General features: G+C 41.0%; 13 protein-coding genes and 3 long non-coding RNA genes across 23 annotated transcripts; 4 read left to right on the top strand and 12 right to left on the bottom strand.

Annotated features, from left to right (window-relative positions):
• Window positions 1-91,934: 91,934 nt before the first annotated feature.
• Window positions 91,935-92,316, bottom strand: LOC145431758 (uncharacterized). Its single transcript, XR_013912052.1, has 2 exons — window positions 92,148-92,316; window positions 91,935-92,068 (listed from the first exon to the last, which is right to left on the bottom strand). It is a non-coding gene; the product is annotated as an uncharacterized LOC145431758 (long non-coding RNA).
• A 36,842-nt stretch (window positions 92,317-129,158) lies between these two features.
• Window positions 129,159-129,553, bottom strand: LOC113036188 (uncharacterized). The gene is made up of 2 exons (XR_003274427.2): window positions 129,410-129,553; window positions 129,159-129,323 (listed from the first exon to the last, which is right to left on the bottom strand). It is a non-coding gene; the product is annotated as an uncharacterized LOC113036188 (long non-coding RNA).
• Window positions 129,554-138,905: 9,352 nt separating this feature from the next.
• rspo3 (R-spondin 3) lies at window positions 138,906-152,738 on the top strand. Its single transcript, XM_080307823.1, has 6 exons — window positions 138,906-139,797; window positions 143,533-143,727; window positions 144,273-144,416; window positions 144,560-144,706; window positions 144,849-145,034; window positions 151,627-152,738. The coding sequence occupies exons 1-6, from the start codon at window positions 139,701-139,703 to the stop codon at window positions 151,845-151,847; spliced, it is 990 nt and encodes a 329-aa protein (XP_080163949.1). The 5' UTR covers window positions 138,906-139,700; the 3' UTR covers window positions 151,848-152,738.
• A 408-nt stretch (window positions 152,739-153,146) lies between these two features.
• Window positions 153,147-154,739, bottom strand: mdh2 (malate dehydrogenase 2, NAD (mitochondrial)). The gene has a single exon (XM_026184124.2). The coding sequence runs from the start codon at window positions 154,563-154,565 to the stop codon at window positions 153,552-153,554; it is 1,014 nt and encodes a 337-aa protein (XP_026039909.1). The 5' UTR covers window positions 154,566-154,739; the 3' UTR covers window positions 153,147-153,551.
• Window positions 154,733-158,678, top strand: LOC113031748 (E3 ubiquitin-protein ligase rnf146-like). 2 transcript variants are annotated; one of them, XM_026184123.2, is made up of 3 exons: window positions 154,733-154,873; window positions 155,533-155,591; window positions 155,956-158,678. In XM_026184123.2, the coding sequence occupies exon 3, from the start codon at window positions 155,965-155,967 to the stop codon at window positions 157,123-157,125; it is 1,161 nt and encodes a 386-aa protein (XP_026039908.1). In that variant the 5' UTR covers window positions 154,733-154,873; window positions 155,533-155,591; window positions 155,956-155,964; the 3' UTR covers window positions 157,126-158,678. The 2 variants fall into 2 exon arrangements, with proteins under 2 accessions (XP_026039908.1, XP_026039907.1); XM_026184122.2 differs by having other exon boundaries at window positions 154,738-154,878.
• Window positions 158,679-159,645: 967 nt separating this feature from the next.
• On the bottom strand, window positions 159,646-163,432 carry echdc1 (enoyl CoA hydratase domain containing 1). The gene is made up of 7 exons (XM_026184125.2): window positions 163,378-163,432; window positions 162,143-162,214; window positions 161,049-161,224; window positions 160,789-160,931; window positions 160,631-160,683; window positions 160,414-160,494; window positions 159,646-160,325 (listed from the first exon to the last, which is right to left on the bottom strand). The coding sequence occupies exons 2-7, from the start codon at window positions 162,205-162,207 to the stop codon at window positions 159,908-159,910; spliced, it is 936 nt and encodes a 311-aa protein (XP_026039910.1). The 5' UTR covers window positions 162,208-162,214; window positions 163,378-163,432; the 3' UTR covers window positions 159,646-159,907.
• Window positions 163,433-170,463: 7,031 nt separating this feature from the next.
• Window positions 170,464-184,108, bottom strand: mtcl3a (MTCL family member 3a). 3 transcript variants are annotated; one of them, XM_080307821.1, is made up of 8 exons: window positions 182,445-183,819; window positions 182,046-182,213; window positions 177,547-177,849; window positions 175,200-175,745; window positions 174,858-174,937; window positions 172,815-174,642; window positions 171,948-171,983; window positions 170,464-171,865 (listed from the first exon to the last, which is right to left on the bottom strand). In XM_080307821.1, the coding sequence occupies exons 1-7, from the start codon at window positions 182,868-182,870 to the stop codon at window positions 171,966-171,968; spliced, it is 3,369 nt and encodes a 1,122-aa protein (XP_080163947.1). In that variant the 5' UTR covers window positions 182,871-183,819; the 3' UTR covers window positions 170,464-171,865; window positions 171,948-171,965. The 3 variants fall into 3 exon arrangements, with proteins under 3 accessions (XP_080163947.1, XP_026039285.2, XP_026039282.2); XM_026183500.2 differs by lacking the exon at window positions 171,948-171,983 and having other exon boundaries at window positions 183,788-184,108; XM_026183497.2 differs by lacking the exon at window positions 171,948-171,983 and having other exon boundaries at window positions 182,445-183,815.
• On the top strand, window positions 183,756-189,121 carry LOC145431759 (uncharacterized). The gene is made up of 5 exons (XR_013912054.1): window positions 183,756-183,888; window positions 184,358-184,466; window positions 185,347-185,515; window positions 185,619-185,783; window positions 188,372-189,121. It is a non-coding gene; the product is annotated as an uncharacterized LOC145431759 (long non-coding RNA).
• Window positions 184,733-193,262, bottom strand: mtcl3 (MTCL family member 3). Of its 3 annotated transcripts, XM_080307822.1 has the most exons (12): window positions 192,779-193,262; window positions 190,990-191,685; window positions 190,897-190,959; window positions 190,432-190,656; window positions 190,140-190,298; window positions 189,418-189,489; window positions 188,728-189,047; window positions 188,342-188,501; window positions 186,354-186,423; window positions 185,588-186,134; window positions 185,352-185,481; window positions 184,733-185,237 (listed from the first exon to the last, which is right to left on the bottom strand). In XM_080307822.1, exons 2-12 carry the CDS (start codon window positions 191,623-191,625, stop codon window positions 185,127-185,129), a joined length of 2,493 nt encoding a protein of 830 aa, XP_080163948.1. In that variant the 5' UTR covers window positions 191,626-191,685; window positions 192,779-193,262; the 3' UTR covers window positions 184,733-185,126. The 3 variants fall into 3 exon arrangements, 2 of the variants coding, with proteins under 2 accessions (XP_080163948.1, XP_026039286.1); XM_026183501.2 differs by having other exon boundaries at window positions 190,897-191,685; XR_013912053.1 differs by lacking the exon at window positions 184,733-185,237 and having other exon boundaries at window positions 185,588-185,758; window positions 185,830-186,134; window positions 190,897-191,685.
• A 10,279-nt stretch (window positions 193,263-203,541) lies between these two features.
• On the bottom strand, window positions 203,542-209,278 carry elovl4a (ELOVL fatty acid elongase 4a). The gene is made up of 7 exons (XM_026183503.2): window positions 209,051-209,278; window positions 208,029-208,111; window positions 207,322-207,509; window positions 206,982-207,062; window positions 206,326-206,497; window positions 205,427-205,554; window positions 203,542-205,276 (listed from the first exon to the last, which is right to left on the bottom strand). Exons 2-7 carry the CDS (start codon window positions 208,093-208,095, stop codon window positions 204,950-204,952), a joined length of 963 nt encoding a protein of 320 aa, XP_026039288.1. The 5' UTR covers window positions 208,096-208,111; window positions 209,051-209,278; the 3' UTR covers window positions 203,542-204,949.
• A 911-nt stretch (window positions 209,279-210,189) lies between these two features.
• Window positions 210,190-213,424, top strand: prelid3a (PRELI domain containing 3A). 2 transcript variants are annotated; one of them, XM_026183504.2, is made up of 7 exons: window positions 210,190-210,555; window positions 210,853-211,021; window positions 211,236-211,325; window positions 211,416-211,486; window positions 211,672-211,774; window positions 212,004-212,080; window positions 212,202-213,424. In XM_026183504.2, exons 1-6 carry the CDS (start codon window positions 210,524-210,526, stop codon window positions 212,073-212,075), a joined length of 537 nt encoding a protein of 178 aa, XP_026039289.1. In that variant the 5' UTR covers window positions 210,190-210,523; the 3' UTR covers window positions 212,076-212,080; window positions 212,202-213,424. The 2 variants fall into 2 exon arrangements, with proteins under 2 accessions (XP_026039289.1, XP_080163946.1); XM_080307820.1 differs by lacking the exon at window positions 212,004-212,080 and having other exon boundaries at window positions 210,209-210,555; window positions 212,202-212,392.
• Window positions 213,425-214,851: 1,427 nt separating this feature from the next.
• fbxo32 (F-box protein 32) lies at window positions 214,852-221,759 on the bottom strand. Its single transcript, XM_026185267.2, has 9 exons — window positions 221,509-221,759; window positions 220,903-221,027; window positions 220,541-220,590; window positions 220,321-220,413; window positions 217,869-217,962; window positions 217,095-217,279; window positions 216,789-216,971; window positions 216,270-216,413; window positions 214,852-216,138 (listed from the first exon to the last, which is right to left on the bottom strand). The coding sequence occupies exons 1-9, from the start codon at window positions 221,619-221,621 to the stop codon at window positions 216,049-216,051; spliced, it is 1,077 nt and encodes a 358-aa protein (XP_026041052.1). The 5' UTR covers window positions 221,622-221,759; the 3' UTR covers window positions 214,852-216,048.
• Window positions 221,760-224,988: 3,229 nt separating this feature from the next.
• On the bottom strand, window positions 224,989-229,317 carry LOC113031896 (kelch-like protein 38). Its single transcript, XM_026184411.2, has 5 exons — window positions 228,888-229,317; window positions 226,617-227,837; window positions 226,390-226,531; window positions 226,193-226,298; window positions 224,989-225,930 (listed from the first exon to the last, which is right to left on the bottom strand). Exons 2-5 carry the CDS (start codon window positions 227,834-227,836, stop codon window positions 225,641-225,643), a joined length of 1,758 nt encoding a protein of 585 aa, XP_026040196.1. The 5' UTR covers window position 227,837; window positions 228,888-229,317; the 3' UTR covers window positions 224,989-225,640.
• Window positions 229,318-259,925: 30,608 nt separating this feature from the next.
• Window positions 259,926-262,175, bottom strand: lratd2b (LRAT domain containing 2b). The gene is made up of 2 exons (XM_026185599.2): window positions 262,016-262,175; window positions 259,926-261,713 (listed from the first exon to the last, which is right to left on the bottom strand). The coding sequence occupies exon 2, from the start codon at window positions 261,521-261,523 to the stop codon at window positions 260,699-260,701; it is 825 nt and encodes a 274-aa protein (XP_026041384.1). The 5' UTR covers window positions 261,524-261,713; window positions 262,016-262,175; the 3' UTR covers window positions 259,926-260,698.
• A 2,146-nt stretch (window positions 262,176-264,321) lies between these two features.
• Window positions 264,322-268,806, bottom strand: nsmce2 (NSE2 SUMO ligase component of SMC5/6 complex). Its single transcript, XM_026184786.2, has 6 exons — window positions 268,395-268,806; window positions 267,775-267,887; window positions 266,885-267,038; window positions 265,912-266,003; window positions 265,349-265,455; window positions 264,322-264,662 (listed from the first exon to the last, which is right to left on the bottom strand). Exons 1-6 carry the CDS (start codon window positions 268,507-268,509, stop codon window positions 264,551-264,553), a joined length of 693 nt encoding a protein of 230 aa, XP_026040571.1. The 5' UTR covers window positions 268,510-268,806; the 3' UTR covers window positions 264,322-264,550.
• Window positions 268,807-268,853: 47 nt separating this feature from the next.
• Window positions 268,854-281,665, bottom strand: washc5 (WASH complex subunit 5). 2 transcript variants are annotated; one of them, XM_026184784.2, is made up of 29 exons: window positions 281,547-281,665; window positions 280,768-281,037; window positions 279,791-279,936; window positions 279,548-279,632; window positions 279,238-279,338; window positions 278,711-278,903; window positions 278,447-278,599; window positions 278,178-278,291; window positions 277,502-277,673; window positions 276,602-276,729; window positions 276,137-276,266; window positions 275,698-275,810; window positions 275,070-275,236; window positions 274,693-274,768; window positions 273,776-273,886; window positions 273,271-273,411; window positions 272,656-272,736; window positions 272,425-272,526; window positions 272,080-272,259; window positions 271,790-271,914; window positions 271,482-271,644; window positions 271,214-271,316; window positions 271,061-271,140; window positions 270,823-270,926; window positions 270,520-270,649; window positions 270,242-270,338; window positions 269,844-269,997; window positions 269,582-269,669; window positions 268,854-269,305 (listed from the first exon to the last, which is right to left on the bottom strand). In XM_026184784.2, the coding sequence occupies exons 2-29, from the start codon at window positions 280,951-280,953 to the stop codon at window positions 269,249-269,251; spliced, it is 3,480 nt and encodes a 1,159-aa protein (XP_026040569.1). In that variant the 5' UTR covers window positions 280,954-281,037; window positions 281,547-281,665; the 3' UTR covers window positions 268,854-269,248. The 2 variants fall into 2 exon arrangements, with proteins under 2 accessions (XP_026040569.1, XP_080163945.1); XM_080307819.1 differs by having other exon boundaries at window positions 281,391-281,550.
• Window positions 281,666-288,358: the final 6,693 nt, after the last annotated feature.

Here is a 288,358-nt window from a genome sequence, read left to right as displayed (position 1 = left end):
GAAATCATTGCATTCTGGTTTTATTAACTTTTTACACGATGACCTAACTTACTGCATACATGTGGTGTTGAATCCAGAAAAAATCTGAAGAACTGTATGTAGCCAAAATTTGCAAAAGTCAGAGTAATGGCGAGACGCTACAGTCATTTGTCAAAACTCCAAGACACTTTTATTTGTGAATATATAAAAGAATCTGACGTTGTATGAAAGGAAAAATAGATTGATGAGTCGGAAAATGCTCTAGGTGAATCCAGCATGGATGTTCACATCAGGTTTGATGTTACAGAAAGTTCATCAGGTTCAACTTTATGATACAATGCTAACAGAACCTAAAATGGAACAAGCACGATGTTGGCACTGACTTGCAAGTGAGGTGAGCCATGATTTGTTTTCATTTGCACACTATGAGGTATCAGCCCCACATAAACACATGTGACCTGTATCACTCAATCTCTCTGACATACTGAGCTCTAAAAAGCACAGAGGCACTTGGCCTTTTCAAGCTTGGTCAGCATTGTTATGATCCTCTGTCCTCATCTGTAAGCAAATGAAAAATTATAAATGAATTATAAAAAGAAAATGTCAGCTACTTGGCTCATTGTCTCAAATGAAATCAGCACATCATCTTTTTTTTTCCAACTCAGTGCTTTCTTTGAGCTAAATTTTTTTTAATGCTTTGGAGCAGCAAAGATGCATTTTCTTTGTAATTCATAAAGATTGCGCTGTTTCTCTAAACAAACCTTGGTAGCCTGTTGCTCTGCATGCCATGTTTGCAACTGGTGTGTCGAGCATATATTGGCTGATGCTGTGATGCACCTGGCACATGCTCTCTGGCTTCCTAACAGGGCCTGACAAGTCTGCTTCATGCAGGTCCAGAAGAGGAAAATGCTGTAGCTATGATGAAATGGCAGGTCATTACTAGTATCTCCATGGGATCTGTACGTCAGCCAGAGGCCGTATAAGGGAACACAAAACTCAACCTATTTAAGTACTTGCATGGCAGTAATATCCAATTATTACGAGATCGTGTTCTTGTTTTTCCCAGTAAGTACAAGTTTGTGCTAGTCTTAAGATTAGAAGGTGAGAGTGGTACATACACACATATGTACACATAAATGTACTGTATATACTAGCTCACTAAATAACACTAAATAATGGAGAAAACTGATTTGTTGCTGAAGTGATTGCTAGAAAAATGCTTCTACTGCACACGGTATGTGTCCTTCTGCCCGGTGTGCCTTTGCATGCAACGTACGTGTGCACTTAAAATGTCCTTGCATTTTTTATGCTTTTCGGTGTGCGTATGTGTGTGTGCGCATGCATTTTGCACTTTTGAAGCCACCCCTCTTTGATGTCAACTACCTTAGCTGAAAGGGTAACGTGAGAGCTCAGGAGCCACAATGCTGCTCTCACCTGTGTCCTTTGATGATAGGACAGAGGCTAAGTAGACCAAACCATGAATGTCTCTGTCATGGAATACACACACAATCATGCACACAAGAGGAGATATTCTCCATGACCTTTTATTGCGGTGAGTGGACAGTTCAAACCACTCCAACTGCCTTTGTTGGCTGCAGCTCTGATGCGCTCCTGTTACGGGGGTGAATGGATGGGTGTCAGGCAGAGGTAAACGCCTCTCCTCTCTCCATCACTCACCTCTTGCTCTAAGAGTCACTGAAAACTTTGGATGATACTTCGTGTCTCTCTGTTTCTTTGTTTAGTTGCATTTTTTATGATTCACTTCCTGCTTTCTTTTACTTGAGGACTGGCTTCAAAAGTCATTGTTACAGCAGCATTATCATGATTATTAGTTGATTCCCCCAGTCACACATATTTCGGCTGTAATACATAATTTCTGCTACAAGAGGGTGGTGGTGGTGGGGACTGTGGTGATTTTTGACAAAGTCGTAAACTATTTGTCGTAAACACAAATAAACCTTATCTTGTGAAGTATATATTCACATTTTATTTAAGTTAAATGGGCAGCATTGATGCTTGGTCATGTGGGACAGCTTTGCCCACAGGAGGGAGCAAAAGGGACATTTGTCATTATGATCCACAACCTTGTTTTGGTTACAGTCTTTTTAGTTTGTTTCCTTTTGGTTTTTCAGAATCCAGTTAAGTGAAGTGTGTTCCTATATCATCTCATATTGTATATTTTTTTAATGTTATGTTTGTGTTCTACATTGAGTTTGTGGTACCAGTGATGATCAAAAGGTTTTGGGGGTTTTTCAGCAGTTTAAATCTTCTAAAGGACTATGTCACACCTTTTTGCAACACGTTTTACAATACGTCATTGTTTCCAAAATGAACTAGTTGCTGGTCCTGAGAGTGACAGGACTGAGAAGATCCCCTATGGACATTTGAACCAAAAACTGTGTCAGGTCAGTACAAGGTCAGACCAGCGAGAGATTGTGTGTGTGTAGGTGTGTGTGTGTGTGTGTGTGTGAGAGAGAGAGAGATAATACTTCCATGAGGTAACAATTCGTAATATCTCTCTTCTCTTCTGTCCCTCTGTATCAGTCCTAACCCCTCCTTTCATACACAAACCCACCGTTCAGCAGGCAGAAGCAACCCATTGTCAACCAAACAGGCACTGAAGGATCCTGTCCTCCAGTTGCTTCATCCCTCCAGTCATCCCTCCACTCCTCAGAGGGGGTGACAGTGACCTCTGTCTGAAACAGAATAGGTGCTGCACCTGTGGACAGAGGAAGTCTCATACAGGCTACTTTGAGCCATTCTTCTCTTTGGCCCTCAATATCAATGTCATACAGCACCAGGTTCCAAATAGAGCTGCAAACATAAGCCGTTTTCACACATGCACTGCAGCCCAAATCTTTTCTAGACATATACTGACAGAGATGCACGTGAGAACACAAATGTTGGACTTTAAATGGTCTTTAAGTTTGTGTGTAATTAAAGGTCCTGTGAATGTAGTTAGTGAGTCTTTGTCCTGCCTCCTGCACACTCTAGTCAGGCAGCTCCCTCAACTAAATAAAACTATTTCCAGACATGAGAACAAAAATTAAGTGGACTATCTCCTGCTATGAGCCTGAAGCCTTATTCACCGCCCGTCCAATTAGTAGATGACCCACTCTACCGCCTTCACTACAGCCACCCCATAAAGGCAGCTTATCACAGTACCGCACATTAATTCAGTGAATTGGTGCTTGATCATGTATATCTATGGCAACAGGACAAAAAACACCTGAATTCAAAGATTAAGAGACTGTGTGGCCCTATGCTTTTGTCCATATAGTGTAAATGACTCCAACCAACTCATTATTTCTCAGCTGGACAACTTGATTTCAGTCCTAATTCTGTCATTCTGTCAGTGACCCTGTCTGAACCAGCAGAGCTTTAATCACAGGATGTCCTCTCACTGCTGGCTGACAAAGCATGATCAGCCCTCCTCTCCACGTGAGATCTGAATTTGTGATTCAGATCTCATGTGGAGAGGACGAGCACACCACATGAAGGCGGGAGAGAGTGAAGGACAGGGAGAATGACAGAGATACGCACTCACACATGTCATATAATGTCTGTGCAGTCAGAAAGAAAGAAGTAGTTGGGATTTATTGATAAAAATGATCCACTCTGCATTCTTAATCTGGAACTTCAGAGTACAAAGTGAGCGAGGCTTGTGGCAACATTTTCCTCGTAGCTGACATGCTGTCTGCCATCTCCCTTGTAATGCTGAATTCAGGCTGCAACATCAAAACAGTGGCTTAACAGATGAATCACATTGCATTAAAGGGCTGGAATGGATGCTGAACACAGTGCATTGTGTTTTAATGTAAAAAGTTTCTTTGTAGTCCAAATGCATATGCAACCTCTTATGGGTTTCATCATTAAATGTTCCAGTTTCTTCAAGTTGAGTTACTAGAAAGAGGTAGTAGTTATTAATGGGTCTGATCATCAGCCTATCAGTCAGGCACCTGTTGGAAAAGGGGAAAAAAAAGGTGCTACAAAGGAGGCAGGGCCCTCTGAACTGAGAGGCTGACTTTGCACTGCAACACAGCATCAGAGCTCAGAACACGCCTTGTTAGTCTTCACAGTTGCACCTAGTTATGAACAACCATTATTCTAAATTCTTGAAAGGTTTCAGGTCATACTAGGTCAACCAGAATGTGCACACACTATTTTTTTTTGCTAGTAATACATTATTACATCAAGTCTAATGAACTTATTTAACCATCTAATAGATATGTTTCTGTATGAGTATTGTGAATCTATATTTCTCTCTGAAAGTGCAACAAAAATAGAGCCTGATTCTGATTCCCTGTTGGCCAAATCCTTAGAAACTGAAACTGTTAAACTCATTTTCAAGAAGCATCTGTTCAGAGTCAAAGCTCAGACATTCTGTCATCAGATAATTATATTACAAGTATACACAATGCTAAGATATTAAGAAGTATTAAAAATCACATTCAGACAGAACCACTGTCTTCCAGTAGCTTTGTGTCAGGAGATAAAGAACAGCACATCTGCTTAGTGTCAGTAATCTGCAGCGGCAGCGGGTTGGAGGGATGATCTGGTCGAAGGGAGTGTGTGGCACTGGTGGGTGATTTAAACTCATGAGGTGATGGCTCTGCTTTTCCTCTTTCCAAATGGGGGGAAAGGCCTAAAAACATTTATGATTTAATACACACCTCCATACTGTCTTAGCGGATCAGGTTAGAGCCAACATCTTCCTCTCTTGTAACACTGACCAAGTGTTACATACTGACACTTGGTCAGGAATCCTTCTTCTTTAAGACTGGAGCACTATTTTAAAACTATAGCACTATTTTCCAGTGTGCAGGGTATTTCCTGAGAAAGCCATTTTGCCTCATAGTGATAAATAACAACTTGTAGAATTCAGAATAAAGAGGGTGGTTGGGATAACAGGAAGACACGAGTTGGGCCCTTTGTGGAGATGACATGTTCTCTCCACGCTTTTGTGAGTTTTCTCCAGCAGCATGGATTAGTTTTGTTTTCTATTATTATGATATGCTGGTATTTGTCATACTGCAAAATTTAGTTTGCAACAGCACAATAAGACAATACAACAATACACTTGACTCACAGTAACCATATCCACTGTGGCTCCTTAGCATGCTTGAGTGGACAAATTTAAGCAAATTGACAAAGACTACAGATTTCCTGTGTTTTTGTAAGTAAGTTTTGTAAGTGCACAATATGATTTCACTTTTTATGTTCCTCTAAAGATGAGTTTTTATTGTACTTTCAATAAACTTTCTTGTTTTTTGCCACACCTGGATTTAGTTATAGTTAAGTGTTTGTAGTCAAAACCTGCTTATATTTAAACATTAAGTTGATGATTTAAGGATACATGATAAGCTTAAATTTTCAATTATAAGAACAAGGAAGGTGAATCAAACATCAATAACTAAGCTATGTTGAACTAATTAATGTTTATGCCCATGTCTAATATTTCAGTGACTTCTCTGATTAGGTGCAGTTAGCAATCACATCAACACACCAAGTGACCCATGCCTGGGCGAGGGTTGCCAACTTTTTAATATCAAATAAGGGACACTCCGGAGCACAATTCATAACAAGCTGGGCACAGTCTAAATATGTGACATTGCAAGTAGCGATCAATACATTTAAGGTAGAATAAGGGATGAACCAATTTTGCTCATTATACGTCCATCCATCGATTTTCTACTGCATATCTAATATAATGGGGGTGGGTTGGGGAAGCCTGTCTGACAGACTCAGATAGATTTGCCAGTCCTAATGTAAAAAGACAGACAACAAGTCATACTTGCATCTGCAACTATGGCCGATTTAGAATCACCAGTATGGATGTCTTGGGGTTGTGAGAGGAAACAGGAGTACCTGAAGAGAACCCGCACAGGCTCAGGAAGAACATTTAAGCTCCACACAGAGCTTACCTGTTCGAACCCCTGTTCTCTAAAACCAGGTGCTGATAGTACACTGCAGAAAGTCTCAGACTGTCTTAGCGACATACATTGCTGGATGTCTCTGAACTTTCTCAAGCAAAATCATGACAAAACCAACATTATAATCTTCGGTAAGCAGGACTCTATTAGTCTCATAAGAAACAATTTGGGCCCATTATCAGCTAATGTACATCCCCATGTAAAAAATCTTGGTTTCATTTTTGATTCCACTCTCAAGCTGGACAAGCAAATAAATTCAGTTGTTTGTGGCAGTTTTTTCCAACTCAGGAGCATTTCTAAACTCAAAAATATCCTGTCATCTAAAGACCTGGAAACTGTTATCCATGCTTTCATATCGTCACGTCTTGACTATTGTAACTCTCTCTATTTAGGCATTTGTCACTCAAGCCTGACCCGCCTGCAACTTGTTCAAAATGCAGCCGCAAGGCTCCTGACGGGTACTAGAAAGAGAGAGAATATTACCCCGGTACTCGCATCTCTACATTGGCTACCAGTTAAACATAGAATCGATTTTAAGGTTTTACTATTTGTTTTTAAAGTTCTCCATGGTTTGGCTTCTTAGCCTGCACTTACCCAGTCGATCTCTGCGCTCCTCCAGTCAGATGGTTTTATCAGTTCCATGCTCCCAGCTCAAATCTAGAGGTGACAGGGCTTTCTCCATTGCCGCCCCAAGACTCTGAAATAGTCTTCCCCCCTTCATAAAATCCTCTTCATCCTTGGAAGTCTTTAAATCGAATCTCAAGACCTACTTATTTTCTAAGGCTTTCGGATCTCTTTGATATCTTTTTTATTCTGTCTATTTGGTCTCTTATCTTATTGGATGATGTTGTATGTGTATATACGTTATGTTCACATATGTGTGCTTGTGTGTGGATGTGTACAGTTTTGTAGATGTATGTGCATATTTGCATGTACATTATATGCTATATACTCTTACATGTCTTACAATTCTTTTTAAAATGTTTTCTTTCTATTTTAATTCTTTTATTATATTATCCCTCTGTTCAGCACTTTAGCCGACACTTGATGTCTTTTAAATGTGCTATATAAATAAAGATGACTTGACGAACCCTTTTACTGTGAGGTGACAGTGCTAGCCACACACTGTGAACAAAATAGGGTTCTAAATAGAACTGGGTTGAGGATTCTGTTTAATTTCCTTGTTTTGGTCAGTGATCACAAAAAATAACAGTCATATCAAGTACAGGAGATGTCAGCCAAAACCCAGAAAACTGTGTTTATACACCACTCTGCATTTAATCATTTTTTTTTTTATTAATCCATGGCTCTCTTCCACAGTGTGTCGTTTATCCTGTCTTCTTCCCTACACCCCCAACTGGTCATAACAGATAGCTGCCCCTCCGTGAGCCTGGTTCTGCTGGAGCTTTCTTCCTGTTAAAAGGGAGTTTTTTCTTTGTACTGTCGCAGAGTACTTGCTCAAAGGGGGCTGTTTGATTGCTGGGCTTTTCTCTCTAATAATGACAGTCTTTACCTTGCAATGTAAAGCGCCTTGAGGTGACTGTTAAATAAAAATAAAACTACAAATAAAACCAATGTAACAACACCCTAAATTTTGTGAGTTTTTCAAGAACCGCTGTGATACTGCACTGAATATTTTAACGGAGAGAAACAGAGATATCAGGTAAAAGCTAATAAAGAATCTTCTCGCTGTTTTTCTCTCTGGTCTCATTAACCTACCGAAAAGTGTACTTCTGCCTTGCATAAGTACTTAAGCATGACACTTAAAGCCTCTTTCTCTCTTCTCCCAAAGCTTACTTTACTGGGTGACCGTGGCTCAAGAGTTGGGAGTTCGCCTTGTAATCGGAAGGTTGCTGGTTCGAACCCCGGCTCGGACAGTCTCGGTCGTTGTGTCCTTGGGCAAGACACTTCACCTACCGCCTACTGGTGTTGGCCAGAAGGGCCGATGGCGCGATATGGCGGCCGATGGTGCGATATGGCACCCTCGCTTCTGTCAGTCTGCCCCAGGGCAGCTGTGGCTACAACTGTAGCTTGCCTCCACCAGTGTGTGAATGGGTGGATGACTGTGTGTGTAAAAGTGCTTTGGGGTCCCTAGGCGGGACTAGTAAAAGCGCTATACAAATACAGGCCATTTACTTCACTGTATTTCTCCCTCTGATTAAAACCCTTCATCTTATCTCTCATTAACACCAGTTAATTATTTACAAAATTATCTTAGACACTGGAAGGGTTTATGGAAAAGTATTGCACAAAGTTATCGTTTTATGACTATCCTACTCTTTTCCTTAAAAGGCTTTCTCTGATTCATCATCTATGGGTGTCTGCATAAAATTATCTACTTAGAACTATAATAATGGTTCTAGTTTTGGGCAAATTTCTTTCCATGTTTCTTGTGTTTTCTAGTACAGTATAGCATGCATGCATCTCTGTGTGAGTGTTTATATGTTTCTGTCCGTGTGTCAATGTATGTGTTACCCAGGACAGTTTTATAAAGTGTGGTGGAGCCAGCAAAGCAGCAGTAAATCAGTTTTATTTGCTGTGTGTTGGGGGTCAACTCTCTTGACACCCCAGGACCCTGACACCGCAGGAATGGACTGGCTGGCTTTTGCTTTTGCAGCTGTGTTGTTGCTGGTAGTGAAGGGGGGTTTATTTTTACATAGATGTGGTTCACCTGAGGAAATGGAACGGCTGCTAATGCGTTTTTGCAAAACTGAGTTTAGTTTGGAAAGCCTCTTACAGGAATGATTAAAAAACATGCTTATTCATTTTATTGTGAAATACAGATGAGAGCCTCTTTGCTGTCAATTCAACAGAGCGGAAATGGAAAAAAATAGCCTTGCTGTGTCCAGACATAAATCTGTCTATCATCACATTAAACATGTTAGTGGGCTTCAAAAGTGCTGGTAGAATTTTTTTTTTTTTACCTTTGAAGCATGCTATTTCCCCTTATTTCCAGACTTTATGCCAAGCTAAGATGCTGCTGGCAATAAATAAATATCCACCATCTTACAGTTATCCAGTTCCTAGCCTATCCTGGCTGTCATAGGGCAAGATGCATGGTACACCCTGGACAGGTTGCCAATCTATTGCAGGGGTAACACACAGAGACAGGCGACCATTCACACTCACACCTTCAGTACGGCTACAGGACCTTCTTGCTGTGAGTTTATTGCATCACTGCACCACTGTGCTACTCCTATGAATAAATCTAATAAACTGGATTCAAATAGACTGCGCATCAACAACCCTTTCTCTCCACTGCAGTTTAGATTAATTACTGCAAAACATATTGTAAAAGAAATTTCACACCAAATAAATGTCATTCCTGTAAATGTGGTTAAACCTCCAACATCATCTCCTGAGTCAAAACTGCAATGTGGAAGTTTAGGCTTTTCAGCTAGGCTTTGCTGTCATTGTTTTGTTTAGATGGGATGTGAAAATATTTCTTCCTGCCATGTGGGGAATGATGTAAAAAGTTTGAGTATAAGGTGAGGTGAATGGGTTTGGGGAGAGATGATGCCTATTCAGTGTTGGGAAGGTTACTTTTAAAATGTATTCCACTACAGATTACAGAATACATGCCCCAAAATGTAATTTGTAACGTATTCCGTTAAAGACTCAATGGGAGTAACGTATTCTGAATACTTTGGATTACTTAATATACTGTCATGCTTTTTACGACTACATGGATGTACTATTGATGTGTGATTTATTACTATTAGTGGAGGTTGCTGGCCATAAAAATACCAACTAGATTTTTAAATCTTAATATAAAATGAGTAACAGTAGGGTGGACATTAGGTAAGGCTTCACTTTTTGCAGTGATCTCGTATAGAAAACTATTTCTGTATCATTATTATGTTTTCTTTTTGAATGCTTTCAGAGCTGCACATGACAGCGAGCAGGTTGTTAATGCTATCCATCAAAACAGTCTGCAGTCTATGAACTAACCTCAGCTAACGCCAGCTAACAATGTTAGCTTGGTGGCGAGTAGACTTAGCTACCACAACTAACACAAGGTAGTTGTGGTAGGCTAATATTAGTTTTTACTTACTTTTACTTACTTCCAGATGTTTCTTTAGGTTGGAGGTGGAGTCTCTTGACGCTGAGAGCAACTTGGTTGCTGGCAAACAGAGTTTGCATTGCACAGTCAGATTTGGCCCATCTCTTTCTTCTTTAAACGTGAAGTGGTGTCGGAATTTCCAAGTAAGAAATGCATTCCTGCACGTGCACTGCTGGCTCTGTTGTGCTGACTCCGGGTCCATTGTGTACCTGATGCCACCAACATTAACAGAACGCTTACATTAGTGCCTCTTTTTGGGGGTTTCCGGCAATGTGTTTAATTACCAAAATTAGAGAGGAGCTAGCCTAAAATATGAATCTCTTTGCTATTTGGGCTGATTGGGATCTGATGAATGTAAAAACAAAGAATTATCTTTTTACCTGATTTTGCTCTACAAGGGCCTGATATCCACATATGAGGACATTTGTTTTAAATTTCGATAGAACAGTAGCAGTATAATGTTCTCGTAAGTGGATATCAGGCCCTTGTAGAGCAAAATTTAGTATTGTGGTCTAGACAACCCAAAATGTGATGTCTACATATGTGGATGCCAGGTCCTAGGAGGATTAAGCGTTAACTGTAACGGAATACAGTTACTCATATTTTGTATTTTAAATATGTAACGCTGGTACACGTATTCCATTAAGCCACAAGCTTTGTTGTTGTTGTTGTTTTTTTAGAACATAATCAGCACTTTTCAGCTAGTTATTTTTATGATGGTTTAACAAATCAGCCTGTTACAAACATTCTTTTTTTTATTCCATTATGTCAACATCAATGTCAACCTCAGTGATGGGTCAGGCTAAGCAATAAGTCAATTGGCTCGTGATGAGCATTAAGTGAAATGTCTCAATCATGGCAATTGTAATGGTTACTTGCATATCGAAATATCATTAACGTTCTCTGCATACCAACTTCTTATAGATGTGCACAAAGTCCTAAAGAGCCAGGCTGACACGCACACCCTTGATATAAACACTGCATGGGAATGCAAACAGACTAGTCCTGTCAGTTCAGCAAATTCCTTTTCAATAGCTCATTCCTGAATCTTGGTTGAAAATTTCCAATTTTTTTTAATATCTCTTAAACAAACTACTGTTTTATTTCGCAAACTGACTTCTCCGTTATTGTTTGAAAATACAAACTGTGGCTTGGAATGAACCATTGGTTGTATGTGACTGAAGCGACTGCTAGTGAAAAAATCTAACCAGTCTAAAAACACATTAAACTGATTTCCTGCCTGTAAGGACACCTTTATTTTTTTTTAGATAGTTGTGTTTGTTAGAATAATACAAATCAAAGTAAAAGCTAAGACCAAAACTCATGCTTTTACATTCAACATTTGCCAGCTGTGCCACAGGGAAACTGGTTCAAACAGCACCCACACACCTCTGCACATGTGCTTTGGTGTGTAGATTAAGATGCATTGATATTCAGCAGGATTAGGAAAATTCCCCTTCACACATTCTGTCAGTCTGGGGGCAATTTCCCGTCCAAGTATGTCTGAACGCGCGTGAGTCTGTATGTATTTGCATACACCTGTTTTATGTTTCATTGTTATCAACCGTGGAGGTCTTTCTAAGCACATTACAGACTCCAGTAGTCAACAGATGCCTCCTCACTGAGTGAAAATTTGCCTTCAGGTTGTGTGTGTAAGACAAAAAAGTAGAAAGAAAAACCAACAGAGACAACATTCTTTTTCGCGCGCACCTAACTGACTAAAGTTTTAGTTTTTATTAGATATCATAAAGTTATAATTTAAGACTTGTTGCACAAAAACATTTAGTTAGTTTGATTTGCTCAGATGTTAAATGTTTAATTCATCATTTCTGAAACTGTTTAAGCTAAACATAGATTGCGTGTTGTTTCTTGAACCAAAATCTAATCCAAAAAGCCATCAGTTGGTTCTTTTCCAGAGGACATGGACCCATTTTAATGCAATATGATTAAGTCAAGGCCCTGTGACAGAATGACCCTGCTGCTCATCCTATGGCAGGTGGGACATGCAGTTGGAAATTGAATAATGATAATAGATGATAGGTTTATATATCTCAGAACTAAAGAGAGTGACAAGACAATGAAGACAGTTTTAATTCATGTTTGAATTCAGAGAATTCAGATAGAATTTAGATATAATTCAGATAGAATTTAAATATCTATATTCTTTAAATTTTTAGAATGAATTAGAATTAAATGTTTTGTACAGACATACTCTGTATGATAAGACATACACCTAATGCAGGGAGCAGGTCCTACTTACCACTGGCTTCATTTGCATTTTGAATGTTTGTTGGCCACAGGCTGTCAAAGCAGGGGTACTGAATGAAGTCAAATTGCTACAATCATATTTAAACACCAAAAAATAGCAAAAGTGTACAAAGTATCCCCCCAAAATATTGTCTAAATAGAGTGCAAGTTTATGGTGTAATCATTTAACAAGTCACATTAGTACTGTTTAGTAAGTTTAAATATTGAGAAAGCGAGTTCGGACATCTATGAAAAAGTGTGTGTGTTTGAACTGGAATCATTTTTTCTGGGTCAGCGCAAAATCCAGCAAAATTCAGGAATGGTGTCAAAACTGGCAACAGCCTAGAGTCGTTATGGCAGCACTTCCTGGTTAATGGTGTATGAAGAGCCTTTGATCGCCTTTCAGAGCCTAAAGCCACCATCAGAGCAAAGCAGGAAGTAGAAAAATGTGTTGAGGCCAGCAAATGACTTGCTAATTATCAAAACTACCCCTTTTTTGTATTGTGGTTATCTACAAAATGAGTTTAAAATAGTTTCCGTGGCCTGTCCAAACACATACTATGTGAATGAATTCAACTTTAACAATCCCTGAAGAACATGCAAGACTGTTTTTGATCTTTTCCTTTTTTCTTCAAATTTTTCAGTAAAACAGCTTCATGGAAGTGCTTTGAGTCTCTGATTTACGCTATAGATAAAACCCGAATAGCAGCTGCTACCAAGCTGCTCTTTCAAACTGAGAAACTAATTTAGAACATTTCCCTAAGCTTTCAGCAGGAATATGGTACGTGATATCATCTGCGGTGTACAAATGGATTTAAAAAGAAAACAGGTCCCGTGATTTTGCCTGCTTGAAAGTTGCAACCACATCAAAAGCAATAAAACAGCATGTATGTCTAGCAGCTGACACATTATATTAAGCCACTTAATATCTTCAAAAACACAATTATATGTAGTCTGCATGCAGTTTACACTGACATTAATTTAAATAATGTTAACACAGAAGTACCAAGCGCTGGTATCAGTGAATCTTAACCATAGTTTTGAAAGTTTTCATGCTTCAGTTGTCTTTCCGTAAGAGCATTAATGTCTTATCAGGTTTGTTATCATCCGCTGTTGGTATGCATAGCTGGAAAATTAAAGTCACACTCAAATTAACCTCTTGACAGGCATGCTCACTCTAAGCTCAGTAATTTATGAGCGAAAAAGCGAGGAAGAAAAAAACGCCTCCTGCTCCAGTGTGTATTTTTATTAGTAAATACGATGTATTGTGCCCCAGAGCCCCCTCTTTTTTATTCCAGCCTCCTGCCAAACGTCAAAGCCCAGGCTAAATTAATACAAACCATGAAGCCATGTGCTATTTAACTGGACACAAAATCCTGGCAGAGCACCAGACGTCCATTATTATTTATTAATTTATTTTTAATTCTCCAAATGCTTTGCAGATGTTTCGCATACCTCATGTTTTTGAGAGACGACGTGAAAGAGTAGTAGTGGTATCTAACATGTGCTGAACGTTTGAGAAAGTCTGCAGCGGCGCAGTCTGTTTTAGTTTATTTTCAGGTGCACCTCTATCTGAAATTCCTGCACCATCTGTGGTTGTGTGAGATAGAATTTGTAACAACCATGAATCATCCCGGCTTTTCTTTCTAATCTGCTTCTTTGTGTTTTGGACAGGGGAGTTTACATAAACACACAAACACACACACAGAGTTCATGAGTATGCCATGTAGCTATAAGACATCTTATTTTCACTGTGTTACAATCCCGATCTAAAGACTGCCAAAGCGGTAAAAACAATGGTGCTCGGTGACTACGCGTTGTGTCACCACTGTGTTGTATATGTCTGTAAACCATCACTCCTCTTCCAAAAACTCTGATTGAGTCATTAAATCCATCCGGCAGTGAATCTTTGTGATTATTTGTAAGTACAAAAACACATTAAAGCCTATACTTCCTACACAAACACACAGAGCTGCACTTAGTGTACGGTACAATCATAATGACTAACTTTGACCACATTAATACTGAGGAACACCAATAAGACCACAACAGTCCAAACCTCAGCTGTTTATAGAGACTTACTGTTTTCTCCTACAACAAAGCATTAGACTGCTTCTGTAATGGGGCTTGTTTGAAGTCTTTAATTACTTTTTAATGGTACAGGGTAAGGTGGATATTAAGTACTACACGTGTGGTTTTTATGGTTATTTGCCATTGCAGTACTCTGTGTGCTATATTAGGCCCTGCCAGATGCACTTATCGTGTAGTGTGTTGTCTTAAATAGCAGTCTAACGATATTAATAAACAGGTGCTCTGTGAAATATTTCATCTTTTGTCAAGCAGAATCTGACATTACCTCATGCTAGAGCAGCAACTGGGTTGCGATATTGTTCTGGCGAAACAGAGTCTGTCTGTTGCCATTTGTAGCCTTTAGTGAGGTCTACAAGCTATGTGGGTGTTTTTGTACATATAGCCTGTTTGGTGGAATGGATCACCAGTGACTCACGTTTTGAGATGTATTATATTTATTTCTAATGTGGTAAAAGTGGGCTTTGTTCTGCATGTATATGTAGGTGCGTGTCCACTGTCTGGGAAGGGACACCTCGGTCTTACTGGAATTTTGTGACCGCAGTGGTTAGCGGTCACTCAGTCATTGCACAATAATAAAACTAAGTCTGTGCAGCTTCGGTAGCATTTTTGAGAGACTGTACAGCGCTCCTTTGAGCTAAATGGCAGCTTGGCCTCAGTAATGATGTGAATCCATTTAAAGCATTATTATAAAAACACTTTCTAATTATTACTATACAAAATGTACAGCTGATTAGTTCAGCAGATCAAAAAAAGAAGTTTTGAACGATTCAAACATTAGACATTTAACGTTTTCTATTGTTTATATCTGATTGCATTATTAGTAAGTTAAAAGGTAAACTCACTTATATTCTTCAAATGATCCTGCCCAGCTCACTTTCTGACTTCCTCCTTTATTCTGTAATGAGATGAGTGAAATTCAAATAGGGCCAGCGGGCTGGACTTTATAGGCCTTGAAGTGGAGACCCGAGTTACAGGTAAATGGGGACCCTGTTTGCAAGGTGCAGTGCTTTACAGGGGTCTAATCCAGCAGTAAAGTCGCAGAAGAGAAAAAGAAAGAAGGAAAAAAGAGAAACAGTGAGTGTTCCTTTACATTTGCCCACTCTCTTTCCTTCACATTTGGCCTGGAATCCAGTAACATAGGTTTCATATATTTTTCCATGATTTAATTGGCATGGGTATGCCTCCAGGTTTTACACTCATTGGGGTCATGGGGTTTGTTATAAATGTGGTAAAAATTATCCACTGTTCTGCCACATACATGCGCCTGTTAATGCCTGGTGAGACCTAAGCTTCTCAGACATAAATCTTGCTTACATGCATGAACAAATTCTGCAGCTTGCAGTGAAAAAACAAGCAAACAAGCATAATATTCAGTATTAGTTAAGTCCAAATTTAAGGTGAGTTCTCTGAAAATTACATTTAGTGTCAAAAATACTCGTGTCTTAATTTATAATTTCAGTGTTGATCAGATTTCACTTTGCCAGCACAGAAACTAAAATTCTAATCTTCCCCATTAAAACTGCAAAATACTCAAGAGGTCTCACGGAGGAAGTGAAAATGGTGTAACCCTTAAAAATGGATCAAGCTTTGCGATTATGAGCACTTTTGTTTGACGCCTGTCCCGTGCTTTCTATAAGTGCCAGGCTTTCAGAGTGGTGGCAGTGGCTTTGGGCTCATTGTGTTGTTTTCCCGCTGCACTGGCATGGCCTTGGTCACGTTTGATGGTTGATTGAACGTGAAAACACTTGACTGCATTCTGGAAGCTGCTAAACTGTCAGGCTTCCTCTCCCCCCGTGAAGTCTAGTCAAGACTGACAGTGGTGGAGAGACAGATGATCTTCTAGACCTCAACACTATAAACTTGATCTCATGTTGACAACCGGTAGAGAAGTGCTGAGTGATAAATGGATGAGTTTTGGGAAATGAGAGTAAGTTTACTTGTCCTGGTATTTCACATCCAGCCGTGCCGCTCTACACGTAGGTCAACAGTCACACCTAGGTTAATGAGAGCTCACTCAGGCCTTTGTGCTTATTTATTCTCTTATAACAGGGCTAATGGAAAGCAGTGGTGTGCATAGGGTGGATCTACACATTGTAGCTGAGTGTTTTTTATGTGTATTACTATATATTGCACTCACCTTGGTAGTAATTCTCCATCACACATTCATGGCTACGTGAGAATAGACAAAATGGGGTTTGTTTGAGTAGAAGCTATTCTTGTCACTCATCTCACCTTTCAGCCTTCATCATATAGTTTAATAAAACACGTGCCAAAAAAATTACCTTTGATTTGATGGTGTAACTCTAACCAGGCTCCCAGCTTTCATTATGTCAAGCCAGACTAAACTCTGCTTTGCAGCCAGCTGTTAGGTAAATATCCAGACACCCAGCAATGACCCCACAATTATGAAAATGAAGTATTAATAGCTTAAAATTGCACCCAAATGGCTATCATGCAGGCACACAAGGAAAACCTGTTTGTTTTTACTTTCCGTTGAAATCATTAGCAGAGTTTGGAAAATTTTCTTGGATGAAGTTCAGAGGTATGCTGGACATTTGCAGTGTGTTAAAATAGGGAACGTGTGTGTGTGTGTGCATGTAAACCTGTCCATTCTTTAGTATCTAACATCTCAACCTCAAAGCTCATTCTGACAAATATCTGGCAACTACACTGTTGCCAAGTTATTGTCATAGCCTGTTTGTATAAGTCGTGGTTATATGCGTGTTTGTGCATGTGTAATCGTGTGTGCAGTCACGGCAGGGGGAGATCTGTAGAAAATGTACCTGAACTCGCGCTGTGACATTATCTAAATAATTCTCCGTCTGTTCCATCCAATAAGCTTTGAGACTAATAAACGTTTACATCTGATAAGAGGAAGGGATGTTTTTGTGAATTTGATGGCTAAATGAGAAAGTTCTGCAAAACCAAAAACAATTGTGTTCCCACATTGTTGTCTTAAAATGTAAAATGTGAAGACCTTTTCTCTTAAATCTTGTCTTACTTCTTATTTTATTTCGTTTATATCTCAATTTATTCTGTTTTGAGTCAATTTCAGTTAGGTCTACTCAAAAGTAGACTGAAAAGCCTGAAAACGCTGAATAAGTAATGGAGCACACTGCAATGGTTAAAATTCTGTGGAGGTGTCGAGAAAAACTGCCACAACCTTCAGTTTTTGGTCAGATCCTTTTTCTTTTTGTCTTGCGTGACTTATTCAAGGAGAAGTTTTGTGTCTCTATTTTTACTGTACAAGGTTGTTAGAGATACTCTTCAAGTACTTTCATTTGATCCCAAGGTGTCGTCACAGCAGGCGGATCCACATGTTGGATCTGCTACAGATTTTACGCCGGATGTTCTTCCTGACACAACCCTCTCATGGGTCAGGGGTTGGAGTGCACTAACTTGCGACCACCTGAGGCTGAGTGTGCATCTCCTCCCGGCCTCGATCGTGCGTTCACAAGACCAATGTGTTAACTACTACAGATGCCCCGCTCTGACTGTCTACATTAAAAGAGTTTATTATTTATTCATTTTTGTTAAACTATAATTTATAAAATACATTTTTAATGATTACGTCAGTGCTGATTCCTTTTGTACCTGCATACGAATGAAGGTACTAAGCACAATTTCACTAATATTTGTAAAAAGTAATGTAGATGTAAAAATACAAATCCCATCTAGAGTTTTTTCTTTCTGAATATTTTCCTGAATATATGCACTATGTGAGTATTGGTCTGTGCACTGTATGGTACCTGTAGAAATTCCCAACCAAGCCAATGAGCAAGAGTCAAATCAAAGATGAAAACAACACAATTTCCACAATTTCCTGGTTTAATCCCAGGCTGAGACCAGCAATGGGGAAGTCTTGCATTTGTGTGTGTGTATGTGTTTGTATCTGTCTTTTTCTCTAGCTTTAAAGGTTTACATATTTTAGTTTATTGATATCTAGCATCCAGGAGTCCCTTTATAGTCAATTAATCTATTTTAATTACAAATATTAATGTTAAAAGAAAAAAAAAGACAGTTTCAGGGAATTAGATGAGGAGATGGATACTATATTCGAAATATTTATAACTTAAAATATTAATATTAATAGTCATATGAGGATTATTTTACATTTAAAAATTATATATATGTTAAGGTATCCACAGCAGCTGGTAAATGTTAGAGAATGATTTTTGAACTGAAGAGTTAGTTACATTTAGTCAACACAAGAAAATTTACTTATCTTAACCAAAGTGCTTTTGTTCCCAAATTCTAACCACATTCAGCTGTATGCATGTCTCTGATGTGAAAGATCAGTGCTGTGCCTCTTGCCTCTGTTCCTAAGCATAAGAGCTCCACTTGAGAGAGATGTTTCCCACAACACACGTAATCTGTCAGAATATGTGGTCAGCTTTGTGCTGTTTCTGAATGTTATGTTCTGATTTATTCTATGTTCAGTTTCCTTTAGAATTCCTGTTTTGAATGTAATTATTTAATTCTCGTGAGGTTAACATAGCTGATCAATCCACCAGCATGTACAAGCTCTTTACTTGAAAAATCAATATAAAAAATATAATTATTGTTGTTATCCATCAATTTTTAGATTTACAGTTTTATATATATATATATATATATATATATATATATATATATATATATATATATATATATATATATATATATATATATATATATATTTAAAGAAAGCAGAAAAAGCAAAATAGTAGAAGCACATTCTATTTTTTGACTAAGCTAGTTACCTGTATTCTTGAACACACACAAAGAATTTATTTTTTTTGTTTTTTGTATTAATTAGTTTTAGGGATTGAATGTTAATTCATTCCAGCTCAAATGTGGCTACAAAAAAAGGTGGATTTGGTTTGTAATTAGCCTAATAAATATCAATATAATTTTAAAAATGTTTTTTAACAGTTTTTTAACAGATTTGTTTTTTCTTGTTTTTCTGACAGGGTACTCTAATAAATGGTAAATGGCCTGCATTTGTATAGCGCTTTTCTAGTCCCTAAGGACCCCAAAGCGCTTCACACTACATTCAGTCATTCACCCATTCACACACACATTCACACACTGGCAATGGCAAGCTACGTTGTAGCCAGCAGTCCAGAAGAATGTTTTGCACCTTGACGAGCACTGGCTGCCTTATCTTCTTTAAAGGACGAATTATCTCCAGTGCGAATAGCCAGACAGAAAGATTATGTTTCCAAAGCCTATATTAATTTAATCGCGCAGCATTGTTAACAGATGTCATTGCAGTGTGCTTGGCCCATTGATCCTTCATCAGCATGTGTTACTGCAATCAATACTCTCATTAGCAAGCTGTCGGGCCAAGGAAATGCTTAGAGAGAAGTTTTATTTCATGTTCGATTACGCTGTAAGTGCTGAGCTGCTGTCCAACTTTGGCGCTGGCTGAGGTCTGTGTTTGTTTCACATCACATGAGGGATTTTATTCTGAAACAAGAAACCTGATTTTACATTTGCTGGAGAGTCTGAGAAATGGATGATGTTTGCAGCCATTCTGTGGCTGATTGTAATGAAGTCTCCTGCGATTACCAGTCTCAGACATATGCACTCTTATGCAAACCTCTCCCACATGTACAAAGTATTAGAAGAGTGGCTTTAAAATTGTATGCCACTGCAAAATTACAGAAAACATGTCCTTAAACGTAGCTTTAAGATACTTGTTAGATTACGTTACATAACATGCTAAAGTTTTAAAACTTATATTCCATGTAAACCTGTGGATGATTGTAGGCTGTAAATAATACTGCTACCAAAAGTATGTAAACCACTCTCAATCTAATCATTTCTGGAGTGATATACAAAAACAAATGCAGTGTTTCTTTAAATGTACAAATAAGACAAACTTTTGTTCTTTTGATACTTGCAACAGAAATTTGCTACTGGACAGAAATATAGTACTTATCATGTAAACTAGTTTTCTCTAACTCGTTTGTCATTAGCTACACCTGCTTCATAAGCTAGCTGCAGTGCTGACAATGCTAATAGTCTGGCCCCCAATCAGCTAGCAACTCAGGTATCTCACACATTTAATTAAAAATAATATTTCTACATAGTCTATGGTGTGATTGGGTATGACGCAGTATTAGGGCCACATTAAGAAAAAAATATATAATTGATCATTTAGAGAATAAAGTTGAAATTTCAAGAAAAAAGTCCAAATGTGGAGATTAAATTTGTTTTTTTACAGACAAATTGCCATGGCTGTTATACCCTCTACAAAATGCATTGTGTAGATGAGTTAATGAATCATATTTCAGAATCAGATATTATTATTTGTCTTTTAGCACATAAATACAGTGTGGTGATGGGTATAAGGATAAACTTGGAAGAGTTTGTTCAGTTTGTTTCACTAACTCATCTACACAAGGCATTTTGCAGAGGCTATAGTATAGCAGCTGCTGTGTTTTCTTCTTGAAAAAATAACTGTAAGCTTTACATTTTGACTTTTTTTCCCTCATAACAGTACTTTTCACTTTTTCCTTGAAATACAATTGTGGCTTTAATCTTGAAATTTTGACTGTATTCTCAAAATATTCAATAATATTTTTTCTTAATGTGACCATAATACACCTTTGTAGAGCAGGAGACTTGTAAGAAAGCTTTTTTTGTTTAAAAAAAGAGAAAAATACGCCCTACCACAAGGTGACAAATTATAAGTAGTATCTGGATGAAGCAAGCAGCTTCATTTCCTGGCAAGCAGAGGTTGCACTCCACTGTAGTGCTGCAATCTTTTTTGCCCTTTATCTGAGTGAAATGATCCTTGAATTTCCAGGACAGAAATGCATTCTTGCCCTGACTGTGTACAAATTCCATGCTCTGGTGTTGTGTGTGGACAGGTAGGCTATACTGCATGTAAATCAAGGCCTTAACCGAACTTAGCGATGCTTTGAACTGTGCATCATACTGCGCATTCAAAAGCGAATAATGGAGACTGAAAGAAATCGACCAGTCTAAGTGATCTATTAATTTTAAGAATTAATGTATTAAGAGTGTATTTAGCTGAAGTTACTTTTACATTTTAGTTATTAAATAAAAAGCTAGTTGTGGAAAGCAGTCAGAACTAAAAAGGTTACTAGAGATCAGTGTCTTTTTTATGCTTGCGCGCTGCCACATTGGAGAATTTGCAAGCATAAACTACTCATTTTAAGGTTCACTGCAGCATCTCCCAGTGATGTTTCAAAATGCAACACAGCAAACCAAACATTTTTTAAATTACCACAGATGGACAAAAGAGTTACAGCTCCATCTATCCATATATAAAAATTTAAGAAATATGCTTATGTGCACACACTCTTAATTCCTGATGGACATTATCAGACTTGCGTATCTCCACAAGGCCCTATCTGCCCACATGTATGCATGGATTTCTCTCATATTTGATAGCTGCTAATAAACAATTTATGGCACTTAACTGGGGTAATATATTATATCCCGAAACACTGTTGAGTAACCACCTTGATTTTTTCTGATCTTCCAGGTGTGGAAAACAAAATACTTGGCGCTCATCCACAGACAACACTGAGGCCCATTATCTTCAGTATGCTCGCCAAGCCAGCTTTGACAAAGGGGAAGCTCAGCGAGGCCTCCTTTGTTGACCAGGTATTAGATGTTGAATAACCACCACAATTTATGAATTTGAAGACTTTTGAGCAATTCTGTGTAGCCCTGATAATTTTTAAGCACATCATCCTAATATTAAAGATCGTTTTACTTCATGACATATGAGACACAGCTTATAAATGAGAACATATTCCTTCGTGACGTTTTGGATGATAGAAGGTTCTAATGCTATATAGTAATGATATGATGATGGATTGCATGGTAATTTAATACAACTGAGGAAGTCCAGAGGATTAAGTGGCGAGGGTAACACGTGCAGTTTAGCTTTTTGCTTGCACCAGGGTATGAACAAGCATGCCTGCACAGAAACAGTCGCAAACATGCACATAACCCATTCAGCACTCTCTCACATGTCATATGGAAAACAAATGATTCCCCTTCTGCTCCCCTCATACACACATTCACACACACTCCTCTGGGTGCTATCAGTCCTGTGTGTCTCTCCAGAGGGAAACTGTATCAGACAACGAAGGTCACGTGACCTGGGGAGTCAGCCTTCCTTAATCCTACTGTCAGCCCTAATTGGGCAGTAGGGGATTGATCTACTACGCCCTGTGTGTGTGTGTGTGTGTGTGTGTGTGTGTGTGTGTGTGTGTGTGTGTGTGTGTGTGTGTGTGTGTGTGTGTGTGTGTGTGTGTGTGTGTGTGTATTCTAGCTGGCCTCTTATATGAAGTTCATTTTGACAGGGTGAAAAGAATGAGAGGTTTTTGCCATTTGATCATTTTTAAAAGGGATAAGTAATAATAATAATAATAGTAACTGGCTGATCTATGTTTTTAACACAAACCAAACTAGAATAAGAAACGTTTCTTTGACCGGGAGAGAGATTTGTGTATCCTGAAAGGCATAAATATATATTAAAGTACTATAAGACAATAAATTCTGAATGTTTTCACCATCACGATTTTGGAACATTATTACTAAAATCAAAAATGTAAAACACTTCACCAGTAGAGGGCAATACTGTGACTAAATACAGGGATCATTGCCCAACTCTTTCTAAAATCCACACATCACGTGCATCATTTCCTCTTGTTTAATGTAGGTTTAAAGTACTGCTGTGAAAGAAGTCATATATTCATTGAACAGCAAACTGTAAGAGATTAAGCAGTGATGTGTCTTGTAACAGCAAAAAGAAACAGGCGAGGTGGCCATTACTCATGACAAGCCTGACCCAGCATTGCATTCAAGGCCATAGGAATTCATTATTATAGATCATTTTTATTCTCACCTCATGAACCTGCACCGCCTATTCATGTCTGATCTCTTTACTTTGTTAAGCATGTGACTATGAAATTTAGCGTTTTTACAGAGGTGAGAAGCAAGGTGACCAGATGGATGAAACGAATCACTTTGGCTGTGTAGCTCCCTAAAGACATCAATCAAAAAAGTAAACTCCTTTTCTTTTTTTCGTCATTTGCCTTTTATTTTATTTTTTTTTAATTTGGCTGTATAACTAGAACAATAAAGTCATGCAATAAACTTCAGGAAAACTGTGCTTGCTGCACTCCCACCTTCATGTTCATTTTGTTTGATCGTTTTTTTGGCTTGAGACTTCATTTCTTTTGCTGTTTTATTTGGTGTTGGCTAAGATTCAGCTGTAAACCCTGCTGAAAGCAACTTGACCAGTGTTATACATTTTGACTGGACATTAGAGGCCTGTCCTAGTTACCAGCATAACCAGGAAAGAAGAAGACAATTTTGTGTTTTAGAAACTTGAAAAATCTTACACTGTTCACTGAGACTGTGGAAAGAAAACTCTCTGTACTCAGATACTGTGAATGAAAACTAAAGACAATTAAAAAAAATAATAATAATAGCAAATAAATCTAGGATATCTTCCCAGATATTCTGCAAGTGAATCTTAGGTACCTGAAGGTTCTTATCTATATTGATGTTCTGGCTTGCACCATGTTGCCTAGCAACTGCCTAGCTGTGAGATAAATTGGCACGTTTTTTAGCATTTATGCACCTATAACACTATATGAAACCATCAAATCATTTGTATTCAATGAAAATAACATCTAATCCACAAAATTTCAGCATGATATATTATAACTTTACATATGCATGACACAGTATGTTTAGCAACCACCGAGCACAGGCTTAAATGACCTGTTTTTTGTCTTTATGCAAATACAACACCTTGTAAAAGCATTTTATCATATTAATTTCACATCAAACAGCATAATATGGTCAAACAGTACCAGTGTTATTAATCTGTGCTTTGCTCATAATGGAAAAAAAAACAGAAAAGAAATTTGTTCTAGGACTTTAAGTTGTAGAGAATCTAAACCTTTCCATACAATGTCCAGTTCAGGTTGGCAGAGCAGGCTTGAACATATCCCAGCTGTCACAGGGCAAGACACATGGTACAGGCATAGTTTACCATGGACAGGTCACTCTTTCATCATAAGGCTAACAAAGAAAGACAGGCAGTCAGTCAGACTTACATTCAGACCAATAATCAATTTAGAATCACCATTAACCTAACATTCATAACTTTAGACTTTTGGAGGAAACCAAAGTATGTGCAGAAGAAGAAATGAAGGCCACACCAGTTAAGAAGGTTGAAATCTGGAAGCTTCTTGCTGTGAGGCAGTGCTAACCACAGCACCACCTTATGTATTAAATGAAATTATTAAATAAAATTATTATTATTATTTTGGCAAAACAAAAAGCTATCATCCCCCTGTATTCTGCTCTAGTAAAAGTTCTTGAATGACTAATATACTGTTCTGAGTCTTCAGAGAGCAGTTGTTTAGACAGGTAATGGTCTGAGAGAAACATGACCACAGAAACCGCAATTACACCTGATCTTGTTGAACACCAGTGTGTGTGTGCGCGTATGTGTGTTTGCTTCTGTTTCAAAGCTTTGTGTGTGAATACCAGCATTTCTATGCAATATCATCCAAGTACTGGCATGATTTTTCATATATTTGTTTACACATGAAAAACGGTGTGTGTGTGTGTGTGTGTGTGTGTGTGTGTGTGTGTGTGTGTGTGTGTGTGTGTGTGTGTGTGTGTGTGTGTGTGTGTGTGTGTGTGTGTGTGTGTTTTTCACGGTAACTTACAAGGTTAGAGTGCCTCTGTTTATTTATTTACATAGCAGATGCCCTTATACAGGCTTTCGAGTCATTTAGCTCATTCACATATTTACACAGGTGGATATGAAATGATAGGGAGATGCTTGATCAAGCAGTTTAAAAGGCAGAAAGGAGGTCAGACCTCTTACTTGCTCCTTTTTAACTTTTAGTACATACTAGGAGTGTGTTCCACATACTCATGTCCCTTATTCATTTTATTTCTTTTTCATCATCATCATTATTCTTCTTCTTCTTATTCTTATTATTATTATTAGCCATCCATCCATTCTCTTTTATCCTTATCATGGTCGCAGTAGGGAGCTGGAGCCTATCACATCTCCATAGGGCATAAGTCCCAGATAGGTCACCAGCCTGATGCAGGGATAACACAGAGAGACAGACTAGCATTCACATTCACATCTATGGGAAATTTAAAAACACCAATTAACCTAAGCACTTTATTTGTATGTCTTTGGACTGCGGGAGGAAACACGAGGAGAACAAACAGACTCCACACAGGCCAGGTGGTTAAGTTGAACTCAGGACCTTCTTGCATGCTGCCTATAATCTATTCGATTGGGGTTACATCTGAATATATGATTTTATATAGCAATTCTGATATGCAAAATATAATATTGATTTCATTGCATTGAATATTTTTTGAAGGAATAACTACTTTAATAATATTTCTTTGAAATGTGGGTAAGCAAAGGTGTTGGCAGGATCCATTTCTATGTCGAGATAGGCTTCAATGATCTGGCTAATCTACACTCTAAAAAATTTTTTGATTGTTTGTTGTCTGATTTTTTTCTGCCTCTTGTCAGCCAATCAAATCAATGTGCACTGCTGTAAGCAACCTGAACCATCATGGTACCAGCTGACAACATCAAGGAGGAAAGCTACTGTGTGTCTACAAACTGAAAGAATCACTTTCTGTTTTAAAAATTTCATTCTGAAAAATGGTAAATGGCCTGCATTTGTATAGTGCTTTACTCAGTCCCTAAGGACCCCAAAGCGCTTTACACTACATTCAGTCATTCACCCATTCACACACACATTCACACACTGGCAATGGCAAGCTACCTTGTAGCCACAGCTGCCCTGGCTCTGACAGAGACGAGGCTGCCGGACACTGGCGCCACTGGGCCCTTTGACCACCTCTAAACTCATTGTCAGTGTTGGGGAGTAACGGAATACATGTACCGCCGTTACATATTTAAAATACAAAATATGAGTAACTGTATTCCGTTACAGTTACCGTTTAAAAAGGTGGTATTCAGAATACAGTTACTTTGTTGAAATAAATGGATTACACGGCGGTATTTTCCTGTTTCATTTTGTCGCGGGTCAGGACTTTTTGGGTTTTGTTTGACAGCTATGTTCTGTTGTTCCAGGCGGCAGCGTTATGGTTGCCATGGTTACAGGGTGACGCGCGCTCTCTCTGCGACTGTGTGTTTCCTGGGTGAGAGAGCGCCTTTTTGTTGTTTTTGTTGTGCTAAGCTAATAGGCAGAATGCTATAGGCATAGCCGTAAAGAATGTAGCTTCATGGGCAGTGTAGTCCGTGCTGCTGGGAGAATGGACCGCCATACCCGTTATGTGTCTGTGAGCACGAGGAGGGAGAAAAAGGAGAGTGGAAAAGTACGAGTTGTCATTGCGCAGAAACGGGAGCTGGAAGCATGTAAATATAATAATAACCACTGCAGCCAAGAAGAGTTCCTGACGAGCCCAGTTGTAAGTCAGCTATTAAGACTCGACTGTGTTTGTGTTTTCCTCCGAAACAATAGGTTCTGTTGGAGCAGCTTTTCAACGCCTCTCTCTGTCTCAAACTTGACCCAGACAACAAAGTAAAGCTATTTTTCGGCTACGAGCCCGACACGGAACCCGACGTGTTAGCCAGAGGTCCCTTTACTATGGTTCGGATCTGCGGACCTTCAGTAATAGTAATAAATCACACAGCAATAGTACATTCACGTAGTTGTAAAAAGCATGATAATATATTAAGTAATCCAAAGTATTCAGAATACATTACTCTCATTGAGTAATGTAACGGAATACGTTACAAAATACATTTTGGGGCATGTATTCTGTAATCTGTAGTGGAATACATTTTAAAAGTAACCTTCCCAACACTGCTCATTGTTTAGTATAACATGCTTATCAGTTGTGAAACAAATTAAAATGCTGAAATAATGAACAACTCGGTCATTTCTGCTTTATTGCTTCAAATAAGTGACCCTCCCAACACAGAACTTTGCTTCACCTCTATTTCAGTGCCTAGATGCATTTCATTCCCATCATTCTATGTCTTTTATTCTCTCCTGCCTGTTACTTCCCCTTCTCTCCATAGGTTGTTGCATAATTCTTCACACTCTTCCATCTCCATGCCCACCATATCAACCTCAAACTCATTTCTGTTCTACCTTTCTTTTTCCACCTCCTATATCCTTTACTCCTCCTCCCTGTTAGACCCTCCCTCCTTCTTTTTTTCCATACATACAAAAGCCACATGGAGGGTCTGCTTCTAATCTCCGCATGCTGGGGTCTTCATTTGTTTTGCTTGTCCAGGGATCCCACAATGTAGTTTCCACACCCAGGACCCACTGAGTGCAGATTTAATTAGAAAAGACGAATGGTGGAAGGAGCTAGAGAATTGGAATTGGACATGGGGGCTTTACAAGGAGGGCTGGTCTGTCCTTGGCACTGCATGTGTTCAACACAACAATGCACTTCACACTGAGAAGGGCAATGAGAAAGTGGAAAAGAAGTACCGGTAGAAGTGAAAATGAAGAATGGAGATGACATACTTAACTCTACCCTTGTAGTAAGGCCGTGTTCAACCATTGTGCTTATAGCCTATGCTCATGGTGCCACAGCTACTCATGCCACTCAGTTTTTAGGCCTAAAAACCTTAAAACTATAAAAATGCCAGAGGAGAACATGTAGGACCTTCTATGGCCTTAGAAAGGGCTAAAATATCAAGATTTAAAGTTATTTATGTTTTAAATTGTTATCTCTATGTTTTATAGACATGATCTGTCAGATCTGCTTCTGAAAATATTGCTCTATCGTGAGTGAGACCAAAAACTGACTTTCATAAGCATTTGCAAAGGCTGCCGCTACTGTCTTGTATTTTATAATTATCATGACCACAGCATCAGCTTTTCCCTGTTGCTTTTCTTTGAAAAATGCTACAGTGGTGTGATGTTCATAGTGTGGAGTATGAATGTTTGGTTGTAACAGGAATAATAACATTTTATGATTAGCTTTCTTAAATTTTTCATTCACTTGGTATATGTTATTTTCACCTCCCAAAAAGTTGATTCTGTTCATCTGGACGTTGCGTTTTCAGTCATCCAAGTAACTTCTTCAGTGTCAGCTGACTGCAGGTTTCCCCAACTTTATAAAGACTACATTTGCATAATGACTGAAACTAGCACCACTGGCGAACAATGGGCTGTGAGGTCAGTCTCTTGATCACTAATATGCAAATTCTCATGACCATTGATCAAGAACTACTCATCAAAGACCATTGAGTACCATTCAGAGAGGTGGGAAATGCCTACAATCACAGCATTGTGAGATAGTGAAAGATGTATGCTTAGGCCCTCTCCTTGATTCAGATGGTTATTTCACTTTCACGTAAATGACAGGCGTTCCTTCCTGTCCAGGATGTATAGAGATCGACACACCACGTGACTTTCGCGCATTGCATGCCGGGAACTCGTGGCAAAACAATCCAAGTACCGCATCAAATGCAAGAATTTGCAGCACCGCAAAACGTTCATTCTCCAGTTCCAATACCTTCTTGCTTTTTCTTTGTCCCCCAAAAAAGTTATGTACAAAACGAAGGAGAACAATGCTGGTCCGTACAAAGACAGACTTGATGAAAAGTCAAAGAAAAGATACGAGGAAAAAATCAAAGGAGTGAAAGGGTCAGACCCTTACGAGCACACAGAGGGACAAAAGACGTTAGCGTGCTGCCCAACTTTCACCATCACATATTTATAATTATACGGTTCTTGGAGTGAGTGCATACACTCATGAAGTTTAGTAACTTCAGGTCACTGCAACAAGCCCAGGTACAGTTTACCGACGGATGGGTGCAGTTCCTTGAAATGCACCGTGTAGAACGAAAGACCATCGTACGTATCATAAGTAATTAATTAGTAGTGGAAATAATTTCTGGTAGCATTACAGAAATGTAGCAGTGACAATAATACTGTATGTTGTAATCGCACTGGACAATTAGTGATACAAAAAAACCTGTTTTATCCTGTGAATAAAAGTATATGTTTTTGTCAATGTACCATGGTAATAACAGAAGCGAAACGCAATATTGTGTCAGGACAATTCACTATTTATGCACAATAAACACAATAAATAAAGGAGCATAGCGCAACAATTTCTGTTCAGCGCCAGACTTGCTTGTAACCTATATCACCAATTATGTTATGAAAAATGACGTATTAATTACTACAAAACACTGACCTTTGTGGGAATGCTTGGAGCAGACTAACCTGTGAGCTGGAGTGTTCTGGGACGTTATATTTGGTCTTTGAATGGCTGCAATCCAGGCCATCCGTCGCGTCTTTGTTACTTCGGAAACATGGCTCGAACAATTTCTCTTCAACGACGTAATCCGATAACAACCGATCTCTTTACCCGTCGGCTTCCCGTGGCTGTCATGCGACCGGCTATTGCAGTTAATAATACAACAGCTTCTTGCCATTTTTTGTGTTTCTTTTTATCGCTGTGTAATGTAATTTCAATTGTAAAGCCTGCGTGCGCTAGTACCTCTTGCCACGAGTTCCCAGAATTCTTTGCGATTTTACCCCTGAATGACGTCACATTTTCAATCTCTATACATCATCATTGACCAAGAGTGTCTACTGGCCTATAGGTGTAAACAGACTGTAGAGTCCTGGCCTGACGAGTTAGCTCTTCTGTGTTGTGCCATTCGCTTAACCAGAGGTTGTCTGGTTTCCCTGATGTATGGCAATCCTCCTGGCACCTAACAGTTACACTATATTACTCTGTTTGTGTTGGTAGACCAGTTTTTGGCGCAGTGTTTTTGGGGTTTAAAAGCTACAGAGATGCGGCATTTAGAGAAAATGTGTCTCAACTGTTCTGATACTCCTGACACCAGAAATCACTTGAGGTTTTCACTTAGACGGCATTTGTCCTTCTCTCCTTGATCACCTGGAGCAGTCTTTATGTGCCTTCTCAGGTTTGATAAATGTCCAGCTGGGATAACCACATTTACTCAGGGTGATATGATGTTATTCTGCTTTCTTGGCCGCTGTATCTGGGGGATTGGTGTTCGCTCTGTGTTGTAGCGTCCTGATGACACCCAGTTTGTGCTCCAATGAGTGATGAGAGTCAAACCTTAAATACCAATCTGTATGCATTTGTTTATGGTACACATCAACTTTTAAATGTCCCTGGGTGGGGTGAGGTCGGCGGTGCCGCGGCAGGGAAGGTGGATGCATCTGCGCGGCATTGTTGCAGATATGTGTGGCTGGCAGCAGGGAGCTGCAGTCGTGAAAGTGTGTAAGCAGCAACCGAGTGAAATAAAAAAAAAAGTTCCAGAATGCAGAATCGTGGTTGCGTCATGCCTCATTCCTGCCACAGTCCCACATCACCAGTGTTGGGAAGGTTACTTTAACATAAGTTAACATAACTTACACAGTAGCATATAAATGCTACTGTGTTCTTTTTAAAGACAAGTTTTTTTTCTGGCAATTCTTCCACACAAGCCATATTTGTTTAGTCTTTTAATAATTGTACTGTCATTAACTTTAACATGCTAACTACATGACCAGCAAATTGCCAAAAGTCCTGCTTTGATAGAGATGCTGCTTGGTTGATTACCAGTTAATCAAGTAAATTTGTTTAGCAGCACCTGGCCACTACTTAGCCTCTATGGAAGCGGTTTTTCACATGGTTGCATAGAGTCCTGTCTGACTGTATTATAAAAGCAAGCTGGCCAACCTCCAGGCTAGCATTTTAACCTCATTACTATCAAGACAATAATGATAATAACTTTGAATAAAACCTTAACCTGGAGAAAATAAAGTGTCGCATTGACCTTTTAACAAGGGTCCGCAAAAGAATTAGAAAGTGTTTTTTAAACCAATGTGACTAATATAAATCTTAGCCAGAGCATGATGATAACCAGCATGATTCAGCTGGGTTTGATTACAGAGCACTGACTGTCCCAGACAGTCATTAAGATGATTTTTTTTCACTATTCCATTTAATTTTGTTTTTCGTGATTCTCGAACAGAATCGATCTTCCTGTTTTAATTGTAAGGAATGCAACACATTGTCACGCAAGTAGGTTCCAGATAAAGTGACATATTTGATACTACTCATTGTTCCAGTCATTTCAAACTCTTCATGGAAAGTATTATTGGCAGCACATGTTGTTCCAGTTATGTCTGATGAACAGCCCACCTTGCTGAAGAAATGTAATAACTTCCATTGTAACTGCATCACTGTTGTGATATATACTCTCTGAAGCCTATTGATGAAACTGTTTTGACTAAACAATACACAATAATGTAAGAGATCAGAGGTTTCTTCATGTTAAAAGGGAATTTTTTCCCCCACTGTTGCCAAAGCGATTGCTTAAAAGGGGGTCAAATGATTGTTCTGGTTTTGTCTGTTTTCTTTGTATTATTGTACGGTCTTTACCTTACAATATAAAGTACCTTGAGACACATGTTGTTCTGATTTGGCGCTATATTTTTGTGCCATATTATGTTTGGCAAAGTCTAAGGACCTTAGCCCTATTGTTCTCAACCACCTTTGTTGATGATTTGCCGTAAGACTTCTAGTCTGTATCGCAACACAGATGTTCTGTATGCTATCCTGGTGTCTTGGTTATATTTCTCTGTGTATGCCATCCCAGGTTAACATCTTACATCCTGCTGCCTAACCCAGAGACTATGTGTTGGATAGTCTCTGGGGCACCTTTACACAGTCTTCAACCTGGGTCTTGCCAGTTATGGCATACTCCTGCCGGTGCTTATGGCTTATTCTTGTGCTGCCATGATCAGAGCCTCTGTTCTGCCTTTAAAGAGGTCTTTTCCACCCAGTGATCCTCTATCTGTCAAATCATTCTGTACACCCCAGACAGCAGATTGGTTATAATAGTTCCTCATCCTGTTCAGGAAGTTTTTATGATAGTTCCTCATCACTGTTTATCTTTAGCTGCCTAAGGCATGCTTGGAGCAGCTCATTGGCTCATCTTGGGGATCCATCTTACTGATGTATTCACTGATCCTCTTTGTTTTATCCTGGATTGTGCCTCTTACCTCTTTAATTATCATCCTCCATTTTTCCATTGCTAGGGTGGGTGCTGGACTTTGAGTGGAGACCTCCATGGATTGTGAGGTGTTTTGTGTCTTAAAATTACTGACATCTATCTCCTCCTCTGTCCAGCGTATTATTCCAGCTGGGTATCTGAAGATGGCTTGGATCTTACCTTCGTGATATATTTGGCTGTGGCTGACCTTTGTGCATCTTTGTCATGGTTCCTGTTGGCCTGTGGTATACCGAGGTACTTGTAGCTGTCCTGTATATCTGTTAATCTGCCCTCTGGTACCTCCACCCTTTCAGTCCCTTATCTCTCTTTGGAATCTTTCCAACACACCTCAGTCCAAATAACATCCTGATGTTCTCACTGTAGATTGTGTTGAGCTACATTAGTGATTTGATATGTTGCTCACTCCTGGCATACAGCTTGATGTCATCCATGAACAGGAGGTTACTGATGGTAACTCCACTCCTGAATCTGTATCCATATAGTTTCTTAATGATGAGCTGTGTTAGAGGGTTGAGGCATGTGCAAAATAGCAGCGAGGACGGTGCACCACTGTGGTATATTCCCCACTTGATGGTAACTTGAGTGATTGGCAGGGAGTCGGTGTTCCATCTTCCACAGTCCCACTAAGTTCCTAACATCCTATCATACTCTCTTAGGGCTATACAGACAGAGGAGATCAGCCAAGTAATTAGGTGCCATATTATTTAGAATTTTATAAGTAAACAATACGATTTTAAAATCAATTCGATATTTAATAGGAAGTCAATGTAAGTTGGCTAGAAAAGTGGTGATGGAATCATACCTTCTGCGGCATTTTGGACTAATTGCAATCGCTGAAGGAGGGAAAATTGGAAGCCCAAGTAAAGAGAGTTACAGTAATCTAGTCTTGAAGTGATGAATGCATGAATAAGTTTCTCTAGATCTTTACGTGGTATATAAGGTTTAGCCTTAGAAATGTGGTGTAGTTGATGGAAGATAGTTTTTATCACAGTAGGCATCTGCTTATCTAGTTTGAAGGAACTATCCATAAAAACTCCAAGATTCCTAACAGTACCAGTGAGGTGATTAGCAACAGGCCCGAGTGTACCAGTTAGTTGTCCCTGAGGAATATGTCTATGAAAAACATTAATTTCCGTCTTACGTGATAACCAGTCTTTCACATCCCTCAAACAATCAAACAGAGGATGTAGTGAAGATGGAAATCCCCAGTCAAGTGGAGGTAGATTTGAATATCATCAGCATAGCAATGAAAAGAGACATTATGTTTTTCACAAATTGATCCCCAGGACAACATGTACAGCGAGAACAACACCTGATAAATGTTATGGATGTGTGTGTGTGTGTGTGCGTGTGTGTGTGTGTGTGTGTGTGTGTGTGTGTGTGTGTGTGTGTGTGTGCATGTGTGCGTGTATCACAATATGTGGTATTTATTGTTTATTAATTCTGAGTTTTGGTTTCTTTTTGGTTCATGTGTTTCCATCCCAGGCAAACTCTAAGGCCAGAATTATGTTCATTTTCTAAAGCGCACAAAAACAGCTATGGACACCGGGGACCAGTAGCTGTTTCTATTTATAGTTCTATATGAGTGTACTCAGAGGACACATGCTTAACACCAAACTGGGGACATGCAGATATCCACAAATATTCTTGAATTCTCCCTGATAAAAATGACATCACTTAAAACCAAGCAAACAGCTCAGCAGATAAAGAAACTACCATAAGGTGACTTCATTAGTTTTAAGCTAACAACTTTCCCTTCCAAAGCCAACCAACAGCCCCATCCCCAAATTAACATGGAGTGCATAAGTGTATGATCGCGATTGCTGTCCGCTCCTTTTAGTCAAAAGGCTTTGATTGTTAGTAACTTTTCAGTAATCTTTAAGTAATTACTACAGATGAAAAAGATATGTCATTCACCGGTTTATCCAAGCAAATCTCATCTCAGTGTGGTTACTGAATGGTGACATGAAATACATGCTCTTTGCTTTCTGATTCCATATTTGAAAAATGTGAGATGTAACTATAAAGTCTATTTCCCTTTATTTGGCATCATTTTGCTGTTAAATATCCATCCTCGTAGTACAAGTTCCATGAAGGTTCAGAGACGTATTGTTCTGTGTGAACGGCTCTCTCTGTTTATCTTTACAGATTCCAGACAAACTCTTGCTGAAAGGACAGTGGCCAAACATCTGTGTGCTGGCACTGAACAGTGACAGAGCTGCTGGAGACTGGTAATGTGCAGAAAAAAACGCAGAGAGATACTTAACACACATATTCACAGATACGCAGCCGTGTACAGTCACATAATGCAAACACATAATCATGCTCAGAAAGACGCACTGATTATGTATATAGCAGGTGGTCAAAAAGTCAGCTTCAAACAAAGACTTAGAGGTGCAACAGCTGGAAAGGCATGCTGAGAATTATGGACACCTTACATCTACTCATAGCTGACCTTGAGATCACCAGGCAGAAAGAAAACAGTACAGATGAGTATGAAAAATTCAGTTCCAAAGCTACTCTGTCCTTGAAATGTGAAACACAAGCAAAGCAAAATTATGCTAAAAGAGCACAAAAGCAGGAAAAAAAGGTTATCACCTAATTTCCAGGACACAGATGTGATTGTTTTAGCTGTGATACTGTTCCAGTTGGCCCAGGTTCTCTGGACTAAATATGTTATTAAGCCTCTCCCCCTCATGTTTTTCTATTCAAACCATGCTTTTTATGAACGTTGTATATCTACAACAGAGACCATTTTCCACTGTTCAGGATGACACGGAACACCTGCTGTTCATGCTCTGCACCGAACTCCACTCCAACATAAAGATTTTTCTTTTTCTCACTGCTGTGGAGTCAAGAACAATGAGAGACAGACTCTGATAGTGATAACCAAACTCACATCTTTTTCTTTTCATATTTCTGTGACTCTTTCTAGGCCCCATTTTTGTCTTTTTCTTTCTTTTTTTGGCTACAGTAAACCACATATCAAGAAACCTAGACATGATGACTTTTCAGAGCCAACGTAATAACACTAAAGACATTCCATGGTAGTTGATATTCACAGACTGCTGCATAATCATAATCCTAAAGAGCCCAAGTAATGCTGATCTAACAGCATTATTTTGATGTTCTTTTTTCCCCTGTGAAAAACAGCAGGTTTGTGTTTGGGCAGATGGACGGGAGTTGGCTGTTGCTCTCTGGGGATGAAATCAACTCTGCCATAGACTAAGGTCCATGTTTATCTTTGAGCTTTATTAGATGTTGATGTTGGCTGTGTGAGAGAACCACTTGTTTAAAAAACTATTTTTAAAGGAAAGGGAAAAGGAGAGAGAGAGAGAGAGCGAGAGAGAGAGAGAGAGAGAGAGAGAGAGAGAGAGAGAGAGAGAGAGAGAGAGTTAGGCTGAGGACAAAGGCTGAAAAAGACAGCACCACTACATTATGGATTTAAAGGTACAGTAAGTCCTTTTTTTAAAAGTTATTTCATAGAAAATATACTGTACTCAAAGATATACATTGATTAGTGTGTAATTATGTCTTCTAAAAAACTGATGCATTCTTAGAAACTTAGAATAATACATAGAAGTAGGCACTGGTTCATGGAAGTTGTCCTGCTGTTTCCCTAATTGGGTTTTATGTATGTGGCTAGAGACTGGCAACATACAAAGCATACTTTACAAGTTAATTTTAATCACACATTAATCACAAATAACTCTTTCAAAGTATAAATGACCATTTAACAATTGTACATGTGTACTGTCAACATCTCTTTCTCATTATGTCTTTCTCCTCTTCCTCATTATCTGCTTCCTACACCACAGCTCCTCCTCCTCTGTAATTTCCACCACATCTTCTTCCTCCTCAGCTCAAGTCTCACCTTCTGAACTGAAGTATGGACTCTAACACAAAAAAAATGCTTATTTATTGTTGATATTGTCACAATTACTAATTTCAGCACATTAGACAGGCCACCCTCCCATTTCTGGCAGCTCACAAAGAGCCAGCTAAATGACAACAGTTAGTTATAAGCTAACATTATGTCAGCTAATGCTAGGTTCAACTGTCCTAAAAATCACACTTTCACTCTGTTTGATTATATTTTCTACATGATATGAGAGTTTATTCATTAAGTTTCTGAGTCCAAGAAACTGCGAAGAAAGTTTTACAAACTCTAACTAAGAGCAGCTTACCTGAGGCTAACAGCAGCTAACATACAGTGGGGCAAAAAAGTATTTAGTCAGCCACCGATTGTGCAAGTTCCCCCACCTAAAATGATGACACAGGTCAGTAATTTGCACCAGAGGTACACTTCAACTGTGAGAGACAGAATGTGAAAAAAAAATCCATGAATCCACATGGTAGGATTTGTAAAGAATTTATTTGTAAATCAGGGTGGAAAATAAGTATTTGGTCAATAACAAAAATACAACTCAATACTTTGTAACATAACCTTTGTTGGCAATAACAGAGGTCAAACGTTTACTATAGGTCTTTACCAGGTTTGCACACACAGTAGCTGGTATTTTGGCCCATTCCTCCATGCAGATCTTCTCGAGAGCAGTGATGTTTTGGGGCTGTCGCCGAGCAACACGGACTTTCAACTCCCGCCACAGATTTTCTATGGGGTTGAGGTCTGGAGACTGGCTAGGCCACTCCAGGACTTTCAAATGCTTCTTACGGAGCCACCCCTTTGTTGCCCGGGCGGTGTGTTTTGGATCATTGTCATGTTGGAAGACCCAGCCTCGTTTCATCTTCAAAGTTCTCACTGATGGAAGGAGGTTTTGGCTCAAAATCTCACGATACATGGCCCCATTCATTCTGTCCTTAACACGGATCAGTCGTCCTGTCCCCTTGGCAGAAAAACAGCCCCATAGCATGATGTTTCCACCCCCATGCTTCACAGTAGGTATGGTGTTCTTGGGATGCAACTCAGTATTCTTCTTCCTCCAAACACGACGAGTTGAGTTTATACCAAAAAGTTCTACTTTGGTTTCATCTGACCACATGACATTCTCCCAATCCTCTGCTGTATCATCCATGTGCTCTCTGGCAAACTTCAGACGGGCCTGGACATGCACTGGCTTCAGCAGCGGAACACGTCTGGCACTGCGGGATTTGATTCCCTGCCGTTGTAGTGTGTTACTGATGGTGACCTTTGTTACTTTGGTCCCAGCTCTCTGCAGGTCATTCACCAGGTCCCCCCGTGTGGTTCTGGGATCTTTGCTCACCGTTCTCATGATCATTTTGACCCCACGGGATGAGATCTTGCGTGGAGCCCCAGATCGAGGGAGATTATCAGTGGTCTTGTATGTCTTCCATTTTCTGATGATTGCTCCCACAGTTGATTTTTTCACACCAAGCTGCTTGCCTATTGTAGATTCACTCTTCCCAGTCTGGTGCAGGTCTACAATACTTTTCCTGGTGTCCTTCGAAAGCTCTTTGGTCTTGGCCGTGGCGGAGTTTGGAGTCTGACTGTTTGAGGCTGTGGACAGGTGTCTTTTATACAGATGATGAGTTCAAACAGGTGCCATTCATACAGGTAATGAGTGGGGGACAGAAAAGCTTCTTACAGAAGACGTTACAGGTCTGTGAGAGCCAGAGATTTTCCTTGTTTGAGGTGACCAAATACTTATTTTCCACCCTGATTTACGAATAAATTCTTTACAAATCCTACCATGTGGATTCATGGATTTTTTTTTCACATTCTGTCTCTCACAGTTGAAGTGTACCTCTGGTGCAAATTACTGACCTCTGTCATCATTTTAAGTGGGGGAACTTGCACAATCGGTGGCTGACTAAATACTTTTTTTTGCCCCACTGTAGGTTAACAGCAGCTTACAGTGGCGAAAACAGACATGCTTACTGACAGAGAAGTTCAGCATCTCCTCAATATCTGTATCACTGCTATTGGACTGAAGTGAGCTTCACTGACTCATCGACTGGTATCTCGCTCCTTTCACAAAGTTTTACAGCCTCCTCCAGACTGCATAGAAGTGGACATCTAAATGATGATGATGGAAGATAAAAGCCATCAAAGATAAAATTATACACTTTTGCTATGAAGGGTAGGGAAACAGAATTCAGTTGACTCCCATCTACTGTGGTTGGCTGTAGCTCAGGTGGCAGAGCAGGTCAGCCACTAATCAGAATGTCGGTGGTTTGATCCCAGGTTGCCTCCTGGCTGCATGCCAAATATACTTGGGCAAGATACTAACTCCATGTTTGCCTATTGGTGGTGGTCAGAGGGCCTGGTGGCGCCAGTGTCCGGCAGCCTCGCCTCTGTCAGTGTGCCCCAGGGCAGCTGTGGCTACAATGTAGCTTGCCATCACCAGTGTGTGGGTGAATGACTGAATGTAGTGTAAAGCACTTTGGGGTCCTTAGGGACTAAGTAAAGCGCTATACAAATGCAGGCCATTTACCATTTTTACTGACATCTACTGGTAAACTTTTACACACTGTACCTTTAAGCAAGTGGGCATCTTGATGAAAGTAAAATGTGGTTAACTGATAGGACTTCAAATGAATTTAGCTGCTGTAGAGCAGCCTGTCCATTTTTCAGTTGTTTCTAACACCATTTAGCTACCAAATAAAAATATTTAGGTCCCTCAAAAATAGAAAAAGGAACCCCAAAAGTGAGCACACTGTGACATTTGGGCACTTGTGATCTGCATACAGCATTCACAATTGTATGTCAATTTTTAAAACCAGCATACTCAATTTCAGAACTCTTTTTTGGCAAGGTTTACATATGCTTTGTGGATAAATCCGGTGCATTTCTGGTTACTGTGTACTGTGTGCTTGCTTTGCCATGTTTGAAGTCCAGCCTTCATTTCAACACCACGGGTCCAATTTTTAACACAGTATTTTGTACTCCTATACTGGTGCCAGCACCAGAGTTTTTGATGGGAATCTGCAATGTGGATACTGCATTAGGTGCTAGAATTGTGTTTGTACAAATGAGGTATAGGAGAAGTGTTATCCTTGGAAAGCTCAGCAGTAATACAGCTGTCCATCACATTGCCTGCAACAACTTGTGATTTTAGACATTAGCACAGCAGTTGCTTGATTTGACCCCTTGCTGGTCCCAGTGGGTGTAAGTGTATTACACTATGTGTGCTTTGTCAGCACTTGGAAAACACATTGCTCTGACCTACACCTACAGCAGGACAAGGAAAGATGTTTTTGGTTTCCTTCCATTTAAACAAGGTTCAGTCATGTCTGCTTACACCACGTGTAGAAAGCAGGCTTCTTGCAGCATGTCAAAGCATTTTGGACTTTGCAAAATGCAACAGCAAAACTACACACAGCACTGGATGTTTGTGTCTGTTAATGATAACTAACTTTTGAAATCTTAAATTTGTAAATGGAGCTGTCTAAGAAGATAATCCAAATTACTTGCATGAGTTTTAATCACGGGTTCATTTATGCAAAGCAAACACATATTTTAGATATTCTGTCAAAGCAGCAATATGTGTTTTGTTGAATTCTTAGATGTGATATGGGCACACCCCAGAGACTGGAGTCTTTCTCTGTTTTTTCCCAAAACATGTTGTTGATGCAACTCTTAATCTGCCTGTTTGAGGCAGTTATTATGGGAAACAAACACGTTTAAATTTATGAAAAGAGCAGAAAACGAGTGACAGACATGCAGACATGATTGTCATATGGACAGATAGACAAAACAGTAAGGCAAGCAGGCACACAAATATTTAGACAGACTGTAAATGAGTCAGAGAGATCGGAAGTCTGTTAGAAAGGCCAGTTGAGACACATATAAAACAACAAAGTCAAGCGACAAACTGTCCTGATGGGTGAAAGGATGACTGTGAAGCACAGTGAGGAATGTGGAAACCGTGGCTCAACAGATCGATGCGAGAGAAGACAGATTAACACACCAAATGAAAGACGAAGAGAGTGTAATGGCAGGATGCAGTGGCACCCTAGTACACTGACAGACAAGCAGGGACTTAGGGTACACGCACAGGTGCTAGAAAAATGCAATTATCCCATCATTTTTATGCCGTGATTGTCAGCAGAAAAATTCTGTTGATGTCTTGTGTTGAGAGTTTTACCACTTTATGAAGATGTGTAATTTTAAATGCAACTCTCTGACACTCTTGGGAGAAAGACATTTAGTTTGGAGACATAGCTGACTGTTAGCATGACACCTGCCCAGCAGCTGGTGGGAAGATACAGTGTGCCAAGACATGGAAGAAGATGACTGTGTCTTGCACCAGCTCCTAGTGAATGTATGATGATGACTGTAAGGTCATATTGACAAGTGGGTTAGTGTGCTTCTTTATTCCAAGAAAGAACATGTTTGGCTGTGACTAAAGCCTGGTGCCAAACTAAATAAACAGTGTATCTGCTTTCCCTGCAAGGAAAAAAACTGGAATCTTGGAATCACTTTGGTGTCCAATAGATTTTGTTTAAACATGTTCTGTTTTTGCACAGTGGTAAATCTGGTTACTTGGTGACATTAAGTATCACTTTGTCAGAGCGCTTATGACTTAATGCATGCATTTTATGTTTGAGCCAATATGTCACTTAACTAGTTTTCAGCATCTTATTTCAAGGGACTTGCCACTATGTTTTGGAAAATATCCATCTTACAAGCAAATGTGCAGTCTCAAGGCTATGTAACCTTAAGATTGTGCAAGCTTTTGTAATATACACTAAATTTCAGTTTACTATGACTTACTAATACTAAAGATTAAGGAAAAATAGCAGTGGTCAAAGAAAATAAAGTGCTCCACAAGGTCATTACTGACAGCTGGTCAAAATGAACATCTCTGTTTTCCTTCTCACTCTCTCCCCCTCTCTGTCTGTCCACCCCCACCACCCATATCTGTCATGCTAGTGTTATTTATTGCCTCTGTCCTCAATCCCCAGGGTTTATTTATGTGCTTTGAAACCCTTCTACAAAATGTGTGTGAGCAAGGTGGTTTATTAATGGGGTGTCGAAGGCAAAAGGATAGGCTGGCCCAGTTGAGGCACTTAGAGAGTTGTTCAGCCAGCTCTTATTATTACTATTTGTTTCCATCTAATTTCATTACATGTTCCTTACACATGACCTCCACCACCTCAAACGTCAGTGCTGTTAATCAGATCAGGGTCATGTATGAAGTACTCTTGGTATAAAGATACCTTGGGCTATTCATAGAGATTGTAAGATTAATAATTCAAAACGTATTGGCAGAAAAGAATATTGCCATAATTGCAAAGGACAAAGAAAGGAGATTAAAAAAAACAAAAAACAAACAAAAAACGGAGGAAAATATTTTTAGTATGTCTAAAAGAGAACAAAAGAACATAAGTTTTGTGCATCGTGACAATTTACGGACTAAAGTAAAGTTCTTGGAATTGACTAAAGTATGTACGAGGTTAAACAGCTCTTACTTAAATAAGCAGTTTGATTTGTGTCAGCCTTACAACATCCTGATCAGGTTTTGATTTTATTAATGATTTCTCTCAGTTCTTAACAGCACTGTTTAATTTAAATGCAGGAAATGTAAGGCTAGTTCTCTCTCCTGGCTGAATTACTATACACAATTGCTTAAACTGCAATGCAGAAAATTGCAGTTGTAATGGAGGTCAGTAATGCGCACAATTTGAAGGGAATCTATGGATGTAAAACTGCCAGAAAGCACTTAAAGATATGTTTATTTCTCTCCAGAAATAGTCACAACCCAAGGGCATTATTTTGTGTCATAAATTTTGACCACAGTAAAATGTCTGGGTTGAGAAACTTCCAGCCCACTTTACTGGGAAAATTGAGTCCATTAATTTGCAAATAGCACAAGAATTTTCGACATACTTTCAGCTATGATACTGATTCACTCAAGTTTTTAACCATGCTCTGATTTTTGATAGGGTTTTTAAATGTGTGTTTATTAAAGTGCATCTATCGTCCACATTGGTTGATTTCCCATTAACTCCTGTATTTCATTATTATTGTAGGGTCTACCTTACAATATAAAGCGCCTTGAGGCGACTCTTGTTGTGATTTGGCTCTGTATAAATAAAACTGAATTGAGCTGAATTGAAGTTTCTCTCTGGATTTTCCAATAACTGCCAATACGAAAAACAACAAGGGACCATAAATCAAGCTTAGGGTGCAACAGGTACCTCAAGCACCAAGCATCGGTACTGAACTTTAATTCTTAGGTGCAGAACATCCGCTAGAAGCTGATATTCTTCAGATACTGAGCTGGATTCTGCATGTTGAGACATAAAAGATATGCATACAATCTATTTCACTAGTGCTGTAGTGTTTTAAATGTATGAGCACTTGAAGAACAATGGACATGTATGATTGTGGACCCTTAGACTAATCAGAATTAACACACAAAGCAATTCAATTTTGAAAAAAATGATAAAAATGTTAAACTAGCTGTTTTTCTGGATGCAGGACAGTGTCTGAACATTGGGCTTTTACCACATTTCATGACTAGTACTGGTCCATAAATATCACACAGAGTGCCAAAGCCACAGTTTTGCCAGAGCCCACACAAGTCTCTCCAAAATCACCAGCTTTTATGTATATTCAGTTTTCCCCTCGCTTGTATGCTTCTGCAAGTTCAAATTTGCAAACTGAAATCTTTAGAAATACAACTTTATGATAGTCTTTACTATGTTGATGACAGAGTTTGTGAAAAGTAGATCAACAAGAGTCACCAGTAATTTGTTTTTACAGGAGCTGAAGTTAGTTTCTTGCTTTCTGATGTTTCTGCAAATCTTTCTCGTGGTATTTGCCATGAAATAAAAATGATACAATGCTTTTATTAGGTGTATGTATATGTATAAAGCAACTCTTTTGAGTATAAATAAGTTCTTATAACAGTGAAAATAAAATTATTGGCTCTTTCATATATTATAGGTGCATAGACACATAGCTCACATCATTTTACCCATTGCTAGGTGGTTGCTGGCCAGCCCGATGGTGTCATAATATAATATGCATAACACAAGTTTTGTGGCTGTAAAATAGATGTTATTTGGTGAAATAAAAATCACCCAATGGCAGTAACTATTACTTAAAAAAATCTTTAATTGATCCAGCTCTCTTAGCTAATTATAAGCTATTCTTCAAGCTTCTTTTTCTCTCAAAAATTCTTGAAAGAGTAGTTGTAAACTTCTTTACACACTATGGTTAAATATGGAAATCCACAGGTTTGCGTGTTAGGACCAGCTTTATTAGAAGGCATTGCTATGCAGATGATTCCCAACTTTATATGTCCATGAAGCCAGATAACACACACCAATTAGTTAAACTGCAGGAATGTCTTGGATGACCTCTAATCTTCTTCTTTCTTCCATTTGTGCAATGTCTCTAAAATTTGAAACATCCTTTCTGGGAGTGATGTTGAAAAACTAGTTCATGGGGGTGAGAGAAGACTCCAAACCTCCCTCTACCCGCTCATTGTAGTGTTGATGCATGTGTGTTCTAAGGTGCAATTAAAACCCAGGAGGGCATGGAGCTACCTGCCAGAGAGCAGCAGGTAAGCGCATAGTCCCTCCTGCTAGCCCTCAATGTCTACGTGTATTCAAAATTGAGAGGTGGGCAACGACGCCAGGGGTGAGGTGTACACCCTGATGGTAATTTGGACTCCGTGTATCATGCCCACCCCCAAGATCCTATATGTATGTGTAATGAGAGTGTGAGTAATGTGAATGTCTAAGTTGTGGGATAAAATTGAGGCAGAGGCAGCCAGAGGGGGGGGGGGGTAGCCTCTTCTGCACCCTGTTACTCCAAGGTCCTGCATGTGTGGGTGGTTGTGGTGGAGCGGGAAGAGGGAGGCAGCTGGAGATGGGGAGGGAAGGAAGGGAGGGGCTGGTGACCCCTCCCTGGGGCCAGCTCCCCCGCTGACCCCAGTAGGCACTCCCATACTCCGCGACCCCCCATTCTCTGCGGCCTGCTGGAGCGGGGGGGCTAGGAGGAGTTGGCCGTCCGACTGCGGTCTGGAGTGTGGGGCCTCCCTGCTGCTGCGGAGTCGGGGCGGTCTGCCTCTCCCCACCGCAGGGAAAAGGGTAACACCACCTGGGTCTGGGTGCGGTTCCCCCCTCCAGGGGCAAGGGTACCTAGACCCAGGGCTTAGAGTACGCTTGGGGAGTGTGATCGTGTGTACAGCGTCTCTTTACAGAGCGTTCTCACTCCCGAGGCGTAACATGTCGACGTTTTGTCACGTCCCGCGGCGTTCCTGAGGAACGCGAAAGGAGACCTTCGGCGTTCTTAGGGTACGCGGCGGGTTATGGCTGGAATCCAGTGCAATGACGCTCCCGCGGTAATAGACGTTCCAGCCCTGTATTCCAGCCCTAAACCTAACCTTATCCCTAGCCCTGACCATAACCTTATTCCTGACCTTAACCAGGACTTTAATGATGTTAAATAGCGTGTTTCTAAGCGATTTGAAGAAAAAGAGCAAACATGTGTAGATTCAGTCCAGAGGGTTCTCATATTTCCTCTGTTTTCCGAGGTCGTCATTTAGGAACGTGGTGGGTAGCCGAAAACGTAATATGGTGACGATTTGTCACCTAGCGTAAAATGTTACGCTTTGGGAGTGAGAACGTGTTGCTCTTTATGTCTGTCTCCACGTTGGTTGAGTGTGGAGTAAGTGCATATGAGAGCATGAGGGTGGGAATGGATGTTTGTGTCTGTGTGTGCCTGTATGTCTGTGTCTATATGTCAGGTTGGGTATCAGACGCCACCTCTCTGGGGACATCTCAGGCCCTCCAAGGTTTGGAGGCCTATCTCCACCCACCACCACTTCCCTTGCCAGTGGCGGACTCCCTCAGGTGTCGGTGCGTTGGTGGTTCTTTGTGTCTGGGGGTGGGCGTCCGGGTACACACCGGCTCACTCCTTGGCGGCCGCTTATCGGGGCCTGGAGCCTGGGGCTTGCTCGGGCCACTTCGGAGGTGGGGTGCCCCCGGCCTCTCGGCCTGGGGCTCGGTCACTCAGGCACAGCTGGCTGCCGGCGGAGCTCACGGGCGCGTCACTGCAACTCCCCCTGGCTTCTGCTCCGCGGCTGCTGAGTGAGCCCTCATCTGGGACTCTCCTCAGCTCTTACTGGGACAGTGGCGCGGCTGCCCCTCTGTTGGTCTTCCTTGGTCTCTTGTGTTCTGGGGGCCTCTGGATGTCTGGAGTTTTGATCTCCTCCATACCTGCTTCATGCCCTGGAGGACGGGGCTGTGGCTCCCCACACTCCCTAGCAGATCGTTACATGGAGAAACCTTTGGAATGCAAGCATGCTGATCCACACAGGTATGCACACAGGTGTACACACGGGTATTCACAGACGCGGACTACAGCTTTCTTGGCTGCTGCCTCAAAGCACATTCTGCGCTGTCTATCTTGCGTGCTGCACAATATCGTTTATTATTTAGTATCTACTGATATCTACTGCTAGCTAGTTTATTGTGACGGTGCCTTTTTTTTATTATGTTGCTCTTTGTTGTTTCTTTCTCTTCTGTTTTTTTTCTCCATACAGGTGACCCAGGTGTTTTTTTTTCTTTTCTTTTTTTTTCTTTCTTCCCCCCCTTCTCACCATCTCTTCTCCCCTTTGGTTTTCTTTCTCTCCCTCTCTTTCTTTCATTCTTTCTCCCTGTCCTATCCCCCAGTCATGTCTGTCCCGTTTGTAGCAACTGAAAATAAAATAAATTCATAATTAAAAAAAAAAAAAGAAAAAAAAAAAGAAAAGCTAGTTCATGTGTTTATTACTTGTTTATTTATTACTTGACAATCATAATCCATTATTATCAGGATGTCCTAAAAACTGAAAAGTCTTCAGTTGATCCAAGATGCTGCACCAAGAGTACTGACAGGGACTAGAAAGAGACAGACCATTGCTCCCATAATGGCTTTTCTGGGATCCAGAATTAAGTTTAAAATCATTCTCATTACATACAAGGTCTTGAATAATCAAGCCCATCTTATCTTAAAGATCTCATAATGCTGTATCTGTCATGATCTGGCCGTGTGGCAGGCAGGAAATAGGACCCAAACGCAAACTCACGGGAAAACAGGACTGAACTCAAAATGCAGCTTTATTGCTGACAAAAGATGACAAAAGATGACAAAAGATAACGGCGATACAAAATAACATGAAACTAAACTGGGAAGTACTAAGGAACAGACTTATGAGGAAACACACGGAGGGGCACACAGTCATGAGGGAGAACGCGACACAGAACTGAGGGAGACGCAGACATAAATACACAGAGGGTTAACGAGGGAAGTGGGAGCATATGGGGAACACAGGTGACACTGATAATCATAACAAGACATGGCAGGAGTGAACACAACACTGACGGGAGACGGGCGAAGTAAAACAGGAAGTACAGAGGTTCAGACAGGAGGAGAGAGAGCACGGGGAGAACACAGACATAACGGGCTGGGGAAAACGGAATAAAACACAAGGAGAGACGAGGGCTCAAAGATACACAGGGGCACACAGGAGGTAACCAAATAAGGACCATCTTAACTAAATAATCCTAGGAACCAAGGCATAACTAGGGAATAAAATACAAAACACACAAAAACTGAGAATACCGGGCCCACATGGCCCAGGACCATGACAGTATCAATTCAACACAGCACTTCAAGCTCAGGCTTACTCATGGTTCCTAGCATATATAAAAGTAGAAGTAGAGGCAGAGCTTTCAGATTCTAAGCCTCTCTTCTGTAAAACAAACTCCCAGTTTGGATTCAGGAGACAGACACGCTCTCTACATTTAAGATTAGGGTTAAAGCTTTGGTGAAGCATATAATTGGGACTGGGTAAGATGACCCTGATTCCTCCCTTAGTTACGTTGCAATAGGTCTTGGCTTCTCACTGCCTGTTTTTTTTTTCTCTCACTTTTTTTCAGTCACTATGTGTTTATGCACTCTGCAGCTCATCATTAGTTATTATTAATCTATGGCTCTCTTCCACAGCATGTTTTTATCTTATCTTCCTCCCCTCACCCTAAACTGGTTGCGACAGATGGCTGCTCCTCCCTGAGCCTGGTTCTGCTGGGGGTTTCTTCCTGTTAAAAGGAGTTTTTCCTTCCCACTGTTGCCAAAGCCCTTGCTCATAGGGGGGTGTTTGATGGAATTTTCTGTTTTCTCTGCATTATTATAGGAGCATTTGCAATAAAAAGCACCGGTTGTTGTTATTTTGGTGCTATATAAATCAAACTGAATTGAATACAATGTTTTAAATACTGTGTTCTATATGCATAAATGGTCAAAACAGATAATTTTAGGCACACTTTCTGATATAGATATGAACCTTGAGAGTCTAAAGCTGGCCTAAGATGTACCTGGCCTACCATAATGTAGTAGGATTTGGCAGCCAAGCAAACAAACAAACACCCAAGCAAAGGTTTTATGTATTAAGGAAAGATCCATCATCAAATTTCTCAAATGCATGACTGGTGTACACTGTAGTAGCTTCATTATTTAATATTACTTTATTATTAATTGCTTAAAATCATTGAAATAAGATAATGGGTTAAGTTGGGATCTAACTGAAAATTACGTTGCCTCAGATTGGTGAGCTGTCTCAACTAGGTCACATTTCAAGCTGCATTTTTATAAATGTCTCATCCATTTACTGAAGTATTTGTGGATGTGTTCCCAAAACTACAAGGGAGGACACAGCCTCTTTAATAAATACAATAAATATCTGCCAGTAGCTGCCACATTTAGAAAACTCTAAAGCACCTATTGTCTCAGTCTTACACACACATACACACTACCACTCTTCTCCCCATCTGTGGCCCATGAAATAAAGGTGCTGATGAGCAGCCCCTATCAGCAGATGCCATCTTAGTCTTGTCATCAGTGGAGTGCATGGTCACAGTGAAAGAAGCTGGTGGCTTCACCTTTCAAAGACTTTTTGCTATCCGCTGCCTCGCCTCAAATTCCTTCGCTCTTCAGTTCTTTATGCTACGTTTATTACTTGCACTTAGATAATATCCTGTAAGATTATCTTTTTTTCTCGTCAAATAGCAGTTATTCTGAAACCACAAGTCCCCTGAATGAGCTGAAAGCTGACATCACCATTATGACCACCATTTCCCCCTAACCTATTGCTTTTAGAGCAGAATACACAGAGAGCTTCATTAATTAATTATTAAGTGGGCAAAGTGTAATTGTGATGTTAACATCTTAATATGCAGATGATATATTGATATTTAATAGTGTATGTATAAACTGATTCTAGTCAACAGATAACCAATAATGATTATATCAGTATTAGGATGTAATTATTGTATAGAATGAAACTACATCATCAGATGGCATGTCTCAGCATGATCACATAAACATGCATCTCATTCTCAGGTTTCACTAGCAAATATGTTTGCCTGCAGTGTTTGTGTCTGTGCCAGACACAAACACTGTTTCATCTGGTGTGTACAACTCTTTACAGGGAACCAGCATGCATGAGTCAAATTAAAAGTGTCAGCGTCAGCATCCCGGGAAGACAAGTTGAACACTGTGCACGTCTGGTCCCAGGACTCCACAGGAAACATGCACTTTCAGAGGACACCTGGTACCTGTTTCCTCTTCAAAGGATTGTAGAAAAACAAATACCTGGGTGGTAAGGCAGGGGATTTCTCTCCGCTGGCCATCCATGAAGTCAAACAAGTATTCATTGCTTTCCAAAAGTGACACTTAAATAGGGATATTACATAAAAGCAAAAGTAGTATCATTTTACTAGCAGAGAAAGTACAGAATAAGTGCTACACAAAGTCTGTGTTTCTTTAAAGAACAAATAATACTGGAGTTAATGACAGTCATGCTAATTTAGACTTTTCACGGAGGACTGGATTGAGTGTTAGACTTAGATGCAACTCTTAAAAGGAGTGGAATAAACAACTTATCACACGGTGGCTGTGGCTCAGACAGTGGAGCAGTCATCTACTAATTGGGCGATGAGTGGTTCAATTCATGGCTGCTTCTTGGGCAAGATACTGAACTGAGTCACTACTTGTGCGATCATCGAACTGTAAATGTGTATGAATGTTAGATAGTAAGGACTTGGACAAAAAAAAATTTGTGTGAATGGGTGAATGAGGCATGTTGTTTAAGGCACTGTGAGTGCTCATGTAGAGCAGTAGTGAATGCTATACAAGAAATGGTCCATTCACTATAAGTCTTTAAAATATAAAAGTTCAGGAAGAAGCAGTATACCGTCATGATGTAGAACAAACATAAATTTAGCATGTGCTGAAAGTTGTTTTCTGTCATAAATTTTCATTGTGATGCATATTGTAACAGAATTTTTAATAAAATCCAAAAATCTGCATTTAAACATTTCCTAAAATGCAAACATGGGTTGTCATGGGTGTTATTAAAGTGCAATTATATAGATCCAGTCACTCCAGATCTCAGGGAGCAGAGTTCACTCACCTCACCTCTAACTTTCGTGCTTGTTGCCAATGTCTCTCCATCCACCATTTCACCCAAATTTGGGCTTTTTTAATCTGTTTCCTTTTTCCATTCATTGTAACGTAACCGAGCAAGCCAAATTGTATTTTAATGATTGTCCATTTCTCCTTGCCATCACACACAGCACTCTATCATTGTAGTCTATGGTTGTTTAGTGTCACTGTAATTTCTCACTCATTCGGTGGCGGCAGTAAATGATTACATATGTGGTGTCTTGGTTTTCATAAAGCAATCTGCAGGTCTCTTCCCATCTTAATGTACTTTATGAGATATCCACTAAAATATTACAGTAACGTGAAAGTACTGTACTATTGCGGGTGGGTCATTAATTGCACCTACTTACTCTCCGGGGCAAAAGGTGTGGCTGGTGGCTAAGGACATCCCGCTCCAGGGAACCTCCCGCAAACTGTCTCCGCGCTATATTGGGCCTTTCAAGATTGACAGGCTAATCGGCCCTGCGGCAGTCAGGCTCACATTACCTGCATCGTTGCGGATCCATCCAGTGTTCCATGTTTCGCAGGTCAAGCCAGTGTTGTCTAGTCCTCTGTGCCCTCCTTCCGACCCCCCTCTTCCCGCCCGGCTCGTCAATGGTCATCCTGCCTACTTGGTGCGGCGTATCCTGGACGTGCGGCGGAGGGGCAGGGGCCGGCAGTTTTTGGTGGACTGGGAGGGGTACGGGCCTGAGGAGCGTTCGTGGGTGTCTCCGTCTCTGATCTTGGACCCGGCGCTTGTTTCTGATTTTTACAGGTCTCGTTGCGTGTCCGGGTCGGCTCGGTCGCCGGGGGGCGATCCTTGAGGAGGGGGTACTGTCATGGTCCGGGTGAGTACGGGGTTTTTCCACTCCACTGGGCTCCACCTTCAGGCAGAGACTCCAATCAGCTTCCACACCTGGTTCCAATCAAGTCACCAGCATATAAGACCAGCATTCACAACAGACCTCTGCCAGATCTTCTGCTAACTCATGTTAGTGCTAGGCCGCCAAGCCCTTGTGAGAACCCTTAACTACTGCTTTTCTCCTCACCGTATTTTCTTTGTCATAGGACCCACCTGGCAGTCACGCTTCCCAACCTAGACTACTCACATCTCCGCCTGGACGCTGGTTCTGTCATCTGGTTGCTTCCTTTCCATCATCGGACTACACCTGCCTGCCTCCCTGCCAAGTCCCTCACTCCAAGCATATTCTGGATCCTCTCTGGACACTCCTCACCCGGAACCCCCTGGACACCCCCTCCTCGCATGACACTTTAAACCTGCAACGCTGACTGCGTACCTCCATCCAAGCCGCTGCCCCTTTTTTCCCCGGATCCATCCGTGAAATCTAGCACCTAGTCATAGCACTCAGATTTTCATGTTCACAGTTTGGCCTCACAGTTCTCAGTTCATAGCTTCCACAGTTCATAGCATTCATAGTTCATAGCATTCATAGTTTCCTGCTTTGTAAGTTCACTAGGCACTGTAAATGAAGCACTGTGTTCACGCTCGTTTTGCCTCCCTCTGTGTCTGCATTTGAGTCCACACCCACAGCCTGGCCCTCTCGGGCGTAACAAATATAACATCTCCACATTCACAAATATACATTTCTGACATTCAAAAACAAAACAAAAACAAATCAGCGACCAATATAGCCACCTTTCTTTGCAAGGACACTCAAAAGCCTGCCATCCATGGATTCTGTCAGTGTTTGGATCTGTTCACCATCAACATTGCGTGCAGCAGCAACCACAGCCTCCCAGACACTGTTCAGAGAGGTGTACTGTTTTCCCTCCTTGTAAATCTCACATGTGATGATGGACCACAGGTTCTCAATGGGGTTCAGATCAGGTGAACAAGGTGGCCATGTCATTAGTTTTTCTTCTTTTATACCCTTTCTTGCCAGCCATGCTGTGGAGTACTTGAACGCGTGTGATGGAGCATTGTCCTGCATAAAAATCCCGTTTTTCTTGAAGGATGCAGACTTCTTCCTGTACCACTGCTTGAAGAAGGTGTCTTCCAGAAACTGGCAGTAGGACTGGGAGTTGAGCTTGACTCCATCCTCAACCCGAAAAGGCCCCACAAGCTCATCTTTGATGATACCAGCCCAAACCAGTACTCCACCTCCACCTTGCTGGCATCTGAGTCGGACTGGAGCTCTCTGCCCTTTACCAATCCAGCCACGGGCCCATCCATCTGGCCCATCAAGACTCACTCTCATTTCATCAGTCCATAAAACCTTAGAAAAATCAGTCTTGAGATATTTCTTGGCCCAGTCTTGACGTTTCAGCTTGTGTGTCTTGTTCAGTGGCGGTTGTCTTTCAGCCTTTCTTACCTTGGCCATGTCTCTGAGTATTGCACACCTTGTGCTTTTGGGCACTCCAGTGATGTTGCAGCTCTGAAATATGGCCAAACTGGTGGCAAGTGGCATCTTGGCAGCTGCACGCTTGACTTTTCTCAGTTCATGGGCAGTTATTTTGCGCCTTGGTTTTTCCACACGCTTCTTGCGACCCTGTTGACTATTTTGAATGAAACGCTTGATTGTTCGATGATCACGCTTCAGAAGCTTTGCAATTTTGAGACTGCTGCATCCCTCTGCAAGATATCTCACTATTTTTGACTTTTCTGTGCCTGACAAGTCCTTCTTTTGACCCATTTTGCCAAAGGAAAGGACGTTGCCTAATAATTATGTACACCTGATATAGGGTGTTGATGTCATTAGACCACACCCCTTCTCCTTACAGAGATGCACATCACCTAATATGCTTAATTGGTAGTAGGCTTTCGAGCCTATACAGCTTGGAGTAGGACAACATGCATGAAGAGGATGATGTGGACAAAATACTCATTTGCCTAATAATTCTGCACTACCTGTAGTGAGTGCTTTCTAACTACACTCACACACATTCATACGATGAGTTAGCATGGTGGTTACCACCACAGATCTGCTGCTTCCTCACATCACCATGCTTTCATCCGGTTCACACCCTCCTGGGTGGTGAGGTTACTAAGTCCTATTTCTTAATGCTGTGCTGCCCGAAGAAGCTTCAGGAGAAGTCAGACCTACTGGCTTTTTTCAGCTGGATGAGTCATCTTAGTTCTGCACACTCACTCAGATACTGGAAACTCTTGGTCCTCCTCCACAATGAGGAAATCTAATACTGGCAAACACACTTTCCCTGTCTCATAATTCATCCGAATGACGTACACTGTACTAAAATATTGCATATGCGTATGACCATGCAACATTTAGCTACACAATCGTTCAGATTTACCAAGAGCTACGTCATGGTAAACCCACATCAGCACTCAAAGAAATATATGTTTTCTAGTGTAGTCTTGATGAGGTGATGGCACTGTACTGATGTCATGGTCACTATAGACTTTGAAGCTATTTTTGTCATGGAATTTCAGATCATGAAAAAGTGACTGGGATTTCAAAATGTCAGAAAATGCTTTAAAACTAAGGCCTTTCAGTAATAAATGATAGCAATAAAGCTCAAAAGGAGAATATGGAGAATCATGGTAGAGCCTATGACATAACCTGCACAAGTGCGCAGTGTGGTTGCCAGCCTTTATGCTTGTGCTGGTGCATTATGTGTTATTTACTGCTTGGGCGTGTCCCGGTGTTTTATATGTGGTACTAGCGGATAGAAAAAAATGAAATGGCGGTATTTTTTCCCTCCAGGGTCCCCACTCCTTGTTGTGGCAAACATATTTGCCTCTCAAGTTTTTCTATTTCTTTCTATATTCCTTTACGTCCATTTTGATAGTTACAGCAATCTTATTCCTGGAATTTCCTGACATTTCTGAGCCCCTATAATGACGATATCATTATTATTCCTTATGCTGGGACAAGGATTGTTAATCTATCACTAATAAATTCAAAAAATGTGGCGGAAAAGTAGCGTGTAACGCATAGGAGGAATCAATCACCACGGCAGTTGTCGGATGCCCCAATCTGATGTGCAGTTTCATTTAAGGGGAATGTCAGGTTAGAACATAAGTTACTTCATATTGTCTCAGAGGTGTTTACAGTTACAACGTAGCTTAGTAAAGTAGATTTCCCGCTCAAACATAAATCCCCAGTTAGCATTCAGTGTACATAGTATTCAGCTTTCTGATAATTCATCACAGATTTGAGGTACCAGTGCAGCAGTCGTGTGGCTGCCCTGTATATTTTCCACAATTGTAGATGTGTAGATGTTCCCAGACTGAGAAGAGCCTCACAGGCCAATCAGATAGGTGTAAAAGATATAAAAGTGCATTTCCTGCTGTTTTGTTGCTGAGTGGGGCCTACCGCCGATAGGTGGGTGGTGGATTTGGGGCTTTGTTGTCTACAACTAGACCCTTACGCTGCTGCACTGCATAGGGAGTGCAGTCAAAATTGCATCTTCTCTTTAAATCCCTCGCCCTCCATATGCGAGCGGAGTAGTAGGCTCTGTGTGCTAAGTGTGTATGCGTAATTTGAAGCGACCTAGGATATTTGACTGGGCTCGTAAACAACTGTAAGAGCAGTAATTAAAAGCACTAAAAAGTGCTGTTTCTGCTCTGCCTTTGTCTGACAATGCAAAGGCCACCCTGGAGACTGGCATGGTAGCACAATATTAGTGTTAATTTACTTTTACAGAGACAGGGGGGTTCGTGTATGCATGAAGAAGAGAGCGTGAAAAAGGCCTAATTCAGACTGTTGCAATGTGTGTTTTAACTTTATAAATTTCCCTCATTGTAGAGGGATTTTAAAGGAGTTATTTATATAAGCTATTTATATTTTGAGTGCAGATAAGGCTTATTTGCTTTGCATAGAATGCCATGTTAGTGACTCTGTGAAGCTGTACAAATAAAACATCTGCACACTTACTTGCATGCAGAATGTCAGGGGATGGAGTTGAGGGAAATATGAACTTTGTATAAACACTCAGAACGAGAAATGTGAACCTTATAGTGCCCAAGAAAAAGTCACGAAATCACTGAAGTCACGGGGCTATATCTTCTCCGGGCCAACAGTATCTGTACAAAATTTCCTGGCCATCCATCACATAGTTGTTGAAATGTTTCACTAAAGTCCAAAAGCATAAAGTCAAGAACAATTTAAATCATAGATGTCTGCAAATGGCTATGTGACACAGGAGTGTGTGTGTGCATGTGTCTGCGTGCCTGTGTGTGTGCATCCAACCCGCTGCGTAATTAGACATGTGGTCACTAGAGGTGACGAGGAGAACAGGCCCAGGAATCCCCTCCCCTGTGTCCATGAAGAAATCCCAAAAGAAGCCCTTAAATGCACACGCACACACACACTCGTCCTCTCTCCACCTCAACAAGCCCCTGCGGCTCTGGCTTCATTACCTTTTGGCCCCCCTGAGGACTCCAAGAAGGTGGGGGCAGACAGAGTTCGGGTTCTCCTTCTATCCGGAGCCCCGGGGCTTCACTGGAATTTACACCCCTGGTCCTGAGAACGGACAGGATCCACACTCCTCCACCCTCCTATTGTTGAGGAGTAGGCGAGCTCTAGGCCTACACAGAAGGAGGAGGAGACTGGGAACACACAGAGAGAAGAAATGAAACTGATTTCCCTCATCTGGAAGGGGGGTTTAGTGCTCATGCCTCTCAACATGCCTCTCTGAATACTGCGGTGATGGAGAACAACTATGAGAAAACTTTGCTATAATTATCTTCATCTTTAAATAAAAATGTATCCTTTAAAGTTGTTTTTTGAAACTTATATTTTCAAACTGCTTTTTCCTCTCAGTGTCTACATTGATGTTCTCCTAATCTGTGCCACAAAACACTGACAATTTCCCTTCATTTAACAGACGTCATGTCACCACTGCTAAGGTGACAAAAAGGTTATCTCCACGAGTGTCTGTCTGTGAGCTCCAGTGTACAGTGGGTGTCTTTTATAAATTCCCCTGTAGAGAAATTTTCATCGTTCTGAATTCATTAGTTCACACTCACATTGTGTGCATGTGTGATAGTCCCAGAGAGGCCCATAAAAAAGCACTTCCCCTGTAATTGAGGTGGTATCATCTCCTTCCCTTCTTGTTAAAAACAAACTGAGCAGGCAGACAGACGGAGAGAGAAGGCAGGAGGGAGGGAGAGAGCAAGCGATCTACTACCTGGGGTCTGTGAGTGCATGCTGGCCTGCTAACTAAAAGTAAACACAGTAAATGGTTTTGACTGTAAAAGCTTAAGTTCTGCTGCCCTTTCTCACGAGGAAGGAGCGACATGAGCCCTTTGCTTTGAACTAACCAACCGAGACAAAACTGAGACAAGATGTAATTTCGGTTTTAGTGAAGCATAGATTGGGATTATTGTTTTGGCTCCATTTGTCTTTTTTGTTTTGTTTTTAATGCCACAGATTGGTTTGTGTTGACCTACATGAGTGCCGTTGAAAGTGCTAATTCCTAAACTTCTCTGCTTTTGGAGTCTCCATCACAAACACTCTTTGCATAAAATACAGTAGGCCTATATTTCTGAATGATTTTCTGGAAATGGAGCCTTTAAGCTATTGACAGCTGTGTTTAATCCTATTTTACGTGAGAGTTCCTCATTCATCTCTATTTAATGCTTCGTGAAGCCGACTCATTGTGCAATGTTTACACCAACACACTGGAACACGGGGCCCCATTGTGCCTGGTCCCGGCCTTACAGCTTGCGAACTGAGTTATACCACCAGCTGGGCCAGAGAGCCCCATTAGCTTAATGGCCATCTAAAATTTCACAGGGGATGCATTGCTGTTATGGCTCAGAGCTTTGCGTTTCTCTTTTTTATGGCTCCATCGGATTCACAACACCCAGAAATACGGTTTAGGGAGGAGAAGAGAAAGAAGAGGTGGAGAAAACAAAACTAAACAAACATAAAGGCAGTTTTACTAGGATTGGGCGAGGTCTGTCGAGTCAGGGAGGAAGAGATGATGCAGGAGGAGCAACAGCAGAAAAGGCAAGTAAGAAAAAAGAGAATGAGGAAAAGCTAATTCTAAAATATTAAGACACATGGAAACTGAAGGATTTAGAAAAAAGTCTTGAATCTCACGGTTTCTTTTGAAGTATCTCTCTTGGGTTTTAAGTGACTCGACAATTGATGACCAACTGATTCACTTTCCAATAGTTTTGACCTCAGTGACTTGTTTGCACAGCTAGTAAGAAAGCAGTAGGAAAGAGGGTTCAAGTTGCACTCTAACAGCGGGCTGACACAGCTTTTGCTTTCATGTGTAGCAGGGGAAATTCATTTTTATGTTCATTATTTTCTTCACTTTGTCTTTGTCTTGATGTCTCTGACAAAGACTACAATAAATGACCAATGAGCCAATCATGTATTAGTCAATCATATATTAAAAATGTGAGTTATATATTTTATGGACCAGCTGGGATACAGAATTGATAGCTGATACCTTTGTGGACAGCACTGATCAATAGCATCATTATACACAAGAATTCCTTTTTCATAAGCACAACTCTATTTTGTCAACTGCAGGCAGGTATTTGGATTCTCTATAACTCAAAGCCAGTGCACTCATTGTTGGAATATCATGGCCACTTACATACTGTCTTGTAACTCGTGATATGTTATTTGACGCTGTTGCAAAATGCAATGGCCGTCTACAATGGCAGTGAATGTACTCGGTCACTATCACATCTACTTGGCATATATTGGGCACAGGGCCAAAGCTATTGAGACTAACCTCCCATGACATACGTTTGTCCTGCCATACAAAGTAACATGATACTATTATATGGCTTTGTGGATTGTGAAGTCTCTAACTGGCCATCTGGTATGCATTAAGGTAAAATAATTGTGATGATTTGGCTTTTATTTGAAGATGAGTAAGGCAGTGGTACTACAGCAGCACTGACAAGACTTTAAGTCCTCTTGCACACCCAGCAAATATGATTAAAACAGTGACGTCCTTTCCACATATACCAGTGGTCCTGTCAGACTCTCCACTAACGTTATTGCAATTCACTTGCTGGGCCCACGTCCTCATTTTAGGTTTGACAGTGTTTAGTAGGGAAAGGTGAATGCTTGGACATGAATTGAGCTGCGGTTTGAGGAAGGCCTCGAAGGGGACTGAGGACAGCTCCCGGGCCTGGCAGATCCCCGTGCACTAAATAGAAGTGAAGAAGTTAAAGAATTGAAAACAAGGAGGGAGGGAGGGTGGCGAACGTAAACGAGAATGAACAGCTTGCAGAACTGGGGGAACCTAGATGACAACCGGAAAGAGCATGTTTGGTGGCATGGTCCTGCTGCTGAAATTCTGATACATAACCTCCAATAAAGAAAACAAATGCATGCATTTCTGCTTTTGATTTGCATTTGTTTTAGAGCCTTATGGGACTTGACATCATTGTGAGTAGACAGCTTAACAATGTCATTCCGCATACATAAACTTCTATTTTGAAAAAAATTATTTGTAAAAAGTGCATAACATTTACATATATCTACAGGTTATGTGTTGTTACTTGGTAAATTTGCTCATCTGGACTGACACAGCTGTTACCTCTAGGCCCTCTGATGTTAATCAAGTGGGTTGATTGGTTGGCTCATTAGAATGATACTGAATCGAAAGGTGGGGGATCCTGAGCATGATTGTGATCATAGAGGAGCATAATTATATGGAATTCTTCACTCAAGTGATTTTTTTGTTTGACATTTTTGTAACTCAATAAAGGACACTATAAAATGTATTGTACACATTGTAACCTTGATTAAAAGATAGTCCAAGAAAGACATCCAGGAAACTTTCAAGGACATCAAACGAATATCGCTGACATTGTCAATATATTGATTTAAAAAAAACAAAACAAAACAAAACAATTTTTAAAGCAATACTAAATGTCAAGAATAGACAACCAACCAAAAAACAAGTCCTAACCAACATTTGAAATCTGTTTCTATGTTTGATCCTATTTTGTTTTGAGATTGTGTTGAGATATGAGACATGACGCACATTTTCACATTTCTGATCATCTTGCTTTCCTTGGAGCACTATGCAGGTTGCTTTAATGAGCATCTGCTTGTCACTGAGAACATGTGAGTGTGATTTATGACTTAGATTCAGTATTTCGACATGAGTGGGATGAATGGGGTAAGAGATAACGTCAGGGAGTCATAAACAGAATGACAAAAAAATCAACTTAAATATTTCATATTTACTTTTATGGGCAAAGGTCACATTTTGTGTAATGGTCTGACGTTATAATACAACTTAGTATAAACATCCTGATAAATGTTAATACCGAGATGAGATCATGATTGCAGAGGGAATGTTACTAAAGGGAGACGTGTCAGTTGCATTTTGTCAATTTTACCTACTGACTCACATGGACTGCAGGGTATTAGGCTGTGAGCCATCAGTTGATGTTATTATACCTCAGCCATAATTCGATAGGCACCGATCTGATCTGTGTCTCTGACAGGGTTGACATTTTGTGATAGAAACAACACTGAACTGAAAGTAGCAGCACATTATTCTGGAGAACAGAAGGAACAAACTCAATAGGGCCGTGTGGAACACTTGTGAAATTATATTAATTGTTCAATGTTTCTGTGGCTATAAACTAGACTGTCACAATCCTTCTAAAATATACATAGGCTAATTGGTTTATTTTTTAAAACATATGGGGAAAATATTAAATCTCCCATCAGGTACAGATGAGGAGAAAAGTAACAACGGCGTATAAAATTCAAATCTTTTTTCAACATAGCATTCTGAACATTGTAGTTTTCTTTGGAAAGCACAGTATTTTTTATTTTTACACAATAACAGACTTATTTTAGTAAAAAAAAACAAGAATTAAAGAATTAAACTGGTCAATATAATTAGCTCCCCGACACACTGACCTTCATAATAACCAACAGCATAAACCACTGCTGTGCAATGATGTGCTTTAACTTTGTAACACTCAAAGCTAAAAACAAATTAACACTCAGGTTTTATTTTTGTTTGTTTGTTTGTTTTTGTTTTGCAATGTACACACAGTATAAAAACTTCAGAAAAGTCTCAAAAACTGGATTGAGATGTATCGTCAAGAAAGAGAGCAAAACAGTACAGAACAAACTTGGAAATGGTAGGAAGCCAAAGATTTGGAAGACTCTGGTAAGAAAAATAGTGAGAGATGTGTCTAAAGCCCTGAGAAAACTGTCTAGACATTATTATAGTAATAATTATAGTAATGGACTTTGCCAAGTCAGGATTGTAGTCTCAAGGAAACAATCACCGTGCACAGGAATGGACTATGACGAAATGACATGTTCGTGATAGACTGAAGTATGCTAAGTTCAACCTGGAGAAAGATTATGCATACTGGAAGTGCGTCCTTTTGTCAAATGAGATGAAATCGGAGGTCTTTGGCCTCAGAGACAATGATTATATTTGGTCAAAGAAGGGAGAGGCATACAGCACAAAGAACAGTGCCTCCACAGTGAAACATGGTGGTGGGAGTATTATGCTGTGTGGATGCTTCAGTGTATCTGGACCTTGATCATCAAGGTAGAAGAAATCATGAATAAATAATATGTGAAGGTTTTGAAAGAAAACCTCAAACAGTCAGCAGCAAAACCTACTGAGAAGTAACTCAACATTCGCAATCGTCACTAAGTCAAAATTTTGGAACATGTAATTCAACATGTGTAACTCAAAAGTATTACGATCTTCAAGCAGCATTTTCTGTTTCTTTCTAGTTAAACTGTGAGTGCCAAAACACAGCTCCTAAAAAGTTACAACATCTTAGATCAAACAGGGATATACAGTACTAAATGACATGTGTATTGTATAAACAAAATATCTAAAAAGTCAGACAAATTCATCATAATATGACATTCTGTCTCGTATTAAACATCATACTTTTTAGCAATAAAAAACAAAAATGCACCATGTTTCTCTTCATATTTACTGTAGAGGTAGTTCCATTTTACATAAAATACAATTAGCCTTTTTTCACTGGCTTCCTGCCATAATCATTATAAAATTCTCTAGTATTGGTATAATGTTTCAAGTGTTCAGTTTTCTGCAACCATCGTCTTCTGTTTCTTGAAAACCAGCAACAGTCAGCCTATTGTGATATTGGACTTCGATTGTTATAAGTAAGAGGGACCACTGGGACAGAAGACTGCCATATATGGGTGCGTTCACATACCATACCCGAGTTGACTTCAGTCTTGCCTACCACCACAAAGCAAAACTGTGTGCTTTGATCCAGTAAATAACCCCAGTGCTTTGTCATTTGATAGAGGGCTTGAGTGTGAGAAGCATGGTACACAATAACATTTGGACATATTTTGTCAAGACATGGTCTAGCTCAACTGGCATAACCTACTCTGGGATTAGGCACGCCACTTAATATCAAAATAATAAATGGAGTGCACTTCATAACACAAATGATTTTTATGTATACTTATTTTTCTTTGCTAAAGGCCTTACTTGTTTTCAGAGGTGCCAAAAGTACAGACATTCTGTACTTAAGTAGAAGTCTTATTTATGATTGATAAATTAAATCATTAAAGAATGATTAGTGCATTGTGTGCGTGTCTTTGCCTTCAGAATAAAAAGAAAGACTTATTTTAATTTTTCTGAGTAACTAATTTCCCTCAAATTGCAAATAGTAGAGTTAAAGTTCTGTCTTCTGACTGACTTATCTACAATATCCACAATATCTACCTGCACAGGTAGAGGTCTTTATTTTTTTTGTCTCTGCTCACCACCACAATGGATTTTAAAACATTCAACATGTGACTGAAGTGCAGACTTTAATTTATGGGAGTTTTGCAAAAATGTTGGATTAACTGTTTAAAATTACAGAATTATTTTATCACTGAGTTCCATATTTAAAAAAAAGACTGTAAAGACAAACTAGCATAACATTTAACATAATGATTGTTTTTAATACTTGAATGGAAATCTGATTTCTATCCTTCTCAAAACTTTTCTCTTAACATCAGAAACATGTCATTTTGTACATAGTTTTTGGTGATTTTTTTTATCTGGCATTCTTGTTCTTGAGTGTAACCAGGGGTTTGCATCTTGTCATAAACACTCTGTATTTATAGTTTATAGTTATAAAGCCATCTTTTATAGGCTTTCACAGTGATACACCTCAAGAGTACTCTTGACCTGGTTAGAGGTTGTGACACTATTTTTCTCAACCATGGAAATAATTCTGTCATCATATACTTTAGTTGTCTTCTCTGCTCTTTCAGGCCTTTTGGCATTGCTGAGCTTGTCAGTGCATTTATTATTTTATCGTTTTCACATTTTTTTTTTCACATGTTTTTTCATACTAATAATGGCCACTGACCTTTCACTTGCATAACCGGAGTTCCAGTGAATACACATTAAATCTTGAAACTGTAAAATAGATTCTAAAATACAGGTCAATTTTGAACACATTTCAAAAAAGTTAGGACAGGGGTGCATTAGCTATTGTTGCAGTCTTTTAAGGAGACTGTTTGCTGTAGTTCTGCAAGTGAAATGTTTTCCCATTCTTATTTGTTAGGATTACAGCTGCCCAGCAATTTCCCTACTCTGTGTTGTTTCTAATTTTATAGTGCAGCAAATATTTATAATAGGTGGCATGACTGGACTGCAGACAGGCCAGTTTATCACCATATGTACATATGCTCCCCCCCCCAAAAAAAAAGAAAAAAGAAGACAAATACTGTCCATAAACACAATCACAACACACACTTATAAAACATTATCTCTCCTTCCCCCTGAGCCACTGTCCTCTGACAGGCGCTTACCCTGACTTCTCTCTGACAAGTTCATCAAGGTCAAAGGCCGCTTCGGCCATGCAAAGAGCTTGAAGGAGGGATGGGGGTTGAAAGCAAGGAACTGCGGATCTCTTTAGGGCACCAAACCGGGGAATTCATGAGTATTCCCTTTGGTTCCTTGTGGCGCAAAGGGGCAAGGGGACTAAAAAGGGCCACGTTGTTGAAGAATACTTCTGATAAATATGTTATTTGGGTATTCACGAGGCCTGCTTAGCAGCTGTTGAGAGTAATGATGTAGTGTGTGAGCTTATGTGTGTGTAATTAATGATTCTCACAGCTCTCTCCTACATACCAGCTGCTGACTGAGACAGGAAGTGAATGATTGATGGGAATTATTGATACCTTTTTTCTTCAAACACATATATACATGTAGCAGTGCCATACAGCCCCTGGTTGCTGAATTCTTGATAGGGTTTTCAGTTTCTTGCATTTCTCCACCTCATCACAAATGGACTCATCAGTCATTGGTGAAGGAATGTCAATACTCCACTGTGTTTTAATGCCGTCTCCCATATGCTCTATTCCCCCCCCCCATACGCAGTGTGTACTAAGCCTCCCTGATGCGGTAATTTCAAATTTGATTACTGATTCAAGCCAAAGGAGTGGCTTTAGATAATGGATTGAAGGTAAAATAAATGGATAGAATCAGCAATGGGGACATAACAATGTAACTTTTCACTGAAGCAAAACCTTGACTCGGCATTCCTGGGTTGGACCACACCCATCGTCACGCATTTTGACATGAACTACACATCTGTGAGTTTGTATAGATCGGCAGGCACTTATAATTCTGCCTAAGGGCTCAGTCACACTAGAAAAAGGACAGAGACCTCCTTGGAACTGGGAATAATCAGTGGCTGTTTGTTGATTCCACTGCTTGCGGCAACCACTTTCTGATTTTCAATTGCATGCCATTTGCACAGATTGCATGGTGAAAAACATCCTGGTTTGACTTTGAGTGACAACATCCACTCTCAACCTGTCTGCAACATCAAAGTCAGCTGGTTGCCAACTGGTTATTTTCTGGTTAATTGCTAAAGAAGCAGTTTTGCAGAGTGCCTATGTCAGGTAATCACTGTCCAACACTAACTACTTCTTTATTTGTGGAGGAGTTTCTGTCATGGGCTGGGTCTGTGACCAAGTGTTTGAGTTCTTATATATATTTTGGTATTCATTTGTGCCCTAGTTTAGTTCATCTAGTTAATTTCGAGGTTGCTGTTTAGTCCTTTGTTTCTTAGTTGTTTATGTCATCTCCTGTATTCAGTCTCCCTGGTCCGTGCGTCTACCTGTCATGTCTGTGTGGTTATGTTCAGTTCAGGTCACGTCTAATCCCCATGTTTCCTGTTTCACTGTGAAAGTCTGTGTCTAATGTCAGTGTATGTAGTTTCACTTTCCCTGTCCTGTCATTAAGTTCATGTGTATCAGCTGTTCCCCCTCATGTGTTTCCACTTCCCTTGATCATCCCTTATGTGTATTTAGTCTCTGGTCGTGTCCAAATTCATGGGCTGCATCCTCCTGAGGCCGCATTTGTAGACCGATTACGTCACAGCGACGCGCCGAATTTTAAGGATGGGTCGGGTGTGTCCTTCGTGGCCTACCATATCCCAGAATTCATAGCGCGGCCCAGCCAAACTCCAGTTTCCAGCAATGGCGGCCGCTACTAAGTTTTTTAAATTACTCATACTAATCTTTCTGGGTCACAAAATAAACTTTTAACATATTTTCAGGCGAGGAAGTAGTTGTGTAAACATCAAATATCTGCTCGGTTTATCAAGATATCGCATATTTGCAAAAGTGCTTCGACGTTTTCGGAGGCGTCTGCTACCCACCAGCTCGATAGCTAGCCGGGAGCTCGAGGGTTACTGATGCGGCCGAGAACGGCACAACTCCGGGCACATCATTATCAGATCACTGGGGACTTTCGCTGCTCGGGTTAAACGTAATATATAAGTCACTTAGACAACCTAAAAATGTTATTGTTGGGCTTTTTTCAGTGTTTTGTTTGTTCGTGAGTAAATCGGTTTGGCTGAGATTAAAGTTATTAGATTAGATAAAATAAAACTTTATTAATCCCCCAGGTGGGTTCCTCCTTGGTTTTTACACAGCTGACTAAACGTCAAACAGAAAACTGATTAAACAGAAGTATGAGACAGTCGAGAATTTACGCCAGTGTCCCGTTATATTTTAGATAGCAAGAAGCAGACGGCCGAGTTTATTAAACTCCACCGAGACAGCGGTGACGCTAATCAGAAGGCTAGACTGTCCAATTTCACGGCCGTTTACTTCCGGCCTACCCGACCTTCTGAGGACCCGGCCCATGTAGACCGCGAAGGCCGGGTCCTCAGGAGGATGCAGCCCATGAATTTGGACACGACCACTGTGTTTCATTCAGTCTGTGTCGTGTCGTCTGTGTTCCCACCCTCTGTGTTTCCATGCCCAGTCTTTTGTATCCCCAGCCATAGCCTTACCATAGTTTGTTCCCAGTTTAGGTTTCTGTTTAGTTACTGCTCTTGTGCTGCCCTCATTCTTGTTTGTTTCTTTCGTGATCATCAGCCACAATAAAAGGCTCGCTTTTGTTTAAGTTCACTCCCGTATCCTCACTTGTGTTTGCACCTGGGTCCACCACACACATCTCCGCACAGTCTGTCTCCACAAACCGTGACAGTTTCAAATCTATGAGTTTCTGGCTGGAATTTGAACGTAACTTAAGGTGACTTGCAACAGAAGCCCACAGGTTTACAGTATTGCATGTAATTGCCAGCTTGGTCCCATTCAATCACAAATTGATAGCAGACGATAACAGACTGATAGCAGTCTGACTCCATCTTATTGCCATTTTACTATCATCTTGATAAACCAAAGTCACTTTCAAGATAGCAACTGACTGCAAGTGGTTGCAGACCTGGTCTAAATCTTCAGCGCAAATAGTTCAAAGGCAATGAGGTCACAAGTTGATCGCACATGGTTGCGATAAGTTCATTCATAATCTCTAACCACTAGTGTGGTACTAGTGTGACTGTAGAATAAGTATTCACTGCCTTTGTGGCAGTCCTTGAAAAAATCTGCCAAAAATCATTTGATGTTTAGATTTTGTTTAGAGTTAGGAAAACTATGTGATTGTTTTGTGAAAAAAAGGGTTTATATATATAACTTGAAACATGTTGCATTTGCTACAAACACTGGCAAATGGTTACCCTTCACCGTGTTCACGAAATAGAACACATGCTCTTTGACCCTGGCTGCAGCTGCCTCTTTGCTAGAATGTACTCTTCATCATCATTGGTCAACTTGTCAAAGAGAAGAGCTTGATCACCCTGTGTCTGACCGATCATTTCTTCAACAACCGTGGGAATTTCCTTTCGATCAAATGTTTACTGAAGTCCCCCTCAAAAAACCAAAGGTGGCACATCAAGAGCATAGCAAGCAGTATGCTCGTCTTTTGTCTTTTTTTTTTTTTACATATTCAAGGACTGTCAGAACTTTAAAGTGGAATTTTGTTTTGAGGCCACTGATATCCCTATATTTGGTGTGTGCCACATTTTGAATGCACACTGTGCCCTCCTTGCCCAGTATGGCTCCATGCAACTTTGTTCTTTACCAAAATAAAAGATTTAAATTTTAATTTGAATCTGGTAAAGCTTTTGATTTTTTTATACAAGCATACTTGTGAAACTGAGTAAACTGGAACAACCTGACTGACACACTAATGTTGACTGGCAGACTAGTGCACACACAACACGAGGGAATATGACAACAGCGTGACAAAGAATAGTGGGAGAAACAGACAATGTATACGATGGAGGGAATCAGGGCAGAAAGGACACACCTGGGGAGCACAGCTGAACATAATCTAACCGATGAGACGTGGGAAGCAAAACTGAAGATATTGCACACAAAATAAAACAGGAAGTGACCTACTCATACTGATACTCATGAAATGGAGACAGAAGACAGAGAGACCAGAAACACACTGGGACACAACCAGGGAGACTGGGATCACAACAGGAACTAACAACCAGGAACAGAACTAGAAACATTGTTAACAAACTCAGAAGTTCGGGGAAATAATAAAATACTTGCAACACTGTAGAACCGAAACATAAAATCACTTCATAAACCTACAACAAATCACAAATTCACAGAATTAAAAACACCGGGTCATCAACTCAGGAACCATGACATATAATGTATTTTTTTTATTTAGAATGTAATACCATTACAGGTACTCTGTATGACCGTCTTGCCAACTTGCTGTAGCTTTCCATAATACATTTTTGCATAGTTTGAATCAGGAAGGCATTTGTAATAACATCATATTTAATAATATTTCAGTTAATAGTTAGCATGCTTCAATCAAAATCATCTGCTGAGTGTTCCCTGGATCATGACTTCAGCTTGAAATCATGTGGTATGTTACACGGTATGTCAATCTAATCTCTTCATCCCAAATGACCCCTGGTGATACACGGGGTAATGTGAGCATCTTGGCAAGTTCAAATGACTGACTTCATTTAGGGGTTGGCTTTTGACCTGATGTAACTCTAGATTTATATATCCCTCAAAGAAGTATTCAGGAAGCCACAAATCAGTCTTAAGGCAATGGGATGTTGGGACGAGAGAAAGGAGGAGAAAAGTCTGGGATGGGAGGTAGAAAGACGGAGAACTATATTGGTATTAGAAAAAACACTGAAAAATAAGGGAAACCTACACATGCCCTTAGATCTCATGCTACTCTGCATCTGTTCAATGCGTGACTTGGTGTGTGCGCATTTACAGTATAACAGGTCCAGAAACATGTGGCTGCTATTATCACCACAATCCCTGGTCAGTGTAGGGGACCCACCATCTTTTGTAAGTGTGTGTGTGTGTGTGTGTGTGTGTGTGTGTGTGTGTGTGTGTGTGTGTGTCTGGAAGGCCCAACTGTAGCTGTAAGACAGTTGTGTTTGAACTCTGGATCATATGTCCGTCTATATCACTTTAGGATTGTTTATATGTTGTTTAGCAGAAATTAAAGTTCATAACCTGATAAAATCTTTCATTGATGGTGCATCACATCATTCTTTCACTTGGAAATCAAATCAGTTGTCAGCTGGAGATGTGAAAATTGGCACCCTGATAACCATTTCACTGCAGCATCAACAGGATATAGTGTCTAGAGATGGGCAGATGTATAGAAAGAAAGAAATGGAAACAAAGGGTGATATGCTACATTGTGGTAAGTGAGCAAAATATGTGGCACAAATCTTAGCAGAGAGATAGAAAGATCATTTTAGTTGGATTTTTTACTAAACACAAAATTACAAAGAGAAAAGCTCCAAGTTTGACTGGCTAAAGATCGCGTGTCATCCGAGATCGGTATGACACGCAAAGTAAAACTGCAACTGCAAAGTAGCTCGTAAGAGGACTCAGATTACTCTTGTAATGTAATGGGTGATGTAACATGTTAGTTTTGCAGTTGAAGTAATCAGATATTTAGTTACTTTGTCTCATCAGCAGCCTGTTTAATGTGCTGCGTCTCCCTGTTCCTGAAACCAAACAAATAGAAGTGAAATTCCTAATGCAATCACACCGTTTCTGTCCTCCCCTGACTCCTCCAGCTGGATTTTAGCTTACAGCTTGTCTCTCAGTGGGAAGCTTGTTGCTGGTTGTATGGCAGCACCACATAACCAGCAACAAGCTTGTTCATTTTCCCAAGGTAATAACGTTAACCAACACTGTGACACAAACTCCCGTAACAGTGTAATACTTACCATCACTAATGTGTATCAGTTACACTGAGGGACAAACATAGTTACTAGATATGGGAAATCAGATTTTTAAAAATGCGCTAACATTGTTTCTGTTCATAAGAACAGCTATTCTCTGGTCATTATTCATTCCATCAGTTCCTGTTATACCGAAGATCAGATGTAAAGTAAACCCTGCGATGCAAACTGCTAAGCTATTGCAGAATCCCCTAAAACTATTCAGTATTTTGCAGCATCTGATTTTTATTCACTGTTAACATTCACTACCAAAAGGTTAAAGACAGTGGCTATGTCCCTATGTTCCTAACCAGGTTCTTTGGTTTTACACAAGACCTTCTCCAGAAAATGACAAAATCATTTATTTTATTGTTACATTGTAATTATATTTAAATAATACCAAATTCACTTTACCACATTTAAAGTGAATTTGTTTTCTATGCCTGTGAAACTTAACAGTGCTCACCTACCTTGTAAGAGAGGCTGCAGTAGCTGCCTTACATCCACAGCTTGTGTTCAGTGTTTTACGTGTACTGTTGACAGCCAGTTGGTTAAATCAGACATCAAACAGCGAGGCCTGATGTTCGTCTGCCACATCTGTCACGGGGCTGCTCACTGTTTATTGTTTCATCTTTACTTTATTTACTGTTGGCATAATTATTTCCATGTTTGATCTTTGGGGGGATGTTGGGGGAAGCCATATTTCCTTATGTATCCACAAGGTTTCACGCCCACACACACACTCACGGCTCCCCTGTTCACTCACAGGTGACAGAGACTTTAGCCAAAAGATGGATGACTGTCTGCCTGCGACATCTTAAACCTGTTACCTCTGAGTGGATGTTTATTTGATTTCTCCTCCCTGCTGTATCATGTACAGGGGAGACTTCTCTTGAACTGCAGCAACAGGAGTGTAAATATTATGGAGAAAGCCACTGAGACATGAAATGTAGCTTTAATTACAACACTGATATATCAAGGTCAGTCTCTGCGCATGTGGAAGGAACTTGACCTTTCCTTTTTCTGCCCATGATTTCCTGTTTGATTTGGTGTACACACTCATTAAACAAATGTATATACTGGATTATATATGGTACAATATGTTTGTAGAAGGGCAAGATGTATGGTGGAGGCTAAATGGGGTTGCTAGGGGCTGATTCTGAAGCAATTATGCAACTGGACAAAATATCAAAGGTACGCACAACAATGAAATGAAACTCGTGGTTTTTTTTAGCGTGGAGCATGCATCAAGCATACAAATAGTCATAATTTTAACATTGAATGAAATGTATTACCAAAGTGCGCTACATGTTAAAAGTCAGAGGGCCAAATAATTCATGTGTAAGGCGCCTGGTGAATTATTGTTGTTACACTGATGGAAAAGCTTAAAGCTTATGCCAAAATCTTATTCTGCCCTAATGAAGTTGCAGTAAAACAAGTGTGTACAACTTGATGAACACAGGGCCAGACGCATAAAAGTCAGTGTAGGCTAATGAAAAAACTGAACAAAGGCAGAAATGTGGATAACAATTGTTCATCACATTCATAAATTCATAAATTCCACTCCCATCCTTGGATGGATGGATTTAGACACTTGTCCGTTGCATCATTTATATATATATATATATATATATATATATATATATATATATATATATATATGTTAGGGGTGCAACGATACTCGTATCGATGTTGAACCGTTCGATACAGTGCTTTCGGTTCGGTACGCATATGTATCGAACAATACAACATTTTTAATTTATTTTATCTACTTTCCTTCTGATGATGCTGTCTGTGTTGAGCGCTCTGTGGATCTGCGCTCGACAGTGCAGCCTATGCGGAGTAGTCGAACGTAGATTCACTGAGCGCAGGGCAAACTAGCGAGACAGAAGTTAAGCTCTCCTTGCAACAAATTGAACCTCCCCCACCCTCATTCAGATCTGCCGTTTGGAACTCTTTTGGTTTTCATGTGACGTATGACCCTGAAGGTAAGCGCGTCATGGACTAAAGTAAAACTTATGTTGGATGTGCCACGCAATGCTCAATTACATGGGTGGGAACTAGTGTGTTAGCGCAGTTAGCTCGTTAACGTGTTGGCCATCCAGCCCCATGCAGCTCGTTAACGGAGATTTGCCGTGTTGTGGCGTTAACGTCATTTCAATGAGATTAACGCTGACAGCACTAGTGGGAACACAACGAATATGACTGCACATTTACTCCGACAGCATCCTAGTGCAAAGACAAGTGGAAGCAGAAAACAACAAGCAGCATGCTACAAACGTTACCCGAGTCATTTAGACAGCCGTTAGCACATGATCCTCCTTATGGGGACCTGATATGTTTAATATGCTGCTGAGAATATAGCCCAGAAGAAGCGGATAGTATAGCTTTTATTTTGGAAAGAGCCATTTCTCTGTAATAAACTCTCTTTTCCAAAGATGAGTGATTCCTCAATCAGATACAGGGCTCGCAAAATCGCTAGCCCGACGTCCCGGGGCTAGCAATTTTTCCAGTCGGGCTACCAGAATCTATCTCTGCCCTGCCCGTCGGGCTATCGTAGGAAGGAAATATATATGTCAATGCTTTTGCATTCTTTCGGAAATGTAGCTGGGTAATTATGTCATTGGCATCGGTGAGCCACTGTCAATATGTGACATATTGAAATCACGTTTGAATTTGCGCTTGTTTTTTGCTTTCACTTTGCAATCACGCGAACTGTGTATAGAGAGCGACAGCACTGATTGGTGAGTGACGATAATTTGCGCACAAATTCCTCTGACATCGTCTTATCAGTCGTTAGCTTACTATGCAAACATGACAAGTGAAATCTCCCGCAGCAAGCTTAAACATGTGAGAGGTTGATCGTGCAGAGAATCGCTGAGCGTTATGTGAGTGCGTGTGTAAAAGCAGCAGCATATATATTTTAGTTCTGCTGAGCCAAATAAGACAGGTCAGGGTGAAGAAGTGACAGCCAAAGAAAAGCTTACAACAAAACGGAAAAGTTATGACAAATCAGACTACAAGGCAAAAAGAAAGTGCAGCTTTATGGTTTCATGGACAAAAGAATTTCTGTGGCTGCAATATGACGAGCTATATAACCGGGGCTGCACATAAGTGGTCCGCAGGTGCGCATTCGCTGTCAAAATAAAAAACGCGCACAAGATAAGAAGTTGCAACGCATGTTTGCGTACATAAGATTTTCTGGAGGAGGACAGACATTTGTTTAGAACTCTTAAAGATGTCGAAGAAGCTCCTTTAAGCAATTACTTTGGTGTTCCTCCACCTCCAAAGAAATGTCAGAAGGAGTCCGAACCACAAAAGAAGCGCGTATTCTCGGAAAAGTGGTTGCAGGAGGTGAGGTGGCTTCAAACAAATGATGAACGCACAGAGATGTGGTGCGGAATGTGCCGTGAAAATCCCACTCTAGCGGACAAAAACAGTGCTTTTTATATGGACGCAAACACACGCTGCAACTTCTTATCTGTTGCGCGTCTTTTATTTTGACAGCGAATGCGCACATGCGGACCACTTATGTGCACCCGTGTAAATAACATGATGTTCTGCCAGGTGTGTGGTTGGTTTTCCCTCGATTTCTGAGTCGACAAGCACCTTTGTTACTGGGACCAGTCATTTTAAGAAAGGCCCCCATTAGAACCCATGAGAAATGCAAAAAATGCATTATTGCTCAGTCTGCAATATCTTTCCCAGAACAAACACCAATTGCAAATAACATACTAAAAATAAACCTGAAAAATCTGTTTAGAACAGCTACTATGTTGCAAAGAGTGAACTACCACTGGCAAAATTTAGCAGTCTTTGCAAACTTCAAAAAGCAAATGGCCTAGATCTTGGTTCCACTTGCCTCTTACTCGAGACTTCAGTGGAAATTTCAAATTCAGGATCTGACACAGACTGATTCATGTCCTACACAGTTCTTACAAGTTCATAGAAGTTTCTGTTCAATTAGAACCAAGTATTTAAGTTGATGATTGTAATTTTTATACAATGTTGCAATTTGTTTTTCAACAATTTTTTGACTAATGTTTTGTTTCCTTTACAATATTATACTTTAATGTATAATATTGTAAAGGAAACAAAACAGGAAACAAAGCATCAATCAAAAAATTGCTCTCTTTTTTATTCGGGCTACTTAAATTTATTTTGGGCTACAAAAAACTGAAGAGTCTCTGCCCGAAGGGCAACCAGGGATTTTGAAATTTTGCGAGCCCTGAGATATATTTATTTTTTTATTACTTTTTTGTTTCAGCAACATTAAATTTAAAAACTGTACTTTTGAGTTAAAATATATATTTATAATTTTAATAAATGACAAATTAAAAAGGCATGAACATTTTTTTTGTATCGAAAAATATCGAACCGTGACACCAAAGTATCGAACTGAACCGAATCGTGAATTTTGTGTATCGTTGCACCCCTAATATATATATATATATATATATATATATATATATATATATATATATATATATATATATATATATATATATATATGTAAAAAAAACTCCCCACTCGCCCCTGTGGGCGGTCTATCCTTCAAGCTCGGGTCCTGCGCAGTATCTTAGCTGTTCCTAGGACTGCGCTCTTCTAGACAGAGATCTCCGATGTTGTTCCCGGGATCTGCTGGAGCCACTCACCTAGTTTGGGAGTCACTGCACCTAGTGCACATATATATATATATATATATATATATTTATTTATTTATTTTTTAAGTAGGATATACCTCTATTTATTAGATGTCAGATAAGAAGTGCTTCACCAGAAAAATGGAGACACAGAGATGCGGGTTGGTTGGTCTCAGTTCTGGAATCATGAACAGAACACAAAAAACCCTATAGTTCACATTTAAATGGAAGGCAAGAAAAGACATCAGTTCATAAAAATGAAAAGCAGATCATCGACCACTCATATTCAGTGTTGGGAAGGTTACTTTTAAAATGTATTCCACTACAGATTACAGAATACATGCCCCAAAATGTAGTTTGTAATGTATTCTGTTACTCAAGTTACTCAATGAGAGTAACATATTCTGAATACGTTGGATTATTTAATATATTGTCATGCTTTTTACAACTACATGAATGTACTATTGCTGTGTGATTTATTAATATTACTGAAGGCTACTCGCCACCGAGCTAACATTGTTAGCTGGCATTAGCTAACTGCACATGATTATTTGCAGCTAGCAGGTTGTTAATGCTATCCATCAAGTCAAACAGTCTGCAGTCTATGAACTAACCTCAGGTAACACCAGCTAACAATGTTAGCTCGGTGGCAAATAGCCTTCAGTAATAGTAATAAATCACACAGCAATAGTACATCAAAGATACTGAAGTGGCACATAACCCAAGTAGCTATCACAACTAAAACAAGGTAGTTGCAGCAGGCTAATGTTAGTTTTTTTTAAAAAAAGAACTTACTTCCAGATGTTTCTTTAGGTTGGAAGTGGACTCTCTTGATACTGAGAGCAACTTGGTTGCTGGCAAACAGAGTTTGCATTGCACAGTCAGATTTGGCCCATCTCTTTCTTCTTTAAATGTGAAGTGGTGTCGGAATTTCCAAGTAAGAAATGCATTCCTGCCCATGCACTGCTGGCTGTGTTGTGCTGGCTCCAGGTCCATTGTGTAGCTGACGCGACCAACATTAGCAGGACGCTTACCTTAGAGCCTCTTATTTTGTGTTTTGTTTGGATGTCTGGCAATGCATTTAATTACCAAAATTAGAGAGGGGATAGCCTAACATATGAAAAAGGAAATGTAATCCATTTATTTCAACAAAGTAACTGTATTCTAATTATCACCTTTTTAAACGGAATACAGTTACTCATATTTTGTACTATAAATACGTAATGCCAGTACATGTATTCCATTACACCTCAACACTGCTCATATTGGCAACCGCATCTACTAACCAATAACAAAGTAAGGTCTAATAAAACTGAGTACTGGTGATTTATTTGATGTGAAGTGAGAGTGGTAAATTTTATATACTGATATTGGGAGATGTATTTCTAAACAGAAACCAACTGGCTGCTTAGTTTTGTATTACATTCTGTCTCACCTCATTTCCATCTTCATTTGACCATACTGGCCTTGACTTGTTCTAGAAAACATGCATAAGCACGGTCTAAAGTATGTGTGAAGTCCACACACTTTTACCGCATAGTCTTCTATTACAAATACCAGTTTATGTGAGGGGAAAGCCATACGCTTTTTGTCTGTACACTTTGTTTATACAGCCGGCCCCTGGACTGCCACGTTCTAGAAATAAAGACCGCTTTCTCTCACCGTGTCAGTGTGTGAATCCATCAAATAACAGAATTTGTATTATTTCAGTGTTTTACATAAGATGTTCTGCCAACATCAGCACCCAGCATCATCTGCGCTGATTTCAATTTTTCTTAGTCAGAAAATAAAATGTCTATGAATCATCACTTTTAGAAAAGAAAAGGTGTTCATTGCTTTGAAACAAAAAGATGAAATGAAAATGGTTAATTTATTGAAACTTCTTTGGTGGTTCCTCAAAGGTTACACATACATTGTGAGACCTGATCCAAAAGCTTCAGTTAGCCCCAACTTTATGCTGTTGTGATAAAACCTCTATCTGTATAAAAAAATGTACAATGTGGGAGTGGCAGGTATCTATCCTCCAGTTTAGATTACTGGCCTAAAGAGTGAGTTTTGATAAACATGTCTTGAGACCACAGAGTAAATTGATAGTGATGGCTTTATTAGATTTTCAAATTAAATAATACAGATATCATATTTATGTCACATAACTTATTGCATGCACAGTAAATCATTGTTAAGCAGCAAAGAGCAACCAGGGGCGCCTATTGGTGTGTTTATATGTGGGGGTCTTTTGGTTTAAATGTGCAGACATACAGAGACTCTCCAGCTTACGTACCAGGCTTTACTCTGGTCCCCAAAGGCAGTACAGTCTCTGCCCCATTTGCTACTCCCAAAAGGAAACAATATAAACTTCGAGGGGGGAAAGTATTTAAGACCTACCTATTGTTGTCATGCCTACTTCATAATTTAATAAAGCAAAAACCAAATGGATGAGCTGCAATAAAGATGGTATTTACTTGCCCCAGCTACATGTTTGTAACCCAATACTCAGTGCTCTTAAATGTAAGACCTGGTCTAGGCCAACCTGTGCTGCATGAGGTCAGGATACGTCTCCATGTGGCTGTGCAAACTGGAAGGCACTTAAACAGACGAGACGTTCTCAAGATGTTTCACAGAAGGGATCGGGTCTGATTGTGTTTTGGAAAGAATTCAAATAGGGCAATGTCAAAAAGTCATAACACATGAGGCATTGTACATTTAAACTTCTGCCCTTCCCAACTGGACTTAATAGGTATTCTTTGGATGCTAAAGAGGGACACGGGCTTCAAAGGCGAACCAGTCAAATGGATTACTGGAGTGTGCGCTGAATTGCCAGTAGATACAGCATGAATGTCTGGCTGTGTTAGCCCTTTGATAGACTGGCTACCTGCCCAGTCAATGCTGGGATAGACTCCAGCTCCCCTGCTAACATCCATTTTTTTTGTCTGCTTTAATGGTATCTAATGTTGGCTCACTTGAAAATTAAAAAATTCAGTGATGATAAGTTTGAGTCTAGGCGTTAATCACCAACCCAAAAACTTTCTAGTGCACTACTCCAGTGACCGAAGAGATTCGGCAGTCTGCCAGAAATGTGGGGGTTGTTTGTGATGCTGTTGCATTTTCATGCTTAAGAAAATGAAAAAGTGCTCCAGAATTAGGTCCATTCTGACTGCCACTGACTTGCACTAAGAGATACAAGCATATTACTTACCAAACTTTGCTGGCTGCAAGTTAACCTTTCCAGTGATTTGACAATTTTTCTTTTCAGTTTTCAGCACTGCATGGCTTTGCTCCAAATTAAATAAAGGACTTAACTCAGGACACTCACTTAGAGCTATGAAAAGGGTTTTGCTGATTACTCCGAGATCTGGTGACTGAGCTGCTGCTATTAGAGCCCGTTAACTATGAAGGAGTCTATTCGTTGACATCATGGAAGCTCAATCATTGGTGTCCTTAGTGTCATCTTCTATCAGAGGTTAGCACTGTCGCCTCAGAGCAAAAACAGTCTAAGTTTGAATCTTCTGGTTTTTCACTGCTTCTCTGTGTGGACTTTGCATGTTCACCTGTGTCTGCATGGGTTTCCTCCCACATTACCCTAACATGCACGCTGGGGTAACTGTAGATTGTAAATTGGCATTAGGTGTGAGGCACATTAGTCTCACAAGCAAAAGATCCCTGGTTTTAATCTGGGAGAAGATACAAACCCGTTTGTTGGTTGCATTAGGAAGGGTACCCAGTGTAAAAAAAACAACAACAACAAAAAACACGCGAAGCTACCAGTCATGGTAACGAATTGTAAATAACAAACAGGCCCAAAGCAGGTTCTTCTTATTATTATTCACCAGCTGGGATCAGATCCTCAGTTACGATGGATAATGATGGATGAGGGAACGTGAATTGATGCTGCGGTTTGGGGAAGGCCTTGAAGCGGACTGGCAGTGGCTGTACTAACGAGAAGTGAATGAAAAAGAAAAAAGGGGGTAGGATGGTGGGGCATGCAAATGAGAACAACAGGTTTTAGTGAAGGGGGCATATATAGAATGAAGACCAGAAATTCAGGTAAGAAAATATTGATGAATTACTGATTTGTGTTTGAAACATTTGTACGTACAGTTGTGGGAGTACACACTGTTCATGACTAGAGCCTAATGATCCAGAAGTCTTGTGATTTGTTCAAATCTAACTTTGTAAACCTAAGCTGTGCTGCCATGTTCTTTTAGAGACGACACTTTCCCCTGGAAAACTTTAAAAACAAGCCACACCTGTTCAGTCTTTTTGTAATTGTACTGTCATGAACTTCAACGGTTAACGTGCTAAGAGAGGCATGTTACAGTCTGAGACAGTCTAGTACCGTCTAGCTCTTGGGATTTTTGACCTGGGTAGCTGAACTTCATGGGTTATCATCTTATTTTCAAAAAATCTAATTAACAATGCACTTATTTTTAGGAGACCGGGTTGTTTGGATGAACATGTGTGTATCTCAGCAAATGTTCTTTTACATCTGCAGATATCATTTATTTTTATTTCACATATCTTTTTCATACGTCTCCGCTGGTGCCCTCCAGCTTTTACTTTGTGGGTAATAGATCTGGTCCTGTGGACATGAGACTAACGCCTTTGCAAAACTAAGAAGAACTCTGTTATGTTACAGTGCTTTTGGTAAGTGTATTTCCAGGCCGCCTTGACCAAGTTGCTGACATGTAGAAAGAAAAAGGTTCCACACCATACCAGGGTTTCCTCAAAGTTACTGAATATTCAAACAAAATAGGAGATTGCTTACTTATATGGTTGGATTTGGAGACATATTTGACAGACGCACTGTTATGATTATCATGCGGGACATAATTCCAAGTGGATAAATGAGGTAAGGACACATACTGTGTGTATATACTTTATGCACCGCACCAATCCATCAATTAAAATGTACTTTAACCATCAGCAATTGAAATGTGAAGTAATGGAGTATTTAGAAAGAACAACTGATACTGCAGAGCACATGCAGCTGAGAAACTGTCAGCAAGGAGCTAGAGTTTTATGGACGCAAAGATTTTTTATTCCCAGTGGCTGTCTTGTGGTTGGAAAAAAACACAGTGAGATGCTTCTCACACAATGGGTAAGCCAGCAAACATAATGCTGCTTCAATTCAACCATAAAAGAATGTGTATTAGTCATTTGGGTACATTTTAATCTATGGTTTTCACAATCCATGTGAAAATACTGCACCGTATAGTTCCTGTGATTTAAAGTAGTGAAAAAAATATCACTATCTATAATTTTATACCATCGCTGACGATTTATCAAATTAAACACAGGGCGTGTAAATTTCAGCTCAAAGGAAATGCTGTAAATTTTGAGCTGAACCAAGCTTGGCTTTCGGTGGCTGTACTGTGTAATCAGTCATCATTCAACCAAAACAGAATGGTAAAACAACATTAACCTCACAAGATTCAAAAGGTATATGTTTCATATTTGGAGCAAAGCTATAATTCACATTACATTTTTAACAATGTGACATTCTGTATGAGGTTTATTCAAGCGAACTAGACCTGCCAGACTGTGGATCTGACTCAGAGGAAATGTGAAAGTGCAGCCAAGTCTATTGTCCTGCTAGTCTTTTATCCCAATAACATGGTCCCACTGTGGTGTACGGAGCAGATAAACAGTCACATAACTGGGAAGCCACCACGACTGTTTTCTATAACTCATAACGATGAAGGGATCCCATTACAAAACAGATGGACTGAGAAATGGGGAAAGAAGGAAGTCAGAGGGGAGAGAACAATCACAGAAAAAGGGTTTAGACAAAGATTTAGAAACATGATCTGAGCAGTCGAAGGATTGTCCTGATTAGAAAAAGTCTAAATAAGTCGTAATGTCTACTGACTTTTGCATGGGAGGGTAACTCACCGTATTATGCGGCCCACATCCGCAACTAAACCAAGAATTGACACCATATCTGATGATTAAATGTGCCCAGCAAGAATCTGATTTCTTAAAATAAAATACACAAATTAGATGGTGGTACTCCACTCTATACACACATACTGTTCCACAGCCTTGTCCTCAGTGCTCCCGCCAACCCTTGACGAGAAAGATTTTACAAAACAAGACCCTCAAACTGATAGCCATGCTCCGTACAACTGTACTTACTGACGACAATGGTCTGGGCTATATGATACATGAAAAGTGCGCAATAAAAACATTTGGGCTGATGTTAGGTAACCACTAAAATCTCTTGACCTTGATAGAACGTAAAAGTCTTGCATTTCAATGCAAACTACAAACACTGAGATAAAGTTTTTGCAAGAGTAAAGCTCAGGGGAGCATCATTCCAATACAGCAAATTCTGCAGTTTGTCTGGTAACACCAACTTCTACTACAAAGCATTGAACCCTGAAACTAAGTTTGCATCAGTATCTTGTGTGATCATCTTTGTCAGTTCCATGAACAGGAGTAATGTACCAGAGATTAATTCTGGGCCTTTCCTTGATTTAGGAAATTGGGTGTGCAGTACACACCATCTCACAACGTTTGTTTGGCTGGAACATGTAAAGCCTCACTCATGTTGACGAATGGTTGCTCGAGGTTGCTGCCTGTCACTAGGTGTAACTGAGCACACCAAAAACCTTCTTGTGCCTGCTTTGACAGCAAGCAGATTGCCCATAGTTTTCACTTTGCAACTTGTCACCAACTTGCCATTTAATCTCCGAGCTGTAGTGAAAGTTCAAAAAAAGCGATTCAAAGTGGAATAGGAGAATGTTCACGTCAAAGTTGTAGAACCAACTTTTAAACCTTTCAAAAGGCCCAACTTTTGCTTTTAAATAGATCGGTCTCTCTTTCTGGTTTGCTTTGCACAGTTTTACTACCGCTTGCAAACACGTCTGTGTCTTCTGTGCAAACTACCAGCAACCGCAGCAACCAATTGTTCAGTTGTTGTACAACCAGCAGCAAACAGTGGCAGAGTAACAAGTACTGCTTTTCCTCAGTAAGATGAAAGAACTGTATGGAAACCTGGAACCTTGCAAAAGGATACAAATGCTTTCCCTCTGTGATGATGTAGGTTTGCTGAGTTTGTTGATATAGAGCACTGCTTGACAGATGTTTCCTCATTTGGTAGATCTGACAGTGGTTCCATCAAACATGTAAGTTCTTTGGTACAACAGTAAAAGATGTTCATTGATTTTGCACTTTGCACTTTATACTATATCAGACTATAAAACCAATGTAAAATGAGGGTAATTAAAAATTACTTTGGAATGTATGGATTACATATATGAAATTGAGCTCTAGCAGTCTGCGTTGGGAAGAAGTGTTGAAACACGTGCTTTTATCTTAGGCAATCCTACATCAGTCTGCACCTCTCCACACTCCTGTCATTGACCTGCAGTCTCCATGGTGGATGCACAACTAAAGAGCCAGGGTCACTGCTCCTGACATGTAGCCTTCACTGATCTGTCTGTTGGCTAGACACATTGACAGGGATTTAGTTACTGTCAGCAGGGTACTTCAGAGGATAACCCAACGCGCGCACACGCACGCACGCACGCACGCACACACGCACACACACACACAGTGGTTTGTGTGTATAGCAGATTCAGATGTTCCTTCTCTTTCCTCCTCTTTGCCATCCTCACAGGCACAAATACAGGTCTAATGAAGCTTTGACACAAACTCATTTATAGTCCTACCATGCAAAAACGCACACACATGCATGCACACACACAGACACACGCACATACACAAACACACAGAATGAAGGTGCTTGAAGGACAAATGTAAGCAGGGCTGAGGTTTGATCTTAATTTCCCAAAGAACTGATGCTGCCAGCAGTTAACAGCTCTTGTCGTGCTAAAGTAGACATACCTCTGCGTAACATTAGTAGTTGCTCTGTTGCCCTGGTGCAGGGTGCAGAAGTGTGCGTTGTGCCTGTTACCTGGTACAACATACCCAGACGTGTGTGAGTGTTGACAGATTAACTCTTAGCATACTGCAAGGTGTAATGCTCTACAGAACTTGAAATTCAGATGAGATGAAGCAATTGTAATTTCATGGCTGCAGTCTTCAACTATTCTAGCTTTGAGACCTGGAATGTACGCAATGAACTTAAAATTTATTATAAATTATCAATTCATCAGAAACGACTGAGTCAGCTTTATCAAATGCATGGTGACGTTGTTAAAATGGCATCATGGATTAGAGGCTGTAGTAGCTTGGGTGCCTGCCTAAAAAGCCTTTAAATTAAGAAGCATACTGTATATGTGACTGTCAGAGGAAGCTGTTATCTGTCACCTGCATCAGTTTGGTCAGAGTGCACCTGTGCAAGGTAAGGTAACTGAACTGGAATGTCACAGAGATCTAATCCAGTCCCCCATTCGTTCATCATACCCTGTGTCCTGTGGACAGCACAGCTTCAAAACACTAAAATTAACTCCAGTATGTAACATTTGCAAATTTGGAACACGTCTTTCCCCTTTTTTCACCCTTCATTCTACTGAGCGTCCCCCTCCAGTTTCTCCGGTAACCTTATCCCCGTGAATCACCAGGTGATAAATGATCATTTCTTTCCAGCAGAGTATGGGTGGCTTCTCCTGACCCAGCAGCTCGACCTCGCTCACACAGACAGATGGATAGAGACAGCGCAACAACAAACTGCCATTGTGTCGGGCTGGTTTGGTAAACTCCGGGCTTTCTCATCTTAACACCAAAGGCAAGATGAGAAAGAGGCAGCAACACGGGGATTTTGTTGTGTGTTTGGCAGCATAGATCAAAGTCAGCATACTTGAACTTCTGTCTGCCTCAGCTTACATACAGGCTAATTAAAATGTTGCTACTGACATGATGATCTGTTGCAAGCTTTGTATTTACAAAGGCGTTTAATTTACATATAATTAAAAATCTTTTTTCAGTCATTAACACATATGTACAGCTAAATGTTGTGTTTTTCTTTAGATAGAAAATAATGTTTAAATGTTTTAACATTCAGTATATTTAAAAAAAACAGCATTTCTTCCTTTACTTTTCTTCCTTTTTCCAGTATTTCCCATATGGAGTGTCAAAGGTACGTGTTTCTTGCCCCACATTTCTCTGTTATATATGCGCTTTATCAACATAATTACATTTCAACTGAGGCATACAATCCCTGGGAAAGTCTTTCCTGAAACTACATGTGTGCACAATAATATCAAGAACTTCCATCAGCTATTTCAACACAGCACAGGTTTTCTTGACAAAAACAAGCAGAGGAGGCTCACAAACTTTGAAACAATGTTGATAGTGTAAATACCCTCCAATTAACATCCCGATAAACCTCACATGCTCTATTGAGTGTAACACCCCTTGATCCAATTTGGAAACTCTGATCCAGAGTGACAAATACAATAAATGTACTGGAGTGCAAGCATTTGTGATTGGCTCCATCTTGGAAGATCGCATCAAAGTCACTTAACCTGCACAGAATGCATTTTGGTAGTGTTTCTGTATTTCCTATCAGAGTGAAAAACAAGGGAGGGGGTAAGAATCATTCAAAATATTAATAGTGTTGGGAAAATTGCAATAAACAACTATGAGGGAGTGTTGTGAGTTACCACAGGAATCTAGCATATACTTGAACAATGGAATTAAGGTTCAAGTGCACCTGTAGGATTCTTCAGCATGACGTGTGCCCTTCAGTATTCCTATCATGCACGGCTCACGGGTGGGACGGCCGTGGGAAGCAGCAGTTTTGAGTCCGACGCGCATTCCTGTCCCCAAGTGCACATATGAACACACACATAGACAAACACACACGCAGACACACTCCCCCAGCCCGCCCACCTGGGCTGGATGACCACCTAAACAGCTCCAATTACCAGGCACTGACAGACAGACAGATTAGGTCTGAACAAGGGTGCTGAGGCCTGCAAAGACAGACAGACAGAAAATAAGGCAAAAGCACTAACATGGGTAGCCCCAGACAGCCATGAAGAGACGGGTTGAGGATGCAGAAAGACCGGTGGGAGAGAACGTGAATTAAGAAGCAATGTCTGCCATTAATTACAGTCTGTTTACACGACGCCCTCATCAGGCCAAACCACGGTGGAGATTAGTTTGCTCTTTCACCGTGACTGACGTTCCCATGTGCCTCCCTTGACCTCGGCTTTGCACACACACACATACACACAGACCCACACATACAAAAAAAGCATTTTTTTTGCAACCTCCTACGCCCTGAAGACACTTTTACCCACTAGGTGAAGCAGATGGAAAAAAAACTTTGATAATACAAGAATCAATGGCCAAATCTAACACACAGGCACAAAGTGACAAGAGCAGAAAAAAAATTCTACTTAAATAAGGAAGAAAGGAGGAAAGGATTGACTATAGCATTTTCAGGGTGTAAGTGAGGAAGATCTAATAAACTGACTCCAGACCATGATGACAGCAAGAAGGTACCAACGTGGATGAGATGATTACTTGGTCAGAAATTTGGGGCTTCTGTTGTTGGGGTTTTTTCTGTGTTTTGGCTTCTTTGGTCAGCAAAACATTTTTTTTGTTTTGTTTTGTTTTGAGACTTTGGGAAAAATTGCTGCCCATGTTGGATTTTTTTTTTTCCAATTAAGCCAGCGTTTATGCAGCAGTGGATGAGGTGATGACAGAGCACACTATGTGGGAGAAAGACTGCCCTTCTCATAAGGATTTTGGGAAGCAAGTTTAAAACAGTGAGTTTATTGTTTGGAGAGCTTTACATGATACAGCTGATCCTGCCTGTCCAAACCCAACCACTAACCCGCTGTGTTATAGAAACACACACACACACTAATTCCTAGCAGAAAGCCTTCACAGATCTCAAGATGATTTCTGCTTCTGATTGTAGAGGCAACTCCACGAAAATCATGTAAAAAGGCAGTAAAAACGATAAATGAAACAATTATGTACCCAGCAATGGCTGTGTTTGCAGCAGCATAGATGTCAAGTGCATTTTTTTTTGACTAATAGATCTCATGTGTGGCACTGAGTTAACCCAGTGTTGTTTTCTTTGGCTCGTTGTATTTTTTCTGGCTGCAATAGTACATGTTTTTGTGCTTTTTTTCTTTTGTAAAAGTAACAGTGGGGAATGAATTAAATTACTAGTACTCACGAGTCCAGTTTTGCTCATTTTTTAAAACGTATTATTATTATTACATCCTCTAGTTGCTTAAAATGCATAAAAGCACTGCTGTTTCTTTTGAATTAATATTAACCGTGTTGGGTGTAACCAGCAAAAGTAATCACATAACATTTTGCAGTACTGTGAGGCATTACTAAATTCTTACAGTTAGAATTATGTTATTACTTGTGTTACAAAAGCTCTCCAGTTACCTGGTGAGGTGAATAGAAAGAAAACCAGATCAGCCAAACTCCTCCTTCTTCCTGCTCACTCAGTTCATTTGCATAGAGGAGGACAAAGACGGAGCGGTCTACACCTTTTGAGCAGTGGAGATGCTGGCATTAGTTTTGTTTTTGTTAAAGGACAGGAGCATGATGGGGAAATTCAAGCTGTTTCCAGAATTCCACAATTTTGTAAGTATCTGCACAGACAGCATGCTAACACAGAGCTAGCAAAGAATTCAGAGTGATGCTAAAGCTGATTATAGGCCAACCCCAGTCTAGCAGCAAGGTCCCAAACTTCAGCAGCTAACACACACAGTCATAGAGGTCAGACTTACAGCACTGTAGCCCTCTACCTGTCCATGTTTCTAAAGTAGAATGGCTGTGGCTTTAAAGTCTCTTTGAGCTGGTTTTCATCGTGGCTTTGTGTTGTCTCTTTTTTTGCATGCATAAAAACTTAAAGACACATCTTTTGTGCCCTCGTTAGAGTAACATGAAAGTAATCTAATAAATAGTTTAACAAATTAATTTTCTGGGAGGTAATTGAAAGAAGTACTGCATTGCTTTTAGGAAAAGTAATCAGTAATGTGTAATGCATCCCAACACTGATTGTCAGTAATCCAAACATGAAGGAACCGATTGGAGGAACTTGCAGAACCCCAGTGGCTGAAATGGAAAAATATATAAAAGGTGATTGAAGGAGAAACACTTCATTCAAGCACATCAAAGTCCACCAGCTTTGAAAGAGAAAGCTTCATACTGTGTTTCCAAACTACAAGCTGGGTTTGAAAACCAGTTCAGAACAAATGTGAGGTGCTTTTGAGAGTGTCTGGCCAAGACAGACTGGCTTAGCGAAGTGTCTGATTAGAACCACATTTCCCATTCAAAGTGGGAGATTGACTGAAGAAGAAAAAGGAGAAAGGAGATGGAGTACAACAGATCAGAAAGAACCTGTGAGCAGAAGGCACGGGAAGGTAAATGAATAAGAGGGACAGAACAAAGAACAGAAGAATCAGAGAAGTGAGTTTGTGTAACTCTGTCAGGAAGCCCCTTCAACAAGTTCAACAAGCAGACTTTCTCTAAGCAGCTCATTGGATCCAGATGACGACTTCTTCACTCCGTCCAGCTCAGTGTTGTATTGATCAGCCAGAAGACCCACGCGTAGCATGAAAGTGCTGCTTCTGAAAAGCCTTAATCAGTCATTATTTTGAGCGTGCCTTTTCATGTTTTATTGTATGATGCATGGACAAATTGTTATATTTTTTCACAAAGAGGCTTTGTGGTCAGAGCGGTATGGAAACAGCTGTGGAAAGTGGACAGATTACAAAACATTTCAGTTGTATGCACGTGCTTTTTGCTTGATTTCTGTCTCCGAGTTGTGATAGAAAGGGGGTTCGCAAGACATATCTCGCCGCCTGAATGCGGTTTTTTAAAGTTTATTTAGCATTCAATCATTTGTATGAACTTTAAACAAGATGTCCAGTGTGAGAGCATGGAGAGATGCAAATACACAGCACACAGCGACGTGACATGATGCTTGAAGAGAGAAAGGGAGGGGAAAAAAACTTGCTGGATGGGATTTTTAACATGACCGCATTTTGCTATTATTAGCAAGAGTCCTGGATAGGTAATAGATATCCTACAATTACAAAAATACTAAGTTTCGTCATTTGAAATTTTGCAGTGAGCACCACTCATCTCTCAACAGGACACAGAGATAATATATGGGTACGTGTTTTCAATTTGTTGTCCAGAAAATTTTCCATCTGGTTTTTTGCATTTCAGTCAGTGAGGGAAATAGTTTCTCACTTTTTAGTGGCCTTAATGCATCCTGGAATCTTTATACCATTGTTAGAGAAATAGAGCCTAATGCACATAACGTGTGATGCAGCAACAGAGAAACAGTGTATGTAGATTTACAGATACTGTTCCTTTACATGTTGTATCAGCTGATCAATTCAGAAATTCATACAGGACATGTGATACTGCTACTTTAGCTCACAGCAGTTTTTATCTTCAGTGTAACTTTTTTTGAAAGTCAGTTACTATTTAAAAGAAACTCATCCTTTGGGTAACAACGTTCTTTATTTATGTCAATATCCAGTTTTGATCTTTTCCCATTTTTAGATTTTACAGTACTGTAAAATGTTGCATGAAAGGAAAAGTTAAGAAAAGCCTATTTACGGATAAAAAAAAAACTGGCTGTAATACAAGACATGTCTGCATTTATGATGAATGGCTTTTCTTGCAAAAACAAACTAAAATATACAAGGAGGGACCCATGTAATTCAGAAGCCACAGGCAAATTGACCAGATATCAGTTATTGTTTCAAAAAATGCTTTCCTTGGTTGTTTAAGGATTTCAGGCGTCTCGGTGAGCATTCACCAAGACAAGTTTTCCCTTTCGAGTGCTTACGAAGTAAAAGTGGATCTGCAGAAGTACCGACCGATTGTAAATAATTATTTTTCTTTGGTTGATGACTCAGTCAGTGTGTGACAGCAGCACCAAACAGAGCTGTCATGAGAACATCAAAATCCTCTGTCTATGTGGTATTACTGAATCAGGCCTACGATTGGAGCTGTTTCAGCTTCACTTGGTGAAAGTGCAACTGAGTTTTTCTTATCGTTTTTCTTATAGTGCAGGTGATTGTCCTATTTAATGTCCATTGCCATAAAAAAAGACTGATCTTTGAAAACTGAACACTCATAAAATCCAAATTTACTACTTTATTAGTAGAAATAATAACATTTGTATTATAATTATCATTAATTATTAAGATTTATTTACTTAAATAGTGAGTTTCTGGAACAGAGGCTAAAGTGGTCCTCAGGTATCAAGAGGAAAAGTGAATAATAATGATTTAAAGTAGGCCCACATGTTTTGAATAGCATGTTTTAGTCATTTGAAACATACACCAGGTAAGTACAACAACATGGGTCGCATATTCATGAAGGCGTTAAGAATTGCTGCCGATTGATCTTAAATCAGTATCATTTTTCATCTTTTCGTCTTTTGCATTTATGTGTCTCTCCTCTGTCCTGTAAACTAAAAAGACAGCGATTCACACAATCCTCTGTGGCATTAAAAGACCACATAATAGCATCCCTTATGTTTGTCTTATCTGGGAAACAAGAAACAATGTGTTTACAATGGGACTGCACTTAGTCACAGAGCGTAATTGAAGGTGAGTGTTAGTATCTGGGCTCGGCCAAAAGAATGTGCATGGCCCCAGAGACTCATGGGATATCACACCCACTCCTTGGGGTTGGTTTCAGCTGCTTTGCATGTCTAAAACAAACCACTACATCTGTTTTTAGTTCTTGTTTTGTTTGCGGAATGAAAAAAAAACCCAGAAAAAAATAAGGGCTTCAGTAAAAAATAATTGCATTGCATACATTCTCCTGGATCTCCTGGCCTGAAACGGGAGAGCGATTGGTCGATCGCGACAAAGGAGAGGACAGGATGTGGAGCAACTGGAATTAGACCCGACTTATAGAGAGAAGGTCATGAGAAGGAGAAAAAAAATGACCAGAATGTATGGTCGTTCACATGTGCACACACATACGTACTTAAAACAAAGGCGGATAGGATTTCTGAGTGGAAACATCAAGATGTCTCTGCTTTGCTCTGCACGGCTGGAACACATTGAGGTTTAAACATCAGCTCGGGACATTCAAGTAGAGAACTACTTTCCTCTTTTCTCCCCCTTTTTTGTGACTATGTAAAGAGCTACAAGAACACAGTGTGATAAATTCAAGGAATGAGCCTCCATGTTTCATCACATCTGAGGCTTGTCGGGTTTTGCAGATGTCTTTGTTCATGCAAAGTAAAAGTAATTTCTATCATCTACTTTATAATGAACTGCTTTCTTAGGTCCATGCGTGGTTACTTTAATGTATGCTTGCAAAGAAGCCTTCTTTACACACAAATACAAATTTTCTGCAAGGCAGCAGGTGCTTAAAAAGATAAAAATCTTTTTCCCGGAAGATTTTTCTATGTTAATTAACACCTTGCTGCTGCACAGGTCATTTTCACAAATCTTCTCAAACAATTATCCACAAATGTTTGGCTGCTTATCATCTGTCCGTCTGCACAGCCTATCTGCATAATGATCAGTGTTTTTATATATTCTGGACTTGACGTTACAGCTCACTGACAGGCTTCTAGGTGATTTGTGTCATCACCACACATAAAATCCCAGAAAGCCCTGGCCTGACTTAATAAAAGCAACACTACCTCACACCAAAATATTAATATAACACTGGAGGGGGGAAAAGACCCGAGTAGTTTCTGAGACATGCCTGTATTTGGCTAAAAGGGTTTTTGAGACAAACGGCTAATTAAGGCTAAAAACCAGATGATAGCAATGTGAAAGTTAACCAGTGAAATAACCTATGAGCACTATAGGATGGGAGATTATGTCAATATAGCTTCATTTCAATTTCATAACAGGTATAAATGGAAAGAGAACCCACACAGGCCCGTGGCACAGGTGTGAGAGTGTGAGATTTGTTTGTTTGATAAGCATTAACTCTCCTCTAGCTCTCCTCTCACATTTCTCCCCCTCCTCCTCCCCTTTTTCGTTTTTTTTACCCTTCCTCTGCTTTCCTCACCTCGCCTCCTTAAAAGCAGCTTATCTCAACCTCTTTACCTGATTATAAAATACAGTTTCCTCTTTTCTTTTACTCTCCTCTGCATTGACAACTGTTCATACTCACCACGTTTAATTGCCTTTATTCTTTCCCCCTCTGTCTCGACACAAACTTTCACACAAACACACAAATTCAGAGGAATTTGAGGAATGTGTGCGTTCCTGCAGCATCATGTTGTTGTTGCACATATGACTGCACCCCAGAATCTGAGGAGTGTGAGTGTTTTTCCAGAGCCGATGGATGCACGGATGGAGGCATAGGATGATTGATGAAGAAGTGGGACACTGATGACCCGGCACTCAGTACTTCATCTCAAGGTAAACAACAAGGAGGTAACTCAGCAAAGAGTAGAAGCAAACAACACACGCACATTTCCACTGTGAGAAGTAGGAAGTTGTAGCTGATTTATTTGTACTGGAACAATTTAGAGAATACAGTCAGACACACTGGGCTGGTTTGGGCTATCCTAAGCTCAGTTTATGAGGACGTAACCCAGAATGCATCTAAGCCTATTTTCTCAGCATAAACAAAATACACAATTCTTTGTCTGTTTATAAAACTTGTCCTATTAGCACGGTCCCAAATCCAGACATGTTTGAGACCTCCTTCAGTGTGTGATGGAGAGGCGATTTATTTGGATCCATGGATGGCTAACCTGATGGAAAGTGAGATAACCAACCTGCTCATCTGTGTTTATATGTGGAAGCTGAAATTCTGTCTTCACAAGGCTAACAGCTGGTGTAAACAAATATCTGTCAGCTAATGTGCATTTAATTGCTACCCAACACGCAGTTTGCTTACTTTAAGCTTTAGGCAACCCACTTTGGCTGCAAGATGTAAAACAACAAGAAATGGACAACCGTTTCTTCTGAATAAACAGCAGACTACGCAAATGTTCAAATTAGTGCCTCAGAACAAAGTTTTCAGAAACAGAGCACAGCAATGTCTGCAGTTAGGTGTGATTTTACTTTTGTTAAATTGTCATTCATTTTAGTAAATTTCTCTACCTGCTCAGTGTTCTTAAAGCCACACAAAGCATTTGAGGCGCCATATTTCTATCGTCATGGCACCTCTTGCCTTCATAAAGTCCAAAGTAAGGGTCAAATTGTGACATGTCACGAGTACTTCTGAATAAAATTGCAAAACACAGTGCATGCCTCCTATTGAAATCACTAACTCCAAGTGTTCGTCCTTACTTCCCTGGTGGGATGGGGAGTTCATGTGTGTAATGATCGCAGCCGCCTCCACTCCCATCTTTCTTATCAGCTGAGAGATGGAGAAGTCCATCTAACCGGACTTAAGCTTGTCTCTTTGTTTATCCTCCTGACTGATAACGTTCATCTGGTGAACTCTGCTCCACACTCGCTGCACTGATGTTTTACCTTAAATGGCGTCGTCTGGAAGAATGACTTTGGTATTTTTTTATTAGAAGGCAGCTAATTATTACAAAATAAAACATTGTTAACGTTACGATTATGTTTAACCATCAACTACAAGTTGACTAGGAATATCTTGGGTTGGGGACACAATCAGACTCTGCACCCTCATGATATCTCCAGAAGGCCAAAAACCGGATAAAAGTGGACACAGCCGTTACACAAAACACTCCGAAAGTTTGTCTGCCTGCTCTGTTTTTATCATCCCAGTCTGCTAAAAGTACCTCAAGCTGCTGTGCACCTGTTCACCCATTTTGACCCTATTTTACAAGTCAAGAGTCAGATCTGAGACACAACCAGCGGGGTGAAGCTCCTCTGGTTGTGAAAGATTTCAGGATGCATAGAAGTGTAAATGGGAAAATGGACCTTAGTTTTCTTTCCCAGCAGACAATTTCCTGGTTTAAGGTCATACTTAGTGCAGCAATGAATGTGCATCAATGGATGAGTCTCGGATGAATCCAAAGTGTGTGCGATTAGTCTCTGAATGTCACAATACTGATACTGACTTTAATAAAAACCTGCAGCCTTAATCAATCTGCTGGGGCTAAAAAAAAGTGATGTGCACAGTTACGTCTTGGAACTGGTAACCTCATTATCACGCAGCTGGGTCAGATTTTGTCTGCTACAATTCCTAAAGCTTCATTTTTGCATGGTTTTCAGGTTTATATGGTGGAATAACTGATCCGTGTTATTTTATTTGTTAAATTTGATCTGATTGTTTTTCTTTTGTGCTTCTCTTGGTGGAGTGCATTAGCCCCTATTGAAAATAAGCATTAGCAGATCCTTCTTTTAATCATTCTGACCGTTCTGTCTTTACACTAATTTGCCCCACTTATTGAATCTAACATAAGCTGCAGGTTTAGAAGCTAATGAGTAAATGTTTGTAAATGTTTGTAAATGTAAATATTTTTTGTTTTGTTTACACAGTAAAAGTTAATCGAAATTAGGAACACCAATATTTCAATCACATCAACTCTGTATTTCATCATATAGCACCTTAGCTGATTATAATAACTGTTCCTTCTTTACTCCTTTTATCGATCGAGCATTGATATCAGTCTATTTATCCCCTGCACTGTTAAAGATACTGCAATAAACTGTTTATACATACTCAGGATTGCTTCTGTCAGAATCCAGAGGGTGGAAAATTGGATATATAGTAGCTAATAAAGGTCCAACAGCCAGAGATGAAGATGAAGCTTGGTAGACAGGACTTTGTGATCTGTTCTCAAATATACAGTCTAACATTTGGTCATTTCTGCTCAGGTATAGTTAAGCAATGTCTGTAAAGTTGTTAATGTGGTTAAATGGTCTTAGAAACAGTCAAAAAGACAATGGTGCTCTCTCGTACTTAAAGATGTAGCAGTAGGCTAACCAGAGGGTTATGTCGTGGTGCCTATGTCCATCTTTTATTTTGCCTATCGCCTAAGAATAATATCATGAAAATGCCAAATAAATTGAGAAAACGAAGGACAGTCCCAGTGCAACACTAAAGATTAGGCTGGTTCAACTTAGCATCATGTAAGAGCTGATGGGGAAAAACTGTCACGGAGGAGCAGGGAGGACTCGGCGCAGACTGAAATCTCAGAAAAACAGGTTTATTTACACACTCCAGGTGCACTATATACAGGTGAAGGAGAAGGGGGCCAGGGTTCCCAGGGGTGCAGAGCGGGGTCGGGAAAAGCGTCCAGAGTCTCCAAACCAAACACGAGAAATCTGCATACAGAGAACAAGGGTTAGCACGGAACTTTCACGGACAGAGCTCAAAACTGGCTGAGGCTAAAGTAGCACTGACGAGCGTTATTCAATAGTCCAGCGGCGAGGTGCTCTCAGTCACTGCCTTAAGTAGCGGGAGCAAACAAGGTGAGGAGCCACAGGTGATTGCCTACAGGTGGTGGAGGCCGGGAGCTCACAATGAGCTCCGCCCAGGCAGCGAGCAGAGAGAGAGGAGAGAGAGAAAAGACAAAACATAACATGTAGCCACACAGGGCCAGCCGAGCAGGCACGGGGACCATGACAAAAACAATCTTATTAAAAGGTTAAAGCCCTGCCACCTTTAAATCAAAACCTCCAAAATCTGAGTAATATTTATGATTAATTTCTCTGGCACATATTATTGGCCTGTGCTTTAGTCTCTGAGGAAATAACATTTGCCTCTGTGTTTGCACAGCCGTGCTGTCTGGTGGAAGGAATAACAGCAACAGCTCAGCCTGGCATCATCAACCTATGCTCCACAGCTCATCCAAGGGTCATAAACTTGTATAACCTGGACTAAGGGAAGATGGGGACGTAGGGTTATGAAAACATCTTGGCTTTAAGCTCCTGGCTTGTGGACTGCTACAGTAACAGAAATGAGCCCTCTAACTTTTGGGGCAAAAGAAAAGGTTATGAAAAGCGATTCAAATGTATAACTGGCATACACACATCATTTGTGGTTTAAACATTTCATCTCCATAGCTCACAGCCTGTCTACATTGCCCCATTCTCGGACACTGCTTTTCCTGGATATATTTATGAGCTGTAGTAGATGTGGATGGCAGTGGATGAGTTATTCAATAGCCCCTGATTATAAAGCTCTTTGTAATCAGGCAAATTACTCTTCCTGTTATGTTTTAAATTGCTTTACAGGCAAACCCCCCCCCCCCCCCAAAAAAAAAAAAAAACAGGCCGTACCATTTGAATGAGCATGAAAGTCAATATTTAGTATGATCACCTTTATTCTTCAACACGGTCTCTTAGGCAGCTTTCCTATAATTTCTTTAAGCAGCCTTCAGGAATAGTTCTCCAGGCCTCCTGAAGGACATTCAAAGCTCTTCTTTCTTTTCCTTTCCCTTCCAGTGAGACTATTTCTGATGAGGCTTCATTGAAAAGTAGATGAAGCAGTTGAAGGCCTAGGTGCATCTGTCAGGTCCTTGCTGGTTCTTTTCTCTGTTTCTTAATGGCATGACTTTCAGAGTCTGTTCATCTGCCGTAGACGTACTTTTTTAAGCCTGCTATTTCTTCCTTTGTCCTCCACTTCCCAATTTCCCTCTTGTTGTTTTTGTTTTTTTTGTGGTGTGCTAAGTTTTTGGCTTATAGCTCTTTGGAAATGAACTTGTTGCTACAAAGTACTATTTTATGCCTGTCAAACTGTGGTATCTTTGGCATTTTTTTATGGATTCAACCAAAGAAATGGGAACTAATGATGTGTTTTTGTGCTAGTAACAAAGTGCCTAAAAATGCAATTTAATATTGGTCCTTTGTTAATTTGTCTGTTATGTGTAGTGCCAACACTGGTTCACCACTTGAGTTAGATGCCTTTTTTATATTTGGATGAGTCATGGGTCACTGGACTGCTTTATTGGTCGAAAGTCCAACTATTGTTCAAGACGCCTTCTAAAGATTTCACGAAAGTCTGGCTTCTTGGAAGCAAAATAAAGAAATGAGGGCAGGCTCAAGACCTTTGCATACTATCATATATTGTATATGATTGGCCATGGTGTGCATCGTTTAAAATAAATCCAAAGAAGCCTCCAGTGACATAGACTCTGACAGATCAGCTCTGGATGGTGTTTAGCTGCCCAGCTCTGTTTTCTCGGAGCCTTAATTGATTCTGATGGGAAAGCAAGTGCTCAAACTCAAAAGGAAGTCACACAATAACAATAAAGGTTTCAACCAGAGCAACAGAAGAAAAAACTTACAGAATCTTTCTTGTTTTTCCTTTCCCCCCCCTCTTTTTCAAAGATTTTGGCTGACCCTCCAGGCCAAAGAGCTGTTTATCTTAAATGTTAGGAAACGAAACCATTTGCGTTTGCCTGAATTATCCCTGATTGGAGCCAGATATACCAAATTAGATGCTAGAAAAATGTTTCTCATTCAAGGTGAAACAACATATTAGATAAAGTTCTTTTGTTTTCCCTGCCTACCTCTGTGTTTATAGATAACAGTCTCTAAGAGCTATTTAATATACCTGTCAAAGCAAACAAAGAACAAAGCTCATTAAATCATTTTCAAATGCTTTTATCACTGTGATGTTTTCCTTTAAGTGGCCAAGCTGATAGACAAAAATAGGCTTTTATTGAATTAAAAGAGATGGCCTAGAGTATATGTGTCTGCCGGGCATCTCTTCATGTAAAATTTAAATACGTGTGTGTGTGTGAAAGGCAGCTTTGTTTTTAGAACATGTGTAAGATCAGATACCACGTTGACATTTCATGCAGTTGATACATGCGTGTATGAAGAATACTCAGTAACAAGACTGATGATTAGGGAAAGAAACTTACATAAATTACAAAAAAAAATTACATAAATAAATACATCAGTCAGCTTTGCTTGAGTTATGAAAGCCAGAGAAAGCAATGGGATTTATTTCCCCCAAAGTTAAACAAAGAAGGGGATGTAAGGGAATCCGGTGTGATGTATGGAAGCTCTGTCTACAACATATTTGAACTTTTTTTCTTCTTTTCCATTTAACATCAATTAGACTGTCTCACCAACCACCACTCACATTCTTCGTCCGGGGCTCAGTTAGTTCAGTGTAATCATTCATGCCAGTGCTGTCTGTCTAAATGTTTCACTAATGACCTAAACTAAACTTTCACTCAATGGCAGCAGTACTGATGTTGCTGCTTTAATTTTTTTTGATTGATTGATTTAGTTTGACACTATTGTATGTACATAAAATGAAGTATTGCGCAGACGGTTTGAACATTGCAGTGAAAACCACAATTGCACGGTTATGACTGCTCAGACTTGAACTGGCTGAGTAAAAGCACTTGCGAGGAGTATATACAAGTGTTATACATGAGTGCAGGTGGTCAGAACAGGATGTCTGAGGTCTCTGTCGGCACGAGTGAAGTCCTCACATGAGCTTAGATACTGCACAGGACCCTCAAACTCCCAGGCTCGTTGATTGAGAGACACAGATGTACCCTCCCACGTGAGAAGAAGGTTTTATATACATATCATGATTGAATGTGATACAATGATTAGAGACGCTAACCCCATAATGTGGAATTTAACACATTCCAGAGCTGATATAGCCATTTAAGAAGAAACCTGCTAACATTTATTTCACACTTAAAGGTTGTCTTTATTGATGCCATACACGGATAATAATAAAAATGATAATAATAGATAATCAGAGATTTATTTTAAACTGTAGTCAGGAAAAATGTTCCACTATGGTTCTGTAAAATCAGACTGATGTTACTTTATTTAGTTAGTTACTTGTGGTTCTTCCCATGCTCCTTGGCTGTTTCTCATCTTTTCTGTTGTCTAGTTGTTTTTTGTCCTTTGCTGGAATCCATTGTTCTTCATAATCTGCTTTGTGGTAGTGCGACTTTCTGTGATTATCTTGTGACCAATTGGAGCACCGAGACAGGGAGAAGAAGGACATAGTGTGAGTGTTGGCTCTCATAGAAGCTGATGCCTGCAAGATGTGCACAAAAAGGTTCATATTCTAAAAAGCAAACCCAACCCACCTCGTTTCTATATATACAAGTCTATTGTATATACAGGGAGTGCAGAATTATTAGGCAAGTTGTATTTTTGAGGAATAATTTTATTATTGAACAACAACCATGTTCTCAATGAACCCAAAAAGCTCATTAATATCAAAGCTGAATGTTTTTGGAAGTAGTTTTTAGTTTGTTTTTAGTTTTAGCTATTTTAGGGGGATATCCGTGTGTGCAGCTGACTATTACTGTGCATAATTATTAGGCAACTTAACAAAAAACAAATATATACCCATTTCAATTATTTATTTTTACCAGTGAAACCAATATAACATCTCCACATTCACAAATATACATTTCTGACATTCAAAAACAAAACAAAAACAAATCAGCGACCAATATAGCCACCTTTCTTTGCAAGGACACTCAAAAGCCTGCCATCCATGGATTCTGTCAGTGTTTTGATCTGTTCACCATCAACATTGCGTGCAGCAGCAACCACAGCCTCCCAGACACTGTTCAGAGAGGTGTACTGTTTTCCCTCCTTGTAAAGCTCACATTTGATGATGGACCACAGGTTCTCAATGGGGTTCAGATCAGGTGAACAAGGAGGCCATGTCATTAGTTTTTCTTCTTTTATACCCTTTCTTGCCAGCCACGCTGTGGAGTACTTGGACGCGTGTGATGGAGCATTGTCCTGCATGAAAATCATGTTTTTCTTGAAGGATGCAGACTTCTTCCTGTACCACTGCTTGAAGAAGGTGTCTTCCAGAGACTGGCAGTAGGACTGGGAGTTGAGCTTGACTCCATCCTCAACCCGAAAAGGCCCCACAAGCTCATCTTTGATGATACCAGCCCAAACCAGTACTCCACCTCCACCTTGCTGGCGTCTGAGTCGGACTGGAGCTCTCTGCCCTTTACCAATCCAGCCATGGGCCCATCCATCTGGCCCATCAAGACTCACTCTCATTTCATCAGTCCATAAAACCTTAGAAAACTCAGTCTTGAGATATTTCTTGGCCCAGTCTTGACGTTTCAGCTTGTGTGTCTTGTTCAGTGGTGGTCGTCTTTCAGCCTTTCTTACCTTGGCCATGTCTCTGAATATTGCACACCTTGTGCTTTTGGACACTCCAGTGATGTTGCAGCTCTGAAATATGGCCAAACTGGTGGCAAGTGGCATCTTGGCAGCTGCACGCTTGACTTTTCTCAGTTCATGGGCAGTTATTTTGCGCCTTGGTTTTTCCACACGCTTCTTGCGACCCTGTTGACTATTTTGAATGAAACGCTTGATTGTTCGATGATCACGCTTCAGAAGCTTTGCAATTTTGAGACTGCTGCATCCCTCTTCAAGATATCTCACTATTTTTGACTTTTCTGTGCCTGACAAGTCCTTCTTTTAACCCATTTTGCCAAAGGAAAGGAAGTTGCCTAATAATTATGCACACCTGATATAGGGTGTTGATGTCATTAGACCACACCCCTTCTCATTACAGAGATGCACATCACCTAATATGCTTAATTGGTAGTAGGCTTTCGAGCCTATACAGCTTGGAGTAAGACAACATGCATGAAGAGGATGATGTGGACAAAATACTCATTTGCCTAATAATTCTGCACTCCCTGTAAATCATTGGGATTAGCTATACAGTGATCTGCGATTGCTATGTCAAACAAACGCAAACTGAAGAAGAGAAGAAGTTTATTCTTTGAGGAAGTGTTGTAGTCTGACTACAATATGTTCTGCATAGTCAGGACTGCATCCTGCAGACCCTCCAATCAGAAACCTTACTTTTCTCGCACGCTCTGTTACAGTCACCAGCAAACTGATGTTGCTGGGCAATATCTGCATCTTATCTCTCTGTAAGCAGCGTTTGGACTTAGTCTTTGAAAGAAACAGATGAATTACTGAGAGCATTTACTGTAACAAGTTCCAGATTATCAGTGTTGCAAAACTTCAGACATATACAGTCCTGAATGTACCTATCTTGGACGTCCACAGCTGAGGGGCATAACTCTGGCAGAGGAAGTGGTTTTCAGGCCTACATACTGAAGTTAATGCTTTTAAATCTCTACATGTGCCAGCAATTGTGGTTTAACAGGGTGACAACCCAGTTGGCTCTGAACAAGCACTCGACAATGTTGCCATGCCTCACCCTCTTAATTGATATGACGTTGGGATTCTTAGCATGCCAGGGAGACAGCACTAATGCTATATGAGCATATCTGGGTGTATCAGCCATGCTTAGGTTAACTCCATGTCTTCAGTTTGTGTCCACTGGACATTTAGAGTATAAAATTAGGCCTTTGTCAAACCGCCAAACTTTCATCTTTTATTGTGACTTTTTAAAAACGATTAAAAAAAATTAATTGTCCAAACGGTAAACAGCAACACGTGCCTGTCTCCCTCTGTCTTCGTGGGGAGTTTCTGGGATTCCAGCTGCTTTTGTCACTGGCGAATCATGCGCTGAGTGTCCACATATGCCTAGAAGCACATATTTTCAAAATCGGAATAATAAAATATATGTGTGTTTGTGTGTTTCATTCTTTTTTTTTTTAAGCAAATTGCTAAAAAGCACATATTCCTGTTGGCAGAGCTTGGAAGGAACCTGTCCTTCTGAATTTCCTGCTGAGACTTTGGAAGCTGTAGATATGGTTACACTCCAGAAAGCCAAAGGGACTACACTCCAATTAGACTGAGCTGTTGCTGGCCTTGATAGCTCTCAAGAGCAGATGGGACTCATATATAAGCATATGCATGTGTGTCTGTGTGAGTGTGTGTGTGCCTCAAAGAAATCTCAGCCTGGACATTGCCATAGTTTTCCAACAATGCTACAAGCGTACATCCATAGAAATCTAATAAAATCCATAAATTGTTCTGGTGGAATGCTGCGGTGCAATATATGGTGATCAGGCTACAGGAAGCACATGAAAACCACCTAGTAAAGTGTGTGTGTGCATGTGTTTGTGTGTAGTTGTTTGTCTGGATACACTATATATGAGACCATGCCCACTTAAGAAGCTCATTAGTACCAAATGAAACCTGTAGGTGAAAGCAACACTATAACTGTGTTTATTTGGCTTATAAGCGTGGCAATGAAAGCGTGTTGTGGATGCAAGAAAGTTTACATGGCATAACTTTTTTTCTATGCAGATTTTTTAAAGTTTATTTTTGTAATTCAGGACCTGTGATTACTTTAACAAATGCTAATAAAATAAAATAAATAAATAAGACCAAACAATAATAAAATTAATCAAAATATTTGAAATCTGGGAAAACCATGAGTGCGGCAACAACAAAAAGAATCTTCACAGTGTTGCCCGTAATAATCTAAAACCCTACTAGATTTGTACTTGGCTCTTACAGATATTCTTTGGCAGCATTTCCCTGCCCTCAGCACTGCTGCTATTTCTGGATCAGTGTCTTGGAGTTGATGTGCCCAAAACTTCACCTTGTAGACTTGTGTCCACTTTGCTTCACCTTCCTGTGTGCCAGTATGTGATGGCACACACCACAACTCAGGCCATTTCCTCACAACATTACATTATTAAATACATTATAAATGTTGCATAAAAAAATTAACTCCCAAGCTCCTGACCTGATGTTGCACCCTCGGGCTGGTGCACTGCAGAGTCTTCCACACAAACAACGACTGGCCATTGGGCTGTAGCTCAAAACCCAACAAGGAAATCAGATCAGGCGTCATTGAGATGCTAAAGGGTCCAGGCCCAAGGAGTGATGACAACAAACAATTACCGCAAATGCAACTAAATGTCCTCTTCCTTATATCATTCCTGTTTGATCTCTTGCGTGTGCAACAAAGCACTATTAAAGACATAATGTAGTTATTGAGTAATACTCCAAATATAAAGATTTTTTCAGCTGATATCCTGATTTGTAGTGTAAATTCAATATTTGCTGAATGTTAATGCCACTTTAAAACTCGTGGTATTAATTCACATGCTCGTTTTGAAGGAAAGCTCTTAACTTAACAAGCATCTTGTTAAAGCAGAAGGTACCGTCTCAAAGGAGCGTGGGGAATACCTCACCATGATTTAATTCAAAGGAAATGAGCCGGACAGAGCAGAGCATTATTTCTCCTGAAAGCTCAATCTGCTCAGCAATTCATCAAGAGTTTAAAGTTTGCAGCTCAACTCGGTAAAAGTTTTTATACAAAGGATGACTTTCAGCCTTGATGCTAAGACACACAAATATCCCGAAAGCTTCTACTGTGAAATCCCCCATCAGTACATTTAAAAACAAGGAGATGAGCGAAGACCACAAAGCCTCTTAAATGCTATTTAATCACTTAAAGGAGTGGCAGTAACTATGCAATCTACCACCAGTTGTTTTTCTCATCTTATTAACTGAGAATATGCTCGATGGATGTGTTTAATAGTTGGAGAGAGCAAGTCCACTTATGTGACCCATAAATCTAAACCTGCTATTGGTGGAGAACAAGACAAGAATCTTCTTCATATCAGAAGGATCTGGCTGCACCTTTTTTTTAGGGGGCATTGCTGAGATACATCATGATAACTTAACAATTTTTTTAACAGGAACAAAATTCCAAGGCACAAAGGACAACGAATGAGAACAAGAGAAAAAGGACTGGAGAGGGCTGGAGCAACATCAAGTGGAGAGTGAAGATTTGAATTTAGGAAAGTGAGAGTTCCTTCAGGGCAGAGGCATGGAGTCCAGCAGTTTTGAAATGAAACATTTCATCCATTTCCTCGCTGTGCTATCTCAGTTCACAGTGCAGTCACAGGGAAAGGGAAAAACTGTGGAGAGGCACGAACAAGAAGGAGCAAAAAAGTTTCAGAGAAAGAGTGAACATGTTTGCTAAAAACCTCCTGCGTTTCTTTCTCATCTGCGATTGTGTCTAAAATACTGTAAGAGGTATTGCACTGCACGTAGAACTCAAGTGAGAGACATTTTTTCACATATGCAAAATCTTTTTGCATTTTAAGTATGTTTTAGAAATAATCACCACAGATAGGTGGCATTACTTAAGTTGTCATAACACTACATTACTTAAGTAATCTTTATTGTGCTTCTCTTCTTCACTTGCTGTTAGACTGGCATTTATCATTAATTAGAAAATAATTTGCCACATTTATGGGCTCAGTTGTTCTTGTAAGTTATCTAGGATTGCTCTAAAAATTAACCCAAAAACCAAGTGTCTGTTTCCTTTCCTGATCAGCATATTTACTCAGAGAACAAATGGTGTGTCTCATTTACTCATAAAAAATATTAATCATAAAGGAACACAGTCACGCAATCCTGTATCCAGGACAACTAAAACATCATTATCCTTCTTTCTCACTTCATTTTTCAAAGTAAACACTGCCTTACTTTTAGCAAAAGTGAACTGCATCCCAGTCTGGCTGACCATCAAACAACATTTCTCTGCTCATAGCTCACCTCTTCTGCTTTTGCACAGCTAATAAATAATATAACTCTTATGATATGAATGGGATTTTTTTTATGCGGTGAAGAAATGAGAGAGAGTGAAGCTAATCTTATTTCCTGATTGTCCATGCCTCAGGTCAACATCTTAACGATAACTTTGGTTTTGAAAATTTGTTCAAACCAGGCAGGTTCTGGTAGATTGGGAACTAATGTTAGACTTTTACACGCATGAAGTGCGGAGGCTGAGGAGGGAGGTTATGGGGGTAAGCACTAGGAGAGAAAATCGGGGACGAACACCTGCTTGCAATTTTGAAGAAAAGAGGAAAAAATTCTTTAATCGTGGGTTGGACGGCTGGCTGGCCGGCCAGCAAAGCAGCACAAAGTTGTTTTTCAGATCAATCTGATATTAAGCCTACATAAATGTCTGTTACAAGGCATGCGCTGTCAGAAATTTCACTTGTCCTTGTGCATTCCAGCCAAAGCCCTATGTCATAAAACATCAATCTCTCCCACTACTCAGTTCTTTCATCTGCTTTAAAATAGGTTAGGTGTCTTTTCTTCTTCTCAAAATAAGGGAGTTGTTTAATTAATTGTCCTCACTGAGATATTAAAGGATATTCCACTTTTCTGCATGAACCAGATTGACAATTTATGTAATCATGCAACTGTTTTTTGTTATATATTTTTCAAAAAGACAGGTCTTAAAAAGATAATCCTTTGCAACAGTGATTAGATTTACCGATTGTGTATACTATGTCAAAACAGCGGTCAGTTGGGGTGTTTGAAAGAATGAAGCCAAATAGCCAGTTACCTCCCATTTCCTTTTGATATGATCTAAGAACCAGTTTTGATTTCACTAGCTCTTCCTCTGAACTAAGGCTTTTTCTTTTGTCTGCACGTGGTGAAGGTTTGGATGAGTGTGTTTGCGTGTGGATTTCTTGCCTATGCATGCATTTGTGTATGTACTGTCCGGTCCGAGTGCATGCATCTGTTTATTCAAGCATTCAAAGCCTGCAGTTCATTAGAAGAACTAGAGTGATAACACCTCCATCAAACCACAGTGCTGCAGGCTTGTGTCTGTACTGTTTCCCTGTCTCTGGCTGTATTCACACATTTGGGTCTATTAAAAGGCCTTTAATCTTTGTTCTATAAAATGCTGTTTCTCACTCTCTTTAGAAACTTTTATGACTCACAATGTCCCTCAGCAATCCTGCTCTGTAACTTCTATAACTGTATGTATGTGTGTATAAAACTGCTTCTCATTGCACGAAGGAGCAGACACCAGTCCTACTGAGGGATTATGAACTTTCTACTCCTGCCCAGCTCTCCCCTGGAATCTCCTCCATGCTTCTGGAACTGCAGTGGGAGTTGGTTTACCAATGCAACCTCGGTAGGGTCCTCATGCTACCAATAATGACACTGACCCTAGCCAAATGCAAGATTCAGTAAAAAGACTAGAAGTTATAGTCCCTGATAATGCATTGCTTTAAATGGAGAGAATCTTGAGGGAATGCTGTTATGAGAAAGGCCAGCACAGAAACTTTACCAGCAGCACACATTGTTGTGACTCAACTTTCGGTCTTTTACCCAAGCTAATCTGCAATTTTTTTCTTCCTTGGTTAGGTTTAGGGATTAGAGATCTGATCTAGATTATCATATTAAGATTTGGGCCACATCGTCAGTAGTGGACCTTGGATTCATCGGGTGTTTCGTCCATTATCACTAGACACCCTCATCCAAGGAGGCCCTGCCAGGGTTGATCAGGGTGTCACTGGTTTATGTTAAATTGTTATTTCTCTTCTTCTTTCCTCTGTTTAGTTTTCTACAGTTTATTTTCTCCTTCTATTCAGTGCAACCTGAGAAATAATACTTAGCTCTTCAGCATTTATGGAGCCTCATTTCTTCAAAGTAATACAAAAGGGACAAGATAGGAGAGAGCAGAGAGGAGAGCCGGAAGGGGCTCTGGCTTCCCACACCTGAATCGAGCTGTACGCTCTACCTCCCCACTGCCTCCCAGAAAAGGGAAGAAGAGCAGAGGGAAGAAGAACGGAATATTTTCTTTTCTCTCGCGGTTAGCTGACTGCCTTAGCTGCCCAAGTGATGCCAGCCCTTAAGACTAATGAAATAAGAGTAAGAAAAAAGAAGGGGGAAAATGTCAATGGTCTCCAGTTGTAAAACCATTCCTGTTTTGGGGGTTGTCTCATTGTTGTCCCTCTAGTCTACCTGTTGTTAATTTCATTAACATCAAAGCAGCATGAAATTGATTAACAACCTCTGCTGCCACTTAACTGACCAGATTAGATCAATTCAAGTTTAACTGACTTGAAGTTATTTTAAAAATTGTTCCCTTATTCATTCATTTATTTATTTGGAGGGTATTTGCTTCCTGGGAAAGACCGAAGGAACCAAGGCATACAGTATTTCCCTAAATCCCAGACTTTCCTATACTTGCTGCATTTAGCGTCACTACAAAGCATGAGTGAGTCTGAAAATTGTACTGATGTAGGCACTGCATCAGTACAATTTTCACACACAGTGATGGCCATGTTTATTTGTAACCATGTTTATCCAAGTCATCCAACCCAATAACCCTGCTCCTCAGCCACCACTGTTACCCAGTTCACAAACAGACAAACACTTAAGCAGCTGTCAGATACAAATGCACAGAGATCTCATCTCCACCTGTGAACTATCTGCAAAGCTTTCATGGTGAGTGCACTTAGTGTACATTTCTCTGGAGCTAGACCACGACCTGCAGCAGGGCTGCAGCCTGCCACAGCTGAACAGAGCAACCTAACCTTTAACTGATAAGAAGAATCTTCCAGAACAATGCATCTGATTGTGAAGGAAAGGGTCTACAGGGTGAGTGAGGAGCCGTGCAGATCTGCACATATCCAGCTGTAAGAAGCTATGAAAACAAGCAACTTTTTTTTGTTCACATTCTTGTTTGGTATAAGTGTTTCTCCTCAAATCAAACCTCTCTAGGAACCTGTAGCTATGTGAATATGTTTATCTAAACAGCTACACATTCATTCAAATATTTTATCTGATATAATCCGAGCCAGGGCAGTTACAACATCACATTTGCCTGACATAATATTGTAGCCAAAAAAATTATAAAATATATGAAAAATTTAACAAGTAAATACCATCGCTTGCATTTATTGCAGTGCTTAATGGATGAAGAAATTTGGCATGGGGGCAAAGTGAGCTGGGTGAAGGCTGATGGTCACACCTGACATATGTAATGAGAATAAACACCAATACCAGAGTGTAATAACACCAGCAAGGTAGATAAACGACACCAGAACATAAAAACAAAAAATACTTTGAAATTAATGACCTTTAATAATACAGATAAGAAGAAAAAGAAAGACAAGGCTTATACATCAACAACAATGGTCATCAATACATGCACTAGTTAGTGACACTTAGTTAATATATTGAAACTAAAGTGCACCACATTACAGTGACCCAATCATTTGACATAATTATGCATTATGTGTGTTCTTGACATTATATCATTTTTTTATTTTTTCAATATAATTATCAGTATATCACAACACACCTAACCCAAATATTGCAGATTGAAGTTAAGGAAGAAGTAGTGTTTTGTTTGAGCCTAGAAAAAGTTTGTTTCCTTAGTCCAACATCACACAAACTGCACGGAGCATCTGTAAGGAACACAAAGTGTCCAAAAACAGTGCATGCTGTTAGAACACGATTCCATCTGTTACAGCATCACTGGCATTTAATGTTGGCCTTTGCATCGCTTTAACATTTGTTAAACATACAGTATGAGCTATTAGCACATAATTCAGCACCCTGGACAGCGAATGTGTAATTAACAGACGACAGAATCAGAAAACTTACTTGGCGTGCATTAATAATTGTTACACCAAAGTGTATGTTAAACAATTTTGACAAATCTCAGACGTTAAAAAACTTGATCCACTAGAAATGTATACCGATCATCTAGTGTCCGTCTCAATATTGACGTTATAATTTAACTTAACACTTATTAGGAGATCTGTAGAAGACCAGCCTTCAATTACAACCTTCATATGCTTTTGTTTTTGTTTCAAAGTACTCAATTTGAATTAAGGCAACACTTAAAGGGGCTATTGCAGTGCAATAACACTAAAAAAAAATGGTTCTCTCATTTAATAACTAATTTAAATTCTATCATTGGTATTTAAAGGTCACAATATGGTTAATCAGAATCTAAAAACATATTTATCCATTCCTGCAATCTGCAATCTCTTCTGCATATTGTGGAATTCTTGCTACATTTTCACCTCTAACATTACTGACTCAGATCACCACACTTTGCTACAGACAAGGATCTCTGAAGGTGTTATCAGTCAAACCACTCAAAGAACACCTCATAATTCTCTGTAAACCTCAACAACATAAAATCGAGGCGGCTTCCCTTTGTGTGACGACAGACACCAGTATATGAGCGGAGATGAAAGGATAGTCTTTCAACACTCAACGGAAACAAACAGGTCACAGAGCCCAAGCGTACCTCTTATCCCCTCCTCCATATACTCATCTCTCCACCTCTCCCTCTTCTCCTACGTGCTCTTTCCATCAGTCATAGGGGACTCTTTCAAATCCTCTTTCGAGCATGTGCTGGGTTGCTGCAGTTGTTACTTTAGTGGGTGCTCAAGATAAGTTTTCAAATCTGTGTTGTTTGTGTGGCTTTTGAGAAATTCCAAAATTAAAATGAAGTTTCTATAATTAATACAATAAATCTGAATTTTTACAAGTATGGATATGCCCAGGAACAGTGGCTAGTACTTCAGTGCATACACATTTAAGTTTTAGAATTACAAAGATATTCCTTGTGTATAAATATCACTATTGGCAGAGAAAAATCATCTATAGTGACACAAACTTATCATAGGAGGACCTAAAAAAAAAAAAAAAAAAAAAGAGTATTTCTGGGACTTTCCTGGGACAGGACTGGAACAAACAGATACAGATAATATCTAAATTTTCCAGAAATTTTGGCTGTCAACAGTAGTGGACGCAGACTAAAGCCAAGAGTAGATGCTCATGTGTTTACTCACTCGACTTACTCATCAAGATGGAAAAAAACAATGGCCAGTTTGGTTAAAGAAACACTTTATTATGCATGGAAGATTTTCTGGGTTACGGTTAGTTTGGAGTGATGTCGGTTTATGTGATTAAGTTCTGTTTTGTTTTGTTTTCTTTGGTCCTGAAGGTAAGCATATTCATGTGTCTCTGTCACTACATAAAGCCATAAACCTCCTCAAAAAGGCTTCACTGGCACGAGGTTCGACATATTTTGTCCTGGGGCAACCATATCACCTCAGTTGTACGGAAGGCCCAACAGCGCCTCTACTACCTGAGGAGACTGCGGAGCGCACACATTCCCAGATCTCTGATGTTGAACTTCTACAACTGTGCCATCAGCAGCGTTCTGACGTATGGATTTCTAGTGTGGTTCCCCAGCTGCACCAAGGCCGATCAGCAAGCACTCCAGCGGGTGGTGAAAGAAGCTGGCAGAATTATTGGAACAAGTCTGCCAGAGATCAGTAATATCTTCCCCACTCGCTGTCTGAGGAGGGTGCACAGTATCACCCTGCGCGCCACCTTTTCCATCTGCTGCCCTCAGGGAGAAGGTACAGGTCTATACAGGCCAGAACATCCAGACTGGCCAACAGCCTGTATCCACAGGCTGTGAGGCTCCTGAACTCTCTGCCCCCCTCTCACGGACAATAACCATATCCAACTTCTTAATAGCAATGAACTGGTCTGCATTGGTGCATCATATCTTTATTCTCTTCCCCCTCCTGCCCCCCCCCCTCTTTCTTAAATAGATAACTATCATATCTGATATCATATCTCACAGTACAATAATATTGAATGGGTTGCATTGTTGTATTTTGTCATGTTTCTCAGGTCTTTGTCTGAATTTCTACGAACATTATTGCTAAGGATTGTCTTATTGCATTGGAGTCACACTGGGTTAAATATGTACACTTGGGTTTTAAGGGGTATTTATTATTTTCTTCTTTTTTTTTTTCTTTTTTTTGGGGGGTTGTATGGAAGCCCCAAACGCAATTTCATTGTTCTTGACAATGACAATAAATAAATAAAATACTAAAAATACTAAAATACTAAAAAAAAATTTTTATGGAAATCCCACCACTTCTTTATATAATCACTCCAACCTACTGGTGCAGTAACCCCCCAGTCACTGTTGCAGGTCATGATCCCAAAAAAAGACTTTCCAGCCAAAAACTCTACGATGCACAGTTGATGTTTTTTGTTTCTGACTAATGAGAGAACTACACCATTATATTTATTTCATTACTGAGATAAATGCAGTGAAACTGAATCCTAATTGGAAGGGCATTTTATTTGCCTGTTAATTTCCCCAAGTTCACAGCTGCAACAGTAAAACGCACATTATAGGGAAAAAGGCAACAAACTGTGGGCGGTAGAAACCCAAACCACTTATCAAACAATTATTATATAATGAACTGGACATTATAATTAAAAGACAAGAGGGTATTAAAATCTAGTGTCCAAATTTCCGTGTTCATTTCCAGTTCAGCATAGAAGATTAACAAAATATTCAATGTAATGTAATCTATACACATATGGAGTGTGACCAGGCCTTATTGCGGCATTGATGCAGTGCTGTTTTAAAGAGCCTGTAATGCACTCTCTTCTCACAGCAGTTATTCCTGCTCTCAGCCTCTCTTTGTTCCCTGTGACCTCAAAGTCGTTCGCACAACTCAGTCAATCTCAAGTACTCCCGTCATGACAAACCTACGTATGTACAATAGAAAGAAGGTAAAAGATGAAAGTGTGACACATCACCCTCTGGATGCACTCTTCTCACCAGTGAAGGGGTTTGACTTCAAACGCTCCCATTAAAGCCAGAGAAAGACACACAGGAAAATATTGCACCACTGAGGGACTTTTGATCCCATCACAGTGTCCAATTCATCCAGCAACAACTTAAAAGAGCTTTCTTTCAACAATCAGGACATTTAGTTTTGTCTGAAGGCAACAGTGCCAAACATTTGCCATCATGCACAGTACTATATGAGCACAAAAACAACAGTGTCTGTTCTCGCTAATGAGTTAAATAAAACTTTTTTAGTGTGGTGAGGGGGGGTCCAGACAGCAAAAGCAACAGGTTAAAAAACTGTTTCAGCAAGAGAGGCATCATTCTTTATATTTTTATCTGTTGCGACAGCCAGGTCTTACCTCTTTTCTCCAGTGGAAACAGCGTTAAGCGCTCTTTAGCCAGAATCCAGCATGAATGAATGGAGATATTGTTTGATTTAATTCCTAAGCAATTATGCTATTTGTAAGGAAATAGCTGCTTTGAGCCACAGAGGAGAAAACAATTCAGACAGGATTACTTTCGCTTAGACAAACTTCCCTCCAGACAAGAGCATGCAGACTCCCTACTTCTTTACTAAAGTCCATGTAATATCCTTCTGATTCCTACCATCCCCTTAACTGTGCCCATATTTTCAGCTATAATTTCAACAATCAACATATGCGCAAAGAAAACCTACAGGACTGGAAAAATAACACTTAAAAGCCGATTTAGGTTGCACCCAAACACAGAGTTCGAGTAAGCATTTCCTCTGTGTTATCTCCCATAGTTTGATTGTCATTTCTCCACAAGGTGAGAATGAAGCCATCAGCCAGCATGGAGGATTACCTCAGGTGGTGTGGTCTGCTTCCTAAATGTGGAATTGATTCAGGAAGGAGAAGGGCATGGTGGCTGGCTTGTGGTGGCTCTATAGCCCAGGGGTCTTATGTCTGCCAACAATAACCCAAATCAAGCACAACATTTTTAAACCAAAACTAGTGCTGAAAATATTTTTTAAATTATTATTTTATATTATTTTATTTTATTTCACATTAACTGTGATTTCTCTAAAGTATGCTGCCTTACCTTCAAAGACTGGAGTCAGGGTTTTGTTTAAAAGTCAAATAGTTGAACTGCATTTAGCAGGCAATTTAGAGATTTGGAGTCCTGCACAGAATCATAACTTTAGAAAATGTATTTTTGAATGGATTCCCCCCCCCCCCCCCCCTTTTATAATCACTAAGAGAGGCAGAATGTTGCAGTTAGTGTCAGGTTCACAAATTATCTGTTGTGGTTCAGCGGTCCAAAAAACACTACACAGTCTGAAACAGACACACACGTGCACATACAAAAGAGTTACATCAATCTGAGTAAAAAAGAAACTGAAAAATGAAAACGCTGGTGAAAAATCGGACCTAAAAGTCTTCCCAGACGAGACTATAACTCTGATCTCCTGGTCAACCATCGAGTGTACTTTACTCTACAGCAGAGCGAAGTGGTCCATAGAAGTGGAAACCCACATGTTTGTTTCTTCTGAAATGTTTACTTGATTTTTATCAGAAGGTAGACTAATTTAACTGCACAAGCAGCTCTAGTAAAGAAATAAAATGGGCAGACTGTGATGAAGTTGTTATTTCAAGTGCAACTGGTCATCAGCTGTGGTTTGTGCTTTAGAAGTGAAATTCTGTGAAATTTCACAGATATATATACAAATATATATATGAGACAATATATTGACATGTCTTGAATCAGTAACTTAGAAGCTCAGCAAGGGGTCCATACTACTGATTCCATGCATGCCTTCTCTCCAGGACACCTCCTGTTCCGATCGCACAACTTACTCTCTCCCAAACTAATTTAATGTTGTGTTGTCTTTTTCCTGCTCTCTAAGAGCTTGGCTAAAAAGCTGACATTGATGAATGCGTGTAAAGGATACGCTGCAGGTAGGATATGGTTACAAACTAAGCTGGGAGGAGGGAGGGAAGGAATAGTTTATAGATGGGCCTGGGGGAGTGGTGGTAGTGGTGGCGGTGGGCGGTGGGCGGTGGGGGAGGGGGGGGGTTTGCAGAGGGTCAGGATGTTTGTCTTCCAATGAGCCATGACTCTGAGAGAAAGAGGAGCAGAGAGTGGGCTGAGAGAGGAGTGCAGGGTGAGAAGAGATAAGGGATGGGGGTTACTGGCAAGTATTATACTAATTGGAATTATTCCTGAATAAATAATGAAATGAATACCTAATTATATTCATCCTTCTCATCATTTCTGCAAAGTTTGCATGCCTGTCAAATAAAGAGAGAGAATCTGCGAGAAAGAGAGACAGAGAGAGATAAATCAGCAGTGAGAACATGCTTGATTGTGTGCTATTGCTTGGTGGGATTGTGGAATTTGTTTATTTGTTTTTGTAGATAGCTCATAAAATGTGTGCATGTGTGCATGTGCGTATGTGGGCGGTGGTGGTCGATGGGGAGGGGGGTATAAGTGTGTAAACACCGCAAAGCATGGAGACACACAGACACACAGCTGATGTGTTACCATCTGAGACTGGAGATCCCCTTTTACACCCTGAGGACAATTTCATCCCAAACTAATCAAACTTACATTTAGATCCATAATTTTGTTATTTTAGCTGTGAACCAACTCATATGCAAGTGACAGGGCTACAGTGAATATTAGGCCTCAGATCTCTGAGATTTGACCAAAAATGGAGCAGCAATCTTTAAGAAATGAAAGCAAAGTGTATGTGTTGTTCCTTGTTGTGCAATGTAATTGGGCATCTCCAGCCATCCAAGAAAAGGACAATGCACTAGTAAAAAAAGATTTAAACATGTGCAGAAGACCACCCTTCTGAATCATTGCGTGATCCTTCCCACAGCAAAGAAAAATTCACAGTAAAGAATACCAAAGTCTGAAAAATAAATCAAAGAAATTATGTTTGCTGTTTTGCATCAATCCCAGCAATTAAAGCTGAACTTGAAAGCTGATACTGAATACATATTGCTAAAACCCTGCAAACACACACGCTTACAAAAGTGCACATGGGTGAAAACAGCACACATAATGCACAGGAACCCAGTGACAAAATAAATCCTACTGAAATTCACTGAAGAAAATGAATCAAATTGTGGGAACTGTAAGTCCATGCCACCATACAGCAGTGGGATGTTGTACAAGGGAGACAAGTACTGGGTGGGCTTCACTTCTTTTTAAAAACGAAGAGCAGCCCTCGGTTAGGCTGTTGTCATGACACCCTAACCTCTGACACATGTGTTGCTGTTCTCAAACTGTCTGCCAATTTGCCAGCTGAAAGCGATGCAGTTCCCTTACCTGCTCAGAGCTGTGTTACTGAAAACAGCAAATTTATTGTACAACCAATTACAACAAATCTTTGCCCTCATCCTCCCGCCAGAGGTTATGTTTCACATTCCAGGAGACAGTTTATCTTGGCAAGGACCACAGTCTGTGGGACAACCCAAGACTCCTGCTTTCATTGTCTGAGTTGTGCAGGTGCTTGCTGAGAGCACCTGTCATACTACACTTATGAACATTATTTTTAGTTGTACAAAAGATTTAAATATGATATGATTCACTATAACATTTTGATGTCAACAGCGTGTGTGAATAAGGTGTACTTTTCACTAAAATGTTCACTTATATATATTTCATTGATCGGCGTGGGGAAATTTATCTCTGCATTTAACCCAATAACCCAGCTATTGGGTGCCCAGAGAGCAGTGTGTAGGGATGGTACTGTGGTAGGGGTACCTCAGGGTAGTGTTAAGAAGAATCGAACCTCTGACCTTCTGATCATGGGGCCACCACTTTACCTACTGAGCTACCTGCCAGTATACATATGCTTATAATTAAATATAAGTATTCATTTTTAGTTAAAGGGGCAAAATCTGGCGCATCAGTGCTGCGTTTGTATGTTAAATCAAATGTTGTGAAAATGATTGCTGCACTAAGTTTATGCAGGAGCTTTACTATAACAACAAGAACAAAACAAATGCAACAAAGCACCAGGGAAGCCGAAATATGCTGCACACTTTATGGGAATAAAGTGACTTTTGTCCCACTTTTATGTGACAGTTGTTCCCTGTAATAAACTGTAAAGTGTGGTTAACTATTTATCTGAATTTTGAACATGTACAATGTTGTTTCATGTCACTGATTCCCATTGTGCATTTTATTGAGTAATAGTAAGAGAGTAATATGAGTTGCAGTTGTCTCATAAAACTGTTTCTTGTTTGTGTGAATGTTTGTGTGTGTATTCATATTTAAGCACATAGATGCAAAGAGTCCAAACTCTTTCATTGCTGAGGTTTTATGTATCATAAAACATAATCTGGTCCCTAACAAGTTCTAAAATTATTGAAATACAACTGCAGATAAATAACCACACATGAAATGTTTCTCTAAATTGTTTATTTGACCAAAACTAAGCTAAAATGCAAAAGCAGTACCTGAAAAACTACATATAGCCCACAATTCTGTAGCTTGTAGAACCACGTTTTGCAGCTTGAAGGAATCATTTTGAGTTTGACTTCATCAAGAATTGTGACTGACTCTTCTTTCCTGCAGTTCATTGATGTTTGTAGGCATTTATTTCTGCACAGCCCTTGTAATGTTTGACCACAGCATTTCAATGTTATTGAGGTCTGGATTTTGACTGGGTCATTGCAATTTAATCTTTTCTTTTTCAGTCATTCTGTTGTAGATTTGCTGCCAAGCTTGGAATCAGTGTAGATGTTTGCCTCACATGTAACTTTAGAATACTTTGGCATAAAAAGGTGATCGTGGCCAAGTCACTGACTACAGTGACTACAGTGTGCTCTTCCACCACCATGATTGGCAGCTGGCATGAAGTCTTTGTGCTGATATGCTGTGTTTGGTTTTTGCCAAATGTGACACTGTGCATTATGACCAAACATCTCCACTTTGGTTTTATTTGTCCAAAGGACATTCCTCCAGAAATCTTGTGGTTTGTTCAGATGCCACTTTACAAACCTAAGCTGTGCTGCCATGTTTGTTTTAGAGAGAGGAGGCTTTCTCCTGGCTATCCTTACAAACAAGCCATACTTGTTCAGTCTTTTTCTAATTGTGATATCATGAACTGAGCAAACTAAGGCCTGTAGAGTCTAGGTTGTATCTCCTGGGTGTGTTTTGTAGTTAAGACAAGATAAGATAACTCTTTATTGTCATTGCACAGTCATACATAGTACAGTAGTACAATGAAATTGGAAAACTGTCCTACGTCGGCACTACATATAACACAACACGACACGATATGAGGATTATGCTGACCTTGGGGTGAATTAACACACCTGAACATTCCAGACCAGCAAACTGCCAAAACCCCTGGTTTTATAGAGTGATCGGTTAAACACGTCTATTTGATTTGCAGCACCTGGCTGCCACTTACCCTCCCAATTCCTATGCAAGAAATTGCACAAAAATGCTGAATGTAGCAACTGATACTAATTAAAATGAATTTATGCAAATTAATATTGAATTTCCTTTTTTTTTTAATTTGTCAATAAACATGGTTCAGCATTATGTAAATAATGACATTGTAATATACTGTGTATTATTGATCATTTGTATGTATGAGTTGACCTGTTGTGTCCACACATACTATTGCATTTGTTCTGTAGATGCATTTACCAGAAGCGCTAGAGGGCGCTAGTGAGTATGTTGTTCTGGTTGTGGTTTTGAAGAAGAAAAAAGAAAAATAAAGAAAGGAGTGATCCTCTGTTCCTACCTGCATGTGTGTGTAATGCCTGCTGAACTAACACCACACAACAAGTGGCGACGAGAGTAGTGGTGATTAAGTTATGGCTCTGCTCTCTTTGCAACCCCCGGCTGTGTTCCTGGATTGCCCGGGCGAACCGAAAATTCCATTTGCTGCGTGGAAAAGGTTGTTCGATAACTACTTGCTGGCGATCGGAGGTAATGACTTTGCTACGGAGAGGAAGAGGGCCCTGTTCATTCACTGCTTGGGAACGGAGGGACAACGAATCTACAGCGCCTTACCACTCGCTACGGATGATTACGAGGGATCCGTAAAGGCTTTGGAAACGTAATTTCATCCTAAAGTCAATGTTGTCGCCGAGAGATACCGTTTCAGGCAACGAGCCCAAGCTGTCGGTGAGTCTACAGATCACTACGTTGCAGCACTGCGTGAGCTCGTGAAACAATGTAAGTTCGGGGCTATGGAGAATGAAATATTGCAGGATCAACTTGTAGAGAAGACAAATAATGCTCGTATATGTGAAAGACTGCTAATGGAGGAGGATTTGACGCTCGATCGAGCTTTGGAAATTGCTAGGCGTACAGAGGCTGCAATAGCTGATGCAAAGGCCATTGCTGTTGGTGAAACAAAGCCTGTTGCCGCTGTTCAAGTACAAAAGAAGATGCGCAAGCCAAAATACAAAGCAGCTAAAAAGACGGATACAGCTCCGACGTGCTACCGTTGTGGTTCAGCTGATCACAAAGCCAATGATAAATCCTGCCCTGCAAAAGACTGCAAATGTAATACGTGTGGGAAAATCGGACATTTTTCGAGAGTGTGTAAATCTTCTCATAAGCCTGTTAATGAAGTGACTGTGCCTGAAATGTGTGTTTTAACTGTTGACAATTGTGTCAGTGGTGATCCGGCTAAACTGATGTGCACTGTTACTGTCACTGTACCAAATACTGCACAGGCATGTACTGTTAAGCTACTAGTAGACACAGGGTCTGGTGTTTCCATACTGCCTGAACATGTTTACAGCACAAATTTTGGCTCAGTTAAGTTAAGTAATCCAGCTGTTCAGCTTATTACATATTCAAAAGAGAAACTGGATGTATTAGGGTGTCTTAGAGCTGACATTACTTACAATGGCAAGAGTGCCTCCACTGATCTCTACATTGTGAGAACAGGAACACCCATACTGGGAATGGACTTGGTGACTGCCCTCCAGCTACACATAAAAGGGGGACAATTAGTTCTTGACAGTCCCATGGTCTGTGCTACACTTCAGCAAACCTCTGCTCTGCCCACTCAATGTAAACAGGAATCTGAGTCTCCAGTTGCATTCGGATGTGCAAAGGACTTTGTACATAAAGTGAAGGTGCGACCTGAAGTGAAGCCAATACAGCAGAAACTTCGACGCTTACCCCTGTCAGTCCGTGATGCTGTTTCCGCAGAACTCAAGAACCTTGAGGAACATGGCATCATAGAGAAAATCGATGCATCTGAATGGGTCTCCCCGATTGTAGTCACTAGAAGGAAGACTGGTGGCATACGCATGTGCGTTGATTTGAGAGAACCTAACAAAGCGGTGGTCGTTGACAGTCATCCCTTGCCACTGATAGAGGACATACTGTCTGAGCTGCGTGGGGCTGTCATGTTCTCCACCCTGGATCTTAAATCCGCCTACCATCAGCTGAAACTACATGAAGAGAGTAGAGGGCTCACTGCTTTCATTACACATGAAGGACTGTACCAGTACTGCAGAGTTCCCTATGGGTTGAGTTCAGCACCTGCAGTCTTCCAAAAGATGATGACACAAATCCTACGTGGCCAGAAAGGGGTGCAATGCTATCTTGATGATGTCATCATATACGGAACTTCAGAAGCTGAACATGAGGCCAATCTGCGTGCTGTGTTACACAGAATCAACAATGCAGGACTGAAACTCAATGTTGACAAATGTCAACTCCGTCAAACTACTCTGAGCTTTTTGGGTCAAAAGATTGGTCCAGAAGGTCTGCTGCCAGATGACTCTCATGTCACTGCTATCCTGCCATCCCGCCCCCTACTGATCCTGCAACCCTGCGCTCATTTCTTGGCTTGAGTGCATGGTACAGCAAGTTTGTGCCAAATTACGCGACTGTTGTTGAACCTATGAGAGCTCTTCTGCGTAAGGACTGTTCATTCCACTGGAACGAAGCAGCTCAAGCAGCGTTTGATCAAGTCAAGCGGTTAATCGTGCACAGCCCTGCCCTGGTGATGTTCGACCCCAGTAAGCCAACCATAGTCTCAACAGATGCCTCAGACTACGGTGTAGGTGCTGTTTTGACTCAACTTGACAGTAATGATGCAGAACATACTGTTGCATTTGCATCTCGCAGCTTGTCTGATGCAGAGAGGAAATACTCAATCGTTGAGAAGGAAGCTCTAGCTTGCGTCTGGGCTGCTGAAAAATGGCGCACATGGTTCTGTGGCAGAAAATTCCTCCTATGAACAGATCACCAAGCACTTACAACACTGCTGACTACTAAGGGCAATAACAGAGCTGGTCTACGCATAGCCAGATGGTCAGCTCGCCTGTTGGAGTTTGACTATGAAGTGGAATATAGAACTGGGTCATTGAACCATGTTGCTGATTGTCTTTCTAGGCTCCCACTTTCCGAGACAGACATGGCATGTGCAGAGGATGTGGAGTCAGTTGCAGCCATCCTCACTGATCTGAGTGCTGTGTCTGAGGATGACTTCCAGTCAGAGTGCAAAGCCTGTCCAGTGTTCACAAAGCTCCGTGTGCAGATACAGAAAGGCTGGCCTGCAAGGAAGACGTCACTGGAACCTGACTTACAGCCGTACTTCCCAATCCGCCATGAACTCGCGGTCTTGAACAAGTGCATCATCAGAGGTACACATCGATTGCTAGTGCCTGAGTTGTTGCAGAAAAAACTCACTGATATAGCTCATGAAACTCACCAAGGCATTGTACGTACCAAACAACACCTGAGGGAATTGTACTGGTGGCCCAAAATGGATTGTCACATAGAGACACTGATAAAGAACTGTGCAACGTGCAGACAGAATGACAAGTCCACTGTCACCCATGATGCTCCACTCCAACCCATTCCTTTACCAGCTGCTGCTTGGGAAAAGGTGTCTGTGGACATCATAGGCCCTTTTGAAATAGCCCCTTCTGACTGTAGATTTGCCATCACATTGGTAGACTACTTTAGTAAGTGGCCTGAAGTAGCTTTTGCTTCCCGAGCTGATGCAGCTACTATCATTCAGTTCCTTTCTGTAGTTTTCTCTCGTGAAGGGAATCCAAAGACACTGATAAGTGACAATGGCTCTCAATTTCTCTCTGCTGAGTTCGCTGACTTCCTGAAAAGCAGGGGAATCCAACAACTGAGATCCTCAGTGTATTACCCAAGAGCTAATGGGGAAGTTGAGAGATTCAATAGATGCGTTAAAGATTGCCTACAGACTGCCTCGATTCAAGGACAACCCTGGAAATCGTTCCTGAGAACTTACCTGATGGACTACAGAGCAACCCCTCATTCAACAACTGGAGTTTCCCCTTCAGAACTGCTCCATGGACGACGAATGAGAACAAAGTTACAGGTAATGGATATGCCTGTTCCTCAGACAGAGAGGCATACCATGTGCGACAGATTTAAGAATAAGCAAATGAAAATCAAAGAATACACTGATGCTCGCAGACACGCCAAACCATCCAACTTTCAGCCTGGTGACAAGGTACGGGTTAGGAAGCCGTGGAAGGTAAAGAAAGGCGAGTTAAAGTTTTCCAAACCAAGGACTGTCATGACAAGGAAAGGACCAAACACTTATTTGCTGGATGATGGACGGACCTGGAACGCCTTACACTTATCGGCTCTGTCAGAGCTGAACACAGGTACTGATTCTGACACAACAATGGACTGTCATAAACCAGGAACTGATCTAGCATCTAACTCTGAGTCTGATAGTAGGCTTAGGCCCACCAGGATGAGGAACCCACCTTGCTGGACCCAAGACTTTGTCATGGGAAAGTGAATGTTACTGAGTAATGTGAAATATGTTAAACGTGTATTAGGTGACATACATCAGAATGATGAAGTCAGGTTCACATAAGAAATCCTTGTTCAAAGGGGGAGATGTTGTGTCCACACATACTATTGCATTTGTTCTGTAGATGCATTTACCAGAAGCGCTAGAGGGTGCTAGTGAGTATGTTGTTCTGGTTGTGGTTTTGAAGAAGAAAAAAGAAAAATAAAGAAAGGAGTTATCTCTGGTGATCCTCTGTTCCTACATGCATGTGTGTGTAATGCCTGCTGAACTAACACCACACAACATGACCCTATCTCCGAATCGAGGTATGATACCTAGCTTATTTAGCCCACACTTCTGACCTGATTAGTGCTTCCCATCTGTTAGTGTTAATGCTAGTGTTTGTTTTGTATTTTGTTAATGCCTTTTATATTAATTTATTTTGATCTATTGTACTATTGTGAAGCACTTTGGTGTATCCTTTGGTTTTAAATGTGCTTTATAAATACAGTTGTATTGTATTTGAGGATTTATTTAAACAAGAATGTATTAAAACCTACTGAGGACCACATTGTTTTGTATTGGTATGTAAAGCTTTAGAATTGAAAGCGGGTGTTCTCTCTTTATCGCAGCTGTCCAACTGTGATAGAAATGCTATGCATGAAATGATGATGGAAGTATTCATGCTAAATAAATACCTTAGATTGTTTTGCCAGTGAACCCTCCACCTGTTCTCCACCAGCTCCACTTGGTTCAGTGTATTTGTTTACTCAGGTGCTGATGAAAACACTGGAATGTGTCCCTGCATTACGAACTGCAGACATATTTACGACAACGAGTGTTCTTCCAAGACTGCGTACATTCTCAGTGTGTGTTCTCATGCGCGCACACAGACTTGTCAGCGTAGCTGTTAGCTGTTCAAGATTAAATTTATAGGCTATTCCTGTTAAGCTCATTATAATGTAGTCGTAAATGAGGGGTAAGATGATAAACACGTAAACATGCAGACATGATTTGGTGAGACCAGTTGGACATAAAGGTAAAGTTCCACCCAAACCTGTCAATCTTCTTCACACTGCTCTGCTTTATGATTGGGCAAGCAAGACTGCTTTTCATGTTTTCATGTTTTTCTGTTCTCATGCAACACCCCTGTGCACACCCATAAATCTTTAGTAATTAAGTACTGACACTAAAAAATTACTCATTGATTACCTGAACGGCAACTACTTGATACTGCAGCCTGGGAGAGTGTCACACTGTGGATTTTAATCCAGGGGAGATGCACCTCATGGCTTTTAATCTACAGTAAAACATCAAAAAATGTCTGCCTCACGGTTACTCTGCTTAATTCAGTTTCTCTGTGTCTTACATTACATTGTCATCACTCACTTTGGCACACAAGGATGCTATTGGTGTGTGATTTATTTGCAGACAGAGGCTTTTTCATCTTTCCCCCACCCTCTGTGTCTCTTCTTGCATTCTTCCTCTCTTTCTCAGCTTTCTGCTTTGTCTTCCGCTTTCTGGTTATGTCTTTGATTAAGTGTTGTTAAGCTATCATAGCTGAATTTAAAAGAAATAGTCGAGTAATGCAAACAACATGGATATTAACACCACGAAAAGACTTATGACATTTATGTGTTCCACATGATTTAGTGTTTAAAGTTCCAACAATCTAATGTAGGTATTTCACAGCTGGCATAACAAATCCAGCAATTTTAAAATGTTCCACTTTTCCAAAAAACATCCAAGTAACTTGGTTGCAATGTCTGCTTGTAAATATTTGAAGTCCAGAAGTAAAGTTAAAGCGTTCCTCTAGCTTTAACTAGTAATGACTTTGTGAAATTCTTAACACAAAAAATGTAACCATTCTAGAAATAATGATTCACAGCTGTCCTGCTGATGTATCATCAAGTACAGCAACTTTTAAAACTGCTGGTATTTATTTAGACCCTTTCGCTCCAACATCAGCAATTACTTAAACTAAACCATTACAGTTCATTTTCTACAAGACTTCTCAACAAAGTCTTACCATTAATTGATAATACAGTTATGAACATGATGAGTCTATCTTAATTACAGGCCAATTTCTAATTTCTTAAAAGTCTAGTTCTAAGCAGCTGGGTGATCATCTGCAGAGAAGTGGTGTATCTGAAGCATTTCAGTGCATAATAAAACAAGAAAGAGCGCGATTGACGGTTCTGAATGATGATCATAGCCTCTGATACTGGACTCATTTGTGTGCATGTCCTGCCAGACCTTAGAGGAGCAGTCGATACCACTGATTGCAACACCGTGAGGAATCTTGGAGACATTTATACCCAAGATATGTCCTTCAATGTGTATATTAAACAAATATGTAAGACTGTTTTATTCTATTTAAAAATAGAAACATCTTTTTCAGAATGATCCTGAAAACTAGTTCATGTATTCATGTCTTCTAGGTCGGACACCTGCAATTTATTATTGTCAGTTGTCAGCTGTTTCAAGGAGGAGTCAAATGCTCCTTGAAAAAGCTTCAGTTAATCCGATGCATGGCAGCGAGAGTACTGATATATTAACTTCTCTTCACTGGCTATCCAGTTCCCAGTGTTTCTAAAAGTCAGACTCTTCAACTTCTTCTGTGGAACCAGCTCCCTGTTTGGATTTGGGAGACAGATGCAATTGCTGTTTTTAAGATTAGACTTAACCTTTTCTTTAAGATAATGCTTATGGTTAAGGCTGACACTGATGATTCTGAATCATCTCTTAGACTGCTTGGGTTTCCCTCCTTCTCTCGCTGGGGTGGATGTAGCTCACGTGGTAGAGAAAGTCAATTACTAGAAGGCTGGTGGTTTGAGCCCCATCTGCTCCAGTTTGCATGCCAAATATCCTTGGACAAGATGTTAACCCCAAGTTGCTCTCTGAAGCATCCATCAGAGTGTAATGCAGAAAGAGCATAGAAAAAAGTGCTTGTGCGAATGAGGCAAGTTGTGTAAAGCACTTTGAGTGCTCAGTTAAAGTAGAAAAGAACTATATGAGTACCACTTCACTCACCTCTTTTAACTGCCCATGTCTTTATATACTACTGCTGCAATTAAATAATAGTTTTTAATTAAGTTTATCTCTTGTACTGTCTCGCTCTGCTCTCTTCTCTTTCCCTCCACTCCCTAGCTGGTCATGGTTACCTCTACCTGAGCCTGGTTTTCCCTTCCCGCTGTCACCAAGTGCTTAGTCATAAGGGGTTATCTGATTGTTGGTGTTTTCACTCTCATGTTATAGGGGCTTTACCCTACCCAGCTTTAAGGTGACTGTTGTCTTAATTCTGTGCTATAGTAAAAAAAAAATGCATTAAATGAAACGTGGTACGTGATGTAAATAATTCAACAACCACTGGCTGTGAAGATGTTGTGAAACCAGAATGAAAGAAAGAAAAACAATCAAGGAAATCATAAATTCCTTTTGGCACAGAGCATAGAAGAAGAAGAAAAAAAAGCATAGAAGATGTTTTTATCTCCCACAACCAAGCATGCACGACACGACAGCGGCCAGGAACTGAGCTGCTAGTCATGTCTTGTAAAATATGATTATAGCCTAATAACTTTGATTTAACACCTTATAACAAACACATGAATCAACTAATTCAGTCTAGGCCACAGCTGCTGGCAACAATTTGTTGAGCTTTTTGTTTTTCTTCACTTGTCGAAAACACTAATCACTACAAGTCCAAGACAAATTAACGGCTGGAAAATAAAGGGGCAAGGCTGTCGATAAGGCAAGCAAAAAGTTCTGTTTGAGGTCACTGCTTATAATCACTCTGAGACTGAAGAAGCTGCTGTTAACCACTGCTACTGCACTAGTCCTTTTTGATGTCATAATATATATCTGCGCACTGTAAAATGTTCATGCTAAAATGTTTTCAAAAGTGCTCGAGGCCTAGCCGTGTGTTTCCATCTGTTCCCTGAATCGCACCCCATATTTGGTTCACAAGGTCACACAGCAGACACACACACAGGCAAACACTTCCACAGCATGTTTACCACCTGTTGATAATTTGGATATTCCAGTAAGTTCAAGTTGAAGTGACAATGAGTCATCTCTTAGGAGGTCGATGATATCCATCAAATTCTCTCTCTCTCTCTTTCTCTCTGTGTGTTTTTGTGTGTCTGCACTTGCAGCCAGATCCCTTTCTCTTTTTGTTCAGTTGCATAGCCCAAGGTAAACTAAAGCATACCTGATTATAAAACACTTATTATTGTAAAGTAAGGTAAGTGGTATTTCCTGGTGTGAACCATCAGAGCCAGCTCGTTTCAGTAACGATAAAGGATGAGAATATCTTCTGCCAAACAAATCGTCCAAGTACAACAAACCTGCCCATATCACTCACATCCAACCATAGTCCCTCCGAGCCCCCAGATCTGTGCTGCATTAGCCCCTCTCAACAGCCAGTCCCACATTGCATGTCAGTGTATGTCTAGGTAAGATTGCCCCTCGACCTGGATAAGAGTTCTTCTGAGAACATAAAGGTCCACTGATTAAAAAAAATGGTATATGCCAAAACTTCATTTAATAAACAGTAAACGCTCAAGATTCAGTCAGAGAAATAATTGCCCTGGCACACTAGAACTCATGTCATTTGGGGATTATCCAAAACCCATTTTGGAATCCAGCCTGCTGTCCACACTTCCAAAACGACCGGGCGTTGTAGCGGGATTGCTGATCGGTGCAGAAATCATTATTGTAATCTTCACTTTTTTAAGGAAAGAATAAATAAAACATCATCTTATAGTAAGGTCCAAAGGTTTTTAGTCAGTTAAGTAACTTTTGAAGTTTTTTTCTTCATATACCATCAGAGTGGATTTTAAATCAAGCAAGATCTGATTGGAGGTCAGACTTTCAGCTTTTATTTTATTTTATTTTTGTTTTTTGTCCATCCATTTGCCTCCGCTTATCCTTTTCAGGGTGGCAGGGGGCGCTGGAGCCTATCCCAGCTGTCTTAGGGCGAGAGGCAGGGTACACCCTGGACAGGTCACCAGTCTATCGCTGGGCTAACACATAGACAAAGACAACCATTCACTCTCATATTTGCTCCCCCATTCACACCTATGGGCAATTTAGTGTTTCCAATTATCCATTTCCCAATAACAGCATGTCTTTGGACTGTAGGAGGGAGCCGGAGTAACCGGGGAGAACCCACGCAAACACGGGGAGAACCTGCAAACTCCACACAGAAAGACCCTGGCCTGATGGTGGAATTGAACTCATGACCTTCTTGCTGTGAGACAAAAGTGCTAATCACCTTGCCACCATTTTTTATCATTTTGTTTAATAATTAAATGAAACATCTTTGCAGCCAATATTTGCCTGACGTGTAGATTCCAGGGATCTCACAAATTGCTTGTTTGGTGAGATCCCTGGAATGTTTCCTCCCTTGAGATGCTCTGCCACGCACCGACTGCTGCCACCCTCAGATGCCATTTGATTTCTGTTTTTTGAAGAATACTGCATTTCTTTCCCTTGAGAAAACTCTTTGTTTGCTTTTTGCAGCATGCTTTGGGTCATTATCCATTCACACTGTGAAGTTCTGTCCGATTTATAAAGCATTTGTTTGAATTTGAGCAGAGAGTACGTCCCTTTACACTTTACAATTCATCCTGCTGCTTCTATGAACAGTCACTTCATCAGTAAACACTAATGACCCAATTCCACTGGCAGCCATACATGCCCATGCCATAACATTGCCTCCATCACGTTTGACAGATAATGTGGTATGCTTTGGATCACGAACTGTTTGTCTCTGTCCACATTTGTTTCTGCTACGAGTTAGTCTTGGTTTCCGAGATTTTGTTGTCCAAAGATTTTTTTCAGTACTCTGCAGAACCGAGCTTTTTTAGCTATTTTCTGACGATGTGCAATCTGGTTAGGTATTGAGAGTAAGCAGTGGTTTGCACCTTGGTGTAAACCCTTTGTGATTCCATTCATAAATGTTTCTCTTAATCATAGACATCCTTAACAATAATACTCGTGCCTATTCAACAGTGTTCTTGACTTGGTTAGATGTTGTAAAGTTGTTTTTCTAAATGCACTTTAGTTGCCTTCTGTGGTCTTTCAGAACTTTTGATTTTACTGAGCTTGTTACGGCCGAGACCGTTTCAGACGAGTGACAGGACTCAAACGCAAGACGCCGAACAGCTCGTAAGTATATTTTAAGAATAATGTTTAATGTTTACACAAAATATTCATAAACAAAAGGTGAGCGTAGACGTTAAACTAAATAACGATCTGGTCCGGGTCAGAGAGGACAGCTATTCCGGGGATTGGACTGGAAAGCAAGTCACAAAGGGTCCAGGAAAAGGTCGGGGTCACTGTAACAGAATGCAGATGTTCAAACATAGATAAGGAGGCATATGAATATGTTGTTTGGCTCAGAATCCTCCTTCGTACTGCGTACTTGCCAACGGAGGTCGGAGATGACATAGAGGGGTGAGTAGTCCGGGTGTGTAAATCCAAAAACTCCTGGCGTGGAGGCAGAGAGGCAGGTAGGTAATTTTGGTAATAGCCTGAGGGACTGCCAGAAGGTCCAGCATCCAAGTAGAAGCTCTTCGCCAGGGGTTGACAGTTAGGTGTAGCTGAAAAGGGAGGCGCACAAAAAACAAACATACAGTGAGGCAAGGTGATTCAAAAAAACACGTAGGGAATTTATGGTGGTGGCCTGCACTGACTGATGTTTAGCAGAGAATCTGGCGAAGAGAGATTGAGAACGCTGGCCTTATTAGTCCCCGGCTAATTACCCACAGATGTAAACGATCAGCAAAAACACTGAGGCCCCTCCCAGGGGTGGAGACGCCGGCTCGGAGGGAGACACACTGGCACACACCCGGACCATGACAGTACCCCCCCTCAAGGGACGCCACCCGGCGGCCGACCAGCACCCGCCCCACGACGTGACCTAAGAAAATCAGAAACCATCACAGAGTCAAGCATCAAAGAACGAGGAACCCAAGAACGCTCCTCCGGCCCATAACCCTCCCAGTCCACCAAAAACTGCAGCCCCCTACCCCGCCGCCGCACATCCAGAATGCGCCGGACAGAAAACGCAGGGTGCCCGTCAATGAGCCGGGCGGGAGGCGGGGGCACCGGAGGCGGGCACAGACGACTAGACACCACCGGCTTCACCTGAGAAACGTGAAAGACCGGGTGAACCCGCAAGGCAGCAGGCAAACGGAGCTTGACAGCCGTAGGGCTGAGGACCCTATCCACAGAATAGGGGACAAGAGGAGACAACTTGCGGGAGGATGCCCTGAGAGGGATGTCTTTCGCGGCGAGCCACACCTTCTGTCCCGGTGAGTAAACAGGCACAGGAGACCGGCGACGGTCGGCACAGCTACGTTGGCGAGCCACAGCTCGCAACAGCGCCTCCCGCGTACGAGACCAGACCCGACGGCAGCGCTGTAGATGATGCTGGACCGAGGGGACAGCAAGATCAGCCTCCTCCTCCGGAAACAGGGGCGGCTGATAACCCAAAGAGGCCTCGAACGGTGACAACCCAGTAGCAGACGAAACCAAGGAGTTGTGGGCATATTCCACCCACGGCAGATACGAGGCCCAAGTCGCAGGGTTATGACAGGTCACACAGCGGAGCGCGGCCTCAAGCTCCTGATTTAAACGTTCCGTCTGGCCGTTCATCTGAGGATGGTAACCAGAGCTCAGACAAGGCCTGGCCCCCAAAGCAGCGCAAAAAGAACCCCAAACTTGGGACGAGAACTGCGGACCCCTGTCCGAAACTATTTCCACAGGAATGCCATGAAGCCGAAAAACATGGTCCAACAACAACGTAGAAGTCTCAGCCGCAGTGGGCAACTTCTCCAAAGCGACGAAATGAGCAGCCTTAGAAAACCGATCCACGACCGAGAGAATAGTGGTCTTCCCAGCCGAAACCGGGAGTCCCGTAACAAAATCCAGGGCGATGTGGGACCAAGGGCGATGAGGCGTAGATAACGGCTGCAACAGCCAAGCAGGACGGTGAGTACGCGACTTACACCTGGCACACACAGGGCACGCAGCCACATATTCCCAAACATCTTTGTCCAGAGTGGCCCACCAAAAATGTCTCTTAACCATAGAAGTCGTCCTGCCCCTGCCCGGGTGACACGCAAACCTCGAAGCGTGCACCCATTCCAGTACCTTGGAGCGAGCAGCCGCGGGAACAAAACGCCGGTTAGTCGGTCCCGTGCCCGGATCCGGTTCCGTCCGGAGGCCCCGGTTGATGGCGTCCTCCACCTCCCAGGTAATAGCTCCCACCGTACAGCCGGCCGGAAGAATGGTGGAAAACTCCGCCCGACCCGTGTCAGAGTCAAACTGCCGAGAGAGGGCATCCGGTTTGGTGTTTCTGGAACCCGGGCGATAGGAAATGGAAAAGTTAAAACGTGCGAAAAACAGCGACCAACGAGCTTGACGTGCATTCAACCTCTTCGCACCGCGTAGGTACGTCAAGTTCTTATGATCCGTCCACACCAGGAACGGTAGCGCCGCGCCTTCCAGATGATGACGCCACTCCTCCAACGCCAACTTAACGGCAAGCAGTTCCCGGTCCCCCACATCATAGTTCCGTTCCGCTGGTGAAAGCCGCCGAGAGAAAAAGGCGCACGGCCGTAGCTTAGAGGAGGGGCCGGCACGTTGTGAAAGCACAGCCCCCACCCCCACATCAGAAGCATCCACCTCCACAATAAAAGCCTTAGACGGATCGGGTTGAGCGAGGATGGGCGCAGTAGAAAACAGATGTTTCAGCTTCGTGAACGCGCTGTCTGCTTCGGCGGACCAGCCGAACGGAAGCTTCGTAGAGGTAAGGCGTGTAAGCGGAGCCGCCACCAGACTGTAGTTCCTTATGAACCGACGATAGAAATTTGCAAATCCCAAAAACCCCTGGAGTTGCTTGCGAGTAGAAGGCACAGGCCAGTCTGTGACCGCCTTCACCTTAGCCGGATCCGTCTTCACCTGCCCCCCTGCCAAAATGTATCCCAGGAAAGAGACCGATGTCAAATGAAACTCACATTTCTCAGCCTTGGCATACAGTCTGTTTTCCAAGAGGCGTTGAAGGACAGCTCGGACATGTGAATGATGCTCAGCCAAAGTTTTAGAAAAAATAAGAATGTCATCTAAATAGACGAACACAAAACGGTCGAGGAAATCCCGTAGGACATCATTTAATAGGGCCTGAAACACCGCTGGAGCGTTCGTTAAACCGAAAGGCATAACGAGATACTCGAAATGACCCAGGGGGGTGTTAAACGCGGTCTTCCACTCGTCTCCCTGACGGATTCGCACCAAATGATAAGCATTGCGAAGATCTAACTTAGTGAACACCGTGGCACCCTGTAGCGATTCAACAGCGGAGCTAATGAGTGGCAAGGGATACTTATTTTTAATAGTGACGTCATTCAAGCCCCTGAAATCAATACACGGCCGAAGAGACCCATCCTTCTTGTCTACAAAAAAAAACCCAGCCGCCACGGGGGATGAAGACGGACGGATTAACCCAGCCGCTAGTGAATCCCTAATATACTCCTCCATCGCAGCACGTTCAGGCCTAGAGATACTATATAACCGGCTCTTGGGCAGGGACGCTCCGGGGAGCAAATCAATCGCACAGTCATAAGGGCGATGGGGCGGTAGGGACTGCGCTTTGATCTTACTGAATACTTCCCGCAAATCATGATACTCAGGCGGCACCCCTGAGAGATCGGTGACATATTCGTCAGTCCCCGTAGCCTCCCCCGGGCCAGGAAAACGGGCGGAAGTCAGACAATTGGAGTGGCAAAAAGGGCTCCAGCTGACAACCCTTTGCCCCTCCCAATCCAAGTGCGGATTGTGTAAGCACAGCCAGGGATAACCCAAAGTGAGCGGAGTATCAGGTGAATCGAGGACAAAAAAGGTGAGTTTCTCCCTATGATTCCCCGAAGTGCACAGTGACACTGGACCAGTGTGAAAAGAAATTTTAGTGAAAACCTGGTTATTAATCGCTCTAACTGGAATGGGCGGCTCAAGGCGCACGAGCGGAACGCCTAATCGTTCAGCGAGATCGAGACTGATTAAATTCTGTTCAGAACCAGAATCTAATAAGGCTGTGCATGAATGAGTAATCTGTAGCATCTCCAAGGTGACAGGGAGTTGTAAACGGGGTTTCTGACCAGAATTCGAACCGCCCACCCGTATCCCCAATTCTACCGGCGGGCGACACCTTTTCCCTCCTTCGGGCATGCAGCAATCAAGTGTTCCAGCGAGCCACAGTAAAAACAGGCATGAGCCCGACGCCGCCGCTCCCTCTCCTCCGGTGTCAACCGTGACCGGCCAATCTGCATAGGCTCCGGCTCGGGATTAGTGACGTAAGCCGAGGCGATAAACTCATGCGAGTCCACAGTCGGAGGCGGCAACGGTGACGTACCCGGAAACGAGCGCGGTAAACGGCGCTGGGATTTGTAGTTCCTGTCCCTCTCCCTGTCACGCAACCTGTTGTCAATGCGAAGGGAGAGGGACGCCAGTTCCTCAAAAGATTTTGGCTCATCACGGGAGGCAAGCTGGTCTTTCATACCCTCGTTCAATGCCCGGAAAAACACCCCACGCAGAGCGTCGTCAGGCCAACCGGTTTCGGCGGCGGCAGTACGAAAATCAATCAAAAAATCGGCAACCCTCTGACAGCCCTGGCGAAGATCCAGCAGCCTCTGCGCAGAACTACCCTCAGAAATGGGGTGCGCAAACGTTTTCTGGAATTCCCCCAAAAACACCTCATAAGAACAGGTTAACAAAGGATTCTTCGATAGATACGCCTCCGCCCACTTAAGTGCACGATTACGCAGTTTACCCACCAAATAAGATATCTTATTAGAATCCGCAACAAATGTGCGTGGAGAACGACCGAAAACAAGGTCGACCTGAAGCAAAAACCCGCTACAACTCCCTGGATCCCCTGAAAATGGTTCGGGCTCCGGGGACGTAGCATCACGGAAAGCTGATGTAGGTGGAGATGCAACGGCAACAGGTTGAGGCAGAGGAGCTGGTGTACCGGAGTCTTGGCCCGCGGGGCCCGAGGCGGAACCAGCAGCAGTAGAAATATCCGCTTGTAGAGCCTGGAGGGACTCCAGTATTTTACTTTGACCATCTCTAAGAGTCTGCTGCTGGGCTAACAGGAACTGAATAGATTGTTCATGACTTCCTAATATCGCCCCCTGCCTCTGAATGGCTGACCGTTCCGCGTCTGCTGAGTCCATAACTGCTGGCCAGATTCTACTGTTACGGCCGAGACCGTTTCAGACGAGTGACAGGACTCAAACGCAAGACGCCGAACAGCTCGTAAGTATATTTTAAGAATAATGTTTAATGTTTACACAAAATATTCATAAACAAAAGGTGAGCGTAGACGTTAAACTAAATAACGATCTGGTCCGGGTCAGAGAGGACAGCTATTCCGGGGATTGGACTGGAAAGCAAGTCACAAAGGGTCCAGGAAAAGGTCGGGGTCACTGTAACAGAATGCAGATGTTCAAACATAGATAAGGAGGCATATGAATATGTTGTTTGGCTCAGAATCCTCCTTCGTACTGCGTACTTGCCAACGGAGGTCGGAGATGACATAGAGGGGTGAGTAGTCCGGGTGTGTAAATCCAAAAACTCCTGGCGTGGAGGCAGAGAGGCAGGTAGGTAATTTTGGTAATAGCCTGAGGGACTGCCAGAAGGTCCAGCATCCAAGTAGAAGCTCTTCGCCAGGGGTTGACAGTTAGGTGTAGCTGAAAAGGGAGGCGCACAAAAAACAAACATACAGTGAGGCAAGGTGATTCAAAAAAACACGTAGGGAATTTATGGTGGTGGCCTGCACTGACTGATGTTTAGCAGAGAATCTGGCGAAGAGAGATTGAGAACGCTGGCCTTATGAGTCCCCGGCTAATTACCCACAGATGTAAACGATCAGCAAAAACACTGAGGCCCCTCCCAGGGGTGGAGACGCCGGCTCGGAGGGAGACACACTGGCACACACCCGGACCATGACAGAGCTGGTCAGTGAATTCTTTCTTTTTAACATTGAACCACATTGTTGATTAAGCCAATTCTATTTTTTCAGATTAATGATGGCCTCCTTCACTTGCATTCACATGTCACTGGACTTCATTGGGTGTTGCAGTGAGTAGCCACCAAATGCAACTGGAGCACTTCTAATCAGTTCCAGATCTTTTATCTACCTAACTTTCTATTGGCTAACCACACTGGAATTCAAATCAAATCAAATCAAATCAAATCACTTTTATTGTCACATCACATGTGCAGGCACACTGGCACAGCACATGCGAGTGAAATTCTTGTGTGCGAGCCCCACAAGCAACAGAGATGTGCAAACACAACAACACAAACGAGCAAAATACAAGAATGGCCAACCTGAAACTAATAAATATATGTACAATATATAATAGTGTATGCATTTCTGGATGTGTATACTAAATACTTTCCTACGTGTGTGTGTGTGTGTGTGTGTGTGTGTGTGTGTGTGTGTGTGTGTGTGTGTGTGTGTGTGTGTGTGTGTGTGTGTATACACATTTTTACAAATTAAATAGTAAAAAAAAAAAATTTAATAATAATAATAATAATAATAATAATAAAATATATAAAATATACAGAGTTGAATATGTGCAAAACAAGTGGCATTTATATACAGTGTGGAGTGCATAATGTTGAAGTTATTTGCTTAAACTGCACTTATCATCAAGAAAAAAATTATATTTTAACACAAAATATCAGATAAAGGGTGTACTTGACATTTTGCGTCATGCGACTTCTTTAAGGACAGAACTACCGTATGTCACAAGCTCACAAGCACAATTAGCCTACTGTTGCTTTTATATGTAGGCCATTATCACTGGCTATAAACAGCCACTGTATTCAATTGCCCAGCTCTTTTGGTTGGATGCAGAATCAGTCTTGTTTTACTGGCTTCATGTGCTTCACATGTGTGCTGTCCAGCTGCATTTAGGTTCACTCTGGGTAAATACTGTAGGCATGCTTCACATGTACATTGAGAGCACATTTAGAAACATCCCTAATTAGACTCCACAGTAATGATGACTTTAAACAAAATTCTGGGAACAGTCACAGTTTTATATGACCTTATTATAATTGTAGTGGTTGATAGTTCCAGTGTTGAAAACTTTGTGCTTTCCTTTTCAAATTTCTTGTGATTACAGGTTTTATATTCTGTTTCAGAACTGAAAATAATTATTATTAACAACAGTAATATTTTCAATATAAATCAGATATTGTTTGATTACTGCGTTGGCACTAATAACCTCTGCCTTAGTTTGTTAGTGAAGTCAAGTCATCATCAAACTGTGATCAGTTTAGCACTGCAGGAACATTTAAAGACCTCCCTCATGCTCACATTTCAACCCCTAAATCATTTTTGCTGTTCTTTTTCTTATTTTACTTCATTTCCTATAACTGCTGCAGATCATTTGGATTTTCCCTGTGTGCGGCACACATGTACTGTCCCCGCTAAACACTCCCACTCTGGTCATTAGTAGAAATAAGCTTTGGCTTTAATTATAAAAACACCAGCCCATGAATCCAGCTGTTTTATGGGTCCCGGGTATTTTTATATGACTGGTTTTCAAACATGAGATGGATTTCTTGTGTGCAAATAATCAACACTTGTTAATTTTTTAGAGCCTCTGGCCTCTGGGTGGAGAGATTCTTTCTTTTTTGTTGGTTACTATAACAATGTGTGACCAACTTCAACCAGAAAAGAGTTTTGACAGATAAGTGAAGCTTTTTTTTCCTGTTCTTTTTTGTAAACATTGCTGTCTCCTTGTATTTGGGTTTCTGACTATTGCAAAGATATTATATAATAAAAGGCGGGCCATTTCTTGGGCAAAATGAAAAACAAACTTTCATCTCTTCATTTATTTGGGGACATAGCAAAACAAGAAAAACACTATATGGATTTTTTTCCCCCACATTAATCTTGTGGCTCTTACCCAGACAAAATATCCCAGCCATGGATTTCCATGCAATGTTGTACAAGCAGTCATGGTTAACAGGAAAAGGGCTTGGTGACTCCTTAACTTTTCTACGAGGATCAACTTTTGAAGTTTTACAGTGACTAACTGTAATTGAAACTGGGAGATTATATAGGTTCTTGTCAACTACAAGAAGAACCTCTGATCTTTTCCAGTAATCTGGAGGCCAAATCCCTCCAAAGTTAAAGACATTCCCCTGACCTCTAACCTTTTTCTTTGTTTAGTGCTCATAAATGTTGCCAGTGCAAACTCTATGAACTAAGAAGTTGAACAAGTTCAGCCTTACATGCGCTCAAAATTTTATTAGCATGATACAATTTTCATTGTTAGCATGTTTTGTTTGGCACTAGTAAGCACAAAATAACAGGACCAATTGCACGTCTGCAGTTAGTTTTGCTCAAAAGTCTTCAGTGTTCTTGTTTGTAGCACCCATACAAGCTCTTTGGAAAATTGCGCTTGGCTGACTATGGAACAGGTAGTTTTTGTGCATCCAGTTATATGGAATTATACTTCCCTTGCAAAAACAACCAACTGAACCAAGTCAAAAAACACTGGCAAAAGAGCAACAGGATTTATGTTTTGCCCAGTGCATTTCAGAGAAGCATCACTCCACTGACCTAATGTTTGGAACATCTGAGGAGCTATTTGTTGACTGTTAAAACCGCACTGTCTCAACAGTTCCTGAAATCAACAACCCAACATTAGCCACTGGTAATTGGGGCCGAACAGATGTGGCCAACACTGAGCAATGCTGGAAAAGGGGAAAGAGTCCTAATTTTTTTTTTCTTTGGATGGAGAAATGTTTGAATTAATTTACTTAATAAAAAGACAAATTCGTTTTGCAGTGCGGTTCACCAGGGTTGTTCTGCCTGGGTGAGAAGCAAAGGGGGAAATTGTACTTTCACACATGTTTTAATTCAGGCTCTTTCCATTAGAGCCCTTATATTGAGAGGAAATTGTTCACTAGAAAAATAAAGCTCAGGCCATCTGCCTTCTTTCAACTTTCTATAGTGAGTAATCTTGACATTTCTCGAGGGCTGTTCTTGAACCATGTGTTCTGTAAAAAGTCAACAAAAGTGATTAACAGTATTTGCACGTTAAACTAGATTTTTCCAGAGAGATGTGGCTTTGCAAACTTTCCATAACGATTGGAGGGTTTTGAAAGTCTCTCTCTCTCACACACACACACACTCACACAGCTACTCTCACACAGGCTGTCTTGGAGGGCGACATGGGTTCCTGCAGAGCTGAAAGATCACAGGACAAAAGTCGAGGGCAGACAGGCCGCCTGCTAGAAAGCATGAGCAGTGAAAGAAAGGGCTCCCCATGCAGATTAATAAAATAGCCCCAAGGTTTTTCTATACACACCCTGATCTGCGTACCCTCCTATTCCTCTCAACAGATATACCACACGCACACACATACAGAATACCTTGGGTTTCCCACACCTGTTGCCTGGCAACAAGTGATGGGGGAAAAAAGAGCTGGTGGTGCTCCAGTGATTAAAATTTCCTAGGAAGCAGTGTTTGATCCCCTGTACGCTGTCAATGTCTCGCATGGCTTCATAACAAACCCAAAACCGAGGCAGCAAGAACGGGGACAATATTGAAACTTTCTCACTCTTGATAAAAAGGGGTTGCTTTCTTTCCTCTAATTTCTAGAGGCTTAAAAAAAAAGAAAACACCTAAAAAGCCACTCCTGATTACCCTCGTGCTAAACAGGCACATTTTGAACTTAAACATGCACATATTAAAAACTAAGAAAAATATGTTTTTTACTAAGCAAACTTAAGGAAAAAACTCTTTATGTAACAGTTCAACATTTTGAGAAATGAGACTGTCCTACAGAGGTGAATGAAATGACTGATCTTCTTCTTCTTCTGTCAGCTGGTCTCTTTAGGGGTCACCAGTCACCAGGATCGTGTTAAATAGTCTGATTAAAACATGAGATGATTAATATACCCCTCATATGTCTACGAGCAACTTTAAGCATAGCGTTGGCTTAGTTTTGCACAAGCGGAGAACATGAAAAGAACAGGCCTGGCTGTGTCAGAAAGGTAACAAAACACAGGTCTAAAAACAGCAATTTGGTGTTTTACATGACTTGCTGGGAATTCACATTTACCAGCCAAGAAATATTCCAGTACATTATCCCCTTTAACTCTAGTTTTTAAGACTTAGATTGTTTCCGCACTTCGGATATTGTATAGTACATCGTTTGGGGGGGGGGGGGGGTTGCGCAAAATGCAACGTGGTAGGTAGGCTTTGCTGCTTTGACAGATGCAGGATAGCCATTTCCTCCAGTTTCCATTCATTATGCTAAGTTAAGCTAATCATCTCCTGGCAGATATGTAAATGGTATCACACTTCTCATCAAACTCTTGGCACGAAAGCAAAGCACATTTACCAAAAAGTCACAATCCTCAACACGGATCTGTGTGTATTTTTTGCATTTTTTGCTTATCTGAGGGAAACACGCTTAAATATTGAGAATCAGTGGTAATTTGTCTCCTTTTCACAAACACAAACATACCCACATGAACACCCACACACACAGCTATGGTGCCCTTCTCTTTTGACCTTCTCTATGCAAAACTCTAACTTGCTTTCCCACTGTGTGTACAGCTGACAGCTCTTGCTCACAGTGATTATCTGTCCTTGACTACCTTCTCAATCCCTCTTAGTATGAAATGATCCCCTCAATCACCCCAGCACACACACACAGATACACACACACAGTCACACACACACCTGTCTTAACCTTGTTTATACGAATCTAATCCTCCTTGTCTTTGTGTCTAACAGAATTTCAAGAATCACTATGTATTTATTGGAACTTCTAGAGCCTTTATTTATGTGTGTGTGTGTGTGTGTGTGTGTGTGTGTGTGTGTGTGTGTGTGTGTGTGTGTGTGTGTGTGTGTGTGTGTGTGTGTGTGTGTGTGTGCTCCTGCATGTCTATTTTCATAACATTGTACACCCTCTGCTGCCCCATGTCACTGTCTCCCTCTCTGCTTGCTTCACGCAGGAAGAATGTGCGGGATAGCTGCTGGGATATCTGCAGCTTTATTAGATGCAATGTCAGAAAAGTCCACACTAGCCTAATTCCTAAGCTGATGACAGGACACTTGATCAGCATTGTCACTGTCAAATGGGAATTTTATGAGTCATAGGCCTGGGAATGAACATTTTGGAGATCATAGGTAATGGCTTTGTGATGTTGTGGTATGTTCAATCCTTTGATGCAGTTAAAGATTACGAGTATGGCTTCTTAATGAGGGCTGTGCAATGTCATTGGTTACAACAAAGCACATATCTGTTTATATTAAAGATTGGCTTATTTATAGCCTAAACTCAAAAATGGCAAAAGTAATTAGCTCTTGACATTCCCACACATGTATTAAAGTTCAGTCTCTCATGTTCTGAAAATCACCTGAATATTGATGCGAACATTGTTAGGAACAACTGAACAACAGAAGAGTGCTTAAAAAAATGATAAATCAGCTATATATGGCACACATCACCTCAGCTGATTGATGTGTTATAAGCCCATCAAACTGCCATGATTAGTTGTTATAGCGCCACAATAACCAGTAGGTATCCCAATCTTGCTTGGGTTATCATCTGTTGTAATACGTAATAAATAGAGAGCAACACGCATTATGTGTTATTAGAAAGAGACAGGCAATCTTGGCAAGCGGATACAAATCCTGCACCTTCTTGCTGTAAGACGACAGAGCTAATCACTACACCACTATCCTAGTCGCCGAGACTGTTTGAAGACTTTTACACTTTTTCAGCATTGAATGATGTGATACAGATTACTGGTAGGCCGTGCATGGCCGATAACAGGCAGATTATATTCAAAACTTGTGGGTTGCCCAACATGAAAACAGATAAAGTTAGCAACTAGCTGGTGAATGCAGAGAAGAACCAGATTTCTCACTCAGGTGGTAATAGAAACCAAAACAGAGCTAAAAGGAGAGCAAGTTTTATTGTTTCATTTTTGGTGGTCACATAAATCCAAATTGATGCTAATTTTAAGTTTATAAGTGTCTGTGTGTGTTTCTTTCAAAATGTCTTTTCATTTTTAGGACGTTTGAACGTTTGATGGCTGTGGCTTAACTGTTTAGGGAAGGCTGGATGACAAGCAGCAGGTTCAACAACTGATCCCATCCATTATGCAGCAAATGCATTTTTTGCTGTTAACATATACTGGAAGCAAATATTTTAAGAGACTATAAGATCAGAATTTAATGCTCCACAGATCAACCCAGACTCAATATATTCTAGTCAGTATTAGGCACATTGTCACGGTCTGGCTAGGGCAGACCGTATGTTGCAGGGAAGGACTCAAGCGCAGACCGAAATGAGATGTGAATAACAAAACAAGCCGTTTATTAAGGCAAGAAACGAGGGTACAAAATAATAGGGAATCGATGAAAACTAAACAATGACTTAAACTGGGTGAACTAAAACGAAACATTCAAAACTCTAAACATGACGAACTGACAGGGATACCTGGAGCGGAGACATAGAAACAACGGAGCAGTAACAACAGACGAATACAACGGACCAGTACAACGGGCGACCTGACAAAGAATGACTGAGAACACACAGACTAAATGGACACAGGAGGATAATGAGGGAAGTGGCAACACATGGGAACCCAGCTGACACATGAACATAATTACGTCACAGGGGGAGAGTAACTGAACATGATGAACAGAGACACACCAGACCTCTTCACAATAAAACAGGAAACACAGTGAGATATAGACATGACAACCTGAACTTGACAACATAAGCCACAGACATGAAATACATGAAAAGCAGGGGAGACTTAACATAGTGGAAACACGAGGGGAAAATAACTAGAAACACCTAGGCATGAAAACAATGAACTAAGGAAACCTGAAGCTACATAAACTAAACACAAAACGCTGGGTCAGCAGACCCAGGATCATGACACACATATTATTAAACAAAACACCAGAAGCAACAGCTGGGAATTTAAAAGTTCTTTATGCTAACCTTAATTTGTGCCAGACTTTGTGTCATCATGTATAATGGTACAAAGTCTTGTACAATGCCTAAAATGGATTAAGGCTAAAATAGGACTGGATGTGGTATTAAAAAGAAAAAAAAATCTTGTCGCGTACATCCATCGCTGGTCGAGAGGGTTTGTGCACCTGCCCGACTTCATTTACAGGTGTCGAGTGATTCTCTCACTGGACGGTCTCAGGGACTGACCAAGTGACCTTAACCTTCCACACCCCAGTGCCACATAGACACCCGCACACACACAGATACACACACGTGCCTATTCCCATGGGCTTGCTCAGACTGGCACACAAAGACCAGCATTATTCTTCCATATCCCTTATACCAAACTGATGGGACTAAAGGAAGCAAGGTGGCAAATTTCATAATTTTTCATAACATTGTATCTGAATGTTTTTGCAACACCCCACCCCCCCCTTTTTTTTTTTTTTTTTGCAAAATCATGGAAGAGAGACACATGAGATTACATTTCATAGTCTGACAAAGTTTAACAAAGGCGTTACTATGCCGCTGCTCAAAGACACACCAGTTTACAAAAAGGAAGGCAAGAAGACACAAATGTGTGTATTAGAGTCACATGTTCCACATTAACGCATCTGTGGCAAAGTTTGGATCCAGGAGTCTGCCTCGGTGGAGGTGAAAGGGTTTAAAACAATGCATCAATCTCTGTTATGTCTCACCGTCCTGGTCCTGAGTTAGTACAGACAGGCAAACAGGGAAGTATTGCTATAAAGAACTAGTCCACACTGTGTTTGTATTGCTTTCCTCAGCACAGTGACTGATGAAAGACCAGAAGCCACAGGGAGGAAAAGCACTGGACTCATGGATACTGTTCCCCTAAACATCAACACACTAGTTAGACAAATGAAGCTTCAGCTGCCCTTTCCACTGCTCTGCTCTGGTCTCCAGAGGCTGTAGTTCACTAAACGTAGAGGTAAATCACAAAGTCCATCCATTTAACAGAATTTATCACCAAAATGTCTAAACCTGCATTGTTTGCGTCTGCGTGCTTAGGTCGTCCCAACATATGTATCACTGACTGATAGTGTATTTATATTTCCTTGATGTTAAATAATTTGAGGCCAAAACAAGATTTGAATATTATTCTTGGGTTACATGTCTATTTTAAACTTTGCTGTTATTCTCTTGAATAATCTTCTACATTGTATAAATAGAAAAAACACGGTGACTCATCAAACAAAGGTCAAGTGTAAAGTTCCCCATAACCTACTGATCCCCGTGCTTTTCTGTGCAGAATCTGTGCCACAAGCTTTTATGGAACTCCCTCTAGAGGCAATACAGTGAGGTGCTACTGCTTTTTGGGGATTTTCTACCTCCCTGCTGAACTATCCCTCCCTGTCGCAAAAAAAAAAAGAAAGAAAAGAAAAAGAAAAAGGTTGCATTTATCAAGAACGTTATGAGACCATTTTGCACCACTTGCCTCATTTAAGCAATCTCACAACTCTTCAAATGCATGAAATAACAGTTTTTGGCAGATACGTACTCAGCAGACTTCAGTACGACTGGAGTGACTTTAAAATGTCACTTCAGTGGGAGAAAAACTGTTTTGATATGAATTTGTCCAAAGAATGTCAGCCAAAGCAAAAACATCTTCAAAAACATCGGCACTAATGTTTTATTATATTATTTAGGATGGGAAATACCTCCTTTATGAGATGTAGAAATTACCCATCGATTCATTCATCCGTCTATCATTTTCTTCTGCTTATCAAACAGAAATTAATTAGCACAAAAGATTTAGCAAAACTCAAGTATACATCTGATGACAGAGAAGCAACAGCTCACATTACTAAACCCTCGCTGAAAAACAAGGTTCTCTCTCTCTCTCTCTCTCTCTCTCTCTCTCTCTCTCTCTCTCTCTCTCTCTCTCTCTCTCTGAACTCCAAAGTTTATTTAGAGGGCATATCCCAAGCTTCGGAGAGAGAGAGAGATCGACAGGGAGGGAGAGAGTGAGAGAGAGATAGCTGAAGTCATCAGCGGGCTGAGGGAAGTGAATGGGTCCTGCACGCAAAGCAGAAAAGCGCTGAAACTGTGGAGATTTACTTTGGTTCAGTTGTAGCTCAGCGAGAAGGAGGAGGTGTGCGCTTGGTGGTTAGAGCAACGCGAGCTGTTTAACGTAAAAACTTAATTTGTCTTTTCTGTTGTTGGTCCTGTAGTGGCTTTTACGTCAGCTGATGGTCAGATGAAGCCGAGACCCTCGGCATATTAGCGCAGTCTGTACACCGGGACGCACGGTTCTCTTCTGAGAAAGACTTGGAGAGGGAGGGAAAGGTTCATTTGGAGTTCTACAAATGGATTTAATCCCTCAAACTTCTCGAGAGTCACGATAATGCTTCATTAATCATTCTATTTTTTCTTTGCGACCTTCACTGATGTTTGATTCTACTTTTCTCCTCCTCGCAACGGATGAAAATCCATCTTTTTGGCGTGGTTGTTTGGTTTTTGTTTGGGGGTTTTTTGTTGGGGGGGATGTTCTTTATAACTACAAGGATAACGGATCCCTAACTCAGTCTGGCTTTCTTGGCACATATGTGGACCTTATCCAGGATGTTACAGTCTAAGCGGCCCAGGCATCATTGGGCCACTGTACATTACCATCACCACATATCACCACATTGCTGGGGGTCCCGCTGTGTCTAGGAATTACCTGCAATCCCGCCTCTGTCTTCGTCTGGGGACAGAAAACGGAATCTTATTAATAAGTGTTTTGGCGAACATTGACATTGGCTTTACGAGTCTCACCTCTGGGCTACTATGCAATTACAACTCTCCTTTGTTTTGATCATCTTGCACTGCATGGATTACATTGGTTGTCAGCAGCACAGCAGCTCCAGGCACCGGCAACATAAACGTGAGTAAAGTGCTGTTCCGCGCCACAAAGTCCCATTATTAGGCTTGTATATTATTTCTTCTAGTTTTTAATTGATATTCACTTAATTTCAGCTTATGCTCAACAATATTTATTAACCGATTTCAGTCGAAGTTACGAAGATCTGCATCGTACATTCTGTTGCCATTAAAACAAATCTTCCAATATTTAGTCTTTGGTCAGATTTCTTAATCGGTTACATAAATTTTGCGCCGTGTAATAAATTGACAGATATGAAAGTAAACAAACAATCCTCCTGATGCGCTTTTAAAGTGATCACCAAATCAAAACATCATCAAATAAAAGTTCAGGTGACATTTAATTTTTCTGCATATGAAACAGGATTAAAAGCAATAATTAACAAATAAATAAATAGATAAAAACAAAATACTTAAAACAACAACAACACATTACCATCACCCATACTCCCAACTCTAATTTCTGCAATGGAGTTTAATAATTATGTATGTTTGCTTAATTTGGAAAACTGGTATTTCCTTTTCTTTCTTTTTTTTTCTTTTTTTTTTTTTTATTAAATGTATATATTTTGCCCGTGCCTAGACTGGGTGAGCGAATCAAGCTCTCTATTAAAACCCTTTTCCTTAATTGGATTCATTCACCTGAAGGCTGCAGCAGCCTCCCTGTGCGCTCGGTCTCGTGGTTCCCGTCGCTCTCTAGCGGTCAGCGGAGCAGACTTCATGCGCGGAGTTTGTTGTTTGTTTGGTTTCAGGGTTGGTGAATAATAAAGCTTTAGCTCATATACTTAGTGAGATTTACGTGAATTTACTGCCTTATACTATAAAGTATTAAAAAACATTTTTTGGAGATTTTTTTTAATCTGTTGGTGCACATCAGCAGGGTACATTCTGATGGATTCATGTTCTGGTGAATATGAATTCAAAATGTAACTCTTGTAATTGTGCAAAATGTTAGTCAATGCAAAACTGACTCCAGCAAACAGCAGAGAAGTTCCACACTGACTGTGAAGGTATTTCGGCTCTCATATATCTCTCTGGGGTCCAACAATATGTCTCCTCTCTTGGGCAATGAGCAGCTTTTTTCCATGACACTATGAAATAATTATCAATAAAGTATTTTTTCTGTTCTTCCTACGCACACTTTATCATTGAGGGTCTCCAGATGTGCTCTGTGACTAACTCCGTTTGAGATGAGCGGTGATAACTGGAATATTCCATGTATCGCTTGCCAGTATGGTCAAAACTGTCTGTGATCTACAACAATGGACCTTCGGAGTGATGTTTTTATCCCTGCCACCTGGGGCTAAAAGATCTCACTACACCTGTTTCTCTTTACATTGGATTGCAGAGCTCAGACCTGCACACAGGACCAGATAGATGTCGAATCTATCGGGCATGTAATGAGTTGATTATTTTCCCTTAAACGTGTGTTTGTACCACACAAATGTAGACATCAGTGTTTGCTTTAGACCCCCCGCATATTTTCACTTTCTGTGTTTATTTCCCTCTAAACAATATTAAAGAGCCTCTCAGCAGAGTGTGAAAGAGATGAAACGAGAACGTCAACAACTTCTGTGCAGGACGATACACTAAAATATGTTGTTTTACTCAAAAAGATTAAAAAAATTGTAACCTCAGCATATATTGACATACTGACCCAATGTTAATTGGTTTTTGTGTTAAGGAGTAGGTTAATCTTCTTTCTTACAGACTGACTCAGTAACCATCAATTGATAGGCCCTTCTATGAATCCCAACTTCCTCTAAGAAAGCAGATATTAGGGAGGATGGAGGGTTTAGTTGGTGAAAGGGTGAATGAGTACAGACATTAGAGGGAAAGCAGGGGGTAAGAGTGAGTGGGGGTGGGTCAATGACCATTCAGTTAGCAGGTCCAAATCACCACACAGAGACAGAACCCAAGCTGTGAGCTTCCTGTCTGTGATGATTCACCCAGAAACAAAGGGGGCGGGTTAATAGTGGGAATTACATTAATATTATAGTTAATGAAGACGTTTCAGCTTCATGGAGGATGCTTTGATTTATGGCTAACAACAGAGTTTGTGCACAGTAAAGCCTGGGTGAATTGAGAGGCATGAAGGTAAGCATGTAACACAATGGATGAAATGAAGTGGGGGGGTTGCAAAAAAAAAGAAAAACAAAATGTGTATGTGTGCAAATGTGTTTATTATATGTGTAACTCTTGTTGTTATGCAAGTTACCACTGTCCAACTGAGGCTTCGTTGGTGCAAAAGCAAGGGGAAGGCCAAATTCCTGTGTTTTAAGGCTTCTGTGAATCAGGGCAACTTGGCAGGAACACATGTGGGCAAATGGACAGCGGTTGTAAAGATAGTCAGGATATTTCAAACAAAGTATCCATGATCTATGGTAAACTGACAGCTAAACCCTGAGTTGAAAATGCTGGCCAATGAAAGCCAGTGGCATGCAATGCCAAGACTGGGGAGGAAAACCAATTCCTGACGTTCTTGCAGGGGTTGCTTTTAATTTACCTGACATATGTGATTATGGCAACACCTCTCAAACAGAAGCAGCAGCGCAGGTGAATATAATAGTATATAAAACGTGGGAAATCTCTCAAAGACTCTTATTGCCTATATACTCACACAGGAGTCACTCCTTGTATGGATTAATATGTTTCTGTCACATAGCTGTCCATGCGAGGGTTTCTCAAAACCCTCCATTATGCCATTATTTAAGGAAGTGTGTTAACCAATGTCTTCATGGAGACAGCAACACTGTAGGTGCCTGGGACCTGGTGTGCATGTCAGGTTGTATTCAGTAAATCACCTCTGTGGTTGTCCACTTTATCGCTGTTCATTGTGCTCCAATTTAAATCAGACACCAAAGAGCAAATATTATATAAGACTGTTATGTTTTTTCAAAGAAGTCATATTTCTACAATTTGTCACTATTAGCCTTTGTTATGATTCGTTTACTTAAAATACTATCACACTGATGCAAACATTTGAGAGACATTAAACATGCCGGGGACAAAGTTGCAACATACAGTTAAAATGATTAAAACCTACAACCTGTACTTTCATCCATGGAAGACAAAGTGTGGTGAATCATCTCAAACTGGTATATAGTTGGGGAGGACAACTCTACTCTTGAATATATATCAACATAAACTAAACACTTCAGTACTTATGCACATAAACAGAGTTGCAAATATGGAATAAATTGCTGTCATTGGCACTGGGCTTTAAGTTAATGTGACATTAAGTGGTTTGTCTTCTGTAATGCAACCCTTGTAAATATATTTAATTCCTGGTGGAGCTAAATTTACCTTTGGCCTCACACTTAAAAATGTGGATTTTAACCTTTTCTCCATTTTCATTTCATTCCCTGTTTTATTACCATCACTGCAAGATTTTAAAGCTATCGTAGACAGAAACTTGAGAATGCAAAACTCAGATATCAAGTGCTTGTTGTGAGTTTTGCCTCAATTATAAAAATATATAAAAGGTTCTGTAACAAAAGCAACACTCTTGTAGTTTTGAAAAGCACTGGTATTCTCTCTCTTTTTGCCTTTTTATACAAAAAGGTGGAACATTGAAGGAATGAGTTATACATGCACTCAGAACTTTGAGTTGCCCTAAAATATCTGGAAAAATATGTCATATTTATTCATAAATATTCCTTTTTTATAAGAATCCTAATATTTTTGTGTGTGAGATCTATATCTAATGTGAAACCCATCCACCCTCTCCTCTCGACAGCGATCTCTGGTGTGAGCTCAGGGTGCCAGCAGGGTGGCTGTCTGACCTGCTCTGACTACAATGGCTGTCTTTCCTGCAAGCCGCGCTTCTTCATGCATTTGGAGAGGATTGGGATGAAGCAGATCGGGGTGTGCATGACTTCCTGTCCGCCAGGCTTTTATGGCACACGCTCTCCTGAAAGAAACACCTGTACAAGTGAGTCAAATGAACTGCAAATATAAAAATTTTAAAAGAATTTTTATGGATATGTTAACTGACTGCATGATTCCAATGAAAAAAGAACATCCAAATTTGAACGAGCACAAGCACTGAAATATTCAGGCTAAATATGGTGCCTTTAAAAGTGTAACTTGACTTTGTGTGCATCATTAAATCATATGTCCTGCCTAGTGAAGTGTAGTATGGCATGAAGTCGAGGCCTACATGTTCCTGAACAAGTGAAAAACATGAGACTGACCCTGTTAGCATGTTTCCTTTTGGTGACATTATATGAAATCAAGAGTTGCTTTGTTTAAAATCATTTATCATGATCCAGCCTGTAAAACATTAATTTCCCCGCAGTGTCCCATATTGTTTTTCCAGCCTGACACACACACACACACACACACACACACACACACACACACACACACACACACACACACACACAGTGACACCCTGTATATTTAACGTGCAGGACACACACGATAACTTGTATGGTTTAAATAAACGCTGGCGGTGGGTCTGTGTTTCTCCGTCAGAGTGCAGGTCGGAGTGCGACTCCTGCTTCAACAAGAACTTCTGCACGCACTGCCGAGCAGGATTCTACCTTCACCTGGGCAAGTGCCAGGAGAACTGCCCCGAGGGCATGGTCCGCAGCGACGCACAGAGGGAGTGTATTCTCAGTGAGTACTCAGAGTTTACATTAATCAGGCATGGGGATTTTTTTTTAAGTTCGCCTTTTATTTCATTTATTTGGGTTGCAGAACTAGTTTATATAGAACTACATTAAACATATTACATGCCAGATTACATTTTGTCTGTGCAGAGTGTCCTGCAGACTGTGAGTCATGTGTGAGCAGCGACATGTGTAAGCAGTGCCGACCGGGCCTATACCAGCTCAGTGGCATGTGTCACCATGTCTGTCCAGAGGACTATGAGCCCAATGACAAACTCATGGAGTGCATACCGCAAGGTCAGTCCAGTGTGAGTGTGGATATGTTAAAGAAAAATGTCTGGTAAATAACCATTTTGAAAAAGCGAGTAACCCCATGTCAAAATTTTGCAAAATATTTATTATCCTTATATTTCCCCTTCTGCCAATTTCCTCCTGTCAGTGCACTGTGAGGTGGGTGAATGGAGCGAGTGGAGCCCCTGCTCGAAATCTGGTAGAACCTGTGGCTTCAAGCGGGGCCAGGAGACCCGCACAAGGCAGGTCATGCAGTACCCGTCGTCCTTTGGCAAACCCTGCCCTGAGGTCTCTGAGATCAGAGAGTGCATGGTCAGGAGGAGGAAATGTCCAGGTAAAGAAAAAAAAAACATAATTTCTGAGAAGATGCTGTGACAGAGTAGCACTGCTTTTGTGCCCAACTTAAATCCCACGTGATGCGACATAAAAACACACAACCCTCCCCCCCAGAAGGAATTATCAAATAAGATGCTTACTATATATTACACTGTCTTTGGTAATTGCTGCTGACCCATCACACTTACTGCCAACATTGTATTTGAGCTACATGGCACGGTTTCAATTCTCTATGAATTCCAGACCACACTGCTTAAGCTTGAACAACCAGAGCTAGCCGTTCTTCCGCTCAGGACTACGACTGTTTACTCAGAGGACTGTCATTGTCGCTAGAGTGAGGACAGTGGGGAGAACACATGTGTGATGTTGCAATGGCTATGCTGCGTGTTTTACCCATGAGAGCTCTTTGGATTTTAAACAGTAAAACCGCTTTCTGTGCTCCTAGTAAACAGGGGATAGCGTGATTATTTCTAATGAATAGAGTGCAAACTGCTTTCAGACGGGCTCGTCCCCTTTTAAACCCGAAGCTGTAGTGCATTTACAATCATCTTGTGTTGTGCGTACTGAGCGTGTGGTTGCTGAGGTGGTTGGTGGCTACGGCTGGTTGTTTTTTCGCCTGGGCTCTGTAGTGTTAAATGACAGATTGCAGACAGGGTAGGAGGCTGAGATCCAGCCCCCTGGGGCCTCACACTTACAGAACAAACACTGTGTGTGTGTGTGTGTGTGTGTGTGTGTGTGTGTGTGTGTGTGTGTGTGTGTGTGTGTGTGTGTGTGTGTGTGTGTGTGTGTGTGTGTGTGTGTGTGTGTGTGTGATGCAGCAGAAAAGCAGTTGACTCTGGAGCAGAAACAGCCAGCTCAACATCAACATCCTCCCCCTGGGAGGCACGCGGCGACCAGGGGATCAGTATTGGTTTATCCCCACAGCTGCCAATACACACACACATATGCAATAACTCTCTCCCACACACACATATGCAAACCAACACAGGCACAAACAATTCCAGATATAGATGTGCCATTCTCCATTTCAAGCAAGAGCGATAGATGCACATACTCACATTTCCATGCAGGCACACACACATACCAGCATTGTCTCACTGAAATAACTACACAGCCATTACTCAGAGTGGTAATTTGTGAAGACAGTATACTGAGTTGGCGTGATTTGTAAGGCAGACTGTGAAATATGCCCTCTGTCTCTCTCTCACACATTTCCTATCTGTATCTTTTCACTGATCTATCCCCTCATCATCATCCCCAACACACACACACACACTCCCCAACAAACCAAAGAAAACATAGACCCCCATATAAGCTCCCAGCTAGCGCACCCAGTCATTTGGGGTCGGTGCCGAGAGTCTAGCGTAGAGTCGACGGATCTGTTGATGTACCCAGAGACTGACGAAAGGGGTACAGAGACAGAGCGACAGATAGAACGAAAAAGAAAGAAAGAAAGAAAGAAAGAAAGAAAGAAAGAAAGAAAGAAAGAAAGAAAGAAAGAAAGAAAGAAAGAAAGAAAGAAAGAAAGAAAGAAAGAAAGATCTGTGTGCACAGACACAGTACAGACCCTTCTTATCGACTTTGCTCCTTTGTGGGATAACCCGATTGCCCCAGCTCCAAGAGAAACCCTGGTGCGTGGGAGCTAATTATCTGCCTCGGTGTATCCTCTACCCGCTGTTTACGTTCTGCACACGCTAGAGGGTCAGTGGTCTGACTTCAGAGAGCCTCCAGTAATCCTCCAACAGCTCTCTGACACTGATACATCCTTCCTCTTGTCCTCATCCTTTTCTCCTCTTTTGCACTTTCTTCTTTTGTCCCTCCGCCCCCTTCTATCCTCTTCTGTTCCTGCTTCTCTCAGTACATTGTTTTACTCTTCCACATTAGAACACTAAGTCCTTCACTCATTTCATCCAATCTGGCCTGACCCTGTTGTTTTTTTTCTTTACCATTGCTCTTCTTTCTCCTTATTCTTCTTGCTTTTATTTTCACTCATCTGTACCGCAAACCTAAACTCTTGTGATACTTTGTGTCCAAATGTCTGTGTATTAAATCTAGGAAATATGCGACAGAACCTTTAATCAGTTCATAAAAGGCTACGGGCATGCACAATCAGTAAATGTTGACATGTTGGCAAGATAATTTTCCTTCTTTTTTTTTTGTTTAAACCAGTTAGAAGGTAGTGGCTGTGCTGTACTTTGCAGGGTAAGTGTTCATAATTTTGCATGTAATCTTCAGATGACGTTGCGCGACTCATCCCAGGAAACTGTCAAAAATAACCCTTTCTCACATGTAGCACATGGCAGGAGGTAGTATGTAAACACTCAGGTGTACTAGATCAAGATTGGGCAGGTTAAAGACTGCTTACTGTCCCATCTAACCGTGCTGACATTTGCATTCTCACGTGCCCCCAGGAATGGACTGGTAATGTGGCATTCCAGGCATTTACCTGTGGTCCTATTACCTGTGCATATAAATGGATGGCAAAATTGTCCTTTAAGCAACTACTTTTTACTTTCTTTCTTTGAGTACATTTCAGAGACTTTACTTTTTCACTTTTACTTGAGTAAAGAAGTTGAATCAGTACTTCAACAGTACTTTTTAACACAAGTATCTACACTTCTACTTAAGTACAGAATGTCTGTACTTTTGCCACTCGTGCAAGCAACAAGGATTCAGGTAACACGAATGGCTACCTTGACCACGAGCGACTTTTTTAGCCTAAGTATATCTTTGAATTGTCACATGCTGCAGTGCAAGAAAGAACTAACCCAACGACAACTTTAGCAACTTGTTTAAAACCTGTTTCAATATAAATAATCAAATAAATGTAAATATATACAAAATATGTGTATGCATGATAGATTGTATGTGTCCAATCACAGCACAGTTCATATGCATTGTTTCAAAATGACTGATATTAGGGGAAAAAAGCTTTTGATCTCCAAAGGTGTCAGCTATTGTAGCTCCTACATCCGCAAAGCTGCAGAACAATTTCAAAATCCCAAATGCCACCTGGGTCTGATTAAGCACTGTTTTTAAATTAGTGATATAAAATCGGAAGAGGTGTAAAACTGTGGGGAAGCAGACATGCTAAGTCTCAGAGCTAATTTATTGATGTTGACATACACAACCTCATTTGCTGCCTTCTCTCTCAATAGTTGTAATGTCTGATTTGTCCTTCAATTAGCCTGCAGTTCACCTCACTATCGTTGTAGCTGGATGGACCTTAGCCCCCCTTTTACTCCAGTATACACACCCTCAGTGACACTCATGCATATTAGAGACAGTTGAGCCAACTAACAGCAAGCAGTCAGCGAGGGCGGAGGTTTACACACACCCACAGACCCCCATGACATTCTGCCAACCATGCAGCCAACATTCCACTTATGGGACAGCCCATAGCCTATAATCCCCGCCTGGCTCTCGCCAAAATCTCCCCGGACGACAGAACGCCTGCCACAGGGGATGTGCAGTGTTGGGAAGGTTACTTTTAAAATGTATTCCATTACAGAATACATTTTTATGGTGGCACATCCCGGATGTGCCACCATAAAACCTACAGTGCCCCTACTAAATATTCACATACATAGACACAAACCTCCCCTTACCCTCACTGCCCCTTAACTTTCTCATTTGATCTCTGTCTGTCTGTTGTTCTCACCACAGTTATAGAGTCATCTAATACGGTCTGTGATTTTTATTCCTCCTTCACCACTCTATACTTCTGCTTGTTTTTTTATTTTGATATTTTTAGTGTAGCATGCTTGCTCACTTATTGCTCCAGCATACACACACACACACACACACACACACACACACACACACACACACACACACACACACACACAGAGAGAGAGAGAGAGAGAGAGAGAGAGAGAGAGAGAGAGAGAGAGAGAGGGAGTATTGTGTATGCAGTCAGTAAAGCCCTCTTGAATCCTGTCCTTTATGACAATGTTGTAACAGATTTCTTGCAGTTATATCATAGCCAGTTCAGCAGATCTACACTAACTTATAATGTACAGGCAGGCATTTCAAAGGGAATAACATGGCCTGATAACAGAGGTTAAAATATGATTGCCTCAGTGCCCAGCTTTCCCTAAGCTATAACCTATATATCCCATGTTACTGGACTAGAGCAGCATTAATCTTAGAGCCTTATAAAGCTCCTGTAAATGCCAACTCACATATTTTTTGCAAATATTCCAGATGATCCTTAATGATAGATTACAGGAAACTTACAACAAAAGACAAATGTTTGTCATCTGTGGCGTCTTATGTTGAATTTGAGAGTAGTTACAGGCAAGATATTTACTGGATCCAGATTTGCCAGAAATGTCATATGTCATATAATCATAAATGTTTCCATTGCTTCCCAGCTGTGGCAGTTACCACAACTGGCTCAGCCGTAAAGTGTAGCTACTACTAATGGTTTAACATTATATCAAAATGTATATGACTGTCAAGCATGCCAGCTATGTGCTGAGATGCCAGGACACTGCTCGCTTGCTAACTTGATCATCTAGCGCAGGGATGTCAGACTCATTTTTTATCACCACTTTGATCTTTAGTGGGCTGGATCAAAGGAAACTCATTTCTGTCAGCATAAAGATACTTAACTAATCATCCAGACTGTCTATATTTATAAAAGACCTATTTTCCTTTTCTTTTTTTGTGGTTAATTTACAGAAAATCTTTTCTTATCTACCTTGGCACAGTTTGAATGGCAATGGGGGAGGTCTTTATTAATAGGAAAAGCTGTAAAATGTATTAAAATACAGCTAAAAGTTCAAAACCTATGTACTCCTTTCAGTGGGGCAGATTGGAGTCTTTGCTGGACCAATTCTGGCCCCTAGGACTTGACATAAGGTTTAAAAATCTGCCGGTCAGTGCCTCTGAACCTCACCAAATAATGCATGCAACCAATTTAAATCCTGAAACAAACAGGAAAAAAAATTACATATTACGTTCCATTTATTTCCAAAAAAGTAGCAACCTTTGCATTGTTCAGAAATTACTGTTTCCGATCGCTTCCAGTCTTTGTGCAAAGAAAAGCTAAATTCACGGTGGTTTAGGAAGCTGATGGCCCATGTGCTCAAGTTCCACATTATGACGCTACTGGAAGTGTTTCATGTGTTTTCCCCACAGCCAAAAAATCCTTCACTGAAAGTCTTTTAAGACTCTGTGATATTTTTCATCAAAACTTGACTTTTGGGAATGTGCTAAATGTCGGTTGAAAATGTTCCAGAACCTCTTAAGGTGTCCCATTTGTGGACCATTATACACATGTCAACACACAGTTTACAAAAGGCCCATCAGAAACTGTTCCAACTAACCAAACGCAGGTTGGTTTGATAAACACTCTCGTAATCATCTCAACACTGGCATGGATTAGGTTTCTCTTCTGGCTCGACAAAAGCACAGGGGCTACAGTATGACTAATCCACTGAACTTGTAAATAGTTATGGTGTCAGGGCAGAGAAAACAATGAGAGCAAAGGGGACTTCCTGTGTTTACAGAGGACAGGGGGCATACCCCGAATGAGTCAGTGAGTCAGATTACTACATCCGTCCATCTATCCAACCATCCATCACTAAAATCACCTGTCTTCGCAATAATTTGTTCTTTTTTTTAACTTACTTTTTGCTCACTGTGGTGTCTGTCTCCTGTCCTCTTGTTCTTTCATTATTTCTAGAAGGTTAAACACAGCTGGCAGAGAGAGCTTCATATCACAAGCTCAAAATGTGTGGGTCAGACTTGATCCCTGGTCCAAGCAGACACCTGCCTTGATTAATGAACGGAGTGGGAGATGATGAGCATAGGAAGGCTGGGGGGTGAACGTGAAGCGGACAGGAGAGAGACAGGGATCTCGTTTTCTCTCCCACTTTATCTCTCTTTCCCCTCTCCCTATGTCTCTGCCTACTGCCGACTTCAGCAGTTTCACAATCCCCGACCGGCCAGCCAACAGCCGAGCAGGCCGTGCTGCTCCGTTCCACTCACACATGAGCGGCAGCAGTACAACAACAGGAAAGGGCCTCCTCTGCTTTCACTTGCAGGTCCTGTCTCCAAAACTCCCTGCGGCTGGATCTTGTTATTATCATTATTAACTATGGCTCGAGCAGAGATAAACCTTCAACATTCCAAAATTCTCTGTTTTGTTTATGAGATGGTGTTGCAAGAACAGATAAATTGGGGGTTTATTTAAAGGCTTTCTATTTTGGACAAAGGTCTACTCATCACACACGGAGAGGGCTGCAACAGCTGATAGACCCGACAGTGTAGCTGCTTCCGCTGATTAAACACTGACATCTAGTGAGAACCTTAGCATGTTGCACTGTAAATGAAAGTTGTGCACAATGCTTTACTTTCAAGTGCATACTTTCTGGAATTGGCATTTCTTACTTCACAGAGGTTTCCCAGCAGGACAATCTTTTGAAATATTATTGACATCTTACTACATTTACTGCAGTTTTTAACAATATTTTTATTCCAAATTCCTTTGTGAAAATACTTGTGCAGTCATTTCTACTGACACCTCCCACAATCCACTGACGTTGCAAATCTTAATTTTTTTTGGTCTTCTTAATTTTCAGGACGGAAGAAGAATGAGCGGAGAGAAGGAAGGAATCGCAACAACCGGAAAGATAAGGAGAATCAGGAGGGGAGGCGGGAGAGGAAGAGAGAAAGGGAACGAGAGAAGGAGAGAGACACGGGTGAACGTGAAGATTCTGTTAACAGGAACAAAACAGAGCACAGGCACCGCAGAGGCCATGAGACAGAGCTAGTCTCACCTGTAGACGGCCCTATCCAGTAGTGCTCGGGGGAGATAACATCCAATGCCTCACCACCTTACTTCTGTCATCTTCCCATCCTTCGTATTCCAAAACTTCCCCGCCCTCACCTCTGTTTGCCCCACTCACAACCTCTCTCTGCAGGGGTGTTGCTGCTACCTGTATGATTTGAATATACTGTTTATGCACAAGCAGGACGGGGCACATTCAGCCAAAAGGCTGGAGCCACTATTGTTTTCAGCTCCTCTTCAACCGCTGAGAGCGTCTCTTATGAAAAGTCCAGGAGACACTGCTGAGACTGCTGTTGGGACTGCAGAACACTGAGAATTGTCTGTGACAGTGTGGAGGACTGTCAGAGAAATGTAATGAGAGACAAAGACATTACACGTTTGTTGAAATGGTTATTTAATAGGGCTCTGGTACAACATTGTGCATCTTGGATTTTGAATGTAGATTTTCCAGCATTATGTAGAAGAATTCTCATTATTGTTGTTCTTGTTCTTTAGATCTCTTTATTTGGTGCAGATTTTGTAAAGAAAAAATAAAGATAAAAAGTGAGGGTTTTTTTTTTTTTGCTCCTTCCATCTCGTGACATCTTCATAATCACTACAGCTGAGGGTGACCTACCTTGTAGGCAACTGCATCTTTGCATTATTTGCAAGATCATTAGAATATTCACTGTAAGCAAACTATCTGGTGTGGCCAGCTAAAGGGGAACCCGCTTGGTATGAATAAAAGGATTATGGTCATAAAGTTTCAAGTGTATGCATGTCTGGTGGAAATGTTAATTTTATCCAGATAAGTGATAAATCTAATCTACCACTGGTTTTTCTTGTGTAAATAGAAGCTCTCAATACAGCTCCGACTAGAAACCAAAACACTTGTATGTCAAATAAAACTATAATGGGTTTGTACCTGTGACTGCTTTAATCTCTCTTTTTTGCCCCTTCACCTTCATCTTGTGCAATCCAAACAAGTATTAGCTGATCTCAACTAGGAAGTGAAACTCAGTACACAGATGCCACGCTCTCCATTTGGTTTAAATCTGATTGCAGTAGTAAGAAGCTATGGCCTTAAAAACTTACTTTAAAAAAAAAAAAAAAAAAATACTGGGAGCCCATCTTTCTGTAGCTGAAGCTACTCTGGCAAAATATACTTGAATTTATTAAAGTGCGTTATTAAATTTGTGTGCATTTTTGAATAATCCATAACCCAATTTGGTCAGTTTAAACAAGTAAACGAATATGAGATATGAAATGTAGGATAGTCACATCTGGGTGTACCCATTCAAGCCATTTTATGCAAAAATAAATAAAGAAACATTTTAAAGCTAAACTGTTTATTGGTGGAGTGATTATTTTTGCTCAACAGCAGCATCTACTGCATTTTGCATCAGGCATGACAGTATTTCCTCCTCATTCATTTAGCAAAGAAGTCTCCACTAATGTGGGGTTGCACATGAAAATATATGAAATTCTGATTTAAATGTACTTTACAACATTACAGTATGTACACAAATCTTAAGTGCAAGATAAAGCAATGTTTGAGAAGAGAACATTAATTATACATGACAAATACAACCAAGTTCAAAAGGATGGTATCTGAATCAAGATGAGTCTAAATCAAAAACGACAGAGGAGACACTGACAGATGGAAATTTAGCCAGATGCCTTTAAATAGACTGAACAAATTCTCAATCACAGCTGTTTTTTAAGGGGGTCAACTGTTCACTTCAGGTTGGCGACAAAATCCTCGCCCTTCTTGATAGAGGCCTTCAGCTCACCGATGGCGTCAGCAACCAGCTTCTCCTCAAAGGCGGACAACTTGCCGAGGCCAAGGTTCTTCTCGATGCCGTTCTTCCCCAGAAGGATAGGTGTGGAGAAGTACTTGCACTCTGTCTCCTCAGACCTGACAAAGGAACACTCCACCACTCCCTCTTTTCCATTCATGGCGTCCAGGACGGAGAAGGTGAAGCGGGCGCCAGCATAGGCCATCGAGAGGGTTGCAGATCCAGCTCCAGCCTTGGCCTTGACCACCTCTGTGCCGGCCTCCTGGATCCTTTCAGTCAGGGCGGAGAGCTGGTCAGCAGGGAACTCCACTTTAGGCGTGCACTGGGAAATGAGAGGAATGATGGTCTTCCCAGCATGGCCTCCAATCACCGGCACATTAACACGAGCAGGATCCAGGCCCTTGAGCTCTGCAACAAAGGTGTTAGCTCTTACAATGTCCAAGGTTGTGACACCAAACACTTTGTTTGGGTTGTACACTCCATGCTTTTTCATGATCTCTGATGTAATCGGGATGGTGGAGTTGACGGGATTGGAGATAATGCAGATCAGAGCCTCAGGGCAAGTGCGGGCGCAGGCATCGGTCAAGGTGGCCACAATGCTGGCGTTGGTGTTGAAAAGGTCATCGCGGGTCATGCCTGGTTTTCTGGGCACGCCGGCTGGAATTACCACAACGTCGCAACCCTGCAGCGCAGCGCCGAGCTGGTCGGGGCCTATGTGGCCGGTCACCTTGGCCCTCGTCTCGATGTGGCTGAGGTCTGCAGCCACTCCGGGTGTATGAGCGATATCATACAGGGAGAGGTGGCTCACCAGGGGGCTATTCTTGAGTAGCAGCGATAGCGGCTGGCCTATGCCGCCCGAAGCCCCGAGCACCGCCACCTTGGCGTTGTTCTGTGACGAGGTGGCCAAGCCCCGCACGAGGCTAACGGTAGGTCTCACAGCACGGGAAAACATCTTCTTGAATGTTGATTCAGCTACTGAAATGAGTGAAAATTGAAACGCCTTCGGAGCCCCTCTCTTCCGTGACACCAACGTCCTCTAGCCACGAGCAAACCGGAAGACTACCGAGTTGTCATGCGTCGAAGATAATGGTCGCGCGATTTTACGTCTGATTTGCGTCAGTTCGTACGGCTGCGTCGTCGTCTTTGTCTCAGCTTCTTTTTCGTAGGAAAACAAAGCCAGTGAACAGCAGAAGTGGGCAAATTAGAATTGGACATTAGTACCATCAAAAGAATTGTAACGAAAACCAGCTCAACACAGCGGTACGGTACGTGTACGGTCGTTGCGGTGTTTGTGTCGTGAGAAAAACACGTCTTCTGACTCTTTATGTCGCCCCTGCTAAAATAAGCTAGCGCCATCAAATGAACGCCGTCTATTTGCTGGAGTCACAATGCTGCCGTCAGATTAGCCAGGGCTAGCTAACTACAACAGGTTTCATTGTTATGGAAGCTTTGTCAGTCGAGAAAAGCCTCTGTGTCGTTATTGTTCGACTCGTTTTACAAGTAAAACGGTACTGTTTGACCAGCTGCTGGGTAATCAGCCAGACAAGTTTTTATATATACTATTAATAGTTATTGTGAGTATTATAACCATCACATCGTTAGCCGTTAAATTTAATTAAATAATGTGCTTGTCACTAGCCCTGCTTTAACGATAGAAGGTTTAAGTCACAAAGCACAGTTCACTGATTGTTGTGAGGTAACTGAGCAGCCTTTTGTATCACACACAGTAACCTCTTAGGTTTCACTTATAACTAGTGAATTAATCCCAACCTGTAAGTAATCGGTTTTAACGCCAGAGCTGAAGGGTTTGATTGGGAGGAAATGTATGCATATAAGAAATGGCTTGTTATTGTACCGAACAGTTGTATGTATTTTAAGATGAAACACATTTTCACTCACTTCTCTTTTCGTTTTGACAGTGGCAAGTTTCAAGGTCGAACAGCTCTCCTGATGATACATCAGCACTAAGCTCATTCCAGTAAGTCCAAAATGGATAGTGTATTTGAATTTTGTGATGGTACCAGTGTGCCTTTAGACAACATTAAAAGCTGGTTTTATTTAGCCTTTTATTTGTTTGCTAATTTGTGACAGTAACATTGTGTTAAGTGAAGTCATGACAGCAATAAAAATAAAAGAGAAATCAGCTGCATAGTGTCCATTTCATTGAAAGATATATTCATTTACCTAGGCATGATAGCCACAGAATAATATCTCCAGTAATATTAATAATTTCACACAATATACATCTGTATTGAAATTAACACTACTAATAAACAAATGGGTAGAACACATTCATTGTAACATTTTCCTTTATGATATTTCTTGTGGTTTTTTTTTTTCAGTACTTCCTCATGATGGCTAGTTGTGGAGAGGTAGACCACTCTGTTAGCTCACTCCCATCCAGCAAGAAAGGCAGCAACAGTGGTGGTGGAAGTGGGAACAGTGCAGAATCATCGTGCTCTGGCTCCAGCAACTCATCCCCAGCTCTATCAGTTCCTGAGTGTGCCATCTGTCTGCAGAGCTGCGTCCACCCAGTCCAACTGCCATGCCATCACGTCTTCTGTTTCCTGTGTGTAAAGGGAGCATCTTGGCAGAGCAAACGATGTGCTCTCTGTAGACAAGAAGTACCTGATGACTTCCTGGAAAGGCCTACACTTCTCTCTCCAGAGGAGCTGAAAGCATCAGCAGGAGGTCGAGGTGGGGCAGCGAGTGATCACGCTTGGTATTATGAGGGGCGTAATGGTTGGTGGCAGTATGATGAGCGAACCAGCCGTGAGCTGGAGGACGCTTTCTCCAAGGGTAAGAAGACAGCCGAAATGCTCATTGCTGGTTTTTTGTATGTAGCTGACCTGGAGAACATGGTGCAGTATAGGCGTAATGAGCACGGTCGCAGACGTAAGATGAAAAGAGACGTTTTAGACATTCCCAAGAAGGGGGTGGCAGGACTGCGATTGGACACTGAGGGTGTTAGTGGGGCCGTGGGGGCTACAAGTAGAGAGAACTCTGCTGATGGGGCTGATACCACACTAACAAATATACAGCAACAGGTTACAGGTATCTCTTCTACTGTATCAGCCCCTTCAGCTCCTGCCAGACCTCCCACTTCCCTCGGTGGTCAGCCAGGCCCCAGTACTAGCCCCCCTCTGGAGGATGCTCTCTCCCAGCTGCAAATCAGCCCCAGGCCCACACCTTCTCATGAGCGGTCTGAGGCTGGGGAAGGAGAGGAAGATGAGGAGGAGGAGGCCTCACCTTCCAGGTCCTCTGACCCTCACACCTCTGTAGATGAGTCTGGCTCTGGAGATTGGAGTGATGATGAGGATGAGGAGGATGAAGAAGAGAACGGGGGAGATGGAGAGCGTGTGGAGCCGCGGGAGGGTAGACCAAGGAGACAAAGACTGAATCCAGAGAACAGAGCCCCTCCTCATTCAGAGTCTGCCTCCCCGTCTCCCTCATCCAGTAGCAGTGGAAGGTCCAGAATGCCTGATGGCCAGTGTACAGTGACTGAGGTGTGAAGCGATCATTAATATATTATCACCAAATGGCTGTGTTCCTCATTAATTTCTTCCTCGCTTTATGCTGTCGTTCACTTGGTCACAGATCAAATGGGGGTGGAATACTTTCTGCAGGAGAAATGATGCACTACACATCCAGTAATAAACAGAACCACGTTTTCCTCTATTTGTATGCCCCATTCTGGGAGCACAATGATCTGGAGGTATCTGCGTGATTCTAACAGTCTCATCACAAAAATACAGAGTCAGCAGAAGTTTGTTTTCATGTTCTGGAACTGAGTGTTCTCATTCTGAGAGAGAGAAGGTACAGCTTGGTAAACAGATGAATACACAGCGTTTTCTGTTCAGCACATCATTTGAGGGAGGTGCAACAGAGTTGGCTGTAATCAGTCTGTGCACTACTGGCTGCAGGTGTATAAAGTTTGCTTTTTTCAAATTGCAGGCAAGTGGAAGTTAAAAGTGACTTCGGCCAAACCTACCTACCTGTTTACATTTATTAGCTAACACCCAGAGGGGGGGCAGAGTGTTAGCCCCAGTCAGATTTGTGACTTCCAGTGAAAGAAGGCATAATGGGATTTTGGAACTCAGCCATTATGAACGGCTGCATTCTGGTCATCTGCACTTAACTCTCTCAGCTAACATAGCACGCAGAAATGAGCTCATTAGAGCTCAAGTCATCTGCCTACTCGTGCAGAGAATTTAACCCTTAATACCTTATTCCTAGCCTCCACCTTACTTCAACAGTCTCCTTCACATTTAACTAATTATGAAGCATTTTCTTAAAGTTTTAATTTAACTGAACTTTTTCGAAGTGTCTTTCATTTCAGAGCTAATTGTGGTTTGAAAAGAAAGAATATAGTTTGTTCATGATGAAGAACGGAAACATTTTCAACACGATGCTCTTAAACTGTATGGGATTGTAAATTTGACACTTAATGATTAGCAACCTAGAATATCTGGAAACCTGAGGTTATCTGGCTATATGCCAAGATTTTGTGTTTGATTTCGCCTGCAGTTTTATGACAACTAAGATGTTTTAATGAATGTGTAAAACTTTTCCCAGCTTTGAAGAATTGGCATTTTACTGTGGAGTAGCAGCATTGTGCCTTTAAAGCTGCTGATGCCTCTGAAGCTTCCATGTTAGTGTCCCAGATTAAAGTATTCTCAATAAATGTGTATTCTAATCTGTGCGTGTTTGAAGAGAGAGTTACTTAAACACTACTGGTTGGCAGGATGTGGAGAATTGATGTTTTCAGTTTGAGTAAATGTTTTAATTTTGTGTTTGTGCATTTCTTATGGTTGTAAACCCTCTTATATATTATGTCTGGGGGAGTAAGAGAACAAATCTATACCATTGCTATTGGTCATCCTGCAGAAGTTTCAAGTTGCATTGGTTTTCTATTTCTTACATGCCTCAGTCATCGGCTCAGTTTTAAACTTTCCATTTGGAAGAATAAATCATTGTGTAACCTTTTTTTTTGCTTAGTAACCTTTTTGTTTGTTTTATGGTTCGTAATTTAAGAATAAAGTGTCATTTCAACATCCAGAAGTTATTTCGCTCTGTTTGGAGACTGTATTTTGTTGTTTTGGCGTCTCTGTGACAGTGCATAGTCTGGGAAAATATTTCCATCCTGATTTTAAAAGTAGCGCAATCAATTGGGACACTTTACGTAACATTTCATCCACCTTTTCTCTACACCAAGTATTTGGCTTCCCTTCACTCACATCCGTGGTGTTTGGTATTCTGACCACAGCAGACAGTAACACTCCAGCTGGTTGTCTTGCCAGGAAACATGACCTTTGGAAGGGGAACAGGGGATACAAGCTCAGCAAGCTCCAGGGACCCGTCTTTTTCCATTGCAGTCCTTGAACATTTGTACTTTTTACAGAGCCTTATTTGCTCTGCGGGTTACTGAAAAATGAACAACACACTGAGGGGGGGGGTACAACTTATGATATTTACTATGATTGGCTGAAATGCTTAATTGGCCCAGCGCTTCAGAATTTTGAATGTTCCTAATGCAGAAGATGAGAGCTACTGCGCAAAGCAGCGATACCCACTCGGAAAACATTCCTACAGCCAAGGTTTTCCTAAAGGGCCACAGCGACATGGACACTGAGGAAATCTGAAGAATCAGCTGATATAAACTACAAGTAAGATATAAACTACTGCAGTGTTTCTCTGTCCTACAGAAAGATGAGTCTTTCTCATGCTGATTATACCTCATTGTCTTGACTGCTTCAGTGTTAATCAGCCTGGAGTGATCTAATCATTTCCATAATTGCATAGTCAGAGGAGCTGGAGGATACAGACTGTTTATCTGCTGAATTGGCACTGAAAGGGTTTAGAAAACTAAATCCCTAACACAACAGGATCATACAGCATGTTCACTGTTACTATCAAGGACACCAGTGTAAACAAATCACAATAATTTCAGTCTCCACAGTGGGAATGATACTACATTTCTTATGACTTGACAGTGCACCACAGATGCTGTATTTTTAGCAAAGGGGCAGATGCATAATCCAGATTTGTATTTATTTACTTTACCTGGAAGTTCTGTATACAACATTAAAAAAGGAAGCTTCAGTGGGTGTTTTTGCTTCTTAACATCTAAACTTGTAGGCATAAAGTCAAAGAGATGCAACAAGAATCACAACCACAGCACTGTGCAATGACTCATCTCTCACTATCACTGCACTTGAACAGATGCACCTAGTAAAAGTACTCAATCAAAACAAATATATAACTTTAGTCCCCTAAAATTAGTTTCCACAAAAGTCATTTGTGTTTGGACTTGCTCGCCAGGGCCTCCAGGTTAGCCGGAGCGCCCCACACCGTCCCAAATATGTCCTTCTCAGTCCTCAGAGCTTCAGACAAAGGAAGCTCTCTGCCTGACAGCACCACCTTCTTCACAGCTTGGATCACTGGGGCAGGTCCCTTTGTGTAGCGACTGAGCCAGTTTTCAGCCTGCTGCAGGAGAGGGGCAGCACCTTCTGTTTTCTGATGGCCTTCCAGGACTCCATCCACCAGTCCAATGTTTACGCCAAGCTCGGGATCCACTTTTACAGCCCCACCAAGCAACTTCAGTGCGTTCTGGCTTCCAACCAAGTGGACAAGTCGGGCAGCACCGCCCCAGCCTGGGACCAGACCCATGTGTTTATGGACAAACTGGATCACGCTGCCTGCCTCCATTAATCTGCGAGAAAGGAATAACATACGCATGCTAGATTATTAGCTTTTGGATAAAATGCTGTTATGTAACGGAAACTTCTCAGGAGCGTTACCTGAAATCGCAGGCAGTCGTGAGTTCTGCACCGCCTCCCAATGCTCTCCCTTCCACCAGAGCAACAGAGATCAGGGGGAGCCTACACTAAGAAAATGCTCCTGTAAGCATACTGTGGTGCACATTATATAAAAACTAAACTAAGACCCCTTTAAGCGCATAAAGGTAACGGTTGTAGTTTGCAAAAAAGCACTAGAGAGGAAAACTAGAGTCCTTACCTGAGCAGCCTCGTAAGAGCATTCTGCATGAACATACACATCTTCATCCCATCCTATGAGACAAGAAAAGCATCATTTAGGCATCTTCAGTAAGAGGAATCCAGACAGTCACACCAAGATAGACATGAATGCAGTAAAGAATTTGTCCCCTTTGTTACCTGTTGGTTAGATATTGCTCGGACAGCGTTAAGGTCAGACCCAGAGCAGAACGTTTCAGCCGCACCCTGAACTATGAGGCCTTTGCCCTCTGGCCAGTTCTCCAGCTGGCTCACCCTTTCCTCCAGATCTATCATCATACTGCCTGCCAGCAGGGCAAAAAATAATCAAGGCAATAAACCAAAGTGCAATTTCACTTACAAATATTTATGGGAGGCTAATTTTTATCTGTCAGTCTGCGTCAAATGTAAAGTAACCTTACCAGAGAAAGCATTCATGCGAGATGGGTTGTTGATGGTCAGCACCGCAATGCCAGAGTCCTGTTTCAGCAGATCAATGGAGCCTCCATGAAAGGCCTGAAGCTTCTCTTTGATCTCATCCTGGTTGAAGCCGTGGATGCTGGAGTAAACACAGCTACTCCTCTGTCTCTGCAGCAGCCTTGGAGAAACACTCATGGATGAATAAATGCCTTTTTGTCTTTAAACTCCATTCTTATTTATATGTGCGTTAAAGTTAAATGACATGTTAGTCATGTTAAATGTACAAACCAATGGCATCAGAGTCATTCAAGGGTCTACACATAAAAGATCTCAGACTTTCTAATAATTTTAAACACAGTTACAGAATGTCTGCATACTATCAGTGCTTTTTAAATCACATCCTATTAAGTGTAAGGTGCAAGGCTAGTGTAAGTTTACCTACCTAAGAGCCTATTTCTTTAAAAGTCTACTTTTTAAAAAGATACTTCCAAGTACAAAAGCACAGAGCAGGCAGTAATATCCATTCATTAGCTATACTCTTATATCAAATCTTAATGAAAATATGGAAGGGTTTTAAGAAAGCGGTTATGCAGGACACACACTGCATAACACATGTGATCCATGGCCCAAATCTTTATTGACCATTTATTAGGACTTTAGCTGATAAGGTTTTATTAAATTGTACTGATATGACCAGAGAGTACTGCAGGTTAAATGAGCTTAATGATACTGATTGTTAAGATATCAATAACAGTCATTTAAAGAAAGCTTTTACAAAGCAGCCAAATAGATTCTTGTTGCTCAAAGGTCAAACTGCATGCTTACACTCACAAACAGAGGAAGAAGGAATGGTTTAAAAAAAAAAAAACAACTACAACCTCTGTTTAAATCAGCATGGGGGATGTATGTTACTAAGTGATGCAAATAAATGGTAAATATATAATCCAGTTTAGCTGAAATTGTGATGTTAGGATCAACATGAATTTCATCATTTTTAATACGTGAACAAGTAAAATGGATTTAACTTGGCATGGTTGACATTCTTTATTTGCTGTTGTCATTATAGCGATGAGCAATGATGTCTAGTCTCCATCACCTGGCCCAGGTTCTGCAGTGACTGCTGCACCTCAGGACCTGTTGCCTCAGCGCACAGAGGACCATCCTGCTGCTGCATGATGGCAGAGAAACACAGAGAGAAAATATTTGCATTTAGCTAGATTCAGTGAAATTGCCTCAGACTTGTGGCCAAACAATACGACACACCGTTAGGTACAATACTGATGGTATCATGATAAAATGATACTAGGATACTTTGCAAGATGATAATAAGCAACACATCACATTATCTGTGTGAGTGAAAGTGAATAAAAAGAGCCCTAAAGATTCACATAACAGGAGTTATATATTTATTCACCTTATTATGGCATCAATGCATATTATCAGTATTTAATATAATAATAAGCTTGATTTAATGATATGCTTTAATAATGTGTCTTCTTCACTTGCGGCTGGTTAACTGTAGTTCACTTTAATGCCACCATGAAGGATCATGAAGTAGAGACCTCTGTTAATTAAACTGGATAGAGTGCCATATTTTATTATCAATACCTTGCCTCTCCCCTAACTTAGACAGATCACTTTATATAGAATCATAGTGGGAATATGTAATGGACACTTCAGACTTTGAGCTTTCAGTTAATGCATTTCACAAATGTTTTTCATAAACTGAAAATAGGTAAATGTGTATGTGTATAAATTGCTGTAATTCTTAAACAGTTTATTCAAAATATTTGCAAAAGTCTTTGAATTAAAGCTAAAAATCTGCTTTTTAATAACATGTTGATTGCTTGATTTAAAACCCACTGTGTTTGTGTACAGAGACAAACCCACATAAACTGTCTTTCCACAACATATTGTGAAACAGGAACATTAAAATGTATTGTAGCATTTTTTTTTTTTAGCATTAAGATGAAATGGGCAAAAACAACCGGAGCTTTTGACATCTGTAACATGTCTGTAGTATTAACCAGCCCGGCATACAGTACATGTAGGAAAACATCTTTGAAACTACTGCAGTACGATACAAGAGTATCAACACAAAGAGTTAGTAAACAATTTATCAATAAAATTCCCAGACGAAGAATCAAACTTTGAAATCATTTTATACGGTTCTGTTTAGAGGTGAAGCATTTCACAGCTGGCAAATGAAATACACTGGGTTAGCAGTCCTTTTCTAGCTTTAATAACGAATGAAATATGTTCCGTAAAATTCGTTTATAAAATTTTACCATGTCGCTATTTCCATTATAAAACACTTAACACGAAACCAACCTTGCTTTATCACAGTCCGGTGGTGTCACTTTGAAATCTGCCCCCCTAGAAACTAGAACTCAGGAAACAAATACGATAGCCAGCGTGTGACTGTAGGTGTTTAAGTCCTCCACCAGGGGGCGGAGTAATACTCATGTTCCTTTCCTGCACTTTTGTTCATTTTTAAATAAAATAAATATATAAACAGATTTTATATTTTTTTAAAGAAACAATATATATATATATATAATGCTGGTGCATAGACTGAACAATATTTTAAAAAAATTATAATTTATTGTTGAACTATAATGTTATCCATCATAGGCCTATGGACTGCACAAAGAGACCTGCTCTTTATCACATGTCTGTAAACACTGCACACTGAGACTCTGGCTTTTGCAGACATGCCCTTATTCAGTAGCACTGACACCAGCCCTTCAAAAAGCACCCAGGACTCATATTTCCATGTCGGCACAGGCATTTGGCATTCATAATAACATGACCTATGTAAAGTTGTCACTATTGTACAGTGGGTTTTCATGGTAAAACCCTATTATAACCGGTGATGATTTATAGTATAAAACATCTTTACTTGACACCAGTGAGCAGGTCATGGCAGTGGATTCTTTCTAATCTAGCACTATGTCAACATTTTGTCAAACAACCAAAACTGTATACACAAAGTAGGCATTGCAAAACATATGAAATAGGTGGCTGGAATAAGATCAAGATGAGGGTTAAGATTCCGCTCAGTTTCTCCTGAGCAGCAATACTATAATGGCAAAGGGGTCGATTTATTCGCATATATTTACATATTTATTTGGTTTTGAATGTATTTTGGTTCCCAGTGAATTTATGATATGTGCTTTGTCTAAGGAACTATTTGCTTCACAAAAAACATAAAACCTTTGTGAGCGATAGACAAAAATGTGTCTGAGATCACAGTACTGTCCAAGGATTACCTTTAAATACATCTTTAAGACAATTCATTACATTTTTTTTCACAGCAACAGTCACAGCAACAATGAAAAAACTGAGGTTTGCAAAGATTTGCCCAGTCTTATCATCATTTGAAGGAGAAAGGAGAGAAGGTTGAGTAAGAGTTAGAAATCATGGGCTTGCAGAGAGTGAATAATCATAAATAAATAAGAATGAGAGGATAATTTACTGTAAATAGCAAGAGTTGGTGAAGGAAAAGGTGGAAAATATGTGCCAAAAACAGAAGGAGGCTGAGACACTTCCTGCCCCGTGGTCTGGCATGTGGTTAGTGGACACATAAATCCTTCCCTTCAATCCACACATCCTCTACCGCTATTCACAGCCCATAGCATCTCTGTGGAAAGAGCAGAGGAACCAAAAATACCCCCCTCATTTCGTTCGGATTGCTGAGGATTCCTTTTCACTTGACACAAAACGGTTATCTGAGAAGAACTTGTCAAAATATTGTTGCGTTCACATGCCTAGAACCACAGCTGATCAGATAGCAGTGGCCTTATTTAAAACTGTCATCGCATACTGTTTTACAGGACCGTTCAAAGGAAAATATTTTGCACATACAAGCGGCAGCTGTCTGGATCAAAGTGTAATTTCCCCTAAATGGTTTATTGTAGCCAGACACAGTCATAGTGCAAACGTAAAAAGGTCATCAACAAGGATACACTGCACTGTAACCAAGGCAGCAATAGAGTCAACTCTGTTTAAAAGTCCACCCCTCTCCAGTCTATTTAAAAGTGGGGAAGGAATTCAAATGTTGGTGGGACTCTTCCCAGGAAGGCATTCCAGACACGTTGACTCCCTTTCTTGCTCTGCATAGTGCATTAAGCTTGGTCAGCTAACCTGCAACCTGTCCATAAATATCACTGTGTGAAGTGCAGAACCTAAAGGACATCGTGGCTTTGTGCAGTTTGCATATGCATTGGTCTCTCTGTAGTGTGTGATAAACAAGCAGCCTGGTGTGGTATCTTCCATCTTTCAAACTGTGCTCATCTACTTTCAGTCACTGTCTGTTCAGCCCTTTTAGCCTGTTTTATTATCCATCTGGATATCAGTGATGCAGCCACGGACTGATAATGGAAGGCTGTCTGAAATTACAGCCTCACTAATGGGAGAAAGGCAGGGATACATTTCTCACATCTGCCTATATGCATGCACAAATGCTGTTGCATGCCCTGTATGTCTGTGTGTGTTTCAGTGTGTGGCTGTGTGTTTACTGTATGTGGCCTTCAAACTGATGCATCAGTGTACTGATCAATATGCAGCTGTCTGGGGCTCCACAGGAAGTCGGGGAATGTGCCGCAGTCAGCATGGCTCTATACCAACACATCAAGATAAGGAAACACACACACAGGCACACATTCACACACACATACACACTCAGAGGACATTACATTGATTTAAGTACAATTCCTGGAAATCTGACCGACAATATCCTTAAAATATGTGTTTGTTTTTTGTCCACATATAGAGCACAATCCCCTTTAATAGGGGGTCCAATAGGGTGAGCAACATCTCAGCTACACTCAGAGATGAGATAAGAGCCTGTAAGGGTCTATTTCAGAGCACAAAGAATGGCAGGTTTGCAGGTGCCAGAGGTTCTCTGGGGCCCAGAGGTTTCCTGTGAGGAGTGCTTAGAGGTCTGTGGGGGTGGACGGCAGAGTGCCAGGAGACTCTGGTAAGGCTGTGGATACACTTCAGTGGAGGCAGCAACAGGGACGTGACCATTCAAGATGCAACTGAAACACTGGCAGACAAAAAGACACCTATTGTAATGTGTACCATGCACTTGAAACAACACATTATGAACCAATTTTTATGCAGACTACATTCTTTACAACTCACAAATTTCTCAATTAAGAAATACTGAGTTATTTTTTTCGGACATGCTTAATGTTCACAGTGTTCAATATGTGGCTGAAGTGCAGGCTTTCATCTTTATTTCAATGAGTTTTACAAAAATCTTTGGACAAATTTTGGACAAACAACCTTTTTACTACTTGGATGAAAAAACTTTGCAGGCAAGGTGTGCCTGACGTCTAGAACAAATGCTGCATTTTCTCGCTCGAGTTGCTCTGCTAGTTCTTTACTGCAGCCACCTTCAGTTTCTGCTTGTTTGTGGTGCGTCTGTCTGCATTCAGTTTTGTATTTAATAATGGAAAAGCATGTGCTGTTGATATCAAATTGACTTGGCCACTGAAGAATATCCAATTTCTTTGCCTTGAGAAAACCTTGGGTTGCTTTAAAGTATGCTTTGATTTTCCATTTACTAACTGAAGCTCTATCTGATTTTTGCAGCATTGGGCTGAATCTGAGCCGAGCGTATTACCATGTACACTTCACAATTCATCTTGCTACTTCTATCAGCATTCAGAAGTAGTTTAACCTAGCTGTCTTATTTAACTGCAGTGGGTTTTCTGGGAGATAAGCACGCTGGTTTTAGGGTGGATTACTCTACAATTAATCGTTTTACATGATGTAATTGATTTATATTTGTACTATAAGAAACAACTGTATTTTTCTTTTAAATAGATAAAAGCAAGCTTTGGATTTAGTGGAAAGAAGTCTATTATGGTTTAAGTTAAGTGGCTCATTTGTTGATAGATACTTATTTGGTTTCTTCTTTTGATGATGTGTATTGAATGATCATGTGCCTTGTTTATTTGTGTGTATATTTTCTCTTTTACCAGAGAAGGGGGTTCAATGAGAATGGTACGGAAGAGGATTAGGACCACCAGAAAAAAGAGCGGGCTTTTTTTTTTTCTTTTCCAGAATTCTGAGATTAAAGTCAGAATTCAGACTTTTTTTCCCCTCAGAATTCTGACTTTAATCTCAGAATTCTGACTGTTTTTTCTCAGAATTCTTTTTTCTCAAAATTCTGACTTTAATCTCAGAACTGTAATCTCAGAATTCTGAGAGTAAAGTCACAATTCTGAGATTAAAGTCAGAATTCTGTGATTAAAGTCAGAATTCTGAGGGAAAAAAGTCAGAATTCTGACTTTAATCTCAGAATTCTGATTTTTTTTTTTTTCAGAATCCTGAGATTAAAGTCAGAATTCTGAGAGTAAGGTCAGAATTCTAACTTTTTTTCTCAGAATTCTGACTTTAATCACAGAATTCTCATTTTTTTTCTCAGAATTCTTTTTTTTTTTTAATTCTGACTTTAATCTCAAAATTCTGACTTTAACCTCAGAACTGTAATATCAGAATTTTGAGAAAAAGTCAGAATTCTGACTTTTTTCTCAGAATTCTGACTTTACTCTCAGAACCGTAATCTCAGAATTCTGAGATTAAAGTCAGAATTCTGAGAAAAAAAAATCAGAATTCTTTTTTCTCAGAATTCTGACTTTAAGGTCAGAACCGTAATCTCAGAATTCTGACTTTAATCACAGAATTCTGAGAAAAGAAAAGTCAGAATTCTAAGGGGGCAAAAAGAATTCTGAGAAAAAAATCTGAATTCTGTGATCAAAGTCGGAATTCTGATATTAAAGTCAGAATTCTGAGAAAAAGAATTGTGAGGAAAAAAATCTGAATTCTGTGATTAAAGTCAGAATTCTGAGAAAAAAGTTTACTCTCAGAATTCTGACTTTCATCAATCATTAATAAACGCTTGTGACCTGGTTCCACTGGCTGCTATACCCATACAGAATAATGTTGCCTCCAGCAGGCTAAGTCTAATTGAGTGAAATCACTGGTTTGCACCTTGTTGTCAACAATTTGCAAGGGGATGTCTCTTTCTTGCAGACTTTGGCAGTGATGCACCTGCCTCCTCAAGACTTGGTTAGATGCTGTAAAATTGTTTTTCTTATCCACTGAAATAATACTTTCTTTATGCACTTAAGTATTCTTCTTTGGTCTTCCAGGCCTCTTGCTGAGCTGGTCATTGCATTCCTTCTTTTTAACGATGCACCAAATTGAGTTTCTGCTATCTCTCTCATAGGTTTATTTGGCGTTTTCAGCCTAATTATAAACCTCTCACTCGCAGGTAGATCTCTTTAGATCTCATATTTAAAATTAAGTTAAAAGGTATAAACTACACTCATGTGACTTAACCTCAGATATTATGTCTACTTCATTTGTCAGTAAAAAAAAAAAAACAAGGAAGCAGGCCTCACCTGGCCGTGAAACTGCTGGTCAGTATTAAAATTCTGATATTTATCTTTCTGATCTTTCACTAATGACATTACAAATAAAGGCTTGCTAAAGACAATTTTCCATTAACTATTACAAGAATAACCAGTAGTCTCTTATAGCTCATGTGTCAACACTTGGTGACGGTAATTTTAAGTGTTACCATTCTTTGCCTCCTTGATGAAATACAGATTGTTCTCTAAATTCTTTCCCTCAGTGTTATTTTAATCAGCAACAGGATAAAGAGCACTGGTTATATAATGGTTTTAGCATCTGGAAACCTCCAGATCTGACTACAGGATAGCACAAGTGTGCACTCTTGCCCAACCTTGACATAGTAAAACAGGTCAGACAGCCAATATGGTCCTAGACTGGGCAGGTCAGAAGAGAATGACAATATTTATATTTATATCAGCCCCTGGTAAGATTTCTGGCACCACAACATTGTCGCACCTGTTATTTCAGTCAGCCTAGAGTGCAAGGTTTCAGGGTGTGTGAGTGTGTGTGAAGTTGCATAACTAATGCATTCACCAAACAGAGCCTTGACATTCATAAATAGCATGGTACTTTTCATGTTTTTGTGTTTAGGCAAGGAAAAAAATAAACACAAAAATGCATATTTACTCCATGTGATGGAAACATATTTACAGAAAGGAATGTGGGGAAAAACTGCAAAAAGAAAAGGTGGGAACAGAAGTGCTTACACATTGACATTATAGTGTCTAGTGTCAGACAGACAGTTCCTGATGTCACGTTGCTCTGCACTCACAGGAAGAGATCACAGTGTTACCAAAGATCTTGGCCGGCAAGATTGAAGCAACTGGAGCCAGACAGTCGTTTGATTCTGGTGCTTCATTTCTGTGAGCTGAAACGTCATGCACTGTGACTTGATTTCTCTCACATAAATATTTATGCGCAAAGTCTGACCAATGTCCAAAATGTACTAAATTATTGTTCATAGTGAAAGGATAAGGTTTGAAGACACATGCAGCCTGGGAATCAGGCATGGGTTGATTGCTGAGAAATAAATTACTCAATGTCTGCCCTCTCCTGTAGTTTGTGTTTTGACCTTATCTACCTATGATCTTCTTTTTTCTCTTCTTCTTACCCTCACCACCTGCCAGTCACAAATGCCCACCCTTTACTGCCTCTGGTTGTGTCAGACTCAGGGGAGGATGAAGAACAACCCCCTGTTAAAAGGGGGTTGTTCCTCCCCGCCATCATCATGAGTTTACTCACAGGGGATTTTGTGATTGTTGGGTTTTTCTCTCTAATATTGTGGAGTCTTTAATTTGCAACATATAGTGCCACAAGGCAACTGTTGTTATAAGTCATTGCTTATACATATTTCCACCCATTCGCTTCCGCTCATCCTTTTCAGGGTTGCGGGGGGCGCTGAAGCCTATCCCAGCTGTCATAGGGCGAGAGGCAGGGTACACCTTGGACAGGTTGCCAGTCTGTCGCAGGGCCAACACACAGGGACAGACAACCATTGGCATTCACATTCACTCGCACATTCACACCTATGGGCAATTTTGATTAACCAATTAACCTATCCCCCACAAGCTGCATGTCTTTGGACTGTGGGAGGAAACCGGAGTACCCGGGGAAAACCCACGCAAACACGGGGAGAACATGCAAACTCCACACAGAAAGACCCCGGCCTGATGGTTGAATTGAACTCAGGACCTTCTTGCTGTGCGGCAACAGTGCTAACCACCGTGCTTATACATATTTATCATATTAAATAGGTCAAATAAAAGGGTTTGTTTATGGGACTAGTCAATTTATTATTTTTTCTATTCTACTGTATAATAACACGCCTCTCATATTGTATTATGTTGGTCTGTTGCTTTCACAACACGATTTAAGCTGTCAACAATTTTGAGAAACGTCGCTAACAAACAGAGCATGACAAAAGCACATATAGCATATCCTAGATATATTACAGGTATATTACAAAGACACTCTTGACATGTCATGTGAAAAGAGAAGCAAAATCCTTATGTTTATTACACAAAATGAACAGCAAAGGCATCACTTTCATGATTTACCACTTTGACTCAAAAATACTGTACTACTCAGCTGAGTAATGTCCTGATATGTGACCATTCAGAATTAGGAAAAGTAGAGAGGCTGTTCTACGTCTTTCATATGCATTGTTAGCCATGTTATGCAATTAAGCAGGAGCTCAAGAATTAGTTTTGACAGAAACTCTAGAAAACATCAGAAGTGGATGGACAAAAGAAATGTAATTACAAACAATGCATTTAATTAAAAAAAAAAAAAAAAAGAGGAAATGTTGAATAAATCAGCCTTTGGTACCAAGTTATAAAAAAAACCTCACATTTAACCTGTTGATATCAAGTAAATGTTCTTTTTGCTTAGTAAAGAAAAATTAAAACCACAAGCAATGTGTTTTAGTCACAGGCAAGGTACAATCCAGGCATGTACTGAAGATAGTGATCAAGAAGGCAGAAAACTGACACTTTTGTTTGGGAGAAAGTAATGCTAAAAGAAAATCCACCATCTTTATCTCTGAAGTCAACATGATGCTACATGTTGTATATGTAATATCACACTTTGTGCTAAAAAAAAGCACATAAACACGATGCACACAAAATACAAAATAAAGTACATTGTAAACACATTCTTTTGGATTTTACTTAGTTTAACCACTTTATCATGAATCAACATCACTTTCAATGTGTAAATACAGTTTATATATCAGAGTGAGAAGTGAAGTGTCTGTTGTTGATGGATTAGCAAGGCTACACTAGTCAAAGCTAGAATCCAGACCTGAGCAGAGATTATCCTTTCAGATGGTTAATATAAATAAATGACACGCCGGCTGTGTTATTCCTTGGAAGGTGATGTATTCAACGTCGGATGTAAGGTATGATTCCTAGCAGATTAATCAAAGCGTACTGCTGAATTACTGAAGCTGCTTCAGACACTTTCTTACCTTTCTTGGTCAATTAGGCTCCACTGGATACCATACATTCTAAGAGTTCGCTGATGAACTCACAACTAAAGCACTTCTTAGTCTGGAGTAGCTAAGAGGCAGTCCGGATTTTTATATACAACAGTAAAAAGCAAAGGTTCAAAATTCAGAGGTTATTATTCAAGGCTTCTGGTTGGTTCGGTCACACAGTGAAGATCAAATGATGATAGTCTCAATGTGAAAGGCATGTGAGTATGTAAAAGAAGAGGAGAGCTTCTGAAGGGGAATGGATGGAGGCACAACAGGAGTGGTAGAGGGAGAGGACGAGGTGGAGGAGGACGAAGTGGGGGAGCGGCTGGCCCATCGCGAGGGGAGACGACGGTTGGCTGGGCGGGCAGGTCTTGAAAAGCTCTTGTGGGTGGAGGAAGGCTCTTCATTTTCCTGAGAGGAAAAAAATGAATTAACATTTAGGATCATCACACCGTCCTGTCTTCAATCAAATTCACACACTTAGATACTTTACATTCTGTCATGTGTTCCATTAGTTGTCTTCTTGACCCTAGGGAAAACAACAGGCACATTTCAAACAGGAACACTAAAATAAAGCATTTTTATGTGGAAAAAGTCACACATGGTGGTCGAGGGGAAAGTGAAACTGAATATCTTACATATGCTGCAGTTGAACCGATTTAAAAGCACTTCAGAATGATCTTGGGTAGTGCTCCTCAGTTGTGCCTCCAATTACGTTCTTTTCACGAGGTCAAATAAAACTGGCTGATAATTACTTGCACAATTTCTTAAACATTTGCATGACTTGAAAGAAGCATAATCACTTCAGCTCACTCCACTCTGCAATCTGCCAAGGGCATTTAGTCAGCTGGTTTCTTGCAGATACTTCTGTAATTTCAACACAAAGGCCAGAAAAACACTTCCACTATAGAACCATTGAAAGATGAAAGACAAGCCAGTGAGGGTGAGCAGACCTCCCTTTTTTAAACTTTATATACCACACTGCCAGTTCCTTTTGTTAAGAGCCTTTAAGCAATGGAATGGCCCAGATGCCCAGATTATAATGGAGGCTTTGGCCTGCCTCTGTCTCTTAGCACATACCAGAAATAAACAACATTCCCACTGGAGCTGTCCTCAGTCAAGGGTAATTGCCTAGTGTTTCATAATGGAACAGAACAAAATGTACAACTTCCTGGTCCATCCAACTGGCCCCAAAAATATAGTGTTACTTAAATAGATTTTGTTCAAACTTAAATACATAGTTGCAGACTTTCTTCAAGTGAACTCTCTTTATATTAACATCTTCATTGTGAAGATCTGCTGAATGAAAAAAGCATTTCCATTAATACAAGTGTGCATAATTCTGTCAAGCTCCACCCACCTGCACTACAAGCTGTATCTCTTTCACACCACTGGCACTGTGGCTGCTTAGCTGTGCATGACTGGGGTGCATGACTGGGGCACTCTGTGTGTGTCTCAAAGTAAGAGGTAAAGGCAGAGGGTTCACATTCAGCATGTCCAGTTCTGTGGCGTTCTTCTCATGTGCAGCACTGAAGAATGGGTTAGAGTTAGAATGCATCTCGTTCTGTTGGTTCAGTTGTGCCCGAGCTGCACTTTCATAATTTTTTAGAATTCTTTCAACTGCTCCATAGTTGGACCTGGATCCCTCAGGCCTCGGGTATGCAGCAAGAGTGAGGGGTTTCCACGGATGGTCATTCATTATTCGAAGCCCAGGCCTGGAGGAGTCAGACTGGCAGGAAGACCCTGAAACATGTCTTGGCTGTGCCGTCTGTCTTTGTTTGTTCTCAGCAGACAGCTGCTGGAGTGAAACAGCAGCTCTGACTGACTGAGCCTTTGCTCCATGGGGATTCTCTTTCTTAGAGCTGGAATCATCCACAGGCTGAGCTGGCTGAGTACTTGCAGGCAAGACCGGTTCAGAAAAAAGACCCTCTGTTGCTCCTCTGTGTTGTGTTTTCTTCGAAGGACTGCTTGCTGTTCGAACTTTGTGCTTGACCTCACAATGGTGTGCAGGATTATGAGAGGGTACTGATGCTTCCCTAAGAACAGCCTGTGGTGGAACAGTTGAAAATACAGAAAGAGGCTCTTGCTTTATAATAGCCTCCTCTGGTTTAGTGGTGCATCTTACTGATCTTGGTTGGACCTCAGGGTTCTGTATTGCAGACTCTGAGACAGTTGCTTCAGGATGCACACCCATGATGCTAGAGGTTGCATCAGTAAAATGTGGCTCAAACTTAGTCTCTTTGGAAGGTAAAACATCAGATTCTGTATGGACCGGTTGGAAACCCACTGAGCTGGTATTCGTTGCATTAAGACTGTCTTCTCCATCGACCCCACGGCCCATCTCTGCCTGAAATAAAGTTCGGTTGAACTCAGCTGTTTTTTGTTCCAGCATTATGTTTCTTCTGGATCCCTGAAGGTTGGGGCTGACAGGTGAGGACAGGAGCAACTCTACAGGTAATTCTCTGACAGTTGGAGGTGTTTGTGCCTCAGCACCTTTTAAATTTCCAACACCTGGACAGTAATCTGAACACAGATCTTTCCTGGCAGTCCGTATGTTGGATTCAGAGAAGCTTTTCTGCACAGATCCATATGTGGACAACTTACTGTTAGTGAACTTGCTTGTATCACAGGACCAGCGGTTATGGCAACAGGCCATATTACAGTTAGAGTTAGCAGGCACCGAGCACGATGCTACCACACCATCTACAAAAACTTTTCCTTCATTTTCTTGTAGCATAGCCCCAAACTTCCTGACAATGGATGGGCTGCTACACTTTCTGTCCACTAAAGCGCAGGGACTATGGCACTTCTTCACAGTTGATATTGGAGATTCTGGGATGTGCAGTTCTGTGTCTGGATGGGTGGGAGTGCTCAGATTCCAGGAGGAGGTCCGAGGAGGGATGGGTGGGGCTGCTGTATCCATTTCAGAGTGCACTCCATGGCTTGTCTGTGTGTTTGTGTAGCCATCTGGATCGGTGTTATTTGTTGTCCAGGATTCACTCAGCCCTTTTTTTACTTGCCAGGTGTTACCTGGAGACAAAGTGATCCAATTTTCCCTCTCCAAGGCCAGGAGATCATCGTAGATCTGGCTGAGGTCACAAGGAGCTTCATCCACATCTAGGCGCGTTTCGTTATGGCCAAAGAGTATGTCACTTTCCTGAGATGGGCACAGAGATTCAGATCGATTCCTGAAAGCAAACAAAGTGTAAACTGAGTCCAGTATCTTTCTACAAAATCAATCTAGACAATTTACATCTGAAGTTTGAAGAGAAATGTCATGTATTTACACTTTGAAATAAAACACACATGGCATTGACACTATGTACATGGTGAGCTTCAGCAGACACAGATTATCCTACTCCTATGCTGGTGCCAGAGAGTTAACATAAAAACAGGGATCTACCTCTTATCTCCGTTCTTCTTTCTGATCTCATCCTGGTAACTACAAAGCTCCTCACTTACACGGGCAATCTCTTTGAGAGCCTGAAACAGACAAACGTTGCAGAAAGAAAGACAATGAGACAAGATGAATATTGTGTAATGCCAGAGTATTTTATCACTAAAACCTAGAGCTGGTGGTATGTCACATAAAGAGGATTATCTGCAAAAGGTCACCAAGTGATGACTAAAATACAAGTACAGGGCAGAGTAAGGGTATACTGTTTAACACCACCAGTGATAAATATAATGTAATATATCTAGTGTTAGAGTTAATAGCAAATTAAAAAATACATAAAACCCTCACAGCATTAAGAGCAATCGTATTTGTCTTCTTGTCACTGCCGTCGCTCAGGCCTCTTTCCTCATTGCCTTTACAAACATTTTCCTTTTTAACTCCACATTCTGGGGCTCCGTGATAATCAGCATCAAGCTCTGCTGTATCCACATCTTCCTTATTATCACTGACTGAGCTTTGCTGCCAAGTCCCTGCAGATTTCAATACATCCACAAGCTTAGGTTGTGAATACTGGCTCCGAGCGAACTCATTACCAACAATAAAATCACACAGACTGTCTTTCTGGAAGCAGGTGGAGTGGTGACTGTTTTTGTTACCGCAACCACCATCAACACTGATGCTTCTGTTGTGATAAAGTCCAGGTAAAGATGGATGTCTGTTTGGTTCTGACTGACTGCTGCTGCTGAGTGGCTCCGAGTGGGAGTTATCGCTGAGAAGACTCGACCCTGTGCTGGTGGAGCGGATGCTGAGTCTATGCACAGCATCACTGTGAACATCCGGTCTGCCACTGTCCAGTCCAGGGCCTGCTCGCTTGGTTCTCACCTCACAGTACAGCTAGAGATGGGAAGAGGAAATAGAGGTCAGAATTTACACAGCTATGTTGACAGACTTTCAGGTTTCTAATAGTGAAGGAAATGCAATATTGTTATTAATCTAGGCAAATATATCATTTGGAATGAAAATATTTTTGAAAAATAATATCTGTAATAACATTTTTTTTATCCAGTGATATTATTAATTTAGTGACAAGAATGCATCTTTTAACAGACTAGTGTGCTACAGCATACTCCAACCTCAACCTTTGGATGAGATTAAATATAACAGATAAAACAGTTCATGAAAGGCTCAAGCAGTGCGAAGCCTATAAATGGCACCATATGATTATACAGTAAAATTCTGGATCCACTGCTTATGCATAATGATAACTTCACGTTAAATGATGAGAAGTCAGGCAAGATAGCTAATGAACATTTTTAGACCACGGCAGACTAAAGAAAATAACATTCAAAGACTTCTCTTAAATAACAGTGGATAACCTTTGGCCTCCTACCATGGAAATCTTAAAATAGTAAGCAATTCATGCCGACTAGGCTCCCTTCCCATCATGCAATGTCTAGATGGGACTACTGCGCTTTAGCCTTCTTTATTCCTCTGTTGTTTTCCTCTCTAATTTTCTGGTCTCAAGGGGGCAAATTAGAGCCACATGTTCTTTTCATAGCAAATTGTTCCAGTGCTTTTGCTCTGTCCAACTACTTGGGTATAAAACACTAATCTGCTTTTCTGGGCATGTCAGATTTCAATCCACTTGTTTAATTTCTCAACTTTATGAAACTACATAAAAACAAAACAACATTTAAACAAAAATAAAAATGTGTATAGTGCAAAATAGCAGGATGGTAAACAGCTAGTAATGTCTAGTCTATTGTTTCAATTCAGCAGCCTGATTGATGTAGGGGCAAAAACTGTTTAACAGGAGCGTGACCCTTGAGCGAATGGTCCTGTACCTTTTTCCCTGACTGCATAAGTGAAAACAGACTGCACAAAAGATGAGTGGGATCATTTGCAATGCCCAGACTTCTGCAGATGCAGTGCTTGTTGTAGATGTCCAATAGTGTTAGAAGTAAGGCACCAATGACCTTTTCTGCTGTTCTCACATAAACAGGTATACTTCTAAACATTAAAGATCAAGGATTTCCTAAACTTGTGTTCAATTAGTCAATTTGCACTTTAGAAAAGTGTGAATAACTTCACACCAAGGTGGGACCAATTGCACCATATCAGCACATTCTATTATCCAAATATAAATAAGAAACCAGTAATTTTTCTGACTGCTGCAGACTTGTCTAACATAGATGTTTACATATGGAGGAGTTCATTACTGCAGCACACCAGGTCACTGACAGTCCTAATCACTGCCTCTCGCCTGTCTCAGAGTCCAGAGGACTAACAGAGCGCTCTAATTCTTCCAATGCCTTTCTTTCCTCAAACTCCGTTGTAATGATCGGGGAGGATGTTTTCACACAGTTGATGGTGAACAGGATGTGAAGGAGGGAAGTGTTACACACTGTAGCAGCTATATGAAGCCATACATCATATAATTTCCTGTTATGGATGGACAATTAAAAGTGGCTAAGTTAACTACTACTCAACAACTACTATACAACGTTTGTAATTTTTGCATACTTGGTGGGATGTTTCACTTTTTCTGTGATAAGCTTTTGTTGTTGTTGTGTTTACTGTTATATAAACGTGCTGCAAAACAAAATTTCCCTGACTGTGACTGTAAAGACAACTTTCACCTTTAACCACAAATCTAATGAAATGTAGACATACCTTCACACTAAGAGCATCTTACCTCTTCTATTTTCTTCTGCATATCCTTCAGCTGGCTCTCCCACTCCCTTCTCTCCACGTCAAACCTTTCCAGCAGCTCAGCTTTCTCTCTCAACCAGTCCCTCTCGCTGTGCTCTACGCGGCTGCGCAGGTCCATAGCCGTAGAATATGTATCTGCCAGGATCCTCTGCTGCTCTTCCCTCTCCCTGCAGGTCGTCAATGTCTCACCGTGCTGTTCTCGAGTGCACCGTGAAGCTGAAGAGCAAGGTCCTGCTGCTGACTGGACCCCTCCACGTACCAATCCAGCAGCCTCTCTACCCTCCAACTGAAAGAACCAGACAGGGAGTGCACAGTTTGCAGAGGAGGAGAAAAAAAGTTAGAAGGGAGATAGAAAGAAAAAGAGTGGGAGAGACATTGTAGAAAACAGTCGTGATAAAGGATAAATTGCAATTGGAGAACCAGAGGATGAAAGCCAGATGACAAGACATGAAGGCAGGAGTAGGAGAAAATGTTAAATGTGGAATTAAGAGAATGAAGGAGGGGCAGGAAGAGAAGGTGGAGGAAGTGGGGGAATAATACACCATGGGGATAAGTGTGAGTGGGTTCACAAGTAGGAAGAGAGAGAAAGACAAAAAAACTGAATACTGAAAATATCCTGTAAGAACCCACACACAGGTTCATAGGTTCAGGGTTCAACTTTCTTTTCTATGGTACTTAACAAGCACAGGATACAGTGCAGGATATGGCATTTTCACACACAGGAAAATATGTCTGCAGATGTGACCTCAGTCAAATGACAGTCTGGTAATCCAGTTATTTGTGTTAAGATGGTTTTTTAACACAAATAAGAATACAACCATGATTCCTTTCAATGCAAATAGCATTGAAAACATTACTAATATGCCAATCTTATTGGATTCAATTTGAATTTTCTGTTTTAATTAAATAAAGGTCCTTTTTAAATAAGATAGGATGGGCATTTCCCCTGGGATTTTCCCTGTTGAACAGCCAAACATGGACACTGAAAGTATGTTATCGAATTACTGAGTATGAAAAGAAATCTCACAAAACTATGAACTGTAAGAGAAAAGGATAGAAAGAGAAAACTGACTTAGCCTGAAAATAACAAACACTAGAGCACTGGTGGCCTCAGTTTAATATAGCAGTTTTGGGGAAAACCCATCTGATGTAGAGAATGTGTTTTTTTACAGAACTAAGGACAGGGGGGTGTTTCAGTACACAGATCTGTGCATTCCGTGGCAAATGTGCATTTTTGTTGCTAGTAAAAAAAAAAGAAAAAAAAAGGCTTTGGTGCTGGAAAGAGCCCAGGACAACGCCTGTGCATACAGTATATTAGTGTGCCTGGGTGTGTGTGCATGTGCGTGTGTGAGTTTGTATGTAGTGTTTGTTCGAAAGAGGGAGATAATGCATAAGCTTGCACAAATGCGTTATTTCAGTGTCCATCCGCAGACACAAACCAAAAACCTCGGTCATGGTGTTATTTTTGCCTGTGGCCTGGGATCAACAAATTATGGAGTAGGAAAACAAGTCAACACAATCTGCCTGTAGCTCTTTTCAAAATTCTCCACAATTAGAGATGGATGATGATGGGTGCTGTCCACACTCTATTTAAACATCTACATGTAAACAAGTTGTGAAAATAAAGAAATAACATGCTTGGAGTCACAATAAAGAGCCAAGCAAAGTTTTCAATGATTGACAAAGGAAGTCAAACTGTCTTATAAAGGAAATACTGCAGGAACATGTAAACAGAGACGCAGATTACCAGCATTTCTTCCAGCACAAGGAAACATACTCATTCACATCCTTAAATTCAGTTTTGATACACAACCTCCAACTACTCTTGGCCACCCTGATAGTCACTGTATGGCACACAGGGTATATAAAGGTAACTGTGTCACCAGGGTGACCCACTATAAATAGCGAACACACAGCTTGTACAATGTTACATTCCAAGGGGAGGCGGGGAGCTGGGGTAAAGGGAGAAGGGAGCGTTGGCTGCTAAAGCAGAATGAGATGTCTCCTAGCTGCCAGCAGCATTCATAAATCAGTGGCATGCAGGGAAATATGCCTGGAAATATCGGGGCTAAGACCTCTGCCTGGGACCCTGGATGCTTCTTTGGTATCTGGAAACAACATATAGCAGTTACAAAATACAAAAGCCCACCAAAGAAAATGATGTGCCTTTAATATATGAATATATGAGCACAAACATACAACTGCTGATAAAATACTGCAGCCTTTTATTTGACTCACTTTGGCTTGAAGCCCATAATCTCTGGTACAGCAATTAATCTACAACACATATCAGTGAAGCCAAACTTTAAAAAAACGACTCATATGGCTAAATCTCGCAGCTTCTTTATGATTCACCACCTACAAAACGACCAAAAGAGAATAAATTAAAGTCTGATACTGCTTTCAAAAGGTCTCCTTAAACTGCACTAATAAATAAACAGCATCTAGCTGTTCAGCTAGCAGGATACTGTACTAAAGAGCTCAGTTGATACCACTTTAACTTTATGACTCAGTCGAATGCATTTAACGGCAGTTTTTAAAACATACATGCACAGAGTGACATGTATAAATATTCTTCATTTCATTACTATTATAGATTGTCATCAACGTGATCAAAGGTCACATTCAAAGCGCCCTAGCGATTTCTGGCCATCATAGTACACCATGTGTTTGCTTTGTCTCACTAAAAAAACTGATACTTCTGCTTCTGGCACAGTGAAACCAACATGTTGAAAATGACAGAGGAGTTTGTCACCCATGCTGAAATTGTTCACATATCACTTCAAAGTGAAATGAAGCTGCACCCAGTTCATGCGGCTGACTTCCACTCATTGATTTGCATTCATTCTTGTCAACCTTTATGAGGTGTTTCACAGACAACGAACATTTGTTTAGTTCAGTAGTTCACACAGAATTGAAAAGAGTGAAACAAACAATAGACCCCCACCCCTATTTGATATGCAAGGTAATTACAAGTCTGCAAGTCAGTTAGTAGAGTTCTCTGCTGTAAATAGTTTGGATTTGGATCTTTAAGAGCGGCCTTATTTTTACTCTTGGTAAACAGTTTATGCTTTTGTGCCCAAAAACCTAAACTGTGGCAGGATGTGGCATCAAGACAAACAACTACAATGGAGTAAATCTTACTCAGCATGTCACATTTCACTTTTGTCTGTTTGTGCAATCCATACAGAAAACTGTGAGTGTGCATGAGAGGCAACATTCTAAATACTCTCATTTGACACAAACACAAAACACTATGGCACAAACTACTATGAGGCCTTTGCAAACATATACCAAGGACAGACACTGACAGACACCTGTGCCAAAAAAAAAAAAAAGCTCTCAGGTGGCAGGTAACAGTCTCTAATACAGTACATTTACAGCATCTTGGTGAAAACATCAGTGTGTGTTTCTCTGGTATCATGGTATGCTCTGCAGAAACTGAATTGTCTTTCTCACACTGGTTCACTGAGCTTTACGGACACAAAGCAGAACAGTAAATGTCCGTTTTTATTTGGCTATTTTTCAACCACACTGTGAAAAGGCCCTGGGGGACAAAGAGAAGAGCTGAGAAGTCACAGTCTGCTCTCTACTCACATACAGAAAAGCTGCATTATGATAGTTAAACCAATGTGTGTGATCTGACAAATCCCTGGAACTTAGTTTAATTCTAGTGTTATTACTTCTCAGCAGTATCATTGCAGCAACCCCTTAATTTCTATCACCATGTTATAGAATTTAGGAGATTCATGACTTCACTCAGAAGGAGATCAATCAGTTTAAAGTCTGTGATAGGAATGATATGGGGCTCATCTAGCAGATAAAGCTGCTGCCATCACAACATCACAGAGAAACTACAGCTCCAACGAGCAAAGAGACATGCAAAGCAGTCAGCGTGCAGTTAAGTCTTAATATTAACAGAGTATCCTTTCTTTTGATCTACAAAGGAAGAACAAGTCTCATAAGATTTAGGCATTAAAGCAGCCAAATAAATCCATTTTCTAATATAACCAGAAAAAAATGCTAAATCCCTAAAGCCACACTGCTTTGAAGAATAGCTGTGAATGGTCATTCAAGTGATCCATACAGTGCCCAACACAGCATGGCACTGGTATGCAAACTTAACTTCAAGTAGTTTCTGTCCTTTTTCACCACGTTTAACAATAGCTATCCATTGCCAAAACAGGCTAATGTTTCATTTTCCCAGAGCCAGCAGTTGAAAGCCAAGTTTGGTGTTGGTTTCTGGCTCGGTGGGAAAACTAAGTTTGTCTCCTCCATGCAAATCTTTTGTCGGAGCTGAGGCTTGAGTTGGACAGAAGCCACTGTGACTTATCAACCTGCCATATTGGCAGCAAGTCCAATTTACACCACAATGAATGCCAGCCATGCGCAAACACAAGAAAATATGCAATTATTAAAATAAGATGTGTCTGTGTGTGTACATATATATTAAAAATAAAGTCACCATCATCCCTCACTTACCTGTGCAATCCTGCATTTAAGTTCAGCTTTCTCCAGCTCCCATGCACATCTGTCTCTGGTATACTGCAACTGAAGCTCTGTTCTCTTCTCTTCTTCTCTCTTCACCTCCACCTGCACTTCTTCTAAAACCGTCTTCAGGTCCAACAGAATCCTCCTGTTCTCCCCTCCCTGCAGGAAACCAATTTTTTTCCTTTACAATCACAGAAGAACTCAGAAGAGGACGGATGTTTGATAATAGACAGCTGGTTACACAAACAAAAGATTAAACGTTCAATTTCACTCCAAAGAATAATCTAAGAACATTAAACATTAAAATACACCAATTTATAGTTGTGTGCTACTGACAAAATATTTATATTTTAGTATAGCTGACAGACGAGTGGTAATGTTCTCAATTACTTGTATGTCAGCCACTTCTCTCAACAATGACTCCTTCTGGCGCATCCATTCTTCTTTGTCATGTATGTGTCGCTTTTTTAGATCCTCAAATTTCTTTTTTAGCCGTGTATGCTGGGCTTCCCGCTGCTGCTGCTGCTGCTGGGGTTCTGGACCTGGCCACATTTGCCCCCTGTGAATCTCAAGCTGGGACCCCGCTTCACCCTCTACACCTGCGGGGGAAGCACCGAGCTGCGTGTCGTAGATCTGACTGAAGACCGTGGGTGGGGAAGAGATCCTCCTCAACGGGTTGCGATTTTTTCCCTTGCCTCTGTCTGTCTTCTCCATCCTGGAGCACGGGACAAACTCCCATCCCTGAGAAGGGACGTATCCCCCGCCAGCACCGCCCCCACTGTGCAGCCCCGCGCCGTTCACAAAAGCGCTCCACATTTCTTAAGTGCATTAAAAGAACACATTAAAACAATAACCTGACTGGATCGATTGTTAGAGTACTATCACAAAGCAAATCTTTAAGTAGATCCATCGATTCTCCGTATGGGATACGTAGGAAACATTTTTCAAATAGTTCGGCATGCTTTCTCGTAAACTCCAGCTGCTTTTCAAGTGGTGACCAGTGGCAGAAAAAGTTATCCAAAGCCGATCAAATCCCACGTCGGCCAAACAGCAGCGCTCGGGTGAGCAGTCACAGCAGCGCTCACGCAGGACGCTCGAGTCCCTTCCATATCTTCACTGGGGTGAAGTTAAGCCCTCATTCTGCAGCAAATCCCTACGGTATTTTCTCTCGCTCTCTCTTTTAAATAAATTGCAGGTTTTCTGCTGTGTCCTAAACCTGCGCTGTTTTTAATTTCACATGTTTAAAAAAATAAAAAAATACATCCCGGGACGCTCAGCTCCGTGCCGCGTCTCTGCCCCACACACAGAGACGTTGTAGGCGACAATCCAGAGCAAGCAATGACAAGACACCCAGTAACCACTCTGAGGCGAATGGGAGAAGCTCCCAAAAATATATCGTGGAGTGCACTGATGTAAGAGCTGCGGAGTATTTTTACCCCCTGTAACCATGAGTTTATACCCTTAAAGCCAAATAGCTGAACGGCGCCTGCAGGGGTATTAAGGAGTAAAAGAGATGCTCTAATCTACACCGGGCTCCTCTAATTACGTCGCAAGAGGTGCCACCTTGTGTTGTACCCATGGCAACAAATCACCTCACTGTTAGCTAAAAACAGCTAATCTTTACTCTTTGGAAACGGCGCACATTTTTTCTTTCTTTCTTTTTTTTGAAACTTTTTTTGTTGTTAGCGTAATACTAACACACGGTATCTCAAACTCCTGCAAAAGAAACTTACCTCCCCAGTAAACAAAGCCTGCCATCTCTTCTCTCTTAGCCATTTCTCATCCGCTGTCTTAGCATGAGAGGGGGTGACTATCACGAGGAAAGCGACGAAGGGTGTGTTTGTATTCATCCTCAGAGCCACCACTGTGACTCTAGCCTTGTCTGTAACTTCAGGCCTGTAAAACGTGGGCTAACTCGTGCTGCTTTTATTATTAACGTTGTAATTAGCAGGCGAAATAACAGTAGCGGCTTACATTTACATGCACTACATAGCGTTTGTGTTAGTATGCTATGTTCACGCGCAAAAATACGAAGCACGTGCAGCTTAACCAAACACTGCGCTCTTACCTGTTTTTCCTCTGATAATCCCGAGTGTTGCAGTGAATGTCCTCATCCCCCAAACATACACATTTCATTTCAGCCAGCAAAATTGGCTGAAGTAACTGGAATGCGGCGGTTCAGTTAAAAAAGATCGGAGAGCGAGAGGCTACCGCTGAATTTATGCTTTCATTAACTGGAATAAAATCCCCCTTTTCTCTCTCTCCCTTTCCCTCAACGTCTCTCCTCCTCTCTCCCTCCACAGCTGGCCCTAATATGTGACGTAAAACATCCCACCGGTGGGATGAAAGCAGTAGACCGGTTCCGCCCCCGTCCTGGTGGTCAGGTCCGCTGGATAAACAGATTCACCAACGGTATGCTTTTGCAGACTCACCCAGAGGCATTTTGTAAGATTCTCAGTGCAACACTAATGCAGGTAAAATGACAGTGCTCCTGTTATGCTTCCCGTGACTGTGTGGATGATCTGTTGTACATTAGGCTGACATTTGGTGGTGACTCAGCACAGCTGCCTAAGAAGAACTTGCAGGAGATGTAGTCCTACAGTATGAGTGTCAGTGTTATTGTGGGAGGGTGCTTGAGTGTGTGTAGGCCTATGTGCATTTTCACAGACTTGACAGAGTATTCATAAAAGATGTGTTTATTCCTGTAGTCACATAAATAAGGCACAAACTTTTCCCCTCACAGGTATTTTCAGACAGCTTTTCTTTCTGATTCAAAGAATCATCTTAAACCTAGATTGACCTGTGAAGGGAATTCTATCACAGGTTTTCACAGTAGGAAAAATTGAATGACATACTCACCTAAAACTCCACTGTCGCTTCTAGGTGTGTGGTCTCCAGGGAATGTTGAAAGCAGCTGAACAGATGAGTGGGTCATACTTGGAAAATGAAAAAAACTGTACCTTGTGTGACCTTATGTAATGTGTTCAACATAACAAAAAGTGAAATAAATGAATATGTTTTAAAAAAAAGAAGCAATAAAAAATAAACATAATGTGATACAGAAAGTGTGCTCTACAGTACAAAGAACAGGGTGAAAAGAAATACCAGTTTAAAAATGGTGGCATAAGACAGTGAGGAAAACAGAACAAGAATGAGGATCAGCAAAATGATGGGCTGAAACATCTGGAGCGATGGCAGTTGAAGGAAAAATGGGAGTGAAGAGAAGAATGATGAGCATTAGAAGAAGAAAAGTGTGGGGGGGAAATGTGACAGTCACTCTTGTTTTTATCAGCTTACAGAAAGTGGCTCCTCTGCCTGTTTGTCGTCCTGCTTGGGGACATCCAGGCGGTCTATGAAGCTCTGCAGCTCTTTCCTGAAGGCTTTCATCTGTGCGTTGATACGATACAGCAGCTCGTGCTCTCTGATCCTGAGGAAGAACAAGTTTGGACTTTCAAAATCAGGTAAATTTGGAGGAGACTACGACAGTGTAGTGATCACACAAAACTGTGATAGTTTTTTCATGTAACAATTACCTGCCACCTTCCTCATCCTCATCCAACCTAGCAAACAGCTCCCCATTGGTGACATATACTCGGGCCTCAGAAATGATAGTGCTGGTGTCAGTGATGAGCCTGTCAATGGTCCGACCCAGCCTCTCCGCCTCGATGCGGATGTCTATCATCTGCTGCCGGTCCTTCAGGCTTCTGGATAAAAAACGACTATCTACAGGTGAGTAAAGAGAGCGCGTCGGGGTGAGGCAGCGGATGTTTCTCACCTCGTCTGAGTCACTCTCTCCTCCAATTGGGCCCTCGCGTTTGCGATGTGGCGGGAGGAGGCGAGGGGAGGAAGCCGAGGCTGAAGGTGTGTCATCGTCCCGCCCTCCGTCACTCTCTGCATCGCTGTCGCGAGGGCTGCCACGGATGCCCAGGTGAGAGGCCAGGTCGTAGCGCTGCATGTTGGAGAGCAACACGCGGTTCTCGTACTGGAGCTGCATAACTTTGCCACTCAGTTCGTTGATCTGCAGACGCGCTGCTTTCAGTTCCTCCTGGAGAGCCTCCACTTTAGCAGGGTCAGCTCCTCCTGTGGTTGAAATAATGCAACAATGGAAAATGGAGCATTAGTTCAAATTAGGGTTGAATGTGCAGCTCCTGGAGGGTTTTTTTTTTTCACATTTTTTTTCACCTGGTTCACATTTAATAAGCTTAAAAAGAAGAGATGCCTCTTTACTTGCAGTGCAGTTGCTTGACTCCTGCTACAACATCAATGACAGGCATTTAGAATATTAAAAAACATACAAACCTCCTCCGTGTCTTGATCCAGGTTCGTGGGACCCAGCCTTGTATTTAAGTTTATTGAGCTCACTTGTCACCTGAAGAGGAAACTCAGTGTTATCCTGATGTGTGTTTAGCATCAATCAGAGTCATTTACCCAAAAGAAAAACAAGGAAACACTTGCCATCTTATGTTGCTAAAATTAAAAATGTCAAGTACTAGATCTAGTTTGTTGCAATTTTCCTGAAAATTGGTGCTAGAAAGCTGTCAGCATTTTTATTTTTTTAATATTTACATTTTTCGCAGTTACTGCAAAAAAATGTTTGTTTGTTTTTGATGTTGCAGAAATGTTTCAATTTTTTTGTAGATTTTTTTTTTACAAGATATATATACACAGTGGGGCAAAAAAGTATTTAGTCAGCCACCGATTGTGCAAGTTCCCCCACTTAAAATGATGACAGAGGTCAGTAATTTGCACCAGAGGTACACTTCAACTGTGAGAGACAGAATGTGAAAAAAAAATCCATGAATCCACATGGTAGGATTAGTAAAGAATTTATTCGTAAATCAGGGTGGAAAATAAGTATTTGGTCACCTCAAACAAGGAAAATCTCTGGCTCTCACAGACCTGTAACGTCTTCTGTAAGAAGCTTTTCTGTCCCCCACTCGTTACCTGTATGAATGGCACCTGTTTGAACTCATCATCTGTATAAAAGACACCCGTCCACAGCCTCAAACAGTCAGACTCCAAACTCCGCCATGGCCAAGACCAAAGAGCTTTCGAAGGACACCAGGAAAAGTATTGTAGACCTGCACCAGACTGGGAAGAGTGAATCTACAATAGGCAAGCAGCTTGGTGTGAAAAAATCAACTGTGGGAGCAATCATCAGAAAATGGAAGACATACAAGACCACTGATAATCTCCCTCGATCTGGGGCTCCACGCAAGATCTCATCCCGTGGGGTCAAAATGATCATGAGAACGGTGAGCAAAGATCCCAGAACCACACGGGGGGACCTGGTGAATGACCTGCAGAGAGCTGGGACCAAAGTAACAAAGGTCACCATCAGTAACACACTACAACGGCAGGGAATCAAATCCCGCAGTGCCAGACGTGTTCCGCTGCTGAAGCCAGCGCATGTCCAGGCCCGTCTGAAGTTTGCCAGAGAGCACATGGATGATACAGCAGAGGATTGGGAGAATGTCATGTGGTCAGATGAAACCAAAGTAGAACTTTTTGGTATAAACTCAACTCGTCGTGTTTGGAGGAAGCAGAATACTGAGTTGCATCCCAAGAACACCATACCTACTGTGAAGCATGGGGGTGGAAACATCATGCTATGGGGCTGTTTTTCTGCCAAGGGGACAGGACGACTGATCCGTGTTAAGGACAGAATGAATGGGGCCATGTATCGTGAGATTTTGAGCCAAAACCTCCTTCCATCAGTGAGAACTTTGAAGATGAAACGAGGCTGGGTCTTCCAACATGACAATGATCCAAAACACACCGCCCGGGCAACAAAGGGGTGGCTCCGTAAGAAGCATTTGAAAGTCCTGGAGTGGCCTAGCCAGTCTCCAGACCTCAACCCCATAGAAAATCTGTGGCGGGAGTTGAAAGTCCGTGTTGCTCGGCGACAGCCCTAAAACATCACTGCTCTCGAGAAGATCTGCATGGAGGAATGGGCCAAAATACCAGCTACTGTGTGTGCAAACCTGGTAAAGACCTATAGTAAACGTTTGACCTCTGTTATTGCCAACAAAGGTTATGTTACAAAGTATTGAGTTGTATTTTTGTTATTGACCAAATACTTATTTTCCACCCTGATTTACGAATAAATTCTTTACAAATCCTACCATGTGGATTCATGGATTTTTCTTTCACATTCTGTCTCTCACAGTTGAAGTGTACCTCTGGTGCAAATTACTGACCTCTGTCATCATTTTAGGTGGTGGAACTTGCACAATCGGTGGCTGACTAAATACTTTTTTGCCCCACTGTATATATATATTTTTTACCTTTTTGTTCTCTTCTTCCACATCTGCTAGATTCCTGCGGAGAAGTTCGGCCTCGTCTTCCACCAGCTGAAGCTGCTGCCTGAGCTCTGAGAGAGCCTCACCCTGCTCTCTGCTCTGTTGACCTCCACTGCTAGAGCCATCCACTCCAGCTGCTGCCAGACTAGGGGGTAAAGAGCAGACGAGCAGTGTTAATGAGGACGTCGGGTGCTTTTACTCTTCCAGCTTCTGCATATTCAAACTTGAAATAATTTCAATAACTATCTTTGTCAGAATTTACATATTTAATGTTCCCCAGTCCCCAGTTTTTCTTTTCATAACAGCTATCATGTCATTCCACTAAGCTGCCGGTTGACTCATCAGGATTCTGATGAATGAGTGCCAAGTACCTGTCCTCCCTCATGTCATCCAGCTCAGCCTTCAGCCCTCTGTTCTCCACCTCGAGCTCCACAATCTTTCGCCCCAAGATGTTTGCTTCCTCCTCCACAAGGCGTAAACGGAGCTTCAGCTCAGATTCACGAGTGGTGGGAGGCCCTCCAGCCTCACCTTTAGGCAGAGGGCTGTCCACATCCCCATAAAAGGACCGATACTTCTGGAGCTCCTGCTCAAGTCGGTCCTTCTCTTTGTCGATCTTTGCCATCTTTTTCCTCATCAAGATGGCTTCCTCTTTGATGAAAGCTAGCTGGCATTTCAGATCTTCATTTTCTTCCTGTGAACAGATGGAACATTTATTTCATTCAGTAACTTACCAACTTTTGAGATAAATAAAGTACGTCTTAAGTATTTTGCCCATTCTTTAAGTTCTCTGTATTTTAGTCTCATAGACAAACCAGAGACAATACAGTAGCAATATAGCTTCTCTGGTGTTCTCATGACTTTGGTAGCCTGCTTAAAAATTTACACCCAAGATCCAGGTTTGATGTTACTCCATGTTACTTTTACTCACTATGAAATATGACTCTCCAGCCAGTCTATCACATTTATTTTTCATTTGGAGATTTACACAGGAAAAATAACCTCTTTATTAAACATATCAGCCAAAGGTTATACCTTTATAATCTTATAAATTGCTGACTCACCTCTGTTGGGGTCTGTGGAGTCTTTCTGTCTGCTTTCTGCCCGTCCTTACTGCCTTTTCTTTTGAGTGAGAGCTGCGGGGAAACAGTGGTTACATCACCATCAGCGGCAGCTTGGCGTTTTCTTACTGAGGGCAGTGATATCATCCAGATTTATGGAACACTGAACACTCACTAATGGAAAAAGAGGACTGCTTAAACTCGCCCTCCAGAATGTTTCTGGTAAGATATTCAAATTCAAAGCACGCTGCTGTCTGTGCAGTTGTTATTTTAGAGCCTTGAAGAAAAACACCCAAAAACAACTGGTTTGTGAATATAAATATTTCTTAAACATCACATCATAAGAAAGACATTTTGTCCTAAATATGTAATTTTACTGCAGGGTAGTAGAGCTGCTGCACTGACAACGAACCTGGCTGTTATATTGCTATAAACCCAGAGTACCCAAAGCAGGTTTTTCTGTTTTTGTTTTGGGATTATTTTACTTACATTTTAGCTCATTTTAATCTGGAGCATTGGAAAACTGTGGAAAAACTCTGAAAGTATATTAAGAATTACTGCCTGATCTGCTCTTGAACCCTGTTCTTCAACCTCACCTTCACATTTTCTCCAGTGATATTCAAATGGCATCTTATAGTCTAACTTTTGGTTCAGGTAACAATTTGCATTGTGTAACTGTCACAGATAGTCAAACAAATGAAGACACACTGGCTTCAGCCTCTCACCTCTTTGGCCTTCTCCATTTCATTTTGCAGGGCCTGTTTGGTGACCTCCACCTCTATCAGCTGCTGCCTAAGCTTCTCATTCTCCTCCTCTGTCTTTGTCCTCTTCTCCTCCACATTTTCCAGCTCATGGTGCAAGCGCACAGACACATCCTTTGCCACCTGGGAGAGGAGTCAAGACAGAATAAAGAAAAAAAGCATATAGGAAATTAAAAAGAGGAGGGAGGTCCAGTCATTGTTTTGATCGTTAATTTAGATGATGATAATGAGGATGATGGGACATCCAAAGACTCACTTTCAGGTCTTGCTCCAGACTTCTAAGCAGCTCGCCATCCACTTGGCCACTTTCTGTGATCCTGAGCCTCTTTCTCTCAGCCTTCTTTAGTCTGTACTGGAGAATCCGACAGTTCTTGTTGGCTCTCTCCAGCTCTCTGCGCATGTCCTGCAGTTGGCATGCGTCTTCTTCATAGAAGGTATCTCGCATCTCATCCATCTCTGCCCGCATCTCCTCGATTTCATTCTAATAAAACGTGGAAATGAAATGCGTGATGAAATAATCGAATCCAGCATCTGTTCGGTAAATTTGACACTTCCATAAATATGTAGTTTTCAGCAGCACTACAGCAGCGGTGATCATGCAGTAAGCGTGCAAATACAACAAGTGCGACTGTTGAACACGCCAAAAGAAAAAAGAAGAAGAATAGAAAAACCATGGCCTATTATTTAAGAAAATGTAAACCCTGGCGTAGAATTGCATTACCTTCAAATCCTCGTTTTCATCCTCCAGTCTCTCCAGCTCTTCATGTAGTTTCTGGTCTGGCTGCGCAGCCACCTGCGAACTGTCGCGCTCGGGGGACAGCTCGGGCTCAGAGCCCGGCGGAGATGCTGATTTCGCCTGCATCTTTGTCCCTTTCTTTCCTAAACTCTTATTCAAGTGAAACTGTATTAGCTCGGACTGCAAGCATCCCTCCTTCCAGAAGCCGGGTCCGCAGCCCACTGTGCCTTTCGAGCTCTTTTTGTTGCTAGTTGCCTCCCCTCCCCTCGGATTTTTGCTCCTCAGTTTGGGGGATTTGGATGCGCAGGGTTGGTCGGAGACAACGCGGTTCTGATCAGCTCTGGAGGACAAGGAAGCGTCTTCTGCTGGTTGGACGGCTCCTCTGTCTGCCGCCGCCGCCGCCGCGGGCCTGCTCTGCGTCGGATTTTCAGCACCAGCAGGCTGGACAGCAGCCGCGCCTCTGGTGGCAGGAGCGCTTCCGGCCTGCCGCTCCCTGCCCGTGGAGACTGGAGAATGACCTCGGCTACTTCTTCCTCCCCCTCCTCCTCCTCCACCCTGTTTTGATGTGATGGGCTTTGACGGGTTGCTGCCCTTCTGCGTAGTTTTAGAAGCAGCGTCTTTTAGCCCAGCCGGAGACGACGATCGCTGCTGCTGCTGCTTCCGGCTGCTATTGTCTGGCTGCCGCGGCGACTCGGCAGATGATGGGTTCATCATGGTGTCAGAGGATCAGCTCATCATCAACAACATCCATCCCCTTTACCAGTATCCTTGTACCTGGGGGACAATTGACTTTTTAGACATAAAAAATAGAGAGGATGTAGGCTGAAGAACGACGCTCTACAGGTCGATCAAATAATTTGCCTCTTGGAGTAAAGCCTGCGGGAAAAAATATATAAAATTTGGGGGGAACTGGCAGAGATTCACCGGGAGGCACCACGGATCACCGTGTATAGGCAAGGCTAATTAGGTTACACCATTGCCAGAGGAAAGCTGCCAGTAGTTGTGTTGTGAGCACCACTGATTAAGCAGTCAGTCATACAGACCCTGTTAGATGAGATGTGTTTGAGATCAGCTGCAGCTCGGCCGGGTAATAAGACAATCCACATTTACATCACACGCACCCAACGGGTGGGAAGTGGGCGAGAGAGAAAAAGAGAGAGATTGCGAGGTTAATGTAACCTATTGTCATTGGCTATGAAACCTTAGACAGCAGCCAGCCAATTAAGCAGCGCTACTTGCTCAGTTGACAAACAGCCGGTTCAGAGTGGCCCCTGATCTGATCCCCGAGCGCCCTGAAAGAAACAAAGGGCGATCCAGCCTCGTGATGGATCACTAAGAACCACTCTCACACTCATCCGGAGATAGCTGTTTCCTGTCAGCCATCATCTTACTCTTCGTTTCCAACATGCCCGCTGACTCATTACTTGAATGGAAGATGAGCGACAAAAGTGTCAGAGGCAATAAAAGAAAAACGCCCTTTTTAAGCTATTACACAGCTGGCATTGTTCATGCTTTTTTCTCTCTTTGTTGCTTCAGTTTTAAATGGACCAGGAATCGACTGGCTGCCTCACAGTCTCCTATTTAGCGCCGAAAAACCAAAGAATACTAAATCAGTCCAAACTGAGGGGAAAAAACTGCTCATACGGGCTCATGTATTGCCTGATGTGTCTTCTACAAACAAACAGCAGCAGCAAGTGTAAATCATCCCACCTTGGAGGCCTGCCTGAGAACATAATGTGGAATACAGTCAGACATTTGCCCTTCATACAGGTTATTGTTGCCCACATTCATCTAAAACACGCCTGAGTACTCAAAGAAAAAAGGTATCGCCACGTGGAAATTATGCACTTTCAAATCCATCTCTTACCTTTTCTGGGAATTTTTTTCTTCTTCTTCTTCTTTTTGTCGGATGCTAAAGGGTAGTGATGATGGGGATGCAGAAGAGATGCTGACTCGAGCGCCTCCCGACCACCGAGCAACCTGTTTCAATATTCATCACATTACATCATCGCAGGGAGGGGCCGAACTGCACGGAAACGAAGCTGGGCTCCTCTCATTGGAAGAAGGCAGGAGCCTCAGTCTGTCCTGCTTTCGATGCCTCGCTCTGAATTGTGATTGGACACAGGTTCTCGCAGCATTATATTAACCTGGTATTGAATCATTAATTTTTTTTAGACTGTCTGCACATGCAGGGCGTATGATTGTCTTCTATTTTAAAAGCATATAAGCATCATTTACCCATCATTTATATATATTTTTTGTTATGCAGCATGATGTATATTTGCATATACAGTAAGATACTGTACAGACACTTAAAAACAACATTCCATAAAATAAGCAAATATTCTAATTCAAATGTGTAACATTGTTTGCTTATTAGACTTTTGGTTATACATTAGAAGTCACACTTCCCTCTGTGGCTTTTAAGCGAAATACATATGAGCTCTTAGCTCTGTGGTGTTTAAAACATTAATTACATTGGTAGTTCCCATATGACGTCTTCTTGGCAGCTGTTTTCTTTTTCCCAAACCGAAGTTGATGCACAAAATTCTTCCACTCCCAGGAGTCAGACTAGTTAGTGCTTGGAGAGAATAGAGGCAGCCTTCATGTACTGCTTTCGGGGGAGTAAATGAGAAATTGCACAGAGAAATCTGTGTGCTGTCCATTTCTCCCAGCAAATTTCTCTGGATGTTTGTTGTGAGAAAATGGAAATGGGTTGAAAGCAGGTTAGTGTGTTAGTCCCAGGGAAAATATATACTGAGGGTAATTTATTCTGTTTGGGAACAGGCTGAACTCAAGGCAACTTCAATTTGATTATGTTATTAGTGGCTCAGACCATGAAGGCCAGACTCATCTGACCAGTTATTTGAAGTTTTCCTTCTTGGCCACGCATCAGTAGATCTCTTATAGATGATAAGAGAAAGCACATATATATCTGAAGTGTTGCATGATGGTTCCAAGATACACAGCTAAAGTGGTGAATAGTTGTTTGCATCACCCCACAGTGAGTGAAATAACAAGTATGCAGGAAGAGCCAGGGATTGACTTGGATTGAAAAGTGGGGATTTGCTATGCTCTGAAGGTTTTATGGCATGGGTTTTCTAGGCTTCACAAACCACAGATCTTGGCCTCCTACGTCTGAACAATCCATTTGCCTCTGTCACTTCAGGCTTTTGCAACAGTATATCTGTTTAAAAAGACAGACAGAGAAGGTTCTGTGTTGTAATCACAGTTTAATCACCAGACAAAATGCTGTCTAGCAGGGCAAATCCACCACTTTGGGACAGGATAGGATGACAGATGTTTGGGGGCTTGCAGTCCCTTTTGCATTGTCACACAGTCACACCCTTCCCCCACTTCTACCCTCTTTCTTTCCTCTGGTATATTCAATTATTTACTTGAATTAAAGTGACAGATGTCTGCGTCATCAAGGCACTTATGTGACAGTCAAGGTTTCTAACTGTGCCTTGTGAAACAAAGGAAGGTGATAACTGGCGTAAAAGTGTGTCCTGTCTCCTGGTTACATGCAGATTTGCAGTTTGGTAGCATATCTCTGTTTAAGTAGTTTATATTCAGCATACTGTGTATATATAACAATTATTTATTTTCATCCAAGTAAATAATTGCTAAGTGGCTTAACAACGAACAAAAAACATTCCTCTGAAAACGACCACAAACAAGAACTACACTGAATCCAAAGAAAAACTTTGAAAGACTTTCAGAAAGCCGGCAAAACTACTGCTCACGATCATCTTAAGAGATTACAAGAAAGTCTGGCTGTTTGGAAGCAAAATATAAAGAGAAATGGGCCTCTCAAGACTTTTGCACAGTACTGTACAGTACAAGCATTATACAATACAATATGATCTCTACAATAGTTACACATTACTTACTCATTGACTCACAGATTAACTCCCAAAGGAAGACTAAACTACACTGAAATGCAGCTGTGGATGGGAAAGAAATGCTTTGTGAGCTGAAAGTCTCAAAGTCCTGTCAGAAGAAATGCCAACTTACAAGTCTATATTCTTGGGTACCAAATCTCATTCCCATCACATTCACTGGTATGAGCACCAGCAGCGGAACTTACCAGGTGGTAAGAGGAGAGAGATGAGCATCCATCTAAAAATAACACCCTCATTGAACTCACACACTCAAGCCTCTCTTTAATTCTCACTTCCTCTATTAATACCAAAACCCTTTATCCCGAATCATCACAGTAACATCAGCATAGACAGAAAACCGGGCCAATGTCACTGTTCGATATTATCAGAAATTATCTGCAGCATGAAGTTGTCATTTCTAATCATCCTTTCCAAATATTATACTGTAGTATTGCTAAATTAGTCTAAACACCATAGTAAAATGCTGATAGCATATGAAAGTATTGGCATGCACACAAGCTTTAAACTTGCTGGATTTTATTTTGCCTTAAATTGATTGTTGAATTGCTTTATTATTTATTAATAGCCATTCTTAAAATAGTCACATGTCACATGAAAATAATTTTTTTTAGACAAAAAGAAAACTCCTTTTTTTCCCTGAAAGGTAGGCTTATTGAAGTCAGTGTGTGTAATGAGTTTCCCCTGTGAGGAACAAAAATGCCTGCCTCCAGCCTCAGTTGTTGTGCTCCAGATATCAATTCAATTCAATTCAATTCAATTTTATTTATATAGCGCTGAATCACAACAAAAGTCGCCTCAAGGCGCTTCATAGATACAGAGAAAAACCCAACAATCATATGACCCCCTATGAGCAAGCACTTTGGCGACAGTGGGAAGGAAAAACTCCCTTTTAACAGGAAGAAACCTCCGGCAGAACCAGGCTCAGGGAGGGGCGGGGCCATCTGCTGCGACCGGTTGGGGTGAGAGAAGGAAGACAGGATAAAGACATGCTGTGGAAGAGAGACAGAGGTTAATAACAGATATGATTCAATGCAGAGAGGTCTATTAACACATAGTGAGTGAGAAAGGTGACTGAGCTTGTGACAGCGAGGAAAATTGTTACTTTGCTGTGAAATCCACAGGGGAATTTAGTGAAGTAGGCACCTCTGTGTAAATCCAGTCACATGCTAAAGTTGCTGTAATGTATATCGGGCCGTTACCTGTGCAACGTTTCAGGATTGACATCCTGAAAAAATTGCACATGAATAAAATTACACTGATTAAAGTTAAAATAAAGACATAAAATCTTAACCGACATGAATAGTCTAGAAATCTGGCATATAAGACGTTTATGAATCCATTAAAAAGCCTCAGTATAATGCTCCTTATAATTTATTTATAATAAATATTCAGATAATAATGAATATTTCTGAATAAATAAAGAGTATTTATCTACTTGTAATTAAATTTCACTGCCTATTATTGAAAAGTTGAACTCAGAGATTTCTTAGTGCTTTATGCTATGGAGATGCATTTGTCCACCAGAACAGATTGTTAAGACAGAACTGAAAGTGTTATAACGACATTCTGTCATCATCCAAGCAAAAGGCTGCTGATGAGGTTATGGTGTTATGTTACTGAGTTGTGAAATTATTGCGCTGGGTTGAGGAATAATACAAACGTAGTCCATGTGATAGGCCTACCCCTCTGCTAGTGGAGGCCTCCCACTCATAAACTCTGCAGGGGGATTGCATACTCATAGAAACACGTTTCTAAGCCTCTTACACAACAACATGCACATACACACAAAACTTTCACTCACTAAGCCAACCACCCACATACACATATAAGCATGAAAACCCACTTTAACTGTTTATTGCATCAGTGCTCTTTCTCACATAGACCCCAGCTGATTCATGGAGAAATTAAAGCAAGAGGAGGGGAATGGGGGAATAATGGGGATGGGGCTGGGAGGGCTTTGAGAAGATGAATGGGTAGGGGGTGTCTGACAGCTGCTGTATACAGTTGTTATGGAAACCATTGTCTGAACTCATTAACTGGAAGGAAAATTTGGCATGAGTTAAAGGTTTTCTTTTTTTCTTTTATTATCTTAATAGTTTGATGCATTTTAGATTTGCAATATCTAAAACATAGCAGATGTGATTTCATCTAAATAATTTCCCCCAGGGATCAATAAAGTATTCTGATTCTGATTCTGATTCTGATCTAATGAAACCACCCAGCTATAGGCTACTGCTTAGCTGCATATACACAATGTCCTGTTGGTGAAGGTAATATCAATACTGCTTGATTAATACTGAAAGCTGAGATTTATGTCTGGAAATAGTTTATTTAAACGATATGTGGTGGGAAGCTAACACTATGACAGTATACGCTATTTAATATGGTAATAGACCATGCTAAGCACTGTGCAAAAGTCTTGAGCCACCTCTCATTTCTTTACATTTTGCTTCCATGAAGTGGTCTTGAGCAATAGTTCTCCAGGCTTTTTGAAGGAGTTTTTCTTTGGACATTGGTTGCTTTTTGACTCGTTTTGACTGCAGTCTTTGTACCTGACCATTTTCAGGGGAATAGTTTTTGTTTGTTTCTTAAGCCATTTAACGCTGACCTAATTATTCAGGTTCATTCAACCAGTTTTAATTTGTATTTTGAGGTACTTTTTTACTAGCAGGCTGTCACAAGACCATGTAATTTGGTCACAACTCAGTAGTTGAAACTACAAAAAAAATGCCAGATGATAAGACATAAAATTGTGCTTTTTCAGTACTAAAGCGATTCCCAAAAAGCTATCATCTGAAAGCGTGTGTAGTGTAATAAACCAGAAGAAGCAAATGGAGAGCAAATAAGTTGCAGACCTAAAACTTAATTAAAAAATAAAATATTTAGAGCAAGTGAATGATATCCGAAAGTCATGTCAGTAGACCTGATGCAGGACATGAGCGATGAATCTGACTTTGTCCGCTGAAGCCTCATCTGAAATGGTATCAGTGGAAGGATGGGTGTCCAGAAGCAATTCTTAAGGAAGGAGAACTTACTAAACGCTATAAAAGCTTTAAAGAACGGAAAAGCCCCAGGACCTGATGGTTTTTGTAGTGAATTTTATAAAGAATTTCGTGAGCTGTTAATAGACCCATTACTTAATATGTTTAATTATTCGTTCTTGCATAATAGATTACCTCAGACTCTAAGGGAAGCTAATATTTCTCTTATTTTGAAGAAGGGGAAGTGTGCAGAGTCTTGTTCCTCTTATAGACCGATAGCTCTTCTAAATGTGGACCGGAAGATACTTTCTAAAATATTAGCTACTCGACTCGAAATTCTCCTGCCTGTAATTATTAAAGAAGATCAAACAGGCTTTATAAAAGGCCGTAATTCTCGTAATAATGTCAGGCGCCTTCTCAATTTAATTCAGGCTGCTCAGCAAAGGAACGTGGGCAGTTTGGTGCTTTCTCTGGATGCTGAAAAAGCTTTTGACCGGATAGAATGGACTTACTTATTTTACACTTTAAATAAATTCAGTCTTGGTGATAATTTCATTAAGTGGGTAAAAATTTTGTATGATAATCCTCAGGCATCCATCTTGTCTAATGGACTGAAATTAGATAGTTTCTCATTGTATAGAGGAACGAGGCAAGGCTGCCCACTGTCACCTCTTTTGTTTGCTATTGCCATCGAACCGTTAGCCGAGGCTATGAGGACGGCACCTGATGTACGGGGCTTGCAAATCGATTATGAGCATAAGATCAGCTTATATGCAGATGATGTTTTAATATTTATTTCTGATCCAGAGACATCAATACCGGCTTTACTTAACATTATTGATTCATTTAGCCAAAGTCAGAGGCTATGTCAATTGGGAGCCTTAATTCATTGCCAACTGGACTGTTTTCTTTCCCCTTCAAATGGTCCCCCACAGGTTTTGTATACTTAGGGATATTTATAACTCCAACATGTAAACAAATGTATAAAGCAAATTTTGTCCCTCTGTTCGAGAAGGTAAAGCAGGATTTGGAGAGATGGAATTCCCTACCCTTTTCCTGGCTAGGACGTATAGCTTTGATTAAGATGAATATTTTGCCTCGACTGTTATATCCTGTTCAAATGATTCCAGTTATATTTTCAAATAGGGTGATGAAGGATCTGAATGGCTGGCTAAGCTCTTTTACATGGAGTAAACGCAGACCAAAACTTAAGATGGCTACACTGCAGCTCCCAGGTTCAGTAGGGGGTTTAGATTTAGCAAATATTAGAACATATCAATTGAGTACTCACATGAGCTATATTCATGACTGGGTCACAAATAATTTACACTCTATCTGGTTGGGGATTGAAACCTCTCTTTCAAAGTATCCATTAAGGGACTTACTGTTCTTTAAGAACTTTAAAGATATTAGATTGAGCTGTCACACTTAATACACTTAAGGCCTGGCAGTCAGTATGTCGAATTGAGGGAAGGTTGAAGTTAACATCTGTGTTTACCCCTATTGTGAATAATCTTGACTTTCAACTGGGGATGTTCGATATAGGTTTTAAGGAATGGAAGAACAAAGGAATTCACAGACTGAGGGACTTATTCTCCGACGATGTTATGCCGTTTGACCAAATGGTTGAGAAATATTCTCTCCCCAAACATGACTTTTTCTGTTACTTACAGATGAGGCATTATATCTTGCATAGTACTAACTTTAGTGAGAGTCATGAAGTCTCTCCTGTTGAAAAATTATTATTTTTAACAGATAAAGAGGTACCTGTGAAGATATTTTATAAGGCTTTATATTCTGTACCTTCAGTGATGTCACAGAGGCTTAAAGGCACATAGGAAAGGGAGTTAGGTATAGCAATCAATGATGAGGAGTGGAAAGATGTCTGGAGTTACGCCAAATCAATCTCAGTTTGTAATCTTACCAAAGCAAAACAGTTGAAAATCATACACAGAGTGCATATATCCATATTTCGCAGACATCAGTATAATCTTACACTTTCACCCATGTGCCTCAAATGCAAGACAGAAATTGGTACCCTAACTCACAGCTTCTGGTCATGTTTGAAATTGCAAAAATTTTGGTCTAATGTGTTATCTGAAATGGAGAAGATTTTTGGTTGTGAATTGGAGATGGACCCTCTGTCTCTCATACTGGGCCTCCCCAGCCGGCGGTTAATATCCAAGAATAATAGGAGATTGTATTGTGTTCTCACCTATGCAGCAAGGAAGAATATACTACTCCAATGGATTAATAAAAAAGCACCAACTATTAAAGATTGGCAAAGAGTAGTGTTGGATCTAGTGCCATTGGAATATCTTACATGTGTACTGCACTCAAAAACAGACCAATTCTTTAAGGTGTGGGAACCATACTTGAATTATGTGGAACCTGACATCTCTAATATTATGTTACAAGGATTCTCTTGAGTGTTTAAACTGCAACGTACTACTGGGACCACAGGTATTGTACTGTATTGTATTCTCTCTTTATTTATTTTTTTTAGATGGACCTAAGCTGGTGTTTTGTGCTTAGTTATCAGTCTGTTTGTTTGTTTGTTTTTGTTTTGTTTTGTTTTGTTTTTATTTTTGGTTCTGAATTGTACACTTTATTATGTTATATAATTATGTACTATTTGTGAAAACAGAAAAACTAATAAAAAAAACTTCTTTTTTTTTTTTAAAAAGGAAGGGGAACAGGGATAAAAGGCTAATGTATGGCAAATTATACAAGAAATGGACTAAAAATCAGTGTCAATCAGTCGTATCAAGTGACAAATCCAAATTTGACATGTTTGGTTCAAATCATTGTTAGTAAGGTGCAACCTTTCTATCTCATTGTGGTGGAATGAAAATATAAAGCAGAAAAATACTTAAGTTCAGCACTTTTGTAAATATACTTACTTTCCAACTCTGAGCTAAAGGCTGTTTTACAGATTAAGGTAATAAAAATAACCTTAACTTTCCAAATTGTCATGGTCCCTCAGTCCTCCTGGCTTCTGCTCCAGGTTCTATCTTTTATCTGTTTCCCCCTTGTTTTTTCTATCTCTCCTCTCTGTGCTCATTTGTTTGTGTCTGTTTGTGGGCGGGACTTCGCGGTTCACGTCTCTGACTGAACACTCTGCTCTAATCACTCACCTGCCCCTGATAATGGAGGACCCTACTTAAAGGCTGAGGCTCAGCCTCTGCTAGATCATTGAACTAAACAGTTAGTTGTAACCCTGGCTCCTGTTTTTGCTCTGCTTCTTCCTTTGTGCATTTTGATATTGATGTGCAAATAAAGCAATGAACCAGTACCGAACCACTTCATCAACTGTATTGAAAATAGGATCGTTCATTCAAAGCTTCGTTTCAGCGACATCTAGTGGTGAAATATCAGCGCATCGGTATCAGACAGCCATCACTAACTTTTGTTTCTCTGTTCCTCTTGCACAGGTTCCTGGATTCCCTCCCCTGGTGTGGTGAGCCTGAATTGAGCATGAGAAAATTGTGCATGGCGGATGTTTGGACCCTCCCCCCGGAACATAATTTGCTGTTTGCATATTTGTGATTGTTGTAGATAGTTTCTTCACTGTTAAAAAAAAACAACAACAAAACAACCCGCACTGATCTGAGATCTTCCAAGTCTGCACCTGAGTCTACCAGTCTATTGGCCTTGACAGAATAATCCAGCCAAGAAATGGACTCTGCAGACTAACACTGTGAGCTGAACCCTCGCCTCCCAGTTGGACTAGCACGAGCAAATACTCCTAGGGTCACAATGTCTGCCATGGATCAAACAAATCAAACCTGTTCTCTCCAGTCCATTATGCCCTCCTTCCATACTCCCACCATCTGATGGTTTTTGATGAAGAACCTAAACAGTATGCTGAGAACTGGGATCATTTGATTCACATATCTATTGAAAACTTAGGTCTATTCTCTTCATATCATGAAACCAGGCAGTACATTATGTTTATGACAAGTTATTTCCATTTAAAAACGTGGTCAGTGTAGTGAGCATACAATTTAATATTTGATGCTCATTTTAATGTGACCAATCTCCCCCATTGTTTTTTAAACCTGGAAATCCACATTAAGGGTAAAAACACAAACTTGATTCAAACACATTTTTCAGGCCTTGTCAGTATTAGGTTCGACCAGCCTTTGCCTTCAGAACTGCTTTAATCTCCATGGTACAGATTCAACAGAGAAACATTCATCTGAGATTTTGCTGCAGATCCATGATCTCTGTTTCCTGTTTCACTATTTCCCAGAGGTGCCCTGTTATATGGTGACTGTGGAAGCCGCAAACACACCTTCATGATCAGGAAACCAGTCTGAGATGACATGAGCTTTGTGACATGGTGCGTTATCCTGCTGGAAACAGCCATCATTAGATCGATAATCTGCAGTCACAAAGGGATGGACACAGTCAGCACCAATATGTAATTAAGCTGTGGAATTCAATGGGTACTCAGCTGGCAATACAGGGTGCAAAACAACCAACACCTTTACATCATCCCCCACCAGCCTAGACCGCTGAAACAAGTTAGGATGGATCCATACTTTTATGTTGTTCATGCCAAATTCTGACCCTACAATCTGAATGCAGCAGAAATCAAGACTCATCATACGAGGCAACCTTTCTCCAGAATTCTGTTGACTAATTTTGGCACCAGTGTGAATTGTAGCTTCAATTTCCTTCTTTTTAGCTGAAAGGAGTGGCATCCAGTATATTCTACTGCTGCTGTAAGCCCATCTGCGCCAAGGTTCAGTTCAAGTTTATTGTCATATTCAGAAAACATTGTAGCAACATTTACCCTTAATGAAATTCTTAGACTTAGACTGTTACCCAACTTTACATGAACATATAGAAAGTGTTAAAAAATGTTAAGAAGAATTTAAAATTAAGGGATTTAAGGTTCGATCTGCTGGGTAAATGCACTTCTGTATCTCATAAATTACTGTCAACAAGGCATTTTCAGCCAAAGAAATGCAGCTCACAAAATATCTTTTCTTTTTAAGACCATTCTTTGGAAACCACATAGATGGTTGTGTGAGGAAAATCCCAGCAGATCAGCAAATATTAAATACAAATCTGTCTGGCCCCAGCAACCACGCCACATTCAAGGTAATTTAAATCACCTTTTTTCCACATTGTGATGCTCAATTTGACCTTTCCCATGTATGCATTGATTTGCTGCCACGTGATTGGTTGATTAGATATTTGCATTAACAAGCAGTTGTACAGGTGTACCTAATGAAGATTCTGGTAAGTGCTGAATGAAAATATCTTTGTTAAAGACAAACTGCACCATGAAGGAGACAATTAAACCAAGTCAGCATTTGTACAGGCATTCAGTTTAGTTTAATCTGAAGAGAGTTCAAAGATAAGATATTAAAAAGAAAAAAGGAAGCAATGTTGACTTATAAAACGCCCAAGCAGAAAAGGCAGGAACATTCCCAAATGAGCAGTGTCCAAAATATCACAATATAATATGTACAACACAAAAAGAAGACAAATACATAGACAATTACTCTTAGCAAGGTGGAAAACAGTATTTACATAACAATAAATAACCAATAAATAAAATGACATTGAAACACATTAGCTGAAAGATGAAATAAGCCAGGAGTTGTTCATATATATCAGGCTGATCATTTATGCTCCATATACTACAGACAGTGGTAATGCATACATAGTTCTAATAGATGCACACCAAGTCTTTTTATGTAGAAATCATTATCTTTTATCTTTTCTAATCCAAATCTTGTTTCTGATAAATTTACATTCAAGCCTGCTCCAGGCATGAATTCAATCTGAAAAGTTGACTGAATACGTAAAGGAGTTTTTCTCAAAGAAAACAGCGCTGAAGGCAGGTTTAGTTAACGTGATGTTTTGTTTCTTTAAAAAAAGGTAGCAGCTGTAAGCTAGCTCTGAATTCTCTACAAGTACAAAAGGGAAGCCAGAATGCCACCATGTCGTCAGCACATTACATCTTCACCAGGGTCTAAGACGAACGACAACTTCTGAGAGGACAGAATATAAAAAGACAAGTAAACATCAGCAAAGACACAACGCAGCCAGCTTCGCTGACGGGGGTGGGGTGGTGGTGGGGGAACACTGAGATAGTCATCAGATTCATCATTTATCTGAATAACATTTATTACATTTCATCACATTACATACAGGTAAGGATATGCAAAATTGGTTATGGTTGTAAATAGAAATAATAATTTGTCACCCCCATGTGAGCTGAAGCTAATCTTTTCATCTTAAAAGCAGCAGTGGAACAGCATCATCCAATCAGGGTTGACAATTCATTTACTCCTATTTCTATGTACCCCTATGTATCTCTGCATATGGATTTCTTCTTCTCCTTTACATATATATACATATATATATATATACATATATATATGTATATATATATGTATACTTGTGCGTTAATGGATGACAGCTCAAAAGTGAGCATTTATATCCCATAAATAAATTAGTGTAAATAAGACAGTTTCATCTGCACAACTAAGTGGCTACCTGTAGGAGTGTCAGTTTGCAGCACACAGGTGCTGTAAACTCAAAGTCTCACCTGTGCAACGTCAACAACGTGTAAATAATATGAGGACAAAACTGACACGATAGTGTACGTTATCGTCAGCTTTGTATCTGTACAGGTAAGCAACAAAAAATAAGAATACACTCAAATATAAATAGACATTTCTGTTATCATGTGTATTCCTGTCTCAGTATAGCAGTTTCTAATTGCTTTTTACCAGCTCAGATGCATTAAATGCAACTTTCTCACTTTTCAGGCTTCGATTTTAACTAGCTAAAAGTCACTCATGGAAGCAGGTCTACTCAGCGCCACAATAAAGAGAAGGAATACAAAGCTCTGTCTGACACCAGAAACTGTTGTATTTGGTGTTGTGATAATGGTCATCCGGTGTATGACCAGCGATCACCTTTTAGTAACAGAATGGTCCTCTCTTAACAAAAAATGCCTGCCTCGTATTTTATATACAACTCAGATCATGGCTTAAATAAACTCATCCCACCTGATCATCCACTTATCTAAATCTTCCTCAAAGTAAGTCTTTCATGTTTTAGCACGATCAGCCTAGAAACCAAGCAAGGCCCTACCTCACCTGAACCTCTTTGACTCACCCTCCTTTAATCTCTTTTAGCTCGTCCTTTCCTCTTTCTCCTCCCAGAGTTCTCCTGGGGTTTCTCCTCTTTGCTCCCCATCAGCATTGCTCCGTTGGCAGCTTTGCTGAGGCCGTTGAGGGTGCCATTAGAAACAGCCTTGCCGGCTTTAGAGGAAGAGGACACGTCGCGACGTGCGGGTTGCTGGCGGCGGTAGGTTTGATAGTAGAAGTTGCCAAACAGGACGATGAAGGTGATGGCGTAGCAGATGAGGGAGTAGTGCATCCAGTGGGGGAAATCGCAGTTGACATAGAGAGACAAGGCCGTGTGACCGATGGTGACATGGAACTGAACCTGAGCCCCAAAGAGAGAATAAGAGTTATGCTTTTGCACCATATTGTGTTTTCACTGTTCTTTCATAGCAAGAAGAATGATTTTCAGTCAAATGATCCCTACAATCAATATATTTAATTTCAAAATCAGCCACCCTGGAAATCAACCTACCATCTGGATAATTGTCAGATACTTCTTCCACCACAGGTACTTTTGGATCTTAGGTCCACAGGAGGCAAGACCGTAATACAGGTACATCAGGACATGGATCATCGCATTCATATGTGCACCAAAGAATGCTGCAGTAGAAGAAACAATAAGTTTTTAATTTTGTTCTGCTTACTATAGTTAAAAAAAAATCTTAAACTGAGTTGCTTTGAACTCCTGCTGTCTGTATCCAATAAAAAGACAATAGTTGAGGGGGTGGGAGATACAAACAAGCGTAGGTCCAGGGGCCCCATGAATCCAGATTAAACTATCCAAGCTACATATGACGATACTATGCTTGTGGGTTTCAGTGAAATTTGTCATCTAGCTTCCTCATCAGTGTTCAGACTCAGTTTACTCTCAGTCACAATCATCTACTTGCAAATATACATATAGCTGCACCTGCGTTTACTAATTAGCAAGTGATAGTGTGTTATCATGCATACATACTGTGAACATGATAAACATTGTACCCAATAGTAAACTTCAGCGATTAAATGCTATTACTCTCAACATGTTGCCTTGTTGGCATTAGCACTTAGCTCAAAGTGCTCCTCTGCCTGTGGTATACCTTTACAGAGTTGCTAGCATGGCTGTTAATATGCAGATGCATATTATAAAAAAAATAAGCTCAACAAACAACAATAATGAATACATTTACCAGTAGTGAATAAAAGGTTTATAGACAAGTAGCTCCACATGTTTGGTTTAGCTTCCTGAAGCACCCACCAAGGGATTTGTGTCTCTTCCCAGCCCTCACCCAGTATAAACCACAAAACTACAGAGCCGGTGAAGGCTTTATCAACAGCAATGCTGATAAATTCAGCATATAGCTGATGTCTGCTGTGTTGTGAGCTACTCACACTGTCCTCCTGCCACCCACTTGATGCCAATCCACCAGAGCGTGAACATGGAGCAATGATGGTAGACGTGAAGGAAGGTGACCTGGTTAAATTTTTTCCTCAAGATGAAAAACACAGTGTCCAGATACTCAATGCCCTTGGAGATGAAATACCACCACAGAGCTCCTGCCACCTGACTCCCACAGAAATAAAGAAGGAGAAGAAAAAGACTGTTAACATATGAACATATATGATCAAGAGCTACATGTGCGTGAACTCTGATTTTGGAAATCTTAACCTCGACCCGAGACTGACTCACTTGTGGTTTCTGTTTCAAACTACGTCATGGAGCAACAGGAAGGAAGGTGAAACTGAACACCATTCAACTCCGGCTTGTACTTTTTTCTGATAACAGGCCCATGCTCTAAATGTATGGACGCCGCTCATGTTTCTAAAAGCTCTCTGAGTGACGTGTCCCTGGCAGGCTGACTGTAATTTTCTGAACCATGGGTACAGTGGAGAATTATTAACAGGTAGGGATCTGGTTCCAAGGAAACTAATTATTGTAGCCACAAAAGTCTTAAGATAGTAAGTTACATAAACAGCTGAAGTCCCACTACTATATTCAGAGTTTATCTATGCAAGTGTGTGTGTGTGTGCACGCTCTGAACACTCACCCTGACTTCATTGGGATCATCTGAATAATCCACCGATTGACAAATGTAACTGTATCTGGCTGCTCGCGTTGCCATAAACAGCTGAAAAAACAAGAGTGTCCATTGAGTCACTGCTATCAAGCATACAGTGATAATGGCAGAGAAAAGAAGAGATGGAGTGCAGACAAGAGCATGAGTACACTGTAATTAGGTTAGTCTAAACCCAGAGGACAAAACGGCTGCTGTAACGTATCAACTCGGGAGCACAGTTAACGCTGGAATAAGAGGATATCAGATTTAATTCACTGACTGCAGTTATTGGACACGTGCAAGTAACAATCAAAACAATGTGACAATCTACCTCTTTAAAGATGAAGAAGTTGAGGAAGACCATGCTGAAGTTGTAGACAATAAGGGTTTTGCGGAGCTGGAAGGGCTCTCTGTTCTTCATGTATTTGGGCCCAAGCCAGAGAAAGAGGAGGTAGGAGGTGCTGATGGCGAGCGTGGGTAGGGGGTTGTCCATCAGGGGCCATTTCTCCACACGCTTGTCTGACAGAAACATGTTTTCATAGAGTTACATAAATATTCGTAATATTTGCATTGCACTGATGCAGCGTGGGTTCAGTATATTTTGAGAGGAGTGCTCGTGCTAAGTAGTAGTGCAGATAACAGATAATATCCTGCAGGTGGATGCCCAGTGGTCAGTTTGATGGTGATACTTTGAGAGAGCATCCAAGTATATCCTGGGTTGATAAAGGGTACAGGGCCTGTTACTGGGTGTAGCAACATAAATACATACTGCGGTATATTGCAGTACATATATAGCTACTATATGTCCTAAAGTATTGAGTAATTTGTTAACAAATTGCCAGTGATGCACTATTCTTATACTAACTCCCTCTATAATGACTCACAGCAGCAAGAACCCTGCAGAGTGATACATAATATCTAAGGCTGGACACACGGGCAAGTGAATGTGCATTTACTCACTGATAAATACAACTTCTCTGATCTTAAAATATCTCACACAGATGCTCTCAGGCATGCCGGATGTTTTGAAGGTATTACCTGCAATAGTGAGGGTCCATTTGTAGAACTCTATGGTGTCGTTGATTAAATGTGTGATGATCTCCATGGCTGGGGTAGTTAACCTGAAATAAAACAGACAACCATTTAATAAACAGAGCTAAATTCACTGAGGTTGAGTGGTGTCATTATGTAGAAGAGCAATAACAGGGAAAAGACATCTTAATAATGGCAATAATTTTATTTTAACACCACTCCTCAGAAAAGTAATCAAATAAATATATCAATAGGCCAACGGGAGGTCAGTTATATGATAGGAGTTTGGTGCTCCATGAGGCCTTGGTAGTTGGGCAATAGGGTTCATTGCGCACAAAAGCTGGGAACACAGGCTGGTAGAGCGCATGTGTCAGCAGATTTTTGGTTTGAACACGACCAACAGCCAACCTGGTGACTCTTCGAACGAGAAGATGCCTTACATACTTTTACAATGAAATGCCTCATCTCCTGTAAAGAGAGCCAGGATGAAATACTCTGACTGTGGATTGCACATTCAGACGCAGGGTGTGATTTAACGCTCCTAAAAAGGTGCACCACCCCCCACCTCCCTCTCCTCCCCTTTCTCTCTCCGGCCCGGAGCGGATCAAGCGATGCTGCAGCATCTGCCATATTCCTGCACGCGCTCTACACAAAAACCGATCAGAGAATAAGACAATAATTGCAATTTATATGGAAGTTAAGATTCGTATTTAATACGCATATCTCTAAAAGCTTTTATTGCGATAAAAGCTTTATTGCATGCGTTTTAAAAAGCCCACTCTGTGTCACGGGTTTGCTTTCTGCGGCATGCAATCCCGGCCTTCAACCACGGGCTGCACGAGCAGTCTTATTGTCAGCCTGATCTCTCAAAAACTCACAGCTGATTGTATCTATGCGCCATTAAAACAACGCTTTCCACAAAACACATGATCTGACACTCAACGTCTGCATGCATCGCACAGTAGGCCACAATAGCGACATTTGTCTCGCCTTCACCTCCGCGCGGATGAGGATGCTCGTTTCCTTACCGTGTCGGTGCTTTAAAAGAAAATCCCACTATTTTTACATTCAGTGCAAGGTCACGCGATGCGCGTTAATCCGACCTCCAATCTCCTGATAGACTTTTATGTGACCTGATGAATTGTTCCGTTATTTGGAGTGAAACAGACGGGCCGCTGAATGAACGGCAATGGCACGAAATTCTCGTTAAGGGACCATACTAGCCTCCACTGCGCGTCTGCTTCTATGAATACCAACAACACGAGCGTAAATCCAAACAGTTATTATGTTGTACTTCCGGTTATATTTCAAAAATAATAAGATTTTGTTCCCAACTGATTGCCCCCCACCCCAATGATCTTATATTATTATAATAATATTATATGATAATAATAATAATAATAATAATAATAATAATAGTTTCGTCTTGATGCATTCTCAATCATCCAGGTAAGTAAATCTCCAAAAGTTGATTGCGTTCATCTCGACGTAGCGTATTATTATTATTATTGTCATTATTATTAATAATAATAATAATAATAATAATCATTATATAATATTATTATTATTGTCTATATGATTTGGTTTGTTGTTTTTCTATTTTTCTTTTCTTTTCTCCTTTTTAATAGCGCACTTTGGGTTTTTATTGGAAAGGACTTACCCTTTATTTCCGGTTAGGTTTACGATCTCCTTCGTGCAACTTGACTCAACCCCGCTCCTTTGCTGCCACTTGTCGGTGGATGAGGGAAGGATGCTTTGCACATGCGCACAAATTGAGACGGATGCAGCAACAAGCGCTTCACCAGCTTTAGTCAAGTCAGCCGGACACAAGCAGAGTCAGACAGGAAGAGCGGTACCCTTCGCAGAAATCTCATTGGAATACACTCATTGAAAGTGTTGCATCATAGTGCATTAAAGAGTTGTACAAACGCCATTAATGATACAAATTAAGAGATATGATTGCAGTTTAGGGCGCTGTTCATTACGAGTACATTCATATAGAAAAATTCTGACACTAATAAAAAGATTAATGCTAATTAACGTTTATGAACTGTATATCTCCATGAGATCGTCCACATACTCTACGTGATGTCGGTAAAACCAGTGTCGTCGACTGATCAGGACACTCGAGCGAGGATTTTATTCTGAAATGTGCGACCTGACTCCTGTATCTCACTATGTGACTTGACGCTACTTGCCTCCGCAGTTGCACCGGCTTCTTTTGTGTCCTAGCGGGACGATTTACTTGAATTCATCCATTACAGGCCATCTGCCTGTCGTCGCCGTGACGCGGGGATCGCAGGGTGTTTTGCGCAGTTTTTACGCGAAGCTGATATGCGGAGAAAAGCTGGGATGTGTTCCCTGGACTCACTGCATTGATGTTCGTGAGCTTCTGTCATCACAGGCCTCATTCTCCCATTACTGGAGCTAGTTCCTCATTATAATGGTGCGGTGAAAAGGGCGTTTTGTTCCGCGATAAGGTCAACAGACTGACATATAAAATGAAAATTTGGAGCACGGAGCATGTTTTCAGGTTGGTCAGCACACTGAGCCGGCATGTCCTTGTCTTTAACTTAATGTAACCCGGTGCTTTAAACGGTGAAGCTCATGGCTCCATATCTCCAGTCAGTCTGCTCTATGTTAAGTCATGATGGTAAGTCTTTATGTGGGCTTGACAACAGGAGGCGTGCCACTGATGATGTTTCAAGGATGATCACTAACCACACCTGTCCAAGCCAGAGTGTGTCTTTCAGAAACCAACAATGGAAGATTTTTGATGGCTGCTGTTGTAACCACATTTAAACGTTATCTTGTCCTGGTCTGTGTGCAGTTACCCTTGGGAGACGGTGATCAAGGCTGCTATGAGGAAGTACCCCAATCCCATGAACCCTAATGTGATCGGGGTGGACGTGTTGGACCGCAGTCTGGACACAGAGGGCCGGCTTCACAGCCACAGACTCCTCAGCACAGAGTGGGGCCTACCGGCTATCGTCAGAGCGGTCAGTCATCAGCAGATACAGATATATGAAATGGTTCTCAATGTCTTGCAGGGGTTCCGTGTTTCAAAGGAATGACAGCACAACAATTCATTCACCTGAAGTGACTACAAACACATCAGGTGAATGAAGTGTTTGTAGTAATTAGGCTGTTGCCAGTACAGGTTTGATTGCTGGTGTGATTTAGTGTGTCTGTGCTGTATATTTCTGTCTGTAGATACTGGGAACCAACCAGACACAGACCTATGTGAAGGAACATTCCATAGTTGATCCAGAGGAGAAAAAGATGGAGTTGTGCTCAACAAATGTAAGTTAATATGGAGGCTTGCAGCTTGATAAATGCTTTTAAACAAAGTGTGGCACAGACTTTGTCACCATCTACCCTTTTATTTTCCAGATCACTCTAACTAACCTCATATCTGTGGATGAGAGGCTTCTTTATAGACCACACCCAGAAAATCCTGAGGTGTAAGTAGTCTAACTTTTATTTTATTTGCATGTGTTTAGAATGAATACCATCAGTCCATTTTTAAAGGGCTAAGAGATAGGAGCCAGAATCAACGTGACACTATTTTTTTGCAGAAACAAGATGTTACGGTAATGTTTTTCTGTTTAACGATGTCTCTGCCATCGCCTGTGCTCTCTCTGCTCAGGACTGTCCTGACCCAGGAAGCCATCATTACAGTGAAGGGAGTCAGTCTGGGCAGCTACCTGGAAGCCATGATGGCCAGGAGTATGTCAGCTAACGCCAGGAAGGTAACACTTAATATGTTTCTCTTTTTATTTGTCTTTTGCACCCTGATTTGATGATGAATGCAGATTCAAATAATACAGTCTTTGCATGTCTTCTAAGTGGGCCTCTGCTTTCTCTGCTAGTTTCTTTACCACTCTGGCAGAAGCACAGTCAGTGGTTTACAACCCCACCAGGATGTTCACTGGGCCTTGGTCTTGTTTTTAACCTTTCTTTCTCTCTGTGAATCTGTAGGGTTGGGATGCTATTGAGTGGATTATTCAGAACTCTGAAAGAGAAAATGTTCCTCTCTGTGACATTTACTAACGCTGGTAACTCTTCTTTTTGCCTTTCTTCGCAACTTTCTTCTTCATTCATACCTCTGAAAATCCCCAAAGTTGTAAGTGCACAGAAGCCATAAAATTCTTAGAGCTTCTTTGTTTGAATTTACAGATGTTGAAGTGTACAGTGGCAACTATTTTCCCCGGCTACACCTCATAAACAACTGGCGATCCTCAGCATTTCCAGCATTTCTCTGGCCGGTGGTGGTCTGAGAGGTTTTTTTCTGGATTTCTGTCTGAAACAGCACTGGAAGAACAAACAAAAAGTAACATTTTTGCCAAAGCTGAATGATTATTAAAAAGTATTAGAGTAGATTTTAAGAGATAAGGGGCCAACTGTGGTAGGCATAACTCATTGCTCACTGACTACTCATTAACTCATTAGCTGTTTAAAGAAGTGTTAGCAAAACAGAGAGCTGCATCAGCTTCACTGAAGGACCACCTGAAAACACTGTTTGAAATATTATATTACAGATGACTTTCACACCATGCCATATTATTTTTAAAACTACGGAGGAAGGATGCAAAAGGTGACGACGTGGTACAATGTTACTAGTATGCAACCAACTTCATGATTTTATTTGAACTAATGTAGATTTTGTGTAGTGTCACACAACAGAGACTATAGTAGGAGTTTAAATTGGAAAGTTTTTATTGGTGCTTATTACTTGTTACAACGGGGCACAGACTGTAGATCATGTCCGCATGATAGTAGTAAAAAAAAACCTGCAAGAATGTGGGAGTGGGAAGAAAAATATTTCGACAATATCAGTTCTTTGACTTACTATCACAAAAACAAGATGGGAATGTATCATTAACATCGCCTTCTTTCTGTACTCTCAAAGCATCAATACACCGGCTTCTTTTTGATGTAGCATGGGCAGCAGGTTTGCAAGCAGGTTACTGAGGAAGAGGAGGATCGTGCAGGTTATACAAACGCACACAGGCTAAACCATTTATAATGGCCTTAAGATGATGCCGGTGTATTGTTGCTTTGAGGGCAGTGCAATGCCTTTGCCAGTCACACCTGTCATGCTTCCACATGCTGAACTACTCCATAACCTGTATACCCTGAGGAGCAGGGCAGTACTGTATGTGCAATTCTGCATTGGGAGAAGCACAGCGTGCTAAATCAGCTTTCTGAGTAAAATTTAAAAAAATTACACATTTGTATAAATATTATTTATTTAACAATGTGTGATAAAACGTAAATTATTTCATGTGTGTGTGGGTGTGTGTTCATTTCATGGGGGGAAAACGTTACTTTTTCTTTTTTTTTTATTTGTAACTTGAAACAGTTGTCTTTCTGCAATGATTAAAAAAGTGCTTGAAAAATTGCTGAAGTCATTTAGATTTTCACTTCAGAGCCACAGTGTCAGTTTATAGCATGAATCTCTCTATACAAGGCTGACACTGCCTGAATGCTTTGGTTTGTGTCAATAACACTCACATTTGAAAAGAAGCATAAATCTGAGGCAAACCTCTCAGTAACTGTTGCACCATGACCACAGTGAACATACCAAGAGTTTTTTAAACTGCAGTGTAGTTCATCATTTGTCCAATTGGGGGCACACAGATACCTATGGTGCGACCTCTGTTCACCTCCAGCAAGAAACCTAGAAAATGTTTAAAAATTGTCCTCATGTAAGCTCATTGTATACGCCGTTCAATAAATAAAGGAAACTTCTTTTTTTTTTTTTTAATTAACGGCGCACTTAATGATCACGGTATTACACAAAGTCAGTTAAACTTAAGGCATATCAGTCTATCGAGTTTTGTGAATTCATTATGCTTGCTTTGGTAAACATGAAAGTTACGAGGTTCACCGATTAGGGGAAAAATTACAAGACAACCCCCCTAAGAGGGAATGGTTTTACAGGTGGTGCCCACAGAACCATTGCTCTCTCCTTTTCCCTGCTGCCTGATTTCTCTCTAACCCTGCTTTTTGCTTGCATCCTTATCACTACTGGTAACATGAGACAGTACCTGCAGCCCATTCAGGCTGCACAGGTAGACCAGGTCCTCCAAAAATGGCACATCAATGTATGCTGTTGCAGGAATGTTTACTGTCTCAAAAGTGTTGCAGAGATCCCACGAGAGGGCCCATTACACAGGAAGAGAGGGAGGTAACCCAGCAGCACCAGTATCTGCTCCTTTGTGCAAGAGAATGGGGTGCCAGTGTTGGGCCTGGCAATTCTGGTGTTACTAAGAGAATGCACACTAAGCTGCATGGTACTGGTCTGAGAACTTCAGTCCCACTAAATGATGTCAGGACATCATGCCAAGTCTGTTACTTCCCATTTTGGTCAGAAACATGCAGACAAGTAGCCAGCTGGAGGTCATTTTGTAGGACTCTAGCAGCACTCATGCTTGCACAAAATAAGTCCTGCCTAGCTCTCCTCAGATCTTCACACACTGGAAACCGTTCTCAGACACACACTAAATTTTCTTGCAACAGCGCACACACACACACACACACACACACACACACCCTGGAGGAGCTGGACTACCTGTCTAACCTCCAGCTACCAGGAGTGATGGGGAAACTAGCAAGAAGCTTCCTTATTTTGCAGTTGTTTCCACTCCAGAGCACTTGTCACTTTCATTTGCACCAAGGAAAGTGAACTGGTGTACAATGGATTCTGCTTCCTTACTGGACAGATTGATTCCTTGAAGTTTAACTGTGTGTTATACCATGATGATCAAGTGCTCTATTCATCCCCCCCCCCATAGAAAGGTGTAGCGACTACTCAGAAATGACACCAGCTTTAAGGGCTTTTTTGCCCCCCTTTTATTAATTGAACAGAACATAAAGAGAATGCATTGCATAGCATGTACATCATTCTTCACTGTCTGATCAGTGAAAAAATAAAATAAAATAAAAAATAAAAAAGTGAGTCTGGGTCAGACTGCACTGTTCCTTCAAACCCAAGTGCACAAGCTGAGCCGCTTGCCAAAAATCTCATTAAGTAAACACAATCAGCTCGATGTCATGCGGGATATCTCAAACAGTTAACTTTGGTGTGAGAGCCTCAGAGCTTAACCCTTCTGTAAATGAGACACTTGATGTTTAAAATGATAAAAAATAAAATAAAATAAACAGCATTAGGATCTGAAAGCATTGCAAACAAGGCACAAGCTGTACCTATACGGCTTCAAGTTTCATGATAAAGGCACACACCACTGTTACACTGACTTTGATAACAATCTTTGGTAATACTGCACTCACGTGCTGCGGCTGTATCGCCTGCAACAGGAAAAAAAAAAAATCTAATCCTTATAAAAGTGAAAAAGAAATCAAAATAGAAAAGACTGACAGTGAGTCAACGTGTCAAACCCAGTCTAAACGGTTATTTACAACTCATGCTTACATTCATTTTCTCTTAGGTACCGCTGCAACCTAACATTTACTTTTCTTCATCCCAGTTCCAAACATGAATATTAGTACAGACTCCATCTAAACACCAAGCACACTGCACCTCCCCATACGAGCAATAACAAATACAACTTTAAAGAAATCGCTCTTCTTCCTTTGAAGAACAATTACTGGAAACCACTGAAATACAAGATTAAAAGAAAAAACAAAATCCAAAAAAAGGTGCTCAAATCTAAAGTTCAAAAGGTGCTTTTACTTTGCAAGTGTAATTTCAGAAAACACATTAAACTAAGATTGAACTCCAGCAGTTAAGTATTCCCTTCATTTCCTTCGCATGTAGCCCGATTTCCTCGACATCACTACTGCTCTTCGTCACGTCCACTAGCTTTCCACAGTTAACCCACTCTGATGGGTTTTCAGTGCTCGCTCAAAAGAAACCTGATTGCATAACTGTCCTGCTGCCTCAGCACTCTCCAGTCTCTTCTAAAATACATCCAAGAATCGTGATATTAAAGAAAACAATATGTACAGCAGTATGTACAGTCCGATCATCGGGATTCGGGGCGTCTGTGAGTGGGAGGGATCAGAATTTGAAAAGATTGATAAAGTCTTGAGGGGAGAGGGACATGGTGCAGCTTTCTGGGTTGTTGGCTGTGCAGGGGTGGTTTATATCCTGAAAGAAAAAAAAGAAACATTGCATGAATTTATAATGCCTTTTTCCCCCCTCTGCTTTAAAAACAAGAACATTTTAGTTTCACATCTACACTGATCAAGTGCAAAATGAAAGAGAATGAAGCAGAGTACCTTCCAGAAAAGGATGTGGCAGTGTGTGCAGAAGTGCAGGGTGTCGCTGTATTGCTCTCTGTGAGGACAGCAGCGGCTCAGCTTAAAGTACATTTTTTTCCACTCCAGGTGACCTTTATCTGACACCATCAGCCGCTTCCGGATCTAAAATATAAGACAGGCTTTTAAAAAATGTTACTCAAAAAAATAAAATAAATAAATAAATACTTCAGGCTTTTATTTTATTCATATAATACTAGTCACACTCAGAGTGAGATTTTTAGAAACCTTAATGGATAGTTTTGTCATTTGGGGGCGGGGGGGGGGGGGGGGGGGGGCGTCTATCCTGTAAAGCTTCTCTGTAACCCACTTTAGCCTATAGGTGAGAATCCCTCACTCACTTATCAAATGCATGCCTTTTGAGCATGGTGCTGGGTTACTGCCTCCCATTTTCCAGGCTAGCTTTATCACAGATGCCATAAAGGCCATCTGAACATTCCACGTACGCAAGTGTTTGCATTCCCTTAAATTTCTACATGCCTGTCTGTCTGTGAAGTGGTACTGGCAGAGTTTCTTCCACAACAGCCGGTCCTCTGTGAGGGTCCCCAGCTCCAGACACACTTGGCCCAGGCTGACCAGGTCTCTGCCGTCAGAAAGACTGTGCATGATGTTCAGCTGCAGACTGGCAGGCAGGTCAGTCAGAGTCAGACCTGTATTTGTTGGCTTAAAAAAAAAGAAAGAAAAAAAAAAAAGGAAGAGATGAGAAAAAAGAAGAAAATCTATGATGTAATAAAGATTTGCACTTCAGAGCCCCTCTGGAGTTCTGCATTGTAGGCAGATGCTTACCCTATTGATCTGGATGTTGTCCAGCTGTTGCTGCCACTGCAGGATGTTCTCCATTCGGTGTACCCAGATGTTGATGTTCCCCACCAGCACAGACTTGCCCATGTCCTGAACGAGCCCACACAGCGAGACATATAGGGTCTGCAGCAGCTCTTTGATGGGGCGGACGTTCTGCTGGTCATCGAGGACTGTGGAGAGTTGGTCAACAGCCAAGATTAATGACCACAATGATACAATGAAGTTTCAAGCCAAGTAGACAGCGACTCCGCAAAATAAAATTATTTAAATAAAAATTATTTAAAAAAAAAAAAAAAACTCTATTAAACTAAATATTTGGTTGTGATGGAACGGCCCCGCAGAACTTCAAATATTTGGCAAAACAGTTTCATAACGCTACCTAAACAACCTGAATCTCTGTTTAGCAGAAGGAACATTTAGTTTACACTGTGACTTGCACTCGGGTCTGGTGACTGTCAGAGTTTTTCAGCGTGCCACTAAAGCACTGAACTCCATCCCCAGCCTTCTTCAGACATCACAAAGGTTCATTTCATCATATATCGAAAGCTTCCACTTTGCTATACCTGCATTATTTGTGTTTACACTTTTGAGAAAGTAAGACGAGAAGAGTCCACTACGCTGTATATACGAGCTTAGCAAAAACTAAGTAGACTGAGGGGCAAATATTTAAGAACAGCACAGGGAAACAAAACGACATGAAAAGAAAATCATCTGAAACACAAAAAGACTGAAATGAAGAGGCAGGGCATCAGAGCTCACCTTTCTGTACCACTCTTTCCAGAATGTTCATGTAGTTCTTCTGCGCCACTCCACTGAGTGAGGGGAGCTGGGACTTGGCAATAAGCTCCAGGAGCTGGAGGAATGGGGAGGTGGGGGGGAAAAAAAAAAGAAACAACATAAATTTCATCCTGTCTGCAAGTGAGACGCTCTGTTCCACTGCAGTGTTTCTTAAAGATTGTTAGGCTGCATTCTTACAAAGCACTTGGTTCTAACAATAATTGCTGCCTAGAACAACTTTGGAGACGTTCCATGTGGTCATTTCTCTCAAGTGAAGCTGTGGACGTCTAACAGCATTCTAGGGCTTTTATTAGGGGAAGAAGCTACTCGGAAAGGTGTTGGATAAGAGCGCAGGCTGTCAACAAGGTCAGCCACCCCATGCCAGCACAAGCAAGCTTTTAATCGTTTGAGTCCTGGTTTTCCTGTCATGTGAATTAGCCGAATCATTTGACAGAGTGTGCGTGACTGTGTAAGCGCGCGCGTGTGTGTATGTATGTCTGTTGCCGTTGGCTAGCGGACAAACAGCGGGTTCCAACAGGGTGGCATGTCTGGCATGCAGCAGATGCTGTGACATCATGGAGAAACTGGCTCATTTTGACCACGTCATGACCTTTGTTTGTATATCAGCGTACTGGTAAACTGCGGGGTACTTTCTGGGGTACTAGGATACTGAAAAATAAGAACCAGTCAACCAGCCATCTTAATAATGCGTCATTTTTAACCAAATGACCTTTTTTGAGCCTTTTCATCCTCATGCTCCCTGTCAGCTTTGCCATTTTTAAGCTTCTTCACTCCTTCCTCACTGTCTTCCCCCCCCTCCCCCTCTTCCCAGCGCCATTCCTAAAACCTAATCCCGTGCCCTTCTTCTTTTAGCAGCTCATCAAGTGCTCCTCTCTTTGTAGAGCAGCCGGGCAGAACAATGTGCGTTTCCGTATCTACTTTTAGCTCCTGCAGTTCACTAAACTGCGCTTTATACTTTGGCGTGCGGCTCACACTTTTTCCACAAACACACCGACAGAATTAGACACGCCGCCACCTTTTGTTATTATGTGCCATCTCTGCATTGATGCTCATTTTAAAGTTACACATGGCTCGCCCTTGAAATAACCTACGTTCACTGGCTGTGAGATGAAAAAAAAGAAAGAAAAAAAACAAAAACAAATGGAGGACCACTTGCCTTGTCATGGAAGAATCTGATCTGTGTAACTGAGACAGAGTTAAATGAACCCGCAAATGCCATCAGACACAACCAGTGAAGAGCAGTGACCTAGGACACTGTGTCCAGACCAGGCGCTAGTGTTTCACAGCCATATTGTTCTTTGGGCTTACCACACTACACTGCACTCGTTAACTGGAACCTGAACTAAAAGGTCAATCCCAAACTCCAACAGAGATGTTAACAAATAGGAGTTAGCCAAATATCTGCAGTAAATCTAACACTTATCTGGACTACCAGATTATTTTGTATTCCGATAAGATTAGAGCCCAATCTCCATTTATGGGTTTGGCACTGTATAAAATACGATCCCCTGAAACCTCACTGTTCTGCCAAGAGAAAGTTTTCTTGTGTCCTCCTGAAGAAGGCTACAACTCATTTAAATGCTTCTTTAGATAAGAACGACACACAGATACTCAACATAGAGAGGGAAAAAGAAAGACAGAAATGTGACACTGGACCACTGGATGAGTGAGGAGAACACATAAGGAGGGTGTTTAACCTGACAGAGGTATCTGTGTTTGTGTTTGCAGAGGGGTCCGAATCATCTGACTACCACCGGGTTTGGTTTCGTGAAGCAACTGTCAGGTGGTCGCACCTCACTGCACAGCTGTCACCCTCCTCTTGCATACACACTCCCCCACCTTTGCCTCACATGTGAGCACATGTGGGAGAGCTGGTGTTCAGTTCAGTGAGGAAGAAGCTCCAAATTCGACTAGATGATGGCAAGCGAGCATCACTTTTTTGTTCGTCTTTGTCAGGAATACCCACCAAGCTGAATCTGTTCAAACTCTGTGCATGTGTGGATGACTTTCATTAAAGAGTTTCCCGTGCATGGCCTTCCAGGTTTTCTGTTCATATCCCACAATGCTACTGACACTAATATCTCCCAATTGGTCATTTAAGCTCACTACATGATCCATCTGTTCCTCGCTTAATCCTATGGGATACCAACATGCTTTGGCAATCATATTCCAAAACAAAAAGAGCCACACTGTGTCCCTACTTCAAACACACACTCCCTGGGTCCCTATCATCAGCACTGAGAGACTCTTGTCTGCAGAGCAATGATAAGAAGCTGGCAGAGGCCTACACACCCTCTTAACCTTAAGCCTTTCTGTGCCACTGACAAACAGATCTCCCATTAACAACCACAGAGAAAGACAAACAGAAAGAGACAGCACAAACTAAGAAGAAAGGAAAGAAACGAGAACTCACTCTGACAACGTAATTAAATCTCCTCGTGTCCTTGATGGCGCTGCAGAAATCTAAGCGGTTGAAGGCCTCTCCCAGTGTACAATATCCGTGGCGCTGGGAGAATTTAATTATCAGGGTATTAGATTGCAATCCTCAGCAGGAGTATAGTTTTCTCAGCATGTTTACATTAGCAATGACGATATGAAAAGTTGATGTGAAGCGGAATGAGTCGGTTTGTTACCTCCTTGGTGCTTCCTTTATGAACATAAATCCATTTTTCCCTGTGGAAATCTGTGAGAAAGCAAAGTGTTTACGTTAGTGGCCTGCCCTCATTAAGCGGCTTATAAGCACTGTGACAAATGTATTCAGCACAACTAAGTTTTCAGAGCTGCCTTTGGAAAGGGAGTTTATGAAATGCAGGAGAATGACTAAACATCAGTGTCATTAGGAGGTGCTCCACCAATGCCTTCCCTTCCAGCTTTCTCCTGCTTGTATTACCTACTCCAACTTAAGTTTGATGCATTGCTATGTGATTTATGACTCCCACGCTTTAAAACGGGCTAAATATTTTGCTTCCTTTTTTTGTTTTTAATAAGGACTCACATGGGACTTTTGTGTTGTTGTTCATTAAGTCTTTTTTCCTCTTCTTGGCAGCCATGTCATAGCTGAAAGAAAGCAGCAGGTTCTCCTTGTTAAAACTCTCCTCCTCCTCGGCCTCTTTGCAGAAGCTGCAAAAACACAAGGACACATTTATTTATTAATTTATTTTGAACTGCAATCCACTTTAACCTTTTCCTTCTACACAACGAGCAACTCCAGCATCAAACCCAAAGAAAAAAGTGTAACTTGGGCCGTGTTGAAATGACTGTAGCTCATCTGGAAAGTTTACAGATCTTTGTTAATCCACTCACTTGTTTAGGGAGGTTATTAATAGCTCGGTGATTAGCCTAGGAAAGTAACATAGCAACCAGAAACACACAAAGACACTGAGGTGAGTGAGAAGGAAACGACACCGAGGTGGAGGCCTATAGTTGTTTTTGGTTTGGTGTGTGTGTGTCAGCCTGCTTCTGTTCATAATGCTGTTTGGACTTTTGAAGAAAGTCCCTCCTCCCTCCATCTCTCTCTAACCAAACAAAAGTGATGGCGCATTTCAATTTCCAAAGCTCCTCAGAGACAGCGCCATTTCTTAGCTCTCGGTTAATGACCAACCTCTGCACGGAGACATTGTTGTTTTTGTCGTCGGTTGTTGTCTTTTTCCATCCCTCTTCGGTTTTCACCCAGCTCTGACCCGGCGACCTCCAGTCCTGTCCGAGAAAAGGCATCCTCACTCGATGACGCTAACTTAAACAAAGTCAATAAATGTGTGAGAAATCTTTGGAAAGCCCTCTGATTTAGCTTATTATGTAACCACCCCCGCTTCTAAGTGCTTTGTTTTGCCCCCTGTGTTTCTAGCCTACTGTTGACATTGCGCAGCTCTTCTTTATATCCTCCAAGTGAGAACCCGGAAGCACGCGAGCTCCGCCCACTTTGGAAACTTCCCCGCAACACGTGGCTTTGTTTATCAACTCCAGCGTTGCACAACCTCTCGGAGAAGCGAGCGGAGGAATCAACACTCCTCATGTCATGGAAAATAATGACAGGGGACACCAACAAATATTTTAACACATTGGAGGAAGGCGTTTTTTAATGTATACAGACTATTATGTAACTTTGAGAAAGTCAATTTCAACTTCATTTTATGCTTGGACTTAGAGATGTTTTGTGTCTCTTTGCAGTCGTTTGATTGACTTGTGTGTACTCTTTGTGCTTGATTCATTTTTTTCTTCTGCTTTTTTACATTGAGACACTGCTACTTTCCTGGCTGTGGTCGGAGTTCAAGTACAAGGAATAATCATTGTTACACTCATAAATCTATATCACCACTGCTGTTTTTGATGATTGGGTTAAATATAAAGAAAATAACACTTGGTAAACAGAAAAATGATATACCTCACAAGTCTGCGTGCTCAAACGAGAGCTGGGTTAAATTCATACTGATTTGATCCCATCTTCCTTAATCACTATTCAATAGTTTACAAATCAAGCATAATTTCCAAATATGCTGTGTAAGCCATCCTGCAGCAAACCTCTGACTTTGAGGAAGGCACACTGCAAACCTGCCTGTTCAAACAATAACATTTTTTTTAATGCCTGATGGATTGATGTTGATAAAACACAGTTGTTGTTCAGGAAGCGGCCTGCTCAGCCTTATCAGCGCTCACTTCATGACACTGTAAATCTATAAGGGGGAAAATTACACTGCAATATCACAGCTAAGTGCCCTGATTCTCGGTCTCACTCTGTATTATAAATAGACTGATTTGTCCTCTAGATTTTTCCAGGGTATTTGGCCACACTGTGGATTGTGAAGGAGTGTGTTTGTGTCTGCATGTGTGTGTGTGTAATTCAGGGGGCTTACCAGTGTGTTTCAGTTTTCCCAAAATGGCCCAGATTGATCCGTGAAGACAGGATGAGGGTATTTTGTTGACTTTGGCCCACGTTACAGAAGATAGCGTTTACAGGTCACTGGGTCGGATCTTATCAGCTTCATTAAACATGTGACACGTTTACACATTAATCTGTGTGTGGCTTTTCGGAATACACATTAAAAGTTTATGTCTGTGTGTTTACAGCTTTAATCGCTTTTCTCATGCCAGCCTTGAGCTTTCAGTGCAATGACCAAGCGGTTCATTGAAAAAACAAAGATAAAAGCGATTGATGAAGAAGTGCCTTTAAGATCTTGCAACACACACCCTGGTCTGGTCAACCTGTCTTTTAGCTGCGGATATAAATGTCAACTTTCTAAAAATTGCTCCAACATAGCAAACACTTCTCAGTAAACTGCTGCAATGGCAGCTGTGCACGCATGTGTGTATCTCAATCCATGTGAGTGAGCGCTTACAATGCTGTCGTATATCACGACACGTTATATGATCAGGAAAAACATGTTATCTCTGGCACATGGTTTCCCTCCAAGAAGCACTTGTGCTTTGACACATTAAGCCGTGCAGATGTGGCTCGTGTGGTTTTTGTGCTGCTGATGGTCACAAACTACCCCCCAGCGCTACAAATGTATTTCCGCTTCTTCTTCCTCTATTTATTTCTTTGCCTTTTTTTTACCGTGTAGAAAAAAAATCCACCTCAGACTGCGTATTACAACTTTATGGCTCAAGCTTTTGAAACAGATGTTTGTGGCTTTAATCTAACATCTTGATATATGTAGAAGGCCTGCGAACACTCTCTGCTAGATACAATAGAGCCATACGGGGCATATAATCTCAGCAGCTGCAGAGCTGTTTGTGCAGAAGTAGTTCCCCATATGGGTGACCATAGAGAGTGTGTGAGAAGTGGAACTGAAAAACCTAAAATGTATTACTGTGTGAACTTCAGGGTAATGCAGTAATATGCTGTGAGTCCCTGAAGTCTGATTAAGTCTATTTGTAGACTAGGCTGAATGGCAGGCTGGAAAGTCCCAGCAAGTGCAGTCAGTTAGTGACTGACCAAGAAGGCAGCTATGACCTAAAGAGTCTGGGTTTAGTTTACTCGTGGAATGACCAATAATGTAGCCCTACAGAGCCAGCATGTGTGTATGTGATGCATAAATGTATATTTTTTAACTTTATACATTTTCTATATTTATATCTAGATAAATGTTTAAATATGTTGAAATATATCTTTCTCTGATATGTTTGTCAACTTAGAACCTAGGAAAGGTCGTCAGTGAATGATCTTTTCCACTCTCACCTCTGTCTGTTTTTGTTGTGATGTTGTGACCAGACACGGCCCCACTTGAAACGCCAAACACCTTAATCACAAACACACACACATATATATGCACACAGTTACACAAACACATACACCTGTTGCTGCTCCTCTTGGATGGGTTTCATCACTCGGTCAGGTTCTCTGTTGTGAAACCCCCGCTCATGAGTTTCTCTCGAGTCTTCGCTCACATCTGCCAGCTTGCACGGAAACCGGCCGGGCCACATGCCTCACGTGGTGTAACATTTGCCCTTCTTGTTTGTTGCTCAAAATAACATCAGATCACCTATAGTTTTTCCAGTCACCCATCCACACCACCTTGTCTCGGCCACTCCACCCACTGTCCCCTGGGCTCCGTTTGCTGGCAGCAAAACGACTGAAACATCTGACCCAGTGACTTATGGTTTCAAAAAAATGTCCCCTCTGGTCACATTGTGTTTACGCCATACGAAAGGCTGACATTACATTGCAGATGCCACTGATGAATAAAATGATGTAATCTCTTTAACTGCTGCTTAAACTTGCACTATGCAATCATTCTATAGGAAGCTGTTTGTCCCGCATATCTTCAGATTTTTAGCATACATCTAATTTGTGAACCATAACAAATCAGTGAGTCAGATGGGATTCGTGGACTCAATTCCCACTGTCACAGGGCCAGCAATGATGTTCTCACTGGGTAAAAGTTCAGCATGTTCTTTATAAAAGGGTAACGTTTCATGGTTGCATTCTGTATCTCCATGTGTGTGGAGAACAGGAACCTGTCTGGACATGTTGAGATCCAGTGTGAGAGGGTTTAAACAGACATACGATGAGACATACAGGGCACCGGCTCAGATTGCGATTCACTGTCAACAGACCAAGAACTGCTGAGTCGTACTGTGGGGATGAAGAAAGACCACATATATAGACTGTGATTTTATTTTCAAGCTGTACAAAAACGAGCTAAAACCAGTAAACAACAGTACAAAAACATTAAACCTGAACATTTAGAACAAATGATTTCAGCATTTGATGCAAAAGTATGCTCGGCACCCAAAGTCCCAAAACAGTTGACCTTCTGGTATGCTTTTATTTTGATTTCAGCACTGCATTAACAATCTCTTGCTCTTTATCACATGAATTTCACCACCATTTTCATTAAAGTGACAGAAATTGATCCAAGGCTTTGCTGCTCACATCAACAGGCTCAAACCTACGAGCTGCACACAGAGCTTTGAGTTGCACCAACCGGTACACAGCCCTCTCGATTTAAACATGACAGGTGAAATCTCTGGATTTAGAGCAGGCTGAAAATAGCACTCTCACCCATTGTGAAGCCAGACAGGTTAAGAGCAGGCTATGCAACAAGAGTCGTCTTCTTTTATGCGAGTCAGAGTCAGGCATTAAACAACAACACAGAAAAGTCGTGGAATAAATAGTGCTTAACATTTAAATACTTTAGTTTTAAATTGAAAACATTAAAAAATGAAAATGACATTTGTTCTATAAAATATTGACGTCAAAACAAAACAAAACGAAACACTACTGCCTGCCTAATTTATGATTTCGACCATGTCTGTGAGACACATGTGAGAGTCACGGAGCCGTGATCGAACAGTTTGAAAGGCAGGCTCCCTTTACTTGTCCATGTGTCTGTTTTCGGGTCGTAACACTCAAAAGCGTCCGAGTCTTCAATGACGTCGTGGCCATTGATGTAACGTCCGCCTGTTACATACAGTTCGTTACTGAGAACGGTGGCTGAATGGTGCATCCTCCTCTCCTTTAGGTTGGCACACTTGATGAATCGGTTGGCCTTGGTGTCGTATGCAATCATCCTCCTGGTGTATCCTGTGACAGAGAAGATATTATGATATATATATTCATATGCAATAGTTTGGTATGTAGTGGTGATGAAATTGTAAAGTGATCCATCAAGAATTTTGCAAGAATCCCTTTGTTTTGTTGAAGAATACTGTAAAAATCCCATTTTCCTAATGGAACTTTCATTGCTAATGGTATGAAAGTTCAGTCCAGGCCCCCGGTGAAATGACACAGTTATCATTATCACATGTGCAGTTCATGTTTATTCTATCTGTCTTAGCCCTTTTACCTCCAATGATGTAGATTTTCTCATCCATGACCACAGCAGGAGCAGAAACATTCTTCACTGTTCTGTTCTCCATCTTAGACCACATGTTCCTGGCAATGTGATACACCTACACAGGGGAGAGGAGAAATAAAAGGGGTGCATGAATAAATGTGAATGGATGAAACAAATGACTGCAAAGGTAACAGGTGTAGTAATACCTGTATCATTCTGACAGGGTTGTGCATGGCATCCTCTCCTCCAAACATGTAGATCCTCTGGTTAGTAGCAGCCACCGCGGGGTGCAGTACAGCCTCAGGCATGGGTGCCATCAACTCCCACAGATTGAACATACTGTTGTACCTGATGAGAGCATTGAGAGATGTGTTTGCTCATGTGTGTCATTCTGTGTATGCAGAGTTTCTTGACTAAGGACGGACCATCTCACCTCTCCACGCTGCCTGTCAATCGCCTGTCAGGTCCAAGGCCGCCCAGGGCAAAGATGAAGTGGAGGTAGGAGACGCTCTGGTGGGCAAAACGTGGCTCTAACATAGGCTCCGCTGTCCGCCAGTGGTTGGTCTTAAGGGAAAGGGTGTAGACAGTTCTACTGACTTCGCTGTTCTTCGGATTTGTGGTCAGACCTCCGATGACATAGAGGATACTGTGTAGGGCAACGTAGGAGGCTTTGTAGAGACGAACAGGCAGCTTAGCAAGCCACTGCCACATCTGGCTCCTCTCATCGAACACTATGGCCTCCCTGGAGGTTTGCTCATTATTCTTCCTCCCTCCTACCACCACCAACATGTCATGATAGCTGTAGCGCCTTGGCGCAACCCAGGGATGTTTAAAGTCTGCTGCGATGTCTCCACTGCATTTTGTGCTAACAGAGAACATGAGGCGTCTAACAGATTCTATGAGTTCAGTGCAGAGGGTGGAGGACTGGATCAGAGGATCATTGGCTATGAACTGGAAGAGGTAGGTGGGGTGGATATATCGAAGGCGAACCTTCTTGAAAAGGTCACTGATAGCACCTCGCCTGGACAAAGGATCGTGATGGATCCAAGCAACAAGTGTCTCAAAAACCTGCTCCTCCTCTGCACAAAGGGAATCATCCTCCAGGTATCCCATGAGCTCCGTCAAAGACAGCTCACACAGGTCCTCAGATATTGACACGTCGCAGAAGCTCTTCATGGCCATCTCTTTTGCTTTGTCTCTTAAACTTTTACAGCTCATGATATCAGAAAGTCGTATCATGCTCAAGCAGTTGTCTGGGCTAAGCTGCTCCTGCAGAAAACTCGAGCAGGCCTCAAAAAGGCGGCCATATTGCAACATGGATGCTGCCTGCATCAGAGGAAGCACGTCATCCATGCTGATGCTGATGAGTCCTGTGTAAACATAGTCGATAATGCTGCTCAGAATGGTGGACGTGATTCCCTTTAGGTCTATTTTGGTCTGCTGTCTCTCCACAAAGTTGTTGCAGAACATGGCTCTGAAGTAAGGGCTGCTGGACACCAGGACATTTCGGTGACAGGGGATCTCTGTATTATCTGAACACAGCAGCACATCAGTCAGGATGTTCTCCTGTCTCAGTCTGTTGAGCTGCAGGAGCAGGTTGGAGGACTGCTCTTTGTCTTTGAAATGGTAGACCTCACGTGCTGGTTGATCCATGCTGAGAAAAGAAAGCAGGCTCAGATTATCACGTGCAACTTGTTATTCAAGCCTATGAGCAATGTGATCACTTACTCACTGTGCTCGCTGTGAAGTTATGTTTATTGGCTTAATGCTGTCAGAATACCAGCTTTTTATTGTGTAGTTCGGATAACATATTGGGATTCTATTTCTTAGATGAGCTAAGTCCTTTCTGCTTTTTTCAGTGACTTGATGAACGAATATCCGAATGTATGAATCAATCAAGGAAACTATTTTCCTGCAAATGCACATGGTTAGCTTTTCCTAAAATTCTGCTCCAAATGTCTAGTTTTAAAGTTTGCAACCCTTTCAACTCATAACAGCAACATAATCTTTGTTCAGGCAATAGTTGGACCATATTTAGCCTTTTTAACCACACACAGATACTCAATGAGGCCTGCAGCATGGCCGTCTGATCATTTTGGAAACTAAGTCGAAAATTCTGATGAAACACCCATGAAATTATTTTTCTTGGTGAGGTGTCATGGGACAGATGATGATTTTGTGTTTTGTGTTTATGTGTGGCAGTGTTTATGTTTATGAGCTTCACACGTTTCATGCATTAGATATTAGTACAAATTGTGCAAACTAATGCACATGGTTAATACCAAATGTCACATACTGTCAAAACTAAGTATTAAATGCTGTACAGCTGTGGCTCAAGAGGTAGTGCAGGTCATATACTAATCTGAAGATTGGTGGTTCGATCACTGGCTGCTACAGTCTGAATGCCAAAATATCCTTGGGCAAAATACTCACCCATAGCTGCTCGTGTGAATGTTAGATAGAAAGAACTTATGCATAGAAAATAGAAGGGAATAGGAGAAATGAGGCAAGTTGTATAAAGTGCTTTGAATGCTCAGAGTAGAAAAGCACTATATAAGAACCAGTCCATTTACCATTATAAATTAACATTTATTTCAGCATATGAAATAAGTATATTTCAGTATATGTAAGGTACTGCTAAGGTTAGACATCACACAGAGCAGATTCAGTCCTCCTTGCAGCCTTACATGAATACGGCTCTTACCTGTTGTGGTTCTTTCAGGGTTTCTTGGGGGTCCCACTGAGTTCAAAGTAAATTCTCAGCATCAAATATGATGTCTGAACATTCTCCTTCCCTGTCTTCCTCTTTCTTCTAGCATTAAATCGATGTGACTGTACGCTCCTCTCTCTTTGTAGAGGTGTGTTGCGCACTGTTTGTTGTTATGGACTCTTTCCACGAGGCCCGTGTGTACATTCCTCCCCTAAAAATAGAGCTTGTCTTTGGCAGCACTGCTGCAGACACATGTGACATGCTAGAGAGCTGTCTCAGAGTCTGTCTGGATTTACCACCAAATCTGTATTGTTCCTTTATTTATTATTCTTTCTCTCTCCCTCTTCTTCTGATATTATGTTCTTCCTCTGTTTATTAAATCCACATGAGACCTCTCTTTTCTTCTTTATAGCTCGCATTCCTGCTCACTCCATCAGCTCTATCTCTGTCTGGCACATGATTGCAGCAGTAAAAACGGCACTGATACTTGATAACACTCATTTTTGCTGGCTGCTCATTCTGCCGGCTGGCTCGTGGAACACACAGAGATATAAAAACAGGATTATGTTACAGCAGAAGCGACATAAACAGATCAATATTGCTGCAACTTGATTTTTTTTTTTTTTTTTTTTTTTTTTTTTTTTTTTTTTTTTTTTTTTTTTTTTTTTTTTTTTTTTTTTTTTTTTTTTTTTTTTTTTTTTTTTTTTTTTTTTTTTTTTTTTTTTTTTTTTTTTTTTTTTTTTTTTTTTTTTTTTTTTTTTTTTTTTTTTTTTTTTTTTTTTTTTTTTTTTTTTTTTTTTTTTTTTTTTTTTTTTTTTTTTTTTTTTTTTTTTTTTTTTTTTTTTTTTTTTTTTTTTTTTTTTTTTTTTTTTTTTTTTTTTTTTTTTTTTTTTTTTTTTTTTTTTTTTTTTTTTTTTTTTTTTTTTTTTTTTTTATTAAAATAAATTATTGATTAAGTGTCAAGAAGTGCTGGGTCTTTCTTAAATGTGGGCACTTATATATCTTTTTTTTTTTTTTTAATGAAAAGGCATTTTCAGTAATCGCAGTTACAAATGTGGCATGTTTTCTCGTGTTTGTGGGATTTTGTACAGAGCTTGGCAAATTCAAGATAAATAGCTGCCTGGGTTGCCATGGCAGTGTAGATTGTAGGATATTGTACAACAGCACCAGCAGTTCACATCATAGAGCACTTGCACTTACTGGCCATCTTATGTTGACATCTTGTCCTGTTGCTTGTGGGCAAATGCGAGCATGTCACTGCTTGCACAGTTATAGCAACAATAACAACAACGAAATAAAGTAAAGGCTGTAAACATCAAGAACTGAGGTCACAATAATCACACGTGTGATACCACAGGATAGTACTTCTTTGCATTATAAGCAGACACAACTAAACAGCGCCATCTAGTGGCCGAGCGTTGGGTAAATACACAATTCATTATGAAAAAGAAAAACAATTTCCTTTCTAATTAACGCTTAAACCTTTGTTGTTTGTGCTTACGGGGTCCTCAGTGACAGTACACAACAAAGACATCATTTATATTCCAATAAACTAAAATGTTGGGGGTTTTTTTGCCTGCTAATTGTATCATGAAACAAAATGTAAAAAAATTAATATCTGCCACTACGTGCTCCTGTCAAAGGCAAACGCTTAACTCGTTTACCCGTGAGACCGCAGTGTCATTTTATCACCCACACTCTCATATTCAGCGCCGCGATTGCATCTTTTAAAAGTTAAGCACATTGTCTTCTATCTCTGTTCCGTCACCTTGACAAAAAGGACTCATTAATGTCTGCCTGTAGGCAACAAGTTATATTAAAAGTTAAAGCTTCGGCACACACTTTTCATAGCGCAGCGTTTTCATACAACAGCTTAACTGTTGCCACCCACTGCCCCGTGCTGTGTCTTCATATCACCAAATGATTATCTTCTCATAAGCACACGCTCTAATAGAGCTTATACACCCAGGGGGATTTAGATCTCACCGATTACTCTTGTGTTTGTGTAGGTGTGAGTGTGTGTCAGACAGCTCTCCTTGGTCAAACAGAAGCGACATGTGCAGCTCTGTCCTTCACTTAATTTCGCTGTACTCTGCGGCACTCGGTGCTGCAGGTAATAGTTTGTTTTCCACAAAGAAAGCCCCCCTACTTATTACATGTTTTCATTCTTAATCCACAAATATGAGGAGCTGAAATTCAGGTTCTGTGGGAGACAGAAGGGCTAAAGAAAACAGACCACTGGCTATAAAGAAAAGGTAAAGGTAGGGAGGAGTGCTCATCCTTGTACAAATCACGCAATGAGTCCCCTTCATTTGTGTTTGCTCATTTAATGCCCTTTTTATTACATCAGAGTGAAAGTAAATAAGATCATTTGCATCAGTGCTATTTGCACTATTCTGCAGAAGGGTACCAAAAAGATAACGCAGTACAGGACAAATCATATTATCTGAGATTACTGTGCTCGCAGCTAGTTTATCACGCACCACACAAAGCCAACTGTCGGCTCAGTTTGAATCAGTGTTCCTCAGTTGCACCCAGACCCCCAAAAAAACATTCTCTTGTTGTTTTGTAATGAATTTCAGACTTGGGCCCAAAGTAAACTGGATTGTCACTCTGTCATGTCTGTTTAGATATCTGGCCTTTGGCGCCGGAGCAGCGATTTCTGCGCTTGACTAAGCTCACTGAAATGTTCAGCCCAAAACGAGCTCTGCTTCCACAGCGCAGACAAAGATAGCTGGGTATACCTGTGATTTATGCCACTCGTTATTTCGTGACATGATTCATGACTCACATTAAAAACATGAATTATTAGAGCACCTTCTAAAGCTCTGTGGGGAAAAAATACTTGTCATATGAGGCGCAACATCTTCCAAGAACTTTCTAATAACGCCAGGGTTCACTCACCTGCTGATCACCTGGAACATACTTTAACCATGTGAGGTTTAAGCACCGCTGCCACCCTCACCATGTGCTTTGGAGAATAAAATATGGACTTTCTGAGAGGACAGGGGCGATCGTGGCTCAAGAGTTGGGAGTTCGCCTTGTAATTGGAAGGTTGCCGGTTCGAGCCCCGGTTTGGACAGTTTCGGTCGTTGTGTCCTTGGGCGAGACACTTCACTACTGGTGGTGGTCAGAGGGCCCGGTGGCGCCAGTGTCCGGCAGCCTCGCCTCTGTCAGTGCGCCCCAATGTGGCTGTGGCTACAATGTAGCTTGCTATCACCAGTGTGCGTGTATGTGACTGAATGTAATGTAAAGCGCTTTGGGGTCCTTAGGGACTAGTAAAGCGCTATATAAATACAGGCCATTTGACACTGGTAGAAACATTCAGAGAACAGTATTCAAAAGCCAAGAAATAGTAATTATTAAAAAAAAAAATCTCAGATTCTCAGGGTTAGAGGGGTTATCGATAATGACGTCATGACTTACTGATGAGGGAAGAAATGACTCTGTGAGATTTACTGTGCAACAGGAGAAAATGTGACTGGTATGTAGATGTGTGTGTTCAGTATGTAAATCCCTTTAACATTTTAAATGTAATCTGGTTTGGGAATGGTGGGCTGCCTGTGACAGCAAGCAGAAGCCACGACAGAACGAGGATGACGGTTACTATGAATGCTATCAAACTGTTGGTGAGAAAATGTTGCTTGTCCAGCCTCAGACGTTCTTACAGTGGTAACATTTTTTCTCACTCGATTTAAGCATGAGTCCAAGTTAAAGGTTGAAAAATGTAGATGGGAGTATTATGAATATTACGGAGTGGAGACTACCTCCATTATTCACATCACTTTACTATTGGACTGTTTTATTTTAAGCACACAGATGGTGCTCTCTCTATCGCTTTCTTTCTCTCTCCAATACCACGTTCAGACCAGCAGAGTATCCAGCAGGTGTCAGGCCAACGTTATGCAAATTTCAGAGTGGTTAGGGGGCTTTAAAGGCTACGCTCACAGTCAGTGTGTCAACAAAACAGACGCATAAACTGCTGAGATGAGAGATGAGAATTGGCTGGCGTGACAGAACATTTTCTACGAAAAGAAACCAAATAGAGGCGTGAGACTTGAATGCTTTGGGTTATCATGAAATGTTATTTTCTCAGCCGTACACACACGTTTATGGTGCAAACTTTAAAACACCCATTTAATCAGAGTGTGATAACCTTCGAATGAGTCTGCCATGGAGCATTATTCCCAGGCGTAAAGAGATACATGCCAAGCAACTCTGAGATCAGTAATCTGGGTTTTGATGGAGAGACGTCTACATGTAAATCAGGGGTGGAGAGGGAGGTGTGAGGAGTAGCCTACAGAGACAAAGAGGGAGGGGGGCTGGAGGCTGTGAAAGTAAGTCTGTGTTTCAGTACCTACACACAGGCTCAAGCAGGGATGTGGTCTTAAAGGGCTTACAGTTAGCTGCTTAAAATTCTTCTGATGTATCCAACGAATGCAGGACATGTTATTTGGTAAAGGGGAAAAAAATGCGAAGGCGCAAGGGGAAAGCACTTAGTGTTTACTGGTTGTGCCCTCTGCTGTAGCTCTCCCAAGGTTCCTCTCTTGTTGGTATGGCAGTCATTCAGTCACTGCCACTGTGCAGCAAGGCAAACACAGCGTCGTTTTTTTGTTGTCTGCTCTGATAGAGTCAGCTAACCTGTGTGGGTTGGGTGTGTGGACGACGCAGGGGTGTTGGTGGATTTGCGTGTGCCTTCATGTGTGCTATATGTTGCAGTATGTGTGGGAGAGAAGGGTGTGTGTGTGTGTGTGTTCGCGTGCATGTGTGTGCGTGTGTGTGTGTGCAGCAGATATTGATATTCCAGCAGCAGCAGAAGCTGAAGCCCATGTCTTTAAAGTGTCAGCCCTCAGCAGCCAGCCAGGTATACCTAAGGTACAGAAAAGAGAGGGGGCGAGTGAGGAAAGGGAGCAACGAGAGAAAAGGGAGTGAGATAGAAATATATAAAGAAAGAGGGGCCATGAAAGACAGCAGAAATACAAAGGCAGGGGAGATAAAGAGAGACAGAGAGTAGAGAGTGCCACAGAGAGAGAGAGAGAGAAATACTGAAAGGGGAGGGAGGAAAGAACACTTTAGGTGGGTTTTCTGGAGGTGAAATTACTCAGATGTCTTTGAAGGCCTCACTGACTGTCTTCTCCCTCTGTATTCTGGGCGACACGCGGACAAACAGAGAAACAGATGGACACAGAGGGAGTGGTGGCTGCAGGGGCAGGCAGGGAAAATGTCAGGTTTCAAAAACAGAGCAAATGAGCGGTGTTGAGGAGCACCGAGGGTCACCGAATGCACGATAGCGCAAAGAAATAACCGCACAAAGGACACAATAAACCGTGGTCTACTTTCAAACAGAGCCTCTCCAATTAAATGCTGCAACAGTCCTACAGGGGTTTAACAGTGAGTCTGTTCTGATCTTATCACTCTTACTCTGTGGTATATTTAGTGTTCAGCGCTGCCAGGTGATTCAGACAGAAAGTAAACACATTATTCCAAGCCAGTTCTTTTATTCATACGTTATTCTGAGAGGTAAACAAAAAGAGGGAGAAAAAAAGAATAAATAGCACCCAGCCATGGCGAGGTGGAAATACGTTTCTGATGAAATGAAGATTCTCGTCTTTGTCTTGAGGATTAGTCTTTCTTTTTTTTTCTAAAGCTGATCTATTTGTCTAATCTTTATTCTCAGGAATGGTAAAATAACTAGCTCATTTACTACACTTGGCTGATGCTCTTTGGATCATTCTTATTATCTCTTTCATTACTGCAAGTTTTCTGTCAAACACCACATAGTTGGCATAGTTTCCTCTCATCACTCCTGGCCACTCAGCAGATGGCTGTCCCTCCCTGAGCCTTTTTCTGTCTGGTTCTTCCTGTTAAACGGGAGTTTTTTCTTCCCACTGTCACTACATGCTTGCTTAAAGGGATTCATTTGATTCTTGGGGTTTTTGCTGTATTATTGTTGTTGGATCTTTACTTTTAAATATAAAGCACATTGAGGTGGCTGTTGTTGTGATTTGATGAAAAAAAAATTTTTTTCAAATTGAATTGAACTGGCATATTTACAAAGTAGCTAGTAAAAAATAATAATTGATTAATGACTTCTTGATTTCTTTCTCCAAATAAATGTCAGAATAGCTGTGAAACACAAAAAACAAAAAAGAATGAAAGAACAAAGCAATAATTCACCACATCATGTCTTTACATGCCAATATTACGTTCACAGCTTGTTTTGCTGCCTCCTAGTGGGCAAAAATTTAAATAAAGCTGCTTTAACGCCAATTTCTGCGGTATTTTCACATGCTCTTTATTCTTTCACCTGTACGCTTCTAAGAGCAACCACACAGTCTTATCTGCGGCTGGCCATGTAATTAAAAGATCAAGGGCCTTGCTCAAAGGGCTGTCGGTGGCAGTAATGAGCTGAGGCCATATTTAGATGTTAAGTTTACTTTTATTAACACCCATTACTGCTGAGCAGTTTCTGATCTCGCTCTGTTTCTCATTATGGCCCCACTCCATTTTCTCCTCTTTGCACCATCCATCATTTCCTTCAGGTTCTTCTCAGCTTCACTTGCCTTATTATCTTTGCACTCATGGCAACCCTCCCTTTTTGCTTCCTGGAAACCTGTTACACCTCTCCTCCCCTCCCTCATTCCTTTCACATTCACTCACTCACTCGCGCTTTCCTCCCCCTCATCGTCCTCCCTCGCATTTCTAAACATCATCCAAATTAATGGAATGTCCTTTTCATGTAATGCAGCTCGGGGATGATGACTGTTCTGACCTTGTCTAATGTTGGCAGTGTTTTGTCAAAGCGCACCCATTTGGTGCCTGCGTATCGCTCCGCTTAAAAAGAACATCAGAAAGCTAATCTTCTAAACAGAGAGTATCTGGACAGACCTTCCAGTGAAAGAACGAAGCACAGTGTGTCTCTTACTTAGACTTTAAATCTATTCTGGATAAATCCATCTCTTTACTGGAATTGCTGCATATTGATAGAGCTACAGCAAAATCACTGAGATACAAACCTGACCCTGTGCTCTGGTTTGTTTAAGATTAGCCTCAGGAGGTGTCCTCAACTTTGTTTTACTGAGTGCAGTCCAGTGAACTGTGTCAGTAGACATACATTTGCAGTTTTTCTTTTATCTGCACTCTTGTCTCTTTCCTCCCGACCCCCCCAAGTGTGTAACTGAGGGCTGAGACACTGGGCTTTTTGGAAAACCTACAATTTAATCGAGAATAACTAAAAGGCACATAGGGCTGAGCTGAACGACACTGCGTTAACCTCGACTTTGACATGTCGTGGAGAAGAGAAAGAGAGAGCTTATACATCTCACATGTTTGCACTGCTGTTAAGTTCCCCTCGGCCACAAAATCACCATGCAAGATTTTTTCTGGGCATTTCAAACTGAAGGAACATGAAATGTGTTTTTCATCATCAGAAGGTTTTTGGGGTTTAAATTTTTCATTTAATTATTTATCCAATGTCACAATTAGCTGGCAATTCTCATTCTTCTACTCAAATGACCTCCACAGTCACCAGATCTCAGTCTAACAGACTGTCTTTTGGATGTTGTGGAATGGGAGATTCGCATCATGGATGTGCAACTGACAAATCTGCTGAAACTGTGTGACGCTCTTAAACCTCTTAAGAATGTTTCCAGCATTTTACAGAATCTGCGCCTTGTAGAATTGAGGCAGTTCAGAAGCCAAAAGCGAGTACAACTAGTAAATGAAGTGGCCCTTGGAGTGGACATCTGGTACTTACACAAATGTATATGCTACAGTTTTTAAATAATACAAATAATTTGCTCGGTTTATAAAAAAGCAAAAGAAAAAAAAGTTTGATAGAAAAATTACAAGTTGAAAAGAGGATCAAATATTTAAATCTTTGATAGTGGAAAGATTTTGGTGAGCTGCAGGCACACATATTTTTTAAAGGTGTAGTGATTAGTCATCCTGATTTGAGACGTAATTCTTTCTGGGTATTTCAAGTATAATAAAAAAAATTGATTTGAAAACTCACCACGACCCTGTGCTGTGAAGATAAATTTTGACTTGTCTGGCTGCAAAGCTTTGAAGACTCTGAAGGTGATTTATTGAAGACTGACATACTGAATGTGAAAAGCATGTTACAAAAATCTGGGCACGGGTGAATTTAGCAGGGTCACTAAGGATCCAATTTTAACAAGCTTTCTAAGATTAATGGCAGATGAGATTTTTTTGTTGCGTGAAAGTGTCAATTTCTTTTCCTTCAGCTCACTAAGACTTACTGGATTAAAAAGAAAAAATGATAATAATAAGAAACCTTTAAAAATGCAAATGTGTTCATGGATCAGAACAAACGCTTGCATTCTTACCCAGAAAATGATGACATTCGTAAACCATGGAGCCTGTAATTAAAATGTAATTTTTGCAAATAATTATCTTTTGATGACACGAAAAAAGTCATTAAGTTTACTGAAATCATTTGGATTAAAACAATATTTCAACTGGGAGAATTAACTTTAGAGTTAATAATCCAAGCAAACCTTATAAAAAAACAGCCTGAAACACTAGAAAGTGAAATAAGGTCAAACTTATTGTGTGCAAGGTAGCTGAATGTAAGCAGAAGCGAGTATTTTAAATATTATGTTTAACAACATCTGGTTTGAAATGAACGCTGCCTGATTGAACATTTCAATATTTTTTTAAGCTGATTTTTTTTAGGACTTTAGGGGAAAGACAGGTAATGAGCTGTGTCTGTAAATATTGTGAAGCTGTTGATCTTGGTATTGGTTTCTTTAAAAATGGATGAAAACTTGTCTGTGTAAAACACTCGGGACACAGAACCCGAGGTAAGAGAGCACATCGATAATCATATGCTGGACTTGAGCCACTGCTCTTTTTAAAAAATGAGTTGGCAAAACATCCACAGGGTTTCCTTTTTCTAACCATGTTGGTAAGAAGTAGCAGAAAGGTGGCCAAACCTGTGCAAAGTGTTGAGAAAGAGAAAATGTGCATCTTTTTAAATAAAGATTTAGGTGCGTGTGAAACAAAATCTGGGAAAATACGTATACATGCAAAGTATTCGCTCATCTATCCAAATCATCAACTTCAGGTGTTCCAATCACTTCACATGGCCACAAATGTATCAAATCAAGCACCCAGGCATGCAGACAGCTTCTACAAACATCAGTGAATTCTAGTGTGGTACCATGACAGGATGCCACCTGTGCAAGTCCATTCGTGAAATTTCCTCACTAAGTATTCCACTTTGGATAACGAAGTGGAAGTGATTGGGAATGATAGCAACTTAGCCATGAAAGATAAGTCATGTAAAATAACAGAGGTCACCAATTTTCTGCAGAGTCAGTCACTACAGACCTCCAAACTTCATGTGGCCTTCAGATTAGCTCAAGAACAGTGTGTAGAAAGCTTCATAGAATGGCTGAGCAGCTGCATCCAAGCCTTACATCACCAAGCACAGGGTAAAGTGCAGATGGAGTGGTGTAAAGCGTCGCCACCACTGAACTCTAGCTTAGTGGAGATGTGTTCTCTGGCACGACAAATCATGCTTCTCCATCTGGCAATCCGATGGACCAGTGTGAGTTTGGTGGTTGCCAGGAGAACAGTACGAGTCTGAATACATTGTGCCAAGTGGAAATCCCCCCGTGGAAAGTACGGGGGGATTATGGTATTGGGCTTCTTTTCAGGATTCTGGGTTGGCCCTTTAGTTACACTGAAAGGAAGTCTTAATGCTTGAACATACCAAGTCATTTTGGAAAACAGCTAGGGGATGGCCCCTTCCTGCGCACCAGTACACAATGTGAGGTGCATAAAGACATGGATGAGAAAGTTTGGTGTGGAAGAACTTGACTGGCCTGCACAACCCAAGAGAACAACTTTGGGATGACTTAGAGCAGAGACTGTGAGCCAGGCGTTCTCATCCAAAATCAGTGTCTGACCTCACAAACAAGAATTTAAGCTTTTTATAGCTGCAAAGGGTGGGCAGACATCATATTAAACCCTATGGATTAGGAATGGGATGTCTCTCAAGTTTATGTGCATGGAAAAGCAGATGAGTTTTTGGCAATGTAGTGCATAACAAACATATATGTATATGTATTTTCCCACATATATACTCTACACGTATCAAATTCAGGGTTGTGGGGGTACCTGGACAACTCACCATTATGTTACAGGGCTAACACACAGACACAGACAGCCAATTACTTTCAGATTCACAACTGCAGTTGGGGCCAATTAAGAACCTTCAATAAACTTAAATGATCTTGGATAAGGAAAACAATCAGAAAACAATACGGTCAGCAAACCTTGCGGAGTCAGGATGCTGATTGAAAGCCTTTTGTTCAGATAGCTTTTTGGGGCCTTTTGCTTCACCTTCGAGTCTGGTCATCCAGAACAGATAAATATGTTTGTTTCTAGTTGCGGACTAGCTAGAAAATAGTTGGTCCAGCTGTATCCAGATGGGTCACCAGAAGTGGAAAATTTGAATTTATGGATTTTTGCCTCAACTGAGATAGTAGGAACAATTGTCATGCAGGCCCTTCAGAAAGCATACCAGTGTATACAGTGCTGCTCAGCTATATGAGGCTCTCTGTTTTCTATGCTAAGTTATGTAAAATACACCTCAAATAGCGTGTTTTCATGGATACTGAAGCATAATGAGATAGATAGTGCTGGGAAGAAGAAGAAATGCATTTTCTGGTACGCTAGGGTTCCCCAGGTGAGCATAACCGACCCAATCATGTTATCTTGAGATGTCATTTAGATAACAAAGATCATCAAAAAACAAAGCAGTAGTGGTCTAGTCAACATGTCCTTAGTTAAATATGAACACATGTTTGCATGGGGGCATTATTAAAAACAATCAGTCAATCAGATAGCAGCTCAAGCTGTCACTACACCACTACCAGCCTTTAGCCATTTGTATGTCTGCAGAGCCCCTGATATTGAATGAGGACATGGCACAGTCACAGAAAATAGTTAGGCTTTAATATGCAGCAGCGGTAGAAACTTTTTCCCCCCCGAAGGCATTAGATTTCAGTTAGCCACATCCTGTAGTTCAATAGTGTGGTCTAAATGGAAACAGAGATGAGAAGAGGCTTTTTATTTAATTCGAGAGAAAGTTTCGCAGAGTGAAGCCAGACCAGCACACTTTTACGGTCAAGGTTTATTTTAGCACTTCTTCTTTGCTCATACATCAACTTTCACTGAATCCCAAACAGGTTTATATTCACTTGGGTGGCCACGTCCTGGAATCCAGCCAAACTCCAAACTGTGATTTCATTTTGGTACACCTGCAGCCAAAGAGCAGCTAAGAAAAAATAAAACAGAACCTGGGTTGTGACCAGTTATCATTAAACTTTATTCAAGTGTTGATTCAAGGACACAGGCCCGGCGTAAGCGAGTCTATTTTTCATAAAACTTTGTCAAAAAGGATCTTGATAGTAAAAACAGCCCAAACTATCACTATATCTATAAAAAGCTAAAATAATGGAACATGTTTTACATGCTGTGCAGTATAGATTAAACTGTAATGGACTTTTTGGAGTTTACTCCTTTATCTCACTATTGTGGTACCCCTGAAAATGGACCCTTTAGGTGTGTATGATGACCTGACTGTCTGGGTGTTTGGCTTCTATCAGAGGCTCAAGGACAGTCTAGCTGCTCCCTGATAGTGCAGAGACACTGTGTATCCTTATCTGGAGCACTGACGTTAGGAAGGCAAAAATGAAACTCTATGTGAGATTAGAACTTCATAATAGGATAAGCAGGCCTACTGCAACATGTGTTCACCCAAAAACACCTTAAGATTTTCTTTATCATATGATCAAATGTTTAGTAATTAATTTTTAAGACTGGATGAAGCAAAAATGACATCCCATTTCCATCTAATGTATGCAAACTGTCATCTTTATACACACTATGTTGTATGATAAACACAGTAATAGAGAATTCCAGCCAGTCCTTTTGAGAAAGCACTTGGAAAGAATAGGGATGAAAAAACATGCCCTTTAACAGAGAAAAACCTTCAGCAGGAGTGGCCTCAGCAAGGGCGGCTATCTGCCACAGCCAGTTGGAAAGAGAGAAAAGAGGAGAGGAAGGACCGGCATGGAGAGGAAACAGAGAACATACAGTTTAACGTGAACTCTGAGACTGTTGATGGTGGAAGTATCCAGTGATTGGGAACATGCAGGTCATGAGCTAGAGGTACCTACAAAACAGTACAGGGAGAGACAACAATCATTACGAGAGGTCTTCCAGCACCCCAGTCATACAGCACCATAACTAAAGAATAGCGCAGGGTTCCCTGATGCAGACTGACGTTTTATCCAAAAGACTGAAGACAGAGCTAAAACGCAGAATAGAGTGTCTGCCCCCTGAAACCAATCCTGGGAGCTGGTTTGATAGAAGAGTAAGAATCGTACTCTTAGAAACTCTCAGAGCTCTCAGAGTCTGCACTCTGAGAGAGCGGTGCTGCTTTCGGATAATACAGTACTACAAAACACTTTCAGATCTTCTAGAGTTTGGTCATTTTGTAAGTGAGGAGAAGGATTCAAAATTCAAAGCCAGTGGGGGAAAGCTTCTATTACTGAACAAATAAATGAATTCAATCCAGCCAATAAAACTGTTTCCCAAGTCTAAAACAATCCTGCATCTGAAGCCCAAAATGGAAAAAAAAGAAACCGGAAGATCAAGACTGAAGACCACTGATCCAGACACTTACCGACTCTTGCCCTCAGAGGCTTCACTCTCTCTCTTTTCTTTCTCACAACCTGTAATCCAGCGATCAGTTGTCCAGGCAACTGCACTGGCCACAGTTCCAGCACGTGCTCAGTGATGCCAGGTCAGGATGAAAGTACCTGGAGGGGACAATGCAAATCCCCCTTTGCACCCTATTGAAGACTAGCATAGAAATCCCAGCAGTAAACCTGCCCCCAGGGTTGGGTTTTTTTTTTCCTCCGGAGTGGTGCAACGCCTGTGTGTGTTATTAGTACTCGCGTGTGAAAGATCTCAGTCTCACATAAATAAATGAAAGCAGTTCCAGATCTGCTAGTTCTTTAACAGAAAAACAGATTTTAGGAAAGTCGTTACAAGCTAAGTGCATGAATTATTTTTGCTCAAATATTTTTTTAAGGACATATATTATTTATTTTGTTTTATTTTTGTTAATAGGCTGATGCAACCTAAATTCACAACCTTACAGGTCACACATTAGCTGTTTAGAAGGCAGACAAAGTGATCTAGGGATTAACATCTTAGCATGGAGGAAGATGTCACCATGTTGGAATGTGAAAAGTTGCGAGTGTGTGTGTGCATGTGCACATCCAGTACTTTGCCCACGCTGTGACAGCACAATCATGTGCTGCAGGAATCAAAAATACTGCACATTGTCCTTTTCCTACATGGCATCAACAACGCTCATCTGGCTCCCTGTTGTTCAGGTATTAGCTCATAACCTTGTGCGCTAAAGCTTTCAAGCTCTTCCATAATCTCTCCTGCAAACTTTGTGTGAACTCCGGTGCACATGATACCTTTATTCAAGAGTCAATAGCAAGTGGAAGAATAGCACAAAGCAGATATTCAGAAGTGTTTTTGTGACAAAAACTAATCAATAGATGCTTGATATTCAGAAAGATTTCTTTGCCTGTATGATTTTTCTGCCAGAAAGCTATATTTCACATTAGCCAGCAATACTCTAGCCTCTCTGGGTGTGGGTCTTGTTAAATGAAAGTATATGAATTTGGTAAATGTAGCAGGGAAATCAAGACAACATATGAGGCAGTCACTTACACTAACACTCGTGAAGCCTGAGTATATCCAAGGGCACATCTCTGACGGTCCTGTAATCAGAAGTGCAGACATAAAGAGGTATTGTAATGACACATGCCTGCCTCTTTTTAAATATAGGTTTGATTTGAAAGAAAATGACAGTGTAGTCAATTTGGTCATTTTGGCAATGGTACCAGCCTTCTTCTTTTCTTTCAATAGAAAATGAAAGTGTTCGTTTCCTACTGGGTTTCCACTTTCCTGTGTGAATTTTTCTCCCCGTCATTTTCTCTCATCCCATCTCTGTGTCAGCCTCTCCTCATAGTCTGTGTCTGTTTCAAGCATCCGTTTGTCTGTCTGAATCCTCTCCGGCTGTGACCGTGAGGATGTCTGCTTTTTGGTTCTCAAAGAAAAACAGATGCACGGTGCTTGATAGAAATTATGAACACCGAGTATGTTCCATTTTCCACTCGTGGGTGGTTAGAGTACATTTCTCTCCCCCAAAAAAAGGCAAAAAAAAGAAAAGTGGCAGAAAAGGAAATAAAAAAGTCTGTCACACGTACAAGGACTGAATTATAGTCCTGCAGTTATAATATGTAGTATGAAGGGGAGGTATAATTTGTTGATTTGCTGTTCTGTGGAGCTGGGTTGGCAGATGAGCACCATTAAGTGTTTTTTATCTATGTGCGTGGAAGAATTACAAGAAGAGAGAGTGAACATTTGGAGTTTTTAAATGGTTTGCTTGTACAACCCACAGAACACACATTAAAGAAACCCTATAGGGCATCTTCTCTGTAGACGTGTAATTTAGTTGAACCATTCCAGGGTTGTAAATGCACCTGATGTTACTTTGAAATGAACCTGATGAGTTCAGCTTCCATGGCGACTTCGGCCTCCTCAGCAGAATGGGAGCTGACACCTGTATCGGGGGTTCGCACTCTTTGCAAACTCGACTCACACAGATTTAATTTGTGTCACTCTGTGAATACTTTTTCTTCCGCGCTGTTCCATCACTGTGTAGCAGACCTTTAAATACTCGTCCCGACCTCGAATAGCCCGACAGCCCCCGAGATAATCCTGCGGCTTCACAGCGCAGAGAAGAAACAGTGCAGAAAAATCCGCTTGGAGAGAGTGACTGTTGGAAAATTCTCACTGACTTCTTAGTTCTTATTTATCTTCGTGACAGTGGGTCCGGAGAAGGAGATGACAGGGAGGGAGAGCGGCGTGGTGCGTTGGCTCTGCGTGTTAAGGAGAGGCTGTGATCATCGCCGGCTGCAGAGAGACAACAGTGACGGGAAGTGACGATGAGGCCCGAGACGAGAGCCGCGATGGTAATGCGTGTCACATCGATGAGGCCTCTCAAAGAGAAGTCAGGAATGAGATCAGCTACTTCCTACTTCCTGTCTCCCGGTGTCTTAGCTGGGGGCTCTGATTTCCAATTTTTCACTGCCATCATTTATTTGGTCTTCTCCCTCTTTAGTCGTCTTTTCAGCCTCTCTAATCTGCCTGTCTTTCTGCTGGACTATTCTTTCCTCTGCCCCTCGTTCGACAGTGGACACTATTCATCTCTCACTCCTGGCTGTGTTTCCTTAGTTTCTTATTCTTTTCCAACTCTGTATAATTCACAGCTATGCTACAACCTTTTTCTTGCAAAGGAAATAAAAGTAGGACTATTCAAGTCCCCTACCCTATAAGACTCCTTTAAAACCTAGGGCTAGAATGAATAAGCAGAACACTGCTAAACCTACCAGAAAGGCTGGTCGTATTGGTTGTGTTAAAGAATAACTGTTGTATAACTTGTGAACAAAGCCTAGAGGCAAACTGACTGCTTTTAACTATTTAAATAGCTTTACAAGCCAAACCAAACTTACCTGTTGACACTTTTGATTATTCATAGACTGCTTTCTGTCATAGTCTGGATGTGCCTTTTCTCCAGTGTCCACCTCTGGGCAAAGCTGCCATTCTCTCACCAGAGCAACTCACCTGGAAGTTATCTGTGGCAATCAGCAGAGGGGTATTTATGACCAGCATCACTTCGCCGCTGGTCCGTCAACTCACCTATGTTGGTAACAGGCTTACTCTTGTTGCTCAAGATCGATGTCCTTATATTACTTACCTTGCTTTCTATATCCTCTAGCTCCGTTGACTCAATGGAGGCACACAGCACCGCCACGCAACAGAACTCACCTTTTGGATACTGGTCACAAACCTCACCAGATTCACGCTATGCTCCAGGAAGAAAACACCCACCACACTCACCTGCTTGCCCTCCTGACACCGCAACTTACCAGGACTCCTGAAATTCAGGTCAGCCTGTCGTTAATGCTATCAGCTTGCCACTCGAACCTCTGCCTCCCCCTCCAAGCCTAAGACTCCACCTGCAAAATTAAGTCACTCCAAACAATCTCAAATTCCTGTTATCTCTGGACCAGCCCCTGTAAAGACTAACCCCCTCTTCCTCTTTCCTCAGTGGGACCTCGCAACCGCCACGCCACCAGTCTCCCCTTGAGTTACCTCCCTTAGGCTACCACGCTAGAATCCCTATGTCAAATATTGTGTGTCAGTGCCACGCCAGATTTCCAGGTTACGCTTCCCACATCAAGTATAGCTCTGTGTTTTGTGTTAAAGTTTGTGTTAAGTTAACTGTATCACCTCTGCATGTCGGTCTTGCAGTTGAGTCCAGTTATGTACAGGCCTGTGGCCCCACGTTTCACTATCTTATAGGCACTAAAGGAAAAAAGGAGTCAGGGGGTTAAACCAAGAACCACCCGACTCCTCAGCTACAGCCACCACCTCCAACAATCAGTTGGAGTGTTGTTTGTCAGCTAGAATTGGTGCTAAGAATACAGCTTGTTTCCTCTGATCCATAACTACTTCACTAAGGCTACGTTCACAATGCAGGTGAAAGCGCATCAAATCCGATTTTTTTGACCCTATGTGACTCATATCCACAGTAGCGGTTTTAGATACGGGTGACACGGGCGGTGGTGGCATTGTGGTGGGGGGCGGCATCACGGGCATCGGCAAAAAAAATGCTGGTACTCATGCTCCCCCGACGTCAACCAGCGCATATTGGGAATGGTACATGCACCGATCGGTTTTCTATCGCCCATTTGCTGGGAGTAAGGACGCCCTTCGTTTGCGAGGTGCACTGACAGGAGATGGCGGGGCGGCAGGAGATTTTCTGATCGGCTGGAGCAGCATCTAATAACCAACTTGCAAAGTAAAACAAAATAAAAACAAACCAACAAACACGAAAACACCAGACATTATAATACAGACTTATAATTTGCACCGATGTTTTTTCGAAATTCTATACACGAAAAGTGAGCGCGAGAGCCCTCGGTGCACCTGCTTGCTGCTGAAGTCAAAGTAAACTTTATTGTCATCTCCGCTACAGTCCAGTATATAGACAGACGAGATGACAAGGCTCCAGTTACAGCAGTGCAAGTAAACAAAAAATATATATATAAGAAGAGTAAGAAAATAAATATACACTTTAGGACCAGGGGTAAAGGGATCAATAACAATTTAAAATTTAAAGTTTGATACACAAGTCTCACACACAAGCCGTTGAAAGGGGAGGAGGGGTTGGCTGCTTCCAAATAGAGCACATTTCATTCATAATGATGTGAATTCAAGCCCATCATGTATTCATGATTTGAATCCTGGGTTGTGTGAAATCTCAGAAATGCACCCTAGACAAAGTGAATCTGTGAACTAAGGTGTAGGTGTGTTAGATCATGTTGTGGTGATCCTTGGGTTGAGGGATGGGTGTTCATACTGGAGTGCAAAATTAAAACCAATGGAAGATGGACAAGAAAAGTTCAAAGCCATCAGGTCCTCAGTTTAGAAAAAAGGGAAAAGAAGAGGAGGAGAAACGAGCAAAAGATACAGGTAAGCAGATGTGTCATTGGATAATGGCAGGTCATCCTGAAACAATCAGAATCAGAATCCTTTATTAATCCCTAAGGAAATTATGTGAGTTACAGTTGCTCCAAGATGAAATGGTAAAAATAGCAACAGTAGCAGACTAAACTCCAAACAATACATTATGTTACAGATTTTAATATTAATTAGTCTTTGTCAATTGTTCTCATTGTATGACGAATTATGATGGCTGTTTGGTAGCCGTTTGCATACTATGCATACTCTCTCTCTTCATATGTGTGTGTGTGTGTGTGTGTGTGTGTGTGTGTGTGTGTGTGTGTGTACAACAGTTTTATATTAATGTACAATCCTTAATATGTTTTGTGTGTGTGTGTGGCGGGGGGGCGCCAGAGGGAGTTTTCGCCCAGGGCGCCAAACTGGCTAGGAACGCCACTGCATATCCGATCATGGTATGACACTGTGAATGGCACGAATCTAATCTAATTTTCAAATTCGATCTGAGTCACTTTCGTATGTGGTACTGAATCCGATACATATCCGATGTTTTAGAAAGCGACTGCTGTTTGAATGGTCATGTCGCATTAGATCCGTCTTTTACGTCACTGACACACGACGGACGCCAATTATCAGCTCCGGAGAAGCACCCGAGAAGATATCGCAAACGCTTCCTGGACATCCAGTGTAGATGTTAGTGAAACTGTTGGGAAGACAACGTAAACATTTTATTTGTACTGTATAATCTGCAGATTCTGACAGAAATCTGCAACTGTCCTTTGAAGCACCGCTCCTCTGAAACAGCAATAAGGATAATTATTAGGTTATTTACATTATTATGTAAATAACAAAATAACTTAAAGCAAAAATTGGGAAACGTAAAGTTCGAAGTCTTTATATTAAGGGCCATCATTCAAACAATATTGTTTGCTCTGGGTCTAAACTGAGCGCGATGTGTGTGACGTCTTCTTTTGCTCATGCGGGTTCACACTAGTTTGCTGTCGCATGTGTGAACAAGCAGACATAAAAATCGGATTTGATCAAAAAATCGGAATTGTGCACCTGCAGTGTGAACGTAGAAAAGACCACAGCGCCACTGAGTTTACACAAGACTAATGTCACAGACAGAGATGCTATACAAAGTCAGCCTGCAACATGTAGCCGGAATTTATTCATTTATTTTTACTTTGTGTCGAAGCATAGAAAGCTGACACTGGCTATGTCTCTGTGTGTAAGGCACTACATGCAAATGGGGAAAGTTCTTATTTGACTTGAATAAAAAAACAAAGAAAAACACTGTCAGGATTTTGCCTTTAACTGAATATTTTGTACAGTGTGTTAAGCCTATAATCAAGCTAAGATAGAAGCAGATTGCATATAGACAACTGGGAGTATGAAAAATAAGAAACTATTTAAAATAAACATATATATATAATCATCATACATAACCCTTTTTAAATTTTGTTTTAAATGATCACTTTATTACAGTTTGAAGTTCTGAAAGAATTTTCCTACTATAAGCCTCATTCACCCACATAGTCACTTAAGCACCTTTTCTATTCTTAAGTGCTTTTAGAATAACATTTATATATTCATACTCTCAACACATCAGAGTGGCAACTTGGGGTTCAATTTGTATGTCTGTTTGATGCTGGATTTACTCTTTGTATCATAAGTTACTTGCACCATGATGGTGAGGTGGTTTGCACTGATTGGTACTCTCCTCCCACAGTCCAAAGACATGGGCTCAGTGTTGACTCTAATTTGGCTGTATTGGTGGATTTGAGTATGAATGGTTGTCTGTGTTAACCCTGTGATAGACTGGCAACATGTCCAAGGTGTACCCCAGCATCCCCATAACTCTGGAGTGGAAAAGTGGAAGAAATGGATAATGGATAATGTGTACTCATTAATTGTAATTTCTCCATAGTTTTTCATGATTTTATAAACATTTTTTATTTAAAAAAGGGAGCAAATATTTTTAGTAAGCACTCATCTTGTACGTCCATCTTGTACAGTCTGTGCCATATAATAATAATTAAAAAAAAGATGCAGATCCTTAGGAAATAATGGAGCAACGTCCTTGATTAGTTTTTTTTTTAAAACCTCAGCTAAGAAAGTACACACAAAAGAAACTACATCCTACTTGTTACAGAAAAGTATACAAAGTACAACTACAGCTTGTGTCTGTTTTAGTAAGACAAAATATAAAATTATGTAAAATGCATTTTATTTGCACAGATTTTTTTTTTTTAGATTGCCGAGTTCACATTTTCAGCATTGATTGCTTTGGGTTTTGTTTTTGTTTTTTTCAAAAAACATAAACTTTGTATTCAGGAAGCGACAACATTTCAACATATTGCTATCTTGGTTCTCTCTATGCTCAGTAAAAGCTCTGAAGTCTACACCTGTGCTGGTGTTTTGTGTCTACAGTGTTTCGTGCCAGGCGGGTGGCAGCCTGGGTGGGCGACACCGAGCTGTCCAAAATCTCTGTGCAGCCCACTGAGCTCCACTGAGCTGCAGAGGAGCTTATAATGAAAGAAAACAGCTCTAATCATTACACACACCCTCACCCTCCACCCTTCCCTTTCCTGTGTGCTTCTTCCCGCCTCCTTCCTCTCATTAAAAAAAAGACAGCAACCCGGAATACTGATGCATTGTTAAGCGCTCTTAATTGAACTTCTTAGAATTTAGGCCACATTAAGAATTCCTTGGATTCTTAATGTGCCATCATTTAAATGCTTAGTCTGTGTTCTCTCAGCTGCTTAGTTCGAATTGCCCTCTGTGCTGTATTTATCTCAGCCACCTCCAGTGCACGTCCGTTCAGTGGAAGGGGAGGAATGGCTCTGGCAGATTTGTAATGTGCAGGCACGGAGGAAAGGACATCGACTCTTAATACAACAGAGGGAACAAAAGCCTGAGCTTGGAGCCAGCTGGGAGTTTCATCATCAGCCAGGGGAGAGAAAGAGAGAGCAAGAAAGGGGTGGGCAAAGTGGGAGAGCAAGAAAGAAACGAGGTAGTGGGAAAGAGCACAGGAGTGAGGGAAAAAAAGTTATTGGACTAGACGGGCCCGGGTGACATCAATAGCATCCCAAGCAGGGCCACAAATTAGCCGGGCAAGAAGCAGCGCAGCATGGGATCTGACAGCTGAGGCCCCGTGCGCAATGCCACCAGGGGATTAGCGGGGGCTTCGGGATCTGACACAGAGGGGATGAGCGTCATGGGCAGAATAAAGAGCAACGTGGGGATTAGAGAGCTTCCAGACACTCCACCAACACTCATGAAGGGCTTAAAGGGCTATAGATATCATTAATGAATGGACAGTGAGAGAGACTAAGAGAAAGAAAGACAGAGGCGCTTGGGGGTGTTGTCTTTTTGATTTTATTCAGCCTCCACATTGCCGCTCAGATTTTTAATGATCAGACATTCCACACGCTTGCATTAAAAGTCAATGAGAGGATGGCCGGAGAGGCAAACTGCTCGTGTTCATCATTCAACCAAACACAGAGCGCACCAGTCAGAGATGGCCAGCCTCTGACAGGGTATTGTATGTTCAATTCATGCAAGCCTCTGATGTTAGGCCTGAATAATTCATCTGAAAATGCCAAACATAGATTTGAATATTTGCACGCCTCTGTGCGGACACGGTGGAAGAAAACGAGATCGTATTCATCATTGTGCACATGTGGGTGAACTGTAGGTATCGAATTCTGCATTCAGGTGCTGGGTATGGGGTGATTTGAGGAGCCACGAAGCTGCATGTTGTTTTATAAAAAGGAAATCACTGAATCGCTTTTCTCGTATAAACAGACCTTGCCTTCAGATAGGTACAGCTCCACAAGCGTGTCTGCACAACCGCTGCAGGGATTTGACACCCAGATAACCTTTGTACTAGCAGCTCACAACAACGCCGAACATGAGACAAACCCATTAAGCTAATATGATCTTGGAAAATGCCATGCAGAAGAGAAAAGTCGGTAGAATATCAGCACAATCTGTGAACTTAAAAATGTCCACGTGCTGGGCCTTTTCCATGATAATGACATTGCCTCCGGGGGAAAAACAGGATATCTTGGACAGGAAGGCAGTGGGAGATAAGTCAGCCTGTTGTTTAGGAACATGGAGTTATCGTCCCCACCACCACCTCCTCCTCGGAGCTCCGTGTGCAGCACTAATGGAGTCTTTATCATGAAAGAGTTAACTACTTATCAGTGGGTCTCTACCAAGGATCAAGGCACAACTGGATTCGCTGAAGGGGCAGAATGCACTTTGATGAACTTCAGTCAGAGTTTAAAGAGAGCGTATTTTTATCCACAGAGTCCTAAATCTCTCTGTTAGGTTTACCTCCATTTGTGGACACAGGATAGGTGTCTTTGGAGAGAAAATGCAAGTCCATGATGTAAATGTCTTTGCCTGCCTCAGTGTGTGTGTGTGTGTCAGTCTGAGGTCATCAATTTGTCCACATTTGAGGATGAAAAAGCAATAGCTTGTTTCCTTCCTGACAGCATCGATGACTCTTCAGCCAGCTCTGTATGCCCAGATGATTCACATTCGACTTGTTTTTGAAATGAATTCCTGCCTCCCACTGGGCTCAAACCGTAATCCGCTCTCGCCTGCCTGCCTGTGCGTGAGACGACAAACCTCGTCCTTGTGTACAGCCTTCTACCATTGTCCTAAGAGATCCTCTGAGATCCAGGAAGGTTGTGTGGGTGTGCCCCCGCTTTGTCTTGGCTCTGAATGAACAAACAGTGTATAATCAGTTGTAATATGCCCTTGGAACAGAGAACCTAACGCTCCGAGTGTGAAGTTGTATCAATTTAGTGCACTTCTTGTACTCTGATTGATGCTACACAGAAGAGCCTTGTTACAATTACTGTCCCTTTCGCTGTTGTCGCCACTGAACTAGCGTTTGCAGTGACAGGTGCGCAGAAGAAAAGGACCGAGGCACAACTTCATTTACAAGAAGAAACTCTCATAGGTGAAAACATTGCAACATAGCAATAAAATAAATTGTCGTGCAATCACAATGATGGTAGCGTAGGTGATCTTTTTTTTTTAAAGTTTTGATTCGTAATAACAACCTGTGGAAATTCGAATGCAGCTTAATTGCTTCTTTGTTGTTGACACACTTTGTTAAAACTGGAATCAGGAGTTTTGTTGACAATAAATCTCAAAGTCAGACCTTTAAAGGGAGGCATTAGCGTTGCTTCAGCGCAAACACTCAGGCTTGGGAAGGCAGTGGTGTAGTCATTACTGCCTCCCATTTTCACATTGAGATTTTAATCATCGGCTACAGTATTTCTGATTGATGTGTGTGTGTGTGTGTGTGTGTGTGTGTGTGTGTGTGTGTGTGTGTGTGTGTGTGTGTGTGTGTGTGTGTGTGTGTGTGTGTGTGTGTGTGTGTTTACACACATATATCTGTTCACATGGGGGTTGTAATACATCTTTGTAATTAGTATTATAATTATAAGGCAATAAAACTGCGGTACACATGGGAGGCCGATCCATCTCTGGGATACTGCAATTATCCTGCTAAGATGTGTTACTGTGACAAATTTACAAGAAGCAAAGTGCAGCTCTGCACTGATCCGGTTAAAACAACGCACAGAACACAGACTTAGTTCAGTTTTGTGCCAATAAATGTGTGTAGAATCTATAAATATATCAACAGAGGAGATCTGTGGATTTTATTTGCTCAGCAGACAGTGTAGCAGCACAAAACAACCCCCTCCAAAAGCATAAAATGATTTAGTTCCAGACCTGTTGCCTCTTGTGTTTCTTTTTTCAACAACTTATGTCTAGACTGCAGTCCCAAGCAGCGAAATACTGATGCACAAACAACTCATCTTTGAGTTCTCCCTCAGTCTGGTCAATGCGGTGGTATGAGACGGCCGCTGAGTGCGTCTAAATTGGCTTTGCCTTCTATTAGCTCCAACAGTGCCTCGTTATCAGCAGCCAAGATCTAGCCTGCAGGGCCAGACCTCTGCTTCTCCGCCACCCACCAGCTCACTGCCACACACACACACACACGTGCAATGAATTTACAGGTATGCAGAAGCACACGCACGTAGGGATGCTCTCGCAGTCTTTCACACTCTGACACTAATACTTCCATTTCCATATCTTTGATTAAGCCAGCAGGATGTCCAGGTTGCCACTGAGCACATCTGCTTTCATAGCAGACACCCACAAAGGATAATGGGATGCTTATCAGCTGGAGAGAGAAGAGGAAATCGTAGCTCCCTCCATTGGTGGGCAGACACGGCGAGGTTTTCTCACAGCAACCTGAGAGTGGAAATGCAAATCAGGCTCTGTTGTGTAAATAGAAATGATTTAATTAGTTTAATATGGATGAGCGTCAACCCGGAGGGCGGGTTAAATATCAACAAGTTTATTAACTATTCACACACGCATGCACGGTGCATGTGCAGAAAGCAAAGGTTACGTTTGCTTAAATTACACACACACAGTAAATGTCGCTTGGCGTTTAACCTTTTCTAACAATGTGCAGACCCTCTTCCCCTTCAGCATCTGCTGTCACAGCCTGAACGTCGGCATCATGCCTGCAAGTCATGCTGTAGTGGTCCTAAAGTTTTGTTGCTTTGGATTCTTTGTGAATGTATCTGAGTTTGGGTTTCTGTTGAGGTTTTATTGTTTTTCCAAATGTTTGAAGTGTTGATTTTTTTTCTTTTCTTTTCTTTTTTTTTTAAATCTGCTGAATTTTGGATTCATGCTTTGATTTCTTTGCTATTCTAATAGTGAGTCTAATTCTTTCTGATATTATCGAGTCTTTCATTTCTGTTTACTACATGATTTTCCTAGTAAGAAGTTTCTGTTTTTTGCACTTCTGTCTTTCTGTCCGTGACATCATTGTTATCTCAGCATGCTGAGTTCTAGTCTCTGATGAACATTCTAAAATAAACACGTTGGAATGAAGATTTTAAATCATATTAAATTAATTTGGATTATAGGACACAAACATCATGAACAAGTTTTGAGTCGCAATGTTTTCTCACCCATTAAAGCAGGTACACACCATCATGTCTTTCTAAAATCCCCACTCTTCTTTACAATGCTGCTTCAGTTTACTGAGGTTTGCAGGGTTTGATTTATGCACAGCTCTCTTAAGGTCCCACCACGGCATTTCAATCAGGTTGACATCTTGACTTTGACTGGGCCATTGCAGCACCTTGAATACAGGAGTACACATAGATAATAAACCAGACTGGGGGTAAAAACACCACTGCACTCTACAGGAAGGGCCAGAGTTGTCTCTATTTTCTGAGGCTGCTGAGGTCTTTAAACGTCTGTCGGACAATGCTCAGGATTTTCTATGAGTCTGTTGTGGCCAGTGCCGCCCTCTGTGCTGTTGCATGCTGGGGCAGCAGGTTGAGGATTGCAGATGCCAACAGATTCAATAAACTGATCCGCAAGGCCAGTAATGTTGTAGAGATGGAGCTGGACTCCCTTAAGGTGGTGTCGCAAAGGCGGATGTTGTCCAAGATTAGGAAAATGCTGGACAATACCACCCACCCACTCCATGATGTGCTGGCCAGTCACAGGAGCACGTTCAGTGAGCGACTGAGATTACCCAAATGCACCACTGAACGACACAGGAAATCATCCCTGCCTGTGGATATCTCCCATTAAAAATCCTCCATATAACGCACAGTACACACTGCAGTAGTTACACCCTTTTCCACATCCTCACCAGTAAAAATAACAAAGTTTCACAGTTTACAGTTTAGAGTAAAATGTCAATTATATAATTTTAATGTCTGTAATATTCTGGATATTTATAATAAAGCTATTTGAATAAATTAGAGCTATTTCTTATATTTTGTAACTTTGTAATATATTGAATTATTTAATTTAGTTCAGTCTGTTAGTGTTCTTATTGTCTTGGAGCAACTGTAACCAAGTCATTTTCTTAGGGATTCATAAAGTATTCTCATTTTGAATCTTTTCTTTTTCTGTTGTAGATTTGCTGCTGTATAACCTAATGTAAGCCTCACGTTTCACTCTCTAACATTTTTGTGTACAAAACAGTTTATGGTCGGCTCAGTGACCATCAGGTCCCCTGGCTGTAAAATCATCATCCCTAGTTTGTATGCAGTATTGAGGATATGCTGTGTCTGACTTTTGCCAAACATGGTGCTGTGCATTATGGTCAAGCATTTCCACTTTTGTCTTGTCTGTTCAAAGGACTCTGTTCCAGCTGTCTTGTGGTTTGTTTAGATGCAACTTTGCAAACCTAAGCTGTGCTGCCATGTTGGATAGCCACAATTACTTCCCTAAGATCATATGCTTCCTCCTTAACACACACGTAAATGCTCCTGATCAGCAAACTGCCAATCCTCTGCTTCTATAGAGGCGCTAACACTTGCTGAGGATCAACAAATGAAGTTAATTTGATTAGTACGACCTCTATTCTACTTACCCTCTTAATTATATAAGCACTAAGGCTGTACTTAGTGTTTCACACATTGCTTCTGCATTTTGGCTTAATTTTTCTCTAAATAAATAATAACACTGTTTAATATATCTTGTTTTGCAGTTCTTGTGAGGTTGTATTTAAATCATTTTAAGGCCTGGAAAAGACTGGACATTATTATGTCCTGACAAATAAAACCTCAGAACTGACAGCGGGTGTGTTTTCTTTTTACCATGACTGGAATTTCTAAGAATGAAAAATGAACACATAGAGAACAAACTAGCTTTGTCTCAAGGTGACTGTACACCTGCTTGCAGTATTTGTGCTGAGCTAATTCCCTGCTGGCTAAAACTTCATATTCAGCATAGATTGTCTTGTCATCAATGGTTTGCATTCAGCAGAAACTTCAGGAAGTCATTGCACCCAACCAAGAAATAGTCCTGCACATTACTCCCTTTTAAACCAGTAATTGTGATTTTTGCACTCCTGTATTTAGTTGTTATTTGTAGTAGTTAAACAAATGAAACGTAACACATTAGTGAGCTTTAGTAACCATTGTACGTGAATTTTATTATTGTTGAACAGAGCCATGCAGGCAGTTTCTCAATTACAGCTAATATAAACTAAACCAGGCTTCGGATTTCCAATTCAATTCAAGGTATAGACAGAATATTTGGCAAGAAACTGAATAGGTATACGATCTCCTTAAATGTTAACTTTTTTCTCCAACCTGCAGCTGATAATGATTGTGACTCTATTCTGATTTTACCAATATTTGCTCTCCTGCTTCTTCTTTCTGAAACACCTCTAAAGTTGGCAATCCATAGAGCAGAATGAGGCACAGTTAGCACAAAAAGTCAGATGTGGAGATTTCTGAGTGAGAGGCATAATTCAACTAAAACTATGCAAATATATGTGCTAGCAGAAGATAAGTTCATGAGGACGATGCGGGCAAGAAAGGAGAATCAGTTTCCTTAAAATCACAGAACAGGAGAAACTCTGCTGAGTGTTTATTTGTTTATTTAAATAAATGAAAAAGAGACTCCTGAGGGATTATGCCTCTTACTGCCAGGTGAAGAAACACCCCACACAAAAAAGACGCTTTTCCAAAACGTGCAGCTCCTTTGTAAATATTTTAGCTTCATGTCTGAAGAGAAAACATGAGCAGTATCTCAATTTATGTAACACCAAGATTTTTGAAAAAGGCCTTTAAAAATGACCTTTAACATCTGCTTACCCGCTCGGTAGAAAGTCGGTGAAGCTAAAGATGCGGGGCGGGAAATCTTGTGACGACTCAGAGTAAGATGAATGTTGATAGCTATTGAATCAGCCTGCCATGAATAATTGAAGTGACAAACAGGCCAGAGCGCTTGAAGGCAACAACTCTCAGTCACATCTCAAGTTCAAGAATGAGAGTTTAATAACCAGCGAGATTTCTGTTCCTTTACTTTCAGGTCATAACTCGAGGCCTCTATCCCCGGCTTTTATTCATCCCCTCATCACCAACCACAGAATGAGGTCAGTTTTATTGAAAGTTTCCTCGAGCCCTTTCCTGTTGTCCGCCTCTGCTTATGTAAACCAGACAGCCCCAGCTGAGCGGACACGGCGCCTCGAACGAGAATAGGGCCTTGATTCCATTCTCGGGAGCTTCTCGTCATCTCCTGCTGTCCAAGAATTTGTAATCTACCTCTAGTCAGATCAAATCAAAGACATTGTTGTGTCTCACAAAGATATCTTTACATGTGATTGCAAGTCTGAGTTTCCCGCTCTTACTTGCTGCTTTGTGTTGTTTCCATGTTATTTCCTGTGAATCACCATAACTTCTTGGAACTGATCAATTTTTTTTTTTTTAGCACAGCAGTGCCAGCTTTGGCTTTTACTGCTGGGGGGGTTACCTTCATATTCTGCTGCTCATCCCTACAAAACCATGTCTATCATGAGAAAGTGAAAGAAACCACAAAAGGAAGGAAGCAGGACGTCAGTTGCAAGAGCGTCTGCGTCAAGCTGCATTCAATTGTTCTGCAGTTGGAAAGAAGCAGTCAAAGCAAAAACACAGTAAAACTGGTCTACCAGATTGCTTCTTTGATTTTTTTTTTTTTTTTTTAAAGAAAAAGAAAACACCATGGAAGTGGGAGGGAATGGCCATTGTGTGGCTGAAAAAACAATTCCCACGTCGGGACGAGAAAGAATTACAGCGCAGCGCCAGTCTGAGCCCGACGGTAAACACAGCACAGTCCATGTCAAACTGGTGGGAGTCCCATATGAATAATTAACCCAGCACAAGTGGGTAGTGCTAAGTCTAAGTAAAGTTCATCGCAGGAAAGGGGGAAAACAAAGCTGCGTAAGTTGCAGCTCGGTGGATCGATGATTAGTAATGAATGCAGTGTAGTTAATTTTAGAGTTACAAGGGCTTTTGGAGTTTCATTATACTCTCTAATTCACATGGAAATGCCTCTCATAAACATGATTCAGGTGAGTGGGCAGAGAGAGTGGCCTGACAAACAAAACCCCACAGCACTCTGTTCCTGTCTATGGCAGATAGATGATTTTACAGGCAAGGAAATACATTCGCACTCTTACAGTAAGCCGTTAAAATGGCTCTTGTGCATGTCATTATTGAAATGAGATGCCCAGTATGGCACTGCTAATCAAAAGCTGGAGTAATCTTAATAATCTGTTTCACTATCATATCTTAGAAGCACACTCTTTAGCCCAGCAGCCACTCTCAATCCCATTCTTTAATGGTTAAGGAGAATCCTAACTTCTGGCAAGCCTTTCCATGTAAGAGTCGCTGGCAATCTAATAAAAAAACCCTGAGGTAAGATTCAAACTCTAAGTAGTTCAGAACATAACCTGAAATTGTCAAATGTCCTCAAAGAATCCATATTTACACTACACAGTGTTTGTCCCACATGGATAACAATCTCGCCGTTGCTCGAGGCCACATCTAAAATACACTCCCACTTCCTGTAGGCTTGTCAGATATGATCTGATCTCCTCATAAGCACTCTCTTTTAAAGCTCAGACATATTTGCGTGTGGGAAGAAGTTTTTTTTAGATAACAACATTTTGTAAACACAGGGTGGGTTTGATTGGAGCTCTGGCTTGTCCCCAGCTTCTGTAACCTTGCCAGGTTTGCCAGAAGGATGTGGGCTTTCCTCCAACCCTGCAAAGGAAACACGACGGACTCATCGGCCAAAATGCAACATGAATGAGTCAACGTGTCAAATCAAAAATCTTGCCCTGATTTTACAGTTTTTTTAAAAAAAAAAAAAAGAAAAAAAAAAAGATATTTATAAAACACAAAAAGTGAAATAAATCTTTGAAAGTGATCACACCTCCTCTAGTATGGCTGCATATCACACTGATGGCTCTTTTCCAGAGTCTTTTGAATTTGATCAGTTTTCAGTTTTACTAGGACACTCGACTCAATTTGGTTCTCCTTAAACTGAAGATGAGCTTAATTATAAGCACTGTGTGAACTTCTGGACCAGTAACACTACAAAAGGTGATTGTTTTGCTTGCATCATGCAGTCAGTTTGACATTATTTTGCATATTAGCAGCTGACAGTAAAGTAATGCGTGATGTAGCATTGCAGCGTGTTAACCAAGACACTGAAGAAGACCAAGAGCTAGTAAGACTTTTCAGACATTTTCAAATCGATTGCATTTTGCAAGAAAACCCCACAAGGCAGCATCAAATTTGCACCAGCTGCAGAGTACACAACTCAACTCACAACTAGCTTTTTCTTAGCTGTGTGGTTTTCATTACATACACTACTTTAATAGCGCATGATACAGTTTATGTAGAGACCGGTAAATCAAACTGAACGTAATATATGAAGTACGTGTAATTCAATTTTAGCTTTGTCACATATGATGAAAAATGTGAGTTAATAATCCCAATTACACAACTCCACTGGCGGCTGCTTTAATACTGTGTGTGTTTGTAGGTGCTAAAAGAAAAATATGACTGATTATCATAAATATGCACCACATAAACATACACGATTCGTATTTCATCACCGTGGCAGACCACAGAGAATTGAGGAAATGCTAATGTGTTCGGCAGCTTTCCCATTCAGTACGGGTGCTGATGATTATCCAGCTTTGAGTCCAGTGGGACCTTTACCTGCACGAAAATGACTACAGCAGTATCATCACGCAAATATCACCAGAGGAAAAAGTAACTCATCTGCTGACTACCCGTGATCACTGGTTTCCTCTGAAGCACAGACAGGGGGGAGGGAAAAAACAAGATGTCTGGCATTTCAAACAACCTCACAGCCTGTTGTAATTTCCGTTGCAGCCTCTGTATGTGAACACATTGCAAAGTGTTTCAGTCATTGTTGTAATACTGTTTCCCAATAGAAATAAAACTGTACCTTATTTAACTGCACCTTTACCCCAAGTTTAATAAATGATGCAGCTCAAGGAGAGGGAAGGAGAGAAAAATATGGATGTGAAACATTTTTAGCCTTTGGGTAAATTTCAAGGAAAAAAAAAAAGTCTTATCTTCAGTAAGCAGAGGTGTAAACAAAGCAAAAATGTCCAGCACAGTTGGAACTCATCTTGACACAGCCTAACAAAGCAGATGTTTAAGTAGTTTCAGGGAGCTGCTGCTCGGAGGAAAATATTTAGATCAAAACTGGCAGCTTTAACTGTGTGGGTAGCCTGCACTTTCCTGCACGCAACCACAAACCAAAAAGCAGCAGATGAACAGGTATGACTGTGGCGCTTCCAACTGCGAGCTGGGATTGAATTGTTTGGGGTGTAGCTGCTCTCCAATTGCCAAGCGCAGTGCAAAAGACAAGGCCGGTGTTCAGGATGCAGGATATAGAGCGGCCTCTCTTGAGGCTGGTGGTTTGAAACTATCGATTAGCACTGTACCAATGCTCTCAGAAAACATTTAAAGGCCAACCGTTCGCTAAAAAGAAAACCCTTTACTCTTCAAATATATATATTTATTTCCATAATCCTTCATACAAACATCTTTCTGCTTCAAAAAATAAACTGTTGTAACAGGTGAATTAATAAAAGTGCCCATAGCTGTCAACAGTGTCCACAAAGAAGTCCAAGAGAAGGTAAAGCTGTGTGATGATTGGATATAAAGCAACAGAAGGCAATCCACCAGCTTGAAACACCATAACGTTGAGTAACCGTCTCTCTCTTCCACTCTGTGGGTTGGTCTCCAACACCTGAGTTGTACAGGAGCAAGCAGCTTGAGCACTCTTGTCAGTCAGGACTAAAAGGACAGTTTTTTGCTCCTCTCTGCAAAGCATTGCTGGATTAGAAAAATAATTAAGGGCAGTTAAATTCTAACTTCATTCCCGACTGATTAGACTGCAGGTGAAGCTCCAATGCAAATTGTATCCGCCATAACAGGTTGCTTAACCTGGGGTAGAGACTGAACTCTCATTTTCTTATAAAAGGAGGGAGGGATATCTGCCACTGGGGTGTGTTCATTTTTATTTGTTTTCAATGCAAATTAAGGTATGGAAATGTCGCTTTAACCCCGCTGATCATTGCTAAAGCATTTTAGTTGGAATTCACAAATTCCTCTGGGTGAAAAATATTTTCATGATGCACCATAAACTCCCTCTGAATATGTTGTTGGCACAGTGTACACGTTTACGTGACCTCATGGGTTAAGCGCTTAAATGGAGCATGGAACATCACCGTGGAACCTCAAATCCTCTCCAGATGACCAGTGCATCCAGTGTCAGTTAACAAAATTCTCCTCTTTGAGTTCATGTGTTGTATTCAAATGGTTGGCCAACTCTTGCATCACGGCACCTTTACCAATCTGATCGTTCCTCCTCTTTTCCATAATCACGTCTTCCAGGCTTTGAAATTCCAGGACGTGACTTTTCTTCTCAGAAAACAGCAGTTTTAACCTGTACGGCTGTTTCCCAATCCTGATCTCCCCTCCGATTTTAAATTCCCGTTTGCCAAAGCGACACCAGGCTGCAAAACACTCAGAATTTCTCCAGTACAGCTCCCTGTCTCTTGACCCAACGTGGTCCAGCGCGTTGCGCACAATCACCTCTGGCGGGAGCGCGCGGTACCTGTAGAGGCTGTTCACTATCCGGCCTTGTTTGCCCTGGCTCACATCGGTGAGAAAGTTGTTCTTGATTTCAGCCCGGTGTAAATGAACCACCTGAAAGTCCCCGACGTAAACAGCCCAGTGTGGATACTGTCCAGTGGCCACGAACTCCAGCAGGTCTCCCGGTCTGCACTTGTTCAGAAGACTTTCCGCGGAGTGAGTCGCGGCTCCGGTTTTTCTTTCGAAGACGCACTCTTCTCGATAATAGATCGCGCACTCCAGCTCGTCCCGGGGGTCAAAGGGCTTCTCTTCATGGTTTACCTGGCGTTTGTCCGCTGGAAAGTGATCAAAATTGTCGTCCTGGTCGTCGTCGTCGTCGTTGGAAAAAATATAAGACACGCCAATCCGCGGTCCGTCGTCTTCCGGGTCGAACCCATTTGGGTCCGACGTTGGCACCTCGGCGTAATTTAGATGCGTTAGTTTCTCCACCTGATTCCCCATAAAGGTGAACGGTCAGCGGTAGCCGGTTTGAGCCTGACACAGAAACAGGATCCACCTGTTCTTGGCGTCCCCGGGAACTACACGTAAAAAACAAAGGTTGCAGGGACTAACTAAATCCAAAGCGGCGAAGAAGGGCACCAATAATCCATGTCCAGCAGATTTTCTCCAATTGAACACCAACTGCGTCGATCTATGTGGAAACACACAAGACGGATGTGTTTAAGGGGTTGAATTTAGATATTAAAGGCATTTCTTCAAGTCAAACTGTGACGCTTAGTCCTAACAGGTGTGACCTGACTCACCTGTTGGCTCACAGTTTCCACGTAACAATCCCAACACAACTATTCTTATTGCTGCAGTTTTTACTTTTCCTGTCACCTCAGTGTTGTATCCTATCACCTACATTGCTCCTGTCTCAGTTGTAGCTACTCTACACTTACTGATTTTCTTCTTTATTTTTGAACGTGAGCTCGCGGGGCAGCAGACACTCACCTGCAGGTCAGCTCCAGTCAGCAGCTGCTGTCTCACTCGCTCCTGTTGTCTCATCAGTAAAATAATGAGTAGTTTAGACTGCGCTGGCACCTGCTCTCCTTCCTGTATGGTAAGCTGTTGCGCTGTGCTTTGCTCTGTTGTATAGACTGAAGCATGAACCACTGTGGGCTGTTTCTTTTCTTCTTCTTTTTTTTCTTCTTTGCAGCGAAACTCGCCCAGGATCCAACGACTGCTGGGAGGTGTTGTCATTTAAAGCGACAGTACGCCTTTTATGCCTCATTGCGTGTTCAGTTTTCAGTCAAAATCAGCAGAACATTAGAAATGGATACGTTAATATTTTAAACTGACGCCGGGATCCCAAAAGCTCTGAAATTTGATAAATGTCGATAATAAAGGCCATAACTATGTTAACAATATGAAAGACGAGAGGGGATTACGCAATATGTCCACTAGCAGGTCCTTAAAATGGAATTATATATTATTATATTTGAGGGTAAGAAAAAGTTATGGCGCTAGGTTTTTTGTAATGGAGTTTTAAATCACGACAAACAACAAAACAGGAAATAACAAAAGTGTCATCAAAAATTCCCATTTAGTGGGAACTTCATGGGAACTGACAGTTTTTCATCCCTACAGACAACTTTGACTTGTTTAACTCAGACATGCTGCAAAACCAAGGTGACGCATTCATATTTTATTAACAGGTTTCTATTTAAATTCAGGTTGTGTCATTGTAGGAAAGCAAAAACTAACATTATGCAGTCACATCCAAATGAATTTTATAGAATTGGATGGGTTTTTTATGTGTTTACTCAGAGGACAAAAACAAAACACTGGATTTTGACATCTCACCTGCCAATCTTTTTTTGAGCTCAGTGAGGCTTGGATGTGGAAAAAGTGAAATGCACTTCATTGAGATCAAGTTTCCAAGTAACAGCACAGGAATCCTAATGAAGGAGCACCATTCAGGGAGGATTTACATAAACACAGGAGCCACACAATTGTTTAGGTTTTTCTTCTGCTCCCAGTAGTCTTCAGCAGCCTAATGCTGTACAGAAATTGTTTCACTTTAGAGAAGGTGGTGGGTGGGTCATGTGGGTAACCTTAGAGAATGTTGTTTTCTTGCCAAGCCTGTGTGTCAACAGCGCACAGAACCAGGCCACTCCTGGACTTGGCAAGGAAAACAAGAAACTTGTGTCAGAGGAGAATTTTAAAATGCGAGTCTCATTGGAGGCCCGTTGTTCTCTGCCCCGTCTTTCCAATCAGCTCAAGCGCTGCTCGGGCCAAGACTCGTGTGCCAAGAAGTGATAATATGTTCACTTCCTGCCAAAAGGTAAAAATCCTGCTTGGACAGGCCTTATATCCAGGCTTACAGTGTTTCAGCCATCCATTACACCTACTTCCTGGAGCTTTTTGAGGCCAGAGATGAATGTGAATTCCAGATCAAACAGGAACCAGAAATAAGAAATCTGTGAGAAATTGTTCATTTTTCTCAGCACTGTGTGTCCATACGGTTATTGTGATTCCCGAGGATATTTACGCTTCTACATCCTCACAAAGGAAACAGCTCGATGGCTCCTTCCTGTGATGTGGTGAACGCTGAAGTGTGTTCATGTGTGCACTTTGCTCAAAGTAAACTGCGTTCTGTGTGTGTGGGGGTGGTGGTGGGGGGGGGAATTACCAGTGACTTCGCGTGTTGTGTAGTAAACAAGATTAGATTTGCAGAATGGCAATTCAAAATGAAGTAGAGTGGAGAAATGAATGAGTCAACACTAGCCAGTCATTTATTGCCAGTTAATAGCTTCACTGAAATGTTCTTAGTGCTGTTTGACGTACTCACTGTAGAGAGAGGGCAATTACAGATTTTTTTTTTTATTCCTGATGCAAGGCTATTAAAAGATTAGCTTCACCTAGTTTCATCTCAACGCAGCCTTTGTTTGTTTCTTCTTTTGAAACAAAGACCCTTCACAAGGAGCGAGAGCAGGCTTAATCACATAAGTGCATTCCCACCAATGTAAAAGAACTGTTTGTTTATGGCTCATTCACTGAGGCCATTTTTGAAGGATTTTATTTTAAGTAAAAGATCATCCTTTCTTGGATCTACAGTTGCCATGTTGGCCAGTAACCCTAGATGTAGGTGAAGCTGAGAAATTAGGAGATTCTCAAAACCCTGAAGCACCTTTATGCACCTTTATATATTTCTGCACTGACTTTAAGCAAACACTGCCCTCACGTGGTTCAGTAGATTTACTGCATCAGATAGACTCTTGAAGTAGCCACCACAGACTGTGAAAATACTAAACATGTAATTATCTTACTATTTATTTACACTCAATGAAAGTTCTCCAGATGAAATATTATAACATGTCATCCAGATTCAACGGAGCAGCAAAAATTACAAGGTACAAAAAAAGAATGGCATTTTATATAAAAGCGTAGATGGCAATATAAACATTCTAGATTCTCAGTGTACAAAATTGTTACCGGAAAATGTATTTCTTTAACTATTGATTATTTCCATAGAAATGTTCATTATTAAGTCCGGTTGTTCTGCCTCTTGTAGCTCTGGATCCTTCTCCTCAGCATCTGGTCAGGAATGAGGTCAGAATCTTTCACATCTGCATTTCCACAGCCCACCACAGGACAGCTACGGAGCAGAGACACAGAGAACCTTAACTTGCTTCAGACATTTAAACACACACAAACAGTTGCAGAACAGCTCAAAAAAAAGCTTTCTGTGCATCAGTTTCATATTAGCTTTGCCCCGTTCATTGCTGAGTAACTGTTAAGTCGTTACACATCTGCCTAAACTTGCTTTATTATTTCCTGTGCCAGTGCTCGCAGTTTGATTCTGATTGCCTATCAGCAACCAGACTTCCATCTTTTGTGTTCTTATTATAATGTCTGCATTCTACACTGAGGAGTCCCCTGACGTTACACATGCTGTGATAAACTGGATGACTTGAACGGTGGGAACTTCGAGGCTGCTAAAGCAGTAAATGTGATGAAATGCCATTTACTGCAGGTACAACACCATTTCTTCAAGCATAAACCTAATCTCAACAAGGAAAACATACTGCTGCAGTGTGTGCAGTGACCACAGTCAGGACCCAAGACAATAGGCAAGTTTATTTTTCAGCAACACTGCTGCTGGGATTTTATCAGTGTTCCTGCAGGATCAGCCACATTTAATTTGACTCCAACATCAAAGCAGCATAATAAAGGCAATGTAAATTAAGGCAGCCTGCTGGTCCCACACCAGCCTGCAGTGTTATTTACTGCTAGAAAACCTGACTCCACTTTTTAACGGTCCTCAGAGATGCAGTGTCTTACCGGCATTTCTTTTTCTGGCTTTGTTTTGTTTTGATCAGGTTTATGATTGCTGCTTCATCATAGTGGTGGTTACACTTCTTGTTCTTTACCGGGTTCACCATTTCCACCTTGAACAGAGGCACAAAAGAATACATTTCAAGTTACCTGTGTTTTGTTGAAAAAGCAGTTTGAACAAGCAAGCAAGCGAGATCAGAATGATGCATTTTGCAGGAACATCATCTTACAGTCAGGATTTTGGTTTTGTTTTTTTTCTGCGTAGACACATTTTGGCACCCACCTAAGATGTTTTAGCCTGAGCCAAATGAAAAACACCAATATTGTAATAATCCTGGGACTGGTGTGAAATTTTGTCATAATTAGCCCCCAAATGTTTTGGATTGTGACCATGCAAACTCTAATGAGCTCAACCTTTAGTCCAAATTAATGTCTGTGCCTAAACTCAAGGAATACCCCGACACATAGATGGGCACAATGAAAACATAACACCTCTGAGGCAAAGACAGAGGCATGAAAACACACTGGATTAATCTACCTGTAATCTACAAATCTAATCAGTAATCTACCTGTGTGAGCGGGCAGGTAAAGTTGACTTGACTCTGTGTCACAGCGATGTCCTCATCGAGCTCCTCCATGCTCTCTGCTGACTCCTGGTTAGCTAAAAACAAACAATGCACATGCGGTTTGCTTCCATTTGTCCACTCAGAGTAAAAATGACTCAATTTGATGGCACATACCACCATCCACCAATATTTACTGCACACACAAAACTTTATACACAACACTCCCAAACAAACACAAAACAAAACAAACTCATCTTCTTCTTTTTTTTTAGTCTGCACATAAATTTCATATCTACAGTTGTTGTCCTGGCACATCTACAACTACTGAAGAACTCAAAGGCTAACTTGAGCCCAAAGTATTAGAAACTGCTCTCTATATGTGGCCTTTGTAAACTCCTCCATAGGATTATGCTATTCAACATATTTATATTTCAGCCTTTAAGCAAGCAGAACTGAATCCTCAAAATGTATCCCCTAACAGGAACATGAAGTAATACTAATTCAGTGAATAATAATGGGCTAAGCCCTCACAGAATACACTGCAATGATCACCTCGGCTCGCAAAGTTCATGCTTCAAAGTGGGTTATCACATTTGGCTCTTTTATCAGACATTTTCATTTTAAGTCAGCTCGTGAAAATAACATACTTAGCATAATGTAGCCTATAATGTCTACAGAGACTCACAAAAGCATGGCACTATATGAGGCCGGCATAGCTGTAATTAGTAAGAGTTAAAAAGCAGAAAATAACAGCCACAGGGTGACAGCGAAACAATCATTCAACAGTAAACAAAGGAAGCTGCGTGTTTTAAAATAAAGCTAATTATCCTAAACAAGAAAGCCACATCCCAAGATCTCTCTGCTCAGCAAGAAGTCCTCAGATAGCACTGCTATTATCAAAGTCCATTAGAAGTCCTGAATGCACTGCGGTGAGTCTAATTCAAGTAAATCTCCTCCGTCTCTCCACAGGCCTTACCTTGTTTGAAAGAGTTTTTGACACTTTCCTTGAAAGCCATTACTTTCTGGTGAGTGTGCAGGTCAGCGTCAGAGAGTTGGGCTATTCTCTCTGTGAACTGCTCCTTCACTTTGGCAGACAGGCTGAACATGGCCTCCGGCTGCTGCGTGGCAACCTACAATGATTGAAATTTGTTATATAATTTGCAATAATCTACATTTTGTATTTAATTCAGAAATGCTTCACAAATGCCCGAGGTTTGCGTCTTCTTCTGAACATAGTGTTAAGAGTTTTCCACGTCATCGGTTACGTCACCATGGTGACGTATGCTGCACTCTGCACAAGATTATGTTCAGCCATTCCTGACGATGTGATCTAACCTGCTGAGCTGTATGTTAGTAATGACAGAATCAGATGCAGCTGAACAATCTGTGTGTGTTGTGATCCCATGGGACACTTTCTGCTCTATTCCCCATTATCACTGAAAATATTCAAGTGCTGAAAAAATGTTGCTAAACTGACTTTTATGTTGACTTCATTATTAGTCATAATGTTTATAACTGTGTCACATTTAAGAGCTCTAATGTGCAGCTCTGACTTTATGCAGAAAAAGCAGCATTAAGAATGCACTGATTATTTAAAGACAATAATATTTCAGCATTCCACTTCTTGCCTTATTTCCTGCACAAGTGTTGCATTTTGCTGTTTGTTTGTTTTTTAATTCTTGTTAGCATTTCAACGACATGTTCCTCTTGAGTCAACTAGGCATCACCTGATGGGTCTACACTATGCAGCAGAACAGTCAAATGGTGCATCAAAACTTTCCCTACAATGAACAGGGTTTAAGCACACTGTTGTAATATCCATTATCTCAGTCGCCTAATGCAAGGAAACCTTCAGGCTGCTCTCACCTCAGCTGTAACTTGTTGCACCACATCAACAAAGTAGTTAATCTCCCTGTCCAGCTTGGCACACTCCAGAATCATGGCCTCCATCTCTTTGATGCCCGGGTTCATCTCGTCATCTTTAACATAAGTGCACACCAAAGAAGTAATCACTTAAGCAGTCACACCATAACACACACACACGCACACAAACAACTATCAGATCTTTGGGAATCACCTTGTTTGTGCAAAAATCCTATGTAATGTCTGTCCAATTGTGTTATCTTTGGCATTCTTCATAGATTCAACTAAAAAAAAAATGTTACTAGCAGCCTGTCGCAAAAACACAAAGTGCCTAATTATACAACTTAAAATCAGGTCTTTGCTAAGTTATTTAATATATGTAGACATGACACTGGGTTCCTTGAGGTAGGTGCCTTCTTTTTTTTAATATTAAAGTGATGCAAGTCTTTTGCATAGTACTATAAATGTACACTCCAAAATTAGTTATAAACCTTAAAAACAAATCTAAAGCACATAAAAACATTAATTATAGACGTGAAAATATATCTGGTAAGCGAATAATTAATGTAGAGATTGCAGATGGAGGTGGTGAGCAGTACGATGAGAAAACCTTTAATATTTACCCTGAGCTTCCGCCAGGTCCATAGCCACGTCTGTCACAATGTCCATACCTGTCCCGATATCAGCCTGACAGGATTTCAGACTCGACAGAGTTCCGTGAACAGCGCTCAGAGACATTGTGAAAGCTACCTTTATTACTTTGGGACTACAAACCAGAGCTAAATTTAACGTGCTTTTAACGTTAACGTTAGCCTAGCTTGCTAACAGGTATCTAGTTCTGCCGGCAAAATGACCGACACCTACATGAACGTCAAGTATAATCTGTTTCAAAAACGCTTTTAGTATAAAAATAACAAGTGAAACGTAAATAAACTATAGAAACTGTGGATGGTATACAAACGCACACAAATCACCCGCTAAAACGGAGCCACAACAGAAGCTAACTTCTAACTTCCGGGTATGGTTTTTCAAGGTAAAAGCTTTAACAAAATATGTTTAAACGGAAGGAAAACAAAACTGCCTTTTTAATAGAAAGAATCGTATTTATTAATCCATTTGATTTATAAATGGCACAGAATCTTAGTACATAAAGGTGTAAGAGTGATTTATTTGCATTTTAATGTTCTTTTAATTTACAATCTGTAAGTGCAAGACACTGATAGTTAGCAGAATGAAATGTAAGTAAACAAATCAAAAGGCCCCACATTTGACATATCACTGTAGAATAGGCACAGTGAATAATAATAAAATAGTATTAATACATGTGGTCACGCTTGCTGGAGCACTTAAACCTAACAAATCAGTTGTTAATTATTAGTAACACCTGTGCAGTCACTACATTGAGACAAAATGTCTGCAGTGAAAAAACATTCGGCAAAAAACCCGAATCTTTAAATGAAAATCTTCATCCATATCTTCACAGTATTGTTCTGAACTCATCAAAAATATAACTGGGCACATGAGCTTCCGCCACCTTAAAAATACAGAAAACACAAGGAAACACATGTTACTGTCACACAAATATAGTAGAGTACAGATGCAAAAAATAGTATTTTAAAATCTTTTTCCATAGCTGATGGTTATTAAATCTGGCTGTCCAATAATAATGCTCCTAAGCATATTGATGTTTCACCATTTCAGCTCTACTACTACCCCTGGGTACTGTCAACTTTGTCTACTCTTATCATTTACAACCTCTTAAAATATTTTCTAACACTAACACAAATAATATAGGGAAAGTTGCACCTACCTTACGTGACAGTTTTGTGTACTTCACGTAGTCTTCAAGGAACATCAGAGCTCCCACCACATCAGAAGGCATGTCAGGGATTTTCTGACTATAACAGGATCAAACGGAAGCTTTAATATGATTTCATGAGGCTATAACCAGATACATTTTATGTCCGGTAACACGATCCACAATCATCACCAAGGAAACCTACCACACAGAATATTTGATTTCGAATCTTATTTTAGAAATCTTTCTGAAGTTGTGAAGTCTGTTTTGCTACCTTGTGCACTGCTCCATGATTGAGCGGATGAATTGACCAATGAGAGCCAGGAACTGTTGTGTGTATCTGGAGTGGAACTGCTTGAGCAGGGTGAGCAAGCCGAGCACCAGTGGAGGCCAGTCGACCGGGTCTGTTGCTTTCCTGCAGGTCATTCCTGCCATAACACAAAACATCAAATTACAACCACATTCAGAGACATTCAGGGACTGTGCGTTAGCAGAAAAATGTGGGGAAAAACAAATCCATAAGATTTAATGCCGCTTTCTGAAAAATAATAAAGTCTGCTGCAACTGAACTAAGTGAAGAGGCGGCAGGGTACCCATTGTACTCAAAACTGTATAACCTGATCTCTTATCAACTTCAAACAGGTTACAGTGAACTAATGGGGGGAAAATCACCTTGGTTTTTGTTGTACTGAAGTTTAGGCAGCTGAGCAATAATAAAGAGGAAGTTGATGATGGGGAAGTACGGGAGGCGCTTTGTAGTGATGTAGATCTGTGTGAAGCATAAGTAGAACAAAAAGAGTCTGAACACGAACATCTGCTAATGTATAGCCAAAGAAAGCAAAAAACAGCTTGCATTTTGTGGTCGTCATTGAAAAGACTCATTTCGATTCAGGTGAAATCAGAACAAGGCTAACTGATTATGTGGGAAGAGATGCCCCTTCTGTTCAAACCTTGTTGAGAGGATTGTGAATGCCAGCAGCCTCCAGGTAGGCAGTGATATCGTACAAAAGAGTGTTGTCCTCTTTAGGATAAGGCAGGGATGGGTCCTGGTAATGGGCCTCAATGTCTGCCAGCAGAGACCTGGCAAGAACATAATCAGAGTCAGCATAAAAGAACAGTGTGAGACTAAAACAGACATGATGCAATTAGCAGGAGCATCCATCATGAAAGTCATTAACACAGAGTAGCACTTGGGGGGTAAGTAAAGAAAACATAAAAACAATTCAGTGCCATTATGGTAAGAATATACAGACTTGTTGAGGTTTTCCAGTGCAGCCGCCAAGTGTTTGGAGTCAAACTTGCAGGAGTAGTTAAGCTCATTAGCGATCTGCTGTCTGAGAATCTGCATCTGACCAACCTTCAATAAACACATGCATTCAAAATTATTTTAATCTCTTCATCAGAAAATTGTGACAATAAAGACCAAAAAAAAGGGATTTTCTTTTTTTACTTTTATTTTCTATTCACTAACGTGGGAACATGGAGCAGTACCTTCATGATGGCTTCCAGATATGTACCCCAGATCTTCTGGGATTTGGCCACAGCACTGCTGTAGACTTTGCTGGCATTAGCTACAGCAACAAAAACAATAATTAGATCTGTACAAGAAAAGGCAGGTTATAGATTCTCTAAGTGAATACCTACCCACAATGCCTTGGACTGGGCTGACGGCACCTTGCAATGTTCTGAAGACCTCCACCACAGCTTTGTCCTTCAGGATGGTCTTCTGAAGTATTGTCAGGAAGTTCTGATGAGACAAACACACACATTACTACAATCTGGGAGCCATACTAAACGCACTAAAGATACTACCAACATTGACATGATTTCAGGGATTGATCTTTGCTGACCTGAATGGCATCTTTTTTGGGGGGGAGTGGGGGGATGCTGAGGTAAATATTGGGGTAAATACCTGAAGTTCCCTGACAATCATGAAGCAGAGCAGTCGGTCCAGTCCATTAAGGCCAAATGTACCAAGGGTGTTCTGGATCTCAGAGAACAATCTGTTGTTAGTCACCTCCTGGTGGCTCTTCAGGTCATACCAGGTATTCATCTGGTCAATATAACACGTCACCCTATAGAAAGAATCAGTTTATTCCACCATCAATAAACTGCATAACCAAAGATTTTTTCTCCTCCATCCTCAGATATAAACTCAGTTATTCTGCTAATTTCGCTAACTCTTATTTCACTTCCACTGTTATGTCTGTGGAGACATACTTGGGATCAGTGATTCGGAGGATTTCTCTGCAGAGACGACCGATGAAAGTGGCAGACTCGTCCACAGAGGGAAACTTGGGAATAGGAATGTGGGTGGACTGGTGCACGCTCTGCCAGTCCTGGATCTGAAGAGAAGCAAGAAACAAGCCAATCAGCCAACTGCTATTACTGAGAAACAGCCAAACGACTAGAACGCGCCCCTGACTGATAGATAAGAAAATCTATCAGTCAGGGACAAACTGCTCTCAGTGCACTACTCAGGGAAAAGGAGAAAGCGTGTGAAGTTCGACCTTGGTTCTGAGAAAACTGTTGCACTCCTGTTCCACATTATAGTTGACGATGCGGGACACTTCCTCCTGCCAGATTTTAAGGCCATAAATGCTGACGTAGTCCTGGATGTATTCAAACGACCTGTAGAAGCCATCCATGGTGGCGCCCATCTCCTTTAACTTGGGCATCAGTTCACTGGGCTGAAAGAATTCAGTATTTTTTCTCTATTATTTTATTTCACTGCTGTTAATCCTTCAATATCATTGGGAAACTTAACATGGAAACTGGTCAACATAGAGCAAATATATCACAAACTTTATTTGACGATTAATAATCCATAACATACAACAGGTGTAGCGTCTCACCTTTGCCTTTGGATTGAATATTAAGCCTTTGTGCAGTGCATAAGCCACCCTCTTCACCAGCTCCTTCCTGATGCCATCCTCCAGAAGCTGCTTAGGATCCACCTTAAACATCACAGTGTGTTAATAAAGCAAACCTGTGCTGCACCAAATCCCTCAGCAGGATTGTATTAATCTTCTGAAAGACAGAAATCTTTGTTCTTAAAGTTCAGAAACCTTAATCACTGCATTTACCTTGATGATCCCAACGAGAGTAGTCTTCATCATTAAAATGCCCTCGGTGAAAATAGATATGTCATGAGTTAGTTTTGCCACCTGCAAAGACACAGAGCAGAACGATGTTTAGGCATGCAAAAATATAATATATATGAATAATATTGATATCAATCATTTATATAAAAGCCAATGTTTTGTTTGATTTTCAGTCTAAAAGACAAAAAAAGTCTCACTCTACAATGATCTTATTTTAATTTCAAGGCACTGGACTGCAATTCCAAATATGACTGAAAAAAAATTAAAAAGTAACTTCAGTACTTCACACTCTAATTAATCCAATTCAGCTAAGTCTGCTGGCACAATCTGTTTCCATATCACGCTTCCTTTTCCAATTTGTATTTCACATCAAAAGCTGTGAGCAGATTGAAAAATGTTAGCATGATTGCCTCCGACTCCCATACAGCTGATGAGGCGAGATCAAAACAGAACAAAATGAGCTCTCTTATCTATTTTTTTATTATTTTATTTTATACAACATCTGAAGATATTTTTTCCCCCTTTCTTTACATCAGTGACATTCTGATCAACACTCAAGGGGAAGGAGACAGTTTCATACACATCAGTTTGTCTCACTTCATAGCGAGCCGTCAGTTGGGCGTAGTCCTTTAGCTTGTCCTTATCCAGCCGTGTGGGCACCTCCATAATGTCGTGGATCTGAAGCTTGATTATTTTGGCCAGCGAAGTGAACATGCTCTCTGGGATAATTTGCAGCACCTGGAAGCAAGAAGATTAAAAAAAAGGACTGTTTATTGTATATCCATTAGATCAAGGATCTCGAGTACAGCCAGAAGGAAAAAATCTTCCAGCATAAAGTTATAGCTAAGAAGTTACCACAACGTCAAGGTACAGATGCACTAAGCACTTCTTTTTGGGTACATTTGCCAAACAGATGGTTTTTCAAAAATTCATCATTCCTGCAGCTGCTACAGCACTGATACTGACAAACAGTTTGCAGCATGCAGAGCTCATTTGTTAAAATAACAAGACTACACGCTAGGAGAATATTAGACCAAAACATTTCAAAGCAAAAGCTTTTGTAAGAGGAAAGAGAAGCAGAAAAAATGACATCATACACTACCTTTCTCACATAGGACACCAACTCTCCAGAGTAGAACTGAGAAACACTCAGCAGGTCAGCACTGTTGGCCTGGTTGATACGCAGCAATGGAAGATCCAATGCAGACGCCAGCTGGTCACACACACACATACAGAAAAAATGATTTTTAAATCACAGGTAACATTTCTCCATATCGAGATGATGGTCCACGTGAGCAGACTGCAAAAAAGTGACACGAATTTCCAAATTTTTTGGATGCATACTTGTGTAATGTTTAGGTTTTAGCGGAAAATTTGTCCTTAAAAAATACACAGAACAAAAAATGAAGTTGACATAAATCATAAGGAAGTTCCTGATGTTTCTAAACAAGAAAAGGAAGAAACTGAGATTTTGAGGCAAAAAAGTATTAATTTTTAAATTTGTATATTCAGCACCGTTGCGTGTTTAGAGCAACATCACACTCATTGACAAATGCAGTGGCTAGATTAGTCACATTTGTTTATTTGGATCTAAAAAATCTGAAAAGTTCAGCTTGATTCGAAAAAATGAATGTTGCAAATTCGTTCAGCAAAGTTACGTGATCGGTGTAAACAGCTGCATTAAGAATAGGCGAGTCCAAAAACGACTGTGTATATGCTGGACGTATAAATTTGTTCATGAAATGCTACCACAGTGAATCTGCAATACTCATACATTTCGCAAGACATTTATCTGTGATGCATGAAGATATTGGTGCAACTGAAGGGGGAAAGTAGCTCTAATATGCTAAATAATGAGTGCTACTACAGTAAGTCAAGAAGCAGTGAATCTGAAAAGTCAAACTGTTTGACAATAACACTGTTTAGCACCGAGTCGACAGTCATATTGCAAGAGGAAGCAGTGGGATGTATTGTAATCGGCATATTTTGTCCCACTTCTAGACATAAATAGACCCTCACCTTCAGAAATGTAGCTCTCAGTTTGGTAACCATGGATGGGTTGACTCTGATGCTCTCCTGCATAATGGATGTAAAGCTGTAAAATAAAGCACAAGTCAGGAAAAAAAGACGAATTCATCAACACAGACAAACCAAAAACACAAGTGAAATAAATCAAAGCCAAAACACTTGCAGTGTTCTGTGGTGGTTTTGTGATGGTTTGCAGTTTAGAAAGGTAAGCAGAATGAGTTGCTGCTGTGTTTTGCAAACCAAGTGACGAGCACAGTGACTGTGCTCCACTAAGATTCACTAACCTGATGACAAAATATGACACTAGTTAAACTAACTACTTTACACTGGCCTTATTTTGTTTATTAAGTAAACAAAGAAGTAAATACCTGTCAATAATCTGCCACGCATAGGACAGATCTCCAACTATTTGCATGGTAATAAGGACTTCTTCTTTGATATTGATTGTGCGGATCATCTGGTGCAGGAACTTCCTGGTGTCAGCCAAGAACTGACAAACTTGCAGGTTGGACTCCAGCTGGTGGAACTCCTGGACCTGAAGTCCAAAAGGAGAAGGTTTTATAGGCACAGCCTGACAGCTTTCCTTTCAATATTTTTTTAAAATAGTAATAATAATTTTGTATTGGTATTGATTACATTTCTTGCAATTATCAGCAGCTTTATATAAACATGTTCCAAGCTTTGCTGCCAAATTCTATTAGTTCCAGTTCAGTATTTTTAATATATGTTGGCAGGACAGAGCAGAAAATGATGCCACTGTGCCAACACAATATTCCTATTACATAATCCTCTGTCTTTCTATTTACATGCATTTAATAGCAGTAAAAAAAAATCATCTCTTAATTTTTCCGCCATTCTGAAACATTGTACTTGGATTTGCTTGTTTTCTATGCATGAAGTTAAGGCAATCAAAACATAGTATTAGCACCATTGTTACCTTACACTGTGCTAATCCAAAAATGTAAAGCCATGCTGAAATATAATTATCATGCTCACCTCTACAAGAGCCTGTATAAGCTGGACCGTCTTCCTCCCAGCAGCCGTGGAGTCCTCATAGTTCAAAGACTCAATCTGCTTTGAGATTTCCCTGAACCAGGCCTGTAAGTTCTCTGCCAAGGACAGTAAAAGTGTGTCATTGAAGCAGATACAAAATGTTACCAAAGTATTTCACAAGCGGCAGTTACGCTCGAGGTAAGTATGACAGATGTAAATTTAATCCGCCGCTCCCTGCGTGTGTACCTTTAATGCATTTTTTCCATCTTGTTTCCCTGCCTCAACATTTTCCTCTGAACGCCTTCAAGCTTAAAATCTTTTAAGATTTCATGTCCCAACACTGAAATAATCCAAGCTGCATGCCCGAGGCTCCCATAGTCAGAACTACTTTTCAACGCTGTGTGTAAGTCTTCACCTTATCCATTCTCACAGTCCAACTCACCATTTTTCTCCACCCTGGTAAGAGGTTTGACACCAGAGAAGACTTCAGCCAGCTCAGTCATTCTCTCTGATCCCTCCTTCTTGTAGCTCTCCCATTTGATCTGCTTCTCTGACAGCATCTGCTTGAACATCTGGAAGAGGAATAGCGCAGATGCTAAGCTGATGAGGGAGGATTAGTCAGATGAGATGCGTAATTAGAACATTACATTTGTGTCCCCTCCAAATGACACACAGGCTAGCCATATGCTACCTGACAGTAGGCTAACAGGCAACCAGGCGGACACACCTAACGAGGACTACAGCTGGTCAGATCACTTTGAAATTATAAAGGAACTCATTTTCCATTTTTACTCTTTAAAAAAGAGAAAAGATCACTTTAAAGAAATGCTACACTTTTGTCTTTAACATTTTTCACTTTTTTCCCTGTGATCATTTATATTATGTAACACTGATGAAAGACTCTCACCTCTTTAAGTGTGAACTCAAACTGAGCTGTGTCGAGCAGCAGCTGGAAAAGGATCTTAGGTTTGTACTTGGAGTCATTAAGTACTTGGTCTTTGATCTGACGAAGGCGCTTGTTGTTTGGGTCATAGGCTATGAGACAGAGGATGACTGATCACAAATCAATACACTATTTTCACCAACATCACCCTTATAAATGTTTGGACTTCATTGGACATTTACTCTACGAACAGTGTCATTTCAATACAGGTAAATTAAAATTAAGGATCAGATTTCAGAGTTCATTTCAGACTCATCCTTGACTTTACACATTTACAGTCATGTGTAAAATCGTTTTCAGAATACCCTTACTGCTCCCATAGGAGCGAAGTGGCAGCCAGGTGCTGCTAAATCAAATGCACTTGATTAACTCATCATTAGCAAGTGTCAGCACCTCTATAAAAGCTGACGTTTTGGCAATTTTCGGGTCTGGAGCATTCAGGTGTGTGCTAAGAGAATACCACAATCTTCCCAGAAGTGGACGTGCCAGCATCACCCTACAGGTCAGACTGTGGAATGCTCAGAGGAAGTTAAAAATAACTAAGCGGTTAGTTTGGCGTGTGTATTTTCAGAATAACTGAAAAGGAAAAGAATCAAGGTGCTGCGATGGCCAGTGAAGATCCAGACCTTGACCTGATTGAAATGCTGTGGCATTTAAAAGAGATATGCTCTGATCTGAAGCAACACTGTAAAGAAGAGTGGGCCAAAAAGTCCTCCACAGTGTCATACAGAAAAATGACTTCAAGTTGTTGATGTTAAAAGTTTTTTTTACAAGCTGAATTATGGGGTTTACTTTGTTTTTCACAGGACTGTAAATGCAACACAAGTGCTTACACCAATGTAAATGAGGAAAAAAGTATCTCACCTGACTCTGCAGAGTGCAACATCAGCCAGCGAATAGCAACATTGCAGTCTCTCAGACAGTTGAGCAGTTTTGGGATGTTGTCCAAGATAATTTCCTCCCTGAGGAAACCTTCCTTTAGCAGCTGCTGCACCTGAGGCCTCAGGCTTTCCATGCTGGCTGCATACCGAGTAGCCTACACGTACGGTGAAAAAAAACATGGCTCTTGTATACAGTGCACCATCTTTCATTCGGGGCAGTCAATTATTCATACATTCACTCCCACTAGTGGTCATTAGTGAGAATGGCCTGGTCTGCAGGTGAAAGACTAAATGTGGATTATTCAGTTAGCTCCTCCTGCCGTGTGTGTGTGTGTGTGTGTGTGTGTGTGTGTGTGTGTGTGTGTGTGTGTGTGTGAGAGAGAGAGAGAGAGAGAGAGAGAGAGAGAGAGAGAGAGAAAGGACTTTTTAATGACTCTTACAGCGTACAGCTCTACAGGCATCCCCATATTTGAAATGAGCTTTCCGGGAAAAGTTTATGAATGGCTTCCTGAAATTTGTTTCTGTTTACATTGTGTGCTGTTACAAATTCTGTGCACGCTGTCATCACTACCCGCACAGAACAAATAAGCACACTGCAGGACTGTAAATGAAAGAATCTGAGGTCTCTCTGACATTGAAGCTAATGTATTTTTTAATACCTGCTCTTTGATGTTAGCAGAGTCCAGGGTGTAGTTGAGCGCAGTCTTGGCAGCTTTGTATGGTTCCCAGGCTTCCACCAGGTTCACTGTGATCCCCATGTAAATACTGATAACCTGCAGAGAGACTACACTTCAGAAAAATATGCTCAACATTTAAAAAAAACTGAGCAAAAACATGGCACACATTTAAAAATAAATGACATAACCTTTTATAAAGATGTTTATATTCAGATCTACTGCAAATGGAAAAGACTTAACAAGTGCCTCACCCAATTATCAGGAAAGTATTTGTCCACTATCTCCCGCATCTTTGCCTGCTGGGTGTGCAGTATGGAGGGGCTGAAGAAGAGGCAGACGTAGAGCATGGCCGCCTGGTTAGCCAGTGCTGTGCTGCGATGTTCTGGTAGAGGATACGCAGAAACCTGGAGGAGAGGAGGAAAACGTCTTAAAAATTTGTAATGAGGGAAACATTGTGGGACAAGATCTGTTATTTAGTTTAACCACAAAGAGATTTTGGACCAAATGTTTCTCACTTGGTTGTAGATGTCGTCCGAGCGCAGCCTCCCAATGACCATGCTAGTAAAAGTGGCACTGATGGGAACTCTCTGGAAGTAGCTCTCCGGGTAGTTGGCTGGTCGTTTGGCTCCAGGCTGGCTGGAGTAGCCGGTGCTACGCAGGAGCTTACAGATGTCATCCAGGTTGGAGTCGCCCGAGGAACGGGCAGCACTGAAGAAAAAAACGTGTTTTTCCAAATAGAAGAATGGATTGTTGGTGCCAGTATAACCCCCAAAAAAGTAATAATATAAAGAAGAAAAATTATTAATAGCCGTGAAATACAACTGGAATGTTATTTATGGGTAAACAGCATCCCTCTGTGTGTAGTGTACACTTTTGTGTCAGCTTGAACTGACACAGGAGTTAACCTTTTGGTGAGTCAAGTAAATGACTCACCCTCACTGGAAGCAAGCTCACTGGCTAACAGGTGATTGGAGTGCACTGAGCAAGTGAGTCACAAAGAGAGTGTCATGTGGATGTGTGGGGATGTGAGTCACAAGCGCACCTGTATCTATAATAGGAAACAAGCATCCTCTCTCTGACTTCTCCTTCAATTTTTTGGTCAATAACCAGCAGCATGACTCCATACAGGTAGAGAGCTTCACACTGGGAGAAGAGAAAACATGACCAATCAGTTCCTGGAGTGCTGTTTCGTTTCGTTTTGATGTGTTGTTTTGAGGGTTAAGCATGCACATTCATCTGACACGGGCGACTAATTCTCAGGAACAGATATTTAAAGATGTAAGCCTGCATGTAATGCAGACTTGTTTTGTAATGTTACAAAATTAAAATGAATTTGCATTTGTGTTACTTACTAGGAGCTGTTTCCCATCCTCATTTAGAAGCACAGTCTCCAAGGTCTGCTGAATATAAACACCCTCATGTAGGTCATCCAAATATCTTAAGAGAGGGAAAAAATAGCTCATCGACATCTTTTAAAACAGGGCTATTTAGCATGTGGTTAAACGGAAAACAGTGTTCCTCACGGTCAAGCACTGTGGTTTTAGTTTTTATTTGATTAAGACATAATTAATTCCAATAATTCCATCTCATTATACCTGTTAAGATCCACTATGTATTTGTGGACGCTCTCAAAAGCCAGATAGAACCTTGACAGAATCTCGATGTTGTTCTCTCTAAACTCTTCATCCAAGTCCTGAAGCTCCGGTTTGGCTTCCAGCTTTCCTTCATAATACTCAGGACCCTGAACAGGAAGCAACATTGTGTGACAATGCAAAGCAAATCCAAACGATGCCGAAAGACAGCTGAAACTAAAGCAATAATACTGCTTTTATTATCTTTTGCTTTTTAGGAAGACTTACAGCTAAATGTCAAAACCATTAGGGTGTATGTATTTATCCCAGTCACATCAATTGAATATTTCATTGTGCTGACTACTGCAAAACTGAGTATCCTTTGTGTGTGTAGTTTCCTCAAATAGAGACTTGGATAAGCTCTTGCAGCTTTCTCAGTACAAGCACGGTAAACTTTACACCACAGAGTAATTGGAGATCATTTATGTGAATTTCAGGAGCAGAACTACATCTCATACACTCCCCTTAATAAAAATAAAGTAATTCAAAATGTAAAGCCAAAGTAAAATCAAAATAAGTAAAAAAGTAAAGTCAAATACATGGCTAAATATAAAGTTTTACATACAAAGTTGACAATGTTCACAAACAGTCAATGTGTCCCCCTCCGGACACATGGCATATATCCATACAATCTCTGGAGTCACTGCAGCCACTACTGTGTGCTACCTACCGGCAACCCTGTGAAACTCCCCTCTTTCTACCAGTACATGTTTTGTTAGTGGTGAACAGCTGCAGAATTAAAATACACTTTACAATCAGATTATCCTTTTTCATACATTTTTTGATCATGCCTGGCCCAAGAGCTAATGCCAATCCGCTCTGAGGCTTTCCCTAATTCATGTTTACTCCACCTACCGCCTACTATAAATCCTGCCAAATCTCAATGAGGAAGTGGTCCAAGCTAATGAAAGGATCTTTTGAATTTCTGATGTAGTTCATACCTTGAAGTAGCTAAAGTCACAGATAATGTCTCCGTATTTCTGCTGGTCACTTTTGTCCTTGAGTCTAAAAACTGCAGGGATGAAGTCAGAGAGGCGCAGGAGCTCAGCAATGATGGCATTTCCTCTGGAAACTATCCTGAGGATAGCCTGGCCGCACAGGTTGTTGTCTGCCAGGAAGTCCACCATAATGGATACAGGAGGACGAGGAAGACGAGGAGGAGGAGGAAGATAGTGTAATAAGCTTTATTGCAGCAAATACTGTAGCTACACCTGAGAGACAAAGGAAAAGTGAAAAAAGTGAACTTAAAACAGCACGCAGGCTCTCTGAGGCCTTTCTGAAGCTGCAGGACATTTGTCGCACAGACAACAGAAAGAGCTTATTACAATCTATTGGCATCATTATTACAACAATTGACTGCGACGAGGAGATGTTAATATCATTCATAAGCATCATTTTCTCACATTTCAATCTTGACGTGTCTGCGTTTGTAAAACCTAAAAACCATAAGGTTTTCCAATGTTCCTGTTTCTTAGAGACAGACCAAAAACAGAACCGAAGTTAGTATATGATTGTAACCTGTAACTATAAGTTATCACTGAGCTAACGTTAGCATGTAGCCTACCTGCTAACTATTTTCATTAAATCTTACGCTGAAGATGACACACGAGCGCGTGCACAGGTCCAAACACCACGTGAGTGATTACCCTTTTACATTTTGACGTCTGAGTCGAGAGTGTACCGTTTAAAAACCCCAACACTGCTGGAGAAAGGTACTTACCTCCTTGCAGCTCCTCTTCCCTATTTACTTCCTCATGACCAGCCACATGACTTTGCTGCTGGGTGTGTTTGATTCTGTTCACCCACTGCCCCGGAGTCGAGCGGGAACAACTTTGTCAAACGCTTTGACCTCCACTACATGGTAATAGGCTGATGTATTATTACTTGTTTTATTATCGAAACATACCATGGCATAAACGTTCCTGAATTAATAACATGTAATAAGAAGGGCAGCTAAGATTAACTGAAGCAGGTGTTCTGGGAATCCATCCTACCTGACAAACCATCCTACCCGTTGTTTCTGCGTATGCGCACAACACGAATTTAAGTGGCGAACCGTCTTACCTTTGTGAATGTGACCTACAAACATACTTTAACAGGTAAAATGAAGTGGTAAACCGTCCTGGCTTTATGAATATGAGCTACAAGCATACTGTGATGGGCAAACATAAGTGGCAAACCGTCATACCTAGTTAAATTTGTGGTGGAATTACTCTGTGACAGCAGAAATGTGCATAAACAACTTACGGTAGGACGTTTTGCCAAAGGAGGATGGTTTGTCAGAATACCTGTACTTTGAAGTCAAATCAGGCAGATCCCTTATGTTTGCATATTTCCGCTAGGTGGCGACAGAGATCCACTAAAGCCTCAGTTTGTCTGTCTCGCTGCTGCTGCACCACACACTCAGGACCAGACTGTGTGCAGGTTTCTTGCTCCACAGGGATAGGATCTAAACTGAAATTAAATCCACAGGGAAGAAATTCAAAATATGGTTTGCAGTCGACAAATATCACCCCCCCAAAAAAAGTGTTTTCTTGCAGGCATCTGAAACAGACCTTTCTCTAACTACTGTTGCATGAAAATATATTTGCCTGAAGCATTATTTTCGCATGTTCCCAACTTGGATTAAAAAATAAATACATTTTTTAAAAATAAAAAAAAGTTTCTATGACCAGCACATGGCCACCATGGATGAATTAGTACAAGCCTTCATTTTTCCTTCAAAACTCTGATTGAATTGGAGCTCTATTGCCGATAAGTCTAAAACGCTGGCAGGCCCTTCCCTCAAAGCAGTGTGAGCCAGAGGTTAATAGCATTCAGATGGTGAGAGCTGTTTGTTTGACCTGCCACCTCTCTGTGTGACGAGAACAAGGTTTCATCTCAATCACAAGCCATTTGATGTCTTTGTGTGCCACAGCAGACTGTACAGCGTGTCGGCCCCCCACCCCCCAATAATTAAATTCCAACGCGGTGCAAGGGCTGTCAGTCTTTTCCTGCAAAATTGCTTTATCATCTTAACCTCATCTTATCTCTGAGATACAAAAGACTCTGTCTCAGGCTGTTTTTACAGATTGTCCTTAATGGTTTTAAGTTTCATCATTAGTGCAGAGTAGTGACTGACAAGGAAATGGGACACAGGGTGTAACATATGGCAAAAGAGAGCTATGCCTAATGTGCTCCCTTTCTCGCCCAGCCACTGGAGTAGCATTATTCCAAAGCGTTTTACACAGAGAAACCCTGACAGAGACCGATGCAATTTCGATTCACTGCTTGCCTCTTCATTGACCCAGCTGTCCACATGCTACACGCTGTGTCCCTGCAGCCGATGGATTCATTACCTGTTTACCATCACACCAAGGTCACATTCTCAGTAGCACCTGGGTCAGCTATATGGGTTTCCCGGGAAGCATCATGAAAGGTTTTCACTAATGAGGTCTCTTATTACACACCTTCTTCATTAACCTTCAGGGGCCTTGAGGCTTTCCTGTGCTTGTTATCTTGATTGGTCTTTCTGGGATCTCACTGAAGAACTGCTTTAATCCTAAAAATATTAGACAAATGTGTACAGAGGGGGAAAAGGCTGCAATTTTATCCCAGGGAGTAATATTACACATATTGAATATTCATTTAAACATCGACAGGAGAATGACTAAATAGCCCTCATTTCTAGGCCCATTAAGAGCATTGACAGATCTCGCTCTCTCTCCCCTGAGCAGCCAGTGACCATCGACAGTAAGGTTAAGTAATTCTTCTCTGTAAATAAAGCCACTCAATTGGCTGACAGTGACCTGCTTCATGTGTTAACTAACTTGCCAAATTTCAAATTTTGAATATTTTTCAGAAACAGCGACTCTGAGATTTATAAACTGGAGGTTTTATTATCAGTATTCAGCAGCTATAGGAGGGTAATGTCTGGTCTGGGTGCACTAACACAAGGACGTGCATGGGTGTGAGCATGTGTGTGACTTGATGCATTAGTCCACACACACATACACACACATGCATGTGTCCCCCTCAGGCTCCATGTGCCCTTTATTAACAGCAAGTTGACTCTATTCAGCTTGACTAGTGATTAAACCTTTTCATGGCTGGAACTTTCACACCGCTGTGAACTGTGCGAGGTGATTAAAGCTGCTCAATTTGTAGTCCAGTCCCACTGCTATTCTTCTTCATTGATCTTGTTTCAGGCCCTTGAAGTGAGAGCTGCATGCAGCAGGCTTCTCTTATTGGACTTAGACAGGATGCATACTGTGCCTCACTCTTTCGATCCATCATGTATGAAAACTAATTAGTGTTCAAATTAGCTGCCATATATGGTTGGCATTTAGTAACATTTATGGGATTAACTTTGTTGTTGTTTCTTTTGATACTGTAAAGACTGATACCAGATGACTGATGAGAGCAAAAAGGAGTTGACTCTTTGAAGTTTTCCCATGAAGATACATCAGACTCAAGACCGGACTCCAGTAGGATTGGTTCTGAAGAGCATACTGATCAAAATAAAAAAGAAGAAGAAAAGGATCTTTGCGCTGATATGCCAGTGGGTTTTTACATATTTTATAGCCCCTGTTGAAATTTTGGCTCACATGATTGACACTTACTCAACCAGTTTCAATTTTCCCTAAGTGCACGCAAGTGGAGACACAAATACAACACCAACACACACTGCAGAAAGGCACAAAACTGCCAGGACAAGGGTTATTACATCACTAACTCTAGATGCCAAAACACTTCCCACATGGAGTTACGAGGCTAACAAGTGGTTTCAAGTCAAATAGCAAAGGCTGATTGTGGTAATGCTCTAATATCAGATTCGATCAAGCAGCAGATGTCTTTTTATTGCAAGTCATTACTGCTGTCATACTTATTAGCATATAAATGGTTTCTGGGCCTATGGAGACCGAAAAGTTATTGCATGTGTAATTGAACCTGATCTCTGCTCTGTGATTGAGATGTCCCAACACACACACTCTGCCGTGCACATTGAGCACATTGTGCTTTTTTTGTTCTTCTCATTTAAATGCGGTTTTAGGTTGTGATTTTTCCTTTAAATACAAACAGAAGAGAAGGAAACAGAGGAGGATGTTTGATGGTAATCGTCTATTGCAGTCATTATAATCAAGTTTATTTCTAACACAGCCACAGGAATAACAGTTTGTTGATAGTGTTTCACAAATATCCCTGCTGCTTTTAAGTTTAATCTTTAAATGTAATATATATTTTACAGTACTGTCCAAACATTTTGAGCTATGTCACATTTCTTGTCATTTTGCCAGGAGAATAAAAAAAATTGATGCAGGAATATGTGAAATAGGTAACACAGAGGTTGTGCAATTGTTAAAAGTAAAAAAATAGCATTTGGTATGGCTAGCTTTATCCTTCAGCTATCACAATGTCCATACTGACCAATATCAGCCTGACATGATTTTAGGCTCGACAGAGAACGATTCCTTAAGACTACTTAAAACCAAAGAAGAAAGTCTATAGAAGAAATAATATATTTTTAAAATGAGGGGTAAGTCAAGACTTTTGCAAACTATTATTCAACTAATAAATACTTCCACAAAACTAATTGATGCAAATTTAAAAAAAAAAAAAAAAAAAAAAGAAGAATATCCCGAATCCCTTTCTATCCAATCATTCTTCTCCACTCTTGTTGATTAGCAAGAAGCGACAGAACACTGATCCTTTAACAGGTCATGGTTTTTCGCTCTGAATGATCTGGGTCATGACGGGGTGAAAACACTTTGAAGTTGCCTCTCAAATTTATGTGACAGGTCCTTGTGACTGTAGCACATCACAGACATGAATGCTGGGAACAGGTGCAGACTTTTAAAGGCAGAACTCACCTGCAGCCGTGGCCTCTTTATGCTAACCTTCTTGTAATGAGATTCAATAAAATCACAGGGTACTGATTATGATTCTGGGGATATTTTTGTGACCACGCACAGCATTGCAATGTTAATTTGTTGGTGTGTTACCACTTTGGTCAGTTCCATGATACCTCCAGAGTTATTGAATGGCTTACAATCCAGTACTGCAGACAATCATTGTTCCTGGTGGATGCTTCCTATTGATTTTGTGGACCCACCTTTCCTTTAATAATATAAGCAAGTGGTGGTGGTGACATTTGTTATTTTCCCAAAATATTGAACTTTTCCTTTCACAAAAGCTATTTTATACACTATTAAACTGTTAAAGACTATTAAACTAATCCAATAATACAACCTGTTCCCACTAGAGAAAAAGGTGGCAGATGTACAAAAAAGAGCCCTCTATTTTAATCCTTGTCTGCGCATGTAAGACATAAAAACTTCTCCCATGAACCCTTCATTTCACTCTCTGTCTTGATAGGCTCAGGTGTGATTCATGCCTTTCAGTGTCAACACAGATGTATGAGGCTCCTCACCAAGGCTGTCAGTCTGACTCAGGAGTGGAAATTAAATTATCACATCCAAGGCTGTGCACTTAAACTGCACATGAAAGAGGAACGGACGCACGCACGCCGCATTTACACAACCACACATAAGCATGCATGTGTGTAGCCTAGCACACCGAATGGCTCTGACAGATTTTCGAAGGGAGTGGAATTTTGATAACAAAACTGCAGTTGTGTGATTAACAAACAGCAAATTAATGACCTCAAAATGTACTCAGAAGGAAGTAATAAATCTCCATTTGGCTGCTGGCTGGCTGAGTCGCGGCCTGGCTGGGAAAACTATGCTGACCTGGGTGCATCCAAATTAGATATTGGCATGGTTGCGTGTATAACACAGTGGGAGTGCTGCTCTGGCTCCGTCACCCTGCTGCTCTAAATCTGGCCAGTGCTCAGTTCAGCAAACACAATGCAACAGCAGGGAGACAGCATCTCCACATTCTCATTAAGCTGCGGATTATAGTTAGACAAAAGCAAAACCTCGTTGTTTTTTTATGCTTTTTCCCCTTTTTCTCCCTTGCTGGAGTCCAATTGCCTGTATATTCTGCTGATTTGTATTTACTCTGTCTTATACACAAGGCACAGCTGATGATCTTAGCAGCAACAGCAGAGGAACATCTATGTGTTCACATCAGTCATCGGCACCACCCCCTCTTGGAAATCAGTAAAAAGGGGATGAAAGACAGGAGGGATGGAAGGAATGCAGCAGGAGGAAGGGATAATGAAGAGAGGGGGGAGGCAGGAGTGGGTTGAGTGGGACAGAAAGACAAGAGACAAAGAGGAAGGGAGGAGGTGGCCTTTGTATCACTCCGTGTCTTTGATCAGTGGTCCATGGGGAACCGAGGCAGTGCAGATAGCTGGTCCACAGCTCCTGAGGAACGCAGCTTCACATTCCTCCTTGCTCTTTCCCCGCTTCTGCAAAATCACTTCTAGGCTTTCAGTCCACAGCAGCTGTGAAAACACATTATGGCATACTACATGCCAGAAAAGATCTGAGTAACGCACCACAGTGCCATTGTCCTGCTGGTCCTCATTTAGTGCAGCAGTTCCTCTCAGGCCAAACTCTATTCTGCTTTCAACCTTTTGCATGACTTTCCATTTGTCTGCAGGCTCCAAAATGATGGATTTGTCTTGTTATTTATCACTCAACAGTGGGATCAGTGTTCTACTCAAAGCACTGGTGTGATCCCGGAATCCTACATTTTGCTCAACGACACTTCTGCAGGACCAGTGCATGCACCGGAACTGTCCAGCAGACAGCATCGATGGGGTTGGGAAAATGCAGACATGCTCCTTTATGGTATTTTCAAATGTTAAATCATTTTGTTAATCAACGTTGTTAACACAGAGATCCAATGCCACCAAAGGCTGCAGTTCAGGAAGGTAATCTACTATTTGGAAAGCTGGTGGATCAATCCTTGGCTGTTCCAGTATAAGTATCCTTAAACATAATCCTGAAACTCAAGTTTTTCTCTGATGGGTTCAACAGAGTGTGAGTGAGTGTGAATGTCAGATAGAAAGCACGTGGGCATAGAAAAAACAGGTGAATGAGGCATGTTGTATAAAGTCCTTTGAGTGGTGAAGTAGAGAAGAATAGTGATCCACAGGAACTAGTCCATCTACCAAACTTTCTTTGTTAAAGTCCATCAGCCCTCTGTCTGACTCATTCTCATTGATGGAGAGTGTTTAATAGAGGGTAGTGATGCATCTCCTGAATAATCATCTATTGTAAACTGAAACGCAACTGCAAATACTTGTATGAGCCATACAATATAGTTCCTACATCCTGCATCTTTATGGCCAGTACCTTCATGAGTCTGTTGAGGTGCAAGTATTAGTTATATTGATGATATTAGCTCTGAATTAATTTTGGATGACAAATACAGTTATTTATTGTATGTACTGTTATTGTAGGGCCTTGAGGTGACTGTTGTTTGTGATTTGGTAAATAACATTTAATTTAATTTTTACACATTAAAGTCAGCATTAATGGAAAAAAAAGAAAACACCGAAAACAAAATCTTGAATCTCGACTTCTGAACTCCTTAGTGTGTGCCCAGCAAGTCTCAGTTTAAGTTAAAGGACTTTCGTTATCT

This window comes from Astatotilapia calliptera, chromosome 11 (genome assembly GCF_964374335.1).
Source record: "Astatotilapia calliptera chromosome 11, fAstCal68.1, whole genome shotgun sequence".
NCBI lineage: Eukaryota > Metazoa > Chordata > Actinopteri > Cichliformes > Cichlidae > Astatotilapia > Astatotilapia calliptera.
This window is presented reverse-complemented; position numbering and strand designations above follow the sequence as displayed.

Bases quoted from the DNA above. Each gene is read 5' to 3' on its own strand.
- prelid3a (XM_026183504.2), top strand. From the start codon at position 210,524: ATGAAAATTTGGAGCACGGAGCATGTTTTCAG. The intron at 211,022-211,235 runs GTCAGTCATCAG...TTCTGTCTGTAG, and splicing joins TACCGGCTATCGTCAGAGCG to ATACTGGGAACCAACCAGAC. The intron at 211,326-211,415 runs GTAAGTTAATAT...TTTATTTTCCAG, and splicing joins TGGAGTTGTGCTCAACAAAT to ATCACTCTAACTAACCTCAT.
- fbxo32 (XM_026185267.2), bottom strand. From the start codon at position 221,621: ATGCCTTTTCTCGGACAGGACTGGAGGTCGCCGGGTCAGAGCTGGGTG. The intron at 221,028-221,508 runs GTTGGTCATTAA...GTGTTTTTGCAG, and splicing joins AACAATGTCTCCGTGCAGAG to CTTCTGCAAAGAGGCCGAGG. The intron at 220,591-220,902 runs GTGAGTCCTTAT...GCTTTCTCACAG, and splicing joins CAACAACACAAAAGTCCCAT to ATTTCCACAGGGAAAAATGG.
- mtcl3a (XM_026183497.2), bottom strand. From the start codon at position 182,870: ATGTGGAGCGCTTTTGTGAACGGCGCGGGGCTGCACAGTGGGGGCGGT. The intron at 182,214-182,444 runs GTAATTGAGAAC...GGTTTCCTGCAG, and splicing joins GAGAAGTGGCTGACATACAA to GGAGGGGAGAACAGGAGGAT. The intron at 174,643-174,857 runs GTAGATCCCTGT...GTTTGCTTTCAG, and splicing joins AAGAAGAACGGAGATAAGAG to GAATCGATCTGAATCTCTGT.
- mtcl3 (XM_026183501.2), bottom strand. From the start codon at position 191,625: ATGATGAACCCATCATCTGCCGAGTCGCCGCGGCAGCCAGACAATAGC. The intron at 189,490-190,139 runs GTGAGAGGCTGA...GTTTCCCCGCAG, and splicing joins AAATGGAGAAGGCCAAAGAG to CTCTCACTCAAAAGAAAAGG. The intron at 186,135-186,353 runs GTTTGTATGTTT...TTTCAACCACAG, and splicing joins TGGATCAAGACACGGAGGAG to GAGGAGCTGACCCTGCTAAA.
- mdh2 (XM_026184124.2), bottom strand. From the start codon at position 154,565: ATGTTTTCCCGTGCTGTGAGACCTACCGTTAGCCTCGTGCGGGGCTTG.
- washc5 (XM_026184784.2), bottom strand. From the start codon at position 280,953: ATGGTGGACTTCCTGGCAGACAACAACCTGTGCGGCCAGGCTATCCTC. The intron at 279,937-280,767 runs GTATGAACTACA...CTTCCTGTTCAG, and splicing joins GTGACTTTAGCTACTTCAAG to GGTCCTGAGTATTATGAAGG. The intron at 278,904-279,237 runs GTGCGCTTGTGA...TTTTTTCTTCAG, and splicing joins GTTTCCTATTATAGATACAG to TGCTGCCCGTTCCTCGGGCG.
- LOC113031896 (XM_026184411.2), bottom strand. From the start codon at position 227,836: ATGGATCAACCAGCACGTGAGGTCTACCATTTCAAAGACAAAGAGCAG. The intron at 226,532-226,616 runs GTGAGATGGTCC...TGCTCTCATCAG, and splicing joins TTGACAGGCAGCGTGGAGAG to GTACAACAGTATGTTCAATC. The intron at 225,931-226,192 runs GTAAAAGGGCTA...TCTCTGTCACAG, and splicing joins GAAAATCTACATCATTGGAG to GATACACCAGGAGGATGATT.
- lratd2b (XM_026185599.2), bottom strand. From the start codon at position 261,523: ATGGGGAATCAGGTGGAGAAACTAACGCATCTAAATTACGCCGAGGTG.
- elovl4a (XM_026183503.2), bottom strand. From the start codon at position 208,095: ATGGAGATCATCACACATTTAATCAACGACACCATAGAGTTCTACAAA. The intron at 207,063-207,321 runs GTAGATTGTCAC...TTGTTTTTTCAG, and splicing joins ACTTCTTCATCTTTAAAGAG to CTGTTTATGGCAACGCGAGC. The intron at 206,498-206,981 runs GTGAGTGTTCAG...TGTGGGAGTCAG, and splicing joins ATGATCCCAATGAAGTCAGG to GTGGCAGGAGCTCTGTGGTG.
- LOC113031748 (XM_026184123.2), top strand. From the start codon at position 155,965: ATGATGGCTAGTTGTGGAGAGGTAGACCACTCTGTTAGCTCACTCCCA.
- rspo3 (XM_080307823.1), top strand. From the start codon at position 139,701: ATGCAATTACAACTCTCCTTTGTTTTGATCATCTTGCACTGCATGGAT. The intron at 143,728-144,272 runs GTGAGTCAAATG...TTTCTCCGTCAG, and splicing joins TGAAAGAAACACCTGTACAA to AGTGCAGGTCGGAGTGCGAC. The intron at 144,417-144,559 runs GTGAGTACTCAG...TTGTCTGTGCAG, and splicing joins ACAGAGGGAGTGTATTCTCA to AGTGTCCTGCAGACTGTGAG.
- nsmce2 (XM_026184786.2), bottom strand. From the start codon at position 268,509: ATGTCTCTGAGCGCTGTTCACGGAACTCTGTCGAGTCTGAAATCCTGT. The intron at 265,456-265,911 runs GTAGATTACTGA...CCTCTGTTCAAG, and splicing joins TTACCTGCCCGCTCACACAG to GTGGAAATGGTGAACCCGGT. The intron at 264,663-265,348 runs GTAAGACACTGC...TCTGCTCCGTAG, and splicing joins AGCCAGAAAAAGAAATGCCG to CTGTCCTGTGGTGGGCTGTG.
- echdc1 (XM_026184125.2), bottom strand. From the start codon at position 162,207: ATGGTCCTCTGTGCGCTGAGGCAACAGGTCCTGAGGTGCAGCAGTCAC. The intron at 160,684-160,788 runs GTAACAAAGGGG...CTTGTCTCATAG, and splicing joins GAGCAATATCTAACCAACAG to GATGGGATGAAGATGTGTAT. The intron at 160,495-160,630 runs GTAAGGACTCTA...TTCTTAGTGTAG, and splicing joins GCTCTTACGAGGCTGCTCAG to GCTCCCCCTGATCTCTGTTG.